Genomic DNA, 288,358 nt, shown 5'->3' on the forward strand with positions numbered 1-288,358 from the left:
GCTTGTTAGGTGAGATTACTATACTTGTATCATCAGCAAAAAGAACTGGCTTTGCATCTTCATGAATATAGAGTAGCAAGTCTTTAATATATATTAAGAACAATAAGGGACCCAAGACTGAGCCCTGTGGGACGCCATTCTTGATATCTCCCCAGTTAGGGGACTGTGCTGGTTTTTGCAGGCTATCTGCACTGTTAATTTCAACCTTCTGCATTCTTCCAGTTAAGTATGAATTAAACCATTTGTGCGCCGTCTCACTCATACCGCAATAGTTAAGCTTATCTAGAAGAATTTCACGATTCACATAATCAAAAGCCTTTGGGAGATCACAAAATATCGCAGTGGGTGATGTTCAATTATTGAATGCATTTACTATTTGATAAGTGAAAGCGTATTGTGACAGTACATCACATATGTATTGACATTTTTATCGGTTGTAAACCGCAGTTAAAGAATTTTATGAATATAATTAGTGTAAAAGATATAGTTAATGTTCTTGAAACAACTGATATGCAGAGATAATTTAAGAGTAGCATCTTAATTTAAAGTCTATGAAAATAAAGAAAAGGATGTTATGTGTAACGCCATCCGTCGATACTTTTTATGCTCCAGTCATACTGTGCCTCGTGTTCTTTTAATTGTCGCAGTGTGTGGCTTCGTGTGTGCCCTACTTTTAAACAGTTTTTTATCTCTATTTTACAGTCCCCCCTTTTTTTGTCTATTGCCTTCCATAATGCCCCCACCCCTTTTTTTATATGTATGTTCACCATATTCCCTCCTTTGTATATTTTTCACTGTCTTCTATTGTTTGTTCTGTCTTTCGGCAGAAGAGCAGCGCGCCCGCCCCGATGGGGAAACAAAATACAATAAAGAAAAAATAAAGATCGAAAAGAGACGCGATTTTACGGCCGGGGACGAAGGACGTATTTTATGCGACATAACACTATTTTGTTTCGCAACACCGAAGGCAGCCATTGAGCGGCTACACATACTCATGTAAGTTATTCGTATTTCTGCTATAATAAACCTGTTATTACTATCACAAAATGAATTGCTTTGTAATAGTTGTCACCTCAAATGCTCGCAGTGGCTAACTGTTTTTAATAAGCATTTCTTCAGTAATTTGCGCTGCGAGAAGCTCCCTTTTTAAATTGCGACAGATAATTTAGGCTGATGTCATGTTTTTGAATTATACAGATTCCATGAGTTCAGTAAGTTTTATCTTGGTCGCTCCACGGCAACAATCGAAATTCTCTCAACCCTTGCTTTGCAATCAATAAACAGAAATTAACAAAATTACATTCAATTCAGTTAACGGCAACTTTATTTTAGTCATCACGTTCAAAATCTAAAGTTGGTACATGAATAACTGAGGCTCCTCAGGAACCCGTTTCATATTTAATTATGCACGTAACTAAAGGTGATAAGAAAAGACAATATCCCTGAGAGAAAGAATCATGGTGATAAGTTAAAAATAAAAATATATATGTAATTTCTTTCGTGTATAACGTAACGAATGTCACCGACATCACAGTATACAGCATTTTCTGTTCAAAAGCCTTTCTGGAAACCAAATGGACATTTTGTTAGTACGTCATTTTTACAAGTATGCGATGCTATTCTTGAATACATTACTTTTTCAAGAATTTCGGATAAAGCTGTCAGAAGTGAGATTGGGCGGTGATTGTTAGCATCAGATCTATCTCCCTTTTATGCAATGGTTTAACAATAGTGTATCTCAGTCTATCTGGAAAAATGCCCTGCTTCAGTGAGTTACTACATATGTGGCTGAGAATCCCTCTTATTTGTTTGGAACAAGCTTTTAGTACTTTGTTGGAAATGACATTAATTCCATGCGAGCTTTTACTTTTGGGTGAAGTTATTTTCCAAAAATAAAAAAAAGGAGTCAAGTATTTTGGTAGGGCTGCAGCAAAATACTGTAACAGCAAGGCGTTTTGGCCATCTGGCATGTTTTTTGGGGGCACTGTGACTGAGTTGCCGAATTTTTGGTGGAAAACTAACTTTTAGCTGTTTGGAATTCACATCAAATTATTTGTATTTTTGAACATTTGAATCAATTCATCACAAGTCTTCTTCATTAATGCAGTTTTGGCCAATTGAAAGCATGTTCAAGCGAACTTTACCTAACATTAAAATGTACTTGTTTCTGAATACCATCTGAACCAGGTTTGATTTTACGCCATTCAATTTTGTAAAGAAATACATGTTTCCCTATCAACTTAAATAGATGTTCCAGCAGATCAACAAAAATATAGTTTAAAGCTGTTAATTTCAAAATGCAGCTACGTGAATTAAGTTTTGCATGCATAACAACCACATTTGTGACATATTTGACTTGAGTAACAACTCTGAATTGAGGACCCCTCTCATGCTGGAAAAAGCAGTCAGAATTGTTTTAATGTTTGATTTCACCTGACGAGCTTTCTTGGGGGTGAGGCAAACTCGAAGTCATCCACTTGCTTGATTATTGGTTTGATTCAGGATCATAAGCATAGAACCAAATTTTGTCACTTGTGATGATTTTTTAAATGAAGTTTGGATCATTTTGGGACTTTAGTTCAGCAGTCAGAGCACGAATTTCGTACACACACTTTTCATTCCAAATTCTTCTGTCACTGTTTGCTGCACTGTACTCCAAGTTATTCCTGACAGTTCCACAATTTTTTTAAATGGGCCACTGTTGATCTTTGTTGATGATTGCCAAATGTTTTCAACATTTTCATGTGATCAGATTATGGACGGACACCCATAATGACGTTTGTCATCCATTGACATTTCACCATTTCGAAAATGGTTCCCAGGGACGAGAAAACCACCCAAACACTTGAGTTTACCCCATAGCATTGTTGTTATATGCTGCTGTTAACATTTCACGAGTTCTTAGTAAAAAGCCTAATTTACCGACACTGTTCACAGAAGTCAGCTATTGCAACAATGAAAATCACACAAAACAGTTGTCACTATAATCTCTGCAGAGACTAGCCCTGACATTCTTCAGTGATAGCACTCTGCTTACCAACTCTGTGGAAATACCAGACTATGGCCATGTTTTTTTGATTTGGAGAAACCCTATGACACCTGCTGGAGGACTGGTATCCACTGCACTCTATACTAGCGGGACTACCGATGCTGCCTGCGCCGTTTCCTTCAGGAATTTTTAAAACACCAAGTTTTCAAGATATGTGTGGTTTTGATTTTGTCAGACACCTTCATTCAGGAGAAAGGGGTGCCTCAAGGCTTTGTCCTGATTGATGTACTCTTTGCTACAGCCATTAACTGGCATCTCTAGCTCCCTTATCGTCAGTGACTGATCTACTGCAGTTCTCTAAGTTCCTTGAGCACCCCTTTCAGCAATGTCTTGATCGTCTTTACTTACTGAGCATTGACAATGGCTTTCACCTTTTCACTGACGGAACAATTTTTTAAATTTCTGGTGGTGCTGTTAGTTTCTTCCACTATCTTTACGCCTTGGGCCTGTTGCTCTTCTGTTTGCCGGAACTATGAAATTCCTGGAGCTCATGCTTGATAGAAAACTTTCTTGGTCCTCATATGTCTTTCCTGGTTGCAGCTGTACCCTGTCTCGCAGTGTACTAAGTGTTCTAAGCGGTGCTTACTGGGGAGCAGTTCAGAACACCCTTCTCCATTTGTACCAATACCTGGTTTGTTGAAAACTAGACTATGGGTGTTTCATTTATTCATCTTCACATCTGTTCAACTTACACCCCTTGATACAATCCAATCTTATGCCGTCTCGATACAATCTGCCATCGTGGAGCCTGTGTGACCAATGGCACCTTTTACGCTAGCCTGGTTAAGAGTCTCTATGCAGAAGCTGCCGAACTACTACTGTCATACCAGCATGATGTCCTCCTCTGCAAATACGCATGCTGTTTGTCTGCCATGCCTACCCACCCATCCTACATCTCATTTTTCGATGACTCCCTTAACTGCCGGTATGGAGCACATCCCTCTCCGCTGTTACCTCCTGGAGTTCACTTTTGGCTCCTAATCAAGCAGCTTAACTTCATGCTACCTGCCACATTCCCAATGTGTGTAAACTCTTCACCACCTTGGCTTCATGCAGCAGCCTGTGATCATCTTCATTCACTTCCTAAGGAAATTATTCCAGATTTGACCTATTGCAGTAATTTTCTTGACCTCTGCACACAACTTAGTGACAGCACCTTCGTATACACCAATAGCTTCTGTTCAATATTTACAGCAGAGTTCATTGCCCTGTCAGACCACCAGTACATCTGATGACAGGCTTTTTAATTGTATTATATTCTCCAATTCTCAGTGCCCTTAAGAGCCTCTGTGTGCTGTAAACAGCCCATCCCTTAGTGCAACAAGTACAAGAGAGCTCACTTTTGAGGGAGCCAGTGTGACATTCATGCGAGTTGCTGGTCACATTGGTTTGACAGGAAATGAGGATGTTGACACTGTTGTCAAGGCTGCAGTCCTCCTACATCAGTCCATTAGCTCTTTCATTCCTTCGGATGATCTCTGTATTGCTATTTGTTGGCAGGTGGTGTCACTTTGGCATCGCCGCGGGCCACCACTTCACAGGAACAAGCTTCAGGGAATTAAACCTTGGCGAACCTCCTCTCAGTCCTCCCACCACATGATCATACTAGCTATTTTGCATATTGGGCATTATTGTTTTAGCCATTCTTATTTGGTAAGTTGTGATCCCTCACCACTTTGTGCTTGCTCATTGTCGTCAACCTTTGGTTTGCCATTTCCTGGCTGAATTTCATTTTTTAACCTCTTATGCTCTCATATATGTTTGCTGTCTGAGTTATCAGCTGTTTTAGTGAATCATGTGTGGGCTGTTTATTGTGTTATGCATTATACAAATATGGCAAAGGACATGTAATCTTTCGTTCGGGACCTCTGCTGCCTCTGGAGCATATTTTGTGGACCTTTCTACACAAGGACTTTCTTGTTATTAGCTCATGTTCTTTCCATCGACTGGGCTTAATGTATTGTCATTTCTAAGTCCTTTCACTTCCTGGTGTTCTAAGGTTATTTCATGGGTGCTTATAACCTTAGTTGTTTTTGCACCCAAAAACAAAATAAAAGAACTGACTCTGAAATGTTTGCTCTTAGTGTGCAAAACTTGGAACTACAAAAGCTCTGCTCACTAAAAAATTTGTTTGTGCTTTTGGGTACCCACTCGTACTGTAATCAATATCTCAAAATGTACAAGACCGGGCTTCTGCAGTGTAGTAATGCAGCCTATGTAAACAATCACTGTAAACTTCTTTCTTTTGATAATGTCATGCTATAGCCTAGGGTTGCACTTCAAAATGTATATATTTAGATGTGTGAGAGTGGCCTCAGTTGCCTGAGACTGCAGTCATGTGTTTGAGTTTTGTGTGTGTGTGTGGGGGGGGGGGGTCTAATTTTGACAAAGGCCTTACTGGCCGAAAGCTATATTTGTGACAGACTTTTTGTTGTGCCTGTCTGTGACTCAGCATCTGTGCTGTATGGTGAGTAGCAACTTTTCACAGTATTGTTACACTCCATCCTAGAGTTAGGTGTCTGTGATATGTTGTGTTAATTTGTAAATGAAAATATAATTAGCATTTTTGATTTGTTCCACATCCTTAAAGATCATTTCGCTCAAGATCAATGAAAAAAGTAAATCAATAAAAATATAAAAAAAGTCATTTTGTGTGTGTGTGTGTGTGTGTGTGTGTGTGTGTGTGTGTGTGTGTGTGTGTGTGTGTGAGCGCGCGAGTTTGTGTGCATGTCGATATATGGTTTTCAGATATATATTCTACCTTTATGATTATTTCTTTGTAAAGGATCTACAAAGCAAACAGTATATATAATGTAATTGCTATCAGTTATTTTAGGGAGTAGCTCATGCACTGACATTTATGATCACAGTATGACTAATCACCACCTTGAATGACTGAATACACAGCATTAGTGTGATATTTAGAAGTAAAATTCTGACTTAACTAGTCTAGTCATTTCGAAACAGCCACCTTGAAGAGCAAATGTCTGTCTGAAGACATGAAATGAACTACAGCTGAACTTACTTACATTCTATTAATTGTTTGAAGACTTTCTCTACACAATGTGCTCCAGTCATTAAGTGAACACACACTTGAGAAACTCTACGTAAATTTAAATTTAATCACATAGCCATTCAATAACTGATCGTCTGAGAAAATTTTTACAGGTGTCTAAAGAAAGAAAAGAGAGATGGATAAAAAAGTATCTGATGATAATTTTTTCATCAAAGCTGAATAGCACAAAATTTGAAATAGCACCATAAATCTAACAAACTTTTTACTTACCTGAAGACACTATACGATAGATTTTGTTATGTTGTTTGACATATATGAATTACAAGCAAGGTTTAATGGTCATAAAGGTGCTATTACTACACCAATATATTATATATACAGACAAACCTCCATATAACGTTTATAAATACAACGATAAACCCGGGTACAGTGATAATTTTATATGGTGCCAGCCGGTTTCCTATATGTATTATGTTCATTATCTCTCATTACGATGACGACAAATTTGGCAACACTGTGCAATTACCAAGACAAAATTTCAAGGAATTTACTCTTTCCTACTTCTAAGCAGCTCACTATAGCAGTAGGTATTGTTTATTTAGCTACTTTGGCACTTTATTTCCAGAAGCTTCACTACATACTACAGTACTGTATTCATTCTAGTAGTAAAGAGAATAGCGTACAGCTGTGGGCGAGCTTGCTGAGTGGCAAATTTCAAAGAGGTCCTTTGGTGGAATGAATGTTTAGTTTGTCCATTATTGAGTTTCAGTAGCAGACAAAAGTTTTTTGTTGGGTTGATACAAAGCTTATCTCTCTGATTTTTGCGATCTGTGAATGTTTTTATTAGAGGTAAACACTTTGGTCTTCACTGATATTTGGACAATGGCTGGAACTCTGAAAAAATAAGGTTGGAGACAAAAAAGGAGGTTTTCAAAGACACTGTAATGGAGTGAAACAAATAGACATGGCAAAAAGTATGGACTTACACAATCAAAGTCATATAAATTTCTTAAAAAGTGAAAGAAATTTAAAAAAGCTTTGTAGGTAGCAAATTTAAACCCTTCAAGAAAAAAGAATGAAGACGGCAGCTGCTGACAATGTGGACAGTGCTACAATGCGGTGGTTTAATGAGGTGCATGTGCAGAATGTACCAATTAATGGTCAATTGATATGTCAAAAAGCCTTAGATTTCACTAAGTTGCTTGGCAATTCTAATTTTAAGGCAAGTAATGGGTGGTTGTAATGATTTAAGGACAGGCATGGGATCATTTTTAAAGTGATTTCAGGAGAAGAAAAATCAGCACCTTTAGGTGACACAGAATTTGCAGGAAAATACCATGTGTAAACTATTAGAAAAGTACAGTCCTGAAAACTTTTACTATGCAGATGAGACAGGATTATTTTATCAACTGAAGCCAGAGAAGATGATGACCTTTAGTGGGGAGAAAAATGTGAAGGAGGGAAGCAGTCTAAAGTATGCCTAACTGTCCTTCTCTGAAGCAACACGTCAGGGACACACAAATTGACACTACTGGTGATCAAACAATCACAAAACACACGGTTCTTCAGAAATGTAAGAAGCTTACCAGGTATGAGGGTACATACGTTTTAGTTTACTCTCCATTAATTAATAAGTTAATTTAGTACAGTATAGCTTTGGCTGTAATGTTTTGCTACAGTCATATTGTAAATGTGATTTCGTTTATTGCAGTAAATTACAAGGCAAATTGGTGTCTACTCTTTTTAGTGAGAGTGCTTTCACTTCATAAAGAGATTTCAGTGAAGACTAAGAAAATTGCATTGCTACTGGATAATTTCTTGTGTGCATAACATGCCAACCTTGAAGAACGTTTAACTCTGCGACTTTCCTATGAACTGTATTTCGATTCTTCAGCCTCTGGATATGGGGACAATTAAGAACTTCAAGACAAAATACCATTCAAGTTCAGTTCAACACTTGATCACAAACTTGAAAGAAAGGTGAGCAATTCCTACAGCTTCAGTGTGAAGCAGGCTTGACATGATTGGTAGTTCCTGGAACAGTGTACAAGTGAATGTGATTGTGAACTGTTGAAAAAATGCAAAAAATTCTGAAAGTGAAGATGTTGGTGAGAATGTTGTGGTAGATTAAATAACGCAGGATGATATTCAAAGCGATCTGGAGATTTATTCAGCAGTTACTGGTGAAACCACAGATGTTTCAGTAGTTGAATACTTGTCAGTGGATGATGAGATGTTGGTGTTTGAAGCATATACCAACGAATCTATCGTCAAGGAGTTAAAGAGCAATTCACCCATTGAAGATTCTGAAGATGACAGTGATGTGGTTAGTGTGAATCCTCCTCCTCCTCCTCCTCCTCTGGTGGAGCTGATAGGTCGGTTGGAAACCATTCAGCAATTAGCATCTTCAATCCCCAGTGTTCCAGCACAGCAATTGATTGCGTTAGAGGAGATAAAGCCCCCTGTGGGTTCGGGGGTAAGAATAGGCCCACGGTATTCCTGCCTGGCGTAAGAGGCGACTAAAAGGAGTCTCAAACGTTTTGGCCTTGTGAGATGGTCCCCTAACGGGTTTGACCTCCATCCTTCTAAATTTTCCGAAGAGCGAGCCGATTGGGGAAGGGCGCCTTACAAGGAGCGATGTGTCCATCAAGCATTACCATCTCTAGCCAGGTTTGTCGTCATCGCTTAGCAGTCCCGCTCACCTACCATCTCTTGGGCATGGATTTGTTCTTGGGTGCGGTTTCTTGCAGTCTGCTATGCTGTGCCGCTTTATGCGCCAATGACGATATTGGACTACATCACCTGAAATCCAGCACGGTAGCCAGTCCGTTGTGGTGGGGCCGCCATGTACCCTGTTGGTTGTAGCCCCCTGACTACACAGGGATCGCTCTGCTGATGCCAGCGCCGTTAACTCCCCACGTATGCCAAGGAGTAGATGCCTATCTCCTTGGGGCATTGGGACTCCCGGCAATGGCCATCCTGCCAGGTGGTCGTTGCTAAGGCTGGGTGGCGCCCGTGGGGAGGGCCCTTGGTCGGAGTAGGTGGCATCAGGGCGGATGACCCGCAATGAAGCGTGGTACATCATCTCTTGCTGGTGGCCAGCCGCCAGCAGTCTCTAAGCGTTCCAGGGCTCAATACAACGCAACTACATATGACCCCAAATCGTTCCCCTCCCTGGCTACACCATGGGAGGAACGAAAGACTAAGGATGCCAACGAACCATACTCGCCCCGCTACCTGGTGTGTACGAGAGCTGATGGTGAATCCTTTACATCCATGAAGCCTCAGTTCTTCGTCGAGCACTTAGAGGACAAGTTCGGGGAGGTGGAGGGCTTGTCCAAAATGCGCTCGGGCTCGGTTTTGATCAAATCGGCGTCCTCCGCCCAGTCCCGCCGGTTACTCGATTGTAACAAGCTGGGGGATGTTCCGGTTACAATCACGCCCCATAAGAGTCTTAATATGGTCCAGGGCATAATATTCCATCGGGACCTTCTATTGCAGTCCGATGACGAGCTTCACGCCAATTTAGAGCGGCGAGGTGTTCACTTCGTCCGGCGCGTACATCGTGGTCCAAGGGATAAGCAGGTTGCCACCGGTGCCTTCATCTTGACCTTCGAGGGTGATACTTTACCTGAGAAGGTCAAGGTGATGGTCTATCGTTGTGACGTCAAGCCATATATCCCTCCCCCGATGCGGTGCTTTAAGTGCTGGAAGTTCGGGCATATGTCTTCCCGCTGTACTTCCGGCCTCACATGTCGAGATTGTGGACGCCCATCACATCCCGATACTCCATGTGCTCTGCCTCCCATCTGTGTAAACTGCGGAGAGCACCACTCACCTTGCTCGCCGGACTGCAGGATCTACCAGAAAGAGCGCAAAATCATGGAGTATAAGACCCTGGACCGCCTGACATACACTGAGGCCAGGCAGAAGTTCGAACGCCTCCATCCTGTTCGAATGCCTGCCTCTTACGCCGCGGCTACTACTGTTATGGCCCCATTAGCTCTCCCTCAGACTGCCACTTCTCAGAGCCGGAATGCTACGCCTGCCCCCTTGATGGTGGGGGGGGCACTTCACTCCCTGCTGCTCTTGCACTACCTGCCTCAGGAGCAGCAACCCCCCAACCATCGGGGACATCAGTCCCCACTTCTAAGCTGGGGAAGCCTCAAACTTCCCCTGCTCGAATAGCACGGAAAGGGTCCCTTGGGTCCCTTCCTTCCCAGGTTTCCGCCTCTGGGAAGGGTGACGTCAGCCAATGGAAGAAAAGCAGACCAGCGGCTGATCGCAGGGCTTCCCGCTCCTCCTCCGTCCCGGAGACTGACTCGCTGGAGCCCTCCCAGCCAATGAAACCCAAGGACCAGAGAGACAAGACGAAGAAGAAGTCCTCTAAGGCCAAGGACCACGCGGTGGCATCCACCCCACTGCTCCCTACAGGCTCTGCGTCCGGGGATAAGGTGGAGATCCGGGCGTCCGCTGAGGACCTGGATCTCGCTGGACCCTCAGACGCCATGGAAGCAGATTGTACTGGTCCTCCATCGGTGGCAGCAGGTAACCCAGTGGCGTGATCTGCCTCCTCGGCCCCTTCACGCCTTTTTCGGACATGGACAAAGCAATACTCCAGTGGAACTGCAGCGCTTTTTTCCACCACCTTGCTGAGCTTCGCCAACTCATCAGCAGTCACCCTTTCCTCTGCATTGCCCTACAGGAAACTTGGTTTCCGGCAATGCGGACCCCTGCCCTACGTGGGTATCGGGGTTATTACAAGAACCGGGCAGCTTATGAGAGGGTATCTGGTGGAGTCTGCGTCTACATCCTTAACTCTGTCTACAGCGAATGTGTACCTCTTCACACACCTTTAGAGGCTGTTGCTGTAAGGATGTGGACGCCTCAGCCTATTACTGTCCGCAGTTTGTATCTTCCGCCAGATGGTGATGTCTCGCGTCATGTGTTGGCTGCATTGATAGCACAACTGCCTCCTCCTTTTGTGTTACTGGGCGACTTTAACGCCCATAACCCCCTGTGGGGTAGCGCTGCGATTACTGGCCGGGGTAGAGATGTCGAGACTCTTCTCTCGCAGCTTGACCTCTGCCTCTTAAACACGGGAGAGCCGACACATTTCAGCGTCGTCCATGGCACATTTTCGGCCATCGACCTTTCTATCTGCAGCCCCGGACTTTCACCATCCATCCACTGGAGTGTCCATGACGACTTATGTGGTAGTGACCGTTTCCCCATCTTTCTGTCACTACCACAGCGTCACTCTTCTGAACGCCCCTCCAGATGGGCTCTGAATAAGGCTGATTGGGGCTTGTTCTCCTCTCTCGCCACTATCGCACCTCCTTCCCCTGACACCATTGATGCGGTGGTTCAGTCGGTCACCACCGGCATCGTTTCTGCGGCGGCATCTGCCCTGTTCATCCGGGTCCCCTCGGAGGAGGACTGTGCCTTGGTGGGCGCCCGAGATCGCAGAGGCGATTAGAGATCGCCGGCGGGCTCTTCAACGCCATAAGCGGCACCCGTCCTTGGCGAACCTCATCGTTTTTAAACAGCTCCGTGCCCGTGCCCGACGCCTTATTCGCCAACGGAAGCAGGAGTGCTGGGAACGGTATGTTTCCACCATTGGCGTCCGTACCTCTGCATCGCAGGTTTGGGCTAAGATTAGGCGACTCCATGGCTATCGGCCGCCTGTCTCTGTCCCTGGGCTTTCGCTGAATGGAGTGGTGTGTACTGACTCCGACACGATTGCGGACTGGTTAGCAGCGCATTTTGCTCAGTGTTCCGCATCTACGAATTACCCACTGGCCTTCCGCTCCCGGAAAGAGCGGTTGGAAAGTTGGAGGCTTTCCTTTCACACGCGCCACGCGGAGTCGTACAATGCTCCTTTCAGCGACTGGGAATTCCAGAGTGCCCTATCTGCTTGCCCTGATACGGCTCCTGGGCCAGACCGCATCCACAGCCAGATGCTGAAACACCTCTCTGTGAATTGCAAGCGACGCCTCCTAGATGTTTTCAACCGCATCTGGGTTGAGGGTGTGTTCCCGTCTCAATGGCGAGAAAGCATCGTCCTCCCCGTGTTGAAACCTGGCAAGAACCCGCTGGAGGTGGACAGCTACCGCCCCATAAGCCTCACCAACGTTCTTTGCAAGTTGCTAGAACGTATGGTGAGCCGGAGGTTGAGTTGGCTCCTCGAGTCTCGAGGCCTTCTGGCTCCGTCTCAGGGTGGGTTCCGCAAAGGCCGCTCTGCCGTCGATAATCTGGTCTCCCTAGAGTCTGCTGCCGTCCGTACAGCCTTTGCACGCCGCCAACATCTGGTTGCCGTCTTCTTCGACATGCGGGAGGCGTACGATACGACTTGGCGATATCACATCCTGGCCACACTTCATGGGTGGGGTCTTAGGGGCCCGCTCCCGATTTTTATTCAGAATTTTCTGTCGTCTCGTTCCTTCCGCGTGCAAGTTGCTGCGTCCCATAGTTCCTCCCGGGTCCAGGAGAACGGGGTCCCACAGGGGTCTGTCCTCAGTGTCTCCCTGTTTTTAATTGCGATCAATGGGCTCGCTGAGGCGGTGGGATCGTCCGTCGCAGCTTCGTTGTATGCAGACGATTTCTGCCTCTACTACAGCTCCGCTGGCATTGCAGTTGCTGAGCGCCAGCTGCAGGGCGCTATCCGCAAGGCGCAGTCGTGGGCTGTAGCGCACGGCTTCCAGTTTTCGGCCGCTAAGACCTGCGTTGTGCATTTCTGCCGGCGTCGCACGGTTCACCCTGAGCCACGCCTTTACCTTGACGGTGAACCTCTTGCTGTGGTAGAGACGCATCGGTTCTTGGGACTGGTATTTGATGCCCGGTTGACTTGGCTGCCTCATATTAGGCAGCTTAAACATGCTGGCGGCATTTAAACGCTCTCCGTTGCCTTAGCCACACCGGATGGGGTGCCGATCGGTCCACCCTTCTCCGTCTGTATCAAGCGCTGATCCAGTCCCGCCTTGATTATGGGTGTGTGGCTTATGGTTCGGCGTCGCCATCAGCGTTGCAATTGCTGGATCCCATCCATCACTGCGGGATCCGACTCGCCACAGGAGCATTTCGGACAAGCCCTGTTGACAGCTTACTTGTGGAGGCTGGTGTTCCTCCATTGCGGATCCGGCGCGACCGACTTCTGGCCGCTTATGCTGCCCACGTTTGTAGCTTGCCAGGGCATCCCAACTACCGTCTCCTGTTCCCGCACTCGATCGTCCATCTTCCAGACAGGCGGCCCCGGTCAGGGTGTACGATCGCGGTTCGCATCCGGGCTCTACTGTGTGGGATTGAGTTTTTTCCTCTCCCGCCTGTTTTCCGGGCCAATCTCCGTCTGCCCCCTTGGTGTGTGCGCCGACCATGCATTCGGCTGGATTTGGCACAGGATCCGAAAGACTCGGTCCCTCCTCCGGCCCTCCGCCGCCGCTTTGTTGCTCTCCTTGCCGAGTTTCCCGGATCTGCCGTGACCTATACCGACGGTTCGATGGTCTCTGGTCGCACTGGTTACGCTCTTACTCTAGAGGATCATTGTGAGCAACGGTCGCTGGCACCCGGGAACAGTGTATACACTGCCAAGTTGGTTGCCATCTATCGCGCCCTAGAGTATATCCGCTCCCGCTCAGGTGAGTCCTTTGTCATCTGTAGTGACTCCCTGAGTGGTTTACGAGCTCTTGACCAGTGCTTTCCTCGTTTCCGTCTGGTGATGGCCATCCACGAGTCGCTCCATGCTCTTGCCCGTTGCGGCCGCTCCGTGGTCTTTGTTTGGACCCCAGGTCATGTCGGCATCCCGGGCAATGAGCGGGTTGACACGCTGGCTAAACAGGCAGTGAGTTCACCGGCTCTGGAACTCGGCCTTATGGAGTGTGATCTCCTGTCGCTTTTGCGCCAGAAAGTGCTTGGTGCCTGGGGTGACGAGTGGCGCACCCTGCCCACGCCCAACAAACTTCGGGCGGTGAAGGAGACGACCCGTGTGTGGCGCTCCTCCATGCGGGCCTCTCGGAAGGACTCTGTCGTCCTCTGCCGGCTGCGCGTTGGCCACACGTGGCTGACGCACGGCCATTTGTTGCGCCGGGAGGACCCACCGCTATGTCGCTGCGGGGCAGCTCTGACGGTGGTCCACATTTTGGTGGACTGCCCGCTTTTAACAGGACTCAGGCAGACGTTTGCGCTGCCTGATACCCTCCCTGCCCTTTTATGTGATGACGATGCTATGGCGGACCTCGTGTTGAGTTTTATTCGGGCAGGGGGTTTTTATCGTATGATTTGAGTGTTTGTCCTTTTATTTCCTGTATTGACTTGGGCCTTTGGCCTGTGGTTTTAAACTGTGGGTTTTAATGTCATTTGGTGGTTGGCTTTTCCTTATTTTCATGGTCGGCCAACCACCTTCACACTCGGTGCGATTTTAGTTTCGTTTGTCTGGTCTTTGTCTGCCTTTCTTGTATTGTGTCGTCCCTTCTCTCAGTTCTCCGTTTTTAACGACTGACAGTTTTTATTTCGTATGATTTTATCGTGGAACAAGGGACCGATGACCTTAGCAGTCTGGTCCCTTCAATCCCACACCCAACCAGAGGAGATAAAGACAATAGTCACAAGAGAATCTTTAAGGAAAAAGAAATAAATGAAAAGTGAATTTTTCTGTACACAAAAGTAAGAAATTCTACAGGTACAGTGTTAATAAATGAAGTGGACAAAATGTGTTTCATTATTTGTCTTTCAATACTATTTTTCACCAGAAAAGTACTACAGTAATGTACTTCTCAGCCACAAAAACATGGCTGCTTGCTCCAGGTCACTATAACAATAATCCTGGTACAACAATTTAATTTTAGTGGTCCCAAGAAATTCTTTATATCAAGATTTGACTGTATAATGTACTTTCATGTTGAATTTTTGTAATACGACACATGGTCTCAAATCCAAATCATTGCCTTTCTGGATATGTTAAGAACTCCACCCGGCATCAGTGCTCTCTGAACTCCACGAAGGCTCTTTCTCTTTCTTCCAGATTTGGCAGATATCAAACATTGGTATCGTGTATAAAAAGGAGAAGATTCCATTAAAAAAGCTCTCACACATGCGTGCGTGCGTGTTCATGGATACAACAAGGGTAAGAAAGTACGAACATGACTGTTTATTACAACCTTTATTTATGCACATTGAACGATTCTGAGTTTGTTTTATAAATAATACAAATTTCTGAACACAGAACAATATCTTTGTACAAAACAAAAAGCAGATTTCTTTAAAAAATATATGGACAACACAAATTACAAACATAATACTTTGTAGACATACTCATGACACATGATTTAGGTAATGACATGAATACATGTGAGCAATGAGATTACAATGTAAAAAAGAAGAGACAGTCTCAAATATGCATTGCACCCAACATACTGCTTGAAAATTCACCACAGCCCTTTCGCCTCTTACATTGGTTTAGTCGTAACTGCAAACACGACTAATGCCACAACTGATGTGTGACATTACACGATTGCCTGCATGAAGTAATGTACCCCACAGCTGTCTGCTCTGTTTCTAAGTCAGCCATGTTAAAACGAACATTTTTTATGCAATCTGAGCAATCACACTCATTATACTGATAGATAATTTGTTTGCATTTGCTCTTGATTGTAAGTCAATGTAATAACTTCATGGAACTTTTATGGAGTCAAAGTAGCATAAGAAATAGCTGCCTGCTTGCAGTTCTAAGCCTGTGCTTATTGCGCTAAAAGATAAAATACAGTAATTCATTCTGGTGCTACATTGCTTCATAAGTTTAAATATAATCTAAGTTATTGATATTTACAGCAGTTAGCAATGCTGCACTGGCAATTTATTAGTCAAATGCAACAGAGCTTAATTTAATTTAAAACGATCTACAGAGGGACTGAATAAATAGTCAGTTACAAATTTAAAAAAAAAAGAAGAAAAGGAATGGAATGATCTTAAGTTACATGGATGTTTCCAATGCACGAGGAGTCTTCCATAAACTTAACAGCTCTGCCTTGCTCTTACAGAAGCTAAACCTTTGAAATCAAAGGCATAGAGGCCCTTCCACACAGGTATTGAAATACCTCAGAAGGTACATAACTGATATGCTCAAGTTTCAAGCCTCCTGCTGAACACGATCTCCATCACAGAATTTGCAACGAGACAGATTCAGTTGCAAATTCTGTCGAGGTCAAATTCTTCATTTTCTGATCTGATCACTTCATTCTTCTAAATCGCCAATTTTCCTCTTGGTGCCAATGTCACTTGCTGCACTGTTCAGAAGTTTGCTTTTAGAATAAAAGTAGGCCTCTAACCTCGCATCAGCGTATTCCTGTCGACAAAAGATAAACAATTTCAATTATTCGATCACTGTGAATTATAGTAAGTGTTGCATTTCTGCCTTCATTTATTTTGTAATTTTGTAAGTACATATTAAAGTTTTAATAAACAGCATAAATTCATATTTATTTTTTAATTTGAGGTTTCCAAATTGAAGTGTAATGTACCCAAAAGCAGTTTACACGTGAAGCACGAGTGTCAAATACGTAAGTCTACATTTATTTGGTTACTGTGTTTCTCCACTGATAACAGTGTAACAATTGTCACACTGTGCTACCAATATCTGTTGCCACAGCAGGTACAAATACACGGAAGAGCCAAAGAAACTGATACACCTACCTAATACTGTGTAGGGCCCCCACTAGCATTCAGAAGTGCCGCTACACGGCCTGGCATGGATTCAACTAATATCTGAAGAAGTGCTGGAGTGTGGAGTGAACTGACACCATGAATTCTCCAGGGCTGTCCATAAATCCATAAGAGAACTAGTGGGTAGAGATCCCTTCTGAACAGCGTGTTGCAAGGCATCCCTGATATGCTTAATAATGTTCCTGTCTGGGAATTTTGGTGACCAGTTGAAGTGTTCAAACTTAAAAGAGTGTTCCTGGAGCCACTCTGTAGCAATTATGGATGTGTAGGGTGTCACATAGTCCTGCTGGAATTGTCCATCATAATGCATAATGGACATGAATGGATGGAGGTGATCAGTCAGGATACTTACATACATGTCACCTGTCAGAGTCATATCTAGAAGGATCAATGGTCCCATATCACTCCAAATGCACATGCCCCACACCATTAGAGCCTCCACCAGCTTGAACAGTCCCCTGCTGACATGCAGGGTCTATAGATTCGTAAGATTGTCTGCATACCTGTACATATCCATCTACTTGATAGAATTTGAAATGAGACTCGTCCGACCAGGCAACATTCCAGTCATCAACAGTCCAATGTCAGTGTTGATGGGCCCAGGCATAGTGTAAAGCTTTGTGTCAGGCAGTCATCAAGGGTACACAAGTGGGCCTCCAACTCCGAAAGCCCATATCGATGAAGTTTCATTGAATGGTTCACACGCTGGAACTTGTCGATGGTCCAGCACTGCAATCTGCAGCAATTTTTGGAAGGGTTGCTCTACAGTCATGCTGAATGCTTCTCTTCAGTTGTCATTGGTCCCATTCTAGCAGGATCTTTTTCCTGCCATAGCATGTTGGAGATTTGATGTTTTACCAGATTCCTGATATTCACTGTACACTTGTGAAATGTTCGTACGGGAAAGTGCCCTTTCATCACTACCTTGGAGATGGTGTGTCCCATCACTCGTGTGCCGTCTATAGCACCACATTCAAACTCACTTAAATCTTGATAACCTGCCATTGTAGCAGCAGTAACTGATCTAACAACTGCACCAGACACTTGTTGCCTTATGTAGCTGTTGCCCATGAAAGCACCATATTCTGCCAGTTTACATATCTCCATATTTGAATACGCATGCCTATATCAGTTTCTTTGGTGCTTCAGTGTATGTGTAAATTGTTGATAATTGCAGTATTATACATCTTGAGACCAGTTCAGCAGCACTATCCATTTTAACTTTTACCTCAGCTCAAAGAACGCAATTTCTTCTAATTCAACCCTTGTCCAGTATCTTCCCTTTTTGTCATCTTGAGTTTTATCAGCATTTTATTTAAGCAGATGAATTTTCTTTTCACAGAGTCTGATCACTTTTGGCAGGGAATTTTCATTCACAATAAGAGTATTCAGACACAATATAATTTTGAGCAGAGGTGGATCTTCCATTACGTCTCCAAATGTGTTTTTGCCAAGCTAGCTTTCCATAATGCATCTCTTAATGTCTGCCACTTAATTTTTTAGCTGTGGAAGCAGCATGTCACAGTGCATAACTGCACAAAGTGGTTTAACTTTTGGGATCAGTAGCTTTCACCTCCCTGTGCGTGATCTACTGTAATGTGCCCTTGTAGTTATACTGTTTCACAGGTAGTTAAGTCAGTACTGGCCTCTCAGTTTGTGACTTCTCTCTGTTCCTGTCAGAGTTCAGAACACTGAACAGAATTATGGTGAACTATCCAACATTCTTAAGCTCAATAAAGACAATCTATGGCTGTCAGCAACTGTGTCGACTTACGACTTTAGAGTGTGGAATTAGGTTGTATGCAGTTTATCTTTTTTTCCTATCTTACTGATTATCTGTCACTTCTGAAAGTACACTGCCACAAAAAGTCTATGGTTAGCCCCAAGCTACACCATAACAACAGTATCTGAAATTAAAATTACTCTAAACATGGAAGAAGATTTTTTTGCAAGCTATTGAGTTACTGGGTCTTCTTGTGTTGCACTGGTTAGTGGAGAACATATGGATTAACATTCATTGGTAATAGTAACTGTTCTGTTGCAAATTCAGAGAAAATAATATGCATACAACCACTAAATTTTGATCATGCCTTGTATACACACCAGTCATAAAAATAAACTGCTTTAAAAAGCTCTGACACTACTTACGACTTGCATAGTTATTTCTTTAAAAAGAGAAAAATAAAGAAAAGAAAAAAAGAAAAAGAACCTCACTCTCAGTACTCTTTTCACCAAAGGGAATCACCATACACAGAAGCATTCCAAGGGAAGTAACAGTAAACCTTTATTGTCTGTGAAGCTTAGCACAGTATAATGCACTGTGTTCTCAGTTGTGACTGGGACAATGCAGCTGGGATATGCTATTCAGTCTGCCAACATGCCTCTATGGTTCATTTAAAGTTCAGACTGAACACAATTTGTCACTTTATAGCAAGAATGATTGTCAGCACTAGAAGTTGCCCATTGAATTTGTGTACACCACAGCGGCATCATCCAGACATCAAACTGCTATCAGTAAACATTTCGGGCCCACCCCATAGTGGTTGCCTTTGGTCAACAATGCTACCTGATGCAGCTATCTAAGAATAACATCTCATAGCTGCCTAAAAAGTATGGCTCATAGCTGCTATGTGGGGTGTACAACAGAACTGTGCTGCCCCCCCCCCCCCCTTTTTTTTTTTTTTTTTTTTTTTTTTTTTTTTTTTTTTTTTTTTTTTTTTTTTGTGCCTGCTGTGATGGCTGTGTCGATCAGGAAAGTACACAATTGGCCCCTATGCATCCATTACGAACAGCAGTACGAAACCACAACCACTGTGATGCATGGACAAGTTTGGCAAGGGACTGGAACTAGCTCAAAAGTGTCATGTTGTTTTAATTGACAAATTCAGAATTTGTACACCATCAGATTATTGTCTTAGAATATACATCTCAATTGTATTGTTTGTTGGTTGGCTGGCTGGTTAAGGGGAAGGGACCATACAGTGAGGTTATCAATCCCATGACGTAAGATGGCAAAAATCAAGGGAGGAACAACACAAATGGCACAGTTCACTCAAGGGGAAGGTATAATGGGCAATCAGTGAGAGGTGAAGGAATGTGTGGGCAGCAGAAAGAGGAAAGAACAGGAAGGGGATGGGTGGAAATGGTGAGGGCAAGGGTGCCCCAGAAACACTATGTGCATTGGAGTACCAGCACCATCACCATGGACCCATCGTGACACCCACACCACACTGGTGTCATGATACAAGGAGGATGATACCAGGGAAGAAGATACTAGTAAAGGGGAAACAAAACTGTACAACAGTCTACAAAAAATGTAAGGAAAAAGATGGGGAGAACATGGCCAGGGTGGAGGCAAGGACAAGGCCTCCATAACCAATGCCTACACTAACTGAGGCACTCAAATTCCAGAGGAAAATTGAAGGATAAACCAGGGATGACAAACCACTTTCGTGAAGAAAACTGAAGATAGATGTAACCATGTGAGGGTCTTCCGCTAACAACCGAGACAAGGAAGGTGGTGGTGGTGGTGGTTGTTGGGATGTTTAAGGGGGACTAAACAGCTAAGGTCATCAGTCGGTGGCACGAATCTGCACCGGGGGAACCCCGGCCTCCACCAGTAGACTATCCACGGGGCTCGTACGGAAAGCGCCAATTGCAAGCCGAACCACACAGTGGTGTATGGGGTCCAACAACGTCAACACTGAGGGTGATGCAGACCCATAGGCCAGGCTCCCATAATCAAGCCTGGACAATCGCAACAGCGTGCAGCGATCTGCACCCCAAGACGCGTGACTCAGGCAGTGGAGGACGATGAGGTGCCGCCAGCACTTTTGCTTCAGCTGAGTAATATGAGGAACCCATGTGAGCCGGGCATCAAAGACGAGTCCTAAGAAGCGGCTAGTGTCCACCACTTCAAGTAGGTGGCCGTCGAGGTAAAGCTCTGGATGAGGGTGGACCGTCCGACGCCTGCAGAAGTGCATAACTCGAGTCTTGGCTGCAGAGAACTGAAATCCATGAGTCAGAGCTCATGATGCTGCCTTGTGAACGGCTGCTTGCAGCCTGCGTTCGGCGACTCCCGTAGTCTTTGAGCTAAATGAGATGCAGAAGTCGTCGGCATACAAAGAAGGAGACACCGACGACCCCACAGCTGCAGCCAGACCATTAATGGCCACTAGAAATAAGGAAACGCTCAACACCGAGCCCTGCGGGACCCCATTTTCCTGTATATAAGATGAACTAGAGGTGGCACCGACTTGCACCCGGAAAAAGCGGCGCAATAAAAAGTTTTGAAGAAAAGCTGGGAGCTGACCACGAAGACCCCACTCACGCAACATAGCAAGGATGTGATGCCTCCGTGTTGTGTCATATGCCTTCCGCAGATCAAAAAATACAGCAACGAGATGCTGACGGCGGGCAAAGGCCGTACAGACAGCAGATTCCAGCCGCACCAAATTGTCCGCAGCAGACCGGCCCTGACGGAGGCCACCCTGGGATGGAGCGAGGAGACCGCGCGACTCAAGGACCCAACACAAACGCCGCTCCACCATACGTTCGAGCAATTTGCACAAAATGTTGGTGAGGGTAATGGGACGATAGCTGTCCACCGCCAGAGGGTCCGCACCGGGCTTCAAGATGGGGACAATAACACCCTCTCGCCATTGCGACGGGAACACGCCCTCGCTCCAACAGTCGCAGAGCTCGTAGCAAAGTGCGCGGCAAGGTGGTCAGCAATGGCGGCAGCGTCAGTGCAGACAGCGCCGTCCAGGGAGATTCCAGGGACACCCATAGGGGTCTGGTATCCATAAATCCGCCGGATGCGGGACCACACAAGCGACGGGGAGACACGGGAGCCCAAGGATGAAGCATACCTCCCCCAGCACTCCTGCTTATGCCGTGCAATAAGACGACGGGCCAAGGCACGGAGCTTCTTAAAGGCGATGAGGGTCTCCAGAGACGGGTGCCGCCTATGACACTGGAGAGCCCGCCTACGGTCGCGAATAGCCTCAGCAATCTCCGGCGACCACCAGGGGACAGCCTTCGTCCGAGGGAGTCCAGAATAGCGGGTGATGGCAGCCTCGGCCGCAGAAATAATTGATGTGGTCAAGACACGGACCACCCCGTCAATGTTACCCTGTGGGGGAGAAGCAATGGTGGCAGCGGAAGTAAAAGCCGGTCAGTCAGCCCTGTTGAGCCCAGTGGGGCAGGTGCCCAGAAGAATGACACTGGGGCAATGACAAATAGATGGGAAAATGGTCACTACCACACAGGTCAGGATGCACTCTCCAGTGGAGGGATGGGACAAGTCCGGGGCTGCAAAGAGAGAGATCGATGGGCGAGAACGAGCCATGGACCACACTGAAATGCATGGGAGCACCGATGTTCAAGAGGCTAAGGTCGAGCTGAGCCAACACATGCTCCACAGCATGACCGCGGTCATCGGAGACAGTCCCACGCCATAGAGGGTTGTGGGCATTGAAATCGCCCAGAAGCAGCAATGGTGGCGGGAGTTGGGCCAGCAGCACAGCCAAGACATGTCGGGGGAGCTCCCCATCCGGAGGAACGTAAACAGAGCAAACAGTAATAGCCGGTGAGAGCTCAATCCCGACAGCAACTGCCTCTAAAGGCGTCAGAAGGGGTACTGGCGAGCTACAGACAGAGTGGTGAACAAGGAGGCAAACTCCACCTGAAGCTCGTTGACAGGCAGCGCAGTTCTTATAGTATCCCCGATAACCGCGAAGGGCAGGGGTCCGCATTGCTGGAAACCAAGTTTCCTGAAGAGCAATGCAGAGAACAGGGGAAACACTCAGAAGCATCCGGAGGTCAGGCAGGTGGCGGAAATAACCACTGCAATTCCACTGGAGAATGGAAGCAGGCAGTGACTGGGAGGGCGTGAAGGCAACTAAGAGGCAGACGGCACCTCAAAGCCAATGGCTGCCACCGGGCGAGAGTCCGCTGCGGCCATAGGAGAGGCCCCCGAGGGTTCTGTGAGGGCGAGATCCGCGGCAGAGGCGAGGATCTTCACCTCATCCCCAGAGCCAGAACTATGTACAGCAGGCGGTACTGAAACCGCCGGAACGTCCTTCTTCTTGGACACATTCCGTTCCTTCTTCTCGCGTCTGTCCTTTGGGTTAGAGGGCTGGGAGAGTTTCTCTGAAGGAGCGTCGGAGGCGGACGATGCCGCAGAAGCCCTACAACCAGCAGGTGGCGGAACCTTCAGCCACTGGCTGACATCCAGCTGTGTATGAGAAGAAACGGAAGAAGGGAGGGCCCCGAGGGACCCCTTCCGCGAGAGAGTAACCGGCAGAGGCAACACCTGCAGAGAAGGAGGGGAGGGGGAGGGATCGAGCCCCCTGGTTTTTGAGCAGATGTCACTCCTGAAGCATGTGCGGGGGGAGTGACAGAGGGTTTGCCCCCAACGGCTAAGGGGGCAACAGAGGAAGGCTTGCCCCCAGACACAAGGAGGGCAGACAGAGGGCCCACTGAAGGCGGCACAGATGAGGCGACACGTGCCACCCACGAGGGCGATGATAACATGCCTGCAGAATAGGATGTTCGAAGTGGGACGGGATACAACCTTTCGAATTTCAGTTTTGCCTCGCGATAAGTAAGCCGGTCCAGGGTCTTAAATTCCATTATCTTCCGCTCCTTATGAAGAACGGGGCAGTCCGGTGAGCATGGAGAGTGGTGATCCCCACAGTTGACACAGACAGGCGGAGGCGCACATGGAGAATCGGGATGAGAGGGGCGTCCACAATCTCGACATGTGGCGCTGGATGGGCAACGGGAGGACATATGCCCAAACTTCCAGCACTGGAAGCACCGCATCGGGGGAGGGACGTATGGCTTGACGTCACAATGGTAAACCATTACCTTGACCTTCTCAGGCAATACAGCACCCTCGAAGGCCAAGATAAAGGCACCGGTGGCCACCCTGTTAGTCTTGGGTCCTCTATGTACACGACGGACAAAATGCACACCACGTCGTTCCAAGTCTGTTCTCAGCTCGTCGTCGGATTGTAACAAGAGGTCGCGATGGTAAATAATCCCCTGGACCATATTTAAGCTGCTGTGGGGAGTGACGGTAACAGGGACATCTCCCAGCTTATCACACAAGAGCAACGCCGTGACTGGGCTGGGGAGGACGTCTTGAGGAGGATGGACCCATTCCTCATTTTAGACAACCCCGCCACTTCCCCAAACTTATCCTCCAGGTGTTCCACAAAAAAAACAGAGGCTTTGTCGTAAGAAAGGAGTCACCATCAGTCCTGCTGCAGATAAGGTACTGTGGTACATAAGGCTCCGGCTTGGCACTTGATCTGCGTCCCTCCCAAGGCGCAGCCAACTAGGGGAACGACAGAGGGTCATATTGCGCAGCATCAAATTCAATTCTGCCTCACTTAGAGACGCTGGTGGCACTGCAACCACCAGCTTGGTGTGATTTATTGCGCTTCATTGCGCCACATCTGCCCAGATGCCACCTACTCCGAACGAGGGCTCTCCCCAAGGGCTCCACCCAGCCAAAGCAACAGGTACCTGGCCGATATCCCGTTGCCCGGAGTCCCCGTGCCCCAGACAAGATGGGCACATACTCCTTGGCATGCATGGGGAGGAAACAGCTCTGGCATCTGTAGTGCCATCCCTGCGTGGTCAGGGGGCTACCACCAAGAGGGTACATGACGACCCCACCACAACGGACTGGCTACAGTGCTGGATTTTAGGTGTTGAAAGGGTCCACAGTTGTCGTGGGCGCTAAGAAGGGGATTGCGCACAAGACGAGAAGGAGGCAACCCAGAAGACATGGGGTGTAAATCCCATTACACGACAATAGATAGCATGCAAGATGGTGGTGCACGATGGACCAATAGAAAAACACCACGTAAGGTGTCCTTGCCCAAATGGCACGCACTAACAACGGAAATTTTGAAAATTGGAGGCCAAACCCAAGAGGGGACCATCACATAAGGCCGAAATGTTTGAGACTCCTTTTAGTTGCCTCTTACGACAGGCAGGAATACCGCGGGCCTATTCTTACCCCCGAACCCACAGGGGGGAAGGAAGGTGGAAGGGCATATTTGGTGTGAAGGGCCAAAAGGCAGGGGCAGTCCAGCAAAATATGGATCACCATGAGAGGACTCCACAAGTAAAATAGAAGCTGCAGCTCATTACAGATGGGTCAAACTAGTGTGGCGAATATGAGGATGGCAGTTGGCCAAGGATGGTAGATTCCCATCAGCAGAGGCAGAGGGAAGAATGCCACATCGTGGGAGTCTCCTTGAGTGCACATGTGGGGAGGGGGGGTAGTCTCCCAAGAGACAGCCCACAAATGAGCAAAACGGGATCTGATGTAAAGCTGCAAACCCATTCCTGGAGGGGTCATGGAGAATGGGGTTAGGTGGCCACCCTCTCCCAGTCAGATGATCAGCAGGTTCATTACCCTGGGTACCTATGTGGCCAGGAACCCCAAGGAAGGAAATCAACCAAATAAGCAGCATCGGCAAGAAGGCTGTGGATGAAAGAGACCAAGGGATAGCAGGAAACCTTTAACCCATAGCCTGAAGTCCATTCATTGAGTCCATACGTCATGAAATGTGGGCGAGGGACAACTCCAGGGGAAGCAGACATGCCACAGGTGGTAGGCAAGAGAGAGTGTTTCATGCCAACAGAAGACCTGAAGGCATATCGCACATGATCCATGAATTTACAGCCATCGGTGCAAAAAACAATGACATCCTGAAACTACCATTAGAGCATTCAAAAACAATGGAATTGCATTGGAGCAATAGAGGCATTCCAACCCCGCAATAAATCCATCTGAATCAGGGGCCAAGGAACTAATTAAGGAGCGGGGGGGGGGGGGGGGGGGGGGGTTGACAGAGAATTTGGAGAAGAGGACAAGGAGAGGAGTTGGAAATCACGGTGGAGAGATGTAAGGCGGACTAACCGGTAAACCTACCCGAGGGTGGGCAGTGGGCAGGTGACAGGCCAAAGCCACGTAACGAATTGCACAGGGATGGTGGGCAGGGGAAGAGCAGATAGTGATGACATAGGAGACCAGGAGCTGCAACCATCAAACTGAAAGGGGAGGGATCCCAGTGTCAATGAGAACACTATTGACAGGGATAGAGCGAAAGGCACCAGTGGCTAAACAGATACCACAATGACAAGTAAAGGAAGAGAAGGATTGATAAATTCACATCCCAAGAGTTGTGGGCAAGGAAGTGAACGACATTGAGTTTACAAAAACAGGCAACCTTCATATGATGGCTAAGGGGCAACCAAGTAAGCTTGTTGTCAAAAAGGAGACCCAAGAAATGGGACTGGGGGTCCATGCACTCACGTGCTGGGCTTCAAGGTGGAGCTTCAGATGAGGCTGGACTGTAGTATGGTGACAGAAATGCACCATCTCAACTTAAGGGAAGAGAAGAGTCCATATGGAAGCTTCCCAGATGGAACCCTGGAGCTGTTGTTTGACAGAGATCCCTGAGTGGGAGATAGTCCAGATGCAGAAGTCATCCACTTACAGAGCAGGGGTGACCAATGATCCAGCAGAGACTACAAACCCATTAAAAGTGTTGAGAAAAAGGACACTTAACATGAAGTCCTGTGGAGAGCCATCTGAGAACAGTGCCAAATGAATGACCGGTGGGACAGAAACTGGTGAATAAAAATTGGGGGGGGGGGGGGGGGGCAAAGACACCACTCATGGAGTGTGAGGAGGGTGCCAAGCTGTGTTTTAGGCTTTACAAAGACCGAAGAAAATCACAAAAAGATGGTGGCGCTGAGTAAATGCCTGCCAAACTGCAGTTTCCAATCAAAGCAATGATTGCATGAAGAAGACAGGGCCAGAACATACTCCCATTCAGTAAAAGGTTCATTGTAGGATTCTGCCTCACAAAGGGGTAAAAATTAAGTGGGAAGCTTCAGTTTGTTGTTGTTGTTTCCGGAGGAGGAAGGCAGCTGGATAGGAGGCTGACTGATGCTATCCCAAAAAGGGGTCGTGAGGTGTTCTGCGAGAAGTGATGTATCTATACAAAGGGCACGTGCAAGCACAAGCCCTAGAATGGAAGAATGCTGCTGACAACCTTGGAGGGGGTGTAGTTAGCTCACATCCGTGACAAAGGGACAGAAGAACCTAGAGAGGAGACAATGCATTGCCAACACACCCACTTGCTCTGTTTGATTAAGTAATGGGCCTTGGTGCAAAGACATTTAAAGGCAATATGGCTGGTGGAGATCGGAAGCCACTTAAGGTGTTACAAAGCATGACGATGATCATGGATGGTGGTGGCAATGTATGTGCTACACAGTGGAAGTGGCCACTGGTGAACGGGGCCTGTTGAGTGAGGAACTGCAACGTGTATAATCTTATCGAACAGATCATGTATGACTTCTTCTATACAACCTGACAAAAAAGGTGTGAACACGACTTAGGAGATATACAGAGGTGAACCAGCAGGATGGTAAGCCCAGCATGATAATCTGGTCATCTGGAGTGGGAACGGAATGAGAGAATCATATAATCAACAAGACATGGTCACTATCACTGAGATCATTGTGTCATGGCCAGTACAATGAAGGGAGAAGGGGAAGGAAACAAGCGAACGATCAACGGCAGAGAAAGTGCCATATGCAGCACTAAAATAAGTAGGAGAAACATCATGAACAATGTACAGGTCATGGCTTGCAAGAAATTGGTCTATGTGGGACCCCCGACTGGATGAAACACACTGCCCCACAAAGGGTGATGGGCATTAAAATCCCCAAAGAGGAGGAAGCGAGGAGGGTGCTGCTCATGGAGGGTAATTAGGGCAGCAGGTGTAGGTGGCCTGTCAGGAGGGAGATAAAGAGATTGCAAAAGGTGACTGAAGAGTCCAAGTGGACCCGGACAGCACCTGTTTCCAAGGTGTATAAAGTGGAACCCATGTACTAACAATATCTGTACAGACTTAACATACAGATGCCACCGAAAGCCCTCAAAGGGCTGATCCAGTTCTGACAGAGCATGGAATCCATGCAGGGTCGGTGAGTGAACATCAGTAAAATCAGATTCCTGGAGAACAACACAAGCTGCTACTAAGTAAAAAGCAATAACGGCTTGCAGCTCTGGCAGCTGATGGTAGTAACCAATTACAGTTCCACTGAATAAGCATGGAGTGGGTATCCAAATGGGAGCCAAAGGAGCTGGAAGTAATCTTGCTGTCCTGTCAGCATCTGTCACCAAGGACTGGGTGACAACTGTAAATAAATCTGTAAATAAATAAGTTGTCAGTGGGGAAGGGGGGGGGGGGGGGATGCGGGCGATGTAATGGCATCGCCAGGGGCAGTGGACAGAGGCTTTGTCCTGGAGCTTATGTTTCTTCTTCTGTACTTTCATAGGTTGAGGAAGGCAGGGCACAAAGGGAAAGCAGGCTTCTGCAAGATCTGGAACTGAAAGAGAGCGGGCAATCTTAGGGTGCAGCACAGACTGTGTCCTGTGGCTTTGCTGTTATAGAAGGCCTCCGGCATGAAAGAAGCTGGGGGGAAGGGTCCCAGGAGGGAGCCCCATCACTGATGGGCTCCGAAGAAGGGGCAGGCACTTCTTCAGCGGCGGAGGGAAGTGGCATTTGGAGGGGAGGGAGTGGGAACCACATGGGATGAGTACAGGAGATAGGGATGGGGCAGGGGTAAAGAACAGGGAGGAAAGGTAAAGGATGTAACAGAAGCAAAGGTAGGAGTCACCAACACAGGATGAAGTATGTAAAATTTCTTACAAGCCTCAGTGTAAACAAGCGATCCAGGGACTTATATTCTTATATCTTCTTTTCTATCTTATAAACTGGGCAATTTGGTGAGCATGGAGAGTGATAGTGATGACAAGTAGCACACATGCGTGTCAAAACACTGGATCCATCCTCATGGAGTGGTTGTCCACAGTCACCGTATAGAGGGTCTACCATACAGCCGGAAGACGTGTCCAAAACGCAAACACCGAAAGTACCTCATGGGTGGCAGGACATACCACTTCACATCACACTGATAACATGGAAAATTCCAGATTGGCCCCATCATTCCAGATTGGCTCAGTGTTCATCAACTTGAACGATGAAGTCCCTGAACTATATTCAGACACTGGTAAGGAGTAATGGGCACCAGGACATTATACGATGATCACACGCACGAAGGGCTGCAGAATAAGTTTTGACCAACAATGAACCCAACTACATTTTACTGAGAGGCTCCATTTTGCCAAACTTGCCTTCTACATTTTCCACAAAAAATGATGGCTCTGTGGTGGTGAATGTGCTCCTGTCTGTGTTAGTGCAGTCCAGGTAGCACAGAAAGGGTTTCTCCCCTCCCTGGTGAGCCTGGCCCACGCTCAACGGTGTAGCCAGAGAAGGGAATAATAAACAGCATGAAATGATCCATTACCAACTGAAGAGACAAATGTGGAAGAAAAGCCAGTTTTTTGGAGCTTGATACATTTCATATGCAAAGCGTGTACCCTACTGTATTTACTCGAATCTAAGCCGCACTTGAAAAATGAGACTCGAAATAAAGGAAAAAAAAATTCCGAATCTTAAGACGCACCTGCAATTTGAGACTCTAAATTCAATGGGAGAGAAAAGTTTTAGGCTGCACCTCCAAATCGAAACAAAGTTGGTCCATTGTAATATGAGAGAGAATTTAGGTCGAATGAATGACGATACCGCTACAGTAGTTTGGTTCGAGTCTTAAGCTTAGCAGTTAAGTGTTACCAGGTAGCCATTGCTATGCGTCAGGCGCTCCGTCCGTATTTATACGGGTACTCTTCCTTTTTCACGTGCTTCGTCTGGTTTGAATTGATTGCTTATTTTTATTTGATCTGATAAGTGCCGTATTCTTTGTTGTAGGTGTTTACGTCACTCTAAGCTGAAAATTCATTACTGTACTGTGTCATGCATTGTTTGTCGCAGTCTGATAATGCGTGTTTAAGACCTGTCTCCACTCGGGGCATGGCTTGCTTTTGTGCACGCTACCGCCGCTTACAATAAAAAAAAAAATAAATAAATAAATAAATAAAAAAAAAGAAAAAGAGAGAGAGAGAGAGAGAACTCGCCTCATTAGCGAAACGATGGCAAGAGACTGCTATTTGTTGTTACTTACACAGCTGCTTTCTTTGATAATGATCAACAAGAACCAAATAATAGACTGCGTATGAAAGAACATGTTCTGAACGAGAGTTAGGCGAAAATTTTTCTCCGTTTGAAAATCTTTGCGGCCACTTCTTTAGTACATCATATTCTGCACAGTCATCTTAGATTTAAAAATCTAGTCAGTTGCCGTGCTTCATTTCTGGCTGTATCACTATTAGGCATAAGAATAATATGAGTATAAACATGACACGATATGTATATTCTTCCCCGTTTGCTGGTGTCTCACTCTAGTTTCGTAGTTTATTATGCATACAGGATTTAAATGTGATAGCAGCAAACACGAAAGAGTACATGGCAAAATGTTTATATTCGTATTATTCTTATGGTGAGGAGAATACTGCACATTACATCAGGTTCCCATTAGCAAACCATCTCTTCTCGCAAGTAGGAAAAAATTCAGATCGTAGAGTTTGCCACATTAACAAATATCCCAAACTGTCTTGCAAGTCAGATTTTCATACTACATTGAAATCCTGTTAAATTCGAAGAGGAACGATACGGAATTTGTATTTACTTCGTTGGATAATGTATGAAAATTCAGTGGTGGAAACTTGGGGCGGAGAAAAAAAATCTGGTCTTCCACCTTCTTTTTTTTTTTAGTTTATTTACTGACACAGAGATTTCGGCGCCAGTATTTATCTTTGTGCCTGCAAAACACGCCTGTGTAGCGCTATATTCGACGGCAGAAGTTAGTTGTGGCAGCACCTAACAACATTTTTCAGAACTTACGCTTGCTTTGCACTCGATTCTAAGCCGCAGGTGGTTTTTTGGATTACAAAAAGTGGAAAAAAAGTGCGGCTTAGATTCGAGTAAATACGCTAATACCATCCACTTTGATCAGGGGCTCCACCCATGGGCGCCATCTGGTACGGTGGCCATTGCCGGGAGTTCCAATGCTCCAGAATGACAAGGGACCTACCATAGACATACATGAGGATACAACAGCTCAGGTATCAGAAGTGTGATCCCTGTGATATCAGTGGGCTCAGTCAGTGGTTACATAACGGCTCTACCACACAAACTGGCCACGTGTGCTGGTGACCTATTGAGGTGGAAAGGAGTTTTGGCAGGGTAGGAGGGGCAGAGGTATGCATGCCATAAAGGCTAGAGAGGGAGTTCTTCCCCAAATTGCTCACACTACAAAGAGAAAATTTAGATTTGGATGTCAGACCCCAAAGGGTGACCAAATATGTTTGGTAAGGGGCAACAAAACTGCAAGGGATAAGGAAACGAAGTGGATAGTCAGGTTGACAAAAGTAAGAACATCATGGTGCGGGGAAGGAAATGCTGCCCATCAAGGAAGAATGGGCTGCAATAGTTCAGGTCTCTCTGTGTGCTACACATGAACTCACTAAAGAACTGTAAGTCCCTGGGGAGGGAGGGTTCAAGTACACAGTACTGTGGGTCCAGCAGGGGAGTCAGCCATGCTCAGGCCAATACCACGTATGGATGCCTGACACCACATTGTTATATTTTAAACCAGAAAGTTAAATGAGAGCAAATTTCTACAAGATGGCTTTGAACTTCTTGAAGTCTACTTATCTTTGTGAATTTCTTTAGCCTCCACCTAATTTCTACAGGTCTGATATCTCTCTATATTGTCACCATCAACTTAACATTTAAAGACATTCCTCCTTGTAAACACAGAACTTAACTATACACAATGATTCAACAGTTCATTATTTATGACTGTCTGCAATCTAAAAATTTGAGAATGCATAAATATCCTGTTTAATAGGAGACAGGATTAAATTTTTAATGGATTTGGAAATGTCAAATAACCTGTAAAAAAAGTATGAGAACATACCCAGTAACCAAATGGGATCTGTGACAGTTTGGCATTGACAACAGCCCATAGTCCCCAGAAAAGATGTGAAGCAAGAGTGAAGGCTTGCACTTCCTTCAACAGTACTGTTTCCTCTTCAGTTGTTGGTTGTTTCTGATGGAAAGTCTTCAGGTAAGACCTTGCGAAGACCAGCTGCACGGGAACAGAACAGACCATGTCAAATAACTATGTCTCCAAGACTTTAAAAATGAGAAAGGAAGAAAGTGTGTGTTTTCTCTGTGTCAAGTCTGTTTGCAATAAAAATGCACAATGACTGAATTTGAATTAACAGTGAGTTGGTTTGTATTTTATAAGAGACTGGTGCACTAAATGTGTGAAGTAATTGTCCTTTACATAAATTATTGAACAATATGAACTACTTTAATTAGGTGCCATTCTTAACTATAAAATTATGTAATGTAAACTTCAAAGAGGTCTGCACAATTTTCCAGATTTATAAGTGTTTTTCTTTAAAGTAGTTATTGGTTAGGTTTATCAATGTTCAACTTCAGCTGCTATTCCTCCATAACAAATATAGATGTTTAGCACAAAATCATTGTTTAGTGACTGTGAAATTCACTATAGGAAAAAAAAATATTTCTTATAATACTAGGAATGTATTTGTTGGAGGATCAGTGCAGAAACCAAAATATTGTCAGTAATATTTTTCCTACAGTGTGAACTGTAATTTTAACAATTTTATTCTTTTGTGCTGGATTCTAATTAATTACAGTAAATTATTTGTTGCACCAATCAAACAATGGCTGTTAACTAAAAAGGTCTGGTTCAAAATGACAAACTGATGGTAATCAGACTAGCCAATAATGTTCTCGACTGTTTGTTTCAGAATTTTAACATAAGGAGAACCATCAAGTTTAAATTTAAATTCCAGATGTGAATAAAAAATGAAACTAATTATGATATTTTTGTGAGGAAAAGGTCAGTACCAGACACACTGCACAACATCCTACATTTTTCACACATCCATACAAGTTCCATATCCTTGGAATGAATAATATATGTTTTGCATACTGTACCATTGTAGGCATCTTTAAAATATTAACTGAATTCCAAAATTACAAATATAATTCTCTCTTATCACGAGTCATATCAACATGCTCATGATGATTCTTTGAAAAACAAATTATTATTGTTGATTCTATTTTGTAAAACTCGCATATAGGAAGAAAAATGTTAATGTAGGATGCTATGCACATCGAATTTTACTTCTTTAATATTTGTGCTATATGCTCCCATTAGTGGAGAGAGAGTTGGTTAAGCCTTAGCAATATATAAAACAATAAATTAATAGGAATACACCATACATCATGATAGTGTCAGTGTTATCTGTAATGTACAGTACATTAAATCAGCACATAATCTGATGGCAGGAAATGAACATAAAAAGCAAATCAATTGACAGTTTCTTTTTTTAATTTTTATCCGTAGAAAGTTTAAAATGAGTGACTGGTTTTGTAGTAAAAAGATAATGTGAATGTTCCAGTGCAAGTGAATATTGATACAGAACAAGTAGAGGATTCAAAAGAAAATGAATAATGTGAGATAGGCAGTGCTAGCCTGAAACAAATGCAGTGTTGTTTAGAAATGTGTACCTTTTGGAAACAATGTCAGTTTTCTCATGGGGTTTTTTTGAGAATATGAATAGTGGAAGAAAAATATGATACATAGCAAAAAGTATTTTGTATAAAATAATACATTTTTCTGTGATCCATGCAGCATTAATTAAAGATGTGTATTCACAATTTGAGCCCAAACAAATAATGCTATGTGTATTTTAAAAAATCTTTATTGAATTTTGGTACACCATAACACGTGACTGAACATTATAATATGTTGTTTTCTTGCAAACAAAAGCAAATTCTAAATAAAAACAGAAAGGTTTTGCCTGTCCCCCTTCTTATATGATAAAAATCTAAGCACTGGAGGTTTCCCGCAAAATGTCTGCTAACATGGATCAGAAAAATTGGTTTGTAAAATAAATTTCATTGTGAATTATACTGAACTTTGTGAAATGTGGTGAACACTTGCACAGTTTTAGATGGAATGCTCGTAAGTGGCAGTAAATGATGTCTGCAGTAAACTGCACTTTGAGAGAGAGTGAGAAACACACATACGTCAATAGCAGAGGAGTGTCTTAATTAAAGCTTTATGAAACACGTACACACAGCACAAGAGTTTTTTTTTCCACAGCTACATGAAAATGTTTAATTATGAAGCAAGAATGAAAGCACTATGTAATAATTATATGGGAATCCCTGTCATGAAAATAAACCTGTGAGAAGTGTGCTATTTTCCAGAACATGAGGTCCGCAACCCGGTTCAGATACTCCACTTTAATTTGTTATAATGTTCTCATAATTTTACTGTTCTGGCCAGTTGATGGTCGCTCTGCTGCAGTCTCAAGAAGGTGGGACAACAGCAGGGTCAGTCGCTCAGTCGATTCACTCAGCGAACACCCAACTGGGAAATGGAAGAACACAAAAATACCACAAGACGAATCAAGACAGGTGTCTTGGATCATCGATTCTCAGCCATTAAACAAGAGATTGCTGCCCAGTCTACACAAGCCTGGAAGAAACATGATTAATGGTTGTTTCCCTCTTGCTGTGCACTGGTTGATGATGGAACTGTTTCATTCAAAAAAAATTCTGACTGAACAGTAAAGACAACAAGTCATGACGATTCATATTTACCAATAGATTTGTAATGCACATTCTTTTCAAATTTCAGGTTCTCCAATTAATGTTCTCATGCTGCAAAAATGACAACACATTAAGATCTTGATAGCACTTGTCTTACTTCATGTACTGATCATACAAAAGGTGCATCGAGTTGTTAGTAGTAGTAGTAGTAGTAGTAGTAGTAGTAGTAGTAGTAGTAGTAGCTGCAGCAACAGCAGGGGTGGTGGTTGTAATTTGTTTTGGTTCATATTAAATCATAGTCTCATACTCAGTGTGGTGGAACTCACACTTGAAGCAAAGTTCTTTCCCATCTCTGGAAAGCAGGTTGGTTGTAACTTCAGCAGCCATTGATTTAGATAGAGTGGCTAAGGTATGAGAGATGTAGATGTAGAGATCAGCAGTTAATGCTGGAACAAGTACTTTATGATTAATAAAACTATAAAAGAAAACATACAATATGATCAAATCAGGAAAACGTGAAAATTTTGTTGTAGGCCTCTCACAGCAAAATCATGTGTCTGGAAACTGCATATGATGTAACTCCTAGATTTTTGACTAAGTGATGTTACATATTAATGACTTAAGTTACTGATTGCACTCACATTTGTTTAATACATAAATTATAAATTCCTTACACAAAGCTCTCAAGATGCAAACTAACCTCACATCCACAGAAAGATCTGCAATCCACCAGCTAAAAACTGTTCGCGAACTTATAATGCTACCTGTTGACAAAGGCTCCAGCACTGTCATCTTGAATTGCAAAGATTACTTGGCTGAAGGACTGTGCCAGCTGTCAGATTTACCCACCTACAAACCCTGCCACAGTGACTCCTTTACAGGAATACAGCAGGATCTCCAGTCTCTCCTCAAATCCTTAGGCCCATCCCAGAACCTCTCCTGGGAATCAATCTCTCTCTCTCTCTCTCTCTCTCTCTCTCTCTCTCTCTCTCTCTCTCTCTCTTCCCCCCCCCCCCCCCTCAACCCCACCTTCCTGCACTATTACCTTCTATATACTTCCTGAAAAGTCCATAGAACCCAACCACATAGGACACCCCATTGTGGCCAGTTACTGTGCCCCAATGAGAGGATTTCTGCTCCCATGGACACGACATCTTCACGTATTACCTGCAACCTTCTATCCTATTTAAAAGATATAAACTATTTCCTCCACCGATTCTCCACAGTTCCTGTTACTTCACCACTCGGTGCCCTGCTGGTCACTATTAATGCCACCTCCCCCCCACCCCCCCACCCCCCGATGACAAACTATATCCTCACCCACAATTACTTCTCTTTTGAAGGCATTACCTACAAATCTGAGGTTGGCTATGGGCACTCACATGGCAATAATATATTTATGGCCTTCTCGAGGAATCCTTCCTAAACACCCGGAATCCTAAGCCCCTCACCTGGTTCAGATTCACTGATGACGTCTTTGTGATTTGGATTGAGAGTGAGGACACTCTATCTAACTTCTCCAGAACCTCAACACCTTCTCCCCCATTTGCTTCACCTTGTCCTACTGAACCAAACAAGCCACCTTCCTTGATGTTGACCTTAACCTCAAAGATGGCTACATTAGTACCTCTGCCCATATCAAACCTACCAACCACCAGCAATACCCCTTACCTTGACAGCCACCCATTTGATACCAAGAAGTCCCTTCCATTCAGCCTAGCCACCCGTGGCCATGCAGATGCAGTGGCGAGTGACATCTCTAAAATTCACTGACGGCCTCACTGAGACCTTTACAGACATTGTACAAGTACAAAAACAGATCTCTGTGCCTTATCTTTCCAGTCACCCACCATCTCCCTAAGTCCCACCACAGAGGAGCATTCCCCTTGTGACTCAGTACCACACAGGACTGGAGCAACTGAATTACATTCTGCACCAGGGTTTCGACTACCTCTCATCATGCTCTGAAATGAGAAATATCCCTTCCGCTACCCCCCCCGGCCCCCACACACACAGTGGCATTCTGCCACCCACTGAACCTCTACACAGTATCTTCATCCATCCCTACACAACCCCTGCTTCCAAACACTTGCCTCATAGCTCATATCCCTGTAATATTCCTAGATGCAAGACCTGCCCCATACATATTACCACCACCACCACCTACTCCAGCCCGGTCACAAACATCACCTATCTCATCAAAGGCAGGGCTACCTGTGAAACCAGTCATGTGATCTACAAGCTAAACTGCAACCACTGTGCTGCATCCACATTCACATGACAACCAACAAGCTGTCCGTCCGCTTGATCCGCCTGTATGGCCACTGACAAACTGTGGCAAAAAAACAAGTAGACCACCCTACTGGGTGAGCAAACCACCCAACATAACATTCTTCATTGCAATGACTGCTTCGCAGCCTGTGCCATCTGGATCGTTCCCACTAACACCAGCTTTTCTGAACTGCACAGGTGGGAACTCTGTCCTCCCACTTTATTGGTCATTGTCTTCACCCACCCAACCCCTGCCCTGTTTCCATTCCAGAACTACCCAGTCCGCAGCCCTCTATTCCACCAACAAACCCAGTCTTTTTACTTCTTTTCTGCTATTCTCCCTCCCCCCGCTCTCTCTCTCTCTCTCTCTCTCTCTCTCTCTCTCTCTCTCTCTCTCTCTCTCTCTCTCTCCCCCCCCCCCCCCCCCACACACACACACACACACACACACACACACACATTGTTTAACCTCTTGACTGCCCTCTCCACCTTGTCCCTGCACAGTCCTGCAGCAGCACTTTAATGATCACCATGTACATCAATTCCTGTGAAATGAGCACAGTTCTGTTTTTGTGTATCCACTGTCCATTACACCAAATATTGATTTTAAGCAATGACAAAAACATCATTATGCAGCATGAGAGCAACAATTTTGTTAATACATAATCTTTCTACATAAGTATTTACTTTCATTAATTAATGCAATCTATAATGCATTTCTTTTTCCTTGCATTACATTAATCTATTGGCAAAAATAACTCTTGAGCAAGTCTAGTTTCTTCGTTTTTCATTTAATGTGTGATATTCCCATCTCTAATTATTGTAAGTAAGTTAAAAGTTCTTACCTGAATATACTTTTTGATTATCTGAAAGTTACACTGAGTATAACTTAAGGCAGAAAAATTATGAGCTGACTTCTGTGTGAATGAAGATTCAGATTTGATTGATAAAACTGAATTTATGATGCTTGTTATATAGTACTAAGCATCTGAAGTTTCTATGTATTATGAATTCGTATGTGACAATGAAATTTAATTTGCATTTTTACAATATCAAGCGTCTAATTATCAACATATCTACATAGTAGTCAGCTCTAAGTGATATAAATATGTTATTAAATTTGTTTATCCCCTTCTCTATTATTTAAAATAAATTAACATATTCTACTGCTTTATAGTATCCAGACAGATAAATCTATTGTTAGTCTTCGTGTTTCACTCTGAATATATAATCCCCCAGCCAATAATCAACAGTAATCACCATCCTTTGAAGAGGAGTAAAGTTAAATCTGCTTTTTCTGTGAAATACATGATACAAAATTTTCTGCAGTGATAATGTAGTTATGGTTAAAAAATCTTCTCTTATTTGCACATTATTTCACTCAAATTAGAACATGGCTGGAGGCAACATAGGCATGTTCCTTCAGGCTGAAATGAATCCATATCATGTGAAAGTAAATGAATGATCATGTTGCAATGGCTCTGATTTACATTAGTCATATGCTAGCGAAGTAAATAAAGAAAACAACTCAGGATGAACTAAAACAAAAAAGCTGGCATGGAATTAGGCACAATTATAATAATTATATGAACAAAATATGAATTATGAATTTTAACAAAACGTGTGCTGTATAGAACATGCATTCCACAAATAAACAGAAAATGTTCCTGAAATGTTCTCCATTTCAAATGCATTGTCAATGTATGGTCCACAATGCTGTTTACAAGGTAATCATATAGAAACATAAGTGACTTAGTTTAGTAAGTGTTTCACAAATAAAAGCATATATACCACTATTAAAGTTTCTTTACTTATTATAAGAATCTTTTTAAAGTATTTATTTACTTGTTATAAATAAAGAAAATTTTAATAGTGATCCCGGTGGTTTTATTCGCAGAACATTCACAGTGGTCATGGACTCACATAGGAAATTCATTTCCTTTTGTTAATAATCTTGTAAAGTAATAAAGAAAAGTGGGTAACATTGTTCTGACACGAAAGAAAAGTCATTTCTACACTAGACTGGTTTCTTCATGGCCTTAAAATATTTATCAAGTTAGAGCATTCAGGTCATGGAAATGTTTGAATGTGCAACAGACAGTGCCATGTTATCGTACTGGATGTAACATGCAGAAATGTCGTAACAAACTAAACAGATTTAGCTGAAGACCTTACTATGAAAGCTCTGACAATGAGCAATCTACTCAGTGTGACAGTCCAACCACATTTTTACGCCACAATATCCAATAAGTTGCCATAGGTTAAGAACTGGTAGCTGAAGTTAGTTCACACTGAACACAAATCTTGATAAAATATGCCACTATTTCTGGCAGATACATTCATAATCAAAACAATTTCTGGAGAGACTTATCTCCATTCTGAATAGTGTCTATGTTGTCAATTATTATTGTTGTTGCCAACATCAGTGTGGGAATGGATTCACTGATGCTAGAAATATGTCTGCATTTTATTATTCTATCCTTCCTTTGGTATTAACTGATGGAAATTCAGTATTTGATAGAGTTACAGCAGTATAGCATTAGATATCAATGTTCTATTTTAGCAGCTATTTTATAGGCACTGAACTCTATTGCCAATGGTACTACGTGAAATCCAGGCATCAAAAGGCCATGAAAGTCTTTCAAAGTAAATAGAAAATAGTATTTTCAGCAGTGCTATATTAAGACAACTATCTCAATAAAAATGAACACTAGTAAAGATCTAACAGACAGCTCTCTCTATTACTCCCGACATATGTCTTAGTCCTAGTTTTATCTCCCCACGGCTGCCCCCGTCAGAGGCTCGAGTCCTCCCTCGGGCATGGGTGTGTATGTCATCCTTAGAATAAGTTAGTTTAAGTTAGAGTAAATAGTGTGTAAGCTTAGGGACTGATGGCTTCAGCAGTTTGGTCCCATACAGACCTTACCACAAATTTCCAATTTTCCTATATTTATCACAAATTTTACTTTGTGGAACGTTAAGTGAACGTTTAATCAGCTTGCAATATAAGAAATTCCAGAACATATAAATTTTGGAGACTCTGCTTCTCTGACCGTCTAAAACAATTTGCAGTGCCACTCATCGTAGAAGCAAATTTTACATCTGTGTAACTCATGAGTGTAGGTTCCATTCATTGTATTATAATACGGTTTTGGCACTTTGTGTTACAATGCACACTCATATTCCACATTTATATTACTACTCAAGAGGGAGACCTTGGCCCTAATATAAATTAACTTCAGCGTATTAAAAACCACCAACATGTTGCTGTAGGCAGTGTGGAATGCATTTTAACATTTTGCCGTATGCCCAGACACCAAACTATTTACACATGCCAGAATTACTTACCTGCTGCTCTGGGCTGGGATAGTGGCTGTAATTGACTGAAAAGAATGGATGAGTAGGATATGTATAATCATACACCCATTCAATGAAGTGGTTAGCCAAATCAAAACCGCGGTAGTTGTATGAGCAGTACTCGAAATCTATCAGCACCAGACGTGGTGTGCTGAGAGCCTGTTGGTCAGTGAGGTTGTGGTTGTACAACAGAATATTGCCTTCCTGCATGTCATTATGGCAGAATACTACTGGAGACTGCAGCTTCTTCAGGAAAGACCTGCACACAGGAAATAACACAGTTGCAGGTCATGTTCAAGTAAGAGGCACTTGATAAAACAATTACAACAGGCAGACATTAGCTTCTTATCTCCATTTTCCCTTTATAAGAATGGTACTACTTTACATGTCAAAGGCAACCAATATGCAGAAGCTTTCGCAGAATAGTCTGCTCCCTACAGAAACACAATGTGGAAAATTTCAAAATCGGATGCTCAGTTTTTAAAAGCAACACTTACTACAATCAAAACACAACCTTTACAGCTTTTATGTTACTGTACAATTGTCCATTTGTTTTGTGCTGTGTTGTGTCAAGTTGTCACACACCTAATCAACAATTTATACAAGCAAAACAAAGTACTTATATAATAAACAATGGAAAATCCAGGATGTAATGTAACAATATACTAATACAACAAAAGTTTAATAATACCACATGGCAACCACTGGACTGATGTAATTTATTTCACATGCTCCTATCAGAGGACAGAATTAGGATTCATCTGTGCATATGGCATCAGTAATAAATTTCTACACTGACAGAGGATACAATTTAGAATGTAGAAGGTTCAGTTTAACAAATGCTGTACACAGCTCTTTCCTTCATCTACATCTACAACTACATAGATACTCCACAAGCCACCATACGGTGTGTGGCAGAGGGTACCATGTACCACTAACAGTCATTCCCTCCCCTGTTCCACTCGCAAATAGAGCGAGGGAAAAACAACTGTCTATATGCTTTCATACAAGTCCTAATTTCTTGTATCTATCTTTGTAGTCTTTGCGCACAATGTCTGTTGGCAGTAGTAGAATCGTTCAGCAGTCAGCTTCAAATGACAGTCCTCTAAATTTTCTCAATAGTGGTCATCGAAAAGAATGTCATCTTGCCTCCAGGGTCAAACATTGTGTGACAATAAGGGTACGTAGATAAAAGAGTCACTGACAGACTCAGAAAGGATCCACTAATCACAGTTCACCACTATCCAATATGGGCAATGCAACACAGCTTTCCAATGAGGGACTGAGTGCACTGTTAGCTGCAGACATTCTTTTGAGTATTGTTTAAAAAATCACCACAAAAAACCAAAGCCCACAGCAAAAATGAATCAGAAGTTGAGTAGCAGAGCAATACAACAATGATGACTAAATACACACCTGGAAATTGAAATAAGAACACCGTGAATTCATTGTCCCAGGAAGGGGAAACTTTATTGACACATTCCTGGGGTCAGATACATTACATGATCACATTGACAGAACCACAGGCACATAGACACAGGCAACAGAGCATGCACAATGTCGGCACTAGCACAGTGTATATCCACCTTTCGCAGCAATGCAGGCTGCTATTCTCCCATGGAGACGATCGTAGAGATGCTGGATGTAGTCCTGTGGAAAGGCTTGCCATGCCATTTCCACCTGGCGCCTCAGTTGGACCAGCGTTCGTGCTGGACATGCAGACCGCGTGAGACGACGCTTCATCCAGTCCCAAACATGCTCAATGGGGGACAGATCCGGAAATCTTGCTGGCCAGGGTAGTTGACTTACACCTTCTAGAGCACGTTGGGTGGCACGGGATACATGCGGACGTGCATTGTCCTGTTGGAACAGCAAGTTCCCTTGCCGGTCTAGGAATGGTAGAACGATGGGTTTGATGACGGTTTGGATGTACCGTGCACTATTCAGTGTCCACTCGACGATCACCAGAGGTGTACGGCCAGTGTAGGAGATCGCTCCCCACCCCATGATGCCGGGTGTTGGCCCTGTGTGCCTCGGTCGTATGCAGTCCTGATTGTGGCGCTCATCTGCACGGCGCCAAACACGCATACGACCATCATTGGCACCAAGGCAGAAGCGACTCTCATCGCTGAAGACGACACGTCTCCATTCGTCCCTCCATTCACACCTGTCGCGACACCACTGGAGGCGGGCTGCACGATGTTGGGGCGTGAGCGGAAGACGGCCTAACGGTGTGCGGGACCGTAGCCCAGCTTCATGGAGACGGTTGCGAATGGTCCTCGCCGATACCCCAGGAGCAACAGTGTCCCTAATTTGCTGGGAAGTGGCGGTGCGGTCCCCTACGGCACTGCGTAGGATCCTACGGTCTTGGCGTGCATCCGTGCGTCGCTGCGGTCCGGTCCCAGGTCGACGGGCACGTGCACCTTCCGCCGACCACTGGCGACAACATCGATGTACTGTGGAGACCTCACGCCCCACGTGTTGAGCAATTCGGCGGTACGTCCACCCGGCCTCCCGCATGCCCACTATACGCCCTCGCTCAAAGTCCGTCAACTGCACATACGGTTCACGTCCACGCTGTCGCGGCATGCTACCAGTGTTAAAGACTGCGATGGAGCTCCGTATGCCACGGCAAACTGGCTGACACTGACGGCGGCGGTGCACAAATGCTGCGCAGCTAGCGCCATTCGACGGCCAACACCGCGGTTCCTTGTGTGTCTGCTGTGCCGTGCGTGTGATCATTGCTTGTACAGCCCTCTCGCAGTGTCCGGAGCAAGTATGGTGGGTCTGACACACCGGTGTCAATGTGTTCTTTTTTCCATTTCTAGGAGTGTAGAAGTGTGACAGCTCTCATACTCTGGTCAGTTATCACTGCAGCAGCTTTATGTGAACAACCTTCCACTAGTATCGCAATGTGTAGTTCACTCAGATGCTTTACAAATCTCAATACAAAATGTAAATTTTTTCTTTGTGTTAAAAACCACATGTGCACAGTCTTTTCTCTCACTTACTGTAAACAGTGAAATATTTTAACCACCATATGATGTTTGCTTTAGACAAAAATTTATCATTGTTAAAGAACTGCAATGGTTATTTAAGAACAAATATAGAAACACACTCCTAACTTCACTGTCTACATCCTACTGATGGCAATTAAAAAAAAATTGAGATGTGAATGTGGACTTACATCAACCACTTGACTTCAGATCCTAGGTTGTACTTTTGGATTTTCTTGATGTAGGAAAGAACCTCAGGTTGAGCACCTTCAACCTCCACCAAAATTGCCTCTGCACTCTGTGTCCACCTGTAACAGATGTATACTCTGTAACAATAGCACCCTCCAAGTATATCAATGCAAGAATTATTAAGAAGGCCTAGATAAAAATTTTCAAAGTGCTACAAATATCCATAATACGTACAGGGTGAGTCAGGAGGAAAGATACATGTTTTGAAGGGTAATATTATTAGTGATTCTGAACAAAAAAACTTCATATGGACGTATGCCCTGTTCCAAATAGTTTCCAAGATAGAACACATGTAATATCACTTTTGTATGTTTTTCTTTAATAACTCAAACTGTACCGTCCAGAAAAAACTTGTCTAGTACAAAATTAAACTATATTAAGTTTCCTACAAAAAAGGTGCTATTCATTTTTTTTCTCTAGAGCTAATGGTTTGTGTGAAGAGAGTGTGACAAAATTGAAAAACTCTTTCAACACGCAATGCGCTGTAGCATACATAGTTTTTGTATGCCATTTTGACGTAGCATATTGAGGTGACAAGTAGAGACAAACAGTTTGATACGGGACACTTGTGATCTATCAAGTTGGGGAACTACCTCAAATTGGCCTACAAAAACTATGTAAGCTACAGTGCATGTGTGTTGAGCGAGTTTTTCCAACATTTTCATGCTCTCTCTTCGCACAGACCATTATTTATAGAGGAAAAAATGAATAGGGCCTTTTTTGTAGGAAATTTAATACAGTTTAATTTTGTACTGTAACTTGTTTTGCTGACGGGTGCAGTTTTCGAGTTATTCAAGAAAAATGTATAAAAGTGATATTAAGTGTGTTTTATCTTGGAAACCATTCAGAATAGGTCATATGTCCTATGAAGTGTATTGTTCAGAATCACTAATACCATCACCCCTAAAAGCATGTACCTTTCCTCCTGACTCACCCTGTGTTTTCAGGATGTCACTGCAAAATAAAGACTGGGGAAAGACTGTCTCAGAGAAACAGTACTTTTAGTAGTCTGGTCCAAAGAGCCTACTTTTCTTCCCCATAAAGTTATTTAAAACCAATCTGATAACCTCTCATTTAATTTTAAAACATATGTAAGTAATATTAAGACAAAAACCTCAATAAACTTACCTATCCATAGTGTCCCAAAGCCAGCGTGGTTCCTTGCTTATTGGTACATTCATCCTGTGAATTTGAGCCATGCGCTCTGCTATCAGTGGGCTCAATTTGGTATCTGCCATCTCTCTGGTTTTCAATGCCCGTGCCTAGCAAGACATTCGAATTTTGATTAGTATTTACATAGAATGTTAAAAAAGTCAGCTCTCTGTTAAAAGGAAAGCATTTATTTGGTTTCTACAGTGCTTTCCTGTATTATACTATAAATCCTGGTTATGGTCTAATTAATCCTTTCTCTCATGTGTCAAATAAATCGTGATGGTATTTTAAATGACTAACAGTAACTACTTACAACTCTGTCAATAGAACAGAAATGGTTCTCGTTTAAAGCTGTGGATTTATAACAACGATTACTGCAGAGCAGCGTCATTATTAAGTAAAATAATGGATCAGTTCATCAAGTGACTTCTAGGGTATGTTTAAGGGGACATGGAATCATATTGTCAGTGAAAATAGTCAATTTTTTGTCTTAAAATATTCTACGGACTTCCTCTTTAATATTATGTATCGCTCTTTGTTGTACTACAATCCTAATCATATTAATTTACTGGCTTTCCAAAGTAGTGTGTTCAGTTTTTCTCCCTGTCATGTTCAACTGGAAGTCTGTCGGTCTTTTATTGTGATTCCAAGACTGCTAGTTTTCAGTGATTAATTTGTGTTATGAGACATATCCCCAGCTTCACTGTTTGCCAGCTTTGAAAAGATGCTCTCTTGTCTGTTTGCATATACCTTTAACTTTGGTGTTTATTAACATTTTTGTGTGAAGAAGGCAATGGCTAGTGGAAAAGTGTTCAAAAATGTGTGAACTAGTAGAAGAACGTGAAGAACAGGTTACACTCAATAGGAAACATTGTTTCAATGACCCTTGAAAATCTGACATGTACAACTATGCATTACGCTTTGCAGCTCAGGATGTAGCCCACAAAAGTATGTGGGAAGCTGTAGAGGAAGCAATTTAAAAAAAAATGAAAATTCCTGTGGGCCCGCAGTAGCTTTCAATGGTACACGGCAGAAGTAGGGTCTTACTTCCAACAATGGCGTTGTTACAGCTACAAGTGTTGCCCCTGGAAAGGTGATTGATATGGCTATTGTGCCAAAATACTATCGCTGAACTAATAAACTGAATAACGAACATAGTGATAAGTGTAGAGCAAATTACCCAGGTAACAGTGGTGGTACTAAGGTTTATGGAGTAAAGACACTGTGTGATCATGCTTCTCAGTGGTATAATGTATGTTTTCTATATTATTTGGGGGATGGTGATTCAAAAGCCAACAAACATGTTATGGAAATCAAGCCATATGGAAACAATGTTGAGATAAAGAATGTTCAAGACATGGAGCACATTCGGAAAAGACTGGAAGCTACATTTAGACGTCTGAATGTGACAGTGAAAGGAAAAATGCTAAGTGATGGTAAAAAATTAGATGGTAAAGGAAGGTTGACTGATGCTGGAATAGACTTTATTCAGAACTAGCAATCCAACAAAATACTAATGAGGAAAGCTGTATGGGTGCTGTTTTTCCACATTACTTCTACAAATGAGCACCCTAGCCTCAGATTATATCCTGATGATCAGAACAATTGGTGTAAATATAATAGGGGATAAACAACAAGATAAGATTACAATCATTACCACAGTTTACAAGCAGTTGTAACATAGGAAATTAAACTAGTCTTCAGGAATCTGTCCAATATAAACCTCCTGAAGAAATGTCTTCATGGGAGAACACAGAACCCTAATGAAAGTGTGAACAGTGTAACATGGCGTTGTCTCCGAAAAACCATGTTTATGGGTATTAACACACATCATTTTGGTGGATATGATGCTGTGCCATCATTTAACCATGGTAACATCACAAAATGACAGATTCTTGAGCTACTAGGAATTCCTGTTGGTTCCCATTTCTCATCTTTTACTGAAAATAGAACTATCAAATTTTCTTTGAGTGCTTGGACAGCTAATGTGTATGTACTGAAATGAAATGTCATGTGGCTAGGGCCTCCCTTCGTGTAGACTGTTCGCCAGGTGCAGGTCTTTCGACTTGACGCCACTTCGGCGACCTGCGTGTCGATGGGGATGAAATGATGATGATTAGGACAACACAACACCCAGTCCCTTAGGATTGACAGTCTGTCACACTGACCACTCAACTACTGGGGGCGGACGTGTATGTACTGAAACACTATTACGTTGATTACTTGCAAAGAACAAAAATAAAAAAAATACAGGCAATAATATGAAGAACTGTTGTGAAAAGTGCAACTCATATAGGATAAAATTAATATTCAAGTCTCTGAACAAGATATTACAATATTATTGTTTAAACATTGCCAGGATACATATGAGCATAAACTGTAAAAATATTAACTCTCTAGCTAATATAGATTCTGAGAAGAGGTACCTTATGTCACATACAATTTTACATTGCAAAGATGTCAATTCCACATCCTCTTAAAGTTTTGCAGAACACGACTGCTGCGACACAAAATAATACAATGTTAATAATACACTGCTAATTTAATTGTCTTAATATGACAGAACTGTCAACCTATTCAGTAACAGGTTTTGTGAAAGCTTAGATGAAGTGAAAAGTTGGGAATAGATTTATCACTTTTCAATTGCCTAGTGGTAGTAGTTCAGTTCTGTGTCATGTAAGTACTGACCAGCCATTCTGTGTGTCTGTAATTTTCTACATTTCTCAACTGAATTTGAGGTACAATAAAGTAATTGCTATGTACAGTTTATATACATTCACAATTCTGTAAGATGGAGGTTAGTGGCCAGTTTAGTGCAATGGTCCCAAATTGGTAATGGCAAAATTTGAGAATCACAAAAATTCCACAGCATTCAGTTAGAGGCAGCTTGTGGTATTAGACATTCTAATATGAAAGTCTCTCATCTGATAGTGAAGTATATTCAGTAATGTGGTAACATAGCCTTTAATATTCCTATATGTCTAAAGCTAATTAAACACTAAAATGCAGCAGTATCTGTCACCATGACAACAATCTCTTTGCACTACAAGAGTAATTTGGATGACAAATCTTTTCAAATAACTGTGCAAAAGTCTATTGTCTATTTGAATATCAATCCTTTGGACATATTTTAGATATTGAGTGAGTGGTAGCTAAAACACTGATAAAAATAATGTGGAAGTACAGTTTTAATACTTTGACTCAACAGTGATGGCAGCAATAAAGCAATAGTTGTGTTAGTATCAGACGTGCTTAACCTATGATCACAATGATTATTAAGGAAGACAATATTTGGGTACTAGTGATGGTATTGATAGAATTGCCAGTAATAAGGCTGATGTCCAGCTGGTTAGTCTGTGCTCTACACTCACAGAAGAGAGACAATGGTAACAATCTTTGCATTTTTTTCTGAGATCAGTGTGAATATACCACCATGTAGAACACAGCCTCCAACAATAGAAATTGTTTTTGAAGAGTGGTGTGGAACTCTGTTCAGACGTGTGGCAAAGGTTCAACACAATTGAGAGGCAGAAGCTCACCGGTATGTATTCCTCAATGCGGCCTCCAGGGAAGATGCCGTGCAGCTTGGGCCCCAAGCGGCGCTCCGAAAGCAATGTGAATATCACAGACTCGGTGACGAGTGCCTCAAGAGCGCGCTCGCCATGGGTCTGCCCGTAGATGCGCAATAGTACTTGTGATGGCTCACTGCCCTTGGGCCGTGTGTCCGTAGGCAGAGCGACGTGGAACAGCCAGTTGCTTAGACCGCCACTGCAAATAGATGAGTAACCACACATAGCAAAAACTACAGTCAAGTGTCAGCCATAAAGGTGCATGCACCACTGTATAAACAGGCCCTTCTGCCAGATCATTTCTGTATAAATACAATAATTTACAGAAGGAAATCATTTGGAGGGAAGAAATAGAAACATGTTTCTTTAAATCATAATGGTGTTAGCAGAATGACCTGATGACAGTGAAGCACACTTACTGTGGCAATCTCAATCATTACTTCCTGATGTCTGATATGGAATACTGCAATAGGAAAAAACTGGAACCATCAGATGCTGGGGGAGCCTACAGTGCATCCTATACACTAATCACAACAGCAAAATATTTCTATCAATCACGATAAAAGCAGTGCATGCTACTGGTGTAATTTCTACTCTTGGCTCTTCGTGTCTAATCTGTATTGGCAAATTATGGGCAGTACTGTCATATACAAATGCATTTGTTAGAAAAAATGCGTAACGGTGGTTTTAGTTTTCCCACAAATCTATTCACTTCTCCATGTAATTATTTCCTTATAAATGGTTTCCATGTGGTTGCATTAGCTTATCCAAACTCTGTTCAGGGAAGTTAAACAGTTGACAAGTACCTTCTTCGTTGCATCATCTTTAAAGCTTTGTCCGGCATATAATTGTTTCAAGTGCAGCATGTCGAGATGTAGGGTTGGTGGCCGAAGGTTTCCAACGGAAATCCTGTACGAGTAACTGATCACAGTATGGGTAGTGTGTTGTGGAGGAGACTACCCCTAGCAATGGTTTCCCGCTATGTCAATTTTTGATAGCGTATCTCGGTCTCTTGAGTGTTTCGCAGGCCGCAGATGTGGGCTGTAACTGCTGATCCAAGATCCATGAAATCAGCCACACAGACGTGCAATCCATCCCAGAAACAATAGCCATTACTGTAAGACTCGAGAAAGGAGGCGGGTTTTTTTTTTCATTTTTCGATTTAGGTGAATTTGGAATGAGCCACAGCTTTTACTGTTGTTTAGGTTATGCCACCGCATCCGTGACAACGTGAGGAAATAAATAATTCCATCCATATAGGTAGCAGGACAAAATGCTCTTTGTGTGGTTTGTACGCTGTTTCAGCAAACACTGTACAAAGAATTTTCGATATCTGTGCTTTCCCGTGACAGTCGTGCAAATAGTGATACTCCCACTTTTTACAGGATGTCAGCGGTCTGGATTTTACTATTATTATAATAACGTATGGGCACACAAAAGAAGATGTTTAGTGTCCATACTAAATTTCCCATGAGACGTGTGGGGTTTGAGTATCATATTACAGCACGCACAGCACAACTATAATTGTGGGAGCAACAAGTTTGGATGATAATGTTGTCCGCTTTCCCTATACCCCCCACAGTCGGGCTACTACTGTACTGAACCCAACAGGCGAACAGCGACATCTGCCCTCGAAACCAATTTACAGGCAGCGCTGCATTCGTACAACTTGTTCTGAGCAGCCAAACCGTATTGTAAGCAAACGGCCCTTACTTCTCGAATACAGCTTATTTCAGACGATAAACCCTTTACCTAAGATTGTAAAACCATGTTGCAAAACTACGTTCTTTTACTTCCGCACAAGGCTGCTTGCACAGTTGTCAACCACATTACCATTTACATAGAAAATTGTAGGATTCATGTTATCAGACAGCCTGCATGCTTCTTTTTTTCTGATAAACTACGCTATAATCAGTATTTAATTCCCGGTGGGCTTATGGTGTTTATCATTTTCCTCTTAGCAGCAAATACTGTCCAATATTGTTGTTGTTCCTTATTTATTGTAGCGAATACGTGTTAGCTAGGAATGCACTGTTATCTTCTGTCTATTACGTCAATTTCGTCACTCTACGTCCTCTGGGTGTTTCACTGGCGTTCGCTTTGTTAGTAATCCTAAAAATTCTGAATAAATTTCCTGCCCGAACTGATGCGTGCAGACGAATATGATATGGCCTTGTAACGAGTTATGTGACTAAGTTTTGTGAAAGCGTTAGTGGACGAGCGATGAACGTGTCAATGAAGTTCGTAGTTTTGGAGATGTGACAGACGCTGATGTGATGAGGCAAATATTGTGCGTGTGGCGTGTTTCCCCGTTCTCGGAATTTAACAGCGTCTTTCTGCTTGGCAACAGCCTACCGATAAGCTTAGTGTTATCGTACGGCAACGCTGACACGACCAACGACAAACACTCCATCAACAGCAACGCGGCGAAAATACGGCAGTTACGCATACGCCACTTGAAAAATGAAGAGAATGAGTGGCCATAGAGCTTGCTGGAAAGAAATGGACATCCTGAGGCATTTCTATGGTCTCCCGCAGGTGGCTGCAGAACCTGGAGACGACGGGAAGCAACCGTGGAAATGGGGGTTACCTTGTTAGGACTACAGCCTCTCGTCATAAAGTGGCTAACAGTTTGTGAAAACGCGAATAACGGCATTTCAAGCCCCCTTAACATGTTCTACTCAGTCTCAGCCATTTACTCCTCAAATAAAAAATACAATGTTTCAACTACATTAATAACCGATAATGATACGTTAGTGCAGGGGGGCAACTAAACTACTTTTCGTCGCGCCCTCTCTGAAACAAATTATCCCCCTCCCCGTCCCCTACTTTTCCTTCCTTCCTTAACCCGTCTCGCACTTTTTGTAGCACGATATCTATTTACTTCAGTCCAGTTATTGCAGCTATGAATTAGAACAGTAACAATATTAATAATTTTTCGAGCACATCAGTTAAATTTATTATAATTACCATAGATTTGTATTATTCAAAGGTGGTGAAAGTTAACATTTATAACAAGTTTATAAATAATCACAGCTGCGTTTGCAATTATTGAAACGGAGCAAGTATGTGTCTTTCACTACGTACATATTTCTTTAAAAATTAGATCACAAATTAGTTAGTTGTAACAGCAGCATACAAAAACATGAAGCTGGAAAATATTTGCGATAATGCTGTCACCAGGATGCAGGATGAATTTTGCGCTTTCGTTAAGATTTGGTAGCTATTGATATTTCATCATCTGAGAGATATCGACTTCACTGTCGCCAAACCTTTCTCCATGCAAGATGTCGCACATTTGGCAGGTAGGATTATTTTCTCTCGAGTAATGCATAATCATTTGCAATTAAGTACTTAGGACACATCTAGGGATGCCCTTGGGGCATCCGTTTTCTGATGAATCTGACACTTCCTTGAAGTTGTTGCTCATGACGCTTAGAAAATTCGATGGGTTTACTTACATGGTCTGGTTTTGTCGGAAGGTGTCTCTTTAGTTTTATAGGCTTCAAGCTACTGTGGGCTAAATCTCCGAACAAAGAACACATTGTTATCATTCATTATTCAAAAGAATGCTGATAAAGCCTAATGTCAGATAATCAACTTGATACTCATGTACTTGGATTTTTGAGTTTAGAGTTAACGTTTCTGATCGGAACAGGGGAAGATGTGAAAGAAGAATGTATTTTCATCAAATTCGAATCTATTTCCTTATTAGAACTGTATACTTTCCAAGGAAAAGGGGCACTGGGCGAATCAGTTCTACGCGATCTCTTGATATTGTAAATCAGCCGCATATCTGAGTGAATGCCAGCACTTTCATTCCTTTCTTTTAAACCCGGTTACCCACTTCCACTGAAAACGCAGTAGAATTTGACTTTAAGCTGACTCATTACCCATGAAATGACTGCGGAAGCCTGGCAAAACCAGATGGATAGTCACAATGATTGGTTAGCAACTGTTATTTTAGTCAGATTTACAAGGAAGTGGCGGTAACATTGTCAAGCTGCTTATTGCCATTAGTGCTAGTTAATTTGTTAATCGCTCCCCTGCGCGTGATTAGTGAAGGGGGTCATGTGATGAAATGTTACTCGCGACTTTTCTCAGCATTCCTGCTGATAGGGTCTGCTCGTCAATTCTTGGGAAATGAGGCAGTAAATTAATGATGAAGGAGCTTCTTGGCTCGTGGAAATAGAGTCTGACGCTATCAATATTTGTTCACCGCAATTCTCTCTCTTACATGATATGCAATATAAATATTTCAATAAAAAATAGATTATTCCCTGTTGCCCTCACCCCCCCCCCCCCCCCCCCCCCCACCTCCGCCCTTCCCAAGTGGGGCGCGCCCAGCACTTTGACGGCTATATTAAAGCATTGTATTACGTAGGTTCTGTGTATGTTGGTTGCAAGCGGATATATTCGGAAACTTCAATAGACTATAATGAGATACAGATGACAATACGAGTACGTCAGCATCTGACAGACTAGGTTTACATCTGTTTCAGGCTAGTCGTGTAAACATTCCATTAGCGACTCCGGTAATTCAGTTTTGGCTGCTGGATTTCAGTTTACACAATCGATACGGCAAATGTGTCATGCAAACACAGTACCGCAATTGGCGCTGGGCTGTCAGGTTGGAATTTGCTTTGCTACATTGCTTAACGTAGACAAGCTTTCTAGCCATTTCAAATCTCTAAACTGTTGCAGTACCGTATTGTCCACCAGTGATCACTTCACACTTTCCCCTCAAATTCTCTGCGTGTAAAGAATTAAATTTCAGCTAAATGATCCTAGCTGACAAGCTTGCGGAGAAATAGAAACGACACCGCTGTTGTAGGAACGGTGAGATATGAGCTATAGTAGCCGCGTGTGTGGCATTTACGGCACAACATCCACTATTAACATGGTGATTTATCAGAACAATCGATGCTTAGGTCCTGCCCACGGCTGTGAATGTCTGTCCCGCCACTGAAAGCAAGTAAATTCTGACAAGCAAGAACTGGACTCTTTACTGAGAAAGAATTTCATTTCGGAGCTAGAAGTATGTCGGTAATTTTTTCCGATAATCTAACAAGGTTTCTTGAGTTACACACGGAGGTGCAGTTATCAACATTCGGCCTTATGTCATCTGGAAGCCTCTCACAGAAACAGGTAGTTGGCCCCCACTCACTGCTTGCGCTCGCCGAACAGCTAGAGGTAGCTCTGCGGAGTCAGCTCCAGTGCCGCAGAGAGAATGGTCTGGTTATCAGCTGGAACGCCGATGCGGCGGACACGGAGGCAGCTCGCCACTGAGCTGGCCGTCGCTGTCTTCCAGGAAGGCCGATAACGCGGCAGTACAGAACGGCACGGAAACTCGCCCCTGGCAGACACACACATTCCTGGCGGCGTTCCAAGTGCGAGTTAAGTTGTCTGAACTGTGGGAAAGTCCAGTCCCACGATTTCCATCATGTTAACTTCAAAACAGATTTTTGTTTCGTGCTTGTGTGTTATTAATCAGTGCAAACGGCTATTTAAAACGACTCTCCGTGTTCTCTTTGACGGGACAACTTCGAAATGAAGGTAAAGGCACACCCACAGGGCAAAAATAGTACACCTGAAGATGAGGTAAAAGATAATGACTACCTATTCAATAGCGTATTGGTATATCTTTAGGTGTTGTGTTTTCGCGAATGGATGCCACCAGAGCTGGCGCGCTTAGTGTGTTTCCGACTGGCGCCAAGGGCAGGGTTTTGAAGTTTTCCACTAACCACAAGCGCGGCCCAATCAGCAGCCTACCTGCCGCCGCCATTGTGATGGGCTTCCGCTTTGTGATAAGCAGCGGCCACAGGCAGCAACGCACGGTTCGTGGTTGGCGTTGGCGTGCGACAGTTCTAGTGCCGAGTTCTCGGGTTTTGTATTTCGTAGTGGAGATCAGCCTGCGAGACTTTGTCTACAAGTGGAGCCGCCTGTAGCCTTCCACAAGAGTTTAATACAACGATTGACAGTGTTGCGACCAGGACAGACATTGTCATGTTGACACATTTTGAGTGACGCACGCCCTGACAGGCCACTTCTTAGCTTTATCTGTCTGCAGACATATTGAATGGGTCGATATACAATTTAAGTATCACAGCGCAATAAAGTGTATATTTGTGGTTCACTATCTGTTTGCACTGTCCAGCTCAGAGCACCTCAACGCAATGCGTCGTGTGCGAACCGTTCTACCGTGACAACCCGTACACATCTGTAGGTTTCCTGAGGATGGCAACTGACCGTCTCCGCACAGGTCACGCAGTTCCCGCAAATTGCCGGCCGGTAGTTCGTGGGATTGGAGCTACCTCCCGGTAGCGTACCAGGCATGTTCCATCCGATTCGGATCATACGAATTTGTGTCCAAGATTCCGACCTGAGTTCTCCACCATGCTCCTCCAACCGCTGTAGTACGATTCTGGGCTCGTGGCTGAAAGACGTAAAACGATGGGATACAAAGAGGTCCGCAGTTAGTTTCACTCAGGCCGCAGCTGTCACGGTGCCTTCAACTATCACCATAGGTCCCGTGGAAGCGCAAGTGAATATTCCCCTTAGCATGATATTGCCCCCGCCGCGCTGCGCCCGTTGCCTGATGGATGTTCCTAACAGCCATTCGCGTGGATGACAGCAGCACTCAATCTCTGTGGTTGGTTGCTATATTTCGGCTGAACAGCGTGCAGATGAACTCCAGAGGTGTTTACTCGCTGTGACCGTGGTCCGCACGCCATGTTATCCCGCCTTTGTAAAGTGCGATGTTTCCATCTGAGCAACTACACTGAGACTAGAAAGCTATACGTTTCCTTTTGTGGTAGAAAGGTAAAACACAACCAGTTCCCAAAATATCTTTCAGTATACCAAGATCGCATCTCGAAACAACATAACAGAGCAGAACAGAAACTGACAACCCGAAACAGCTTGATTACAAAATTGCTGGACCAAGCTGTGGACTACTACATATAGCGGCAGATGCACTGATCTAGTCTTTTGCTGATTATTGCTCTCATGTACGGAGAAGTTACCGTATTAAAACATATGTCGACCTTAATGATATAATGACGCTAATATATGGAACAATCAAATCCACGCCTTTTCAAAAATGGTTCAAATGGCTCTGAGCACTATGGGACTCAACTGCTGTGGTCATCAGTCCCCTAGAACTTAGAACTACTTAAACCTAACTAACCTAAGGACATCACACACATCCATGCCCGAGGCAGGATTCGAACCTGCGACCGTAGCAGTCGCACGGTTCCGGACTGCGCCACGCCTTTTCCATGGTTACCTGTTCTCTCGAATATTGCCCCCTCTTTACCTTCGGCGACAGCTACACAGCACTCGATCTCCATATATCTGCTAGTAAATAATACTCTGAGCTCCTTGCCTCATAATACGCTTAAATCTAGGTAACTTACTTGGAACCACACTCGACCCACTTATGGCTTGAAAAGGCAATACAGATCAGAATGGCCAAATCTTTGCGTTTTCTACACTCTAGCAGAGCCCCACGCCAAGCTGGTATTTCACGCTCCGTCTTTAGAGACGTTCATTTTTCAAACTCCGCTTACATACTTCCGCTTTTGAGTTATGGGTATAGGAGGTGCGACCGAAAAATAAATTTTTGTTTTTCTTAAAATTATTTTGTCTATTTCAATGCTATCCCTTTCAAAATAGTTTCCATTAAATATTGTAAACTTGAGCCAGCGCTTTCTCCCATCCCTGAAACACTTCTTCAGCTCTACACTTTGAATAGTTTTCAGCCCTCAGTGATGCGTTTATAATCTCACCTATGCTCGTAAAACAAAGGTCCTTTAAGGTCTATTTATTAATTATATACGTCACTGTCAGAAAAGGAGAAAGCCATCAAATGTTGGCTTTTTAAAAATAAAAATAAATTAATTTTCTAAATCGCATACCTAATAAAACATTAAAATGTGATGATGCTACATAGTCAACGAAATAGTCGTCACATTTTAATGTTTTATAATGTACGCGATCTAGACAATCAGTAACTTTTTCTTTTTAATTTTACGTTTCCTTTATTTTTAGGAATAGAAATAAAGTCACAACCAGCCCTGTCTGGCGAATATGGAGGCTGTGACAGCATTACAGAACTGTTTGTGGCAAAAAAAAAAAAAACTTCAGCAACACGAAACTAAGTGTAAACAGGCGCATTATTGTGGTGCAAAACCCACGAACTGTTTCGCCACAAATCCGAGCGTTTCTTTTCTTTCCTTACGAAATGCCTCGTGCAAATAGCGTTGAACTTGAACACAGTACCCATTAATGATCGATCGATCTTGTGCCAAGATTTCATGCAGCACTGTGCCATTAAAAGCGAGCGCAGTCTTATTTTACCGCACCTGTGAAGCTGTTTTCGGTCTGGGCGACCTTCAGTTCTTCCAATTGGATGATTAAGCCTTGGCGTCGACGTCATATTTGTCAATTCATGTTTCATCACCCCCTTATGACACGTTCCAGTTGTCTGCATCGATGCTGACATCTAGAGACTCTTCAGCAACTTGCAATCGCCGTTGTTTTTGTTCCAAATTCAACAATTCTGGAAAAAATTCTGCTGTCATACGTTCCATACTTAAAACACCGAAAAATTTCATGGCGTGAGTAAGTTGATACGTCAACATCAACGCCGACTTCTCTTATTGTTATTCGGGAATCGTTCATAACCATTGCCTTCGCGTTTCCCACGATATCTTCAGTTGAAGCGTGCAACATCATCTGCAAGGTCGAAACCCTTGTTTTATTCATGTGTAGAACTGTTACGCTTTATTCCGTTCTTGTAGCAAAATTTAATACAAATTCAGATTAGTTTTTATACAAAGTAAATGATCATCGATAATATCGTAACATAAGTAATTAAAAAAAAATACAAATGTGTGTGAAATCTCATTGGACTTACCTGCTAAGGTCATCAGTCCCTAAGCTTACACACGACTTAACCTAAATTATCCTAAGGACACACACACACACACACACACACACACACACACACACACACACACACACACACACACACGGGAGGACTCGAACCTCCGCCGGGACCAGCCGCACAGACCATGACTGCAGCGTCTTAGACCGCTCGGCTAATCCCGCGCGGCACATAAGTAATCCTTTTGCAGGTGACAACAGACTAAATATCAGATACGGGTAACAGTGCACAGATACTTTTCACACATTTACCGACACAACAAAAAAAATCGCGTGATAGCTTTTGAACACACGTCTTGGATCTAGCTACGCCCCCATATAGTAGTTGATGCAGCCAACGAATGCATTTCCAGGCAGCCGCAGCTGAGACTTTTGGTTTGTGGCGACAGGAGTGCTACGCGGCCGGTCGATCACGCACTCAGCCAGCACAGTGACGTGACGACGCGCTGGCACGTGAAAGCACGCATGTTTCGGCGACATTTGAATTTTGCGTGCAAATGGTTACGAGTCCACAAACAGCGCTACGCATGTCTTCATTCGTCCTTGTCGAACCAGCTTAGCAACGGGCGCTCGTGAGGGAAGAGGGGGTAGGTGGACGCATCCGCCCAACATGTTTTGAAACCTTGTTCGAGAACCGGTTATCATTTTCGATTTACAATTTAATCGTGTCATTCACGTTAAAGAATAGCGCATCTCCTGTAAATTGGAGTCTACTTGAATAGTGCCAGCTACAACAGCGATGTTAATAATCAAACAGCGGTACACTAGTTATTTAGTGATACACTGATTCGTTTCACAGACACTGCATTTGTGAACCCCAATATGAAAATGTTCAACGTGTAAAAAAAAAAAAAAATCACATCTCTGGCACGTGCTACAGGTTACAAACCGCACACTGAGACAATGAACAAAGTGTGTTACCAATGTCGAAACAGTATTTCACAAACTCGTGCTCGCTCCACTGAACGGTAATTGAAGCTCAGCCTACAATGGGGCGTAGCGAGTGACGAATAGCCTGTGCGCGCGGAAGTTTGAAAGCCGTACTTTCCGAAGGTCATAATTGCGTATTGCCAGACCTACGGTCCAAATTGTCGCGCAGGATAGATTGTTGGGGCTGTTATCTACCAAAGGTGCCTGTTTCTCCTTAAAACGCAAGTGCAAGTCGGTGAAGTTCCCTTGCTAGAGCAAATAAAGAAAATCGGAAGTGTACAAACTTTTATTTCGGTATGAAAAAGGCAGGCGAAAATCCTATGCACATATTGACACAACAGGACCAAAAAGGTTAACTACACAGGTTATGGAATTCTGCGAAACCCCGAAGTAATGCTAAAATTGAAACAACAAAATGGATCGGAGCATAATAGACGATCCGAAAGAAACAGAAATAACACAGCTTGATATACCAGAAAAAAAAAAATGCAGAAAATTCACGACTGGGCAGTTGGCCTAGCGGAAAGTAGCAAGAGACCCGAAAAGCTAGGTCTGATGAGCGGAAAAGAGCACATTCTGGGGGAGTTATAGGGACACACAGAAAAAATAAAACAGTACCCCGCAGCAAATGCCCCTTGTACATCGGGTGCTCCAGTATGGATCATACTTGTGTGCGGGAGGAGTGTTAACACAGCTGACAAGTGCCACGGCGAGCTCTAACATCACGGTGGGTCCCCGGCGATCGATGGCACAGTCCGGTTTCCCTGGAGTCTCATTCATGTCTCGCAGCGTCGGGGACAAGCGGTGCACGAGGTATGAATACTGTACAGGGAGGCAGCTGCGTGAACCCGTTTCTCGGGGCAGCTCCCTCGTTCTCCAGGATGTTGCTGCCTGTGGCCATTCCTAAACCCAAGTATACACTTTCTTGCGTGTGACTCACCTTTCACTGACAAAAGCGTCGATACAAGCACGTTTCGATTGGGGACTTCATCACGTATCCTTCCAAAACATGTCCCGGCCTCCGGCAAACTTGTCAGGGGACACCCCAAACTAGCTCCTGGAGAAGGGTTTACGCTTTTGTTCTCGTAAAAGTAATATAATAGCTCTAATGAGACGACGCAGGATCAGTTTCGTGCCAGGCGGAATTGTTAGCACACCCGAAAATTGGTTAATGAAATATTAACATACTTACCGAGCCCGCAACCAAGTAGTTCAAGAAATCAAGTAATTGGTGATTCCAATCCTTTGCAGATATACTTGAAGAGAGAAGCCTTTGCTAACAGACGTGATGGCTAAGTGATGTAAGACTGGCTATACAACTGGCCAGCTAGAGTGCGAATCAGTACAAAAATTTTAAAAAAAGTTGTGTAACGCTTGTCTGCAGATCAGTCCTTTCTTTGTGTGCGTGGTTGAAATCGCACTTTTCATATTTGTTTCATTCTTTGGCAAGAGGATGGAAGCTGTTGCGAAATTTATACAGGATGAACATGAACTCCACTGACAAACTTTCAGATATGGTAGTATGGACGAAAAGAAGGAAAAAGTGTTAATAAACTCAAGTTTATCTTGAAGCTCTTTAGCTTAAAAGCTATGAGCAGTTGTAAATGTTCGCTGTTGTGAAACATCTCTTCAACCGAACAAGATCTCATAGCTCCTACAGTACGCATTTTAGAGTGGTAAAGGAAAGTGCTGGCACGTCTGATTCCTTCAAACGGCGTGAGACAGGGCGGTGTCCTATCCCCACAACTGAACAACCTCTATGCAGAACGCGTCATTAAGAAAGCTCTCAATTGGTGGGAGAACTATCGACAAGCTCCCTTTTGCTGGTGACACTGTGCTTTTAGCCAACAGCGAAGATGAACTTGCTGAGCTACTAACAAGAATGAAGGACATTAGTCTAACATATGGATTAGACACCAACCTCAGCAAGTCTAAACTAATGATAATTTATCGAGAAGAACAGATCCAGCTCACAGGTCGATTAAAGGAACTGGAATTCGTGCATTCCTTCATCTATCTTGGGTCAACCATCTGCAGTACGGGAAGTTGTGAAGATGAGATAAGAAGATGGATCACGCTAGGGCGAGTGGCTATGGAGAAGCTCACCAAGAGCTGGGACAACACAGCAATAACAAATAGCACAAAGCTCCGGCTAGTTGAAACACGCTTGTTTTCGGTCTTCTTTTATGGTTGCGAAACATGGACACTCAAGGACAGAGAGAAACAGCGCATTGATGCGTTTGAGCTTTGGTGCTGGCGTAGGATGCTACGCATAAAATTGACCGAAAGAAGAACAAGTGTGTCCATTATTGAACAACTCGATATCTCCAGACCCCTTTCTTCTCGAGTCACCGAAAAAGTTCTACAGTTCTTTGGCCATATTGTGAAGAGAGATGCAGAAAATCTAGAGCAAATAATCTAGGAAAGATCGAGGGCACGAGATCTAGAGGAAGAGCACCAAGCAGACGGATAGATCAAATCAAGATCTCCAGTCTACCTCTTCAGAAGGCAGAGAAGCTGGCAACCGTCCGGGATGGAGACGCTTGGTTCATGGGGTCACGACGCTCAGCAATGAGCACAACGACTTCTTATGATGATGATGATGATGATGATGATGATGATGATGATCTCCCAAAATATGGAAAGCCAAGAGCTTGCAGTAGAAAAGGTGTGTTTCACAATATCGAAGATCAACTAGTGGCCACAAATATTATGATATGCGTTTTAGACCTCATATTTACTAAAAAAAAATTCTTGTTTTGGTCCACACCTCTGAAAGTTTGGCGGCGGAGATGTGGTTTACCCTGCACATTGTTATTTTAAATAAATACATTTTAGTGCGAAAAGGAGGGAAAAGGATCAGTGCATGCGTGCAGATATTCGGCTGGCGTGATTCCTCTGAGGAGAGTCTGTCGTTTCATGGTACGTCTCCAGTTGTATCTAGTCACGGTACAATATTATTTTTCAATTTTTAAGAGTCATTCGCCAGCTGCAAATATACACGTGTGCAGTCAATACTTAACAGTTAACTTCGTCAGTGCTCCTTGCAACTAAGTACCAGTTCTTCCCACCAATCCCGCTCCAATTTAGAAAACCCACTTCGGGTTAACGTCGATATGGCTTCCTAACCGCAGCCATCTCCTCTCAATGGCCGGCCGCGGTGGTCTCGCGGTTCTAGGCGCGCAGTCCGGAACCGTGCGACTTCTACGGTCGCAGGTTCGAATCCTGCCTCGGGCATGGGTGTGTGTGATGTCCTTAAGTTAGTTAGGTTTAAGTAGTTCTAAGTTCTAGGGGACTGATGACCACAGCTGTTAAGTCCCATAGTGCTCAGAGCCATTTGAACCTCCCAATGACCAACTTTTTCAACACTCCCAATAGCCATCTGCGCTATGTCTACAATATCTCTGTTGTCGAGGCGTTAAATCCATTGATTTCTACGTTTTAGTTTCACTGCAATCGGTAGAAAAATAAATCGCTACAAGACTAAACATATTAGACATTGATGCTTGTTTTCACTGCTCCCGTGTCACCGCCGTAATGAGGTGGTTTCCACATACTGCACTGCACTGCCTCTCCAAGTAGGTCCGTCCAGATATCCAGGCAGTTCCCATCCAAATGTAGCGAAGGGCCTGTTGTACACTAAGACAGACATTTCTTACATAACTACCAAGTCCGAACGCATTATTCGACGTTCTACCCAAAATTACGAAGCGTGGGGGTGCTTGGATAAAATCAAAAGTTTCACATTCGAACTACCTGACTTATGTTTCCCTAAATTGCAAAAGAGGAAAGGCTGCGATGGAAAAGGCCACAGCGGATTTTCTTCTCCATCATTGTTCATTTCGAGCAGTTTTTTGGCCCGTCACCAAGGATCTCGTCATCGACGGGACTTAAAACCCTAACCCCCCTCCTTTTCTTCTGGCCGCACATCGCTAGCAAAACCGGCGCAGATAAGCTTGGAGTGTGTAAATACCCTGCCTCCTGTCCGCTTAAGGTGCAGCGCAGCGGGCGAGCTTCTCAGCGGCGCCCTAATCGTGCGGCTCTTAGCAGGCTGTCACGCTGTGGTCCGTTTGTTTTCTGCGCCGGTATCGATCCGTTACAGCGCACGCGAGGGGGAAGCTTCGCCTGCTCTGCGCAACAGCAACTAATCAGAGGGACTACAAACAACCTTCAGAAACAGAATTTTCTAATACAACTGTAAAAGCGCTACAGTCATGACCTCACAATATACTAAGTTCGCCACTACAGACTGTTCCAGTTAACAGGCAAAAAGACAATAACTCAAATTTGTATTGTGTCTTTTTCTGTCACCATAAGCGTTTTGAATCATAACTCAATCTTTAAGGAAATCAGATGGCATTTTACAGATCACCTGCTTCACTTCCACCTGTCGCTCTAGAGATGAGGTAGCTATTTATAAAATGGCTCTGAGCACTATGGGACTTAACATCTATGGTCATCAGTCCCCTAGAACTTATAACTACTTAAACCTGACTAACCTAAGGGCATCACACAACACCCAGTCATCACGAGGCAGAGAAAATCCCTGACCCAGCCGGGAATCGAACCCGGGCGCGGGAAGAGAGAACGCTACCGCACGACCACGAGCTGCGGACTAGCTATTTATAGTTCTACTTTAAATGCGAACATGTTTGTTAGATTTTTTTATTTATACCCACAATGCGCTTCAATCTGGTGGATTTTTGTGTGTCGATACGACATGTGTATGCTGTGTTATAACTTTGGAGTAATATGGGCACTGCCTAGTGGACAAAAGAAACACTATTTCAGAACATTGTTTTGGGGAGGATTATGATTAAAAACTAAACGTAAATGTGAAATAAAATATCTAAAACAGAATATCTCCGCTGGCCACGGGGTTCATGTTTCTGCCGTAATACGCTCGTGCTCGTCCGGCCATCTTCTGGGAAAGCCACGGCATTAAAGACGGAACAGGGAACAATAGGAACGGAAATCGACCTTACCGAAGGGATACTTTAGCAAGCAGTGAGGAGGCATCATTACGAAAGCACCTGTTCCGCCCACGTGCTGTATATTCAAACGTACAACATTACATGCATCCGGCATACTTCCTCTACGAACCCCAGAGACGCACCACGCCAAAGATAAACTTTCAAGAGGAAGGGAAAGGCAGCATCTTTCCATCTCGTTATGGCGGGTATGTGTAATCCAGTCTGAACGGACCTGTCACGCAATGGAAACGGTATAAGACCAAAAAATTATGATCAGAGTGAAAAGGCGCTTGCTCCATAAGGAAGAGCAAAAGAAAAATAATGGCAGGGGAGAATGGTGTACTGGTTGGAGGCAGTGCCGAGAAATGCAGCAAACTAGAAACATGAAAAGTATTTTAGAAAAAAATAACAATGAAGCTCCAACTTTTACCATTAAATATGTAACAAGACATAAAACCAATGACTGCGCGCAAAACGTAAAAGTGATATCTTTTCACGGTCAAATCTACTGCAGCGACCTAAACAAACATTCATTCCCAAACAGGTAATCAATGACCAGGGGAACAAGTGTCAAATCTACCAATCGAAATATCTGTGTTTGGCTCGCCAGTCAACCCTATGGTTTTTCGTATCACTTGTCGGTTCCTCCACCTCTGGCAATGATTTAGGAATATGAAAAATGCTACTTCTATAAATAACGGGGCAAAACTTCAAAGATAGGAAAAAGAAGAAGCACATCATCTCCATTGCCTAAAAGCAGCGTGGTGTTCAAACGAACCTTGGGGTTATGGACAGCTTCACTATTTTTTTACTAATTGTATGAAAAGTTAGATTAATTAAATTTTATACCAGTTTAATAGCTCGTACGCGTTATACAATCTCGATGGTTTTCCACATACGTTCACAAGTAAACTATTGATAAAATGGAAGATATCGTTCGGAATGTCCAGATGGGTCGACGAATTCCATATTTCAGGAGAATTTAGCAGTTATTGTAAACCTAAATGACCAGCTGGAAATGAACGAATCCTTTTGAAGTGCCATTTCTGACGTTTTACAGAAGAAAGACCTAGGAGTGTCCTGTCGAATTGTAAGTATAAGTTTCCGCAGAATGTTTTCACATCGTAGTAGTTGTTTGGAAGGGGGTGAGAACAATGACATCAGCTGGCTGTGAGATGTCCGTCATATCTACAAGATATGCCCTCAGCACTAAAATGAGACAGAGGCAGACGATTATACGTATCTCAGAGCCTGTCAACACACATCGTTGACGTAGTGAATTCAAGACACGTGAAAGACAAGAGAAGCAGTCGGCCTCTCTTCCATACCCCCGTCCAACGCAACGGGTCTGAAGGGTGGAACGTTTCGCCCACCTCAGCCGCCTCAAAACTTACTGGAAAGTGCAAAGAGACACCTATCCTGTGTACGCAGCAGACCACCGCAGGTGTACGGGAATTTAGCGGCCAACATAAACTGTGCTAGTCTGGATTTCGAAACGCGGAGGAAAACGCCGCCTACTCCATCAGCTCGCTTCTACGCGTCAGCCGCTCGTTTGCCAAGAGAGCGTACGACCGCTGAGTCAGTGATTACGAGAAGGCAGAGAAATTTTCCACACGTCCGATACGGCCGTCGTGGAGGATACTGAACCTAGTTTGGCCACGACAGACCGTCGCCGGCCAAGAGTACGTCGTTAAACCTAGCAGTGGATATCCGTGTTTGTCTTTTACGCTGACAAACACTCTAGTATTGGACTATGAGCGTGCCAATCAATTTGAAATTACTAATTTACAATGACGGGAACAGCCTGATGAAAGCAAGTACTGGAGGGGCTGAACAGTATAGTTGGTTTCGGGTTCGATTCCTGGTTGGTCCAAAAAATTTTTCATTTCACATTTTCTCACTATTTAGTGTATGTCGAAAGAAACTTTGCACCGTCGTTCGGTCCCACATCAAACTGTAACCCCTCCTCTACCACTACCACTACCACCACCACCACCACCACCACCACCACCACCACCACCACCACCACCACCACCACCACCACCACTCCCCTATTCCCACAGCCGAACACTGTCATGACGAACAATGGGCTCTTAAGGGACCAAATAACCCCTCGCCGATCTCGGCTCTGAGTCGGCTTACATTCAGCGGAATACAGCATGGTTATTTGGATGACAAAGAAAGAGGTCATCACTCTCTCGTTTATGAGATGTTCTACCTAGAGCTAGTAACAACCAGAAATCTGATCGAAATGTGATGGAGGGAATGAGGCAATGCTAACATCCAGGAGACGAGCCTGTTTTTGTGTCAAAGGTCGGGGAAAAGTGTTTTTGTGCTATTTATCTACTAGACATTACGGAATAAAGCGGAAATGTATGACAATTTTATTGGTTCTCGTGTCTGGACATTGGATAGCGAGGTCTTTAGACAAAAACTACTCAGTTCTAAACAATGGCAGTACAAACCAGTTGGATCTTCTCGAAGCAATCACCTGTGATTCAGGGAAGACACACGTTTTCAAAAGCAGGACTAGCATGTCGACATTCGTAAATTTCTCAGTGATTCGATAACTCTGAATTACCGACACCTAAAAATAACAAGTGGTATGGGACTAGCAACTATAGTGATCAACTGCGAGAGTGGGGGAAATAACTGTAGTTAAACGTAAATTCTGCTTTAATGAACGTTCTGTTTTAAAGTACCATTTACAGTCACACGGACAGCATCATCCGTGTCAGTTCATGGGCGGTGGTACTTCAATAACCTGAGTAATTACGACATTGAGGGTGTTCCGTATAAAGTAAGGATCTGAAGCTTCTGTTCTCCAAACTAAGCTAAAAGAATTTTAACCAATATTACGCCACCTTCTCTGCCTCATTTTATTACCTCTTAACGCTTATTTTCAAGATAGATAACCTGATATTTGAAAGGAAATCCTGCCTAGTGTGGCCACGTCAGATAAAACATTGCGAAAGGGCCATATTACAAAATCGACCACTATCAGTACGCAATAAATGACCGATTTATTACACTGTTGCTCGAAGTTTCTGACACATAATCGCTATCTCCTGGAAACGATTAAAGATAAACACTTACACCCATCTGGTTCTCGATGGGAAAGTCGTGCCTGGTAACTGCAGCGGAGCCACAGAGCGTCTCCCTACCGTGCTGTACACAGAATTTACGCGGGACGTGTTGAGGTAAAAAGGTGCGGATCACGCACGGTCCTCCTAACGTTGCAACACAGTCTCCCAATTGTCAGTGTAAATCAGCCGGCTCAGGGTTAAGGTATCAGATTTACAAGAGAAGCTAATGCTATGCTCAATACAGGCACATCGGGCCACAAATTGGTTAGTTCCAGAAGACATTACGCTAATTCCTTGTGACGCTGTCGGCACACGGACCGTGCATTCAACGTTGAGCTTGCCTAGCGTGGCCTACGAGAGAGACAGGCCGCGGCGCCTCCGTCACGAGTGTAGGCCTGAACTCACTCGTTCGCTAAGTTCAGCAGACAAAATGCGTTTCTAGACCTGTTAACTCGCAGCTCGGCGTGTACATACTAATGAGAATTATATCTTCTACTTCAATCTGCTATTATTAAGTCATACTGGTAACCACAAAAAAAAAATTGAAGAGCAATATTCGACATACAGAAATGGTATAACAGCTTGTTCATAGCATTTACTCTATTCTGCTTAACAGTCCTCATATCATACAAGAAGTGGTGCCTTATGCAAGTGATCATCATTTTGGCATGATTGTACTGTACCCCAGTAGAGCGGTAACAAATTACAAGTTGCCCTATGGACTTCCGATCATTGTAGGACTAATAACAGTGATTCCAGTAGAATATGCAATTCCCGTTTGTAAGTACAGACCTAGTTACGAGTTAACAGGTGTAGAAACGTGGTTCGTCTGCTGAGTTCAGTGAACGAGCGAGCGCAGGCCTACCTTCTTCTGACACCATAGCATGGAAGAAGCACGTTTCAGAGTCTCTCCGAACGTGAATATATAGCACGTGAGATATTCGGAATGTGGGTCTGAACGGAAGACTGCCACCTACGTCTTGTGACGCCATCTCTCTTCACTACAAAGCACGAGACGCCACATTGGCTTGCAGTTGAAGCCCGTATGCATGGAAATATATATCGTTTCCAACCACCAGCAAATTGAGGATCCCTTAAAACCAGTCATTAATTGTACGATTTGCTGTAATCAAATGACGGGAAATGCCATATTAGTCGTTAAGAATTATTGTAACTTGCGTATTATGAAACACTGCCATTTCAAGGCGACGGCACCTTGAGGATCCATAAAAAAACGCGTCGTTCTTCGCACAATTTGTGTTAAATGTCTGTTAATAAAATACCTACGATTAAAGCTTTCACGAGATGGTAAGATGGAAAGTACGGACGTAATTCACGATCGGTGCAGCCTAATGAGTAGACACACACAAGTTTAAGCTGTATAATGTGTTTCTGGTTCGAGTCTCACGGATACAGACCTTCGCGTTTTCTTACAGGTTGTGATACTTACTTTATAATTTAATTGAAGTCTATTATACAATAATATTCAATGTTACGTAAATATTAAATGCTCTTTGTTCCGAGTGTGTTTGTCCGATTCGTTTTATCTACAAGTCAGTTTGCACTACTTGCAATAAGATATTTTGCAATTTCTAGTTTCAAATTTTATATTTCACATGTTAAGCTTCTGCTACTGAATAGGAACACTGATCAAATAATTTTTATTTTATGTCGAGAACTACTGTAAATTTGTGTCTTATAAGCTGATGTCCTTACTGACTGTACATCGAACTTTCCTATTTACCTTATAACATGTTCATGGGAACGGAAGTTTTCGTTTATGTATACTACATACAGGACAACACGACTAGCATATGGACAAGGGAGGAAACGCGCGTTTTAAAAGAGATGGCGTAGGAATTTTAGACCCATTGTTTTCGTAAGCAGTGTTATTTGCGAGGAAGATACAGCCGGCAACCGTAGTTGAAGCGCGCTGTGATCGAGTATCACACGTTGAGTCGCACGTATTCGCAGGTTGCATCGTTCAAAAGCACACAGCATGTGCCGACGGCTCAACACCGCCTCTAGCATTGATAACGTTCTCAGTTCGATTACGAACAAAGTCCACAAATTTCTTCATGAATCCTATACCCATCCGGCTACAGCCGCTGATGATGAGAGCCCACAGAGCTGCGAAATTGTGGGGAAGCTGACTGCTACATTTTACGTGCTCTTCCGAACAGCCCATAAAATTAACGGATGATTAATAGCGACATTCCAGGTGCGATAATGTGCCCAGGTGTCCGTCAGACCAGGAATATTTGCACGCAGCCCTGTGGACACAGTTCAGATGACGGGAGTGTCCGCAGGCACTCTCGCCAATACGACGCACGACAGGGGGCAACACTTAGTCACTTCCGGCCTGAATCACATCCAGCACAAATTGTGGGTACTTAACCCACAGCTTGTGGTGGGTGTGATTCAGGCCTCAATCCTCATCGGTGCAGCTGACGCCTTGTACCGTCAGAGGAGCTGCAAAACCACACCACACGCCTCCAGTCAACTGCTGTTCTGTTCCTGTGCTGTTTACGCATTCCAAGACCTGAAGCTCCAGGTACCTCTGTAACCCGTGGCCTTTTGCGAGCTACCAGATTCCTTCCCCAAGCTCGCTTGGAAGCTGGTTGAGTCGTTCACAAGTGGTGATACTCGTCTCTGATCAGTATCTTTCACAGCCCTGTTCTTACGCCACGTTACATGGAATCGAATGACATACCATCTCTTGTAGACACGTTGGACATTGTGCATTAATACAACAGCAAACCGGTGAGCTTCACTCACGGTGTGGTCTCGGATATGTCCAAACACGATAGCTCCTTCCTGCACTCAATCCAGACAACCGACTGGTGCGTGAAAATGTTGGTTGGTTGAAGGAGGAAATCAAATTAGCGAGGCCAATGTAGCAGAAACCAAGGAAGGAACAACACAAACAGCACAGTCCAGTCAAGGGGAAGAGAACTGGACGGGAGCGGGGAGAAACGGGAAGAGTAGGGGTGCCCAGAAAAGCTATGCACGTTGGGGCACTGCCATCGACCTGTCCCGATCTCCACACCGTACCATCATCACGACGCAGTGGGACAATACCAGGGGGAGAAGACAGGAGGAGGGGAAGTAAAACGGCACAAATTAACAGACAAAACGTAGGAAAAAAGGGGAGAGAGAAACGGGCTAGTGTGGATGCAAGGTGAACGCCTCCATAACAAATGCCAGTACTAACTGAGGGACTCAAATTCCAGATAAAAATCCAAGGACTTAAAACCTGGGAGGACAAATCACTTTACAAAGAAATCCGAGAACAAACGTAACCATGTAGTGTGAAAGGGTAAAAGGTGGGGGCGTCCAGCAAAATATTAATAACTGTGTGTGGGGAGGGTGGGGGGGGGCATAACCACAAAGGGGGTAGGGGAGGGGAGTGGAGTGGCCAATTGCAGAGTAAAAAACAATGGGTCAACCAAATATGGCCGATACGAAGACTCTAGAGAATGGTCTATTCCCGCCAGGAGAGGAATGCCACGTGGTGGGAGTTTACCTTCAGTGTGTGAAGTTTGTTAGACAGGTGGATAGCCTCCCGAGAGTCGGCCCACGACTGAAGAAAAAGTACCCCGGGAAGTGTCACGGATAACAGGAAGGGGGTATGAGGCCACCTGTCCCCTCGCCCTCCTCCCAGCCACACGATCAAGTTCATTACTTGGGATACCTATGTGGCAGGGAACCCAAATGAAATCAATCTAACAAGAAGCAACGCCAAGATCTGCAAGAAGGTCGTAGATAGGAGAGACCAAGGGAAGGTGTGGAAAACAGGGATAGCCTGAAGGCGACTCACTGAGTCCGCACATACCGGTAACAAAAGCTGGGTGAGGGAGGACTGTTTAATAAAGCCGAGGGCCCGATAGATGGCTACCAATCCCTCGCTAACACCTCACAGGTGGCAGGCAAGAGATGGTGTACTGTACCAACAAAAGACGTGAAGGTGTATCCCACTTGATCCGCAAGTTTAAAGCCATCAGTGTAAAAGCCAATGGCTTCCTGAAAGAGCGTTCAGAACAAACAACGGAACATCGGTGGACCGATGGAGACTTTCGGACCCTGGAAGAGATCCATCCGAATCTGGGGCTGGGGAACTAACCAAGGGGGAGAGGGTTGTCGGGAGGGAAGATAGAAATCACGGTTGAGCCCAACCGGTAGACCCACCTGGGGGTGGGCAGCAGGCGGGCGAAGCGACAACAATAGGAGGGGTGAGCACGGGAAAAGCTGATAGTGATGGCATAGTAAACCAGAAGCTGGGAATCGAAAGGGGAGGAATCCGAGCGTCAACCAGAAGACTACTGACAGGGCTAGTGTGAAAGGCACCAGTGGCTAAACAACTACCGGGAGCAGGAGACCTCGGGTTCGAGTCCCCGTCGGGGCACACATTTTCAACTGCCCACATCGATGTACATCAACAATACCTGCCGGCAGCTGAGGGTTTCAGTTAGTCATCATTTACTCCAGGGAAAAGCTGCACGGTCATCAAATGGTTCAAATGGCTCTGAGCACTATGGGACTTAACAGCTGTGGTCATCAGTCCCCTAGAACTTAGAACTACTTAAACCTAACTAACCTAAGGACATCACACACATCCATGCCCGAGGCAGGATTCGAACCTGCGACCATAGCAGTCGCACGGTTCCGGACTGCGCTGCACGGTCATCAACAGCATCTGTTCTTTCGACAACAGTTACTGTCTTTATATATATTATTTTATTTATTTGTAAGTCGCCCTGCACTACCTTCTCCTCTGTGATCATTACTAAATATTATTTTTGTTAGGAGATTCCCACCACATACACTTGTTAAAAGTTCCGATTTGTGATAATTCGCCTGTTCCTAATATTTAGTATGTCATTCGCCACTCGCAGACGCATCTCATCACCAGCGTGGATTTCGAACACCTGTTAGGATATACGCGAGGTGCCACAGACTGGAGGAAACAATATTTTACATGAGAATTTTATTTACGCGTAATAAATGTGCAAAAATCGTCTACAGGGCAAAGTATTTCCTGATAAATTCCTGCGTGGAACTACTACGATGCTGCTGGTAAACATGTAAATCGTTCGGCAGAAAAGTCTCGTGTATTTAGTAGAAAAAACGTTGTTTATTCCTTCCGTATTTTTCAGATGATTTGCTTTCCATCGCTACAGTCTATCAATGAATGACAGCTTAAACCACGTGTAAATTTTACACTAAGAGGTTTATAATAATAATAAAGCTGAAACAAGTCGGGCGACAGGGAAAGATAGAAATATAATGGCTTTGCACAACACAATCCTGTAAAAACAAAATTTGGTAAACCTGTGAGAAAATCTACGGCTGACTCGAGCATTATAATGCTTAACACGTATCGTGCTATGGAAGGCAATGTATTTTTGCCTTTCTGCGCGAGAGAGAGTTAATCCAGACCGTTAGTGAGAAACCTGCAGTCCAACGAAAAATACGATGACGAAGCAACTTTACTTCTTTGCACATATACAGGGCATTGCCACCACCTGCAAGTTAGAAGAAACGCTAGGACCAACGGTGGCTCGAACTACTGACGTCTGGTAGGAAATAAGTAAGAATGATAGGAAATTATGGTTCAAAGTCCCGTCGATGACGCCGTTATCAGAGACCCGGTCCTTCCGACAGCGAATGGAGTACACAACCATTGCACCGTCTCCCACTGTCTCCGATGGTGTCAACAAAAATTTGCCCCACAATGGACATGAATGGATACAGGTGATCAGACAGAGTTTTAGAGTCATATCTAGACTATCATGGGTCCCATATCATTCCAATTGCACATGCTTCACACCATTACGGAGCCTCCATCAGCTTGAACAGTCCTCTACTGATATGCAGAGTCCATGGATCCATGAGGTTGTCTCCATACCCGTACACGTCCATCCACTCGATACAATTTGAAAGGAGACTCGTCCGACCAGGCAACATGTTTCCAGTGTCGATTTTGATGGGCCCGGGCGAGGCGTAAAGCTTTGTGTCGTGCATTCATCAAGGGCACACGAGTGGGTGTTCGGGTCTGAAAGCCCATATTGATGATGTTTCGTTGAATGATTCGCACGTTGACACTTGTTGATGGCCCAGCACTGAAATCTGCAGCAATTTGCAGAAGGGTTGCACTTCTGTCACGTTTAACGATTCTCTTCAGTCGTTCCGCTCTTGTACGATCTTTTTCCGGCAGCGATGTCGGAGATTTGATGTTTTACCGGATTCCTGAAATTCACGGGACACCCGTGAAATGGTCGTACCGGGAAAATCCCCACTTCATAGCTACCTCGATGATGCTGTGTCCCATCGCTCGTGCGCCGACCATAACACCACGTTCAAACTCAAATCTAGCAGCAGTAACCGATCTAACAACTGAGCCAGACACTTTTTGCCTTATATAGGCGTTGCAGACCGCAACGCCGTATTCTGCCTGTTTGCATATCCGTGTATTTAAATACGGATGCCTATACCAGTTACTTTGGCGCTTCAGCGTAGATGTGAATCACATTTTACAGTACAAATCCTGTATATCACGCCACATATTCTCGTGTTTTATACGCACATCGCATAAGTTTGACGCGGAAGAATAAGTAAACGATTTACCGTAGTATTCCCAGAAGTCTAATAAACAGTTGCCTTTAGCACGGCAATCTGACGCTCTACCAACTCACCTAGTAGGGAACTTGACATTCATATCTCTCAGGTACGGTTTGCCCATACTCCATAGTTCTGGCGTTTCTTTTAATTACCGTTTACACATCTACTGGACGACAGCACACAGCACAAACTAAATTGGTGTTTTTGTTGATAACCTATCTACACACAACGTTCAGTACCGATTTGAGTGTCTGACATCTGGAGGTTTGAGTGAAAGAATCCGGGCTCGCAGATACATGTAGCTGCAAATAGTAAAAAGTAGCAGCGCGTTCTTTTGAGACCAGAGACAAATATAACATTGACGGTGTTGGACGCGTTGCGACTACTCAATATTATAAATGGAAGCGATGTTAGCTGGTGCTTTTTTTCTTTCTTTAATTTCGTAGAAGCAGTAATGTTTTAAAGTTACTTTCTCGATCGTTATGAGAAAAGGTACGACGTTTCGCGGAACTTTTAAGTTATCTGCACGGAACCTAGTTTAAGAAACGCTGGTCTAGGCTGTAGCAAAGTATTTCAGCTGCCAACTAAATTGGCCGTCCGTGCGCGACGCCGACTTGTCCGAATCTCTCTGAAATATTAACACAGCCCGTATGACCGTTCACCTTCTGCACCTTTAAAACTCAGACTTAACGCCGCATGAGATGCTCGAGGATACTGAAGATTCCTCGTGGACGACCAACGCGGACGCTCCGAGAACTCTCAGGGGTATGAGTCAGACAAGCAGCTGACACGAGAACATCGTCACGGAGGATTGGTAGTAGAAGCTGGGTGATAAGGCCGTAGTCAGCCACGGGCAAACACAGGAAAAATACGGCAGTGGGCCACGGACAAGGCCGCTGCCAGCGCATCCAGTCAACAGCTGGGAACATCAGCTCGCAGCGAGGAACACGATCTACCACTGCGCCCTGACCTACCTCGCCTTACTGATCGAGGTGGCGCAGTGGTTAGCACAACGGACTCGCATTCGGGAGGACGAGCGCCATCCAGATTTAGGTTTTCCGTGATTTCTCTAAATTGGTCCAGGCAAATGCGGGGTCGGTTCCTCTGCAAAGGGCGAGCCGATTTTCTTCCCAAACCTTCAGAAAAAATGGTTCAAATGGCTTTGAGCACTATGGGACTTAACATCTGAGGTCATCAGTCCCCTAGAACTACTTATATCTAACTAACCTAAGGACACCACACACATCCATGCCCGAAGCAGGATTCGAACCTGCTCTCGAAGCGGTCGCGCGGTTCCGGACTGAAGCGCCTAGAACCGCTCGGCCACAACGGCCGGCCCAAGATCCTCCCTGAGGGCCAAAGGTACATCGAAAATTATGAAAATACGATATCTTTAATTAGTGATTAATATAGTTTGAAGTATTTTTTGTGCGAATGTAAAAGTATTTTGAACCAAATGCTTATTTAAGATCCTAAAGGGCAGTTTAAATGGCAGCCCGTAGATACGAGACTCCCACTTGTTGCTATGTTCCTTCTATTCTCTGAATTCATAAGCCTAGGGAGCTTTTTCTTCACTGCTTTGACGTTACAGCTATTGCCCTACATTGTTCGTTGTTTTGGATCCAGTTGTTTGCTATAATAATAACAACATAACACACTTTTTTTTATTTCTAAGCGAAGAAATGCCAAGATCGGACTTCACAGTTTTCAAGAAAAGGTATAGGAACCTGGAAGAAAAAAATGTTCAATATAATTAAAACAGTATTAGTTTTGTCTGCATCCGTTTTATTGGAAGGTGGTTAACTGCAAGGAAAACTATGTGCTATTATGGACCTAACCAAGCCCTTTTGCAAAATTTTGAAATATAATTCTTCACTACATATGCTTGCAAATCAATGGCAGAGGGATCTACGACAGGCGTAGTGAAAGAAGCTGTGAATTTAAATGATCAGTGCATACCAAGAATGTAAGGTATTAAAGACACTATAAAACTTAATTTCCCGTAACTTTCTCTTTTTCTAGGCTAACGTGCCTTTTCTCTGAAACCATTTATCCCACAGCAGTGAAATTTTGACAGTCAATTACCTTAGTGCGTGTCCATAAAGCGACATGCTTTCTAAATATATTGTGAAGAACAATATGGCCTTTTTATTTTATACAACTGCTCGAAAAACGGCTCGTTATTAAAACATTGTTGAAAATTTTAATTTTAGTATACTGTTTGTAAAATAAAAGTCAGTTTGTTGGCAAATAGTGTAAAAGCATGCGAAATAAATTGTTGAAACTTTCTGAGAAAATGTTTCGTTTCACATAGAGTAAGAATTTTCTTTAGAGTTTATACTAGTTCAGGGATCACGAACCACTCTGTGAAGTGATCTCGAGGCCGGAGTTGGCATTTCTATTCGAAAGTATTATACATGCAAAAACACTAACACACTATAGACCTGGCTGCATCCGCTGATTCTGAATTATTTAATCAAACAACTACACGTATTATTAAGGTATTTAACTTCCAAACAGTTATATTAAGTGCACATAGTAATTTAAATGTTAAGGGCAAATTTAGTATGCAGCTATACGCAAGTCCTTTGTCGTTGCATATAACGTATCTCTCACTCTTACTCTTAATGTATATAACAACAGCGCCGCTATTTCCAGCATTTCTATACACAGCGAGATTTCGAAACAAATTGTGTAAATACTTGCAGTTAAGCTACACGACTAATTAATTAAAATGGAACGGAGGACTAATAAGTGAATAATTTTAATAGCACAACGGGAAGATATACAGAACCCATTTGTCAGTGAAACACGCAATATATTCCGTCGAGTAACGTAGAGTTTTAAAAAAATGCATTTCAAAGCAAGTTTAATATCTTGCAATTCCTATTTTTAATTTTTTCCCCAAGTATTCGTGGAGATACGGAGATCAACTGTTACTACTACGAAGCTGGTGGCCGGGCAGTTGTAGGCGCTTCAGTCTGGGACCGCGCGACCGCTACGGTCGCAGGTTCGAATCGAGCCTCGGGCATGGATGTGTGTAATGTCCTTAGGTTAGTTAGGTTTAAGTAGTTCTAAGTTCTAGGACACTGATGACCTCAGATGTTAAGTCCCATAGTGCTCAGAGCCATTTGAACCATTTTTTTGACTTTCGACGAGAATACTGTTTTTAACAGAAATCTAAAAATAAAGGGACTTAAGGCATCAATTTCTTTGAAAAATAGGGACCTAATGAACTTTTAAGGGACCAACAGGGAAACGAAATACGAGACATAAATAAATTTCTTTTTAAGGAAAAGGACTACCAAATAAGTCCGATGAGAGATGATTTAAAAAAGAAAGCACAATAAAAATTTGCAAGTAAAGAATAGTCTGACTATTTTCCGCTAATGTGTTTCCTCCTTTAGAAGCATCTTCAGAATAATTTATACACAAAGCTCAGTCTCTGATGCTTAGTCTTAAGGCTTATATTTTAACTCTAGTTCATTTTCTGCATATCATCAGACACATATATATTGTTCAGAAGACGACCCAAAAGTGTGAAAAGAGTTAGCAGCATATAAGTAATGAGCAATCAAGGCTGTTTTTAATTTGCAATTCATTATCGCGGTTGCTAGTTTCAGACAGCATCGAGTGGTAGAATATAAAGAATACACAACAAAAATGTCACACCACTTGCAATTAGGTTCAAATGGCTCTAAGCACCATGGGAGTTAACATCTGAGGTCATCAGTCCCTTAGAACTTAGAACTACTTAAACCGAACTAAGCTAAGGACATCACACACATCCATGCCCGAGGCAGGATTGGGACCTGCCACCGTAGCAGCAGCGCGGTTCCGGACTGAAGCTAGGTAATATAAGAAAATAACTTTGTCAAAGAACACTTTGATAGGGTGCGACGTTCGATTCATTTACAATTTCATTTCTTTTTTTTCGTTCCTTTACATATCGTAATATTGGAGTAACTCTATTAAAAACACAAATTGTAAATCAAACTTCAACATTCTTAGTATCACCACAGTATCTAAATATGAGAGATTTTGGCTATTACAAAAACACAACTTACTTTTTCTTAAAGTAAAACGCCCCCCTATGAAGTGTCGACCTTGCCGTTGGGTGGGGAAGGCCTTGCTTGCCTCAGCGATACAGATAGCCGTACTAAGGTATCTGTTGACAGGCCAGACAAACATGTGGTTCTTGAAGAGGGCAGCAGCCTTTTCAGTAGTTATAGGGGGCATCAGTCTGGGTGATTCACTGATCTGGACTTGTAACATCAACCAAACCGACCTTTCTGTGATGCTACTGCGAATGGCTGAAAGCGAAGGGAAACTGTTGTTGTCGTCTTCATTCCAAAGACTAGTTTGATGCAGCTCTCCATGCTGCTCTATCCTATGCAAGCCTCTTCATCTCTGAGTAACTACTGTAACCTAAATCTGCCGACTGTATTCGTCTCGTTGTCTCCCTCAACGATGTTTACTCACCACGCTTCCCTCCATCTGGCCATGTGACACAGGTTTTGGTCGCTGTCCAGAAGATACCTCTGTACAGAAAGCTCGTTGAGTCTCGCCACTTGAACCGACCTTATTCACACGACGTGTAGAACACACTTTTTCAATCTCAGTTTAAGAATGTTTGGTTTTGTTTTACAATTGTTCTTATGAGCTTTCGTTTCTACATGTTGTTCAGTTCTTGAAAAACCATGGTCAACACTAAAATCACTGACACACTGTACAGAACAGTGATGTTTCTGAACTTTTCTTGGCCTGTGATCCAGTGAAGACACCTTTTTTATCAAGACATTTGAACCAAGTTTGCTCGTTCACTGCTGACTGCAGTTTTTCTCAAAACAAAAATGTACATTATCCAAAATTGTTTTTCTGGTTCAGTTTCAGTATAATATCGAGACGACTAGCACGTCTTTATGACTTATGTAATTCAGTTGTGTATACGTGGTCTACCGAATTCTCCTGAACGGAACTTGGACGACAGCGGCCACTAAGTCTTAGTGAGAGACTACAGTACACATGGAAATTGTAAATGTAGGCTCGCCGACTGGCTCTCAGGCATATTCTGAAATTCTATTGATTTTTCACGAAAATGCAAATTGCGTTTGTTCTGTTGATATCACCTGCAACCACCATTTGACAGTTACTAGACAATGTAATTGTAGCACAATTATTGTGCTAAAAGAAGGTTTCATTGCAACGAGACTAGCCCAAATATGTGATTTGGTTTCTTAACTTGAATTCGCTTACGTTAACATCATTAACAGTTGTGATTCTGAAAACAGGTAAACAAAAAAAAATTTGTTTTTTAATGTGCTTACTAAGTTCCACTAAAACCAACTTAGCGACTGCGGTTTGCCGTTACAGCATTACCATATTCAAGTATAACATTGTTGAGTGTTAAGTGCTGTCATTTTAGTGCAAATCTTGCGATGTGTTGTAGCGTATTGTATAGACTATTTTCGGTATGGTTATGGAATGAGGAAAAAGAACAGTTTGTAAACGTTGAAAGATCACTGCTCTCAAGGGTTTGCATGCAGTGTTACAACTCTTGAAAAAGTCATGTTCTGAAATCTGCAGTATCCCACATTGTGAGTTCCAAGTTATAACTTTGTTAACTTTATATTCAAATATTTTCACGGCATTACACTACTAATCTTCAAAGTATTCCCATACAAGTCATATGCAAATCTCTTCTTTACATCTAACCATTAATAAAATTACAAAATGTTGTAAGACAATACTAATCAGAAAATAGTTACAGTACCAGTTAATTCATGTATGTGAATTATTGTGGTCTTTCACGGCCATAGCGAACAATCTACGTTTCCAGCAGCTTTCCACAGTGCTGTAATTCTTTTGCTCAAGTAATGGTTTTGATGCAGCTAAGAAACTCAGTGTGGCGCGACTGATACAAAGTAGCCTTCGAGGCCCACGAGAAAGACAGACCGCTCGCTCAGCTCAGCAGACGAAATGCGTTTCTCATCGTATTAACACTTAACTGCGTGTTTACGTACGAATGAGAATTGCATCTTCTTCTAGAATCCGCTATTATGGAGTCTTATTGTTTATTAGTCCTACAACGATCGAAAGTCCACATTCCTACTAATAGCTTGTTAAGGCTGTACTGAGCACAATAAAATTTTATCGGCCGGATGAAGCACTACATCTTGTATGAAATGAGGACTGCTAAGCAATAGGGACCAAATGCTGTAAAAGAGCTGTTACACCTTTTATGCAGAACACAGATGTTAAATTACAGCTAGTGGAGAGTAGTGTATTATGTTGATGTACTAGTAATCAGTAAGCCCCTAAAAACAGAGTTCAGTAGAATATGCAATGCTCGCAGTTACGAGTTAATACGATGAGAAACGCTGAGCTAGCGAGCTAGCTGAGGCGTACCCTGGCGACGCGCGCGCCGCGGCCTGTCTCGGAGGCCTCTAGTGGCTGTGCAGGGACGTGCAGTGGTGCCGCCGCACTAAAGAGCTCAAACAGGTGGCACGTCTCCAAACGCCCTGTCTCCAATCTGTATCTGTCGGGATGAGTCACAGGTCGTCCTCGTTGGAGCTACAACCAGCGTATGCAAACTACTTCCGTGCGTCATTTCTACCATAAAAAATGAAGAGCAATTCGCACACTAGTCGGTCGGCAGTGCATAGCACTGTGTGCCCATACGTTTCCTCGCCCCGCTGTCATCAATGTCCTCCTATCACCATCAATGTCCTACCTTTGACAGAGGACTTACTGTACGTGCAGGAGCTGCAAAGAAACCAAAATGCTGTTGTAACGTCAAAGATGTCTCGGTTAAGCTTCATTGGCGTTGTTGTTGTTGTTGTTGTGGTCTTCAGTCCTGAGATTGGTTTGATGCAGCTCTCCATGCTACTCTATCCTGTGCAAGCTTCTTCATTTACCAATACCTACTTCAACCTACACTCTTCTGAATCTGTTTAGTGTATTCATCTGTTGGTCTCCCTCTACGATTTTTACCCTCCACGCTTCCCCCCAAATACTAAATTGGTTATCCCTTGATGCCTCACAATATGCCCTACCAACCGATCCCTTCTTCTAGTCAAGTTGTGCCACAAATTTCTCCTCTCTCCATTTCCATTCAATACCTCCTCGTTACTTATGTGATCTATCCATCTAATCTTCAGCATTCTTGTGTGGCACCACATTTCGAAAGCTTCTATTCTCTTTTTGTCCAAACTATTCACTTCCATACATGTCTACACTGCATAGAAACACTTTCATTAACGACTTCCTGACAAATCTATACTCGATGTTAACAAATTTCTCTTCTTCAGAATCGCTTTCCTTGCCATTTGCCAGTCTACATTGTATACCCTCTCTACTTGCACCATCCTCAGTTATTTTGCTCCTCAGATAACAAAACTCCTTTACTACTTTAAGCGTCTCATTTCCTAATCTAATTCCCGCAGCATCACCCGATTTAATTCGACTACATTCCATTATCATCGTTTTGCTTTTGTTGATTATCTTATATCCTCCTTTATTAGCATTATTAAAACTAAAAAAAGCAGTGCTTTAGTGACGAACTCAAAAAGGGCAGCTTTTAGGTACTTTTGGAAAAAGGGACTTGAGGGATTAGTGGGACCTGCGCTAAGTACGCTGCGAGTTGGTACCCAGCAGACAGGAAGATCGGTGACTACAGTGCCACATGCGCAGTTAATCGCCAGTTCTTCCGATGTCAGTACAGAACCAGGCGGTGCAGTGGCAATACACTGACTCTCATCCAGCAGAGCGGCGGTCTGAGTCCCTGTTCGGCCTTCCATATTTGGGTTTTCCTCCCCTTTCCTAGCTCGCACTCTAGTCTCTAAGTACCTAGTAGCCGACGAGACGTTAAAGCATCATTTTCCTTCCTTCTTCAGATATCAATATAAAGACGGTAACCAGTTTCTTTATCAGTATGCTTGTTGACCGGTAGAGCATAGTCATTTTGCTGCCGAACGAAACTGAACCGGTCGTGGAAGATTTTCTGCCAGAAACGGCTGTTAAGCACACTTGACATTGCCCCACTGGATGGCGAGTCTTCCCGCTGACACAATCCACTACACTCAGCAGATAAACCCGCTTCATCTTTACTAGGAGAACCAGATATAGGAACTGGTTGAAGGAATGTGACACCACGAATAGGCGACAAGGTGTTGTCCGCCTTCGCCTAATCAGAGAACATCAAAGTACGAGGCTTGTCCGTGCTGTTGAGAAGGATGGCCCGTGATCTGTGGTAGATGGAACGACAGAGCCCAACGCTGGTGCAGGTACAAGTGTGTCGGAACACACCTTTCAGGCATATAGTTGAACATGGAGCTCCGCAATAGACGAGTGCTACGTGTTCCCATGCCGACCCAACGACATCAATTACGATTGCATTGAACACGAGATCGAGATTGGACCCTCGATCAATGGAATCGTATCGCGTGGTCGATGGTCGTTTCCGAATACGCGGTGATTCAGAGGAACGCCTGCTCGGAACATGCACCGCACCACCCACGGACGCAGGTCGCTGGGGAAAGTAGCATGCTATGGGGCACATGCACCTGGGCATACGTAGGACCTGTGTTGCCATTCTAAGGTACCATTACAGCTGTGAACTATGAACATTATTGCGCACCACCTGCGACCCGTCATGCTTGACGTCTTCCCTGACGGCGATGGCCTCTTCCGCAACATAACTGCCCGTCTTCCGGGCCCAAAATCGTCGTACAGTGGTTTCAGAGCAGTGACAGTGAACTCGCGTTGTTGTGTCCGCAACCAAATCAGCCTGATCAGAGCCTGACTGAACATGTCCTGAACGCTAGCGGATGTCGCCTCCGCACACACAAACCGCCGGCCCGTGATTTGCAGGAAACACTTGAGCTGTGCGTACACACCCGGTTCCGCGAATCTCTGGAAACTTACCGAGGACTTGCTGAATCACGCCTCGCAGCATCGTTGCTCTACTCCATTCCGAAGGTAGACAAACACGCAAGGCTTTTGCTCATCAGTGTACATACTATAAAATACGAGCCGGAGGATTGCAGTAACCTTGTCGACACGGCCCACGCTGCGCCTTTTTATCGTCTCTCGGATGTGTGGCCGACCTCAGCGTACTAACACGTGGGGCAGTCAGTCGCTGTCAAATTCCATCACGCTGTCGCGTCACCACGTTATCGACAGCTGACTGACTTGACCCGACCGATAACCTAAAGCCGACGTTCAGGCCGTGCGCCTCAGCCAACAGGTCCAGTGCCCTCCCTCAATGATTCCTGACCTCCGTATGATCATATTCTACGACACAGCCACTATTTCTAGCCGCTAGTAGTCGCATCGATCACGGTCAATATGGTGTGGTTAACAGCCGGAAATGCAAGAAAAAAAATTGAAGAAGTCTATAGTAGAGCACGAACTTCTGTTTACAGTAAACAACGAAGTTCTGGGTGACTCGGCCAGCATCGATAACGTGTTTGCACAGAAAGTCCACTGACAGGAGACCTTGAGCACATTTGTGCTTCAGTCTTCTTATGTATCAGTGCTCGTGGCAGGTGTGACTCCCTCCCCTCCCCTCCCCTCACTTCCCCCCGCGGTACCCTCCTGCTCAATGCGAGTCCACTGTCTAAAACATCACCTCGATCTACTTGAGAAAAAGGGTGGGATACTTGATTGGAGGTCGACTGCAGTGTTGCTGTCCAATGACCAAACGTATCTGCAATTAAAACTGAATTAATTCTGAAAGTATGTTACTGCATCAGTTATATGAGTTGTTCTGATTACAATAGGAAGAGCGATAGAAGGGATGGCCATAAACAATTTAGCTTTGAATAAAGTACAGTCTGTATTTATTGGTGGTAATTAATTAGAGCCTAGACTGATTACTTGTGAAACTGTATTTTGGACTCTGCGTAACACCTGACTTCGAGGCAGCTTCAGTGCAGTAACGAGATCTGTGTAAACAAGCCTGGCCAACTCATGTGTTTAATCATTCTCGTGTATAATAACGTTTGACGTATCTTACGCGCTTTACTACGTGTAAATTTATGTGTATGTGACAAGCGTTTCAAACAAAGTGTAAATGAAAATAAAGGCTACCATGCAATTGAGGCAGGATCCGAGGTTTCACATGCTCCGGCACGCTGCTCGGACACTGGACAGGTGAGGTGCCAGTTTTTGTACTTTGTGAAGATGGTAGGGCGCCTCCACGCGGGGAACTCGACAGTAATCTGTAGATAAAGACTGACAGTGTTGGTACTATGATTTTGACTATTTGTTGTATTTTACTAGACAGTGACGTAGCTTGGCTTTTATGTTAATTGAAGTGACAATGTTAATATCGGTACGGAAGCTTGTTATAAATGACGCAGACCTTTATATGGAGGCTGAAACCGATTGCGAATAAAGGCTTACTTATTAAGAGCACTTGGCGGTTGAAGTATGACTTTAAGGATCAGTTTTAGGCGAGAAAACTAGACGGGTTATAGGGACCTGGACGTCATGAGGGCCCAAAAAATGTAATTTCTGTATTTAATAAAGTTTTTTAAGTCTTCCTGGTTCAAGAAATATATACTTTGAGAACAGCACCGCATTGTTTTCGGGTTTGAATGTCTTTCTGAAGTAGATGTGGCGCTTGAACGCCTACCTGTCACACTGCTGTCAAACACTAAACCTTGTCTACGATGTGTGTCTAATTTTGTCGCCGCTATTTCAATAGCAACTCGTTTGTTTAATATCTTTGGACATATCGACTATGCAATGTGCAGGGATTTATTGCAGTCGATACAAGTATATTACTTGAGTTTCGAGTGCGTTCGTGCTGTAAATTTGTTGTTGTAACTACGAATTTCAACCATTTGACATGGTGAACCGCCAAAAACGTTTTAGTGATAACAGTGAAGAGCAGATTAGAAACCACGAGCAGAGTAGTTATCCAACAGAGGACAACATGAAAAGTAGGCTGCTACGGTGGACAGGGAATGTGCCGCTAAAGCTGAAAAAGCTGCCGAAAGCACGAAGGAGGCCAGAACTACAAAGAAAAGAAAGAAAACTGGAGATGAAAAGAACATATGGAATCAAGACTATGGAACTGGAATGTTTTGACGTGTTATCACTGAGGAGAAAATCTCATGCAAATCTTTATTTTAAATTTCCCGTAATCAACGGTTTTGCATACCTACATACCATTATCTCATCCAATATTAAAGCTACAAAAACAAAACTTGCCTACAAAGTGAACTACATTATTCAACAAAGTACTAAATATTTTATACTGGGCATGTCATGTGTTCTTAAATTAGGAGAAGAAATTGACTTCTAAAAAACATTTTTTAAAACATACCCAGTCAACAAATTGATGTCGGCCGAAGTGGCCGAGGGTTCTACGAGCTTCAGACTGGAACTGCGCGACGGTTACGGTCGCAGGTTCGAATCCTGCCTCGGGCATGGATGTGTGTGATGTCCTTAGGTTAGTTAGGTTTAAGTAGTTCTAAGTTCTAGGAGGCTGATGACCTCCGCTCTTAAGTCTCATAGTGCTCAGAGCCATTTGTACCATTTTTGAACAAATTGATAAACATTCCTTGTTTACTGTTTCAACAAAGAAAGAATAAAATTTCTTTTGACCTTTTATTTAGAGAAAAACTACACAGTATGTAAGATAAAAAATGTATATTGACTCCACTATGTATTGCACAGTTTTAATTTTATTCTCATTGAGACCACAACGTACTAATTATTTTATTGAAGTACCATTACAATATCTATTAGTCTTGAGTTATTAAATTTCATAATACTAGTAAGAATAAAAGGCCCATGACACACAGGTCTCCTTAAGAGCGGCCTCAGATGGATGTCGTCGTGCCATTCAGCACTTCAACCTGGTGTGTCAGTAACAGTGTGTCCGCGGATACCGTGCACGAACGCGAACTAAAACCTTATACAATAACGGAAGTGCACCAGCTGACCAATTTAACTACTTCTGTCTGGCCTCACCTGGCCATTGCGCTCTGTGCATTATGCAGAGACTGGGTCTCAAAAATGCCTTTTTACACTTATGAAATACGGCTATATATATAGAAAAATTGACATTTAAGTTCGGAAAAATCTTTACCAGATAAGATAGAAACTATCATCAAATACACCTCTTATGCCGTCATTGTCGACATACGCTCTTGCATTATCCGGCATAAGAAAAAGCCGTAGTGTCTTCCGTTAGTAGTAGGTCCTTTGAAAACCAGGTTGCAGCCTATTGTTCACACAGATATCGTAAGTTATGGTTTGAAGGAAAAAAAGATCGGTACAATAATTCGTACCGCACACCACACGCCTGATTTTACACGGTGTACAGGCAGCGCTTAATATGACTGAACTGACGATTTTCAGAACGGCAACGCGATGTGTTCTGTGAGTTCACTATCTGGATAAATGCAGCCATGCATTTTGAGGAACAAAAAGAGTAGTTACGGAACAACATCTCTATTACGCACAGACTGAGATAGCCAATTTTTTTCTCGATAGTTCTCACTTTCCTCTGTTTCAGATTTTTAATTTCCGTTCCGTACTACATTATGAAGCCACAAATAATTGTTTTGTAAATATTTTTAGCATTATTTCACAACTTCTTGGATGTGCTGGATTTAATCATGCAAGGATGAAATATGGGATCACTGAATCGAAAAGGTTACTTTGCATATACAATCGAATACACTTGCCGTTTTGGAATCAAAATAATCTGTCTTAGAAGTATTAACTTCTTTCAGTTACAATAAATTTTGTGGTATTCTTGGCAAATTTAGTTCCTGGGGCACGATGCGTTTACACACTCACCGAATCATACAAAAAATGCCAACTGCTAAATTTTGTCCGTCTTGGAAAAATTTCTGCGGGTGCCCATGGCCACCCCCTTTTGTTTTTCGAACTAGAATGAATTCTGTCTCTACAGCCCAGTATGTGCTAATTTATTCTACTGTCTTTGCAGTGGGCAGTCGGACGACGCAAATTATATTTGTTGTTAACTGCAAACCAGGATACTTCCCTCTCTTGAGTAGCCTTCCTTTTGGAATATATCAGCTGTTAATGCATACTAGGTGTGTTAAACGAATAACCGAAACATGCTTTAAAGAAATTTATTTATTCGTCTAGGCCAATGTTGTCTCCCTTCGACATTATACACTTATACCAGCGCCTTTCCCAATCCGTCAGATACCGGTCGAATTCGTTATCTCTGGGATAGCTTCCAGCTCTCTAAATGATGGTTTTTGATTTCCTTGTATGCTTAAAAGACGGCGGTCGTCTAAGGACTTATTTCCGTTCCCAAAAGTAAAATGTTAAAAAAAAAATCCTGGCAAATTTGGAAACTGGGTATCGTCAAAGTATAGTTGTTTCCAAAAATTCACCATCATCAAGTAATGAAATTTAAGCATGTGTATTATTGTGGTGCAGAAGCCACGAGCTGTTTCGCCTCGAATGTAGGAGTTTCTTTCGAATTTCTGCACTCAGACGGCGTTTAACTTTAAAGCAGTACTCCTTATTGACCTGAAGTTTGCTGGCAGATTACAATTGTGTACCGGAGCGGCACTCTAACCTGGGACCTTTGGGTTTGGCGGGCTAGTGCTCGAGCAACTGCTCTCACTTACTTCCGCCAGTACCACGTCTCCTACCTTCCAGGTCTTCAGTCACTTAGTCGTGCTTCCATATCTCAGTCGGTACAGCTCTTGCCCGCGAAACGCAAAGGTCTCAGGTTCGAGTGTCGCTCCAGTACATATTTGTAACGTGCAAGGATGTTTCTCGTCGAAGCGAGCTAGTTCGCCGTTTCTAATGGACCAGGACCCCGAAAGTTTGACTCCCTTTTCCAACGAATGTGGAGGCCTAACAGTATCTCTACGGATGTGATTACAGTTTCCATCTGCTTTTCCTAAACTTTAGTAGTGCAAAGAAGTTATCGTTTTGCACTGTTGCGCCATACGCTAATTTTTTTGTTCAGCTGATATATATATAATGATAAAATCAACGAACTAACTAATTAGTTTTGCATGCCACACGGGAGTGGGTGATAGCGACATCTCTAGAGCGTCTTCAGATAAGAATTGTCATCACCTAAACATAATGCATGGCATGAAGGGGGGGAAGGAAGGGGGGGGGGGGGCGCCGGAACGTCATGCGATGAAGTTGTTCTCCCTTTGACCGTAAGTACGATACCAGACATCGAACGACGATGTAAGCCATCGCGACATACTTTCTAAATACCAAACTTTGCCGGAATTGGAATCGCGTGCGTTGAAACTTTTCCTGCAGTCAATAGTAATTTCAGCGAAAGACAAGGAAGTCAACAGTATTCTAGGGAGCGGTAAATAGTCTTGAATTACAGTCGCGAGGCAAACTGCAGACAATTCGGGAACACAGCTCTTCTGACACAGCGCTACACGAGGCACGTTCTGCCGACATAGACGGCTGTCATTCGACGATAAATAACTGGTCTTCACGCCTTTGCACAAAAATTGAATAATGCCAGGCTGCACTTGCTCGGTGCTATCCACAACACCCCACTGCCGTCACAAACGCGACAACCGACTCGCACTCTTCTCGTATGAGCTCTGAAAGCCACGTATCAAGGCACTCGGCAAATTCAGAATTTCATGACTTCTGAAAAGCATTTTAATGAGTACCACATAAACGTTTATTGGTGAAAGAAAGATTATATTGCGTATCTAGACAGGATGTTTTCGTAGCGAGGACACAGTGCGTTCGTTATATTGGATGGGCAGTCGGCAGATGTAGAAGTAACTTTAGACGAGCCATAGGCCAGTGCACAGTCACTTTGTTCATGATGTATGTTGATAACGTGGCAGACAATAATCTGCATCACAATTTCCGCAGATAATGCAGTTATTTAGGAGCAAACTGTCTAAATATCCAGCCAGATTCCGGTATAATTTCAAAGCTGTATAAAGACTGGCTACTCGCTTTAAATGTCGTATGTCAAGTATGCTAGCGGTAAGAGACAGTAAATGCCTTCTCTGCACTATAGCAATGGAAGCACTACCCAAAACAGTGCTGCCAAAGCAGAATTACTAAACACAGCCTTCCGAAATTACTTCACCAAAGAAGTAGTAAATATTCCAGAATTCGAATTAAGAACATATGCCAACATGCGTAACATAGAAGTACATATCTTCGGAGTAATGAAGCAACTTAAATGACTTAACAAAAGCAAGTCTTCCGGCCTAGACTGTATGCCAGTTAGGTTCCTTTCAGAGTATGCTGATACAATAGCTCCATACTTAAGAATCACCCCGAAGAAAACTGTCTATTGACTCAGTCAACATGGATTTGGAAAATTCTTCTGAAACAACTAGCTCTTCACTCGCATGAAGTGTTGAGTGCTATTGACAAGGGATTCCACATTGATTCCGTATTTCTGGATTTCCTGAAGGCTTTTGACACTATACCATACAAGCCGCTTGTAGTGAAATTGCGCACATGTGGAATATCGTCTCAGTTACGTGACTAGAGTTGTGATTTCCTGTCACAGAGATCACAGTTCGTAGTAATTGACGGAAAGTCATAGAATAAAACAGAAGTGATTTCTGGCATTTGTCAACGTAGTGTTACAGGCACTTTGCTGTTCCTTATCTATATAAACGATATGGGAGACAATCTGAGAAGCCGTCTTAGGTTATTTGCAGATGACGCTGTCGACTAATAAAGTCATCAGAAGATGAAAACGATTTGGAAGAGAGATCTGTATGGTGCGAAAATTGGCAATTCACCCTAAAACGGGAAGTGTGAGGTCATTCACATGAGTGCTAAAAGGAATCCGTTTAAATCAGTCAAATCTAAAGGCTGTAAATTCAACTAAATACCTGGGAATTACAATTACGAACAACTTAAATTGGAAGGAACACACAGAAAATGATGTGGGGAAGGCTACACTTTTAGAATACAGCTGCGCGATGTGGGATCCTTACCAAATAGTACATCGAAGAAGTTCAAAGAATGGCAGCTCATTCTGTATTATTGTGAAACACGGGAGCGAGTGTCACTGAAATGATACATGATTTGGGGTGGACATCATTAAAACAAAGGAGTTTTTCGTTGCTGCAGAATCTTCTCACTAAATTTCAATCACCAACTTTCTCCTCCGAATGTGAAAATATTTTGTTGACGCCGATCAACATCGGGAGAAACGATCACCATAACAAAATAAGGGAAATCAGAGCACACACGGGAAGATATATGTGTTCGTTTTTACCGCGCCCCGTACTGGATTGGAATAATAGATAACTGAAGGTGGTTCGATGAACCCTCTGCCAGGCACTTAAATGTGATTTGCAGAGTATCCATGAAGATGTACATTGTTTAGAAATGTATAACTTCGCGCATCACAAAACGACAAACAAAGTTCGAAGAACAAGAATTAAGTGAGGAATGTAGGAATATGCAGCAGTGTTGCTACCGGAGGGAACGTGGCGATAAGATGAAACTAATTAGAGAACACACGGCGGCATTTAAGCCGAAATGAGTAATAGAATGGGAAGTATCCTCTACTATGCATAGCAGCGGACGTAGAGAAATAACAGTCGTTCGCTGCACAGACTGTTGTCCACAGCTCTTGGTCTAGTGGGTAGCGGTGCTGCCTCTGGACCACGCGGTCCCGGGTCCGATTCCCGGCAGGGTTGAGGATTTTCTATGCCCGGGGACGGGGTGTTTGTGTTATCATTTCATCTCCACCACCACCACAGACTTGGTTGGAAACTCGTTTCGGGCAGCTATGTTACGTCGCCTCTTCCATTATACTACCATCTCGTGGCCGATCGACAAATATCGCGAGAAATACAAGTTTCGTCCACGTTTCATCTGGATGACCCTTGCACACGGCGACACTAAACGAACTACTCGGGGTAGGCGAAATCTGTGTGGCACCAGTGAGCCTCACCACACGTTCTCACACGAACAGAAGCGGGCAGCGTAACTCGTCAGCCCGTGAGGAATGGAGGACGGCTTTCAGAGAACTGCGGGACTCTGGTATTGGGTATCCGCGATAACCCCTTCAGGAAGCACACTGGCAGCCCACAGGCTTCCACCATGCCACACGATTCAGCGGAATTTACAAAAATCACAGAATGTTGCTAGCTACGAAGCGGTACCCAAAAGTTCCCGAAATACATGGCCCATTATTGTGGAACCACACTTCTAAAATAAAAACAGTTGGGTAAACAGAAAATTCAAGTCCAATAATATGACATGGGAGAGGAGAAAATCCTTTGAAGCCAACTCAGCAACACGGTGACCATTCTGGTAGCCGCCATCTCTTAATATTCCAACGGGGAGGGGGATCAGAAACGACGTATCAAACCGACAATTACACGGAAAGATCAAGAGTGCCTTTCATGTGGATTAGCTGTATTTATTCTCGAGTTACACTGCCCCTCCCTGCAGAGGACATGAAATGTAATAGCGTCAACACAAGCCGAATGCATTCTGTCAGCCTGTTAGCGGGAGAGGAACAGCCGTATTGTCGTAGAGGATTTCAGTACTTGTTGCCTCAGGCAGAAAACTGACGTCAGCCGTGGATCAGTGATGAGAGTTTGGTACATTTGTTGGTTGAAGTCCATGAGGAATGGGTCAAGCGAATAACAGCCCTACAACGTGCTGGCCGAAACACCGAGCACATATTGTAACTGTTGTGGTTGGCAGGAGAGCCAACAACGTATTGCTAAAGGAGGCCGAAATGCACGCGTTTTAGCTCACGCAGTCTGGCGTGATTCACAATATCAATAGTACGGATACTGGCGCCTTGCTAGGTCGCAGCAAATAACGTAGCTGAAGGCTATGCTAACTATCGTCTCGGCAAATGAGAGCGTAGAAGTCAGTGAACCATCGCTAGCAAAGTCGGCTGTACAACTGGGGCGAGTGCTAGGAAGTCTCTCTAGACCTGCCGTGTGGCGGCGCTCGGTCTGCAATCACTGATAGTGGCGACACGCGGGTCCGACGTATACTACCGGACCGCGGCCGATTTAAAGGCTACCACCTAGCAAGTGTGGTGTCTGGCGGTGACCCAACAGTAACCTTTATGTATTATCACCAACGTTAGCGTCGTTTTGTACACAATGTGACATAATTCAAGAATGTTTTCTTTAAGAGAAGCTCAAAACGAAGATTTTTTCCGTGCAGTTTTCTAGCTATCTGAGATGTTGCATGACCTGCTTTCGAGTTTCATCCAAGATGGCGAGCTGCAAAATGGCCACCAGGTTGAGAATACTGCCTCCATGTCTTCCCGTCTTGTGTAGCACTATTTGACTTTAAATACATGTTTAGCCTCTGTTTTTGTTTTGACAGCGTTGTTCCACATCTGTAGAGCACCCTGTACTATTAAAATGATTAGGTCATACTTAAGGTCTTATTCTGCCCCAATGACTAAGCATTGACATAGTGGAGGTCTCAGTACTCAACATCCGGACGACCAATGTGGGGCAGTCTATTTCTGATAGCTGGGCGCTTGGTAGGAGGAGACAGGAAGCCAATCAGGCAGCAACGTGGGAGTTGAGGGGAAGGAGATCAACGACTTCTGGGGCGAATGAAGATCTTAACCTCAAGGGCAAAGAAGGCGGACGAGTCATCTTCTCCTGACAGTGATACCTCAACGCTAGTAAAAGCGGAGAAGAAGGACCTCAGTACGGCGGATCTACCGGAAGAAGCAACCACTAAGCAGAACAAAAATCCAGGTCGCCTCTTACTTTTAACAGGCGGCTACGTGGTCAGTGTCTCTCTACAACTTGATGGCGAATGCAAAAATCAGTAGCCCCTGTTACCAAAGTGGTCGGCTACGAAATGTGTCTGCTCACATACTGGGCAGCCTGGTAAGACTCATCTGGCGATTAGATCACAGATGTAACATCCCACGAAGGAGCTAACAACCCTTCCTAATTTACTTTCAACCAAGACACAAGGTTGGGGCAGGTGGAGAAATCGTCCGTGGCAGAGCACGCACTGGATGAGACCGACCAGGTAATAAAATTCGCCGACACGGAAGTTCTGGCTGTAGAGAAGCACTATCACACGCGCTTGTTCAGAGAAGCTGTAGAAATACAAAAACACGCGAACAGTTTGAACAAGAAAGAGGAAAGCCTTAAGGTCAACGGATCTGGCTTTCCGTACTGCAGCGAACGACCGTCGCAGGTAGCAAAAGAAGAACCGCACCGGAAATGACCGCGGAGAAGCCCTCGGACGTTGGCGCGCCAGGTACATATAGTCTGCGGCCGCGAGCTCGGTTCCAGTTCACCACCGGCGATGGAGGGTGAAGCTTTGACATTGCCAGCCACTCGTGCTGACGAAACGTCAGAAAAATCATTAGATGAACGTTGGCCGAAAAACCCGAGACAGAAGCCAATAGGCAGTTTGTCAACAAGTGGCCACGAAAGCTTCAACAATTTTGAATCATACACACATTAAGAAAGAGGAGATTAAAATATTGCGGTCACATATAAAGAATGAATGAAACCAGGCTAGCGAAGAAAAATTTTAACTTCATTTCCTAATTGGGACACTGATTTAAGGAGGACGTGTTAGTAGACTCCTAATGATACCTCAGTGTATATTTCAAATTTGCGCGCAAAATTCATATTTTGTGTACTTCTGGATAGCACCTCGTAATGTCGAGCCTACATACTGACAGTATTCAGGTTCGGCTGTTTGAGTCGGTGACTAGCAGCTTAGCTGGGCTAGAGAGGAAGTGCACAGTGGAATGCGTCGGGAAACATTTATGAAAATCACGGAATATATATAAAGCAGGATGGCCTGACACGAATTTGAAACTTGCTCCTACACAATACGAATCCAGTGAATATAACTCTGCGCCACCACTATCAGAGGGCGTTATTTTCAGTGCGTCAACTACTGTTTAACGCAGAGTTCAGTAAATGGCAAAGTCGCCAGTTAACACAGCTGAGCTTACGCGAAAATCTTTACCAGTCGTTTACTATGTTAGGCATGTTGGCGAACCCTTTCAGCACCCGTAACAAGGAAGACCTCTCTTATGTTGCTATCGCCTGTAGGATCTTACAGAACAATTCACTCACCAGATTTATTTCATCATCACTACGTGACACGCATGATTATCACCTTATGACGACATGTGTTCTCAACCGCATCAACTCTACTGGTATTTCTAGTATTTCTGTAACTGCTGCACCTGGGGAAATAAAATTAATAAAAAGACGCATTACAGCTGATGGTATTCTCAATAAAAGCGCTGTGGGAAGCACTCCATATAAGGAGCGTAATACGCTGCTTGCACTGCTGTTTTTGCGTACCAACAGGCGGCACTTGAGATAAGTGCGTTAAGTAGGAGCACCAAAGGCCGCAGCAGCTGAGATGCTGTTGTCGAGATTACGTGACGGTCAGTAACCGCCCGGTACACAGGTGGGATGTCTTTTTCGAGTGTTTTCAAGCAGCCATTTGACACGTGGCGATCACCGCATTCCGGGACCGATACCCAACTATCTAAGATAACGGAACATCAAGATTGAACCTATCGTGCGAATTCAGGTCCAAGGTCTCGACTACAAACTGCGTTGTTCGAAAGCAAACCTAATGTACAGCGCGAACACTGACGAAAAGACACTCTTCGACTGCACCGTCTGCTGTAAGACAGCCGGTGACGACAGTACGGGCTCCATCCCATCCAGACATAGCCAAAACTCCAATGAAGGTGAAAAACTGTGTCGCTCTGGTCACAGCGAAGGCATTCCGGACTTTCTCAGAGTTGGATGTTCCTTGTTATCGCGTTCGGAATTAGTTTACAGAAAATTTTCCTGGACTGAACCAAACTTACTAGCCCTTGCAGGTAGCCTCCGTCAGGAAATGAAAAACCATTGGGGCAATGCAACCGTAATAGATTATAACAAGATATGAAACTTCGCCGGCCAGTATTATTACTTACCCTGATGAAGCATTGCTTCAACATTTTGCAATAGGTCGTGATATCGAATCCAGAAAAAAATTTACGGGAACACTATACTGTTTTTTTTCGAAGACCCTAAAACAAAAACCAACGCCTTATACAAAAACGATTACTTGTGATATTCAGAGAAAAATACGCAACGAGTATGTTGTGACCTCTACTACACGTTTCATTTGACGATCACGACGAAAATATTAGTTATATTCGGACCAACGGTGAGGAGCGCAGGCATCCAACGCTCAGTCTCTGGTAGTAAGATGAGGTACGAGTGTACTAGTATTGTATGGCAGATAGAGTACCAACGTACGAGAGGGGACAGGTTTAAATGTCTTGTTAGCGCTTTGCTAATAACAAAGAGAAAGAAACAAAGAAATCACATGAACGTTGCTGTCGCTACCCTACAGTGGTTTAGACAAACCTGAATCGGGATGGGAACATGCTATTTGAAACAAGCTCTCACGAACGCCAGGTCTACAGGCTTCAGTGTCGAGGCACAGCTAATGGGCAGCACATAGGATACCTAGCCACGAGTTTTATCCTCTGTTTTCCACTGGACAGTAGTTTCCGACAGCTACCATTTCTGTTCTCCACTCGTCTTCGAGAAGAGGCAGCCGTTTTAAGTTTTTACGGTGGCAACAACTTCACATTTTCTGGCATCTCATTATGAAGTTGTGGGAGCACTTTCCGATCATTCAACAGATACACTTCCTCTCTGCGAAAATGTTCAAATCGATTGATTTAAGCCACTTTCAGAGCCAAAATGGCTTGTTACACTTCTTCGCTATGCTATGGAACAAATTCAAATGTAGTACTAATAAGAAAAAAATGTGATCTGGAGTGAAAAGAGAAGGAAAGTACAAAATTATATCTTAATTTATTGTACAGAAAGGAATGATAATCGCAAAAATATTACTTATAGAAAGATTAACGAAGCAAAGAAAAGTTCAAAAGCGAACTGTCGCCATCTGGTCTTTCCGCTGCAAGGGTTGTAAATATTCCATGTGAATAAGAGTGAGCAGGAACGAAGTCACCGTCTCTTGCGTGCTGTGTATGATCCGAAATAGCGTGCACGTTGCGTCGCGATATTTTCGTTTTTATAGCGTTCTAAACGTTAACTAAACAATCAAAGTGAAGCTGGTTGTGCAACTTCCAAATTGTGGCTCAATTACGGTCAAGAGTCCAGCAGCAACAAGGAGGGCGGGTTGTGGTGGTGGTGGTGGGCACGCACATATGCAGTAGGCCGTGTGTGCAAGCAATAGTCTGCTACTACTGCTTCTGTTCGTTTCGCGCCTAAAAGTGTTTTGTCCACACAGTGTTGATTAACATTTTACTGCACAATTGTAGATACGCCCGCATGTCAACTCTAGCCTCTGTAACCTTATTTCGTGCTCTTTGCGCGAGACATACGTAGCAATACAATGATTGACCTTTTCGAGGAACGTACGCTCTCAGAACTAACAGGAAACCCACACCGTGATGCACGACGCCTCTCCCGTAGCGTCCCGCGACTGGAACTGGATGAGGATCTCCGCCATACTTTCGCGCTTACTACGTGTACCTGTGACAAAACGCACTACCCTCCTTTGGATCTCTTCTACCAATCCTATGTGGTAGCTGTCTCAGATTGGCAAGCAACAAGTACTCTAGTACTAGCCAAAATAAGGTTTTGTAAGCTACCTCCTTTTCCTGAAAATTATTCCAACGAATCTCAGTGTGGCATCTGCCTCAGCTGCGATTAGTTTTATGTAGTCACTCCACTTTAACAGGGTCTCTTCGCACACTACGAGGTGTATAACAAACCTGCCTATTTCCACTTATTATCAGTCATTCGTGTAATCGTACAATAAAGTTTTGGTTTGTTGGTTTCAGCGGAGGGGACCAGACAGGGAGGTTACTGGTGCCATCGGGTACGGGTAGGCTGGGGAACGAAGTCGGCCGCGCCCTTTCAGAGGAACCATCCAGGCATTTGCCTGAAGTGACTTATGGAAATCATGGAAAACCTAAATCAGGATGGCCCAAATGCGAGTCGATCAAGTATTTGAATTTTTTTTAACCTATTGTTCGTAAAGTTGCGGTCTATAGCTTTATTATGGAAATAAGACCGACTGTCCCTTAGGACTCGTCATGTAAAGTCTCAATTTCGTGTCGACTGTGTTCTGTTTACGATTTCCGTTGCAACTAGCGATCTAACAGTAATGGCTCTTTAATAGCGTGGCGGATTGTTACGTGAGACAGTTCAAAAATTAATAACGTAACAAAAGCGTTTGAGCACGAAAGTCTCCATGATATGCTTTCACTAACCTTGTTACCAGACCGGCCTCGGTGGTCTAGCGGTTAAGGCGCTCAGTCCGGAACCGCGTGACCGTCGCAGGTTCGAATCCTGCCTCGGGCATGGATGTGTGTGATGTCCTTAGGTTTGTTAAGTTTAAGTAGTTCTAAGTTCTAGGGGACTGATGACCACAGCAGTTAAGTCCCACAGTGCTCAGAGCCATTTTTTGAACCTTGTTACCAGAATCTAAATTTATACTATAGCTGCTGATCGGTAAAAGACGCACCAACCCGTGAATCGTCAGTACTGGCCCGAATTAAGAAAACATTTCCCATTTTCCCGTCCCCTCACCAACACAGCGGCAATATCGTTCCTCGTCTGCTCCCCAAGCACCTATGAACATCTTTAACCAAGCCTAATTTTTGTGACCATTTCCCAAACTACTGCATTTCGTGTAGATAAGCGCCAAGTTAAAATCATAGAACCAAAGACACAAGTTCTAGTACGAAAAATATGACGAAGGTTTTGTGTAAATGCAAGCTGTCTTTGAAAAACATGAATTATGAGAAATAGAGCAAATCTGACTTATCACTTGAAAATTAACCACATGTCTTTAAAAGAATCCTTGAGTACTCTGGCAGCCTAAACTGAGGTGACAGAAGTCATGGGATGGCGACATGCACTTATACAAATGGCATAGTGTCGCGTACACAAGTTAACAAGGGCCGTGCATTGACGGACGTGAATTTGTACTCAGGTGATTGATGTAAAAAGGTGTTCGAAGTGATTGTGGCATCACGACTGGAACTAACGGACTCTGAACGCGGAATAGTAGTTGGAGCTAGATGCACAGGACATTTCATATTGTCAAGAGTGTGCCCAGAATACCAAGTTTCAGGCATTACTTCTCACCACGACAACGCAGTAGCCGACGGGCTTCACTTAAAGACCGAAAGCAGCGGAGTTGGATAGAGTCGTCAGTGCTAATAGGCAAGCAGCACTGCGTAAAATAACCGCACAAATCAATGTGGGATGGCCGACCGACGTATCCCTCACGACAGCGCGTTAATGGGCTATCGCAACAGACGACCGACGCGAGTGCCTTTGCTAAGAGCACATCGCCTGCAGCGCCTCTCCCTGTCTCGTGACCATATCAGTTGGACCCCAGAAGATTGAAAAACAGTGACCTACTCAGATGTATCCCTATTTCAGTTGGTAAGGTCGAGTGTGGTGCAGACTACACGAACTCACTAGTCCATGTGGCTCTGTAATAGTTAGGATTGTGTTCACGTGGAATGGGCAGGGTCCTTTAGTCCCATTGGATCGGTAATTGACTGGAAATGGTTATCTCCGGCTACTTGGAGACCATTTGCAGCCATTCATGGACTTCATGTTCCCAAACAAAGATGGAATTTTTGTGGATACCAAAGCGGCATGTCAGAACATTCTGGACAATTTGAGCGAATGATTTAGCCACCCAAATCGCCGGACATAAATCCATTCCAACATTTATGAGAAATAATCGAGAGGTCAGTCCGTGCACAAAATCCAACACCTGCAACATATTCGCAATTCTGGATGGCTATAGAGGCATGGTTCAATATTTCTGCAGGAAACTTGCAACTACTTGTTGAGTCAATGACACACTGAGTTACTGCGCTACGCCGGGTGGAAGAAGGCCCGACACGATATAAGAAGATAACCTATGACTTGTCACCGCAGTGTCTGTTTCTGCTAAAAATAAAACATGAAAATGAAAATCACGTCTTTCATAAAACCGAGCAATGGTTGTTAGTTACAAAAAGAGCAATACAGTATGGACCTGAAGCCTTTATACATTTATGAATTTATGATTTGTGACAAACGAAAGAATACATTATCAAATTCGTTTGTGCATCTTCGTTGCAGGTAGAACTTGAGCAGAGACCACTACAATCGCTGTAATGAAACGGAGTCGCAAAGAAGACGACGCAGTTTGTCGTGTGGTATTAAGAGGCAAAATCTCCAATTACTGTGCAGCGATATTTTTGAAAACAACGCGGAAGAGAAGCACATGATAGAAGCATTGCTACGTGGTACATGAAGTTTAAACACACCGGCAATGTGTTATCTTTCGTGAACAGTGTGTCAGATGAGAAACGGCTCTCTTACAAAGCTCTTCCAAATCAACTCTACGTGCATCTAGTAAATTTGTGATTCCTAGGACCACAGTGCGAAGAATCCTGCACCTGCCTACACATTAAGTCCATCTGAGGCATGCGCTCAACCACATAAAACCTTTTTCAGATGAGGCTACTTTTTACGTATCACGTAAAATTAATAAGCACAATGTGATGATACAGGTTTCGGGAAGTCCGTACGTCGCCTTAGGATACGGTGAGGATTCCTCTACAATGAATATGTGGTGACAGCTAACAACCATCTGGACATGATGGAACAGTTTGCGGATCCGCAACTGAGAGATTTGCAGCCTGATGTGATTTTCCAACAAGATGGTGTACCACCACCTTTGGGACTGCATGTTACAAATTTTCTTAGTAAAACATATCCTGACAAGTGGTTTGAGTATGATTGTGCCACTGCCTGGACTGCAAGGTCACCAGACATCAGATCTTTCGATTCCTTTGTGCGGTACTACGTAAAGGACATGGTTTACGCTATCCAAGTACCTCATGTCAGTACACTAAGAAAAACGTTTAACAGATGCTGTCGCTGGTGTTATACATGGAACATTATCACACATATGGCGTCAAATCGAATATCAAACATTTTTCGAACAATAAACGGCACACATGCTGAAGTTTACTCACAACCTAACGAAAACTTGGTTAGTAATTCTTTCATTTGTCACAAACCACAAATTCGTAAGTTCTATAGTCTGATAATTGTAGGAAGACTTTAGGCCCACCCTGTTTAAGTGTGATAGAATCGCTGTATTTTTGTGAAATAAACATTTCTATCATAAAAAATTTTAAGGGAATGCTTCATACAGCTAAAAATAAGGACGTGACATTAACATTAAAGCGAATAGTTGATTATTCGGAAACAGTTTATCGATATGATTAACTGACTCATTTAAATAATGGACTTATTCACAGCCGCTCGTTCCTAGTTCTACTTTAATATTGCTATTGGAGAGCAGTCGACTGACCTGATCCTCTTGAGCTGGATGTCCTTGGAGGTGACTGACTTCCAGGCGCCGTGCAGGTAGTCTCGGCAGATGCGCGCCGCACGCTCTCGCATCTCGCTGCCCTCCACGTTCATCTGGCAAAACAAAACAAAGAAAGATATCGTTCATTTCCATAGTTACGGTAACACAGAATTAACATCTAACTCTCGTTGTTGGACATCGATGCGTATCACTAACGTACGCCGACGGTGTCCACATGAAACACTGGTTTAGCTTTTACTGCGCGCACCAACATCGGGAAACTGCTCCTGCCAACATATGGTGGAAGCAGCTTCATTAAATTTGGCGATCTGTTAGTTCTCATTACATTAATGATTTTTCGGTCAGCAAGCACGGTGTTCATGGAGGGAAGGTGCGCGTGCAGTTTGTGCACTGCCCTGGCAAGAATTCTTAGCTGCGCAGAGAGAAGAACTGCTTCATCAACAGAACCACAAGCACACGTATAGGAAAACATGGAACCATACAACCACTAAAGGCGCTGCAATTAACTATGGCGAAATGCGTTTGGCAAAATGCGAATTGTATGTATAGTATACAGTCGCGGGCAGACGGCTAATAAAATCATTCATTCAAGTCGCTTATGTTTTCTCGTTTTTACACTTTAACGATGAAGTCATTAAACGTCTTTGTTTGTCACAAGTTTGTTTGCGTGGCCATCTTCCGCAGCAAGCATATAAATACTTGTTTTGTAAATTAAACTGCCTTTTGCTGCTGCTATTTAGTTTATTTCTCCCATACGCGTTTCGCCTTTTCTTGTTTTAAGGCATCATCAGTGGGATCTACAAAGATAGTTTATTTTCTTTGTAGATCCCACTGATGATGCCTTAAAACAAGAAAAGGCGAAACGCGTATGGGAGAAATAAACTAAATAGCAGCAGCAAAAGGCAGTTTAATTTACAAAACAAGTATTTGTTTGTAGTAGTTTGTCATACAGAGTGACTTTGCAAAATGGGGCAAATTGTAGGAAATGATCACAGAAATGACGATGATCCAAAAGAGGTCATATGGGCTTACGGTCGAAAATGCGTTCAGAAGGAGGTACGCCCATTTAAATGTGGAGGTAAAAGACCCTTGCCAGAGTAGGTTTCAATAATTGAAACCGCACACGAGAAAACACTAGGCGAGTGGGAATATTCTGTCTCTAGTTCCACACACAAGAGGGCAGTGAGTTGGAGCTCCATGATGTGGTAGCCACATCGCCCTCCATACCACCAAAGGCAGTGCATACACGCCTCGCCTGTGAACGTCGTGGAGCGCTGAGTGGTCCCACGAGCCGACTTCCACACCTACGCCTAACTATTTTCCATAAACAAGACCACATTTTGAAACCATTTTAAACACAAAATAATATTAACTTTCTTTCTTGGAACTGTTTCCTTCGTTCTATTTGCTACCCTACAGTACTTTGTGTCCAGCCTGTCGACATTTACTACTCGCGTAAAAAAATTATGACGTATCTTCACGAGTACTTAAAAACACGAGCGCACGCAGATGTACAGTAATTGCATTAGTAATGCTGACGTTACAAAACAATTGTATAAGATCTGCTATCTCATTCCAAACAATATCTCCACGGTTTAGGTCAAAATAGAAAAGGGCTATCAAGTATAGTATTAATATCTTGAGATCTACATAAAATAACGGCATAGATAACATCTTATGGAAAACTTGGTAGCTCTCTACACTTAATTGTAAAACTATAGGAAAGAATCCGATACACAGAAACTAAAAACTATAAATGCCGCCTTACCGCATCATTACTACACATAAATACCACCGGTCTGTATGCCAAGTATAGACACTCTGACGAGTCTTAAATCAGCTGGGCTATAAATGAAGCACCATAGAACGAACCAAAACCAAAGATACAATTTGTCGTATACGATCTTAGTGTTATATCGAAACAAATTTCGGGACGCGTAATTACTTCTTATTTCAAACATTAAAAGCTTACTTTACGAACTGCAAAAAGAAATATTATTTATTACACTCAAGTTTCGTAGTTCCTCATAGCCGGATTCCATGTGACAGTACCACGTGGAAATTACTAACATGCAGAGGACAACACAGATACACAAAATGTGCCGCCTGCATTTGAAACGCACACATAAGAAGCCCATTTCAATAAACATTACACGGTTGCAACGACTACACGGAGCAGCGACTTCCATCAAGAAACGACGACGAAAGGCCTTGCCAAGTCACAAGAAGTTGAAGTTGCTGACCGATTTCGATATATATCGAGCGGTCGATTCTCTATATGTTGACAAGACACGACAAAAGACAAACGTATTGGAAGCGTATATATTTTATGGTGTTGAACATCACGACGAGAACCGGTCACTACATTGGTGTAACAGCTTTGTTTAATTAATGCAAGCTTAATTAGAAAGCTACAATTTACATTTCCTACGAATGTGTTATAAAACGAGTATGTGATTATGCAGGTTGCCTTAACTGTGACCCAAACGTTGAGCAATTATAATGTTCGTCAAAAACATTTGCGTGATGTCGATAACAAACTTCTAAGCACATTTCCGTCTCTGTCTACCTCTAACTTCGCCATTCAGTTTCCGTTAAAGAAACAGAACTGTTACACCCATACAGTGACACGTTCTCGGGGTACGTTGTGATATTCAATAACAGACCTCTAAGCATGTTGGGTCTACGTCTATGACAAATAAAATAGAGCTTGTACTTACCCAGGTTGCAAATTCTGGATCTCAGCAACTATGGAGAGTTAGACTGAGCACATCTTCAACGGCTTAGAGCTACCAGTTACTCCTAACTACGCAAAAAACTAATTCTGCTTTGTGTCAAGCCACCAGTCCGAGAGTAAACGTCACTGCCCATTTGTATCGAGAAGTGACATCTCGGAATCAGTAAGTACACGACCTCGATTAGGCACAGTCACAGAATATCCATTCAAAATTAAAACTTTTTTAACGCGCAACTCGTAGTATGTATGACTCTGCCTGAAATAATATGAATTACAAAAATTCCCCCAATGTCTGTCTATGTTAAGATTTGCATTGGCTTCTTTTAATAGAAACCATAAATAGTAACATTGAACGCCATGTCCGTACATTAACGTTGCCAAATTCATGTAGTCATCGTAAAAATGATACATTTAATGCAACACGAGCAATATTGGAAATAGGTCTTGAAAACACACCAAACAGAAGTTTGACTTAACTTTTCCTTTCCAATTACATCAAATAAGAAATTGAACACTGACGGACGCATGACACGATTCAAGTCGCCGATAAAAAATTTTAAACTTTTAATCTCATTTCAAATGTTACCAAATATTTGTGACAAACAATATAAACGTCACAGCCTCGGAATAAAGGAGTGAAATATTTGTGACCACCAGCAACTTGTCATATCTTTCTCTGCTAGTACGGTGTATGCATATGGAGTTGAACATTGACAAATTTTTTCTTTAACATAATGACGTTTGAGGAAAAGTAGATAGTCGCAGGTTCTGGAAATACAGAAAGTGATATGTGCAACTGATCCCGATCCCCTGATCTCCCCTCTTTCTTTATAGACACATATGTTTATAATTCTGCGCGTATACAGAAGGGTCATCACATAATACAAATTCTACGGAATTATTCACAAAATCGTGATCAATATTTTTCTTCTTTAAGGCTCGATATGACTTCCAAACCGTCAGCGATGACCTTCGTAACGAGTAATTGCATTTGCGGCGCCACATCGCATGTAATTTTTTTACCCTTTCGAATACATAAGCAACATAAGACACTTCCTAGAGTCCCGCTAGAGCCCTTTAAAAACCCGGAGAATTACATTTCTGAGGTTTCGCCCTCTTTCGTACTTACCGTGTAACAATGTAAGATTCATCATCTTCCGCCACATTATTCTGATCGCCAATCGGAACACTGTCATTAGTCAACATAGCAGGCTTCTCCACAAAACCCCTAATAATCTTAGACGGTATTCACTGACATGTCAGATTCCGCCGCAGTCTCCTCCAAAAACGCAGTTTCTCAGTTTCTTGTCCAACACGCAAAAACTATGATACTTTGCTGAATACTTAATTTAGCATCTTGAAACCACGTGTTGGCACGTATGTTAAATTTTCTCCTGTATTTTTTACACGAGCTGATAAGGATAATTAAGTAGGACCTCTCACCTTGCACAGGGTGACAATTTGCGGCGCCAAAATGCATGCAATTTCTCGCATCGTGGCTAGGAAGGTGCCCACACTCCCCAAAAAATTCCAAATATTTCGTTGTATAATTCAAACGTGCAACCAACTCCGTCCACGTAAGAGAATGCGACACACTCATCCCGCTAGCCTCACCTGTTACATCTACCTTTTTCACGAAATATTTTAGTGTTCTCAGCGGACTTTCTACACTCAAGTCCGCATTTCCCGCTTCGAGACTCGACAGAGCCGAACGTTCGATATGTATCGCTCGCAATGGGTCTGTTACTTCGCTGTGCACGCATTCTTGTAAATTATCAATGCCATATCAGAACACGCAAGCAGAGCATTTAAATAGTATCAGTATTACAGCAAACAATGATAAATTGATGCAAGCAGCGCTGCTAGATATTCACCTTGCATTGCGGCTACTATTTCATGCAATACATAACAAAGATGTATCAATGTATTTCCTCCTGCGAACGTTAACGACCTATTCGAGTAATCGAATGCTGAGCGTCAATTTTTTCCTTCCACAAACCATATACTATCTTGTGAAATCAGCGTTTCTAGCCCTAACATTGTTCACGAATTAAGTTCACGGTAAATAAAAATGTTTTACGGGCCCGCTTGCAGTGAAATGTTTTCTGATTTAGAAAGTGTTCGCATTCGCAATTTTTTTGCTCACTCGGCATCGGCAGAAATGCAACCATTTCAATAGCTCAGAAACAAGGAAAAAAAAGTGTATAGTGACATGCTGATATTAAATCATCGTCGTCGTTTTGTACCTACTGAGTTGTTATTTTAAACAAACGGTATTTTCAAAGTTCCATTTTACCTGTTCTTCATGGCCACATTTATTTGTTTATTACTTTCAGTCTCTCAGAACGGACCTTTTTTTTCCTACCGTCACGCCACATTGTTCTGGTGTGTATGTTTTTTCTTGTGATGCCAGGTGTACAGCTGTGAAAATTATGTGTAATAATTTCTATCTCTGGTGTATGAAGTTGTGTTACACCTGCTTCCTTCGGGTCTTTTACTGCAGCTATCTATTTTATTGTTTTAATTTTAAATTTACTGCGGCGTTATTACAATTCAGTCTGTAGCATTCCCCAGTGTGTATATAGCCAACAAAATCAAAGTCTTCAAGGGAAAGAGATTCTACTGCATCTCCCAGTCAATTTTTTTACTTCCTTATCGTCCTAGCATATATACAATTCACAGAGAAATACACTACTGAAAATCACACAACTTTATTTTCACCAACCCAAACACATATTCGAACTTGGAAGAAAACGTTTCCCAATACTTTGTAACGGAGAACAACATTTCAATACACTTGTTTTCAACGTCACTTTTTTCTCGTACGTTGTCAGCGCAGGGACTGTTTTCCCGTAGATTCAGTCTAGACGAAACGAAACTCAATTGAGTAGATCCACGATCGCAAATGATGGATATTTACTTTAAAGGCGTGACCAATATTTTGAAAAGAGCGGTATTAGTGTTATCAGCGATTCCAAGTGAAAGTTGAGTGTAATCTTAGATCTGTTGCCAGCGACAATGTAGCACAGAGGATGTACATCGTAATCACCGCTGACAACTGTGTCGACTGGGGTCGGAGAATTTTCAACCAGTGTGTCTTTCACATTTTCGTAAGTGGTGAATACTGGGTACATTCGTTACGGGATTGAAGAGATAGTGATTACACTCGTAGGAAAGTTTAACACTAATTTGTCGTGTCACAACAATGATATTCTCTACTAGCTACGATTTTTTGTGGTTGTTCCTCGATTTCACATTCGGAGCAGTTGACGGCCTCGCGCGCATATAATGCCACGTCATCGCGCTACAATAACGTCTGACCTCATAAATACATTTCAGGAGGCAAATGGCACGACACACAGAATCTTCAGTGTTCACCCCTTCCCCATTCCATAATGATGTATTCACGGTTGTAAAGTTGCACTGACGTTTCCACAGTCGTGGCACGGTCAGTGGCCGGAATACTGCATGTCAATGAACTCCCGGCCAAGTCACGACCCGATCAATGATTGATAAAATTCAGTGAGAAGAGAGTGGAGATACTTCTTACAAATTTTAGTTTTAAAATTTCCGCTCTGCAGGGAGAAAGTTAAGTTACTGCATGTACATCAGAGTAAAACGCAACGGTAAATGCGGCCCTTGTTTACGAGACTTCGTTATTAGAAAGTAACGAAAAAAGAAAATAGTGCGGCCGTGCTTACCCTTATTCGGTAACGAACAACGACGAGACTTTTGAACGATAAACTGCACTGTGGTCAATTAGAAGGTGTAAAAGGAAATAAAAAGTAACAAATTCGGAATGTAGCTTTTGCAGCGTTGTTATTGCGTTTCTGTAATTGTTAGTAGTGGGGTTCTGTGAAAAGGGAGGGTTAAAACTGGTACCTGGAAGTGCCCTACACTTCAGTGTAGCAATGAGGGGCCCCAGTGTGTAGCTTATTTAGAGAGAGCAGTAAAAGGTTGGATCGTACACACTCTGGCTTAGTTTGTCGACCAGAAACATTGCAGGCAAAGTCATAGTATAGAAAATTCCTTCCGACGTCGGGATTCGACTAGGCGACTTAGCAGGTCCAGTGTCTCTTAAAGATGTAGTGGTAGAATCTAGCAGCTGATGCTGAAACCATATGGTCCGAGAAGGTTAATGAAGCATTTGTGCTGCAAGAGATTTATATTTTTGGGAAGAATTTTCATGATTGTCAAACAATCGACCATGGTCTAGACAGACATATACTAATATGAGTGTGGGTAGTCGGCTGTGCTTCAGAATCTCACGTGTGAATATTGTACGATGGCTGTAATTGCAGACGCATACGAGTACTGGCGACGTTCGGCATCATAATCTGATTTTCTTGTTGACTTCTTTGGCGATCTGATAGCGCAAGGATGAGAAACTGGTATTCGCTTCTTAGGATTGCCTAAATATTTAAACGATGTGACGTGTTCCAGATGTTGCGCTCTGAACTTATAATCGGACAGTATCATGTTCAAATGGCTCTGAGCACTATGGAGCTTAACTGCTGTGGTCATCAGTCCGCTAGAACTTAGAACTACTTAAACCTAACTAACCTAAAGACATCACACACATCCATGCCAGAAGCAGGATTCGAACCTGCGATCGTAGCGGTCACGCGGTTCCAGACTGTAGCGAATACAACCGCACGGCCACTTCGGCCGGCCAGTATCGTGTTCTTAATTTACTAATGTCATTATCGTGCATTTATTCACATATTAGGAAAACGACAATCCAGTAACCCAAATAGAAATACTATCTAAGTCGCCCAGAATTTCCTTACGACCATGCAGTGGAGGTACCTTCCTGGAGCTTACAGGATCGCCAGCTAATAATCATTGTTTACCTGATACTAACTGAAAAATCGTTTATGTGCGTATGTGAAGAAAATTAGAAGTTGTGCTCAATCCCTTAGGTGGATTGAAACACCACTACGCTATAATAGACATTGTCCTGTTGGAAATAGTATGCTGTTGCCTTCCCCCGACCTTTGAACAAACTTGCCCAACTAGTTATAAGGGGACGTACAATTTAACACTGAGGTTGGGTTGTTTGGGGGAGGAGACCAGACAGCGAGGTCAACGGTCTCATCGGATTAGGGAAAGAAGGGGAAGGAAGTCGGTCGCGCCTTTTCAAAGGAACCATCCCGGCATTTGCCTGTAGCGATTTAGGGAAATCACGGAAAACTTAAATCAGGATGGCTGGAAACGGGATTGAACCGTCGTCCTCCCGAATCCGAGTCCAGTGTGCTAGAATTTAACACTGATCCTGATCCACAGCGCGACGCGGCATTCTTCACAACAAAAAACTTTAGGGGCCGTAACACGAACAATCCAAAGCGCGGGATTTAAGGCGAGCCAAACAGATCCGGGCGCAAGAATGCGCTTGCGAACGCAGACTCTGATACGTGAGCCGCAGGTTGAATGCGCCCGCCAGCGCGTTTAGACGAACACGCACGAGTGCGGCGTTGTCATGCGTGCTATTGTGTTATGCGCTCTCTCGCTGGTTTATCCGTTAGTTGCCTACAGTAAGCGGCGGGATAGTACTCTTTCGTAGATATCACTAACCTACACTACGCGACACCATCACGGCGGATTATCGTTGCTGGACCACGGCGTTATTTTGGGTAATTTATAACACCTACAAAGAGCAACAATGCTTGTGGAATGTGAGATCTAAACACTATGTAAATAAGAATTAAAAGACTGAAGCTTATAACGAATTAATTGGGTTTACAAATCAGGTTTTCCTCGAAGTGAACCGTGGTATTGTTTGAAGAAATAAATGTACGACGCTTATTAATGACTTGCTTTTATTTACTGTCCTCCAAAAGCGGCCGAGGGAAAACGTTGACTACACCGACCGATTTGTATGACATATGCGTATAGTCATGCTGTTACCAGCACCACTCCGTACTTCAACACCTTCTTTCTCTCCATCGTCTGCTGTGTTTCACACTTCCGTTCCATCTCAAAGCACTATTTCCATCAACACATTTTAAGGCCAATTTCGTACCACAGAGTGGTAAGGGTGGCGAGTTTTTTCACTCGTTTTAGAGCAATGATATCAGCAAAAAACATTACTTGAATGTCTCTGAGAATTTTCTTCCGTGTAATTTTCAGCAAATTCTTGCGTGAAAAACATTAATACAATAATTAATAGTGAGGGAATACTGACCCTACGAGTTATCTTAAATGATAGGTTAAGCAAAGGCAAACCTGCGTTACTAGCATTTGTAGACTTACAGAAAGCTTTTGACGATGTTAACTGGTATACTCTCTTTCAAATTCTGAAGGTGGCAGGCATCAAATACAGGGAACGAAGGGCTATTTACAATTTGTACAGAAACCAAATGGCAGCTATAAAAGTCGAGGGACATGAAAGGGAAGCAGTGGTTGGGAAGGGAGTGAAACAGGGTTGTAGCATATTCCCAGTGTTATTCAATCTATATATTGAGCAAGCAGTAAAGAAAGCAAAACAAAAATTTGAAGTAGCAATTAAAATTCAGGGCGAAGAAATAAAAACTTTGAGCTTTGCCGATGACATTGTAATTCTGTTAGACACAACAAAGGACTTGTTATAGCAGTTGAACGAAATGAACTGTGTCTTGAAAGGAGGATATAAGATGAACATCAACAAAAACAAAACAAGGATAATGGAATTGAGTCAAATTAAATCAGATGATGCTGAGGGAATTAGATTAGGAAACGACACTTAAAGTAGGTGATTTTTGCTAAGGTAGCAAAATAACTGATGATGGTCGAAGTAGGGATGATATAAAATGTGGACTGCCAACGGTAAGAAAAGCGTTTCTGAAGAACAGAAATTTGTTAACATCGAGTATAGATTTAAGTGTCAGGACGTATTTGCATGGAGTGTATCCATGTATGGAAGTGAAAGATGGACGATAAATAGTTTAGACAAGAAGAGAACAGATGCTTTCGAAATGTGGTGCTAGAGAAGAATCGTGAAGATTAGAGGGCTAGATCGCGTAACTAATGAAGAGGTACTGAACACAATTGGGGAGGAGTTTGTGGTACAACGTGACTACAAGAAGGGATCGGTTGGTAGGACACGTTCTGAGGCATCAAGGGCTCAGCAATTTGGTATTGGAGGGCAGCGTGGAGGAAAAACCAATCATAGAGGGAAACCAAGAGATGAATACACTAAACAGATTCAGCAGGATGTAGGTTGCTGTAGGTACTTTGAGATGATGAAGCTTGCACAAGACAGGGTAGCAAGGAGAGCTGCAACAAACCAGTCTCTGGACTGTAGCCCACAACAACAATTGAAAGTTTTAATAGTCCACCTTCAGGAACTGCCGTCCAAGTGCATCAAAGTAGTTTGCATCTATTGGGAATTTTAATAGACGGAGACGATGTGGAAACGGCTGTGGCAAATTTAACCTTCGAGGAAGGAGCAACTGTAACATGTTCCTCTGCAGAAATTCTCTTCCTCATAAGTGTGTCGTAACAATTGATTTTGTCCTCGTTGATGTCCAGCAATATATCATTCTTAAAATGTTGCGATAATTGGATAACTGTCTCGCATCTCTTTAATCATAGAAGCACGATTGTGACTAATTATACTCAGTAGCCCCACTACCACTGTACTTTTTATTTATGTTCATGTTTAGAGCTACAACACATACTGCTGTAATAGCGGCAATAATGCGTGTTCGGTCCGTTTTTGCACGCAACACGTCTGAAACTATCGTAATCGCCGCGCTCACGCCACTCAAGATTTTGGAACTGATGAAGTCGATACGCGTTTACCATCGAAGGTGGATTCACTCACCGGAAAGTCGCCGTTACGTAACCGTCACGTTTTTGAGCGTCGACGGCCATGGAAATTTGAGATTTCACGAAAGAGCTTCGAGGCGTTACAGCTGCTTTATAAAATACTCACAAGAGGCGCTATTTCGAAGTTGATGGTAGATCGTCACAAAATGCCGAAATTTGGTTTAAAGCAGTTTGCAATGATTGCTGCTGCATCTGATGATGAGGAACAGAGACCAAGAAATCTGGGTTAGAAATACTTTAAGAAAAACGAGACTGTGAAGGAGAGTTCCACGCACTTTATATGGAGCTGGAAGAGGAGGGGTCGTCGCTGTATAAATATTTCAGGATGTCTAAACAACAGTGTACCTGTAAAGCAAGATACAAATCACAATAACAGAGACATTCTACATTGAGGCGCGCAGTATCATTTCGACAGAAGCCGATGGTTTGCCTACGGTTTGTCTAGACGAGCCTTTTAGTATACTTGAACAATGTATACATATACTTTTGCTACCTGCTTTTCGTCAATAATTTATTGAGAATCTTGTTTTAAAGTTCTGCATGCCGCATCAGCATTACTCCCGGTTTTTCTTTTCGCTGCACCACTGCAAAAATCGTGAGTAAAAGCACACTGAACAAGTTATGTCTCGTTTATTTTGCGATGTATACCTTCAGTGCATAAAGTAAGTAAGTGTTGTCTTTCAGTACCTATTAAGATGTTTTCGCAATAAGTCAGTGGGAAATACTTTCGTGTTAGCTCACACTGCGTACTTAATGTGACAGTTGCTTGCCAAGTGAGCGACGCTATGGCCTATTGAAACATTCTTCGTGAGAAATCTTGACGTGACCTGTCGATGACGTTCCGCTGACGGCGTGTCTGACATAACAGTGACGTTCCGTCAAGTGTGGATTCACCTTTATAGGCTGACGCTTGGTCGCGCCACTCCCAGACGCCGGCTTGCACGTGTCCACAAAACTTCAGTGCACACACCTGCGCTTTCAGGCGCCCACTTCAGCGGCGCCGTCAAAACCGCACGTGCGACGGCCCAGACGTCTTTTTCCGAAGCCGTTTCACAGAGGAAGACTGCACTGTAGTTCCTTCTCTAGATTGTCGCACAGATGACAAAGTGGTAGATATCCAAATAGACGACAGAGGGATAGAGAAACAATTAAAATCGCTAAAAGAGGAAAGGCCGCTGGACCTGATGGGATACCAGTTCGATTTTACACGGAGTACGCGAAGGAACTTGCCGTCCCCCCCCCCACCTCCCCCTTCTTGAAGCGGTGTACCGTAGGTATTTAGAAGAGTGTAGCGTTCCAAAGGATTGGCAAAGGGCACATGTCATCCCCGTTTTTCAACAAGGGACGTCGAACAGATGTGCAGAACTATAGACCTATATCTCTAACGTCGATCAGTTGTACAATTTTGGAACACGTATTATGTTCGAGTATAGTGACTTTCCTGGAGACTAGAAATCTAGTCTGTAGGAATCAGCATGGGTTTCGAAAAAGACGATCGTATGAAACCCAGCTCGCGCTATTCGTCACGAGACTCAGAGGGCCATAGACACGGGTTCACAGGTAGATGCCGTGTTTCTTGACTTCCACAAGGCGTTCGATACAGTTCTCCACAGTCGTTTAATGAACAAAGTAAGAGCATACGGACTATCAGACCAATTGTGTGATTGGATTGAGGAGTTCCTAGATAACAGAACGCAGCATGTCATTCTCAATGGAGAGAAGTCTTCCGAAGTAAGAGTGATTTCAGGTGTGCCGCAGGGGAGTGTTATAGGACCGTTGCTATTCACAATATACATAAATGACCTGGTGGATGATATAGGAAGTTCACTGAGGCTTTTTGCAGATGATACTGTGGTGTATCGAGAGGTTGCAACAATGGAAAATTGTACTGAAATGCAGGAGGATCTGCAGCGAATTGACGCATGGTGCACGGAATGGCAATTGAATCTCAATGTAGAAAAGTGTAATGTGCTGCAAATACATAGAAACATAGATCCCTTATCATTTAGCTACAAAATAGCAGGTCAGCAGCTGGAAGCAGTTAATTCCATAAATTATCTGGGAGTACGCATTAGGAGTGATTTAAAATGGAATGATCATATAAAGTTGATCGTCGGTAAAGCAGATGCCAGACAGATTCATTGGAAGAATCCTAAGGAAATGCAATCCGAAAACAAAGGAAGTAGGTTACAGTACACTTGTTCGCCCACTGCTTGAATACTGCTCAACAGTGTGGGATCCGTACCAGATAGGGTTGATAGAAGAGAGAGAGAAGATCCACCGGAGAGCAGCGCGCATCGTTACAGGATCATTTAGTAATCCCGAAAGCGTTACAGGGATGATAGATAAACTCTAGTGGAAGACTCTGCAAGAGTGACGCTCAGTAGCTCGGTAAGGACTTTTGTTGAAGTTTCGAGAACATACCTTCACCGAGGAGTCAAGCAGTATATTGCTCCCTTCTACATATCTCTCGAAGAAACCATGAGGATCAAATCAGGGAGATTAAAGCCCACACAGAGGCATACCGACAATCCTCCTTTCCACGAACAATATTAGACTGTAATAGAAGGGAGAACCGATAGAGGTACTCAAGGTACCCTCCGCCACATACCGTCAGGTGGCTTACGGAGTATGGATGTGGATGTAGAGGCGAAAAGTGATAGCAAAACTCTTAAAACTAAGATTTGTAGTATGACGTATATCCACTTTATCACTAGCACTATTATTTATTACGCCTTCCTCAGAAAAAAATGCACTAGGGAACAGAAGTTGTGTTACCCACAATAACTGATTTCTCTGTTACTTGCGTTGCATACTATACAGGGCATATACTGTAGCCTAACAGAACGCCCCTCGAATACTGGATCGTGAACTTGTAGCCGCATGGCGCCGCTTGTACGCCACTGGTCGCACACAGCTTTGAGGACTCAGATAAGAGAGCCGCGCAAAGCTGGGATTAGCGGCGACAATGAAGCAGAGGCCGCGCCCCCATTCCTGTGCAGGCCCACCGCCAGGTCACAGCGAGGCCGCAGGTACTCTGTGCTGCAGGCCTGCACAGTGCTGCATCCCGCCAGCGCTGCCAAATGCGGACACCGTAACAACTGCAGTCGTCTAGCGTCCAGTCAACACGGTCAAGAGCCCAAGAGAGGCGCTGCAGGGGACCTTGTGGCGTTAGCAAAGGCACTCGCGTCGATCGTCTCCCTCCACAGCCCATTAACGCCCCACTGCCGCAGATGATACGTTCGTCGTACGATTCCTGTGGTCATTTCAAACAGTGTTGGTAATCTGTCACCACAGACAACTCTACGCAAATGCTGCTACTCTCTGTCGTTCAGTGAAGGCCGGCGGCCACTCCGTCGTCCGTTGTAAGAGGTAATGCCATAAATTGGTCTTTCGGCACACTCTTGACACTGTGGATCTCCGACTATTAATTCTCTAACTATTCTAGAAATGGAATGACCGATGCGTCTTGCTCCAACTTCTATTCCGCGTTCAGAGTCTAATTCCCGTCGTGCGGCCATAATCAGGTCGGAAATCTTGAGACATGAATCACCTGTGTATAAATGACAGCTCCGCCGAAGCACTACCCATTTCTACCTTGTGTACTCGATACTAGCGCCATCTGTACGTATGTCTATCGTTATACCACGACTTGTCACCTCACTGCAGACGTGGATCTAGTTCCAAACTCAGACATGAGTGTTTAACATAACTTTGTCGTACGGCTTGAAGCTGTAATGTTGTATAGTACACTAGTGGCCATTAAAATTGCTACACCAAGAAGAAATGCAGATGAAACGGGTATCATTGGACAAATATATTATACTAGAACTGACATGTGATTACATTTTCACGCAATTTGGGTGCATAGCTCCTGAGAAATCAGTACCCAGAACAACCACCTATGGCTGTTCGTGCAGATGGTTGTCGTCTTGCAAACGTCTCAATCTGTTAAATCAGGGGTCGAGACGTGGCTGCATGATCCGTTACAGCCATGCGGATAAGATGCCTGTCATCTCGACTACTAGTGATACGAGGTCGTTGGGATCGAGCACGGCGTTCCGTATTACCCTCCTGAACCCACCGATTCCATATTCTGCTAACAGTCTCGACCAACGAGAGCAGCAGTGTCGCGATACGATAAACCGCAATCGCGATACGCAAAGTCGGAAACGTGATGGTACGCATTTCTCCTCCTTACACAAGGCATCACAACAACGTTTCACCAGGCAACGCCGGTCAACTGCTGTTTCTGTGTGAGAAATCGGTTGGAAACTTTCCTCATGTCAGCACGTTGTAGGTGTCGCGACCGGCGCCAATCTTGTGTGAATGCTCTCAAACGATAACCATTTGCATATCACAGCATCTTCTTCCTGTCGGTTAAATTTCGCGAATGTTGCACATCATCTTCGCGGTGTAGCAATTTTAATGGCCAGTAGTGTACTTACACTGTTTTATAATGCCATCTTCAAAATCGTAAGTTTTTGTTTGAAATGAGATGCATTTGTTACAATGTAATCAATAGGTGTTGAAACTTTTCGAGGGCCATTCGTCTTTCTACTCTGAAATGTACGTTGGAAACGCCTTTAATGAGTGATCAATGGAAATTCAGAGGTTCAAACAGCCTATTTGTAAAGCCTATGTTTTAACGAAGATGTACACTGATAAGTCAAAGCATTATGACCTCTGCCCACGGTGACGTTCTATGCAGCCTTGTGGCGTTGCGGGCGCGTGATATGCGGTAATAAGAATACGTAAGCGGAGTAGACTCTAAGGGGGATCACCCTAGCGAAGGTATGGGCTGCAAGTGGGGATATCTATTGAGATAAGCGACTTTGACATACGGCAGACCGCTATTACACAGAACCTCTGACGGTATATCTCGAAAATGGCGAAGCTGGTCGAATGTTCACGTGCTACTGTCGTGAGCGTCTACTGAAAGAGAGATGAGGACAGTGAAACTACCACCAGGCGCTAAATGCTAGGACGTCCACGCCTCTTCACAGAACGTGGGCTTCAGACACCTGTCTGCTCTGTATGGCTGGACAGATGGTAACCTGCGTTCCTACATGCGTGATGTCATCCCCAACGGCGATGTCACCTTTCAGCAATGTAATTCTCCATGTCTTGGAGCCAGAACCGTGCTACAGCGGTTCGAGCAACATTATTGTTAAGTGTTGGGGAACGAAATTCGTCTGATGTAAATACTACGGAACACATCTGAATCACTGTCGTTTGCCATCATCCCACATGCATATCAACTGACCGTTATTTTCGCAAATTACATGATCTGGGTGTAGACATCTAGTGTCACACAGCTCTACAAACCTACCAACAAAGTGTCAAATTCCTGACACGCAGAATCCGTAATGTATTTTTTTTCAAACACGGACAAACAAGCTATTAAGCAGGTAGTCACAATGTGTTTTGTCGCTTCAGTGCATTTCCTTTCCGATCGGGGGAAAGATAAATATCGATCTTTCACATGAAACACATTTCAACCTAATCTAGACTTCACGCTACGCTAAAGATCAGTGCCACCAGAACCGACATTCTGTATTTAAGACTAAATCACTGATGAAACGATATCAATAAAAAGCGCGTAAGTGGTATACATACCAACAACAGAAACGTCCAAACAGGCTGAAGGAAGGACCGGCCACGCTATGCGATTCATTTATATTAACTGAAAAAGATGTCATCTGGTGATCCGTTTTGGTTACCTCACCTACCCTCCCTTATTGTGTGCCTCTAATTTGCCCCAGTACGCATCACTGATGTACACTCCTGGAAATGGAAAAAAGAACACATTGACACCGGTGTGTCAGACCCACCATACTTGCTCCGGACACTGCGAGAGGGCTGTACAAGCAACGATCAACGCACGGCACAGCGGACACACCAGGAACCGCGGTGTTGGCCGTCGAATGGCGCTAGCTGCGCAGCATTTGTGCACCGCCGCCACCAGTGTCAACCAGTTTGCCGTGGCATACGGAGCTCCATCGCAGTCTTTAACACTGGTAGCATGCCGCGACAGCGTGGACGTGAACCGTATGTGCAGTTGACGGACTTTGAGCGAGGGCGTATAGTGGGCATGCGGGAGGCCGGGTGGACGTACCGCCGAATTGCTCAACACGTGGGGCGTGAGGTCTCCTCAGTACATCGATGTTGTCGCCAGTGGTCGGCGGAAGGTGCACGTGCCCGTCGACCTGGGACCGGACCGCAGCGACGCACGGATGCACGCCAAGACCGTAGGATCCTACGCAGTGCCGTAGGGGACCGCACCGCCACTTCCCAGCAAATTAGGGACACTGTTGCTCCTGGGGTATCGGAGAGCACCATTCGCAACCGTCTCCTTGAAGCTGGGCTACGGTCCCGCACACCGTTAGGCCGTCTTCCGCTCACGCCCCAACATCGTGCAGCCCGCCTCCAGTGGTGTCGCGACAGGCGTGAATGGAGGGACGAATGGAGACGTGTCGTCTTCAGCGATGAGAGTCGCTTCTGCCTTGGAGCCAATGATGGTCGTATGCGTGTTTGGCGCCGTGCAGGTGAGCGCCACAATCAGGACTGCATACGACCGAGGCACACAGGGCCAACGCCCGGCATCATGGTGTGGGGAGCGATCTCCTACACTGGCCGTACACCTCTGGTGATCGTCGAGGGGACACTGAATAGTGCACGGTACATCCAAACCGTTCTACCATTCCTACACCGGCAAGGGAACTTGCTGTTCCAACAGGACAATGCACGTCCGCATGTATCCGTGCCACCCAACGTGCTCTAGAAGGTGTAAGTCAACTACCCTGGCCAGCAAGATCTCCGGATCTGTCCCCCATTGAGCATGTTTGGGACTGGATGAAGCGTCGTCTCACGCGGTCTGCACGTCCAGCACGAACGCTGGTCCAACTGAGGCGCCAGGTGGAAATGGCATGGCAAGCCGTTCCACAGGACTACATCCAGCATCTCTACGATCGTCTCCATGGGAGAATAGCAGCGTGCATTGCTGCGAAAGGTGGATATACACTGTACTAGTGCCGACATTGTGCATGCTCTGTTGCCTGTGTCTATGTGCCTGTGGTTCTGTCAGTGTGATCATGTAATGTATCTGACCCCAGGAATGTGTCAATAAAGTTTCCCCTTCCTGGGACAATGAATTCACGGTGTTCTTATTTCAATTTCCAGGAGTGTGTATATTACAGAACACAGGAGAAAGGTGTGTACACAAAGCTCAGTAACGTTCACCCAAAAGTTTCAGCAATCACTCAGGCTTAATTGTTGAAACTATTGCGACAGCCCACATACGATGACATTTACTACAACTTGCTGGTATGGCATTCTAAGTTCCTATCGGTCCTCTGCAAAAGAGAGGGCAGAGTCTGAAGGTATATAAAGCCCGTCCTCCACCACAACGATCGCCAGTCTTCGACAGTGCCTAAATGTGTCCTTGCGATTCTCACAATACAAAGTGGTCAGCCAGTAGCGATGGCAGCGGCAGTGGTGATGGGAACTGACCAAACTTGGGACTATCGTCAGTAAGTGTTCATAAAAATTTTGCGAATTCAAATTGCGACAGTTATAAAATTTCATAGTGAAGCTTTCAAATGATTAGAGATTGTGATACATTTTCGTAAAAAGCGGCTATAAAAGTTCTTTACTTTTTCTCTTGCTATTGAAGCATTCATTACCAAAGTGCCGGCTGAGTTCGAATATCAGGTGGAAGGTGAAAAACGCCAGCAAGCCGAAGAGGTTTTGCTACCAACATGTAACTACATCTCAAAATTCTGTGTGTTACAGTTCACATGTTCACTCTCTCTGTTGCAGTGGCTGCTGGAGGCTGAAATGCAGCAAGAACGTAAATACGCTTGTAATATACTGCTTTTTCATCATACGCAGCTGTGTGGGACATATATTCTTCACTGCTGTAGAAGTTGCTATGGAGCAAGAGGAAGAGGAGGAGGAGGAGGAGGAGGAGGAGGAGGAGGAGGAGGAGAGTCTATCAGGTGTACGCGTCGAGAATGATCGTCGAGAATGATCATCACGAGTCATCACTTCCATCCGGTATGAACTTTATTTTTTCGTGGTTACGTATAGCCAATACCTCGCTGTAGGCAAATACAGTACAGACTTTTGTTTTTGTTTATAATCAATATCTTGTTGCAGATGATTTCCGTGAGATGGATCGGTGGCTCCACAACAATTCCGGCGAGGGTGAAAACCGGAGAGGGTGCATAAGATGGCGGCTACTGAAAAGTAGAGCCATCTTGCCCTTTTGGATGAGGAGGAGGAGGAAATATTTGATTGGGTGGGAAAACTAGCACAAAGATCGTCTGAACTGCTCCATCCTATAACCCAGAGTTTAAAAGATGTTTATAATGTAACCGTCATCGCTACAGCACATGTTGTTATTCTTTAATGTTGGTGTGCTTAACTGTTATTTGTTTACAGAATATATTTTAAAATATCTTGAGCGTCTTACTTCATTTTTTTCTGTTATTCATATGCTACAGAGGTGCCACCACAACAGCTTGCTGTGGCCTATACACCTGGAGCGGCAGGCCATCGAACACGCGCCTTTGCGACCCGTTACACGGAGGCTCCAGTTATATCAAACTCCCTAAAGATATAGCAGATATGATGGCATGTACTAATATCCAAAATGAAAATCGTTTTGTATGGTCAATCCTGGCTTGCGAAAGAAATTATACAAAAGATCCGCAGCGCACATCTCTATACGGTACAGGTTGTAACACACGTGGATGTTATAACTTTGAGGTATCGAGTTCCCCGTAACGATTCAGGATATATCAAAATTTGAGGTACAAAATCCCGCAATATTGGTTCACGTCTATGGCCTGAAGAAGCAGAAAAGCAAGTCAGATGAGCAGGACACGCATACTGTATTTGCATCACTCAATTTTTTCGAAATGTGGAGACGAGCGTGATGATCTTGTAAACATGCTGCTCTCTGTGCGATTGCCTATGTGTATGCTTGTGAGTGCGTATACCTGTGTGAATATGTACGCCGATGTGTAAATACATTATTTTTTATTAGTTCAAATGGCTCTGAGCACTATGGGACTTAACATCTGAGGTCATCAGTCCCCTAGAACTTAGAACTACTGAAACCTAACTGACCTATCGACATCACACACATCCATGCCCGAGGCAGGATTCTAACCTGCGACCGTAGCGGTCGCGCGGTTCCAGACTGAAGTGCCTAGAACCGCTCGGCCACAACGGCCGGCTTTTTCCTAAGTAAGTAGCATACTATATTATGCATATTTTAAAAATTGGAGTAAAGTCATCAAAAAAGGGTAAAGTGCGTGTATGATTGTGTGAGTGCATGTGTAAATAGGATAGTTTTTAAGTTTCATCTACCACTAACTAAGTTATACTAGTTTTAAGTGTGACTTCTAGCCAGTTCACTTTAGTGCAGCTGTATGGGATGAACAGTTATGTTTTAGAGTCACCCATTTCAACGTATGCTCCGTGCTTCGTGTAGAATTTCACTAGTAATAGTAATACCGTACGAGAATCTGTAGCTCGTCTATGAACCATCCTGCATTTTCTAAACCATTCAAATCCTAGGGTGATGATGAGACACGTTTTAAGGGTTAATTCTTGCCAACATTACGTGTACGATCAATCTCTACCCCATTAAGTTCATATCGTAGTTCCTGGAACAAGAACACCAAAGCGTTACGAGTAAGCTTTGATTCCACTGTACTACTACAATCCTTTTGCTTAAATGATCCATCTGAATATCAAACTCTTGCATGCACGAGTTACAGCGTCTTTGTGTTGGATGACAACCCTTATTTCCTCGTTCTTGTTAAATATCGTTGAAGTATAAAGTTTATGCGAGAAGTATTCTTGGCGTGTGATTCGCTCATCTTATTGTACTGAGAGATGTATTGAGCGATGACGTCGTTGCGAGGTTTCGAGTGGAGTGCTTTAAGAAACTAGTAGTTTTCATGTGTAATCACCTTGTAGGCCTGCTGCAAATTAATGTGCTGTACATTACGTGTGCTGGTTTTATACATTACACTCACCCTGCCTTAGATGTAGACCTCACCACGGAAGTCAGCATGTTGGTTGTTCTGGCCCACAATACACAGCTCCAGGCAGTCCAGTGTGATAACATCTCATTCTTATACTACGTTCCAACTGATGGGAAGTGTCCGTAAATTAAATGAATCTGTCACTGAGATATGAGTTCGTTGCAATGTTATTCTCAGTTGGCTATACTGACAGGGGGAATATCCACTGTCTGGTCAGACTTTTAACTTATTGAGATCCGTCTTCAAAACCTGTCCCATTGTGAAACGTAGGAGTGGGCCTATCAAAACTTTCTGCTTAAAATTCAATGGATGCATCACCTTCATTCCAGATTTAAGGGTACTGATGTTTGCATAGAGGTAATCCCTTTTCCAGACAGTTTTAACACTTCGTTTAAATCGTCAATACCGTATGCACGAGGTGCAGTTTCCTCAATTTCGTTTCTACTGTCAATTTCAAGATGCAGTTTATTTTTAGCCTCTGTGATATTTGGGATGATGTGTGCCTCCAGCCCAATCAGCACCATACTCGAGTCTCCAGCGCTTAAATCATTTGGTGGGAAGTAATTCGCAAGTAATACAGATTATCGTTCTTTTAAAGTCAGAGTGTACGACACTGCATCTAAACTTCAACTGATGAATGGATGTTTAATGCCCATCTTTACATATCATTCGTAAGCGTCAGGAGGAACGTGATTCATAAGTGAACACGCAGGAATGTGTTAAAGTGTTAGCGTCGAAAATCGTAGAACACGTGTCTTCTGCCCGTGAAGTATCGTTTTAATTCTTCTGAGGGTTGCAGGTCGCCGAATGAACCAAAATAGTAGATATTTGCATTTTTTTAAACATAGGCTACTGGGTAAGTTCCAGGTCGTCCTGCTACATCTAGATTCACAATTCCGCATTCTTCTGATTTGCACACAGTCTCCGGTAATGTATTCCAAATAAACACACCTCGGAATGTTGAATTTCTTCTTAACAAACTTAAGCAGATCTTTATTTGTAAGCGCCCTGTCTGGTACGAGTGGTAGGGGGCTTTTTCTTTTGTTTATGAAGAGACCTAGTCCTTTCTTGCATGACTTCAAGATTATTCTTTTCCACAGGCTGATGCCTCCACCATGCGATTATGTCTCCGTGCTTTCTGCAGTTGCTCCTGAGAGATCTGTGCATTATTGACTGTCCTGGCAATAGCCGCAGCACCCGCACCTAGTGAACCCACCGCCGAGGTACCGGTTAGGGTAGGAATGAGGAAGGAAATAATTCTACCCGTCGTTTTTGAAAACGATAGAACCCTGGTTTAATCGATCTTTTTTCCTCACTCCTTTCTTCTTCAGGGCGTATAACTTTGTCAGGGCGCAATTTTCCATGCACACTTTCGTGGTTGTGTTCTTCCTTAGCGCCCTACGTGCAGCCCTCATAACTTGGCTGAACTACTTCACACTCAAATCTAACTTCTTTACCACGCATAGCTTTCTCAACTACAAATGCTGCACGTATTGCCTTAGCTTTATCACCTAAAATTCGACAGGCGATGTGACGATGTTTATTTGCTGCGTATGCGATGTCGTGCTTCGTACGCCCTTAATCAAGAGTATTTATCCTCTTATCACCACGTGCCAATCGTTTTTGAAGTTTTGTTCTGGGTCCACAGTAGTTATATCCAGGAACGTTTAATTCGGCTGGTAGTGTGTGGAGAATGCCGTCTCCTCCTCTAATTCTACTCCTATCATGCATGTTGTGCTACTAAGGTGGTTGTGGTCTGCACACCCTGTTATATAGCAAATCGTCAGCGTCGAACCAGCTGTTTTGTGATGCGGGAAAACCAAGCCATTTAACTAACGCTCCATTCTCTCGTCGCCGCATAACCCTCTCTGCAAGGTGCACACCCGGTTCCGAGTTCTTCTGTAACTTCTGTGAACAAGCATTCTGAAATTTCAGTACCAGTGTTGTCCTTTGAGAGGTAAGTTCTACGATTCGCTCACTGCACTTTAGAAACTGTGAATATCTCAGTTTACCAGTTTGGCATGTACGACTTAAATGCTGTCTTGTTTTGAAATACGTGCTAAATTACCCACATTAAATTGCTGTTTGCGGAGATCTAACATTTTAATACAACTGTATAATGTATCTAGAAATCTATCATCACGAACGCGGATTTGTCTCATTTTTATTGTGCAGTGTTTCGTTCTATTATACAGTACAATTATTTGCGGGAGGATATCGGCCGCTTTTTGTGAGTCGTGAAGATTGAATTGATCGACATTTGGGCTTTCAGTTGCATACCAAGTTCTGTGAAACTGTATCGCCTGTATTTTGTTTATCCTAGCGTTGCTGTGACGGTTGAGGAAACTGTCAATAGCGTCGTCGTCGTCGTCGTCGAATTTCACTAAGCGTTCATCGAGAGATTAAGGAAATGGTTTTAAGGTTTCTTGTAGTGTCTGCTTGTGCTTCAAATGCCCTAATCTCGGCAACCCTAAGATCTCTCGAACGGTCTTCCATCCATGTGTGACTTTATGCTTAGTCGACTTTTTGCTGTATACTAATCGGACTTCCGTGCAGTGTGAGGTTTTAGATATCCGCTCCTCCTCCTCCTCCTCCTCCTCCTCCTTCTAGGTAACAACTGTTTTCCTTTCAGTTAAGTCGCCTAATTGTTTTCAATGGCGTTCATACAAAATCCCCTCGTCAATAACAGCTATTTCCGCCCTTCATTTAAGTCTCTTACTTTATTTTCGATTGTATTAACCCGATCATTCAGAGAAGAATTCCTGGAGGTTCCGTCTATACCTGCCGTCAGTCAGATTTCTTGTTTTATCAATAAAAAGGGTTTGCCTTATCTCTCACTAGCTGTTTTTCGATTCTGGAATATGTCGGACTCAGATAAAATACATCAACAGCCATATGGGGACCAAAATAGAAATATCGTCGAATTTCCATCTCTATTTTCCACAGCAACATCGTCAAATATGAACATTGTTTGGCTTTACTTTTTCCGGTGAAGGGATATTACTGCTCTCGCTGAATTACGTTTATGTCACACCATCTACACCTTGCAATATGTCCTGTAATAGTTGGTATTTGATCTGAAACAGTGTTTTTGAAAATACACATACATTCTCAAAGCGGACTTGGTCCAGATATGTTAGCAACGACACGAGAACATTTGTCTTGCCGCAGTTGGACGGATCTAAAATTATTGCACGCATGTTGTCGGGAAGGAGTATGCCATTCTGCTTGTGGTCGTCTTGCACACCTTCAGAGCTCCAGTCGCTTACAACAAAGTCTTGATACTTCACCGACCTTGCCATGATACCTATGTCAGGTATTGGTATGCAATGGGTTTTATAGAAAATAATGAACACTATGTATGCCCTGTTATGATACAGACTGCAGTGAAAATACTGGTAGCAATAGCTTTAATACTTGCAGTATAATGAGAGGTAAGAAATAAAAGACACACATGGTAATATAAATTTTCATTCAGTAACCATACACGGTGTGCAGTACATCAACAGATTCTTTCTTTATCTTAACACCAGTACAGAATACAGAAAATAAAGCTTTCTTGGAAGCACAGAGTTCAGCATATATTACACTCTACCATAGTTTCTGTTGGCACCATATTTAGCCGCTGTTCGAAGACTTATACGCGCACACAACGTACAGTGATACTCTGCAATGTCCCTATACACAGCTTTAACGTAGTACAGCCATCTGTTCAGTCTTCCCAACACAATGGATAGTACCACCTGTAAACCGAACAATTTTGTAGCGGTGGAGCGCTGCCGATAAATAGATGAGTCACCAGATTTCACACGGAGAGCAGTTATTGTACACTGTTCTAGTGGGTACAGTAGCAGCAACACAGCAAATGTCCGGAGGACGGCTCAGGTGATAATATGCAGTCAACTGATGTTTCATGTGCGCTTCTGCACGACACAGTTCATCCCATTGAACCTCTGTAAGCCCCGCTTCTACACTCTTGGAAATTGAAATAAGAACACCGTGAATTCATTGTCCCAGGAAGGGGAACTTTACTGACACATTCCTGGGGTCAGATACATCACATGATCACACTGACAGAACCACAGGCACATAGACACAGGCAACAGAGCATGCACAATGTCGGCACTAGTACAGTGTACATCCACCTTTCGCAGCAATGCAGCCTGCTATTCTCCCATGGAGACGATCGTAGACATGCTGGATGTAGTCCTGTGGAACGGCTTGCCATGCCATTTCCACCTGGCGCCTCAGTTGGACCAGCGTTCGTGCTGGACGTGCAGACCGCGTGAGACGACGATTCATCCAGTCCCAAACATGCTCAATGGGGGACAGATCCGGAGATCTTGCTGGCCAGGGTAGTTGACTTACACCTTCTAGAGCACGTTGGGTGGCACGGGATACATGCGGACGTGCATTGTCCTGTTGGAACAGCAAGTTCCCTTGCCGGTGTAGGAATGGTAGAACGGTTTGGATGTACCGTGCACTATTCAGTGTCCCCTCGACGATCACCAGAGGTGTACGGCCAGTGTAGGAGATCGCTCCCCACACCATGATGCCGGGCGTTGGCCCTGTGTGCCTCGGTCGTATGCAGTCCTGATTGTGGCGTTCACCTGCACGGCGCCAAACACGCATACGACGATCATTGGCACCAAGGCAGAAGCGACTCTCATCGTTGAAGACGACACGTCTCCATTCGTCCCTCCATTCACGCCTGTCGCGACACCACTGGAGGCGGGCTGCACGATGTTGGGGCGAGAGCGGAAGACGGCCTAACGGTGTGCGGGACCGTAGCCCAGCTTCATGGAGACGGTTGCGAATGGTGCTCGCCGATACCCCAGGAGCAACAGTGTCCCTAATTTGCTGGGAAGTGGCGGTGCGGTCCCCTACGGCACTGGGTAGGATCCTACGGTCTTGGCGTGCATCCGTGCGTCACTGCGGTCCGGTCCCAGGTCGACGGGCACGTGCACCTTCCGCCGACCACTGGCGACAATATCGATGTACTGTGGAGACCTCACGCCCCACATGTTGAGCAATTCGGCGGTACGTCCACCCGGCCTCCCGCATGCCCACTATACGCCCTCGCTCAAAGTCCGTCAACTGCACATACGGTTCACGTCCACGCTGTCGCGGCATGCTACCAGTGTTAAAGACTGCGATGGAGCTCCGTATGCCACGGCAAACTGGCTGACACTGACGGCGGTGCACAAATGCTGCGCAGCTAGCGCCATTCGACGGCCACCACCGCGGTTCCTGGTGTGTTCGCTGTGCCGTGCGTGTGATCATTGCTTGTACAGCCCTCTCGCAGTGTCCGGAGCAAGTATGGTGAGTCTGACACACCGGTGTCAATGTGTTCTTTTTTCCATTTCCAGGAGTGTAGATGCACTCTCGACGTCTATCACAATACGCCCGTCTCTGTCTGCAGACGTTTCTATATCAATATGTAAACGCTTTGAACCACTAGCGGTTAAGTTATAGACTGAGGTGAACAGTAGTGAAGCACAGGGCTTAACTGGTATCTTATCTAGTACACCCTTTGTCCACGCAGCATCACCGGAATATCGTACGATGGGATCCAGTGTGGACCTGCGGCCCGCTGATCAGGACCCGCGGTTCTGGATGGGTGTCTTCAAGCGACAAGAGCAGCTCAGTGGGTGCTGCAGCTGTTGCGGATCCCAATGTGTTGCTGGAGACCCCGACAGGCTGGAGGACGCATCCACTGATGAGCGAAGAAGAAAGCGATATTAGCAGCACAAAGACGTCGTCTTCCTCACATGGCAGTGAACACAGACATTAAGAAAGGGGTATTTACTCTTTCGCAGCTTCTTCCTATTCTCCTGCTGCTGTCATGCTGGACGATCTCGGCTGGAGCTTCATGTTGACTGGAAATGACTCTGCCAGAGGTACTGGGCCTGCCATATATCCCCGATGTGATCGGATGCTGTGTTCCTATTGGCTACTGCTAATCTGAAACGCATCGGGTGGTATAATTGTGCTGGGAGGTGCACCTGGTCTTTCCATCCAGAAGTACGATGACAGATGACAAAATGGTAGATATCCAAATAGACGACAGAGGGATAGAGAAACAATTAAAATCGCTCAAAAGAGGAAAGGCCGCTGGACCTGATGGGATACCAGTTCGATTTTACACGGAGTACGCGAAGGAACTTGCCGCCGCCCCCCCCCCCCCCCCTTCTTGAAGCGGTGTACCGCATGTCTTTAGAAGAGTGTAGCGTTCCAAAGGATTGGCAAAGGGCACATGTCATCCCCGTTTTCAAGAAGGGACGTCGAACAGATGTGCAGAACTATAGACCTATATCTCTAACGTCGATCAGTTGTAGAATTTTGGAACACGTATTATGTTCGAGTATAGTGACTTTCCTGGAGACTAGAAATCTAGTCTGTAGGAATCAGCATGGGTTTCGAAAAAGACGATCGTATGAAACCCAGCTCGCGCTATTCGTCACGAGACTCAGAGGGCCATAGACACGGGTTCACAGGTAGATGCCGTGTTTCTTGACTTCCACAAGGCGTTCGATACAGTTCTCCACAGTCGTTTAGTGAACAAAGTAAGACCATACGGACTATCAGACCAATTGTGTGATTGGATTGAGGAGTTCCTAGATAACAGAATACTGCATGTCATTCTCAATGGAGAGAAGTCTTCCGAAGTAAGAGTGATTTCAGGTGTGCCGCAGGGGAGTGTTATAGGACCGTTGCTATTCACAATATACATAAATGACCTGGTGAATGATATAGGAAGTTCACTGAGGCTTTTTGCAGATGATGCTGTGGTGTATCGAGAGGTTGCAACAATGAAAACTTGTACTGAAATGTAGGAGGATCTGCAGCGAATTGACGCATGGTGCACGGAATGGCAATTGAATCTCAATGTAGACAAGTGTCATGTGCTGCAAATACATAGAAACATAGATCCCTTATCATTTAGCTGCAAAATAGCAGGTCAGCAACTGGAAGCAGTTAATTCCATAAACTATTTGGGAGCACGCATTAGGAGTGATTTAAAATGATATGATCATATAAAGTTGATCGTCGGTAAAGCAGATGCCAGACAGATTCATTGGAAGAATCCTAAGGAAATGCAATCCGAAAACAAAGGAAGTAGCTTACAGTACACTTGTTCGCCCGCTGCTTGAATACTGCTCAACAGTGTGGGATCCGTACCAGATAGGGTTGATAGAAGAGATAGAGAAGATCCAACGGAGAACAGCGCGCTTCGTTACAGGATCATTTAGTAATCGCGAAAGCGTTACGGAGACTCTGCAGGAGAGACGCTCAGTAGCCCGGTACGGGCTTTTGTTATTAAAGTTTCGAGAACATACCTTCACCGAAGAGTCAAGCAGTATATTGCTCCCTCCTACGTATATCTCGCGAAGGGACAATGAGGATAAAATCAGAGAGATTAGAGCCCACACAGAAGCATACCGACAATCCTCCTTTCCACGTACAATACGAGACTGGAATAGAAGGGAGAACCGATAGAGGTACTCAGGGTACCGTCCGCCCCACACTGTCAGGTGGCTTGCGGAGTATGGATGTAGATGTAGATACGAGTCCCAGAAAGGGCACCACCATTTTGAATTTCCCGCCATTCCCGGCTAGGGGGAGTGGGGTGGGACGTCAGTACAGCCCTGGGACAAAGAAACTGCCGCAAAAATTCTGAACTACCGCGAACAGATTAGGTGGTGGAGGGAGAGACCTGGGAAGCGGGTGGAGCATGGACCCACGTGCCGGATGAGCAAAATCCGTGACATCCACGGGAGGTGGGTGGTATAACTGATCGATTGAGTTAATTTGCGTATCAGTTTGACATCAAAATTGCACCAGGAGCCACATCACCCCACTACTCACGCCAAAGCAACACCATGTGTGACGACTGCGGTCTTACGATATCGTTCAGAGAATTCTCTTTAGTGGTGTGTATGGCAGCCAGTGAGGACGCTGCTTTACTGCAGGAGATTGTGTTGTGGTCATTTGGGTTGTCCCCTGCTTACACCGACGTTTCCACTCAGAAGCGTGCATCGTCAGCAGAAGCCCGCGTAGAAACACGTTCGCTTGCAAGAGCATACGCAATCGCGGGCACCGATGAGCGCCTCCGTACCCCTGTTTACGCAGCGGAGGAGCCCAAGTCGCCGTATGAATGTTGTGGCATCATCGCCTCGAAAGCGAGGCCCGCAGGATCGATCCCTGACTAGAAAAATTGCGATTTACACTATCTGCTTTATGTCGCTGGTAACGGTAGCTACAGTAAAATATCCAGCAGTAATCGACCTTAAGAGGTATGATCACGTCATACTGGTCTTAGGGAAAGCAGAAGTCTCGCAGAGATTCCTGAAAAAATTCTAAGGAAACGTAATTCTGCTACAACAAGTTGCATCAACGAACCTCTTTAGACCGATTCCTTAATATTGCTCGCCAGTCTGGAATCAGTAACAGGTAAAACAACTAGAAGGGAGAGAGAAGATTCAAAGAGGTGGTCTCCTCTCTCCGACCGTTCTGCAGGGGAGTATTATACCAGGGAGCAGGGGAGTATGTTGCAATATATGTAAATGGCCCAATTGATTGAGGCGGAGGTTGCAGGATGCTGTTAACGGTTGATCACATACACAAGCCGCAGCGCTAGAAAACTATAGCGATGTGCAGGGAGATCGGCGATTGGACCAGCGATGGCAGTTGACCCTCGACGTAAATGTATGCTTAACACACTGCGCATAAACAAGCGGGATATCTCGTTAATTACAAGACTGCAATATTGTCATCACAATATCAACCCACTAAATATGGTGGAACAGCGAATGCAGAAGCTAAACAGATTCATTACATGATTATCGAAAAAGCGTAGTCCACCCACAATGAGATAGCTTATAAAATCTCGTTCGATCGAGATCCATAGCTCGTTTCATGACGGGTTCGTTCGGGAACCTCTCGAGTTGTACGCCAGTGCTTATCGAACTGCAAAGGCATACACTTTAAGAGAGGCGTTGTGCATTACCGAAGGGAAAGTGTACAGATGAAACTGCTCGAGTACAAACGCCTTAAAAGTCAGTGTACAGCTTCCTTGTACATATGCCTCACGGGAAGGCCATGAAGTTAAATTTCAGGATATTCGAGATCAACAGCAGATTTTGAGACAGGAAAGGTGATGGGTGAGTGACATTATGTACCCTCCGCAACACACCATCAAGTGGCTGCGGACTGTAGATGTAGATTACAAGATACAAGATAGACCGAGACAATAACCTAATGGAAGCTGGATGGCTGACATTAGTAAACCTGCACGGAGAAGCCAACTGTATCCAGCAGAAGTTGATATCGAATGGTTGAGGATACCTCGCAGAATTACCATCATATTAGAAGCTGGATTATTCGAGCTTATACGAAACTACCACGTGTTCTTCACGCATACTAATGGCAAATAGAACACCAGGTTTCATCTGCTCATGTACTGAAGTCCTGTCTCCCACCCACATTCCCTACTCCATCAATTTCACAATGGAAGAGCAACGTCTGCAACCCATCTGTGTCTCCATTCCTTTAAAGTGCTCCTCGACGATACTTTTTCTAGTGTACTGTAGAAGACTACTTCATTAGACTTTCAATCTGTGCGTGAAAGCTTAAGGACTGTTCAGGAACAGAATACTTCAAACTCGCAGAATTTTCCGTTCTGATTCCTCTGCTCTCCATGTCTCCGAGCTATATTGGACAATATAGGTGTTTAATATTCTTAAACTTTAATATCTTTGTTGATTGTTTGTCTTGTGCAATTCTGCTTTTGATAGCCTGGGATGATGTACGATCTTTTGTCACTACTATCCAGGTACATAAATCTGGTGACTTGCTTCATATTATCTAAGCTCAGACACAGGCTTGCTGCTATTGGAACTTTACTAGATATAATAATTTCCATTTTCTTCTTAGTTATTTTCGTGTCAACTTTCGAAAAAGCCTTATTCATGTCTCCCCTATGGCATTTTGAAGCCTTTCCAGATTTTGCTAACATTGATAGATCATCTTCAAATCTAAGCATTTGTTTATGTTTAGTCTATATATAATTACTTCAGTATATGTACCTGCAAATTTGTTCAGTGCGCCCTTGACGTGTCTGTTGACGAGCAATATGGAAAGGCTGCACCCTGCCGAACACCTTAGTTACGCTAGAAAATTCTGCGTTACTATTTGATTTATATAGTGGTTGTTCGATTCTTGTAAAGCTGCTGGATTATTTTTCTATCCCGATGATCAATCTTAGCGCGCATTAACATTTGCACCATTTTTGACCAGGCTACGTAGTCGATGAAGCTACAATCAGTGTTTTACTAATTCCGAGCATTTTTTACACAGTATTCTTAAGTTAATTATTTTAATTCTCGCTTTCTTTGGATTTAGGAAAGATACAAGAACTTGAAGCAAGTATCTACATCTACATCCATACTCCGCAAGCCACATGACGGTGTGTGGCGGAGGGTACCTTGAGTACCTCTATCGGTTCTCCCTTCTATTCCAGTCTCGTACTGTTCGTGGAAAAAATGATTGTCGGTATACCTCTGTAGGGGCTCTAATCTCTCTGATTTTATCCTCATGGTCTCTTCGTGAGATATACGTAGGAGGGAGCAATATACTGCTTGACTCCTCGGTGAAGGTATGTTCTCGAAACTTCAACAAAAACCCATACCGAGCTACTGAGCGTCTCTCCTGCAGAGTCTTCCACTGGAGTTTATCATCTCCGTAACGCTTTCGCGATTACTAAATGATCCTGTAACGAAGCGCGCTGCTCTCCGTTGGCTCTTCTCTCTCTCTCTCTCTCTCTCTCTCTCTCTCTCTCTCTCTCTCTCTCTCTCTCTCTCTCCCTCCCTCCCTATCAACCCATCTGCTGCGTATCCCACACTGCTGAGCAGTATTCAAGCAGCGGGCGAACAAGTGTACTGTAACCTACTTCCTTTGTTTTCGGATTGCATTTCCTTAGGATTCGTCCAATGAATCTCAGTCTGGCATCTGCTTTACCGACGATCAACTTTATATGATCATCCCATTTTAAATCACTCCTAATGCGTACTCCCAGATAATTGATGGAATTAACTGCTTCCAGTTGCTGACCTGCTATTTTGTAGCTAAATGATAAGGGATCTATGTTTCTATGTATTTGCAGCACATTACACTTGTCTACATTGAGATTCAATTGCCATTCCGTGCACCATGCGTCAATTCGCTGCAGATCCTCCTGCATTTCAGTACAATTTTCCATTGTTGCAACCTCTCGATACACCACAGCATCATCTGCAAAAAGCCTCAGTGAACTTCCGATGTCATCCACCAGGCCATTTATGTATATTGTGAATAGCAACTGTCCTATGACACACCCCTGCGGCACACCTGAAATCACTCTTACTTCGGAAGACTTCTCTCCATTGAGAATGACATGCAGTGTTCTGTTATCTAGGAACTCTTCAATCCAGTCACACAATTGGTCTGATAGTCCATGTGCTCTTACTTTGTTCATTAAACAACTGTGGGGAACTGTATCGAACGCCTTGCGAAAGTCTATGGCCCTCTGAGTACTGTGGACGAATAGCGCGAGCTGCATTTCACGCGATCGTCTTTTTCGAAACCCATGCTGATTCCTACAGAGTAGCTTTCTAGTTTCCAGAAAAGTCATTATACTCTAACATAATACGTGTTCCAAAATTCTACAACTGATCGACGTTAGAGATATAGGTCTACAGTTCTGCACATCTGTTCGACGTCCCTTGAAAAACGGGCATGACATGTGCCCTTTGCCAATCCTTTGGAACGCTACGCTCTTCTAAAGACCTAAGACCTACGGTACAACGCTGCAAGAAGGGCGCCAAGTTCCTTCGCGTACTCTGTAAAATCGAACTGGTATCCCATCAGGTCCAGTGGTCTTTCCTCTTTTGAGCGATTTTAATCGTTTCTCTATCCCTCTGTCGTCTATCTGGATATCTACCATTTTGTCATCTGTGCGACAACCTAGAGAAGGAACTACAGTGCAGTCTTCCTCTGTGAAACAGCTTTGAAAAAAGACATTTAGTATTTCGACCTCTAGTCCGTCATCCTCTGTTTAAGTACCATTTTGGTCACAGAGTGTCTGAAAATTTTGTTTTGATGCATCTGCCGCTTTGACATAATACCGTAATTTCTTAGGATATTCTTCCAAGTCAGTAAATAGAACTTTACTTTCGATTTCATTGAATGCCTCTCGCATAGCCCTCCTCACACTACATTTCGCTTCACGTAATTTTTGTTAGTTTGCAAGGCTTTGGCTATGTTTATGTTTGCTGTGAAGTTCCCTTTGCTTCCGCAGCGTTTTCTCTGTTGTACCACGGTGGCTCTTTTCCATCTCTTACGATCTTGCTTGGCACATTCTCATCTAACACGCATTAGGTTAACAATACGAAGAATTAATAAACTGCTGTTTGTAAGCTTAATTAATTTAGAAAAATCTTTAGAAAATGTAAACTGGTAAAAAATGATACAAACTGTAATGCGTACTGAAACAAGAAACAATCCAGCAACGTTACAGGACATTATGTGTAATAATTATACTGCGGTTGGTATGACGTACCTGTTCCTGAGGTAAGCAGTGACGGCGGGAAACTGCTTGCACTGTCCGAAAGGATCTGGCCGAGTCGTTAAAGGTAAGGCGAACTTGCGCGAGTACTCTGAGCACAGAGGTGACCGCCATGTGTGACGGACGCCTCAGCGGTGCTGCTGGTGACGTCACACGAGTAAGAGTGCGTGCACTTTGCCCACAGTGCTGGCAGCGACTCAGCTATTCCTGCCGCTCCCGGCCTACACCGTGGGGCGACGCGGCTCGTCTCGGACTGAACCTTGGCTCGCCTATCAACAGTCCCCGCCACCTCGACCTCGTGGATAGGGCAGCGGAGGGGGCACAACGAAACCGAAATCAGCAGCACATCGCGAGCAGCCAAGCGGATGAACCAGTCCTTCGACGAGGAAAACGGGTCGTCCCAAGTCGTACGTATATCTGATCTGCATAAGGGCATTGGGGAAGAGTGGCCAAACTGTTTCGCAAACAATTCACTTTATCCTTAACCAACGCTGAAGGTTGGTTCACACCAATCTCTCTTAATTAACGACGGCACAGATGGGGACGTCAACTACTGCATATTTTACCGCGTAGCCGCGCTGGATGAGCCGAGCGGTCTGCAGCGCTGCAGTCATGGACTGTGCGGCTGGTCCCGGCGGAGGTTCGAGTCCTCCCTCGGGAATAAGAGAGAGAGAGAGAGAGAGAGAGAGAGAGAGAGAGAGAGAGAGAGAGAGAGAGAGAGAGACCTTAGGATAATTTTGGTTGAGTGGTGTGTAAGCTTAGGGACTGATGACCTTACCAGTTAAGTCCCATAGGATTTCACACACATCTGAACATTTTTTTTTTACCGCATAAAATAGGAACTACTTGCAGCAAGTGGTGCAGAATCCCACACGTTGGACAGGAATCACAGAGTGTAGCCAATACACTGAAATATTGCAAGTACAGGATTTTGTACTTGTGAAGATCAGTGTACTTTCAACAGTAAAGGCAATACAAAATTCCTTGCTAACAGCGGTACTGAGTACGACAACTTGCTGTGCCACTCCAAGTGGACAGGTCACACTGCCCAGTGTAACATGCTCCCTCTCGGGAGTATTGTAACTTTGGGTTGTGTGACTGGACTTTACTGGCCCTTTGTGCACGCAGGTATTGCTGAGCGGCCGTTCAGAGCGAACCCACGGAAACTGCGTCCAGTAAAATTTGCCCCCAACCAAAAACCTGCAAAATATGCGCCCTTTGTATCACGTCTTACCCGCGCCCGGTCCGTCTTACACTAAACTAGCTGCTCCCCAGACGCGGACGACCTGCGCCCCGATATACCTACTCTATCGCAGTAGCCGAGTGGCCGAACAAATCACCAAGTACCGCTCCAGCTGTCGTAGAGTTGACATCCTGCGGCTTGTCTATTTCTGTCACAATAATTCCAATATGGAAGTTTAACGACCTTTCCGTGTACGTCGAGTTGACACTATGTAGGTTATTCTTACACAGTGAAGAGCACGAAAGAAGACGGGATTGTGACGTGGCACTGTTCAAGACAAAAGGAGAATGCTTAAAATCGAGGATTCGACGGTGCTTTTTTGTCCACTCGAGTGTCAGTGTGGATATCTGAATGGTGCTCGGTTGGAAGTAAAGAAGACTTTGAACCAAGCGAAGGAAAGGGTACGACAGAAAGACACTTCTATTTCCAAAACACATTCAGAGGAACTGGGTTGCTAGCATAATCGAGGATACGATTTTGTCCCTGAAATGTCAGGAGAACAAATAACAAAGAGGCTTTTATACTACCAGCGGGCAAAACCACAAGAAAATGGGACAGATCAACAGACAAAAGAAGAAATTGACCTCAAGGCAGAGGCACTGTTTATTAATGGTGGCTGCAGTTTCCTGCTAAGCGGCAACAAATTAGGAGAAAGGATAAAACGTTTTAGCGGAAAATCAGGGAAAAAGGCTCTAAGAAGTAGACAAAAGCTTTTTTATGGACGATACGTTCAAGTGCTGTAGCAAACAGTTTCTGCAAATAATTCACGTCAACTTTCGGAATACAAATAATGAAACAGACGTATATACAATTGTCTTTGCATTATTGCCACACAAAACAAAAGAGACATACATCCGTCTTTTCCGAAATGTCGTGGAAAATATTCCAGAATAGAAAGCTCTAAACCTAACTAGATTTCGAATCAGCAGCGATTTCTGCGATTGAAGTTTCACTACCGACAGCCGAAGTGCGTGGACGTTGTTTCCACATGAAAAGTCTTCCTGGAGGAAAGTGCAAGGTATAGGACTTACCCATGAATACAAAGAAAATGAAGATCTGAGACAACAAATACGGGTGTGTGCTGCGCTAGCTTTTCTGTGGCCTGTAGACGCATGTGATGGCTCGAGGTACATTCACAGGCACCGGGTATCCCCAGGCTTTCTGAGTTAGACTATTTTGTAGACAGCTCATTGGAAAATGAACCAAACCTGTCACCCTCTGGAGTTCTTACAAACGGCGCCATCGAACGATCAACGCTGTAAAAGGCTAGCACCACATAATTAATGAAACGCTTTCAGACCAAATCCTAAAATGAATGAAGTAATTAGGTGTATGGAAACACAAGCGGAAAATCCAGCATAAGTATTAATGAGGGGAGAGCTGTGTATGAAAGGTAAATGAAAAGAATGGTCTACATGAAACGTAATGAATGGTTGGAAAAAAAAGAGTAAAAAATAACAAAAGGATGGTGGATCAGAGCTTGCTTGAAACGTATCTCCTACCTACGAAAACTTGACTAAATTTATCAGAAGATAGAAAAATGTACAAAATGTAAATAGCAGCTTATAAATAAACAAATTAAAAGTTATATTGATGATGCTTATAAGCTGATTTTAAAAACACCTAAATGACAATTTACGTTTGCCATGTAGCCAGTCCAAAGGATGGATAAAGTGTGATGGAAATCTGATTATTTTGAAAAACTTGGCCTGAATACTATGGACGGGCATCCGAATTTGATTTTTTTCTATTCATTCCAGGCAAATGCAGGTATGGCTTCTTAAAAAGACCGTAGTTGCTTCCTCCCGCTTGTTGTTGTTGTTGTTGTTGTTGTCGTCTTCAGTCTGAAGACTGGCTTGATGCAGCTCTCAATCCTACACTATCCTGTGCAAGCCTCTTCATCTCCGAGTAACTACTGCAACCTACATCCTTCTGATGAGCTTAATGTATTTTCTCTCTCCCCACCCCCCATAACCACAAATCCGAGAAAAAGCTAAATCCTTAACGATAACAACAGTCGACGCGACGTGAAACATCAAATGCAAAATTTGTTTTCACTAGGTTGTTATGACGATGAATGAAGTTATATTGTGCTAAAGCTGAACGTACCATTGGAATGCAAACTTTGTTTCTGTGAGTAAGTTTGTCATTCACTTTATAATTCTTCTAAGACACATACACAAACTTTAATGAAGACGATAAGACTCACGGGCTATTTAAATGTTATTGATTATCAGTTTCGAACTTGTACAGAACTGTGCAAATAATTCCCTATGAGGTTATCTTCACACCCCATATTTTAGCGAGCCGCTGTGGCCGAGCGGCTAGGCGCTTCAGTCTGGAACCGCGATGCTGCTACGGTCGCAGGTTCGAATCCTGCCTCGGGCGTGGGTGTGTGTGGTGTTCTTAGATTAGTTAGGTTTAAGTTGTTCTAAGTCTAGGGGACTGATGATCTCATATGTTAAGTCCCATAGTGCTTAGAGCCATTTGAACCAAATATTTTACTGACGTTTAAGCAATAACGACGCTAGGTAGTTCGTAACCAAGTGAAGGGTATTAATTTGTCACCCTCTTCCCCAACTGCCAACCTCACAGAGGCATAAAACAAAACACTTGTGTGTAGGAGTTTGTCATGTGTGAGAGTGAGTAATCAAAGAATAATTTAACTACTTCGAGAACAATTATATATATATATATATATATATATATGTGTGTGTGTGTGTGTGTGTGTGTGTGTGTGTGTGTGTGTGTGTGTGTGTGTGTGTGTGTGCGCGCGCGCGCGCGTCGCATACCAGAATGCACCTAATGCAAAAAAAAGTTTAACTTACAGAAAGCTATCATCGTCACTTACCTGGAAAAAAAAAACATTAACTCGTAAAGAGAAGAAAAGAGACAAATGGGGAAGTAGCGATAACACCATAGTAACGTGTTTTGACATGCAAGCAATTTTTCAGTGCCCAAGGGTGAAATCTCAGTGTTTTACTATAGAAGTAAACTTAATATGTTCAATCTTACAATAAATGATACATGTTTTGTTTGCTACGATGACGAAGGGAATCGTACTGTTAAGGAAACAGGGACCTGAGCGTTGCGATACATAGGAAAACGATGGAACAAATAAGTTTGTTTTTATACATACAATTGCAGTGGCAACAACAAAAAACATACATGTTTTGTTTGTATCAGTATGCTGTTAATAAATTTCCTAACAAAACATCAACTACCCACAAATTTTTGTTCAAGGGACACATGCAAAACGAAGATGATAGTGCTCAGTATGATTGAAAGGAGCGTAAAACGAGTATTAAGAAGAGGTCCAATAAACACGTCAGACCATTTCGTATCCATATCCGTTCTACTAAAAAGACTGCTCAACCATACGATGTTATTAAAATGTCACAGGAACAGTTTTACTATATTAAAACACGCCTCAGTGAAATAGAAGCTTCATTTCAAAATAAAGATAAAGATATTGTAATAAGTGACATCAAAATTATAAAGGTGCTAGAAGAAACATACTATTCATTTTTTTTAACAAGTCGTCGTATACAGATAATGATTCCAAGGAAACTGATACGCAGTTGAAGAAAAGACGGAAAGTAAAGGATTCTCTGGTACTTCAACCCGCTTATGCCAAGAAAGCGTCCGTTACCTGTTAGAAGGAAGAAAGACTTACTTGAGTTAATTAAGCATAACAATATCTCCGAATGTTACGCCTCATTTTATAAACATCTGTAATATCATTGTAACGTTTATTTTGAGTCCATACATTAGTGTTTACTTTAGACTGCACGTACAGTTGTAAGCTTTAGAGAGAAAATGCATTTTTCTGAAGTAAAAGCGTAAGTACAAAAAAACCTCGAGTGTTATATTTGTTATATCATTACAAATCTCTTGTTGAACTTTTTTTTTTTTTAAGCACAGGGAAATGTGAACTGCGCAGAACCAAATTACATGCCTTCTACTTTTGTTACAATTTAAAAGATCGCTCCTAAAATCTGTACTTTTTGAATTATGCCAGCATCACAGCAAAGCGGCGAATTACACTCCCAATATGGTAGCGTGCTACGAGCAACCGGTCATGGTCCTTGTGCCATCGTGCCTGACACCATTCCTCCAGCACTGACAGCATGTAAGAACAAGGAGCGGCTTGAAAGGTTTTAATGGGGAGGGAAGAGCAGCGATACGTGGGAAGTCGAAACGAAATTTCTGCCGCAGAGACGTTCGGGCGTATTCGCACGGCTCCACACGCGTAACCGGCAAGACGAGCGGCACATGACGTGGTGTGGCGCCTCCTGCCGCCAGTACAAAGAGGCCGCCCTCGCCCTCGCCCTCTCCCTCGCCCACGCCCACGCTTCCGCCCACCTGTCGCATAGAGCGCGAGCGCCACAGCGCGCTGACGTCATTGCTCGTGGACGTCAATGCTCCACGCGCTGGCTGCGAGCATGCGCAGTCATCCAGCAGGCTGCTCCCCATAGCGATACCCAGCACACTCCTGTGGTCACATCCTTTTTTGAACTTCCAACTCTCCCGTCTCAGCACAGAATGCCAATGCCTACGTCTTATTACTTCCTAAGACCACAACAAAATCCGCTGCCCCAGTAGTGTTATTTCCAGGAACCGGTTGCTTCGAATTCAAGTCGTCCTATTCAGAAGTCCGGTGTGAGCTGCAATTATCGTGTAGCAGCGAAACTACGCAGGTATTCTAAAGCGTTAATGCGTAAGCGCCTTCTACTGGAAACAAATTAGCTCCCTGGCCACCAATTTCAAGTCTGGCGCTATGAGTGCAAGAGAGACGGATAAAAATATTTCCGTATGTAATGCATTAGGAGCGGCACGTGGGCAGGAAAGGCCAAACAAATGAAAACGGCATAATGTTGTTGTTTTTATTATCAACCGACGCTTACACAGTTGGTTGAATACGAGTACGGGGACGCCGGCGAGGTGTTTTACAGCGCTACACTTGCACCTGGCGGCCAAAATTGAACTAATTTTATTCCCAGCGTAAATCGGTTCTGCTTTAACGCATTGGCATATCTAGCGAGTTTCGCTACTACACGATAGCTACAAGCCACATTGGGCCTCCGTGAATAGCTGGGCATTATAACCATCCAGTACGTCACGATCGCAGGACTCACAACTGGCCAAGCTCGTTGTGTGTGCCTCTTAAACCGGCACCCATGCTGATGTCTGTCGTAATGCGTTCGATACAGTTACACACGACCGCATAATTAATAAAATTCGAAATTACGGAAAATGAGCCCACCTTTGTGATTGGAGTGAACAGTTGACGACTATAATAAAGCGTAAAAAAATACCCAAAAGGGACTGTGGATAATGTAGAAACCTTCGTGATGTATTTGGCAGATGATTTGGTATTCACAATAGTCACAACGCTAGAATATTGTAACAATACAGGAAAATATTGGTGCATGAATTACGCTAACTCTGACCATTACCGGCTCATACACGACGCCCGTGCAACATCTACGGTGTCAGTTTGAACTGAGAGCTGTGAACAACGAATGCGCTCTCGACCAGTGAGTTGGGGGCAGGCGGCGTTAAAGACAAAATCGCAATGGAGCGACATCTCTAAAACTAGTGTTCAAGACAGTCACCGGGATGTTTTGGAGAAAGAAACTGTGTCCGAAGTTTGTCGCGCCATTCCTTGTCTCGCCTGCTGCGAAGTGACTCAAGTGCAAAACGCGCACAATTGGAAAAACTCATCACGGATGACGAGACTTCCTGTTGTCAATAAAATACGACAAAGTGCAGAAATTTACATGAAGGGTCAATACTTTCAAGACATAACGGACATTCAATACAACGTGACGTGCAAGTGTAACAAATCGCAAAGCATCGCTTTTCTGACATTTTCGTAAGATTATATGAACGTTCTGTGCGCTGTATTCAAGTGGACGGCAAGGGATGGGGGTGCGGTGAAGACTATGTACAACATCTGAAATATTAAATGCACCATCTTTATACATTTCTCTATATTCTATTAATCTAGTCTCCAAATGTTTTGGACAGACGGGGTAAACAGGCGGAAAGAACCGTTATTATTTGATAACGCGATTGCAGCGGTCACTAGAAACTGTCAAAGCCTTTAAAAATCGGAGTATTCGACGGAGTGCTTTATACACCGCAGAGAAAAGATGCCACCCCCAACAAGGCTATTTTATTGGCAAGTGATGTGGCAGGTGGTTCGTCACTGGATGAGTACACGAGAACAAATCCAGAGAAAATGAAACACACGTCACAGTAAAGGGTGTCCAAACAGCTGCACCGCCACAGTGCGAACGGTTCTTGCCATACCTGAAATGCGCCTAAGTTCCCCTTTCATCGTGTCCCACACCTGCTCGTGTGGCGAGTCAGCTGGTGATCATGCTGGGCACTTGTACACAACGAGCAGTGCATTGCGTATCAGCAGCTGTATATGGACGTTCACTCGTTTGCTGAGAAAGCATAATACACTCCTGGAAATGGAAAAAAGAACACATTGACACCGGTGTGTCAGACCCATCATACTTGCTCCGGACACTGCGAGAGGGCTGTACAAGCAATGATCACACGCACGGCACAGCGGACACACCAGGAACCGCGGTGGTGGCCGTCGAATGTCGCTAGCTGCGCAGCATTTGTGCACCGCCGCCATCAGTGTCAGCCAGTTTGCCGTGGCATACGGAGCTCCATCGCAGTCTTTAACACTGGTAGCATGTCGCGACAGCGTGGACGTGAACCGTATGTGCAGCTGACGGACTTTGAGCGAGGGCGTATAGTGGGCATGCGGGAGGCCGGGTGGACGTACCGCCGAATTGCTCAACACGTGGGGCGTGAGTTCTCCACAGTACATCGATGTTGTCGCCAGTGGTCGGCGGAAGGTGCACGTGCCCGTCGACCTGGGACCGGACCGCAGCGACGCACGGATGCACGCCAAGACCGTAGGATCCTACGCAGTGCCGTAGGGGACCGCACCGCCACTTCCCAGCAAATTAGGGACACTGTTGCTCCTGGGGTATCGGCGAGGACCATTCGCAACCGTCTCCATGAAGCTGGGCTACGGTCCCGCACACCGTTAGGCCGTCTTCCGCTCACGCCCCAACATCGTGCAGCCCGCCTCCAGTGGTGTCGCGACAGGCGTGAATGGAGGGACGAATGGAGACGTGTCGTCTTCAGCGATGAGTCGCTTCTGCCTTGGTGCCAATGATGGTCGTGTGCGTGTTTGGCGCCGTGCAGGTGAGCGCCACAATCAGGACTGCATACGACCGAGGCACACAGGGCCAACACCCGGCATCATGGTGTGGGGAGCGATCTCCTACACTGGCCGTACACCTCTGGTGATCGTCGAGGGGACACTGAATAGTGCACGGTACATCCAAACCGTCATCGAACCCATCGTTCTACCATTCCTAGACCGGCAAAGGAACTTGCTGTTCCAACAGGACAATGCACGTCCGCATGTATCCCGTGCCACCCAACGTGCTCTAGAAGGTGTAAGTCAACTACCCTGGCCAGCAAGATCTCCGGTTCTGTCCCCCATTGAGTATGTTTGGGACTGGATGAAGCGTCGTCTCACTTAGTCTGCACGTCCAGCACGAACGCTGGTCCAACTGAGGCGCCAGGTGGAAATGGCATGGCAAGCCGTTCCACAGGACTACATCCAGCATGTCTACGATCGTCTCCATGGGAGAATATCAGCCTGCATTGCTGCGAAAGGTGGATATACACTGTACTAGTGCCGACATTGTGCATGCTCTGTTGCCTGTGTCTATGTGCCTGTGGTTCTGTCAGTGTGATCATGTGATGTATCTGACCCCAGGAATGTGTGAATAAAGTTTCCCCTTCCTGGGACAATGAATTCACGGTGTTCTTATTTCAATTTCCAGGAGTGTATATTCCCATCAAACTGCAGTGACACGAGCGTAACAGCCTGTGCAATGCCGCAACTGGTTACTCTACGCTGCGGGAACACCTAACGTGACCGCGAGTTCATCTGATGGCCGCCCTGCCCACACCTTCAAGTCTGGGAAGTGGGATTTGTACATCGCGAAAGAATGCATCCCTGTACAGGCAGCTCGCCATGTCTACGCCGTACACGTCCATGTCACTCACTCGCACACAGAACCTACTTTCGATATTGAAAACATCAGAACGCCATTATCGGTCCGTAGCCTCTAATGTTTCCTGCATTAGGACCACGACCTAACACCCACCAAAAAAAATTCCACCAGCGACGCAAATATTGCTCGCGGAAGTCTGTTCCGTGCATCCCTGCACGGCTAACGTACAACAGCGAGTGCTAGGCAGGGCATGAACATGGGCGAGCCACCTTACCGGCCTGCGCGACGGCTGCCTTCCCGTGGGCTGTCTTTGCACTGCTGCCCGCAATGATGTTTTACACGAGGGTCCTCATCTCTCACCGCTTACGTAGGGTCACAACATATACACTATAGCGCCCAACAAACTGGTATGGGCAAGCATATTCAAATGCAGATACGTAAACAGACATAATACGGCGCTGTGGTCACGAACACCCATATAAAGTGTTTGGCGCGCTTATTAGATCGGTTACTGCTGCTACAGTGGCAGGTATCAAGAGTTATGAGAGTTTGATGTTCTAGTCGACGCACGAGCGATGGGACACAGCATCTCCGAGGTAGCGATGAAGCGGGAATTTTCCAGTACGAACATTTCACGAGTGTGCCTTGAATATGAGGAATCCGGTAAAACATCACATCTGTGACATCGCTGCGGCCGGAAAAAGATCCTGCAAGAACGGGACCAACGACGACTGAAGAGTCGTTCAACGTGATGAAAGTGCAACCCTTTCGCAAAGTGTTGCAGATTTCAAAGCTGTGCTATAAACAAGTGTCAGTGTACGAATCATTCAACGAAACATCGATATTGACTTTCGGAGCCGAAGGCCCACTTGTGTACCCTCGATGACCGCACGACACAAAGCTTTACACCTCGCCTGGGCCCGTCAACACCGACACTGGACTGTTGATGACTGGAAGCATACTGCCTCGTCTGACGAGTCTCTGTGGAGACAACCTCATGAATCCATGGACCGTATATGTCAGCAGGGGATTGTTTAAGATGGTGGAGGGTCTGTAATGCTGTGGGGTGTGTGTGCAGTAGTTGTGACATTGGACCCCTGATAAGTCTAGATACGACTGACAGGTGACACGTACGTAATGATCCTGCGTGATCACCTGCATCCGTTCATGACCATTGCGCATTCCGGCGACTTTGGCAACTCCAGCAGGACACTGCGACACCCTCCACGTCCAAAATTGCTAGAGTGGCTCCTGGAACAATCTTCCGAGTGGACATCTCCGGTGGTCATCAAACTCCCCACACATTAAGATTATTGACCATATGTGGGATGCCTTACAACGTCTTGTTCAGAAGAGATCTCCACCTCCTCGTACTTATACGTATTTATGGACAGCCCTGCACGATTCATGGTGTCAATTCCTCCAGCACTACTCCAGACAGAGGAATCCATGCCACGTTGTGTTGCGATACTTCCGTACGCTCACGGGGGCGCTACACGATATTAGGCAGGTATATCAGTGTCTTTGGCTCTTCAGCGTATTACTGCATTATAGGTTGGTTAACAGTCCACTGAGCCAGCGCGTTGTGGACGTAAAAAGCCCGGCTATACAAGCGGTACCGTCCGTCGCTTCGCTAAATTCGCTAATAGCCTTGGCCATTAACACGTCCGTGTATGTTGCCAACCGTCTTGCCGCTGTCGTAACACCGGTTCCCATCAGATCACCGAAGATACGCGCTGTCGGGCTAGGCTAGCACCTGGGTGGGTGACCGATCAGCCGAGCGCTGTTGGCAAGCTAACCTATGCTAAGGACAACACGCACACCCATGCCCGAGTGAGGACTAACCTTCGATGAGGGAAGCCACGCGAACCGTGCCAAGGTGCCTCAGACAACACGGCTACCCCGCGCGGCATACTGACGAGGTTCTAATGGATGTGGGCTATAGGCTTTATGCATAAACAAAAAACTTTGCACAGATAGACTTGCGTGGAGAGCTGCAACAAAGCAGTCTACGGGCTGAAGACCACGAAATCGTGTCCCTGTACCACAGAGCCACCATACGTAACGTATCAGACACTACAGTGCGAAAGACCGGTGTGTTCGCCACGGCGAACTCTGCGTCTGACACAGCCTCGTGCTCGGCGGCGGGAATCGATGCGGGAGCACTACTCACGTGGTCGCCGGCGGCCACCTTGCAGGCGAGCTGGCGCAGCAGCCCCGCCGTGGCGGCCAGGCCCCTGGTGGCGGGCGGCCGCATGGCGTCACAGCTGCCGCGCCCGGGACCGCCACAGCAGCAGCTGGGCGCGCACGCACACACGAGCGCAGACGGCGCCGCGCCGCCCGGCTCCGGGCCCGTTGTCTGCGGCTCGCGGGACTCCAGCCTGCGGCGACCTCGCACCGGCGTGCTCGCCTCCAACTGCCCGCAATCGATAGCTGCCGTCTGGTCGCGCCTCCAGGCGGGCCAACCTCACCCCGCCCGCGCGCCGTCTGGGCCTGCGCGTTGCCGCTGCCAACCTCGTCGCGAAAGCACTGGTCGCCATTTCTGAGGGCCACTTCATCTGTTGTGGTATTCAGTCCACAGATTGGTTTGATGCAGCTCTCCATGCTACTCTATCCCGTGCGAGCTTGTTCATCTCCGAAAACCTACTACAACCTACATCTTTCTCAATCTGCTTACTGTATTCATCTCTGTTTCCCTCTACGATTTTTACCCTCCACATTGCCTTCCAGTACTAAATTGGTGATCCTTGATGCCTCAGAGGGCACTTTACGTCCGCTGTCGTTACCTCCTTTTTCTGTTCCAGTCGCGTATGGCTCGCGGGAAGAATGACTGTCAGAAAGCCTTCCGCGCGCGCTCGAATCTCTCTAATTTTACATACGTGATCTCCTCGGGAGGTATAAGTAGGGGGAAGCAATATATTCGATACCTCATCCAGTAACGCACCCTCTCGAAACCTGGCCATCTAGCTACACCGCGATGCAGAGCGCCTCTTTTGCAGAGTCTGCCACTTGAGTTTGCTAAACATCTCCGTAACGCTATCACGCTTACCAAATAACCCTTTGACGAAACGCTCCGCTCTTCTTTGGATCTTCTCTATCTCCTCTGTCAACCCGACCTGGTACGGATCCCACACTGATGAGCAATACTCAAGTATAGGTCGGACGAGTGTTTTGTAAGCCACTTACTTTGTTGATGGACTTCATTTTCGAAGGAGTCTCACAATGAATCTCAACCTGGTACCCGCCTTACCAACAATTAATTTTATATGATCATTCCACTTCAAATCGTTCCGCACGTATACTCCCAGATATTTTACAGAAGTAACTGCTACCAGTGTGTGTTCCGCTATCATATAATCATACAATAAAGGATCCTTCTTTCAATGTATTCGCAATACATTACATTTGCCTATGTTAAGGGTCAGTTGCCACTCGGTGCACCAAGTGCCTATCCGCTGCAGATCTGCCTGCATTTCGCTACAATTTTCTAATGCAACTTCTCTGTATACTACAGCATCATCCGCGAAAAGCCGCATGGAACTTCCGACACTATCTACTAGGTCGTTTATATATATTGTGAAAAGCAATGGTCCCATAACACTCCCCTATGGCACGCCAGAGGTTACTTTAACGTCTGTAGACGTCTCTCCATTGATAACAACATGCAGTGTTCTGTTTGCTAAAACTCTTCAATCCAGCCACACAGCTGGTCTGATATTCGGTAGGCTCTTTTCCTTTGTTTATCAGGCGACAGTGGGGAACTGCATCGAACGCCTTCCGGAAGTCAAGGAAAATAGCATCTACCTGGGAGCCCTTCCTCCAGCCAAGTTGTGCCACAAATTCCTCTTCTCTCCAATTCTATTCGCTACCTCCTCATTACTTCCGTGATCTACCCAACTAATTTCCAGCATTCGTCTGTAGCACCACATTTCAAAAGCTTCTATTCTCTTCCTGTCCAAACTATTTATCGTCCATGTTTCACTTCCATACATGGCTACACTCCATACAAATACTTTCAGAAACGACTTCCTGACACTTAAATGAGTACTCGATGTTAACAAATTTCTCTTCTTCAGAAACACTTTCCTTGTCATCGCCAGTCTACATTTCATATCCTCCCTACTTCGAACAACATAAGTTATTTTGTTGCCGTAATTGCAAAGCTCATCAACTACTTGAAGTATCTCATTTCCTAATCTAATCCGTCAGCATCACCCAACTTAATTCGACTACATTCCATTATCTTCGTTTTGCTTTTGATGATGTTAATCTTATATCCTCCTTTCGAGACACTGTCCATTCCGTTCAACTCTTCTTCTAAGTCCTTGCTGTCTCTGACAGAATTACAATGTCATCGGCAAACCTCAACTTTTTATTTCTTGTCCGTGGATTTTAATTCCTATTCCGAGTTTTTATTTTGTTTCGTTTACTGCTTGCTCAATATACAGATTGAATAACATCGGGATAGGCTACAACCCTGTTTCACTCCCTTCCCAACCACTGCTTCCCTTTCATGCCCCTCGACTCATATCTGGTTTCTGTACAAATTGTGAATAGCCTTTCGGTCTCTGTATTTGGATCCTGCCACCTTCAGGATCTTGAAGAGTCAAAAGCTTTATCTGGGTCTACAAATGCTAGAAAAATAGTTCTGCCTTTCCTTTATCTTCTACATTTCCAACATTTCTACGGAATCCAAACTGATATTCCCAGAGGTCGGCTTCTGATTTATCTTGCTGACATCCGAGCGGGTGTAAGGCTTGAGGCTATGCTTTCGCAAGTGAAATGCCTCGTCGTAATTATAACAAATAGTATATTGATTTCCATCAATGTAAGCTCTTCATCTGCTGGAAATACGTCTCCTTTCGTGATCATTGTGTGTTTCCGTCAATAGCAGCACAACAGTTAGTGAAATTCCAAAGAGTTTAGAACCCTTTTGGACTTACACGGAAATAATCTAGAGATGGAGGAGGCGAGGAGGTAAATACCAAGTGTTTGCACATAAGTAATATGTTACGAACTATGACGCTCACGTACCTTCCTGGTATCCGAAAATCACGCCCGAGGGACCCAAAACTTTCGCCTGTAGCTAGAAAGTTTTAACACGAACGATAAGTGGGTGGTGTTTAACAGAAGTTTTTTTTTTAGGGACGTAGAAAGGGTGCGGTGGTATTTTGTAGTGTTCCTCTAGAGGACCTGGCAAACGTTGAACGCCTGCCATCTAATGTTGGCGGCCAAAATGCTGGTGAAACAGGGCGTCACACTTCACAAACCGTTGCCTCCTTGTCCTTTAGTGACACTCCTGCTGCCAACTCTTCCTTCTCAGCCCACATATCGAGGAAATCCCACTGAGATTCAGTCAATAAAATGGGTCAACAACTGTTGGAACTGCTGCAGCGCTTGGTTGGTGAGCAGCAGCCCAAAGATGATGTGCGGCTACTCGTGAGGAGCCTGCCACGTCACCTAGTTAGTGAAGCAAAAATTGACATTTTAAGCTGTGTTACGAGATCTGAATGTTTTTGGGAATAGTTACTGCTCCATCAGTTCTTCTCTTCCACCTCCGAACGAACCTCATAGCCGTTAGACATTTCGTCGGTTGGAGACTATGGCTACACCTTCTTCCACTGACAAACGCCCAGCCACAGGTAGGTGACATTGTTACTACTATTGAAAATAATTACTATAATGATGTGAACACAATGTTAAGATAATGTAGAAATAAACTGTACAAGCACTGACTCATTTCCTACAAACCTACTGTCTTCATAGAATTTTATATTATTTCATATAAATGCAAAATTGCCCATTTTAAATCGATGTTGTTGAATACGTATGTTTTTTTACACCAACTTACAGCAAAGTCACTGCCATTTTTTTCGTCAGCTTATATTAAAGTTTGCACTGCACTGGTAGCTATTCCTGTTGTATCTTCTTTCACACAATAACGAACAGATGGTTGAAACCTAAAAAATTTCTGAACCTCTTTATCACAACGCAAGTGGCAGGTCACCGAGTTACCATACATTCCTTCACTTTTCCGTGTTTAGAAAATGCTGTGAGGGCAAGATCTTCTAAGCATTACCATAATTTCCTCTTGCTCTTCTGCCTCGTCCGTCAAGAAACGTAGAGAGGTATTAGCATCTATATTGCTAACTCGAGTGCGTGTTCGTTCCACAGAGGCGCCACACTGAATGGCGTGTCCGCGGCGATGAGCAGTCTTTACGAAATAACAAGGCAGCGACGGTGAGCTGTTACTGCCGGCCGCTACGACGCGCGATCACAGCCAGGTAGTACCTTCAACTCTGTCGCTGAATTTTGGAGACACGGTAGATGTTCTAGACCAGGAATTCCCAAAACTATTTTGGACAAGTGACCCCTTTTCCAAAATGAACAGTTACCTCAGACCCCCATGCCTAAATTACCTACTTTTATTCATAAGGGCCCGCTAACTTAAAACAGCTGCTACAGAGAGTTATTTTTCATTCTGACTTAGGTCAATAGAAGAAGAGTGAGAATTAGCAATGCTTTAAGTTAGCAGACTATTATGAATAAGGGGGCCTATCTTTAGTTTTTTTCCTACTGATACAAAATACCTAGGTACGAAGGTATCAATTGGAAAACTTTGCACTTGGTTAAGTGAGTAAAGTTGACTTCATTTTCTCAACAAAATTTAACAAAATAAAAGACATACAATTAAGTAAACATCAAGTTTAATTTATAATGATTTTTACAAATAAAGTACTTAAAGAATCTTAAGTAGGTAGGAAATTATATTTAAAAAAGTATTAATTCGCAAAGAGAAAATAAAACATTCAGTGTGATGGCTGAACCTGGTGACTAACACAACATAAACAATACAGTAGCTACGTATCTTGAAAGTTTTACATAAGAACTTGTCTTAATAGGGTTCGATTTTTAGACCTCGTCGACCCCCAAAATCAGTTTTCGTTTATGTCGAACCCTAGGAAACCGATATAGACCCCAAGGGGTCGGTATCTACCACTTTGGGAATTCCTGTTCTAGACAGTGACGATGATTCGGACGAAAAAGGTGTCTTTGAAGGAAACTGCAGTACAATGTGACCGGGCACGGTAGTGTAAAATGGTGGATGACACTTTTATTATTAGCTGCGATCATGGAATGCATTTTGGTTACACAGTTCACTCCAGACCAAGAAAAATGACAATAGCTGTTTGCGTTACCAATCTTGCCAACAGCTCTAGATAATCTAAACGGACCTGTTGGCTGACACAGACGTTTCCTGCAACATTTACCACCCACAAGCAAACAAAATATGCCATGTGTATGTTATATTTGTTTTTCAAAATAAATTAAAAAAAAAACAAAGTTCGATAGCATCTCGCTAGTAGACACGTTATCATTGTGAACACTTTTGTGTGGCGTCGTGTACGGAACCCTGTTTTAAAATATTTCATATGAAAATGCACTATAAATCTATGTAGAACGTGCTATTGTATTAAAATGCGATATTCAGACCTGATCATTGTGAACTTATTCTATCTGTCTGAATGTAAGACTTAATTTTACGAAAACATCGTCATATGTAATAATATAATTTATCCATGTTATACAAGACAGGAGTTTGTTCATCGTTGCATATGAAAGAAGACAAAAAAGGCTTTAAATAGCGGTAATCTTGTATCTATATGTTCGATATTTTCCAAACTATAAACTTTTGAACACAGCAAAAATTGCCTGGATTCTGCCGATATAGACGAGTATTGTGCCGGAACAGAGAGTTAACCGCGCGCTGCGACAGTTTGTGTCTGCTGCTGCTGCTGCCCTGCCGGTACCGCCTCGGGTAGGCACGGAGCAGCGGCTCGCTATTTGCAGACCGCGGCCTGTGCGGAAGGAACGTTCGCTAACTGCCGAGGGACACGGGGTCGCCAGGGGTGGCGGAGGCGGAGGCGCCCTGTCTTCACGGGCTGCAGTCACGGTCAACAGGCACGCCGTGCTGCAACTAGGCCCGCTGGTAAAACATCGATATATTAGCCAAAATATGTCCATTAGTATCAGCGAAATATTCCCCCAGATATATCGATATCAAAATGGCAACCTTTATTGCCGGTATTTTTATTTTACATTATATTTTTTCACAATTTTCGATGAAGATATGAAGTTCTACTTTTTAAACTGTAGTAGAACATAGTTTTACTTTCACTGTGTGAAGAAGTCTTACTACTTTTTTAACTTTCACAATGTCCAGTCTCTCTCTTTGACAGTGAGTAGCATATATACTGAAGCGCCAAAGAATCTGGAATAGACAAGCTTTACCAAATACAGAGATTATATATAACAGGCAGAATACGGGGCTGCGGAAGGCAACGCCTATCTAACACAAGTGTCTGGTGCAGTTAGATTGATTACTGCTGTTACAATGGCAGGTTATCAAGATTTAATTGAGTTTGAACTTGGTTTCATAGTTAGCGCATGAGCGACGGGACACAGCGTCCCCGGGGTAGCGATGAAGTGAAAGTTTTCCCGTATGACCATTTCACGGGTGTACTGTGAATATTAGGAATCTCCGACATCGCTGCGGCCGGAAACAGATCGTTCAAGAACGGGACCAACGACGACTAGAATCGCTCAACGTGACAGAAGTGCAGCCCTTCCCTGCTGCAGATTTCAGTGCTGGGACATCAAGTGCCAGCGTGCGAACCATTCAACGAAATATCATCGATATGGGCTTTTGGAGCCGAAGGTCCACTCGCGTACCCTTGATGACTGCACGATACAAGGCTTTACGTCTCGCCTGGGCCCGTCAACGCCGACATTGGACTCTTGATGACTGGAATCGTGTTGCTATGTCGGATGGGTCTCGTTTCAAATTGTATCTAGCGGCCGGACGTGCACGGGTATGGAGGCAACCTTATCAACAGTTCTTCGTTTTCAGATGCTTAGACATATCTTTAGTCTACAGTTATGTACTTCAAAAATGGTTCACATGGCTCTGAGCACTATGGGACTTAACAGCTATGGTCATCAGTCCCCTAGAACTTAGAACTACTGAAACCTAACTAATATAAGGACATCACACAACACACAGCCATCACGAGGCAGAGAAAATCCCTGACCCCGCCGGGAATCGAAGCCGGGAACCCAGGCGTGGGAAGCGAGAACGCTACCGCACGACCACGAGATGCGGGCAGTTATGTACTTCAGCACCACACTAATACTGTGTTCACCACCATCCCTTTGAGACTTTGCCCGTAACAAATTCCAAAGTTTGTTGATTAGTGTCAGCTGTAAATACGTTAAGAGTTTACTCTGCACCACTGTGGAATTTGTAGAGGCCGCTGGTCTTATTTTATATATTATAGTTTTGTTATTTTTGTAAGTTTTACTATTTTATTGGTATAATTCCAGTAAAGCTTTATTTGCTTACAGTGTAATATCTTGTCTGTATAATTTTAACAGGTTTGTATTTATTTTGTTCGGAATATTTCGCTACTACAATTCTGTGGTGAATTTTAAATAGGATAAAAAGCTGATTGTTGGCTCCTAATTTAGAGTAGAGTGGAATTGAAGGAAATTTGTACTTTCTTTTAGTTACAAAGTTCATTGGTTAATATACCACTATGATGATTGAATATTGCTTGCAGCTACGCTAAAAAATTGTATTTCTGCAGTTGCAAAAATTTTGTTATGTAATGGTAAATAACGATATGATGACAAATTAATGGATATTTGTTTTTGTAAGTAATGTGATCATCTTCAGCAATTTTTACAGATTTCATAGCTGACTATTTGCCCACCTACAAATATGAAGTAAAATATACTGCTAAGTGTATTCCTGACAATACAAAACTGATGTTCTAGTGTGTAAAGGACCTATTTCTGTACGTTGCATTAGTACAAATTTTATTTTTATGCGCATCATAGCTGAATATACATGCAGTAGGTGTGCCTCTCAACTAAAACTGCAACAAATTCTTATCTTGATTATACAAAAGGGAAGAAAAATGGCCTCCACGTCGATAGTACTAAAGAAAAAAAATATCACCAAAGACAAAGAAAAAGGCTTTACTTTACATTGCCTTAAAATTTATTTTAGAATGAATGCTTATTGGTGTGGAAGTTAAACCAATAATTTTCACAAAGTTTCAACTTATTCTCCTCCGAAATTCCTAATCTTTCTGGCAATGAACTGATGAAAAAGATATTTTTGTATACTATGAGCCACTACTGCTGACACTTCGATTTTACTTAAAACAGAAATAAAACGATCGGCTGTTTTTCTGTTAAGTGCCCTACGCTCGGCGATTGAGAAAGGGCAGTAACTTTTTTTTCCCCCCCCAGATGTGTGATGTGAGGATTCTTACACGAATGTATACCGTTTCAAAGCACACACTCAGAACTGTCAATTCACATGCTGCTTCGTTTGGAATCTGAACCAACAAGCCGGCCGCGGTGGCCGTGCGTGATGTCCTTGGGTTAGTTAGGTTTACGTAGTCCTAAGTTCTAGGGGACTGATGACCTAAGATGGTAAGTCCCATAGTGCTCAGAGCCTTTTTTTTTTTTTTTTTTTTTTTTCTTTTTTTTTTTTTTGAACCAACAATTTTCATACAATACTGCGTTGTTCCTAGTAAAATCCGTCCTCTTAGTACCAAAAAATCTTAAGATAGTTATATATCTGGTAGTGAGGTATTGGAAGTTTTTATTTTGTGTGTACGCAAAGTTACTATCGCAGACACTTAGATCTCACTTGAAACAGGCTGTTTTGTCACGATGTACATCAGGCTAGAAGAGTGAGAAAAGGCGTTAAAAATTAGTTTTCAACTGTCTGATTATGAGTATACCCTCACGAAAGTATACTGTTTCAAAGCACGTACTCAGAACAGATTGTCACTTCAACACATGAACGATATGAGGTTATGTTTAACACAGGGCTTCAGCGGAGAAACAGACTTGTAAGACTCGCCAAGGTGGCGAACTGCTACGCCCACTGGCTTTAACTGACGCCTGTGCTCGGCACAGATAACGCGACGCCCCTGTATTCTAACCGCCTTGCCAGGCGCACACGGTTAGCCGGTGTCGCCGCAGAGACGCTTGCCACTGACCGACAGGCCTTGGTGCCGCAGCGTACCAAGTCCCCGAGCGATCAGAGCGACCACGCGACACGACCAAGTGGCGGACAGAACAAGAGCGCACGATGCAGCGGTGATGAGTGTGCAAACACAGCTTAGTAGCTCCTGCCGTATGAAGGCTGTGCAATACATGGCGACCGTATCTGACTTTAGAACAGAAAAAACAGTCTCGGTTGCACATGGTAGGTTTATTTAATCTCCACATGATACGCATTTCGCCTGTTCTAGGCATCATCAGGAAATCTCTGGGGAAATTACAAACTGGTAAGTATAAATTGCTATTGAAGGCAACAATAAATAAATTAGTTAAAAGTAACAAAAGGAGTACATGCATCGATTGGACACAGGTTCAAAAAAAAGCTCTGAGCACTATGGGACTTAACATCTATGGTCATCAGTCCTCTAGAACTTAGAACTACTTAAACCTAATTAACCTAAGGACATCACACAACACCCAGTCATCACGATGCAGAGAAAATCTCTGACCCCGCCGGGAATCGAACCCGGGCGTGGGAAGCGAGAACGCTGCTCACGACCACGAGCTGCGGACGGACACAGGGTCACATTTGTGTTTCAGAGGGTGGTTCTTTATTGATATCGCTGTCAGAGCGCGTTCACACGATCGTGCTATAGCGGCTCTAAAATACTGACTTTGTAGTTCCTCGGATGGCTGGAGCAAGAGTGCACTGTTGAAACGCAAGTAGAAGGCTTTCTGAAAATGTCTAAGGTAATTTTACCGTCATTCAGTCGTAGGGAGAGGTCAAGATAGTTTAAGACTCCATCTTTGTTCATTACTTCAAGGGTGAAGATTAACTTAAGGTGCAATTGATTTAACTCTTCAGTGACTCAATCTCTTTGCGAAAATAATCAAAATATCATCCACCTATTTCTTGTACATGATGATTATTTCACTAATGAGAGATTTTCGTTTAAAATATTCAGATGCGTTTGTCTATCACGTTGAATCTGAATATAAAGAATTACGCAATCACACTTTGTAATCCGTAGAAATGATTACAGCTATGTTGGTAAACTGTCTATACGACGAACGAAAAAACATTGAAGTCTCCATTATTAATTATTGGCTAATATCCGCGGTCTATGAAAGCATTTCTCTGGTCATTTTCATATAACTTGCTACTGCAGCATGTTTTTTTTTTTTTTTTCGAAGGGCTCTCCCATGCAATGCACGCTCCCCCGTAACGAGCCAAGTATCACGAATTTATTATACAAGTCACGTGTGTACAAAATTAGGTGTACAGAATGTATCGGTCAAACAGGGAGATCTTTCGAAGCCAGATTTTGCCCAGCACCTCAAATCTTCTGACCATTGGCCTCCAAATTTAGAAAACCTTAAAGCCAACGAAGGCAAGACACAATTTGTAAGAAGAGTTTGAAATTTGTAAGTATCTTTTTCAAACCTCCAAATCAAATAAACGAGCAAGTCTGTTCGAAACATCACTAAATTTTTTGATATGATGTATATCATTAAATGATGGTTGCCGCCTATATTACTTATTGAATATTTTACTTAAGCTGTAGCTATCAGTTAAGTTTCAGCGCTCCACCTTGTGCGCCTTTTCTCACTAAGGCTCCACCCGGCTTTCACACCTGGTTGGCAGCCCGCTTACCGGCACGACAGTGCGTGCTCACAGTGTCGTAAACAGACCATATTTGTGTTCTCCAAGCGTAAGTTATCACCGTTACAGTCAGTTTTCCGGTTTAACGTTGCTTATGGCTTCGCTGCTTCATATTTTTACTAACGTTTTTAGCTGTTTCTTTATTCTTATTAGCGCCCATTGTAAGGAGTGTGTCCAGAACTCTCCATTACGTTGAAAATAATATAGTCAACGATATTCTTTGGATTGTGTAAGCACTCAGCTATCGATAGTAACAATCTGAGGGCGGAACATGGGAGCGCGATTCTAAGCATTGTTGTGAGACGAGGTCTGTCTGCGAGAGTGGAAGTAGCAACGTCAGTCGAGAGCTCGAAGGCAGAAGACGTGTCGTTCTGCCCTCAGGTCGGTGAAGGCAGATCTTTCCACAGTCAATGGCTGATTTCATTTACATAGCCAGGAGAAATTTAGATCGCTTAACTACGCTTTAAGATGGAATTCAAGCTAAAATTCGCAAGCATAGCGCAAAAGGAATTGCAGTGTTAGGCTCGTGATTGTTAGCCCGAGTTTGCAATAACCCCATGTTTTGCTTGTCAGTTAAAGAAGCCTCCTTATCCTCCAAGTAACAATAATTATTCTCCACATCTATTTAATATATAAATGTTGTGGTTGTTAAATGTTAATATAACTCTGGAGTAATTTGTTAATCTGGCACTAAGCCAATATTGACACCTATGTCATTTTCATGATGATTCCGAAGTTTTAAATAGACAATTTATGGAATCCCAAATCAAGTTATTTAGTAGTTAACAGGACCCAAGAAGCTCCTTTTATTGAATTCATTCCTTGTAACCATAAGCTTTAGCCGCTGCTCATGCTGCTGAGAACCCCGTGGTCTAGGGGTAGCGTCTTTGCTTCATAATGGAAACGTCTTCGGTCCCGGGTTCGATCCCCGCCACTGCCTAAATTTTGATAAACAATCAGCATTGGCGGCCGAAGACTTCCGGCATAAGATGGCGGAGGAGCGGATAGAGGTTCAGGGCACTCTCTTGCCCTAGGGGTGGGAAATTGCCCCTAAAGGCGGAAGAATCAGCAATGATGATCATGAGGATGCAGAAGGCAATGGAAACCACTGCACATAACGTGTATCCACAGGAAATGTGGCCTGTAGTTGAAGAAGTGTTATGATGATCTCTCCAGTGGCAAAAGATTCCGGAATAGTCCCCATTCGGATCTCCGGGAGCGGACTGCCAAGGGGGAGGTTACCATGAGAAATGCTCTAAGAGTCGGGGTGTGAAATGTCAGAAGCTTGAACGTGGTAGGAAAACTAGAAAATCTGAAAAGGAAAATGCAAAGGCTTGATCTAGATATAGTAGGGGTCAGTGAAGTGAAGTGGAAGGAAGACAAGGATTTCTGGTCAGATGAGTATCGGGTAATATCAACAGCAGAAAATGGTATAACAGGTGTAGGATTCGTTATGAATAGGAAGGTAGGGCAGAGGGTGTGTTACTGTGAACAGTTCAGTGACTGGGTTGTTCTAATCAGAATCGACAGCAGACCAACACCGACAACGATAGTTCAGGTATACATGCCGACGTCGCAAGCTGAAGATGAACAAAGAGAGAAAGTGTATGAGGATATTGAAAGAGTAATGCAGTATGTAAAGGGGGACGAAAATCTAATAGTCATGGGCGACTGGAATGCAGTTGTAGGGGAAGGAGTAGAAGAAAAGGTTACAGGAGAATATGGGCTTGCGGCAAGGAATGAAAGAGGAGAAAGACTAATTGAGTTCTGTAACAAGTTTCAGCTAGTAATAGCGAATACCCTGTTCAAGAATCACAAGAGGAGGTATACTTGGAAAAGGCCGGGAGATATGGGAAGATTTCAATTAGATTACATCATGGACAGACAGATTCCGAAATCAGATACTGGATTGTAAGGCGTACCCAGGAGCAGATATAGACTCAGATCACAATATAGTAGTGATGAAGAGTAGGCTGAAGTTCAAGATATTAGTCAGGAAGAATCAATACGCTAAGAAGTGGGATACGGAAGTTCTAAGGAATGACGAGATACGTTTGAAGTTCTCTAACACTATAGATACAGCAATAAGGAATAGCGCAGAAGGCAACACAGTTGAAGAGGAATGGACGTCTCTAAAAAGGGCCATCACAGAAGTTGGGAAGGAAAACATAGGTACAAAGAAGGTAGCTGCGAAGAAACCATGGGTAACAGAAGAAATACTTCATTTGATTCATGAAAGGAGAAAGTACAAACATGTTCCGGGAAAATCAGGAATACAGAAATACAAGTTGCTGAGGAATGAAATAAATAGGAAGTGCAGGGAAGCTAAGACGAAATGGCTGCAGGAAAAATGTGAAGACATCGAAAAAGATATGATTGTCGGAAGGACAGACTCAGCATACAGGATAGTCAAAACAACCTTTGGTGACATTAAAAGCAACGGTGGTAACATTAAGAGTGCAACGGGAATTCCACTGTTAAATGCAGAGGAGAGAGCAGATAGGTGGAAAGAATACACTGAAAGCCTCTATGAGGGTGAAGATTTGTCTGATGTGATAGAAGAAGAAACAGGAGTCGATTTAGAAGAGATAGGGTATCCAGTATTAGAATCGGAATTTAAAAGATCTTTGGAGGACTTACGGTCAAATAAGGCAGAAGGGATAAATAACATTCCATCAGAATTTCTAAAATCATTAGGGGAAGTGGCAACGAAACGACTATTCACGTTGGTGTGTAGAATATATGAGTCTGGCGACATACCATCTGACTTTCGGAAAAGCATCATCCACACAATTCCGAAGACGGCAAGAGCTGACAAGTGCGAGAATTATCGCACAATCAAATTAACAGCTCATGCATCTAAGCTGCTTACAAGAATAACATACAGAAGAACGGAAAAGAAAATTGAGAATGCGCTAGGTGACGATCAGTTTGGCTTTAGGAAACGTAAAGGCACGGGAGAGGCAATTCTGCCGTTACGGCTAATAATGGAAGCAAAGCTAAAGAAAAATCAAGACACGTTCATAGGATTTGGCGATCCGGAAAAAGCGTTCGACAATATAAAATGGTGCAAGCTGTTCGATATTCTGAAAAAAGTAGGGGTAAGCTGTAGGGAGAGACGGCTCATATACAATATGTACAACAATCAAGAGGGAATAATAAGAGTGGAAGATCAAGAACGAAGTGCTCGTATTAAGAAGGGAGTAAGACAAGGCTGTAGCCTTTCGCCCCTACTCTTCAATCTGTACATCGAGGAAGCAATGATGGAAATAAAAGAAAGGTTCAGGAGTGGAATTAAAATACGAAGTGAAAGGATATCAATGATACGATTTGCTGATGACATTGCTATCCTGAATGAAATTAAAGAAGAATTAAATGATCTGCTGAACGGAATGAACAGTCTAATGAGTACACAGTATGGTTTGACAGTAAATCGGTGAAAGACGAAGGTAATGAGAAGTAGTAGAAATGAGAACAGCGAGAAACTTAACACCAGGATTGATGGTCACGAAGTCAATGAAGTTAAGGAATTCTGCTACCTAGGCAGTAAAATAACGAATGACGGACGGAGCAAGGAGGACATCAAAAGCAGACTCGCTATGGCAAAAAAGGCATTTCTGGCCAAGAGAAGTCTACTAATATCAAATACCGGCCTTAATTTGAGGAAGAAATTTCTGAGGATGTACGTCTGGAGTACAGCATTGTATGGTAGTGAAACGTGGACTGTGGGAAAACCGGAACAGAAGAGAATCGAAGCATTTGAGATGTGGTGCTATAGACGAATGTTGAAAATTAGGTGGACTGATAAGGTAAGGAATGAGGAGGTTCTACGCAGAATCGGAGAGGAAAGAAACATGTGGGAAACACTGATAAGGAGAAGGGACAGGATGATAGGACATCTGCTGAGACACGAGGGAATGACATCCATGGTACTAGAGGGAGCTGTAGAGGGCAAAAATTGTAGAGGAAGACAGAGATTGGAATACGTCAAGCAAATAATTGAGGACGTAGGTTCCAAGTGCTACTCTGAGATGAAGACGTTAGCACAGGGGAGGAAGGGCCGCATCAAACCAGTCAGTAGACTGATGACCCCCAAAAGTTATGATGCAATATTTTATGAGTTGAAATTTATACACTTCACCATCCTCTGAAACGCAAATGCAACTCAGTGCTTCGTAGTCCAATCGGTGTATGTGTTCCTCATGAATTTATTCATTTGTTATTGCTTTAATAGCAATTAATACTTATAGCAGTTTGTAATTTCCCCAGAATGTCTGATGCCTGGAACAGTCTATACGCGTAACATGTGAACATTTAAAGAACTTATCGTATGCAACCATGACTTGTCCTGTTCTAAAGATCTAGTACGGTTGGAGTACCAGTACCACCGCGGCAGTTATGGATTGGAATGATTTTAATGAGGTTTTATGTCTTATTTTAGTTGACTTTTCCGGCCTTTAGGCGTTTGACTTCACTGCCCCCGACTACAGTGCGTGAAGAATGTTTAGATTCTGTCCCGAGTGTTTTTGAAAAAGGGCTAGAGAATTCGAATACGAAGAAATTTATTGTCAAAGTTTTTAGACTAGCAAGCGATCCTACTGTGTATGTGCTTGGGAAGTCACAGTCACTATCAATATTTAGTACAAAAGATACACACGAACTCAGTAAGAAATGTAATAAAACTTTAAACCACCTGGGGAAAACTGAAGTGGCTTCATTACTGCTTCTCTCTAACTTACTTGAAAGACTAAGATGTGTTTTGTGATGCAATAAGGGTCACGTCAGAAGATCTCTCAGTTCGCTGTTTACCTCATACCAAATTATATTGGTGAGGAAAATGCATCATTCTTCCTTCATATTTTTGTGAGTAACTTTAAGACTGAAACAACCTTACGGTCGGCTAAATAATGTCAACTGTGGTTCCGTACCGAAAACTGACAAGATAACTAAAAATATATCAGTATTCATACAGAAAATAATTTTAAAATTCCAGAACGGTGTAAATAACGGGTTTCACTTTTTGAAGTGTGTTTCGTATAAAGCTGAAACGTTTTCGTTAACTTAAAAGTATCTTCAGCATAAAAGTAATTTGAACTTAAGCTCGTTATCTAATTTCTCTCCTTTAAATACTGTCGTTCCACTAGTATCAATTAAGATATTTATGATAATGACATTAGAAGATGCAACGTGTAAAATTAAACATAGAAAAACACTGGGCAACGATGGAAATAACACGGAGCTGACTGAATATTCATCTCACACACTGAAAACCAGATTTATCAGCTACATTAACAGATGACTAACAAATAAGAAAATTCCAGGGCACGAAAAATTGGCAGCAATAATACCTATTTACAAGAAAGTTACAGAAGTAATTTCGAAAACTATGAGTGGGATCTCTCTGCTAAACACGCGAAACAAAAAATTTAAAATATTAACGCAGAGATTAGCAGTAGTTGTTAATATTCTGGTAGAACAGCAAAAGGCTTGCAAAAGGGCTTTCGAAAACGTGGATCGAGCACAGATAATATGTTTGCTGTTAGAGAAATCATTGAGAAGCACACAGTTCAGCAAAGATAGGTATCTACTATTGACAGACTCAATAGAGAGATACCTCAACTATTCAAAGACTATGTGAAATCTTTTGATAAAGTGAATAGATAAGAGCTACGAGAGATAATGAGAAGAAGAGGAATAGCTCTGTTCATATTAACGGTCGTAAAAATGTGTACTAAGGGTCAAAAATCGCCTCTGCAGAAGTGGAAAATCTAAGACCAGGAAAATTTTTGGTGAAAGGTAAAGATGCAGATTCTCTCCAGATCTTTTTAAAATTTATACTGGTGATAATCTGAGGCAATGGGCAAGTAAATTAAGTTTTTATACTATAGGCTCAACGAAAGAAATTCTTGTACGACATTACAACATTTTGCTGAAGATCAGGTCGTGACTGCTTACAATGAGAAAACACGCTAATAGCAGACCATATTTTATCCACAACAGCTACGTATGTTATAATATATGGGAGAAATGGACATACATACAACAGAAACATTTAATTACATTAATGCAACAATCTATAGAACTCTCAGGACCGAAGTAAGAAAGGAAAATAATTTGTACAAAACGACGTCAATGCCAACAGTAATATACGGAAATGAGCCATAGGCTGTAAGAACAAGAAATGGACGAAGAGTACGAACACTGGAGATGCGATTTGTGACAAGAGTAGCTGGGTACCCACTACAGACAAAAGCATGAATTCTGATATCAGAGATGTCAAATTGCAAAGCTTAAATGATTAGATGAAGGCATACCGGAATAACTTTAAGGACCGTGTCGCAGGAGTACCTAAATTAAGGATGAGTCATTACCCAGTGGTCAGAAGATCTTTAGGAAGACCGAGAAAAAGGTGACGTGATCAATAATTTCAACCACGAGAGCGTGACAGACAGATCTGTAAGACACACAGAAACAAGGTTCACTTTTTTTAAATTTTGTAATAATTTTTTTTTCTTTGCCGTAATATTGCTACGCACTTACAATATGGGTTGTTGACATGTTGGGAAGGGTGGCCAAGAGAAAATCACACGTCTGCTGGTAGCTGCAGAGTTCGTGTACTGGCGGCGCGGGCAGTTTTGGACGAGCTGCGGGGTCGGTGAGCTGAGCACGCAGAAGTTGCAGAGTTCGGTGTGAGGCGTTATCAGATGAGACAGCGCCAGATGACGCGTGGACCGTCAGCCGAAATTACGAAGCGTGTATGCAGACTAATCAATGAGCCGGACCAGTGTTTAAGCCTACGAACGAGAAGGAGCAGTGGCGAATGGTCGGCAATGTGTGTGTGAGATACGTGTAAACAAGTGTTATTTCCTCTCCTCAAGCGCAGCCTGATGAGAAACAAACAAGTGCGGAAGAAACGCACACAGGCGCTGAGAGGAGGACCCCTCCGCTTACGTGGCCCCCGCCGCTCCTTGCGTGGGGTCGCTGTGCCAACCACAGCACAACACACCACATCTCGTCACACGAGAAGGAGACTCAATACGACGCGTCACTCGATACGCGTGTTTACCACACACGCCTCCGCACCAGATAACCGACTACGCGGCAGCCTCGCTGTTTACACGCCACACTTCTCTGAAGCGCGCTTGCATAATGTAAGCTTACCCAATGAGTTTCTGCTCTTTGACACACACACACACACACACACGCGCGCACACTCGGAACGAGAGTTATCGCAGACTCAACAATTACTGCTACATTCTCACAGCCCAGGAAACTTTACAGAGAAACTATAGAAGGCAGTCAAATGAAAACGAGACGGATGGGGAAAGTAAGTCAACTGTTTATTATTTGGAATAACAATCGCCGTAACACTTAATACATTATCGCATTGACATAAGACGGTCAATGCCTTTACGAAGAAATGTTTGCGGTTGCATATGAAACCATGATTGCACCCAGCCGTGCAGCTCTTCGTCCAAAGTATACGGAAGGCCACGAATATGTTTCTTGAGGGCTCCCAAATTATGTCAATTGTATGGGGAGATATCGGCACTGCACGGTGGGGTGTTTAATGGCGCCCTCGTTGCCGAGGTTGGTTCGATTACGCTGCAGAAGTTTAGCTGCGGAGCCCTTACACACCCTCCATACGACCTCTCCCTATGCGATTTCCATGCTTTTGGACGAAATGGTGCGCGCCTGGGCGCAATCGTGATTCCATAGGCAACCGCAAGCGTATTTCGAGACAGTCTTCTCTCACTGTGGGATAAATGTGTAGATAGTCAGGGAGATTACTTTTTAAATAATGTGCAGTATATTTGCTTTTCTCGATGAGCTCGTTTTCATTTGACTGCCGTTTTTGCTTGTAGATGTCAGGTAGAGAGTAATTCATCCAGGGGAACAAGTACCTTGTAAATAACTTACTCTATCAATTTTGAATATTGATCACCAGTCTTACCAAATTCCGTTAATCCAAAGGAGAGAAGATCCAACAAGATAGTTAAGCTGGCACGAGAGCGTTACAGAGAAGCTCTACAAAGTCCAGTTGCAGACACTACGAAAGAGGCGTTGTACATCGAGACGAGGTTTATGGGAGAGTACGTTCGAGAAAGGCTCGAGCAGCAGATTACCTCTTCCCACTTACAAGGGTTTACCATGCCTCATACGTTGTTGAAATTTAAAATAGCTTCAATTCGCCTCAGAATGGATAAACCTTAGCTGTCGCGCGGTTCCAGACTGTAGCGCCTAGAAACGCTTGGCCACCCCGGCCGGCACCTTTCGACAGTAAGTCGATGTTGGAGAGCACCAGTGGGCCTACTGAATACCACAATGTGCTTGCCCAAATCATCACAGAACCCCCGCCAAGTTCCACTCTTGGGACGTTATCTCGGCCAGAAGGTAAGAGTGACACTGGAATTGCAGCGCGCCCTGCATTTCTCTGCCCCCGTCGTGTTGTATTCAGTTGTGCAGCACCTGCCGTGCTCTTATTTCGCCTCACAGTCACTCAGAACACACTTTCATCAACGTCGTCACTTAGTGGATAATGTTGTTCAGCTTTCCCTGTATGGTATGCCGTATAAATCCGGCGCAGAGCCTCTAAACACCAAACACTTGGTCTATCTCGGTTGTGGAAGCACGCGCCATAAGAGCATCAAAAATATGTCCACGTTCGAATTCACACATCTCAGGGACAATGCATTCACAACTAGGCAGAACAGTGTTCTGAACACGACTAACACTTCCAACGTATTTTGGAGAGTGCGCAGGTGCCGCCCGTGGTCACGTAGTACAGTGCAAAATGCAGGCTTGAGTAGCATCTGCATCTATGTTCAAAACCAAAGATTTCTGACGCTGTTTTCATATTTTTGTCCAATCCCAGTGCATCTCATCTGGCGCCGATTAAGTGACCCCGTGTTCAAACGCTACGCTCTTCGAGGTTTCAATTAATACAACGCCATTACAAGACGACAGCATTATGGTATCTTGTTAAAATTTCCGCTGCCACTTGAAAAAAAAAAAGGCCCTCCTGGAAATATTCCTGAAATAGTACGTTCATTTTTACAGTAAACTGATTTGTCTGGTACTAATATATTTCACCTCACACATATTTTCTTTGCTTAGTTTAAATCTTTCCTCAATAGGAAATGAACGATTGGTTCATTGTAAATAAAAATATCGAGTGTTATAAGCATACCTATGAAGCATAGACTGGCATGTAGAATATTATGAATTGTTTGTGTGCGATAGTGATTTATTTATAATGTGCTCTGTTTGCGCTGCAACAGGTTTCACATTGTCCAGGAAAACCATGCGGGCCAGAGTCCAATGGAACATATTTAACAGTACACTGCCGTTCCATCCTGTAAATAAATGCAGGCTCACTAGCGCGTTCTTACTATCGAAAGAACAAATAAAACGGCGCTAAATATTTAAAAATTCTTTTGCAGAGCAGTAACAGATTAAATGCTGCAGCTGAAAACAACGTAATCGAAAATGTTAGTCACCTGTTGCTGCCTTTGCTTAGATATACTGACGTCAAAATACGCCCTGCTAAAATATTTATTAGGTACAGACTTCAATATGACGTATGCTGCGTTCCCGTTAGGGAAACAATTAGCATTAATTACCACCTCCGACAGGCGATGTTCCATTTGTCGCATAGATTACAACGCCACAGGAGTGCATATATATGGTTCAAATGGCTCTGAGCACTATGGTACTTAACATCTGAGGTCATCAGTCCCCTAGAACTTAGAATTACTTAAACCTAACTAACCTAAGGACATCACACAACACCCAGTCCTCAGGAGGCAGAGAAAATCCCTGACTCCGCCGGGAATCGAGCCCGGGAACCCGGGCGCGGGAAGCGAGAACGCTACCGCACAAACACGAGCTGCGGACCAGCAAATACCTACGCACACTGGTAAAATTGGCCGAAAGTGGGTTGACTTGTGTGATCGTGATACGCGTTCGCTCTCAGCGACTGCCCACTTAACGCATAGCTGTGTGGTGACTCGCTGCTTCTGGCACACGCCGCCTTTCGGCAATGCGAATCACTCACAGTCGGCTAGATGGACAGCCTGCGTGATCCAGTCTACGCAGTGAGCACGTACTCTGTAAATCTGATGCGAGGTCTGAGCCACTTATCGACAAACCTTTTACTTGTCGAATGCGCATTACCTCGACCAACTGCTGCTAAGCAACAGCAAATTTCGTTTCGCAGCTATCAAAGAAATTCCAACAGAAAGTTTAAATTTTAAATGGTGAAAACCATGTCCTATACTGTCACTATAACGTTTCACCATTATGTACGGAAATTATAATTTCTTATGCCACATACTGGTGTACGTCAGAGAGACTGGTACGTTACCGAATGGCCCATAAGGCTTCATTTCAGAACAAGTAACATCGTTCCCTAGCCGCCCGTGTATGTTAGCGCTGTTCGCTGTTGTATAGGTCACTATCTGACTATAGGCAGAAGGAGATTTTTCCTCATCCTGGAACTGATTAGTCTTTCTTAAACCATTCTAAATGAGTTGTGGCCGGACCCTACATGGCGAGCTTAAAGATGGATGATCATCATCACTGCGCAAGCGACCTGACAGTGTGTGGCGCAGAATACTTCTGTAGCACTATCAGATGCTCTTCTTTCCTGTACCATTGACAATTGGCGAATGGCGCGTGGTAAGAATGATTAGTTAGCTGATGATTCGGCGGGGAGCGGCACCAAACAGCGAGATGGCAAAAATCAAGGGAGGAACAACACAACCAGCACAATCTAGTCAAGAGGAAGTGTTGGTAAGAGTGTTTGTCGATAAGCATCTATGTTAGCTTTTAATTCCTCTAATTTTCTCGTTTTAGTTGTTTCGCGAAATGTATGTGGGAGGAAGTAATATATTGTCCGACTGTCACCGGAATGTACTTCCTCGGAATTTCAGCACAAAATTCTCCGTGACTCAGAACGCCTCCCTAGCAGCGCCTGCCACTGGATTTTGCTGAGCATCTCTGTAACATTCTTGTGTCCGACTATACTACCCTGTGACGAAATGCACTGCTCTTCGTTGGCCCTTCTCTGTGTCTTCTATCAGTTCCACCTGGTAAGGGTCCCACAGTGACGAGTAGCACTCAAGAGTCGGACGAACAAGTGGCTGCTACCCCACTTCTTTATTGTATGAGTTACATTTCCTTAAGGTTCGTCTTATGAATCTCAGAGTGGTGTCTGCTTTTCCTCCGCTTCATGCGGTCATTCCGCTTCAGATCGCTCCGGGTGATTAATCCTACATATAGTGTTTTCAGTAATTTGCCACAAACAGTGTACTTTTACAGTAGTGGATTTCTTTTTCTATTTATGTGTAATGTGTTATGTAAAAAGCAACATGTTAACCAGCTGTTTTTCGATCTTAAAAACAAATCAAATTGAAAATATCTTTCATTACATACGACTGATATGCTTTACCTCAAAGCGAAACTAGTCTGGTAAAAAGAAAAAAAAAACGCATTTTCTTGCAGTTACAACGATAGAACGAAAATACCCTCAGGAATCTGGCCAAACAAAAAAATGTTTCAAATGGCTCTGAGCACTAAGGGACATCTGAGGTCATCAGTCCCCTAGAACATAGAACTAATTAAACCTAACTAACCTACGGACATCACACACATCCATGTCCGAGGCACGATTCGAACCCGCGACCGTAGCGGTCGCGCGGTTCCAGACTGAAGCGCCTAGAACCGGTCGGCCACTCCGGCCGGCGTGGCCAAACAAATGGAGAATGTAATGAGTTATATTTTCTGAAATTCAGTGTCAACTACCTGAGCCTGCACCGTTAACCAGTCCTCTGCAGGTCGTTCTGCAAATCGACACTGTCTTCTGGAGCTGCTGCCTCCTTATGGATAATTGCATCATCTGCGAACAGTCTTAAAGAGCTTCCGACGCTCTCTGCTAGATCATTTATATGCATTGCAAACAGTAATGGCCCTATCAGACTCCCTTGGGGTACTCCTGGAATTACGTCTGTCAATTTTGTTCCATTTAGAGCGACGTGTTGAGTTCTGTCTGCAAACAAATTTTGGATCCATCGCAAATCTGTCAGGGTACTCGGTGAGCTGGTATTTCTCACTGGTCGGCAGTGCGGGCCGGTGTCAAACGCCTTCCTGGAAGTCACGCAACACAGCGTCAGGCCGAGCGCCTTGTCTGTACCGCCGTGGATCTCACGGAGGAACAGAGCGTGCCGTGTTTCGCAAGATCTCGGTCCGTGAAATCCATGCTGATTGTTATGGAGGAGATTTTAGTTCTGCAGAAATGTTAAAATACGCGAGCATAAAACACGTTCAATAGTTTCAGAACAGATTGATGTCAGCAATTTTCCGTTTGACAGCCGGTGTTACGAACATCCGTTGCAGCAAAAACATTAACGTAACCGAAAGCATCATCTTCTAGAAGAGATACGAGCAAGAAATGGAAATGGGCAGTGAGAATGCTCGCGTTCTGATCCTGAAGGGCATGTATGTTTGCTAATTTCACGGATCTGTCTTTGAGCTCGCGCAATAGAGGACTTATGAGGCACAACTCGTGGCGTGTAATATTAGATTGCCTTCTGGGTAGGAGGTGGAAAAGTAAGTGACGCACCATCAGCGTTAATGCGAGTTTTCAGTACATGGCTTTTGTAATTAAAACATTGCATTTCTGTCTTGTATGTGTAATCTCGAACTGCGCTGTACAACAGGTACAGACGATGCCGCTACTGCACCACTGACACAGTGAACAAAAAAAAAAAAAAAAAAAAAAAAAAAAATTAGGCCGCGTCCACGAAGTAATTTATTTACACGACTCTGCTGTCTCTTGTTTTCAAAGGGGTCACGGCAGATCTCCGACTGTCTCATAGTTAAATGTCTTCGTATTCTAGGAATCGCGACAGCAGCGTCCACGCGCATCTCGCTCAAAGAAGATACTAAGCGCCCTCACCAATCGCGGAAGTCTTCCTTACAGACGACTACTTAATGAGGCTAAGACCAATCAAATGGAGTTTGCTCCAATTACACTACTACGAAGTAGTTATTTTTCTTTGTAAATCTGAAATATCTTTACGTGTGAAGTCCTTACGAAGGAGCAGTAGCTTTTTTGAGGAAGGAATAGGCTTCAGAGACTTGAGAAAACATGGGGAAACAAAATCAGGAAGGTGTGCGGGTGCGAATCCAGACCAACTATCCTGCGTCATCGGCCTCGGTACGAATACACTGGTGCACACTTTTGAAACACTGTTCCTGCCGTATTACGGATACTTGCCCACTGATTCACTTCACAACGCAACTGTTTGAATATGTGATGTTTTCACATCATGTGGTCGTCACAAATCTGGATAATGACAGCCTCATATTGCAACCGACCAAACTGCGGCAACACGCTCCCGCTGAGTGCTCTAATAGAGCTGTCCTTGCGGCCACGCTGCCACAGGATGCTGTTCGCAAATGCTTATCTATTTAGGTCATTCGCACCGCCGATATGGGCTTTGCCGAATGCCAGCTGCAAGCAGTCTGGCTGTTTAACACAGGCTTGGTAATCTGGTGACTGGTGTCTTGTGCGTGAACAGCCTGAGGCCTTGACAGTGTTCTCTGCAGTGATCAGTAGAAGGTAAGTTCTCCCGCTGATTTTGATCTGGGCTGAAGGGGGGCTTTCTATCACCTCTTTCATCTTTGGCCTAGTTGCTAAAAGCAATAACCTTTGGTGAAAGTGGTATAGAAGCGTCCACTGTCTTAGGACCACCGTAAATGATTCAGCAGTGCTGGCAAAATTGGAGGAGGAATAACGAGTTATGTTGCACGGGGTCATAAATTTGTACAGAATTAGGATGTATGTCGGAAAGCTCAAAATGATGAGTATCAACGAATGTGAAGGTTGGGTGCAAATGTTATTAGAAGGAAAGGTCTCGCAGCAAGTAAGGTATTTGGTAGTTTGGACGTTTGGTGTTAGAAAATGTAAGCTATGCGAAGAAAAAGTAGTTTAAAAGGTGAAACGTTTATTGACAGCACGAAGAATTCTGATAGCACTAAGAAAGAGTTTTGTAAAGTGTTTTGTCTTGAGTGACAGAGTTAGACAGCCAAAAACAGAGAGAAAAAATACTAGGATAATTTTGAACAGCAGTTGTAGAGAGGAATGTTTAAAGTTAAATGGACTGAGGAATGAAGGAGTGTAAGGGGCGACCAAAAGTTAGCGTTTGAGGGCGTTGCTAGAGTGTGTATAAAACTCGGCGCGACACCGATGCAGGTATATAAGCATTGACATGTAGGCACGGGATTAGCGAGTGTTTTGTGTCTTTCCGGTTAGAGTGCGGTAAATGCGGATATATTCACTATGGAGACGCAAGTACCAACTGCGTCCAAATAGAACCAACATTGTTTTTTTCTTCGCTACTGAATGAAAAGCACCGGTCGACATCCATCAGAGGATGAAGAATTTATATAGGGCAGCACGCCTGTCGAAATCCACCGTTGTGGAAGGGTGCGTTAAGTTCCGTTCTGGTCGGGATTTGACGCCGGTCGATGTGGGAAGCCGGCCAACTCATTGGCAAACACTCGAGCACCCGCCCTGTACTCGGTATCTCTCCCGTGCGATCACCACGCCTTCACTCCCTTAAAAGAAGGGATATTAAGAATAGGAGAGGAAGGGAAGCAAACGAAAATGATAGAATATTTAGGTCGAGACACATTTCGAAGAAATTGGCTGCAACGAAGAGTCATCGAAGGAAAAATTGCAGCGAAAACGGGGACAGGAAAAAGGATTGGAATATTGACTGATAATAAGAAATTGAATTTATCAGCTGATTAAGGATGAGACACAGGACAAGGAACGTTGAGAGACTAAAGTCGGTATTTGCGTTAAGACAGATCTACGGGAAAGAAGAAGAAATGGCGCAACGTTTTTTTCCCGTAGATCTAATGGGCCCAGGTACACACCACAAGGCAACATATTACCATACAGAGAGGCAGGAGGCTGCAGGTATCAGTCCAGAGAACGATTTCATGCAGCTCGCAAAGCCAATTTATTCTGTGCAGGTCTCTCTATCTATTCTCAATTACTGCAGCTGACACCCATATGAAACTGTTTACTGTACCATACCTAGGTACCTCTACATTTTTGACTTTCCACACTTCCGCCCATTACGAAGTTGACGATTCCTTGATGCCAATTTGTGTCTTATATTCCATTTTTTTCCCTCAATTCAGTACACGTTCCTTAGTTGCTCGATCTGCCCCTATAATCATCATTCATCTGTGGAAACTCTCGAATGCTTGTATTTTCTTACCGTTTGAACTGCTGTAGTCCACGTTCCGATACTGCACAAGGATGCGCTCCATACAGATAGGTTTAGAAGAAACTTCGTAACACACTCAAATTTACATAATCATGTTAAATTTCTCTTTTTTTTAGAAAGTTTTCATTTTATATGCTCTCTACTTCGTCCATCAGTTGTTTCGCAGTCGAAATAGCAAAACACAACTTGTACTTTTCCTGTCTCATTTCATAATCTGATTTACTAAGTTTCACCTGATGTACTTCGAGTACATTTCATTATATAGTGTGACTGCGTGAGGTTACAAATTTTCAGGGAAGACGGTGAAGGGTAAACGTATCAATTGGAGATGAATTAACCTGGTCCATAAACGACCGAGTCGACAGTTATAAACGAACATCGGCCCAACACCCTCCGACAGCGGACCCCTCCTACTGCAAGCTTATTTCGTGAACGGTTACACATATAGAAACGCAGTTTTTAGCAAATGTTATAGCGTCGAGAGGCACGTAGTTTTTTTTGTTTGTATAGTGTTTCTGGCAGTGATACTAACGTAGATATTGGTGCAGGTAGGCTTTTTAACAGAACCATATACTATCCCTTTCACTTGCAATGAGTACAAGGATTATCAGCAGCGGCTTTTCCTCTACAGGAAGGTTTTTGCCGATGGTTTTTGAATTAGAGCATTAAAATTACGAAACTTCTATCATCAGTTGCCGGCCGCGGTGGTCTCGCGGTTCTAGGCGTGCAGTCCGGAACCGTGCGACTGCTACGGTCGCAGGTTCGAATCCTGCCTCGGGCATGGATGTGTGTGATGTCCTTAGGTTAGTTAGGTTTAAGTAGTTCTAAGTTCTAGGGGACTAATGACCACAGCAGTTGAGTCCCATAGTGCTCAGAGCCATTTGGACCATCATCAGTTCTCTTTACCGACGAAGCAACCTTTACCAGAACTGTCTTCATCAATCTGCATAATCATCATCTGTGTGCTACAGTCAATCCTCGGGGAATGGTTGAGGCGTCTTATCGGCATCAATGTGTGGGCATGGATTTTTGACGACCATGTACTTTGACTAGCTGTTCCCCAACACCTAGACGGAGTAACGTACTTTGACTTACTGCGGCGTACTGCTTCTGGGCTGCTTGAGGATGCGCCTTTGGCAGGACGAGAGGTTACGTCGTTTCTGCATGACGAAACACCACTCCACTTCCGCATTACTTTTCGCTAGCATTTAACAACGTCTTCCCCGGACGTCGGATAGGACGCGGAGGCCCTGTAGCATAACCTGCTGGATCACTGGACTTAAAGCCCCCCTCCGACTTTTACCTCTGGGCGCTTCTGAGAAGCGTTGTGTATGCTGAACGAGTTCCCGATCTGCCGACCCTTCAACAGCGAGTTCACGGTGCCTGTGGCGCTATTCGAAGAGAAGCCGGAAAGTGCGAGAGTGTGCGACAATCCATTTCGCGACGTGTGAACGTCTGCATTGCATCCCAATGGACGACTGTTACTATTATTTGGGTTGAGGCTGCACTCGACATCATGGTCATAGCGCCTTGACGAAAATGCAAATACCATGGATTGGAGCGAAGGCTGTCCGCACAGGTGGAGCAGTTTATAATGATTTAAAGTCCGCCGCCCTTCTCCACCAATTTAGGGGCGTCCCACGGAGACCGTTGGAATGTCTGTTGTGGTGTGGGTGCGATGGAGCTCTGTACTGTATTCTGAGACGATTGTTGTTGCAGGCACACCACCCTTTTCCGGACACATGCTCATAGGACTTCCTTCCTCCCTTTCTAATCAGGTATCTGTTCGTGCTGTCAATGTTCACCCTGTATGGAAGAAGCGACAGGGTGGGAGAAAACTGATCACACAGTGTTTCCCCATGCGGTTGCCTATTTTCGGGCTTCAAACCAGGCGGCGTGGAAGATTGACGCAACGACCGATCACTTTGCCCCCACTGGCCGCTATGGGACGCATTTAGCCTCAGCAGAGGCAGTCGCGCAGCGCATGAAGGCAGCCCTGTTAGAGGGGCTCTGGTTTATATCGGGAGCGCTCCCCGGCTATGGGGCCGCTGATAACCCTCGGCACACAACTGCTGCAGGCTGGTGCATCTATCCTTTCGCTCAGGAACACAGACGTCACGTACTGAAACAGCACGAAACCAGCTGCGAGTGACGACGTTCGAGATGACGTCCACGTGGAGATGTCCGATCAAAAACGCATAACATACCTATCCGATCCGTGTTAAATAACGGGAATTTTATTTTATTTTTTCGAAAGAATTTAATTTATTTGTCTACATCAATGCTATCCCCTACATAAGAATCCCCGTTAGACACTGTACACATACGCCAGCGCTTTTTCCAATCCTATGAACACTTCTGGAACTGTCTTTCGCTTATCTTCAGGCTCTCTCCGCGATGCGTATTAAACGTCTATCCTTTAAGGATTCTTCATTTTTAGGAATAGAAAAAAATGACATGGGGCTGCGGCGAATAACAGGGCTGAGGCATTATTACGGTAAACAGCAATGCACAATTTCGGAAACCTGTTGGGGTCGTGAATTATTTTACTGCGGTCGATAACGACTCTTCACAATGGGTAATTTTGACGACGAAGTACACAGGAATGTGATAGCTTCCGTAAGTGGCTTACACTGCCTGCGTACGCCGTCTTCCTGACGAACAGCGAACAGTCTCAGCAAATAGCTGTGGCTGTCGCAACTGAAGTACTACACGCTAGTTTATTCCTCTGTTCCTGCGAAGCTTATTCATGAATCTGCCATCGGGTATCTAATAAGTGTACACTGTTTGACATACTGAAATAAAATCCCGGTTGGGATGAAGCGCGACATTCCACTGCTCCACACAGTATTTTTCGGCTTCATGAATTCAGTTTAAAGGTTACGAAGAATAACATTTTAGTTTTCTTATAGCAGGTACGCTGCTGGCCAAACTGAAGTCATGATATTTTAAAGTGACGAAGTATGTTTGTGTTATTTTATCTTTGCTCGTTCTACTGTTCCTTTTGGTCATAGTTAAGGGACAGTCATCTTTGAAAATTTCAAAAATCTATTTGTTTGCTTAAAATATTTTCTGCTTTACTGTGGTGTTCATCTCAAATTCTCCAGAAACTCTGTTATCGAGATACCAATCGAATTGTGACAAAGTGTCTCTAAAAGCCATTCACAGCGGGGAAAAATAGTCGATATGTGATTTCAACTTTATAGGCGTTGTGCAAATTATGAAAGTGCCTGAACGTGAGATTAGACCAGTCTGTTACAAAAGCTAGCGGAAGGCATATCGAGTGAGCAGTGCACCGAATCAGAGAAGCTGCCAAAGAGGCCCACAGGACCACTATGGCTACGAAGGAGGTGGAGGACCTCCTTTCCGATCTGGACGGATTGCTGCATGTTACAGAGTTCGCTTAGCTTAACTGTCAGCGCACGCTTTTATCTCTATTTTGTGAACGAAGAAAATGACATTTCACCACATCGGCATTTTTTTAGAACTTAAATTTCTTCAGTTACCCTATGTATGCTGATAGAAAATATACTCAAAATGACTTTTACAAAATAATTTTGTAACAGGTCCAGTAGCATATATTCGGGAATTACCGCCAGTAACCACTGTTACAGCTTCAAGGGGTCCTTTGACATGGTGCAGCGTTTACACCGAGCGTGGACATAAAAGTTTTTTAAAGACAAAAGTGTGAGGAATGAAATTATATTATCAGATTTAGCATATCGTTTTATTTTACTTGAAGAAATTACGAAAAGAGAAATAGGTACCTAGAATCACTATTTTCGTGAGACACACGTAGAGAACTCTTCGTCCATCCGTAACTGATTTAGGATGTCTGGAGGGAAATTTCAATTCGGAAATAATCTTCCTAAGAGAGTTGTTGTTCTTCTTCTTCTTCTTCAATTGCCTTTTTCTTTCACTCGTTTTCTCTCCTGCTTTAACACACTCTTCGAACAGACTCCCGAGCATGGTACAATATCTCCATGTTTCGTCGCTATAGTAAATCGCACATGCTGAAGGATTAACTTAAGGATGTCGCGCGCCTAAGGGAGCTCAATTATCTGAGTGAGGAAATGCGTCGACATCTACGTGATTACTCTGCTATTTACAATCAAGTGCCAGGCAGAGGGTTCAATAAACCACCTTCAAGCTGTATGTCTACAGTTCCACTCTCGAACGGCGCGCGGAGAAAACCAGCACTTGAATTGTTCTGTGCGATCCCTGGTTTTTCTTATTTTATCGTGATGATCATTTCTCCCTATGTAGATGGGTGCCAACAGAATGCTTCGGCGGAGAAGACTGGTGATTGAAATTTCATGAGAAGATCCCGCAGCGAAGGAAAACGTCTTTGTTTTACTGATTGCCACTCCAATTCACGTATCATGTCTGTGGCACTATCTCCCCTATTTCGCGATAATAAAAAATGAGCTGCCCTTCTTTGAACTTTTTCGATGTCATCCGTCAGCTCCACCTGATGCGGATCCCACACAGCACAGCAATACTCCAGAATAGGGCGAAAAAGCGTGGTGTAAGCAGTCTCTTTAGTAGACCTGTTGCACCTTTTAAGTGTTCTGCCAATGAAACGCAGTCTTTTGTTTGCTCTACCGACAACATTATCTACGCGATCGTTCCAATTTAGATTAATTGTAATTGTAATCCCTAAGTATTTAATTAAATTTACAGGCTTCAGGTTTGTGTGACTTATCGCTTAATCAAAATTTAGCGGATTTCTTTTCGTACTGAAGTGAATAACTTCACACTTTTCTTTATTCAGGGTCAATTGCCACTTTTCGCACCGTAAAGATATGTTATATAAATAATTTTGCAATTCATTTTGGTCATCTGATGGCTTTACAACACAGTAAATGACAGCATCATCTGCAAACAATCCAAGACGGCTACTCAGATTGTCTCCTATGTCGTTAGTCTAGATCAGGAACAATAGAGAGCCTGTAACACTTCCTTGGAGAAAGCCGGATATTACTTTGTTTTACTCAATGACTTTCCCTCTATTAATACAAACTGTAACCTTCCTGACAGAAAATCACGTCTGTCGCACAACTGAGGCGATATTTCATGGACACGCAGTCTGGCTAGAAGACGCCTGCGAGGAACGGTGTCGAAAGCCTACTGGAAATCTAAAAATATATAATGAAATTGACACCCCCTGTCAATAGCACACATTACTTCACGAGCACAAAGAGCTAGTTGTGTTTCACAAGAACGATATTTTCTGTATCCGTGCTGACTATGTGTCAATAAATCGTTTTCTTCGAGGTACATCATAACGTTCGAACACAGAATATGTTCCAAAAACCTATTGCAAATCGATATTAGTGATATGGGCCTGTAATGCAGCGGATTACTCCTACGTCCCTTTTTGGGTATTGCTGTGACTTGAGTTATTCTTCAGTGTTTAGGTACGGATCTTTCTGTGAGCGAGCGATTCTATATACACTCCTGGAAATGGAAAAAAGAACACATTGACACCGGTGTGTCGGACCCACCATACTTGTTCCGGACACAGCGAGAGGGCTGTACAAGCAATGATCACACACACGCCATAGCGGACACACCAGGAACCGCGGTGTTGGCCGTCGAATGGCGCTAGCTGCGCAGCATTTGTGCACCGCCGCCGTCAGTGTCAGCCAGTTTGCCGTGGCATTCGGAGCTCCATCGCAGTATTTACCACTGGTAGCATGCCGCGACAGCGTGGACGTGAACCGTATGTGCAGTTGACGGACTTTGAGCGAGGGCATATAGTGGGCATGCGGGAGGCCGGGTGGACGTACCGCCGAATTGCTCAACACGTGGGGCGTGAGGTCTCCACAGTACATTGATGTTGTCGCCAGTGGTCGGCGGAAGGTGCACGTGCCCGTCGACCTGGGACCGGACCGCAGCGACGCACGGATGCACGCCAAGACCGTAGGATCCTACGCAGTGCCGTAGGGGACCGCACCGCCACTTCCCAGCAAATTAGGGACACTTACTCCTGGGGTATCGGCGAGGACCATTCGCAACCGTCTCCATGTAGCTGGGCTACGGTCCCGTCTTCCGCTCACGCCCCAACATCGTGCAGCCCGCCTCCAGTGGTGTCGCGACAGGCGTGAATGGAGGGACGAATGGAGACGTGTCGTCTTCAGCGATGAGAGTCGCTTCTGCCTTGGTGCCAATGATGGTCGTATGCGTGTTTGGAGCCGTGTAGGTGAGCGCCACAATCAGGACTGCATACGACCGAGGCACACAGGGCCAACACCCGGCACCATGGTGTGGGGAGCGATCTCCTACACTGGCCGTACACCTCTGGTGATCGTCGAGGGGACACTGAATAGTGCACGGTACATCCAAACCGTTCTACCATTCCTACACCGGTAAGGGAACTTGCTGTTCCAACAGGACAATGCACGTCCGCATGTATCCGTGCCACCCAACGTGCTCTAGAAGGTGTAAGTCAACTACCCTGGCCAGCAAGATCTCCGGATCTGTCCCCCATTGAGCATGTTTGGGACTGGATGAAGCGTCATCTCACGCGGTCTGCACGTCCAGCACGAACGCTGGTCCAACTGAGGCGCCAGGTTGAAATGGCATGGCAAGCCGTTCCACAGGACTACATCCAGCATCTCTACGATCGTCTCCATGGGAGAATAGCAGCCTGCATTGCTGCGAAAGGTGGATATACACTGTACTAGTGCCGACATTGTGCATGCTCTGTTGCCTGTGTCTATGTGCCTGTGGTTCTGTCAGTGTGATCATGTGATGTATCTGACCCCAGGAATGTGTCAATAAAGTTTCCCCTTCCTGGGACAATGAATTCACGGTGTTCTTATTTCAATTTCCAGGAGTGTAATTGCTAAATATGGAGCTATTGTATCAGCATGCTCTGAAAGGAACCTGACTGGTAAACAATCTGGACCGGAGGCTTTGCCTTTATTAAGAAATTTAAGCTGCTTTGTTACACCGAGGATATCTACTATGTTTCTCATCTTGGCAGTTGGTCTTGATTGGAATTTAGGAATATTTACTTCGTCGTCTTTAGTGAAGGGGGGTTTCTGAAACCCGTGCTTAATAACTCCGCTCTAGTGCCACTGTCATCAATCCCTTCACCGTTGTTATGGCGCATTTAAGATATTGATCCCATCTTGTCACTGGTGTGCTTTATGTATGACCGGACTCTCTTTGGGTTTTCTGCCAGATTCCGAGACAGAGTTTCGTTGTGGAAATTATTATAAGCATCTCGCATTGAAGCACGCGATGTATTTCGAAGTTCTGCAAAACTTTGTCAATCTTGGGTACTTAGCGTTCTTTTAAATTTGGCATGCTTTTTTCGTTGCTTCTGCAACAACGATCTGACCCGTTTTGTGTACCATGGGGGATCAGTACCATCACTTATTAATTGACGTCGATACTATTTATTTACCTATTTGAAATAATTCCACATCTTTTATACTCTCACATCATCAGATCGGAAGAAGTGGAGACCGTCTCTTAAAGCGGCGTGAAGAGCATTTTTATCAGCTTTTTTAAATGTACTTTGCGTTTCTTTTTGATGGTTGTGGATGTTACGGTATTGAACCTAGCAGCAACTGCCTTGTGGTGGCTAATCCCTGTATCGGTCATGATACTCCCTATTTGTCCAGGGTTATCTGTTGCTAACAGGTATGCTTTCGCAACCATTTACGCTTTGAGTGGGCTCATGAACTAATTGTTCAAAATAATTTTCTGAAAAAGCATGCAGTACACTTTCGGATGACGTGCTTTGACACCAAGTTCTGCTGTATAGACGCCGCGCGAAGAACGATCGTAAACGTGCTTACGTCACGGCTTATGCCGTGGCGCGCACGAGCCAGTCAGTAGAGCTGTGATTTTTTGCTACTGGCGCAGCGGACTGCAGCGTACCACGGCGCGGCCTCGCAGGAAGCTACTGTGTTCCCCTCGCGACCTGGCAACGCTGCTACCCAAGCCACCCATCCGCTGCTCCGATAGCGAATATCTCAGAGTTCAATTGAGTCTCGGAAAAAATGCGATATCATTGCGGATTTCCCGCGAATATAACTGCAGCGGGCGTAAGTGATGTGCTGAAACTAATTCTGCTTCCACTGTTACTGCCGTGCTGTAAGACCGAAGTTGCTGAATATTCTACTTTCGTCCCACAGGAAGTTGTTTATAATACTGACGGCTGATGGGATTTTCGTGGCCAGAACGCGGGCGGCGAGATGGTCATTGATTTTCATCAGCCCGTGCGTCAGAGTCGCACGGTAAATTCCGCGTTTTGCAGACTGTTGATATTTTCTCCGTCACACCATTAATTAAAGCTGGTCGAATCCATTGGTGCTGTTGGAGAGCAGACGGTATGTCTCTCCCTCCACCCGTTTATTTCCATACTACCGAGTGAGGTGGCGCACTGGCTAAGCTCTAACTGGACTCGCATTCTCGTGGACTGGGGTTAAAATCTCCGTCCAGTCACCCAGATGTAGGTTCTGCGACACCACAGACACAGACAGACACACACACACACACACACACACACACACACACACACACACACACACACAGAGAGAGAGAGAGAGAGAGAGAGAGAGAGAGAGAGAGAGAGAGAGAGAGAGAGAGAGAATGACTTTCTTGAATAACTTACGGCAGAGTCCGGAAAGGAAAAGAAAAGGATAGTGCTGATTTCCGGCGCCAATGTTATTATGCCCATTCCTAATGAACTCATGATCGACATAAAGTTGAACTTACTTTCATCATTCTGCCAGCCACGCGAAACGAAGCAGTACCAGGTCGCCATGCGCCTTACCCAACACACAGTCCCTCCTCCGCCAGTGTGTCTTGCCACCATACCATACCATAGCATTGGGCCACACATCGCAGTTAGTATTCTGGCAGCGGATGTACACTGTTTGCCAATGGCAATGTCGACGTTAAACGCTCCTCTTGTGTGAGGACACATCTCTCACCTTAACAGCGATGGAAATGGCGTCGTGGACTGACACCCTTCCGCGCAGATGTAGGTCGTCTCCGGTTCCCCAAGTGCCCCTGCGGTTCCTTTGAAGAGAGGACGGCTGGATTCCACCCTTGTGTTCCATCTCTAAGGAAATCGATGGGACGTTAAGGATTAAGATTCCTTTTTCGTACTCAAACACAAGAACAGTTCTGAATGCGTAACAGGTGGAACGCAGTAAAATTTCCGTGAAGAGAACTTATCTGAAATTTCACGAAGCTGTAGTGCAACGAATGCGCAAGGAAAAACGTGTTTCTAAAACAGAGAAAGCCGCTAACTCAAAGTGCAAGCAGTCTTTCCTAACAACGCGAGAAAAATCTATCCAAAATAAAGAATTAATAAGGAAAAATTATCTCCTAAGTACAGGAAAATGTGCAAACAAATTACGTGTGATATTTAATAAACAACCACTGCCGCAAAGTGTGTTCGAAAATGGTGAAATTTCAACCAGCACTCTCATTCCCTCCCGAAATGTAGACAGAACTTTATTCTTTTGAAGCCATTCTGGCAGGGAAACCGGACTCGGAATAACGACTCACAGCACGATGTTTTTGCGACCCTTACATAGCCACAGTAGGCGGTTTGCCACCCGCGGTACTGACAAGTCTGCAGATGCTTTATGTACACGAATAAACAAAATTTCTTTAAGAATATCTCTTTTTTTTCGTACACTTTTGGTATGCATTAACATCTGGTGTATTTTTAAAGGAAAGCAAGCTCAAGTGAGGGAAGAAATCGTGTTGTATAGGAAATGCTTTGCAAATAACAAACGTAATTTGCGTTGGCCGCAAGAACAGTAGAATGAAAAGGAAAGCTGTTGTGACCAGCACCGTGCCCGGTTTTACACCCAGAGCGGGTGGCTCTTCTTTGGAAGCCGGTGACAGCTGACCGCCCGCCCACTACGTCACCTGCCCATATGTGGCCTCACGGGTTTCCGCTTTTCGCAACCACGAGAGCGTGCAAACAGCTGCGTTTCACAAGCCAAGTTCCGCGAAGGCGATCGTGATACTTACGTAAGGCAATAACAGTTTCCTGCGAATGCTCCTACGGACAGACTCATTAGCCACCATCTGATAAACATGCAGCGACACTATGTATTCTGACTCATCTGTGCAACGTGAATCAAACCAGTTTGTTATCCCGCTTCTAACGGCCATCGCGGGTAAATTGGCAACAGACAGCAAATGGAGAGGTTACAGCTGGGTATTTTTCAAATTACAACAAAGTAATCGCTTTTACTTGTATGTTGTTAAGCAAACGAGGGTACTAAGAAGTGTCCCAAAATCATTCAGGATATGTGAATGGTTAAAATTAGGAAAGTGGTCCTGCACTCTTGTGTTCGGAAACAAGGACTAGTTGAGAGATGGGCGATTTTACTCGCAAGCAAAAAGCTCAGCACTGACATTTCGCTTTATCTAATGACATTCTTCTTTCTTGATAGGTCGGGTTTTGCAGGTATGCAGGTATTTAAGGTGTTCCGGTGAACATTGATTGATGCACCACGCCTTCCTTGTCGAAAGCAAATCTCGCATCCTTGCATCTCTTTCAGATCCGAAAGATTCAGCAGCAAGTTGTACAAGAAATCTGTGTGCAAGTTGCACACTAAAACCGAGAGTATGTTCCACACACAAGATGCCACTGGGACCGCCTCTCTGGACAAAGGAAGGTTAGCATTAAACGCTCCCGTCGGCGGTAAGGTCATTACAGATGGGGCACAAAATAGGAATCCAGCCGCGTACTTTTCCAATCAACCATCCCAGGATTTGCCCCAAGCGATTTAGGTTAAGTATGCTAAAACCTATGCCTGGACTGGGATTTAAACCACTGTTGGCCAATCAACCACGCCCGGGTTTGGCCCAAGCAATTTAGGAGAACTATCGTGAAACCTATGACTGCATGGCCTGACAGCGATTTGAACCACCCTCTCTCCAGTGCGTTACCACTTCGGTACAGCTCAGTATGCAGCGATGGCCCAGTGGATAACATCGGTAGCTCCATTAGGCTTTTCGCGTGGATGATGCTGGTTTGTACAGAGAAGTCGCAACGCTGGAAAATTATAGAGAAATACAGGACGACCTGCAGTGGATCCCCACTCAACAAATTCAAGTACTGCGGGCAGACAGGCAGAGAGAGACGCCACTGTACGATCACACGACTGCAGAACAATGTTTGGAGGCAATCGTACCTACTAAATATCTGGACACAAAATATTTGATCAAGAGAACATCCTCAACCGTGTCTTGCTGTCCATGCGGGCGCTGTGGTCCCACACTCCCATGCTTTTGTTTGACGTAGGTGTGATCCCCCCTCCACTCCCCCCATGATTGACTGGCCCGACTTCCACATATTTATGTTTCCATAATTATCTGGTGGTACCTGAAGAAGAAGCTTCATGCTTCGAAACCTGCCGTGGAAAAAAACAAATGATTCATTGGGTAACTTGAGCGGATTTTTATTTTACAAATATCTCAAACTATGTGTACGTAGCGATTTGAAGTGGAATCAGCGCGATAAACTAACCGCAGGTAAGCCAGGTTCCAAACAGATTCATTGAAAGTAATTTTAGGCCGTCAATGAAGGAAGTAGCTTACAAATCTCCCGTTCAACCAATAATTCAACATTTTTGTCAGCGTACCAGGTAGCCAGTCTCTGTAGCTGAGTGGTCGGTGCAGAGGAATGACATGCGAGGGCCGGGGTTCGATTACTTGCCGGGTCAGATATTTTCTCAGGTCGACGGTGATCGAGTGTTGTCTTCATCATCATTTTATCTCCACTATCAGGCAAGGCGTGGAAGTGGAGTAAACTGGGAGCCGTGTTCCGCTAAGATGTGGATTCCGGCCTGGCTCAACGCATCATCGTCATCATCGCGGTGACAGAAGATCCAAAGAAGAGCACAGCATGTCCTCACAGGTCGAACAGGAGCGAAAGCGTCATAAAGACGCTGACAACCCCAGTGCCAGAACTACAAGAGAGGCGTTCTACATCTCAGTGTGATTTATCGTCAAAATTCGTCAAGAGTACTTTCCTCCTACGCATGTCTCCCGAAAATACCGTGAGAGATTAGAGTTCACACGGCAGCTTAGCAGTATTCTTCCGTCCCTCGCTATTGGAACAGGAAACTAGGGTGGGGGTACACGAGGTACCCTCTGCTGCACTCAAAAAGGTCGATTGCGAAATTCAGATGTAAGCTACGGCTTTGCAAAGCCGGTGCGACACGAAGCAAAAGAGGCAATCGTTTGCCGTGGTTACTGAGGGAAAACAAGTGTGTCAGCGTCTCTTCTGTTATACTATAAAAACAAATGGCAGGTGGGTGCAGGGGGGACGTGACATTCCGATGCGTTCGGTAAACCGTGTGCCGCACAAGGCCACACGCAGCTCTGTGTACAGACGAGGCAACACGGCGAGCGCGCAGACACGACCGACGGTGGTAGCTTCACTCTTCAAAACGTAAATCATTGGGCCATTCTGGGCGAACAATGCGCGCTGCCGCAAATGAGCCGCTTAATTACGCAGATAAGCGGAGCACCCACTGACAAGGGGAGCGACGTGTGTGTTCCTGTAATGAGTCAGCGATAAGGGCGAGCGTTTAGCGACACGGATAACGGCTTAACGAGGCACGCCTGGAGCCAGATGGCGCAGGCGAAACCGCGTGCGCCACCGGCAGCATTTCGCCTTTCCTTCCCACGAGAATACGCCGTCTTCCGAACCCGGTCGCTGGACAACACTGAGTGGTGGCGGGGACGGGCAGGCGGTGTGTGTGTGTGTGTGTGTGTGTGGGCGCATCACTTTGTGCATGCTCCTAGAAGGTAGCTGCACCTTCAACGAAACTGTTACAGTGTCAAGATGGCAAAGAGAAAAAGAAATTTCCGTTTGTTTTTAGTAATTTTGAACCAGAGTGTGTTTAGAATATACTGCAAATCGCCAATGTACGCATCAATATCGAATAAGTGATTATTTTGCCACGCGGGGTAGCCGTGCGGTCTGGAGCGCCTTGCCACGGTTCGCTCCCTCCGTCGGAGGTTCGACTCCACCCTTGGCCGTGTGCGTGTGTTTTTGTCTTTAGAGTGAGTTAGTTTAAATTATGTTACATAGTGTGTAAGCCTAGGGACCGATGACATCATCAGTTTGCTCCCATAGAACTTACCACAAATAAAAAAAAAGTAGTTATTTGATTACACATCACAGTTTTACACTTTTTTCGATGTAGCACTCTATCTATATTCAGCGAAGGCCAGTACTTTCACATCCACGAGAGAGAATCCAAGAGCAAGAGGAAGAAGAAGAGGAGGAGGAGGAGGAGGAGGAGGAGAAGAAATGTGACTACAAAAATGATTTAGTTCCAATCAGGAACAGAAAAACCTGTTCCACTGCAACAGCGAAGATGTTGCATGGCTTCCATCTTCCCTAGACTGTTAGTAACATCAAGAAAATCCGTTTCAGATATAAGTTTCCAGGATTTAGGGTTTTCACATTTGTACAGTGCACCGAATACAAAACTACTTGTTTCCAAAACGTAACGAGGAAAATAAATTTCACATGATATGTGTGTGCCAAGAAACATACCTCGATGAAACCTGCACCATATACAGAAAGAATTACAACTGTAGTACATAAGGTAACAAAGAAATCAGACTAACAGAAGAGACACTTTTATTCAAAGACAATAAATCCACATATTGATGATTTTTGCTTGGATGTAACTAAAGTGGTCCTTCATACGATGTGTGATCACCACGGAAGCCAACGCATGCTCTGAAACGTGCTCCCATGCTTCCAACGCGTTTGGTACGGAGTAGTAGTTCCATTGTGCCACCACCGTGGGTGACAACTGCTTCATGTGGGCATACTGAAATACGTCTCTCCAACGAGTTCCACACGTACGCCGCGGAATGTAAGGCGGGGCAACGCGCAGGCCAGCTTATTAGCCGAATACCCCCTCATTCCAAGAGCCACTCCACATAGGCTGCGGCCGCGCATTGTCATCCACAGACAAAGTCGGGGCCGTACGCATCCCTGATAAGCCGCACGTGTGGAAGGAGTGTAGTGTCGCAATAACGCTGACCGGTCAGTGTACTACGTTCAAAGTTTCGGAGGCCATTACGCCCATGCAACAATGTTACTCCCCACGTTGGACAACGAAGCACTGACTTAAAGAGAGAGAGACCATTTGTTACTTTACATACATAGTTGTAATGATTTACTCGAATATCTGATTTTCTTTTATGAAATGTAGGAGACTACATAATACACTCCTGGAAGTGGAAAAAAGAACATTGACACCGGTGTGTCAGACCCACCATACTTGCTCCGGACACTGCGAGAGGGCTGTACAAGCAATGATCACACGCACGGTACAGCGGATACACCAGGAACCGCGGTGTTGGCCGTCGAATGGCGCTAGCTGCGCAGCATTTGTGCACTGCCGCCGTCAGTGTCAGCCAGTTTGCCGTGGCATACGGAGCTCCATCGCAGACTTTAACACTGGTACCATGCCGCGACAGCGTGGACGTGAACCGTATGTGCAGTTGACGGACTTTGAGCGAGGGCGTATAGTGGGCATGCGGGAGGCCGGGTGGACGTACCACCGAATTGCTCAACACGTGGGGCGTGAGGTCTCCACAGTACATCGATGTTGTCGCCAGTGGTCGGCGGAAGGTGCACGTGCCCGTCGACCTGGGACCGGACCGCAGCGACGCACGGATGCACGCCAAGACCGTAGGATCCTACGCAGTGCCGTAGGGGACCGCATCTCCACTTCCCAGCAAATTAGGGACACTGTTGCTCCTGGGGTATCGGCGAGGACCTTTCGCAACCGTCTCCATGAAGCTGGGCTACGGTCCCGCACACCGTTAGGCTGTCTTCCGCTCACGCCCCAACATCGTGCAGCCCGCCTCCAGTGGTGTCGCGACAGACGTGAATGGAGGGACGAATGGAGACGTGTCGTCTTCAGCGATGAGAGTCGCTTCTGTCTTGGTGCCAATGATGGTCGTATGCGTGTTTGGCGCCGTGCAGGTGAGCGCCACAATCAGGACTGCATACGACCGAGGCACACAGGGCCAACACCCGGCATCATGGTGTGGGGAGCGACCTCCTACACTGGCCGTACACCTCTGGTGATCGTCGAGGGGACACTGAATAGTGCACGGTACATCCAAACCGTCATCGAACCCATCGTTCTACCATTCCTAGACCGGCAAGGGAACTTGCTGTTCCTACAGGACAATGCACGTCCGCATGTATCCCGTGCCACCCAACGTGCTCTAGAAGGTGTAAGTCAACTACCCTGGCCAGCAAGATCTCCGCATCTGTCCCCCATTGAGCATGTTTGGGACTGGATGAAGCGTCGTCTCACGCGGTCTGCACGTCCAGCACGAACGCTGGTCCAACTGAGGCGCCAGGTGGAAATGGCATGGCAAGCCGTTCCACAGGACTACAAAAAGGGCAGCTTGTTTTGTATTATCGCGTTATAGGGGAGAGAGTGTGGCAGATATGATACACGAGTTGGGATGGAAGTCATTACAGCATAGACGTTTTTCGTCGCGGCGAGACCTTTTTGCGAAATTTCAGTCACCAACTTTCTCTTCCGAATACGAAAATATTTTGTTGAGCCCAACCTACATAGATAGGAATGATCATCAAAATAAAATAAGAGAAATCAGAGCTCGAACAGAAAGGTTTAGGTGTTCGTTTTTCCCGCTCGCTGTTCGGGAGTGGAATAGAAGAGAGATAGCATGATTGTGGTTCGATGAACTCTCTGCCAAGCACTTAAATGTGAATTGCAGAGTAGTCATGTAGATATAGATCCAGCATCTCTACGATCGTCTCCATGGGAGAATAGCAGCCTGCATTGCTGCGAAAGGTGGATATACACTGTACTAGTGCCGACATTGTGCATGCTCTGTTGCCTGTGTCTATGTGCCTGTGGTTCTGTCAGTGTGATCATGTGATGTATCGGACCCCAGGAATGTGTCAATAAAGTTTCCCCTTCCTGGGACAATGAATTCACGGTGTTCTTATTTCAATTTCCAGGAGTGTATATGAACTTTAAATACTGACAACTGAGTTAAAACCTAAGCAAACGAAGTATCCGTCAAATATTTTCTTCCTTTTGTCTTTAATCCTTCTCTTATCTGTTTACGCCTAGCCTCTATCTCTACGGACGTATGGTAGTGTGTGAGTTAATTACCTTCAGACAGCCATATCGCAGTGTACTGTCCATTTTTATGAGGTAATCACAAATGTCTTTTAAATGGCCCATCATTTGGAAGTGTCGGTGAGTTTTGTTTCACGCTAAGAATTAGTCGGCTTCGACGCTCTCCGTTTAAACGTCATTACGGCTATCACATGCAGGTAACTACTAAATTACCGTAATTTTACAGTCTGCTTGCTGTCTTACGCCAGTACGAACAAGATTGGCGCACTCGAAATGTTTAAAACTCTCAGTCGCGGAATAATTAACCATGCCAGCTACTTGTAAATCGTAGTATTTCGTGCCCTAATATTTGATTTGAACCGTTGGTTTAACGCGTGTCACAGAAAACTAACGTCTTCCCAGAATAAAAACAGCTGAAAGAAATCCGGTTTTCATTTCCTTCGTCTTTTGATTTTAAGTTCAGTATGAACCCTGTCATGTCATTGCGAAATTCTCGTCGCTCGTAATCTTACTTAAGCACTGCGCCTATTACGTATGTCTGCCCGCAAAGCCGAATGATAGCTCTTGCGGCGTAACAGCTGCAAAATGCACCGGGGGCAACACTTTTGCACTATCTAAATGTCTGCGCCGATGTGGCACGTGCAATGTGCGCCCAAAGGGATGTGACCAAACGTCGTGGCGTTCTGTTCACTGCACATACGATGGCTGAGATCCAGCAAGGCTGGTTCAGTACAGGGCAGTACTGCAACCCATGACTGAGCACTGATGTCTTACAGTCTACGAATACATTATCGTCTAGTCACAGACTGGAGTCAGTTGCGCCGTACAAATGCTGCGAGAAATAGCACTTTACCGACGTGAATGGCCACTTGAATTTTATGACAGACGGAATAAGGGTTGACTGCTGTTGTTCAAAGTCGAGAGTGAAGCAAAGCGAAACCTAAATGTAAACGGCCGAATTCGCACGCTATCTTTGATTCTAATTCCAGTAACTCTACTGGCTAGCTGTGTGAGAGTTTTGCCACAGGGGAACATCGAGCATACAGAAGAACAAGCCCTAGAAAAAAGGTTGTCAAATACAAGGTGGTTATCATTACACCTTCCCTTCTTGAGGGGGGCCCATAAAAAGTCATCTTTGGGTGATTGGGTGATGAAACTTTGTGGATACATTTGAAAGGACACGCGAAGAAGAAATAACAAATAAACCACTGGAACATTTTAATTTCCACATGCGAGGGTAATATTTGTTAATCCCGCACCATATTAACGTTCCAGATTACACAGAAGTCCACAGAACCCCATGTGACAAAACCTGCTTCTGTTTCATATGAAACAAAACACGGAATCATTTACTCCACCTGATATCACTGATGCGAGCAGAACTCCATCAGAATGTAACATATTTACAATGCAAATCAAAGAGCGCAGTACACCCAAGAAACCGTAACCAGAAACAATGTGGTGAAACCAGCTTCTGTTAACTAAGAAACAAAACCAAATATAGAAATCAGCCAATAAGAAAGTGAGATGATGGACTGAGAAAGTTGCAACGCTCCAAGTGGACTGGCAACGAACCCAGGTCGTGTGGGAACAAGTCCCCGTATTAGTTTCACTCCAGTGACACCGATGCTTCTGTTCAACGCACCAGTGCCGTCGGTAAGTTAGACACACTACTAACAAAACAAATTCTGCTGTGTATAGTCTGAGCATCATTCCTATAAACCTGGGTACCCGTAAGATGGAAATGTCCGTATCTACACTAGCTGAAGTAGCCAAGTTTACTTCTAACGAATCTGTATATTCCGAAGAATTCAGCAAATGACAAATAGTTTCCTCTGTGGCATCTAAGAATACTGCGTAGCCCCAATTTACCACATTCCTAAGGACTATGGCTAGAAACAAGATTCCACACAGGCATGCTAAGAAACTGATGGGGACGTGCTTTACAAAGTTGCAGAACACTGTATTCCCTCCTACGCACATTGCCGTAAGGTGTATAATTGTTAAAGGGCGTAATTATGACACGGTAAGCTTGAAGTTGATGGGGCCTGACAATGATATTTCATTCCTGTGACACCCATAGCACCCCTTCCGTAAGCTAACACGTGAACCTCCAGTTTTCTCATTCAGCGTACGTGTACTGTTCGATTACACTATTGGAGACAAATCGTTGCAAACAGTAAATACCGAGAGCAACCATCCGGAGCGACCTAAAGTGATATGGCCACATGAAACAATTAGGAAAAGCAGGTGCTAGACTGACATTCACAGGGAGAATCTTAGGGAAAGTAAATCACCCATGAAGTAAGTGCCTTGACCGAACATACTATCTATTCTTGAGTACTGCTCATGCCAACTAAGAGCAGTGCATTTCGTCAAGAGATCCCTTACTCGATGCGAGAACATTACGGAGATACTCAACGAACTCGGGTGACGTACGCTACGAGTCACGCGTTTTGGGGGACGAGGGATCTACTGTTGAAATTCCGAGTGCGTACGTCCGTACAGTTGTCGGACATGTTGGCGTCTACGGGAAATGACCACTATGAGAAAATCAGATTAGAGCTCATACGGATCTTCACCGACACTTATTCTTAACATGCGCCATTCGTGAATGGAACTGAAAATGGGGGAAGAGAGAATGGTATGACAAGTACTCTCCACCACATATCGTCAAGTAGCTCGCGGAGTGCACACGTAAATTGACAGATCAAGAAAATTTGTGTCAAATGTCAAGAAAGTTGTTTAAACGGCATCTGTGCTTGTAGCATTAACTGCGTAACTTTCAAATGGATGCGACGTGCAGTTGTTAAAAGTAAAAGACGTTTATTCCGAGTATTCCGCCACTGCGAGAAGCCTAAGCGAATGAAGTTCCCAAGGATTTCTCAGGGTACGTAACGCTACTTATTTCTCAGTTAAAGAGTTCAGACATCGTCTCAAATGTCACTGAGACAGTACTGTAGGACAGCAAAACGAACTGGCGTGGGACAGACACTGCAGTAAGCGCCGTGTGCCGCGCTTGCTGTCGTTTGTACATTCGTCACCCTGCATCAAACATGGTTCCGAGTCAAAAGCGTGGGCAGAATTCTGTGGGAGCTCAGGAAAGACAGTTTTGACAGTTGGGAAGACGATCCATGGCCAGTGCTTCCTTAGGTTCGTAGGGTGTAATCCCGATAAGATTAATTGAGCGTTCGATAGCCAGCCATAACTATGCCCGATAGTGTTTCCTTATACCATCGCTTCAGACACGATGAAAAAACGAGACTGGTGTAGAGCTCTCCCATCACTCGCAGTGACGAATGTGCATCTGTTACAAATATTAGTTTCCCTTCTTTTTTTTCCCAGTGATTTAACCCAATGTAACAATCGTATTCCCCAGCCTGAAAGTTGCCTCGGTACCAAAAACAAATGAGCAATTGTTCGCGCTCAAAAGATTATCTTCATATTAAACAAGATTGATAGGCTGTAAAAGTGAGTCCATAGATACTTGGAATTAAGTGCATGAATTTTTCGAAGTACAGGGCTACACAGCTTATACCAAAAGCAGACGTAGCTTCCTGAATCTTCATCTATACTTCGTGAGGGGGAAAAAAAAAAAGATTGGCAAACTCGACTCTAGTTTTGCCTTCATCTCTCTTCGCGAGATATATGCGGGAGGAGCCAGTGTATTGGTTGACTCTTCTAGGAACGCACGCGCTCTGAAGTTTAACATTGAACCATTCATGACAACGCCTCTTGCACCGTCTGCCACTTTAAATGGACGAGCTTATCCGTGCCGCTTTCGACTGCTAAATGAAGCTCTGATGAAATGCTCTGCTGACTGTTCCAACGAATACAAATTTGGCATTTGCCTTACCTGAGATCAGTTGTGTGCGCTCGTTTCACTTTGAAACGCTCACTACCCATACTCTTCGCTTTTTTAATGGACGTGACTGCTTCCTCGATCGTTCTGCAATCTTGTTATCATAAAATTTTCCCATCATTTTCCACTGAATGGGAATGTACTACAACCTGACTCGTAATCGCGACAGTATTTTTTTTTTTTAAGAACAATCGTGTAGTTTCTTTAGCAACAGTTTCATAACATCTTTGAAGCTATCTCATGAAGAGCCAGATACTGGACAACGGAACTGAGCATTCACCAACTTCATACGAACATAACTACCGCTACCACAAAATTTACAGGTGGGACGGACGCGTGTAGCAGCTGTCAGCCTAGACACCGCAGTGACCCCCAGATCAACGTGGCGACCCTGACCCAGTGGGTTCAGCCGCAGGGCCATGTCGTCCAACCAGCGTCCCAGACGGAGTTGGCGACGGGCTGACGTGGCTGCCTGTGACGTCACACGAGCGTTATCGCCTGCACCCGTTACCTCTGGGGCGTCGCAGTGCGTGAATCAGCCGAAAGGAAAATCACATCAGTGTCTCCGGTTGTCGCTAAGAGGGCAATACCAGCCCCCCTAAACTGTTCCAAAGCAGTTCTGTGCTGGGAAAGTGCAATCACTCCTCTGGAGCAACGTTGAGGATATCAAATTTCAATGTCATATTATGCAAGTTTAGTTGAGCTAGTAACTTATTTGTTGCAAAGCTCCTCTATGGGAGTGTTAACTTTAGGGCAGGGTACACAGTTTTCACAGGACGTGAGTCACAGTAGATACCGTCACTGGTTAATGTATGCACCACGTACGTTGCGTCCTGAATTAAGGAATTTTTCTTTACAGGAGACAGTCTAAAAGCTCGTGACAGTGTTGTCCTTCCGCTATATGGCTTCTTAGTACGACAGGAGAAAATGCCGATGGACTACATGTAAGCAGTGGTACTAATAATGCAGAGATGACTTTCGAGTAGCGAAAATAAGAATAGGAGAATATACCTAACTTGTTAACGAAGCAATGCTTTTCGATTCGGCTAACTGGTCCTGTACGCAACAGACTAAGCAAAATCGATAAAAATTAGTGTAACCCTAGACATAGTATCGGAATGAAATTAATCAGAAAGGCAACTCTGAGCTAAGATTAAACATGCTCACAGGACTGTATACGTCTGTGGAAATACGCTCCCAATGTGTCAAATCAGTTTCAAGCAAGGAAACAGATTAGCAATCACTTGAGTCCACCTCCTTGCACCAATTATATTAACTGGTACTTAGCATGTCTTTCACCTCGATAACTCTCCCGTCCCACACACGTCCTTTACAGTCAAACGCGAGGCGCAGTACAACGGTGAAAAAGAGTAAATAAATGATATGCAATACTGTGGCAAGGAACAAAATGGTTTTCTAGATAGCGTTAATGTGAGCGAGCTCATTGGGTTCCTCAGCAGGTGCGTAGGTGACAGAGATTTTGTCATTTGTAAGCCTGTAAGTAGCTACGTAATAGATTTTTAAACAAAATTTAAAACACTTTAAAATAGTTAATACAGATTGCTGTTAATGAAAGGATCGACAGCAATTTCCCTTGTCTTTAACAGTACAATGGTAAAAAGTAAATGAAAGCACTGTGCATCCACAGTAAATAAAACTGAAAACATAAATATGCGAAGTAGTGAAAGGTACACAGAAAGAATAATGCAGTGACTATAAATAACTTCAGCACTAAGTCTTCCAATCAACAGAAGATTTAAAAAACGGTCGCAACTCGAAAGCGAGTTTTCGAATAGTCTTTACAATTATCTCCCACTTTGACAGTTGAATCGGGGGCTAATTATGAAAATGTAGTAAGGCATCCGTATAAAATGCACTATCGCCAACCATGTTTCCAGAGCGCTTGACGCTTTAAGCCACAATAACTGGCCTTCTACCAACAGTGTCTCCCGGTCTATTTCTGAACGCTCCAGGCAAGCCACCAGACATATCTCTCTCTCTCTCTCTCTCTCTCTCTCTCTCTCTCTCTTCTCTCTCTCACACACACACACACACACACACACACACACACACACACACACACACACACCTAGGCCACGCGTCGTGGAGAAGTGATGTACTGGCTTAACGCAAGCAACAAGACGAAGGCAACAGGTGCGAAAACACACGTGATAATGGCGCGCAAGCGGTTTGTATAACTGATGTTAGTACAGTACCACTGCGCGAAACTGTGAGGTCTATAAAAATTGAAGGTAGTCACAGTATCTCAACCATTTACCTCACTATCACTTTCTATCCGCCTACACCAGATTCCTGTGTTTACACTTTTCTACTGGCCTCTGTGCATTTCTCCCTTCCACGCTATAACCGTGCCTTAACATCATTCATCGCTTTCTAAACCACAGAACTCACCTATTTTGTTGATACAATGTGGACCCCGGACCCCCCCCCCCCCCCCCCCAGAGTATAGTCCTATTCCTTATAATTTTAAATTAAGTTACGTTATTCCTCAGTTGTAGGATAACACATGCTTCTGTGCTGCAGTGCAATACTAATATATTTAAATACTGGAATACGATGTGGGCTGGTAATCACTATTTTTGTCAACAACAACATGAACAGCTGAAACGACTTGACACACAGACAAAGCAACTTCAAAGACTAGCGACGCCCTCATGCTATGAGTCAACTCTAAAGAGCAGTTTGCAGACATTCAGGAGAAACAATCTTGCTGATGGTACAATACGAATAAACTGGGTGTGGTTCAGTGTTTTACTTGCAACGGATCCCCACCACAACCAAGTTCAGTCGTCTCCTGTAGCCATTGTTAGCGTTTACAAACAAGCATAACAACTGATTTAACTTACCTTGTCAATGACGCCCATCTTGAGTAACTTCTGACTGTTGTAAAGGAATGACTAGACAATGAGAAAGAAGCTTCGAGAAGTGGCTAGTAACGACGGAGGAACGGAGTTGTATAGCGACCAGCGCACTGAACACGACTACTCCCTTCGGCTTACCTGCGGCAACTGAGACTGCGTCCCGAGCGCTTTCTCGCAGCGCGTCGACGTGGCGGCGGTGGGGGGAGGGGGGTGGGGGTGGGGGGTACTGTGTAAACACGGCACGCTATTGGGCCGCGTTGGCGGTCGGTATCGAACCAGCTTCTCCTCTAGTTCGCAGTGCTAACCACATCGTATGACACTCTAAATACCTTCGAGAGAAGCGGACTTGGGCTTGCGACAGATTTTATCACATAGACTCGGCATACATAATGCTATGTAGCACCTATTCGGGTCTCTTCAGTTGACGAGTTGCTACTTAGCGTATTCAAATCACCCGATGGTAACTATAATAAACCAGTAATGATACCATTTGAGTTATCTGAGCCTGAAATATATAACTAATTATTCAGACAGTATAAGATCGCATAAGCCGTCTGCTGACGGCTATGTTGGGAATCTTTGTTGCAACACCGCTACGCTCTTCTACAGGCGCCAGCGAGTTTCGTTTGTTGCAGCGCTCGCGCCACCAAAGATTTTCATTGCACCACATCAAAAACTTCCATCGATAACGAGAATAATCCCACTATTTCCTGTACGGTTCTTTGTGTTGGCGTTGTCTGTTATATTTTAGTTAAGAAAAAAGTTGCTACTTATATTCTGTTGGTGTTGTAAATAGTACAATTTTGTTCAGCACACAATATTTTAGAAGCTAATGTACATTTTTCCTTTGAATTTTTGTGCACGTCAGCTGAGTCCCCTTAGTACCCAAGTCGCATTACCTTTCAGTCATTATCATTAATGCTTACAAACATTATAATAAATTTAACTCACCTTGTAAATTATAACAATCTTCAACAACCGCTGATAGTTCAACTGGACCAAGAAGCTTGTCTTGTACCATAATTCACAATTTATCTTCGAACATCAAAAGCCTGATTGAAATGTTGCATAAATTGAAATTATATCTTATGTAGTAATTCCGTGCAGTGCTGTTTATCTGGCAGTTGAAAAGACCGCTGACAGAATACATACACGTCGGCGCTACATAACAATCTCTCAGGTCGTTCAATCTTTTTGCAGTAAGTGACATTACCTGGTAAGCAAATTAACTGAATAAAAAATACATCCAAGGGCACGCTAACTGAGCAGAGTTAGCGAAGTGATAAAAATCGTAGCATAAGATACAGGTTGACCTGGAGGAATGGTCAGTATTGAAGGATATGACAAGAATGATAATTCCAAGTAAAAAAGACTTTGTATCTAATACGCGTAACTTAGGAGCTAAGAGCACTACATCTTCGTTACTGTGAAACAAATCTCTTGCTCTGCAAGTTCTATGTTTCCGTATTCTGACAGGTGGTGGTACGGATGAAACCAAGAAAAAATGTTGAGTAAATATTGGCGCTAAAGTGCATACCTTAATAGCTGTTGGCACTTGCTCATTTTCGTCACAGTGGGAAACATCCCTTCTACTGATCAAGTGCACGTAGCTATGCATTTTAGAGCCCTTGTGTACTAGATGTTTTACGTATAATGATCGTTCCTGTCATATCTCGGAATATTGACCATTTGTTCTGCGACATGATCACAACTTATAATATCGTGATAAAGTTTGGCTGCTTTACCAAAGATGCAATGAATTTAGGCGAAATTCCAACTGCCAGAATTCCTTAGCAGGAAATGCTAAGCATAATCAAGAAAAAAATGCGGTAGATTGGCAGACGCAACATGATTGGACCAGGATTTCAAAAGGAGGGCATTACGGCCAACTGTAACATAAAATACCATTATCTGCGTGGTTTAATAAGTGGAATAAAACCAAACGATTCATAACAATGATTGTGTGCATTTTTAAAATCCTGTCACATTTCTATCTCATCTGTTCCTATTACGAGCTAAGCAATCTGCATTGTATGATTTATGAAATGAAGAGGAAAACACGAACCGTCCATTATTCACTTGCACCAAATAGAAGACGTAACAAAAATCTTTTATACGCGTATTGGTCTTGCTGCAAATCGAATGAGAAGACTTATCGGGGCATGCGATGTTCAGTCACTTGAATAATATGCTACCTACCTATCTGAAGGTATTGTGTACACTTTGTGCAGGTATTTTGTACGATATCAAAATGTCTTTATTTACTACCACTATTGCTTTATGCGTACTTTTCTAGTAGTGTCATGTTCCAATCATTTGTTCATGTAAAGTTTGTCTGTGTGGCCATTGTCCGCAAGAAGCATATTAATTTCCGTTTTATTAATTTAGTCGTCATTTTGATGATGCAGTATAAATATTATTTACTGTCCCGAGGCGTTTCGCCTTTTATAGTAAAATCATCGTCTTGGATTCAATCTGAAAGTATAAGGTTTTGTTTTGCCGTGCGATATTTGTAGGTCTGAAAACAGTTCACACCATAATTTTTTCATGAATAAAATGTTACTTGTTTGTCCTGCCAAATTACGAATAATGGGCACATACTTACGTCGAGATCTTTTGGTTTTGTTGCATACATGCTTGGTTTGTTGTCAGATAATTACTGTGAAACACTTCTCTACTGACATTGCTGGAACTAAAGTTTCATCTTACGAGAACTGAGAGCGATTTTCGCTAATCTATGACAAGTGTTATGTAAGCAACCTCCTTTTAGACTGATAACATTTCCCAGTATGCCACTAATGAAGCGAAGTTTATCTGTTTTACCTGCGACTGAGACTATGTGGTCTTTACATTTCATGTCCGCGCAACCACAGGGTGTTCATGATTATATTTTCAACTTAATATTTTTGAATCTTTACGACTATAACACTCCTTTAGGGGAGGACAGAGCGGGTGTTCGCCGAATGCCGAGGAGCATTCGCATGTGGCGGCCAACTCGCACCACACGTGCACTCACTCTGGCAACAACCGAGATTCTCGCGAGGAATGGGAAGCGAGTGGCCATCTGTCCTACCTGTATTCTGCGTAGCTAGAACACAGTTTCCGGTCATTCGCATTGGCCGCAGAGAGCCGTGGAACAAACAGGCTGTTCCTAAGGACGCTGAGTTCACGAAGTCAACAGGCAGGCAGAAACAAAGTGCGAAGCGTAGGAAAATTGTCGCAAGCATACACAAACAGAGAGCCATCCGAATACAAAACGTGAACTCAGCCAAGGCCAATAACTATCAGTGGGGCGTATCGAAAGCTTCACAGAATATCGAGAACTGCTGGACTTTTTTTGTGACGAAATGCTTGAGCTTAGTGGCAGGAATACCTTTGTGGATGGCCCACGTGTTACTTAGTATTTGTTGCAATCTCTAGATGAGGGCATGGGGCTTAGTGTCCTTCCTCCCTTATAGTAGGATGGTGAAAGTTGAGGTGAATGGTTACTGCAGGACTTCGACAGTTGCCTGAGACATCTGGACACGGTGCCAGTGCTTAGGGGTTACTGATCCAACATATCATAGGGTACGTGCCATTGGTCATAGTGCTCCCGTTTTGTGTACGTGCTGGACGATGGTTTCCTGGATGTTTGGTTGGTTGGTTAAGCTCGTCATGTAGGTTGTGGATTCTTGCCTACCTGGGCGCCCCAAGAATGATTCTAAGACATCGATTTTGCGAAGATGAGATGTTATTCAAATTAGAGGGGAAGCTATCCCACGTGAAACAATATAAAACATCTGGTTTAAGACGTGTATATTTCTATTGTCTATTGCCAAACCACAATTTATGAAAGATGTTTATATTTTATTAATAGGATTAAGTAGGAATAATTAATATTTTTGATGTTTGAAATAATTGTGCTAGCAGGGAATGTCTGCACCAAAGTATTGTTGGCAAGAGAGACCGCTAATTGATATAATTTTAAAAAGGGCGGGAGAGACAACGTATGGATACATTTTAAGAAAAGAGCGGGAAAGACCGCGCATTGATACATTTTGTAATGGTAGCAGGGACTGTCTGCACCAGGAAGCATTGTTGGCAGGAGAGACCGCACTTTAGCGTTCGCAGGAAGTCAGTCGTAAACGAGAAGTGAAGCGAGTCGGTAGCAGGTCTGAAGCGAGAGGTTGAGAAGAGCGGTGTGCCTGCCAGCCACCAGCTATGATTCATAAGAGATTATAAGCGGATGTACAGAGACATCAGCTAACTATTATGAGAGGAACTAATACTATTGATTTAATTTTTTGAGAAACTCAAGACTACGGAAGGTATGTTTGTGCAATGCTAGTTGTAAGATTATTGTAAAAAGTAAGTCGCATTTGAACGTCTGTAAAATCATTTCCTTTAGAATATAATTTTTGCCAGCAATATTGCATTTATGATTATAATGCATCTCAAAACCCATCAACGTAAAACTTCGCAAAATTTTATTGTTGTCAAGAAAAAGTTTAACTATGAATTACGTAACTTCAGTCAAATTAAAGAATGTCAGCTTTGGTAATAAATACAGCCTTATTATGAAAGTCCACCAGCAGCTAATAGAGTATAGTAAAACAGAGTAAGAATAGTCATGTCGCAGTTCGATGTAGCAGTCAGGTGGCGATCCAGTAACAGTAAAAAAGGTAAGGAACAGTTTTGGGTTATTGCAAGTAACGACTGAGGGCCACGACGACGACACATTCTATGTTTCGTCGAAATAATCAGAAAATAACTTTTAATAAGCAGCATTTAAATTTGTATGCTAAGATTGAGAAAGAGAATTAATTTCAAAGGGAAGATTTCATTTGTTATTATTAAGCAAGAGATAGAAATTCTAAGGAAAGGTTTCACACCTTATTGTAGAAGGGAAGGTTTGGTTAAAAAATGAGATATAGAGGAGGCGGGAAGGTTTCACTGGGAGCTCTGTTTCTCTATAAAGGCGATATTTCATACTGACGTTCATCTGCTAGCTGGCCAGTACGGAGCATAGTTGGCTGATCAGTTGGAAAATCTTGATCCTCTTATCCCATACATGCAATTTAAAAAGTAACTTGATCCGATTGCTCCGTGGGTTTTCTAGATGGCGATGAAGTAGCCAGTCTCACAAATCTGTGCGGCGACGTGTAAACACTGCTCTTTTGCTTGCGTTGATAATAATTTTGTATCCCTTGATCCAATCTTCTACCATCGGGAGCTGACGTTGCAGGCGAGCGATGACCGTGTTGATCCTCCGGCTACTGGTCAGCAAGGCGGTGTCGTCCGCACGAATTGGGCGAGCACCACCTGAGGCAGTTTTCAGTTGCTACCGTAGCCAGGAAAATCCCAGCTCTGTCCACGATAGACATGTGGGACCACCTCGGACGTCAACTCCACCCCACAGACAGAGTCAGTATCCAGGATGCCAAGGAGTAGTTACAACAATTCTGGGCCAGCTTACCTCAGGAGAGGCTACAACCGCTGTATGACACTCTTCCTAACCTATTCAGTGCATAGATTCAGCCTATAGGGGGTGCAGGACAATAAGCAAAATACAACATGGAGAAAATCTATTGCAGAAAATGAGCGTTTGCAAGTCTGGGCGATTTCTTAAACAAAAAAAGGAGACAGTTCGCCCTTCCCCACTGTAGTCAGTTAATGAAGGCCCGAGCATACAGATTAGGTTTCCGGAGACAAGAGTCGCTTGAAGACTTCTTATATAATAGAACACAGTATCCTGTCTTTTAAAGCGAGTGTTCTTCAGAGACAAGGGCATCATGACAACTGCTCCGGGGAAGTCTGATAGTATAGCGAGTGGTCTGTAGTTGATGAATGATAGGACAATCTGGTAAAATCAGTGCCTATCACCGTTTCTCTACAAGACAGTAAGATCAGTCGGACAAAGCCAGTTCTGGCGCACTTTTGATATTAAATTAATTATGCTAATTAAGTAATTAATTAATTACCACCCACCTTTGATGATGTCTGGCAAGTGGGTCCCCTTCAAGGAACTTCCAGCCCCCTTCTCTCCCATGACGTAATGACGTAATACAGGGTAGAGGACCAGGAAAATATGGCGGGAAATTCAAATTTATTGGCGGAATATCAAATTTTGTATGTGTTCATGTTGAGGTTCGGAGATCAAATGACCTAGAAGGCGCTGTTTGCCACCCCCAGTCCCCTCTTCTCCCTCCTCCCTTCCCCCATCTGGAAACTGGCGAGAAAAGAGCTCAGTCTGTGCTGGGCTGCTGGGTAGGACTGACATGACCCTCTATTTTGTACACAGTGCGGTATACTGTTTACTTAAACAATGTGCGTTGTAATCAGACAGTAATTCCATCCAGTTTCGTCAATAACTGCTGTATGTATAGTGGGTGTTTTCGGTATTAGTCTAGCACTGGAGATTTGCTCCAGCCATGTAGGCAACAGCCCTACAGGTAGGATACAAGTGAATGGCTGCTGCTGGGAGAAACATAAGGATGTGGAATATTAGTAGAAGAACAGCGACATACTCTCCCGCTGGACCTGTGAAATCCTGCCTTATAAACGGGTCTCCTGTAGCAAAATAATTTGAGAACACAACACACACATACCTATTTACACATCAAAAGTAGCATTCTAGCCAACAGAAACATGGGAAATACCCTACTGGTCATTAAAATTGCTACACCACGAAGATGGCGTGCTGCAGAAGCGAAATTTAACCGACAGGAAGAAGATGCCGTGATATGCAAATGATTAGCTTTTCAGAGCATTCACACAAGGTTGGAGCCGGTGGCGACACCTACAACGTGCTGACAAGAGGAAAGTTTCTAACCGATTTCTCATACACAAAAAGCAGTTGACCGGCGTTGCCTGGTGAAAACGTTGTTGTGATGCCTCGTGTAAGGAGGAGAAATGTGTACCATCAGGTTTCCGACTTTGATAAAGGTCGGATTGCAGCCTATCGCGATTGCGGTTTATCGTATCGCGACATTGCTGCTCGCGTTGGTCGAGGTCCAATGACTGTTAGCAGAATATGGAATCGGTGGGTTCAGGAGGGTAATACGGAACGCCGTGCTGCATCCCAACGGCCTCGTATCACTAGCAGTCGAGATGACAGGCATCTTATCTGCATGGCTGTAACGGATCGTACACCCACGTCTCGATCCCTGAGTCATCAGATTGGGACGTTTGCAAGACAACAACCATCTGCACGAACAGTTCGACGTGGTTTGCAGCAGTATGGACTATCAGCTCTTAGACCATGGCTGCGGTTACCCTTGACGCTGCATTAGAGACAGGAGCGCCTGCGATGGTGTACTCAACGACGAACCTGGGTGCACGAATGGCACAACGTAATTTTTTTGGATGACTCCAGGTTCTGTTTACAGCCTCATGAAGGTCGCATCCGTGTTTGGCGACATTGCGGTGAACGCACATTGGAAGCGTGTATTCGTTATCGCCATACTGGCATATCACCCGGCGTGAATGGTATGGGGTACCATTGGTTACACGTCTCTGTCACCTCTTGTTCTCATTGATGGCACTTTGAACAGTGGACGTTACATTTTAGGTATATTACGACCCGTGGCTCTACGTTTCATTCGATCCTTGTGAAACCCTACATTTCAACAGGATAATGCACGACCGCATGTTGCAGGTCCTGTACGGGCCTTTCTGGAAACAGAAAATGTTCGACTGCTGCCCTGGCCAGCACATTCTCGAGATCTCTCACCAATTGAAGACGTCTGGTCAATGGTGGCCGAGCAACTTGCTCGTCACAATACGCCAGTCACTACTTTTGATGAACTGGGGTATAGTGCTGTAGCTGCATCGGCAGCTGTACCTGTACACGCCATCCAAGCTCTGTTTGACAATGCCCAGGCGTATCAAGGCCGTTATTACGGCCAGAGGTGGTTGTTGTGGGTACTGATTTCTCAGGATCTATGCACCGAAATTGTGTGAAAATGTAATCACAGGTCAGTTCTAGTATAATATGTTTGTCCAATGAATATCCGTTTGTCACCTGCATTTCTTCTTGGTGTAGCAATATTAATGGCCAGTAGTGTATATCGTACGATATTTGTTCAGTTTAAAAATCAGAAACGGGGATGATTTTTTGTCAATACACCTCGAATTTCTGATATGAAATGTAGATTCCTTCCTTTAATACAAATTATGTTCGAAGATTGAAGAAACTGGATGATACGGGCCTTTTCACGTCGCTAAAGTATCGTTACTACTTGTGATAATCCAGTACAACACTACGCCATAGGCTATACCTCCCATAAGTGTTCTCTGATCAGGCAGATAAATATGTTTCCTTATTTGTTACGTCCAGCGTCACAGGACTAGACTATTAAACTCATTTTTGGCTCAGGATGGAGCGCTAACAGCATACTCTATCCGTATCACAAGATGCCTCCTCACTTATGAACTTTCTCTTAAAGTAACCAAATGGCTCTTCACATACCAAGTCTCTCAGGGTAACAGCTCACTAGAACGAAAAAACGCCTGTTTAAAACTCCAGCTCTCGAGCGTTACCTGTGGTACTCTCACCTCACCCTCGCAACCAAACGCCTAGTGGCTTGTCATTGATATCAAATTAATAGGCTCATTAATTGATCATGAGAGCCGCTTTGCATGGTGGGAAATTTTTTTTCCTGCAATCAGATTACACTTGCCAGGTAACCATTCCAGAAACTTCTTTAACATCTCTGGGGGCTTCCCACAGGCTGTTCTACAGAATGGATCGCGTGTTGACCCTGTTCAGGACTGTTTAAGTGTTTTAAAACAAACAGTATTTACAATGTGCTTCTCTGTACTCTCCGTCAATCGCAACCATGCGGTATCTGCTAACAAATACCTTGCAGAACAGTGGCTGTTTCCATTTTCTTAACGAGGTTCTACTGTATGTATATTGAGGTAATAAAGACACATTCAAGGGGACTTGTCTTTGACGCTTCTCTGGAAAAGAGAACCACCTGCCTCTAAATTGACACGGATGATACAAAGTAGATTGAGTGATCGGTTGAGATGGGGTTGTAACGACATATGATATAATGACAGACTGATGATACATTCTAAACGGATGGAGATGTTGCTGCTTGTCATGTATTGTACATTTAACCATTCTTTCCATCGTTCTCTCGGGGTGTATCAGTTGTGTGGTATAACTTTTGTTCGACTCGCGTTTTATATGTGACTTAAAGCACTATCTATCTGTGATTGTTAACAGCACACCTCACTATAACACAGTCAGTAGAGGACTTCCAACGAATGCGTGATGAATCATGTCCTATGGAAATCCAATTTCAGCACACTCCTCTTGATGAACTAAGATTTGTGTGATGTACTCCACTCCCCTGCCACATCTTGGTCATAAATCGAGTCTTCAGTTCAGATTTTACGTAGTGTGTACGGAGTTGCTGGAGCATGGTGTGTAATTTCACGTTTCAAACACTGCTGCTATGCATTTGTTTCCTTGTGAGGGGTGATCTTCGTTGCTGACGATCATTTTTTTAGGACTGATGTGAGCATAGTATAATTTCTGAACTGTTCCTGGGTGAGAAAAGTGGAACAGTGGCCACTATGCACCTCTGGAAAGCTATATCGCGCATATATCACAAGGGCTCTAAGCTTTTACTTTGGGGTAGAAGGGAGTAGTTTTACTATCTTAAGTTTGTCACAGTCGTGAGTGGCACAGAAAACTTGCAGGATGGATGCATGTCAGATTTTGAACATACATGTCCTGCATAGAGTGTTGCACATGAGTGTTACACATGACTCATATTTTGTAGACCACATGGCTATAACATTATAGCGTGTAAGTCAGAAACATGTAGCCTTAGGAGTGTATGTTCTACGATAATCTCTCTGTTGCCAGTATCTTCTTACTACTGACTGCAGACACTAGAACTTTAGAATTGATAGCACAGTTGATTTATGTAAAATGCTTCGAACTCAATCAGTTGGGGCTCCACCATGCATAAACCACACGTTCCTTCTGAACCGTCTGTTATATCATCACAATACTCATACCCACTATGCACTGATAAGAGGTGCTTATGTCTTTAGTATGCGCATCTGGAAAGATCTTGTGCACTTCGATGGGTACTGTGAATAAAACTGGTGCACAACAGACGTCGCTGAATAGCAGTTTTGGACTCAGCTCGCTCAGATGCGGAATGTAGTGCATATAATATCCTCCTACTTCTGGTCAGCTGCAAATTTAATTGGTGACCGTATTGTAGGGAGGGTTGGTCAAAGACAATGCTGGAAGATCTTTCAAACTCCAACTTTGCCCTAAGAATGTGAGAATGCTCTGTGACTAATACCAGCGTAGGAAAAGATGTGCAATGTTAATCGTAAATTACGCGCTATGATGGAAGTGATAGAAACATATTGCATCAGTATATGGCACTATGTGGTATACTTTGGTGTGTATGTACTGCACAGTCGTCTATCATAAGGTAATCGCACAGTTGTGGACGTGGTTGAGCGATGATAAATTTGGAAGCATGCTGCCATGTCAGCGTTGAAATTACGGGAAACTGTTAAATTGCTAAAATTGATCATACTGTTAACGGTTGTGCTTATTATAGTACAATGACCTACATCAACGGTGTCTTTTCCATCCCATCTGTCCACTGGTATGCTGCTGATTACCATATGATGATTGACTGATACCACTTGTTTGAGATGGAGAGATTCTTGGTGGGAGCGACACCTTCTGGGGTTTTCCAGCAATGAAACAGTGATTGTGTACATGGCTGCCACATAAGGAACCAATCTAAATGGAACAATGAGACACCTGCTATCCCGTCACTGTGGAAGATGACATTAAATGCAGAGGTCATCACCTCCAAACACGTGTTTGGAAACAATCCACAATGCCACAAATTCTTCCAGTTTTCATGTTTTATGACGTCTTCCACAGTTTTTGTCAATAAAAAAACACCGCCTCTGTGTTTTATTTCAACCATCCTATGTGTTGTGGGAGAAGCATAGTTTACCAAGCGATATCTAGGTTTCTGAGAGAACCAATGGATCGAAACATGTTAATGTCAGCTTAGCACCTGCCACAGACTTCGAAGTCATGGTGGAAAAGCAAAATGTATGGCGGTGTACAAAGCTTCAGTCACACACTGCCTGGATATGTTACAGTAGGAAAAAAAACCAATGTATCAAACTGCGTATAAAAGAACACAGGGACCTTCCTGTGTGACTGATATTCTGTGGGATATGGTCCTCCTAACATACGGGTGATGAAACTTTACATCGGTCTGCACATGTGACTTCGATCACTGGCCACCTGCTCAAATGCAGCAATACCTCTATATTTAATAGGATAGCCACATATGCTCGAACTCAGCACTCAGACGGTAGTTGTTTTCGGCACATTGGAAGAGAAAAACATGGTAATATCTTATTGAATTCCCTATCAGTGACATTAGTGGAGTTATGCTTCGTAGTTTTTCTCTGTTGGATGTACAAAATAACGAGGATAGAGATAAATTTTTGGTGACAGACATGAATACACCCTGAGGGATGCAGATCTCCTTTGGTCTGTAGTACCTGTATGTAATTCAAAGACACACTGCACTGCAGTAGCAAAATCCTCATCCTTCTTCCAGTTTTCGTATGGTGTGAAGTCTTCCTAATTTTCCCGATAAGAAACACTATCACAGCTGCTCATAATGTCTTTTCTACTACCTCGTGTTGCAGGAGAAAGTTTCGTTTGGCGCTGGGCTTACACATTGTACATGGCTGGCAGAGCTATGATAACGTGTTCCCGTTTCCTCCGAGTGATCTAAGCATGGCCCTGTCACATTAACTCAGCTCACCCTGTTTCTCCACAGGATGCAGCTTCCGATCAGTTCCGTCTCAAACTGGAACAATCACATGGACAAAGCTGGAGGGAGCAGAGACAAGATGAAGAGGGACTATCTAAATCCATGCTAGAGTTTTGCAGATAGGTTCGAAAAAGGTAACTCGTTTCGAGATATGATTTACCAGTGGCTTTAATCAGTAAAATACATCATTATAGATTCCAAAGCTAGTATGTTGGTGAATAGAGAGACATGATTCCAAATCGCAGGCAGAATTTATACCAGAAAGCTTAACACTACAGATCTGAAAAACCAGAGCATTGGTTACTTGAAAGTCGATTGTACATTTGATAGTCGATATGGTCTTCCTCCAGTAGAGGCAACCAAATTTTCCACAAGTCCGTGGAAGTGACTTCGTTGACAGGTTGTCGGCTCCAGTGAACCAAAACATGTATACTTATTGGGATCACCACATTGGGGTTGATGTCAACACACAGATTATATTTGTTTCTCGATATATTCTCGACGAGAGAGACATGGTCAAATTTTATTGGGTTCTCTACTAGGTGGTTTTACGGAAGTTTTTATAGTTCATAGTTTTATTTAGTTGGGTGTTACAAAAATAACTAGGAGAGAGTCACTGTGCTGTCCATGAAGACTTGGACACTATTACACTATTGTATTTCTAGCATTGTAAGCACAGGAGTACATAAAGGTGATTAGATTGTTAGGGATATTAATAGCTAGTCATTTAATATTTATGAATTGTAGGTGTTATGCTTTTGAATTTCTTTGTGCAACCCATGTATACTCTGCATGGTTATTGATTTCCTCCTGTATGTCAGTGTACTATTTTTCACATTGTGATAGCTCTCTACCTGTCAGCCTTCTAACTAATTTTAATAGTGCTGTTGGAACATGATGGGATTCCAAGAGAATTAGCAGGGCTCTGTAACTTATCTGGGGAGACATCTTTTACCCATCGTAAACAAGTAGATTTAAATGCTATGTACTAAACACTGGAGAATACCGTGATGAAGGGGGAGTTGACAGGTGAGATCTATACTGTTTCTTGAAAGTATTGTGGGCAAACATACTACAACCTCTCGCTTACTTCTCGTGAAGTGACTGCAGTGAGAAAATTAAGAGCTAATACGAAGGTTTCTACAGAGAGACGCTCAGCAGAAGAAGTTCTGTCTTTTTTTCCTCAATGAATAAGAGACAACATTCTTCCGTGATTTTTTGTGCCTTTAAATGGATGGACTGATATCTCAGCGGGAAGACTAAATTCACATCTATATGCCCACTGCACAAGCCATCGTATGGTGTGTGGTGGAGGGTGTCCTGTACCACTAATGGCCATTCCCTTTCCTATTCCACTCGCAAATACAGCAAGGGAAAATGGCTACCTATATGCCTCCCTGTGAGTGCTAATTTCTAGTATCTTCGTTGTCCTTATGCAGAATGTGTGTTGGAGGCAGTAGAATCCTTTTGCGGTCAGTTTCAAATGCCAGTTCTCAATAGGGTTCCTTGAAGTGAATAACGTCTTTACTCCAGGGATCCCGTTTGAGTTCTTGAATCATTTGCCCACTAATTTGGCAAGAGGCAATAATATCACTTCTATAGGGCTGTATTCTGAAGGAAACTTGGGTCTGCAGACTCATACACGTTTGGAATGTGGTGGTCAGTATACTGGTATTTTGTTATTGCTCACTGTGTGAGCCTTCTTGCGATATTTCGAAAACATCTCAGAACGTTTCAGTTTGCAGGATGGTGGAGGGAAATCATATTGTTCAACGTACCGGGATTTGATGCAGATACATTTAAATGCCCAGCCCTTCTGGAAAGAATAGGACAACTTTTACAAGTCTGGAACCATTAACATGGAGGTTCGCGCCCCAGAGCAGACCGGGATGGCAAACAGCGCCCTCTGGTGTTGATGTTATGATCTAGGTTAGTTGGTCTCTGAACCTCAAGCAGGCCGCTGTGGTCGTGCGGTTCTAGGTGCTTCAGTCCGGAACCACCTGGCTGCTACAGTCGCAGGTTCGAGTCCTGCCTTGGGCATGGATGTGTGTGACGTCCTTAGGTTAGTTAGGTTTGTGTAGTTCTAAGTCCAGGGGACTGATAACCTCAAATGTTAAGTCCCATAGTGCCTAGAACCATTTGAACCATTTTGAACCTCAGGGTGAATATGCAAAAAAATATATATATATATATATTCCTGCTAATAAATTTGAATTTCTCGCCATCTTTTTCCTGGGCCGCCATCTTGGATTAAGTTACATGAGGCGGAGGGAGCTGGCAGTTTCCTGAGGGGGACAAATGCGCTGACTGGGTAAAATCCATGATTATATCACGGGGTGGGAAATAATTAATTGATCAATTAATGAATTTGTATAATTAATTTGATATCAAAATTGCACCAGAACAGGTTTTGTGTCAATACTAGGTAGTAGCACAGGCCTCCTAATCTGCTCTTCCTGGACCATCAATACTTCAGTACTTCTCTTGGCAGGTATTTCATCTCCTAATTGATAGTTACATTTAAAGGAAAATGTACACAGGAAATCTACAGAACAATGATAGCCAGTAAATGTGATTAAATTTGAATAAATATTGCAGGAAGACACAAAAATGCAAAGTAGCCTTTCACAGGGGTTTATACAGGGTGGTCCACTGATCGTGACTGGGCTAAGTATCTCACGAAATAAGCGTCAAACGAAAATACTACAAAGAATATAACTTGTCTAGTTTGAAGGGGGAAATCAAATGACGCTATGGTTGGCCCGCTAGATGGCGCTGCCATATGTCAAACGGATACCACTGCGTTTTTTTTAAAAATAGGAACCCCCATTTTTATTACATATTCGTGTATTACGTAAAGAAATACGACTGTTTTAGTTGGACCACTTTTTTCGCTTTGTGATAGATGGTGCTGTAATAGTCACAAACATATAGCTCACAATACAGAACGTAGGTACATTTCAACATTTGATTTCGGTTTTTCCAGTGTGGTAAATGTATCTATGTGAATTTATCTTTTTGGAGAACACATGCTGTTACACCGTGATTACCTGTAAATAGCACATTAATGCAATAAATGCTCAAAATGATCTCCGTCAACCTCAATATTGCATTTGACAATACGTGTAACGACATTCCTCTCAACAGCGAGTAGTTCGCCGTCCGTAATGTTCGCACCTGCATTGAGAATGCGCTGGCGCATGTTGTCGGGCGTTGTCGGTGGATCACGATAGCAAATATCCTTCAACTTTCCCCACAGAAAGAAATCCGGGGACGTCAGATCCGGTGAACGTGCGGGCCGTGCTTCGATGACCAATCCACTTGTCATGAAATATGCTATTCAATACCGGTTCAACGGCAACGCGAGCTATGTGCTGGACATCAATCATGTTGGAAGTACATCGTCATTTTGTCAGGCAGCGGAACACCTTGTAGTAACATCGGTAGAACATTAAGTAGGAAATCAGCACACATTGCACCATTTGGATTGCCATCGATAAAATGGGGCCCAGTTATCCTTCCTCCCATAATGTCGCACCATACATTAACCCGCAAAGGTCGCGATAGTCCACTTGTCGCAGCCATCGCGGATTTTCCGTTGCCCAATAGTGCATATTATTTCGTCGCTAAATAGAACGCGTGCAAAAAATCTGTCATCGTCCCGTAATTTCTCTTGTGCCCATTTGCAGAACTGTACACGACGTTCAAAGTCGTCGCCATGAAATTCCTGGTGTCTAGAAATATGGTACGGGTGCATCGATGTTGATGTAGCATTCTCAACACCGACGTTTTTGAGATTCCCGATTCTCGCGTGATATGTCTGCTACTGATATGCGGATTAGCCGCGACAGCAGCTAAAGCACCTACTTGGGCATCATCATTTGTTGCAGGTCGTGGTTGACGTTTCACATTTGGCTGAACACTTCCTGTTTCCTTAAACAACGTAACTATCCGGCGAACGGTCCGGACACATTGATGATGTCCAGGATACCTAGCAGCATACATAGCACACGCCCGTTTGGCATTTTGATCACAATAGTCATACATCAACACCATATCGCCCTTTTCCGCAATTAGTAAACGGTCCATTTTAATACGGGTAATCTATCACGAAGCAAATTCCGCACTGGCGGAATGTTACGTGATACCACGTACTTATACGTTTGTGACTATTACAGCGCCATCTATCACAAAGCTAAAAAAGTGTTCCAACTAAAACATTCATATTTTTTACGTACTACACGAATATGCAATAAAAATGGGGTTTCTATTTTAAAAAACGCAGTTGACATCCGTTTAACCTATGGCAGCGTCATCTAGCGGGCCAACCATAGCGTCAGGTTTCCCCCTTCAAGCTAGACAAGTTTCATTCTTTGTAGTTTTTTCGTTTGATGCTTATTTCGTGAGATATGTGGCCCGCTCACTATCAGTGGACCACCCTGTAGAAGCATCCACAGTTCTTGGTAACTTGGCGAGATGCTTACTTACTACAGCACAAGAAAAAATACAAAAACACATCAAACAAGCAGAAATCCATTTGCGAATCGATCCAGTACCTAGAGAGAGAGAGAGAGAGAGAGAGAGAGAGAGAGAGAGAGAGAGAGAGAGAGAGAGAGCGAGAGAGGAATGTAAGTTAAACGAATACAAAAATAAAAAAGAGTTGGTACCTAGCTAGTTGCTTTCATCGCATATACATAGAAGTAGGTGCCGAATGAATATGTTTAGTATATTGCGATCAATGGAGCTGCGATGCGGAACTCTCGCGGTGAAAAAACAGCGTGATCGCACGTAAGCAATTATTGCGTGCTTCCTAATGAGAAACCTGCTGACCAGACCGGATGGTCTTAACACTAGACTGTTTCAGGGTGGTGGCAGGCAACGCTAGCGTACTGGAATAGCGGCAACTGCCGCACTCCTACAATCGGCGATGGATAAACGTCCGAGATCAGCAACCGAATGGGGCTGCAGATTGGCTGTTCATGCAGTTTGTAAACTCTGACACCGCCCCATAGCGCGCGTTCGCAGCTAGCAAGTATGTCCCCCCAGGCACCATGACAGTGGGAGGAAGCGAACCGTTGGAGCAAACTCAGCCCAGCAGATGGCTGTCTCCTTGACTCCCGCGTTGAGACACTTGTTTGGGCGCCAGTTCCACCAATAAGGGTGGAACTGATATGCCTCCACCACCGCATGGCTTCAACTGAAATTCAAATGTAACAACCAGGCACTTTTAAGTAATTTCGCCATCTTGAGCATGTCCTACATTAAACAGATAAAGAGTGTGAAAATTACTTCGTTTCATCCACCCGTTAGTCCTCTAGTTAGGCAGTCAGTTGGCGGAGTATTGTTCGACGGGGAAACTCAATCTAACTGCATGAATTAAGTTTCGTGATCTTTTAATTAATGATCTGTGCCATCAGAGATTTTTACCAATAAACTGTAAATTTTGCACGCAATTCAAATTTGTGGTTGGAATTATGAAATTACGTTCATTCAGATTATTTACATATCATCATCATTTTAATAGATACGTTTCACACAACGGACGCTGCTTTCGGAATTTTCGAGTATGAGATACAAATATCAGGGAATCAGTTAAAAAAAAGAAAATTAGGAAATATATATATATATAGGATGTGTAATATAGAAATTCCTTCCAGGTTTAAACGATTCTTCTTGTCTTCCTACCGTTACCTTGACACGGCGTTGTTTTGTGTTCTAAAATTTATAAATTGAAATGTTGGTTTGTGTATCCTTTTTCATGTACTGTGATTTTTGGGATTTTTATCATTTCGTTTTTTGCAATGGGTGATGTTAAGGGGACAGTAGGAGGAAGACTGATAAGCGTATATAGTTTATTTTGTATATGCTAGTTCTAAATTTACAAGTTTCTGTTCGTTCATGTTTTTCTCGTAAAATGGAGTCACGAAACCGGTCCGAAAGTACTTCGTGGCGGATGAAGTGTAACATGAGGGAAAATTCGACGGAATCAGGAACGCAAGGGACCTGTGATTACAATTAAGAGTTACTCGAAAATATTCACATGAGGTTTGAGGCTGGGACACTGAACAGGAGGCAGTTCCATTGCCTAGTGAGCAAGACACTGAGGACGCTGGCAGCGTGAGCGTGTGCGTGTGCGACGGTGGATCCTGGTAGTCTACAAGATGAGTCACAAGACTGTAGCACCGACTTATGGGATGTTACTGTTAGTCCAAACTCAGATCACACGCAATTATGTAAAAATGTACAGAAAACTGTGTGATTCAGTGAGTCGAGACTTGAGCGTGGATCGTTTTGCGAGCCTGGTTTTGAAGAAAATTGAGGAGGCAGAGGAGGATTTGAAGAAAGATGTAAGCAAGGATATGGAAGAAGAAAGAAAAATTCCAACCGAACAAAGTAAAATTCAGGGTGAAAATACAACTAAGGAAACTGCAGAGATGTGTAGTAGTCTAGACCAGAAGTTTGAATCATACAGTAGACTTATGGGAAAAATTTAGGAAAGAAAAACAGACAATATTTTTCAGGGTAAAGATCAAACCGGAACAAAGTTACGTGAAGAGGTTGAGGAGCATAAGAGCGCCGTACAGCAGGATATAGAATCAGTGCAGACAACAGATAAAAGACTGGGAACAGATTGGAGCCCACTATGTGTCAAAGCAGGAGCTGGTAGTTAAATTACAATCTTTAAGGGTAAACACACAGGAACAAAACTTAAATCTGAAAGGTGAGTTGAAAGCGTGAAGTAACTTGCGAGTACGGATAAAAGCTGTGATGGGACTGTGGTGATCGCGGTGGCTGCCTCTAATGATTTAATTCTCTGCTAAAGTTTAGATAACGCCAGTACGAGGTCAGCCGACGTCACTAAGGGCTCACATGGGAATTATATGAGAGTTTGGCGAAGTTAGAGGGAACTTTAGGTCATATCGGTAGTGGTGATAGGAACGTCAGGGAAGGTAGGTGTTACAGGGTGGATCAGTTCTACTTCGGACACGAGGATGGTTGGTGTGGTGAGCGGGAAGAATACGGGACTGCACGGGGAAGAAATAAGTTAGCATATTGATCGGAGACCGCGCAAGACTGCGTAAAATCGTAATGCTGCCAGAGTATGAAAAGTCAGGCTATCCGAATCCAGCAATATTCTTCGAACGGATGCAAAAGATTGTGCTTTTGTACACCCCGTTTAGTCCGGCAGAATGAATTAGAATTCGTACTCAAAGTTATCGGTACATCTTAGACATCGCATCCAAGTGGAGAGATGCAAGTTGAAACGTCCAAAACTTTTTTAAAGGAACTGGAGTATGATGTCGGGGATAACGGGATCCGAAAAGACTAGCGAGAACTGAATTATTATTACGATCTGCCGCAAAACAGGGGTCGAAGTAGGGGCGGGCACAGCAGGCGCGAGAGGACGCAGGGCCGCGGCGTATCCCCTAAAGCCGTCGACACACGGACCGTTCATCAGAACGTTGAGCGTTGAGCGTGCCGAGTTTCTGACGTCATATCGTGGAATAGCACGTTCGGGAGTCTTTCCGAACGTGCAGAGCGGTATCTGGCATGTCAGATATTCTGAGCGTGCGTCTGAGCGTTGACCAAAGAGATGACACGCCACCTACGCCACACGCACGCCGTCTCTCTTCAGTAAAGAGTTGTGAGGCGCTATATTGGCATTCATTCCAAGCCTGTATGTATATATGCCGTTTCTGAGCATCAGCAAAATTGAGAATCACTGGAAAACCCGTTGTTAACTGTGTGATCTGTTCCAATAAAATAATGAGAAACATCATATTCGTGGAAAAGGAATTATTGTAACTTGCATATTATGAGAGAGGCTATCTAAAGGCACGCCCAAAACGCACTGTTCTTGGTACAATTTGTTAAAATTAAATTTCAATTAGTATCTACGATTAAGGTTTCCAGCATGCAGTAAGACACTATCATTAGAACCAAAGGTTTGTTGTTGGTTTAGCAGCCGGCACGGTAGCTCTCAGGAGCGCCGTGGTCCCGTGGTTAGCGTGAGCAGCTGCGGAGCAAGAGGTCCTTGGTTCAAGCCTTCCCTTGTGTGAAAAGTCGCCGGCACGGTAGCTCAGCGTGTTCGGTCAGAGGGCTACGTGCCCTCTCTGTAACAAAAAAGAAACAAACAAAACAAAAAGAACTGAGTTAATCGATCACCGACGAACTGAACCGATGTCTTACGACGTCCGCCTCGAGCAGATGCAACGAACTAAAACGAACAAAATGAGATTAAAAAAAGCGTAATTAGTATAATCACCAACTTGTTATAAGTTGACTGTCTGGGCGGTGGTTCGCGCCTAGACACTTCCAGAGTTTTTTCCTAACATTCGCGTTTTTATTAGGTTCTGATACTTTATTATTAGTTAAATATAAGTATACACTATAATATTTGATGTTATGTAAATATAAAAGTAGCCCTCTGACATAGTAGTTCTATTGGCTTAATCTACTAGACAGCTTGCGCTACTTGTATGAAGATATTTTGCTCCTTTTACGCTTCGTAATTCACCTGTTGCAAAGATTCTGCTACTGGGTAGGAACAGCGATCAAGTAAGACTGACCTTGGGGTTTTACTAAAATGTGGGAATGATGAAATAATAAACATTATTTATTATTCTTTTGCGGAGAAGTATTCCAAATTTGTACCGCAGTGTTTGTACTGGAAGTTTTACAAGCCTGTGTCCTTATTGATTGGACATAGTACTTTCCATTTCGTGGACGATGGAGGAAATGTGCGATTTAATAGAGCTAACGTGGGATTTTACGCTGGCCCGTTGAGTAAACAGTGTGATTTACGCAGTAGAAAAATCCCCCAACTGCCGCTGGAATGCGTTGCGATCGCGTATCCCACGCTGGGGCCCACGTACCGTGTGCACAAGTCGCATCGTTCCTGAGCGTTCAGTAGCACGTTGAACTTAGCACGCTCCACGTTAACGTTCGACTGCACGGTCCGTGTGCCGACGGCTTAAGCGACCGAATGGACGCAATCGGGATAACAGTCATTATGAATGAGTGTCATATATTGACAACATATCATCATCTACTTTGTTACGCTTAAGAATGTTGGGAGCCATCAAGAGCACTCAAAGGTAGGAAATCAGAGACACAATGCAGAGAGCAGGAAAAATTAGTCGCGTTTAGGTTATCAGAGATAAATAGTAACACTAGAACGCTGCAAACTGGAAACGTTCTGGGCAGCTGTCCCAGGGAACAAGTTTCACTTCAGAGAATTAATTGCTAACTCCATCTACCCCCTAGAAGCTGCAGTAAGGCGTCATTATAGAAGACGGCCGCGAAAAGGCTCATCTTAGACGAGGCAGCAAGCTTTTATACTTGCTGCTGAGAACTGCTACGTCAGTGGGTTTACACAGGTTAGAGTGCTACTACAGCAACCCACACCCACAAAAGGACAAAAGGGTGGGAGAAATGACGCAAAACACTGATGTTGCTCGCTATAATAGGATGATGCGTACAAGTTGACTGATGTCTCTGATGCTTTTCTCGAAAAAGAGAAACATGTGACTCTAAATTGAATTGGATCTGCGTTATACGATGTTAGAAAGCGGAGTGACTGGTTGGTTGGTTGGTTGGTTGGTTGGTTTTGGGGTTTGATGGGGGCTAAACATCAAGGTCATCAGTCCCTTGCTCCAAACAGACATACTTGGAAAAGGCCTATACAGTAAAAGCGTAACCTCTGCACCCAGAGGGAGGGAACACCAAGGGGTTCAGAGATAAAATGAACACCCCAATAACACAAAATAGAGGACACTTAAAAGGAGCAGAGTAAATAGTTGACTAGAGTAAAACAGTAATTGAGTAAAACAGTAATTGAGTAAGTGATTGTGCAAGGAAGAGGATGCTGGTAGGCCTCCTTAATTCATGTAATCTTATGCAAACCGTATTCTTTCCAACGAGAGTGCAAGGGAACAGTAGAACAACAATAGACAACATTTTTGTTCATTCCTCATTACTAGGACATTCTGTTAGCAAAAAGGTGAATGGCCTTTCAGATCATGATGCACAAATTTTAACTCTAAAAGATTTTTGTGCTGAAACAAGTGTTAAATATAGTCATTAGCTGTTTAGGAAAGCTGATCCAGTTGCTGTAGAGACCTTTGCAAATTTGCAAACCTTATCAAGGAACAAGAGTGGCAAGATGTTTATAGCGCTGATACAGTAGACGATAAATATAATGCTTTTCTCAAGACTTTTCTCGTGCTCTTTGAAAGTTGCTTTCCGTTAGAACGTTCAAAACAGGGTACTAGCACAAACAGGCAGCCTGGGTGGCTGACTAGAGGGATAAGAATATCTTGTAGAACAAAGTGGCAATTATATCAAAACATTAGAAATAGTCAGAATCTAAATGCAGCAGCCCATTACAAACAGTATTGTAAGGTGCTTAAAACTGTTATTAGGAAGGCAAAAAGTATGTGGTATGCAGATAGAATAGCTAAGTCTCAGGATAAAATTAAAACCATATGGCCAGTCGTAAAGGAAGTGGCTGGTCTGCAAAGGCAGGTCGAGGATATAGAATCAGTGCGTAGTAGGAATGTCAGTGTTACTGGTAAGTCGCATATGTGTACAGTATTTAATAATCACTTTCTGAATATAGCAGGTGAACTGAATAGAAACCTAGCCCCAACAGGGAATCATATAGCGCTCTTAGAAAAAAGTGTTCCGAGACTTACCTGAAATGCTCCTCCATGATACTGACAAGAGGGAGATTCAGTTAATAATTAAATCACTAAAGACCAAGAACTCTCATGGATATGACGGGGTATCTAGCAGAATACTGAAGTACTGTTCTATGTATGTTAGCCCAGTACTTAGCCCTACCTTAACTTTTCCTTTAGGAGTGGTCGGTTTCCTGACCGATTAAAGTACTCGGTAGTGAAGCCACTTTATAAAAAAGGGGACAGGGATAATATTGACAATTGTAGACCTATTTCTATGCCATCGGTGTTTGCTAAAGTTATCGAGAAGGTTGTATATACAAGGTTACTGGAGCATTTAAATTCACATAACTTGCTGTCAAATGCACAGTTTGGTTTTAGAAATTGGTTAACAACTGAAAATGTTATATTCTCTTTTCTCTGTGAGTTTTTGGATGGATTACATAAAAAGTTGCGAACGCTAGCTGTTTTCTTTGATTTAACGAAGGCTTTTGACTGTGTTGACCACAAAATATTACTGCAGAAGTTGGACCATTATGGAGTAAGGGGAGTAGCTCACAATTGGTTCGCCTCTTACTTTAAGAACAGAAAGAAGGTAATTCTCCGCAATATTGAGAATGGTAGTGATGTTCAGTCCCAATGGGGCACTGTTAAGTGGGGCGTTCCCCAAGGGTCGGTACTGGGGCCACTGCTGTTTCTTATTTATATGAATGATATGCCTTCTAGTATTACAGGTGATTCAAAAATATTTCTGTTTGCTGATGACACCAATTTGGTAGTGAAGGATCTTGTGTGTAATATCGAAACAGTATCAATGTAGTTCATGAAATTAGTTCATGGCTTGTGGAAAATAATTTGATGCTAAATCACAGTAAGACTCAGTTTTTACAGTTTCTAACTCACAATACTACACGAACCGATATTTTGATCAGACAGAATGGCCATATTATAAGCGATACGGAAAAGTTCAAGTTCCTAGGCGTTCGGATAGATAGTAAGCTGTTGTGGAAAGCCCATGTCCAGGAATGTTCAGAAACTAAATGCTGCTTTACTTACCATTAGAACAGTATCTGAAATAAGTGACACTTCAACACGAAAAGTAGTGTACTTCGCATATTTTCATACGATTATGTCGTATGATTTTATTTTTTGGGGTAATTCTTCTGATTCAAAAAGAGCATTTTTGGCTCAAAAACGGGCTGTTCGAGCTATATGCGGTGTAAGTTCGAGAACCTCTTGTTGACCCCTATTGAATAGTCTGGGAATTCTGACATTTCCCTCACAGTATATATTTTCTTTAATGTCGTTTGTTGTTAGCAATATTAGCCTATTCCCAAGAGTTAGCAGCTTTCACTCAGTTACTACTAGGCAGAAATCCAAACTGCATGTGGAATGCACTTCCTTGACTCTTGTGCAGAAAGGAGTGCACTATTCTGCTGCATCCATTTTCAATAAGCTACCACAAGAACTCAAAAATCTTAGCAGTAGCCCAAACTCTTAAGTCTAAACTGAAGAGTTTAGGCTCACTACTCCTATTCTGCCTAGGAGCTCCTGGAAGAGCTAAAAAGTTAAGCAAATTCCAGTGTTACATTGTTGATTTTCTTTATTTAAACTTACGACTTGTCACCTGAATATGTTTTTTATATTTAATTTTATCTGTTTCTAATATCGTGTTATAATTTCATGTATTGACTCGTTCCTAGACCATGGAGACTTCTCCTTAATTTGGTCCCACGGAACAATAAATAAATAAATAAATAAATAAATAATAAATAAAATAGACTACAGTGGTTGATGGATCAGGTAAAAGGTCAACCACTCAACTACAAACGAAGAACCTCCAGCTGTAAAGCGCTGATAGAGGTGCCAACACAACTTTTTACCATAAAAGACACTATTTTGGTATCCATGTCACAATTAAAAGTCGCTGGATGGGGTGTAACCTGAGAAATCGTGTGAGAGTGCCCACACTACAGCGAGTGATAAAACCCAGCTGCACGGATAAAACGTGAAACTGAGTCAGCTATAGAGGCATCGTCACCTAGAATTAAAGGAAGTGCAGCTGGTAAACTAAAGGACTGCCGCAAGGGGGCTAAAAGGCGGCAGTCCATCAGAAGATGTGCCACTGTCAGCTCTGCATCACAGCGACACATGGGCGGGTTCTCACAGCGAAAGAGATAGCTGTGGGTCAACCGCGTATGTCCAGTTCGGAGACAGCAGAGAACAACTGAGTCCCTACAAGTGCCCCTCAAGAATGAGTTCCGTACGGCCGTGGACGACTTGACCGTGCGGAGCTTATTTGGCGTGTTCAAGACAGACCATTCAGAGCTCCAGACATCGCGGATCTTGCGATGTAGGGCAGACCGGAGGTCTCCACGAGACCAAGCTCCAGGGGTGGCTTGCTTGGCCAACCGATCGACACGTTCGTTTTCTGGAATGCCACGCAAACGTCGCTGGACGACCATACTTGGCGAGAGCAAAAACAGCGCCTTGAATACCGCGCACCAAAGGGTCCCGAGAAAAACACTGGTCGAGTGCTTGGAATCCACTCAGGGAGTCACTGCATATGACTAATGACTCCCCAGGGCAGGAGGAAAGATGAGCGAGTGCACGATAGAGTGACTGGTTGAGAGGGGTTGTAGTGAGGTATGATTTAATGGTAGATGGATGATGCAGTCTAGCGAGGGAGATGTTGCTGCAGATCATTTATCACGCATTTAACCATTTTTTTCGTTCTTCTCTCTGGGTGCATCAGTTGTGTGGTGTAACTTGCAACTGACTCACATACAATTGTATGTTGTGTGACTTAGAGAGCTATCTACGTATGATTGTTAACAGCAAACACCTCCATACCACAGTCATCAGAGGATTTCCAGGACAAGTGTGATGAATCATGTATACCGATGGAAAACCTATTCCAACATCCTCCTCTAGACGAATGAAGATATACGTTAAGTACTCCATCCCTCTGCCACGTATTGGACACATATCAGGTCTTCAGCTTCATAATTACAGTGATTCTAAGTTAGTGAAAGGTATTTGTGATGTACTGTAAAACCCTACGTATACATTTGCTAGACAGTTGTCCAGTTTACATAGTTAGTGCAGCATGGTGTGTAATTTCACACGTCAAGCACCAGTGCTATGTTTGTGTCTCCTTGTAAGAGGCATTTTCTGTTGCTGATGATCATTTTATAGGACTGATGCCAGCATTCTATAATTTGTGAACCATTATCAGATGTGAATAGTGAGCGCTACACATCTCGGAAAGCTATGTTGAGCATCTATTACAAAAAGCTATGTTTTTCTTTGGTGTGGAAGGAAGTAGTTTTATGATTTCAAAGTTTGTCACCGTAGTGAGTGGGATACGAAACTTGTGGGTTGGATGTATGTTAGATGTTGGACATACATGTCCTGTGTTAGAGTATTAAGAGTACTGAACTCCACATGACTACTATTTCATAAACCAAATGTCTTTAACATTATAGCATGTTTAATTGCAGAAACGTGAAGCCTTGGGAGTGCATATGTTTCTGTCCTATGATCATTCTTTCTTGTCAGTACCTTCTTGGTACTGATCCCACAGACCAGAACATCACTTTAGAATTGGTAGCACAGTTGATTTAAGTAAAATGCTTCAAACTCTATTAGTCGATCGCTCTACCATGCATAAACTATTTCTTCTTAACCATCTGTTATGCACCACAACACACTCATCTACAGTACTCCAATAAGTTGTGCTAATCTGGAGAGATGATGTGCACTTTGATGGGTGCCTGAGTAAGATTGGTGCAGAACAGTCTCCGCTGAATAGCAGATAAGGACTCAACTCGCTCTGTTCCTTCACAAGGCGTGGGACAGAGGGTATAGTACCCTCCTACTTCGAGTGAGCAGCAAATTAAATCAGCGGCAGTGTTACAGGGAGGTCTTTCAAACTCCAACGTTATCCTCTGAATGGGAGAATACTGTCTGACTCCCATCCACATAGAGAAAGATGGGCAATCGTAATCGTAAATTGCGATCAAAGTGCTAGAAATAAGTAGATATCCTAACTGCATCAGTATAGGGCAATGTCTGGTATACTTTGGTGTATATGTTGGAGAATTAATCATGAATGGATGTACTTCAGTCATCTAGTTTACAAAAATTGGAAAGCATGCTGCCATGTCACCGGTTGACGTTGAAATTATGGAGAAACTGGTAAAACTTCTAAAACTGATCGCACTATAAACTGTGCTGCTTGTTACAGTACATTGTCTCATATCGACAGTGTCTTTTCCATCCCATCTGTCTATTGGCATGCTGTTGATAACCATGTAATGATTGTCACCACTTGTTTGAGATGGAGCGAATCTTAGTGGGAGCAACATCTTTCAGGGATGCCGGGCACCAAAACAGTGATCATGTACATGGTTGCAATATAAGGAATGAATGCTCTTGGTCTCTCCAAAATGGGAAACCTAGACATCTCATACCCAACTACTGTGAAATATGAGATAAAATGCAGAGGTCATCAACACCAGAAAAGTGTTTGGAAATGCTACACAGTACCGCAAACACTTTCAGTTTCCATATTTTGCGATGTCCTCCACATTTTTGACAGTAAGAAACATTGCCTCAGTCTTTTATTTCAACAATACTGTGCTTGGCATAGCAGCATAGTTTACACAATGTCATGTCCAGCTTTCTGTGAGAGCCAATAGAACGAAATGTGATATTGTCCATTCAGCACCTGACACAGACCTCGAAGTCATGATGGAAACACAACGTATGGTGGTGTACAAAGCTGTAGTCATACATTGCTAATACATGTTACCGCAGAAAAACAATATATCAAACTGCTTATGAAACAACAGTACAAGAACCCTCTCTCCTTGTGATAGATACTCTGGGTTATATGTTTCTCTTACAGTATGGGCGACGAAATTTACACTCGTCTGGTCAAGCAATTTCAATCACTGGCCACCTACTCCTCTGGAGCAGTACCTGAATATTTAATAGGACTGCCATATATGCTCAATGTCAGCACGCAGAGGGTATGTTTTCGATATGTCGGAAGATAGGGATGTGGAAATGTCTTATTGGCTTCTCAATTGGGTGACATAAGTGAAGATTTTATAGTTCGTCGTTTTTTCTTTGTTGGATGGTACAATATAAGAAGGATAGAGAGTATGTTTGGGTGACTGACATGAATGAACAGTGAGGGACGCAGATCTCCTTCAGACTGTAGTACCCGTATGTAGTTTGCAGATGCACCGCAATGTAGTAGCAAAAGTAATCATCTTTCTTCTAGTTCCCATATTATGTGAAGTCTTCCTAATTTTCCCGATAAGGAGCGCCACCATAATTCTCGTACTGTCTTTTTTGCTACCTTGTGTTGTAGGAGAAAACTTCGTTTGGCGCTAGACTTACTCAGTGTACATGGTTGGCAGAGAGATGCCAATATGTTTTCATTTCCACTGAGTGATCAAAACACGGTCCTGCTGCATTAACTCAGCTCGCCCTGCTTCTCCACAGATTGCAGAAGATGGTGGATATAGCGCTCTTGCACTTCCGCTCAGTTCTGTCTCAAACTGGAACTCGCTCAAAGACAAAGCAAGAACAAAGCTGCAGGGTGAGCGGGGCAGAGCCTGAGGGACAGTTACAACAAGCAGAGGGACTGTCTAAAACCACGCTAGTGTTTTGATGTATCCCCTTAGCAGATAGGTTCGAAAAAGTTGACTCGTTTCGAGACATGAGAGTGCTACGAATATGATTACCAGTGGTTGTAAACAGTAAAATACATCTCCATAAGATCCAACAAGTGTATCTGGTTGAATGGAGAGACTTGATTCGAAATTGCAGACAAAATTTCTCGCAGAAAGTTTAAGACTACAGATTTGAAAAGCCAGTGTATTGGCATGGGATTTTATACATTTCTTTCGACATCAGTCTAGCGTTGCATTTTGTAAGTGACTCATCAGATAACATCTACTGTATGTGATCATTCTCACCCAACCATTTCATTTGTAATCAATGCATGTATAGGTGTTAACACGAATATCTTTCGCGAAACTTTTGTGTGTCTGTAGAACCAAACTGGTCGCTTAAAAGACGATTACGTCTCTCTAACACACCTGGTACCACTCGCAAGGAAAACAAATGGAGCATGGCCATCGATGCTGATTTTCCTCAATATTGTTTGGTGTTGCCAGTATTCAGTTATTGGCGAGATATTATACTTAGTAGGCTGTGTGAGAGATTCATTGTGATTGGGAGACTTATAAAGTGTGTGCTAGAGCGTAAAGATACTGTGCTCATTGTTAAGACATGTGCAAATGAAATGACTATAGCCAGTTGTAAGGGAGGTCAGGATTTGACATGGGAAATTACGATTTCGACGAATCGATAGTCGTAAGGGATATGACAATTTACTTAGAAAGTTATGTGCAGTCGTAAGAAGAATACAGATATTAATATTTTCAGCACCACAGTTGTAAGGAGGAGGTATTTCTCATGCTTCGCTCATTGTCCAGTGTCACCAGATTGGCATTATCATCACAATATTTAATTGTAACTACACTGATAAATGTGTGGCTGTTTTTCTAGGACGATTACACCTGGCATGCTAGAGCATGGTAGAGGCAGCCGTCGATCAGAATGAACTGACATTTCCAGCTCAAGGTGGAAGCCGGTGCTGAGCCACTGAGCCCATTAGGCACGGTACAACCGTTTCGCCCTCTGGTCAAGTGAATAGCGAAGTAAAAGTTTGCGTTAGGCAGCCCTTCATGATGGCCTGTGTTGCGATTATTGCCCGATTTTTACGTGGATGTGTGAGAAAACTTAATATGGCTTGTGTTGGCACTGGATGTATTGATAACGTCTGTATTCCAGCCACTCATCCTGGACATACTCCACGACTGGGCGGATCTCCCCAGCGGGCCGAGTGCAGCTGCAGACTTGGTATGATTGCTGAGATGCGCGCTGTAACTAGTGGTATGCAGTATCTGTCCTAGGGTGCTACTTGTGTACATTGTGACGCGAGCATATGGGATGAGAGAGTGTTTGAGCGATCTCCAACATCTAGCAATCGTTACTACTACTACTACTACTACTATAGATTGCGTTGTGGTAAAAGAGTGTCATGTTTAGTGGTTCTCAATACATTGCAGTCGAACTTGCCTTGCAGTGGTATTAATAGTTGTCTCTAACATACTATGCAGTAGGACCTCCTTCCAAATGTAGTGGGGACAACCCGTATCCACCAGTAGGAGGCAAGGGAAAAATAATCTGGAAGGGGGGAAAAAGTAGGGTTTGAAAACCAGGCAGTTGTGGGATTGAACCCTGCGAAGTATACTAGTTCTAATATCCACTAATAGCAAGCAAGGTAAAACTGGATGCACATAGAGTGTATCGATTTAATTAATTAGTCGATTCGCCTGATAACGTGAGCGAATGTTTGCAAGCCATTGAAAGTTGGGGTTTTACCAATTATCCACTACTTTATCAGGACAATCAGGACAAAGTGAGGGTAGTGTGGCACACGACAAATGTAAGGAAGGAGAAATGGGGGGGGGGGGGTCATCACGGTGTGTGTGTTTGCCTACATTTGTTCACACAAGCAGGAAGCATCTACTTGAGATGGGTAGAGAGAGAGAGAGAGGGGGGGGGAGAGAAGAGAGAGGGGGGGGGAGAGAAGAGAGAGGGGGGGGGAGAGAAGAGAGAGGGGGGGGGAGAGAAGAGAGAGAGGGGGAGGAGAAGAGAGAGAGGGGGAGGAGAAGAGAGAGAGGGGGAGGAGAAGAGAGAGGGGGGAGGAGAAGAGAGAGGGGGGAGGAGAAGAGAGAGGGGGGAGGAGAAGAGAGAGGGGGGAGGAGAAGAGAGAGGGGGGAGGAGAAGAGAGAGGGGGGAGGAGAAGAGAGAGGGGGGAGGAGAAGAGAGAGGGGGGAGGAGAAGAGAGAGGGGGGAAGAAGAGAGAGGGGGGAAGAAGAGAGAGGGGGGGAAGAAGAGAGAGGGGGGGAGAAGAGAGAGGGGGAGAGAAGAGAGAGAGGGGGAGAGAAGAGAGAGAGGGGGAGAGAAGAGAGAGAGGGGGAGAGAAGAGAGAGAGGGGGAGAGAAGAGAGAGAGGGGGAGAGAAGAGAGAGAGGGGGAGAGAAGAGAGAGAGGGGGAGAGAAGAGAGAGAGAGGGGGAGAGAAGAGAGAGAGAGGGGGAGAGAAGAGAGAGAGAGGGGGGGAGAAGAGAGAGAGAGGGGGGGAGAAGAGAGAGAGAGGGGGGGAGAAGAGAGAGAGAGGGGGGGAGAAGAGAGAGAGGGGGGGAGAAGAGAGAGAGGGGGGGAGAAGAGAGAGAGGGGGGGGAGAAGAGAGAGAGGGGGGGGAGAAGAGAGAGAGGGGGGGAGAAGAGAGAGAGGGGGGGAGAAGAGAGAGAGGGGGGGAGAAGAGAGAGAGAGGGGGGGAGAAGAGAGAGAGAGGGGGGGAGAAGAGAGAGAGAGAGGGGGGGAGAAGAGAGAGAGAGGGGGGGGAGAAGAGAGAGAGGGGGGGGAGAAGAGAGAGAGGGGGGGAGAAGAGAGAGAGGGGGGGAGAAGAGAGAGAGGGGGGGAGAAGAGAGAGAGGGGGGGGAGAAGAGAGAGAGAGGGGGGGGGGAGAAGAGAGAGAGAGAGAGAGAGGGGGGAGAAGAGAGAGAGAGAGGGGGAGAAGAGAGAGAGAGAGGGGGAGAAGAGAGAGAGAGAGGGGGGGTCAGAGAGAGGGGTGATATCCACTTTATCCCAATAGTCAGAGGAGCCTTTGATCGTTTTTAATAATTTTATTTATTTATCTAGGGATAATAGTAGCTGTCTTGTAGTGACAAATACAGTGTGTCACTACACAGGGCCATCTTTTATAGTCATTTGTGTTGATGTCCTTTGTGTGTAGTTTTCACAGTAGTATCACTGAATGGTATTTCTGTGTCTCAGAGTTATTTGAGAGGCAGAGGTTGATTAGAGGCATTCACGTGCCTGCCTACCAGACAATCCTTGTAAAGCTGTTATGGTGTTTTGCTGTTGGATAAAAGAAATGAGGCCCTCGTAAATAAGGTGAAAGGGAGTTTCTGGTGGAGAAGGTGCTTTAAAACCAGACCGAGAAGAATTGCGTAGAATTCTTCTGGAACACAGGAGGCTGGGGCGATTAAGAATTATGAAGATGGGTTTAGGTCGGGTGAACTAAGGAAATTTTAAGACAAGACGTTACTGGATGAGTGGTTAGCTCTTACGGCAGCTTGCTCTTCGTTGTCTCACAAAGAGACGATAGAGTGAGATACGTTCTGTACTCTAGACAAATTAATACTGTAATTCTCCCACAGACTGGCGGACATTAATGCTTAGAAGAGCTATTGCAAAAATGTTATGGGGTTTATGTGCTGACTTTCATTGAATATCGTGCTAATTCCTGACGAATCGTATTACATCCTGGCAGGTTCGCCATCTAAAATATATCCGTTAAGATGATAGCCATGATAAATAACGTGAATAGAGTAGATCAGTTAGTTACTTCAATTTATACACCACCTTCCTTTAAGAATCGAACTCAAGATCCTTTCCCATCTTGCATATGAATATCTAAAAAAGAATATAGCTATCTTGCATTTAACAGGTTAATGAAGGAGCCAGAATTCATTAATGAATTTTTCAATTTACTCTTACACAAATACACTAGGAATGGGGCATGCGATTGCCATATAGAAATGGGGAGCTAGATTTCAACATATGGTCTGAATGATTTATTGAGCAATTCGATTGAACGTGGAAGAAGTAATGACAAAATAACAGCATTTGCAAAACAATAGGTTGGTGTCCTCTACTTCACTAGAAAGTTCAATGAAATGCATCAGAGCACCGAATCAGAACAATGACATGGGGTGGTTGCGATAAGCTACGTAAACAGTGATTAGGGAAACGAATCTAGTACAACAACCCAAAATTAATACCGCATTATTACTACCAAAACTATTACAAAAACTGATATCTACTCAGCAGAGTGTATCTCGGCTACAGATATGAGATACATCGTACTCACACGTGACATTCAAATAAGAAAACCAGGTTATACATAGCCCGATAAAATTTTCAGAAAAATAGTAAAGCGTACAAATGATCCACAAACTCATGATAGTGTAGGAAAATAATGGAAAGACCAACTAAATGTGATCAACTTCCACAAATCTCCAGAGTCTACTAAACTATTCAGTTCTGGAACCTAAAAAGTAATTTGATAGTGCAAATACTTCTTCCATAGTACAAATGAGATCAGTCTACGGTCCGACTGGAAAATACTACACATTTTAATCCGCTCTGTAGTGACGGAGGAACTCAGATTCCCACAATGAAAAAGTATGGATTTACAATGAAAGAATTCAGTAGAAATTTAGAATACGTTTCGTATAAACCTTACGTACAGCAGGTGCACACATTTTGGGTAGGTTAACAAGGAATACGCTTAGACTGGACCATTGACAACGGGGCTGTCTGGCTGCACAAAGCCACAAACCTCCGACTTCCGAAGACTCGAGGAAAATCTAAAATTCAATTCTGCCGCTGTCTTAGTTTCGCTTAGTAAATTTATCTTATTGAGAATGACTACACTACACTGCCGGTCTGGGAAGGCAAAATTTTTCTGTTCTACCCTACATGTGGGCCTTAGCCCACTCACCGACAAAATATTCTTACTAAAAAATAACTCAAGAATGACGTTAAATCTTCACACGACATTATTTCCGCGATAGCCAGCTCGATTACCCTGCCTACCATAAGAAACTGAAATGAACATGGCTGAAACGCATGTACTAACGGTAATTCGAATACTTCCATCTGTGGACTGCCCACAGGTAAGTAAGCAGTCACCCGGCTCCAGCAGAAAGCCTCATCGTTTCTCCTGCGCTTTGGTGTGGGATGCCACCAAAGATGTGAACATCATTACCTGCCAACTTCGCTCTTCTACCGACTACTGCACCAGCCCTCATGACCTGACTTTCTAGTTCCTTTACAACTATTGGCAAAACCGCAGAAGGAGACGGCCACCTACTGCCTATTCTTACAATAACTCGCGTTAAACTCGTTTCAGTGACGTACAAGTTAAATCATGGACGAAGCCTATGCGAATGCTTGAGGTGCCCAGTTATTGGTAGCATAATTAATAAAACCTACGACACACTTCCTTCCAAGAGGCTCATGGCACAGAAACTCAACATACACAAGTAATTTAAGTTCCCCCCCCCCCTCCCCCCAACCTCTCACCTCTCGGGGAAAAGAAAGATTACTGTGTAGTCAAGTGTTTTTATTTCAAGAAAACGATTTGAAAGTCGGTATTACACAAGTTTTTAACTGAGTGCGGCGGGATCTTTTTATGGCTATTTTTAAGTCGCCTTTCGCCTTCCAAAATGTCAGTAATATTCCGTACCCCCAAGTCTAGCCCCCCCCCCTTTCCACTCACCCTACTAACTATCGTATGGGTGCCCTTGGCTCTGGTGGGAGGTAAGGTACTGATATAAGGTATATCTGAAAATAAAGTTCGGTGAATGGTCTCAGAAAATAGGGGAAACTAGAGTTACAAGCAAATTACCTTTAGTGGCCTTCAAAGTAATCACCATTAGCTGCAACACACCACTGACGTCGGCTGTGAAGCTTTTGGAAACTGTCAGCAAACGCTCCTTGTGAAATCGCTCGAAGCACGGGACGTGTCAGCTTAATACAGATTCCACGGATTATATCTTTCAGCGAGGAGATGCGCCGGCCACGCGGGGGTATGAAGGTTCGCACGTATTCAAATCGACATATTCCAAACCGTTCAATCGGTCGTACTTGCCGCGACGACTCTGTGTTGTGCTCCTTGCCACATGGAACTCCGGACTTTCCTTCACGCGTTTCTTTTCATGATGTTATATGTACCTCCTTCGCTGAAAACAATTCCAGAACTCAAAATACGTATTTCTAACGCTCTAGCGCTCGTGACTATATATGCTGCACAATATGTGGCGTATAATTGATTGTCGCTTGGATATTGTCCATTTGACAAAGGAAAGTCAGAATACATATGATTGGAAAATAATTTGTTGAACGTTTTTCTACAGTCTGTATAATTATTATCCATACGTTGCTATGGATTCAAAAGTTACAGCTGTTGGTAATGGCTAGTCATTGTCAACTGCATCTTATACGTATTTTGCATGAAGTTATAACTAGTGAGCCCAACAGCCTAGGTGGTGTAACCAGTCATTCGTAGGGTAAACAGAAAACTCGCTCTCTGCCACGACTGTATTAGCACAGCCAACAAGCGTCACATGCTTAAGGAGCGCCAGAGAGTTATGGCCAGATTCTTGCCACTGCAAACATCTCTCGAGACAAGCAGTATATTACGGAAGTTACGGATGATCCCTCACACATTGCTACACAGTTTAATGTTGTGCTTGCTGCACTTCTCTATTGTTAGCTAATAATATTTACTGTTGAAAACTAATAGTACTTAGCTTCGAATCCATATGGACCGGCTATGCTCAGCTACTGTCTTTATTTAAAGCTGATAAAATTTACAACAACCAGTCACTAAAAGTTGGCTTATTGCAGATCCAGATTTCAACCACTGTGTGGCTATCGTCAATGCTAGAAACATTTAAGGATAGTAAGACATGCATGAATCAAAACATACAATAGTAGTACAAACTTTGAACAGGAGCAAGCCTAGGTGATGAAGTAACATACTGGTAAGCTCCAAGTCAAATTATCGAGCATCGTAGTCTAGTATGGAGAATTTGTATAGGAAAGCAATAACGATGATTTGGTTTGTATTCTACCGGTGTGTTACTTGATAATCTTTTGTAAAAACCTTATACAATCCTCTTCTCTTCTAAAAAAGCTTATAAACTCCATTGTGTTTTGATTCATACATGTGCCTTAATGTAAAGTGAAGTGGCTGAAATCTACATATGCAATAAACATATCATTAGCGATAGACTGCTGTACATTTTGTCAGCTTTTGATGCTACTTACGTTAATTTCTCGAAGGAGCAATGCGCTAACGTCTCAACAATATAAGGTTGACCTGAGACAATTTCGCTACATCGTAAAGCGGAATTATTGTGTTCGACCATCTGTGCCGCTGCAGCATGTGCCCTCACTATTTCAAATACTCTGTGTCTGTGTGTGTGTGTCAGAAAGGTGTTCCTGTAACATCTCTGATGAGGAGCCTGCAGTGGTTCGAAAACCGGTTAATGGTGCAATAAATCCTATCAAATTAAAAAATCAGTTGTTCGCATATTACACCTGCATAAAATGCCAACTTATGTGCTCGTATGTCTTTACACAGACTTTATCGTCGAATATACCACCTATGTAGCAGAACGTTGGCTGCATTAAATGTAAGTTAAGCACACACTACATAATAACGAAGCACAGTCCCGCCACGGTTATAAAACAAGTGAAATCCTCAGACGTTCTGCATACATCTACTCTAGGATACGCTTACCGCGTGGCTACAGCATTCCTAACCTCGCTTAGATAAGATGCAAACATGACTCCAGTTCTGAATACAGAACGTACATTTATTTCAACTGTCACTACACTGATTGCGAATATCACAGTAGCCACCACAGTAATAATAATTTCACTTGATTCATTACACAACGGCTGTAGGAAATGTTGTGCCTCCATGCTTTCATGGTTACGTATTCATAAGAGTGGAAACGTTTGGACGACTAGTCGCTCTCTTAGTGTTGTTTGCTGACTGAAAAGTATTTGATACTAGTGTTTAACGTATCACATTTACATGACGACGGAGATGATATGTTATTGTTCACGATCAAGTCCACGCATTTTGTTTTAATTTCACCCTAAAACGATAAAAGAACTTAGGTATACTTCCTAAAATAATGTCAACTTTAGCTACAGCAGTAATAATGATTACTTACAGCACATTAGACTTCTGGCACAGCAGAACCCATCATCGTTACAGAAACGTAAATATTACAATCGAAAACAGAATAGCCAGGCTACTCCAAAGATAATTATTGTATAATGTACGCAGAGATTAATTTACATCTGCAAAATATGTCGATTGCTCTGTAAAAATATGAACGATGGCAATAATAGTACGATGAATGAACTATGTGAGAAAGGAAAGAGAAGGGACGAGCACGTTTTACGCAATGTGATTATGAAATGACAGTGATTTCTGGTGGAATCCAAGCTGTGCACCGACAGGGCTGTGTATTTTCCATTATTCGTAAAAGGTAACGTAGCTACACATGTGTAGAGCATCTACATACGATCTCTACAAATCACTGTGAAGTGCGTGGTAGAGGGTCCTCTTGTTGTACCAGTTATTGGGCTCCTTCTCATTACATTCACATATGAAACGCGCGAGAAATGATTGATTAAACGATTGTCTCTACTCTGTAAGTAGTTGAATCTTAATGATTTTTCCTGCGTGAGGGGGGCACAGTCATCAGAACTTTCTCGAAGATATTTTCGCCATTTGACAGTACATTTGTATTCATTTATTTCACACAATCATGGTTTCGATTTTATCGCCATCCTCAAGTGCAATTTGAAATAGCAAAAAATGTTCGAGCCGTTAGATGGCATGTCATGATCGAAATAACAAAAAAACACGTAATATGGCTAAAACTGTACATATCAAACAAACATTAGTAGGCATTACAGTTCGTTAACGTTTATTCACTACCCAAAGTTTCAGCCGCATTATGTTTCTCTGATATACACACGTGTCCTTTAATACGACGACTGATTTTAGGATCAGACAGATGTTATTTCCACGATGATACGCCATTTAGGCAGTTCGGACTCTTTTTGAGATTTCAAATTGCCATTGAGAATTGCCGTCAAGCCGAAACCATGATTGTGTAAAATAAATGAATAAAAATCTGCAGTCAGCTGGCGGAACAACAAAAAATAGTCTACTCTTGTCTTCGTGATCCTTACGGAAGCATAGGTAGTGGGCTTTAGCATAACAGATTCCTCACTTGAAGTTAGTTCCTGAAACTTTTTAAGAAGTCTTTCACAGGACAGAATCCATCTATTCTCAAATGTCTGGCAGTTCACTTCTTCCAGCACTTCCGTCGCTCTACCCCTGAGTTCAACCAAACGTATGACCACTCGCGCTGCCTTTTTTGTGGTAGTTGAAAATCTCTTGTTTGTCTTGCTTAGAACTTGTTCCATTCACTTGAGTAATATTCTGGGATGGACCGTACGATTGTTTTGTGAGCCACTACCTTTGTAGATTCATTTCATTTCCATAGTATTCTGTCAGTGATCTGAAGTCTGCCTCCTGCTTACGTGCCAGTGAGCCTACAGTCCTACAAACTGTTACATACAGGTATTTGTGTGGGTTGACCGATTCCAGTTGTCACTCGTTAATACTGCAATCATAAGATACTACATTTTTTTTCATTTTGTAAAGTGCACAGTTTTCCATTAGGGAAGTTTGCAAGCTCTGCACAATTATGAAATCTTATCGAGGTCTGACTGAATGTTTGCATAGCTGTTTTGAGGCAGTACTTCATTATAGGTAACTGCATCATCCCTAAAAAGTCTGAAGTAACTATCAGTACCGTTTGCAAGGTATTCATCGTGAGCAGAAAAGGTCGCAATACACTTCCCTGGGTAGCACCTGAAGCTAAAACAACGGCTTTACATGACTTTACGACTGTTAATAATAATGTCTTCCAGACGCGGGAAATCAAGTTTAAAATTCTCAACCGATCTTACAGTGTGCTTGAGGTGTAATGGAAAACTCTATCCAAGTGTACACCCCATCAAGGACTCTTTTCCGGAATGTTTATTCTTTAGAGGAACATGTGATGACAGGCATTTTCAGGCGATAATGTAGAAATTACTGAAGACAAGATTTGTTTATTGGATTCAAAAAATGGCTCTGAGCACTATGGGACTTAACTGCTGAGGTCGTTAGTCCCCTAGAACTTAGAACTACTTAAACCTAACTAACCTAAGGACGTTACACACATCCATGCCCGAGGCAGGATTCGAACCTGCGATCGTAGCGGTCGCGCGGTTCCAGACTGTAGCGCCTAGAACCGCCGAGCCGCTCCGGTCGGCTGTTTATTGGGAAAAGGTTTAACACCTTCGATGAGTGGAATTAAATTTAAGTCAATACTTTCTTCTTCAAATGTCTCGCTACTTCAGCTTGCTCCTACAAATCTTATTGAACGGTAGTCGCACTCTCACCGATGTGTTTGCAGTGAGATCTGCAAAACAGAGTAATTCGTACCCTTCAAATATTTGCACCCGTTATGTCTGTCCAAGACATAATTTTCATGACTTACTCACTATAAGCTCCAGAAAGAAACCATAACTGAATAACTACCGAGACTTCAAACTCATTAATTTATCTGAACTTGCAGCTGTGTTCGCAAGAAATAGGCTGGACGGCGTCTTCTATTCCCTTCTCGGTCATAAACATAAAAATTCATGAATTTATTAACAAACTTACTCAACTATATGAAAAATATGCCCCCCTAAATACTGGAAAAGCAGGAAGGAAACCTGAACTGAAGACCTAAAACAGTTCATGAACCTCGAGAGACGCTGAACATCGGCTATGCAAACAGCGTCTCACTCCTGAAAATGATATTGCTTACAAGCAGAAACGGAACAGTTAGTCAAGGTGTTAGAAATGGTTAACTCAGACATGGCCACACATTAACCAACAACTGAAGTAGAGTAGCTGCCCCGTGGAGAAACCTGCGTGGTCTTGGTGTAGCCAACTAAAAGCTGCAGTTGATCCCATTGCCCGAGACGAAAAACCGAATTGGTATTTTACATCAGCTACAACTACAACTGAACCGCAAGTGAGACAGAAACTCGTTGATTATTTCATGAGGGTAAATGATTGTAGCCACGAAAAATTCTAAAGCATGTTGCTTGCAAAGCCATCATGCGTATCACATCAGCATCAACGGGACACGATGATATCACAGTCCAAATGATGAAACTTATTACTGACCCACTACTGCCCACTATAACAGATATTTCAACCGCACTTTAATCACAAGTGTTTTCCCTGAGGCCTCGAAACAGTTACTAGTTAAGTCATTCTTAAAAAGGGCGTTGCCACAACAACCTCTGACTGCCGACTTATTTGCATTTTTTCAGCACTGTCCAAGGCCTTGGAGTATACAGTCCACGACCAGGTAACAAACTACACAGAGCGCTCTATAAACAACCTACTCGACGAACACCAGTCACGTTTCTGAAAATATTGGAGCACAACATCTGCTTAATAAAAATAACAGATGACCAGAAGCTTGCCGTGGGTGCATAAGAGGCCTCTATCATGTGCTTCTTAAACTTCGGCAATGGCTTGACACTGCCGACTTCGAAATTTTGGTTGCCAAACATAGCAGCCTAAATTTCTAGCCAGTGTTGTGCAGTGCTTTTGCACGTACCTGACGTCTCGCCGTCAAGTCACAATGGGGGCAGGCAGTATCAGGCGTCCTCCAGGCTTCGATATTAAGTCCTGTACTATCAGTGGCACGTCATCAGGTTTGCGGCATCAGGTTTGCCCACTACAAATAACACATGTACGCTGGTGACCTCCAGTTATATCTGTGTGCAAAACAAATAAACCTGAAGGCAGCTGTCGAGAATCTCACTATCCACCTATGCGCACTATCAAAATGGACACAGAACATAGTATTAAAAGTAAACCCGTCAGAAATCCAAGCATCATTCTAAGCACATTATCCAGAATACCGGGAAACCTTGATATCTTTAATCCTAAATGGGACAAATACCAACTTCTACCCCTCAGCTAAGAATCTAGGAGCGATAACAGATGAAAAACTAAAATGGACTGAGCACTTAACTACAATGTGCAAGACGGCATCAGCATTTTTCCAAGTCCTACAATAATATTGAAAGGCTCTTCCCTCTTGACCTCAGTGAACATGCAACTCCATATGTGTTCGTTATCTTTGTGTTGTTCGATTGTCTGGTCATATTTCACCACCATAAGCGCAGCTATCCTGGCTGTGTGCAGACAAGTGCAGAGCTTTCCAGATCCTCTGTCTTCTTCACCGTCTTCATCGATGTACACTGTCTCTCATTTCTCTCCTGGACCTTAACACTCTTGTGTGAACAACATGGCAAAAACATCTGTTCCCATCAGACAAAAATACTTTCTACCCCACCCCATCGTTCAGCCACTTTGACGAAGTCTGGAAGTTCAGTAGCAGGACTGTGACTGTGGAATAACTTCCGTCGTTGCACCAGCGAAATGAATAACATCTCCAGTTTCAAAAGACAGATGATAGCATATGTACTGCAGCAACAATAATAACTACCATTGGACCTGTACGAACTCGTTTCCCCCGTACATTCTTCTTTACGACCAGATGTTCTTTCTTTCCCAGTATTCTTAATTGGTGCGTTTTCCTTAAATTTCCTTTCCCCAGAACTCGCTGCATCACACGACGTCTATCTTGCTCAACTGTAAATTATTTTATATCTGTCACTATCAGAAAGTTTACTATTTTCATTATTATTATATTTCTTTCCTTTCTCACACGTTATGTCTGGTTAAAAATGGAAGATGACGTGGACCTTGGTCAAGCGTGACTTCCTTTTAACTGTACGGTATATGTTACATTGCATTTAGATAGTTTTGGGTAACTGAACATGTATCAATAATTACAGATTTCTGAAATTGTATATATACGTTTGGATGTCGCTCTATTGCGTTGATGTACTGGTGGATATTGTGTGGTATGACTCCTGTAGTTGATAGTATAATTGGTATAATGTCAACTTTATCCTGATGCCACATGTGCTTGACTTCCTCAGCCAGTTGGATGTATTTTTCAATTTTTTCCCTGTTTTCTTCTGTATATTTGTTGTATTGGGTATGGATATTTCGATTACTTGTTTTAATTTCTTCTTTTTATTGGTGAGTATGATGTCAGGTTTCTTATGTGGTGTTTTTTATGTGTTATAATGGTTCTGTTCCAGTATAATTTGTATTCATCATTCTCCAGTATCTTTTGTGGTGCATACTTGTATGTCGGAACGTTTTCTTTTATAAGTTAATGTTGTAAGGCAAGCTGTTGATGTATTATTTTGGCTACATTGTCATGTCTTCTGGGGTTTTCTGTGTTTGCTAGTACTGTACATCCACTTGCGATGTGATCTACTGTTTCTATTTGTTGTTTGCAAAGTCTGCATTTATCTGTTGTGGTATTGGGATCTTTAATAATATGCTTGCTGTAATATCTGGTGTTTATTGTTTGATCCTGTATTGCAATCATAAATCCTTCCATCTCACTGTATATATTGCCTTTTCTTAGTCATGTGTTGGATGCGCCTTTCTCGAGGTGTGGCTGTGTTAGATGATATGGGTGCTTGCAATGTAGTGTTTTCTTTTCACAATTTACTTTCTTCGTATCTGTTGATGTTATGTGATCTAAAGCGTTGTAGAAGTCGTTATGAAATTGCAGTGGTGTAGCCAATGTATTTAAATGAATGATTGCTTTGTGTATTTTGCTAGTTTCTGATCGTTCTAGAAAGAATTTTCTTAAATTGTCTACCTGTCCATAATGTAGGTTTTTTTAAGTCGATAAATCCCCTTCCTTCTTCCTTTCTGCTTGATGTTAATCCTTCTGTTGCTGAATGTATGTGATGTATTCTATATTTGTGGCATTGTGATAGAGTAAGTGTATTGAGTGCTTCTAGGTCTGTGTTACTCCATTTCACTACTCCAAATGAGTAGGTCAATATTGGTATAGCATAAGTATTTATAGCGTTTATCTTGTTTCTTGCTGTCAATTCTGTTTTCAGTATTTTTGTTAGTCTTTGTCTATATTTTTGTTTTAGTTCTTCTTTAATATTTGTATTATCGATTCCTATTTTTTGTCTGTATCCTAGATATTTATAGGCATCTGTTTTTTCCATAGCTTCTATGAAATCGCTGTGGTTATCCAATATGTAATCTTCTTGTTTAGTGTTTTTTCCCTTGACTATGCTATTTTTCTTACATTTGTCTGTTCCAAAAGCCATATTTATATCATCGCTGAATACTTCTGCAATCTTTAGAAATTGGTTGAGTTGTTGCTGCCAGTAGTTTCAGATCATCGATGTATAGCAAATGCGTGATTTTGTGTGGGTATGTTCCAGTAATATTATATCCATATTTTTTATTATTTAGCATGTTGGATAGTGAGTTCAGAGCAAGGCAGAGCCAAAAAGGACTTAATGAGTCTCCTTGGTATATTGTACACTTAATCTGTATTGGCTGTAATGTGATATTATTTGAATTTGTTTGGATATTATGTGTGGTTTTCCAATTTTTCATTACTATGTTTAGGAACTGTATTAATTTAGGATCTACTTTGTATATTTCCAATATTTGTAGTAACCATGAGTGGGGTACACTATCAAAAGCTTTTTGGTAATCAGTGTATGCATAGTGGAGTGACCTTTGTTTAGTTTTAGCTTGATATGTCACCTCTGCATGTATTATCAGTTGCTTTTTTACATCCTCATGCTCCTTTGCAACAGCCTTTATGTTCTTCATTTATAATTTTGTTCTGTGTTGCATGTGTCATTAATTTCTGTGTAATGACTGAAGATAATATTTTGTATATTGTTGGTAGGCATGTTATAGGGCGATATTTAGCTGGGTTTGCTGTGTCTGGTTGGTCTTTAGGTTTCAGATAAGTTATTCCATGTGTAAACGTATCAGGGAATGTATATGGGTCTGCAATGTAACTTTTAAATAATTTAGTTAGATGTGAATGTGTTGAGGTGAACTTCCTTAGCCATTAATTTGCTATATTATCTTTTCCAGAGGCTTTCCAATTGTGCATGGAAGTAATTGCTCGAGTGACTTCATGTTCTGAAATTATCACTTCAGGCATTTGTGGTATCGTCTTGTATGCATCTGTTTCTGCTTGTATCCACCATGCATGCCTGTTACGCTGTACTGGGTTTGACCATATGTTGCTCCAGAAGTGTTCCATGTCTGTTATGTTTGGTGGATTGTCTGTTTTAATGTGTGTGTTATCTATTGTGTGGAAAATTTTCTTTTGGTTTGTGTAGAATGTTAGGTTTTGTTTGCTTGTGTTTTCACTTTTTTTGTATCTTATAAGTCGTTTGGCCAATGCTTGTAATTTCTGCTTCTTTTCATCTAATTGCTCTATCGCTTCTGTTGTGAGATTTTACCTATCCTTTTTCGTTTTTTGTCTGACATTTCATTTCTTATAAATTGTGTTAGCTGTCCGATGTCTTTTTTCAGTTTTTCTATTCTGATCTGTATCCTCTGTTGCCATGCTGGTTTTGTGGGTTTCTTCTGTGTGCTGGTTGGTTATCATCTCTGTCTAGTGTGCATATTTAGTGTAGTGAGTGCGCCTATATAAACCAGTAGTTGTAACTCTTCCATAGTTGTATTTTCATTTATTTTGTTGTGTACTATTGTGTTGATAGTTGTTATTGTTGTTTCAATTTGTGGGTTATTTGGTGGACAATGCAAGAATTGTCTAACGTCTGTATTTGTGTCTTTGTATTCTATATATGTCAGCTGAAATTTTTCTTCTATATCTAACATGTGTGTCACTTTGTGTTCTATTTGTGCTTGTTCTGGTGGCTGTCTTAAGATTTAGTTTTTCTCTGATTGTTTAATTGATGTGTGTTCTTCTTTGTTTGTTTGCTCTGGGATGTTTGAGCCCATCTTCTACTGATTGCATATTATTTTGTTCCAGTATTTGTTGTACTTGTTGTTTGATGTTCTCTAATTCTGAGTGGGGTATCCTGTTGTTTTTGATTATTGCACGGATATGATCAGCTAGTCATTGTTCTGTTACAAATTTTAATTCTGGGTATCTGGTAATAAATGTTGTGTATACTTGTGATCTGTATCCCATTGTGTTTGTTCCTAGGTTTGTTGCTTGGTAATAACAGAACATGAGGTGTCGGTTAACTTCATCTGACCATCTCACCCTCTGTCTTTGTTTTCCTTCTAGGGTGGTTGCAGGACGCATATCCTGCAAAACACCTCTATTTGGATTTAAATTATTTTCCAGGTGGCTAGCAGTGTCGTTACCATTGTGGGCGGGCATAGGGTTCAAGCATCGTCGTCGACCACGATGGCGCTTGGCTGAGGCTTCTTTAGTTCCATCCTGAACCAACTAATCACACTAAAAGGGGGGGTTAGCCCTATTAGTGGTTTGTTCTATTCATTGCCTTTTACGACTGGCAGAACATATCGGAGGCCTATTCTTTTCCCGGGCCTCCATGAAGGTGATTATTATTATTATTATTATTATTATTATTATTATTATTATTATTATTATTATTACTATTATTATTTTTTCATCATTAGTGACAGCGCATTTAACGGGACATCCGCCTCTAGCATTACTTTGTTGTTGATAGCAGTATTATTTTTTGAATTTTGGACAGGTTAATATTTTCTCAGCTGCTTTTCTGTAAACTTTCTAACAATTTTATACACAGTATGTTATATTTCAAGCTAAAGTTTATCAAAAGAAATTACTTAATTTGGTGGATGTTATAATCGATAAGTACTAGTTCCGAATGTACAGTGAAATTTTTTTTTTAAGAAACATTTGAAATTACGAATTATGTGGCATAATTAAAATATGAATTATAAATTACACAATCTAGTACTGTTTGCTATCTTTATTTCTGCATTCATTTATCAAGAAAATTGTAAACTCATTGGAATACTGTTATTTCCGCTGTGTGAGAGAGTAGTGAGCATGCCTCTGATGTGATCGGACATATTTTTGTATTTTGTGCAAACAACTTTTTTTCGGCTTTGTTAATGTGAAAAATCAAAAGACTATATGATATACTAAAATGCGACAAAATATATTAATGTAACAAAAAATTCTGCAACAACAATCTTTAAATTTATTTATATCAATTCAACCATGAGGACCTATAATGTGAGAATTTCAGCTTTAAGGATCAGAATTGAGCCACCTCTATGTGAAAAGGTAAGTGAACTAGAATCCTCGCTCCTTTCAAATCTTCATAAATGGCTAATGTGGACAATAGCTTTGAGTAGGAAGGTGGGGGTAGATTACAAGCAGCAGCAGTATTAACTTTGTTAGTTCATAATCAGTATTCTGCACTCACATTGCCTCCACAGGCACTCAAATCATTTTAATACTGTCTGTCATATTGTTGTTGTTGTTGTGGTCTTCAGTCCTGAGACTGGTTTGATGCAGCTTTCCATGGTACTCTATCCTGTGCAAGCCTCTTCATCTCACTGTACCTACTGCAACCTAGATCCTTTTGAATCTGCTTAATGTATTCATCTCTTGGTCTCCCTCTACGATTTTTACCCTCCACGCTGCCCTCCAATACTAAATTGGTGATCCCTTGATGCCTCAGAACATGTCCTACCAACCGATCCTTTCTTCTGGTCAAGTTGTGCCACAAACTTCTCTTCTCCCCAATCCTATTCAGTACTTCCTCATTAGTTATGTGATCTACCCATCTAATCTTCAGCATTCTTCTGTAGCACCACATTTCGACAGCTTCTATTCTCTTCTTGTCCAAACTATTTATCGTCCATGTTTCACTTCCATACATGGCTACACTCCATACAAATACTTTCAGAAATGACTTCCTCACACTTAAATCAATACTCGATTTTAACAAATTTCTCTTCTTCAGAAACGCTTTCCTTGCCATTGCCAGTCTACATTTTATATCCTCTCTACTTCGACCATCAGCAGTTATTTTGCTCCCCAAATAGCAAAACTCCTTTACTACTTTAAGTGTCTCATTTCCTAATCTAATCCCCTCAGCATCCCCTAGTGAGACAAGCCTCTACATCCTTACATTTGTCCTCTAGCCATCCCTGCTTCGCCATTTTGCATTTCCTGTCGATCTCATTTTTGAGATGTTGGTATTCCTTTTTGCCTGCTTCATTTACTGCATTTATATATTTTCTCCTTTCATCAATTACATTCAATACTTCTTCTGTTACCCAAGGATTTTTATTAGCCCTCGTCTTTTTACCTACTTGTTCCTCTGCTGCCTGCACTACTTCATTCCTCAAAGCTACCCATTCTTCTTATACGGTATTTCTTTGCCCCATTCCTGTCAATTGTTCCCATATGCTCTCCCTGAAACTCTGTACAACCCCTGGTTCTTTCAGTTTATACAGATCCCATCTCCTTAAATTCCCACCTTTTTGCAGTTTCTTCAGTTTTAATCTACAGGTCATAACCAATAGATTGTCGTCAGAGTCTACATCTGCCCCTGGAAATGTCTTACAATTTAAAACCTGGTTCCTAAATCTCTGTCTTACCATTATATAATCTGTCTGAAACCTGTCAGTATCTCCAAGCTTCTTCCATGTATACAGCCTTCTTTTATGATTCTTGAACCAAGTGTTAGCTATGATGAAGTTGTGCTCTGTGCAAAATTCTACCAGGTGGCTTCCTCTTTCATTCCTTAGCCCCATTCCATAATCACCTACTACATTTTCTTCTCTTCCTTTTCCTACTATCGAGTTCCAGTCACCCATGACTATTAAATTTTCGTCTCTCTTCACTATCTGAATAATTTCTTTTATCTCATCATACATTTCATCAATCTCTTCGTCATCTGCGAAGCTAGTTGGCATATAAACTTGTACCACTGTGGAAGGTCCGGGCTTCATATCTACCTTGGCCACAATAATGCATTCATTATGTTGTTTGTAGTAGCTTACCCGCATTCTTATTTCCCTATTCATTATTAAACCTACTCCTGCATTACCCCTATTTGTTTTTGTGTTTATAACCCTGTATTCATCTGACCAAAAGTCTTGTGCCTCCTGCCACCGAACTTCACTAATTCCCACTATGTCTAACTTTAACCTATCCATTTCCCTTTTTAAATTTTCTAACCTACCTACCCGATTAAGGGATCTGACAGTTCACGCTCCGATCCGTAGAACGCCAGTTTTCTTTCTCCTGATAACGACATCCTCTTGAGTAGTCCCCGCCTGGAGATCCGAATGGGTGACTATTTTACCTCCGGAATATTTTACCCAAGAGGACACCATCATCATTTAATCATACAGTAAAGCTGCATGCCTTCGGGAAAAATTACGGCCCTTGCTTTCAGCCATTCACAGTACCAGCACAGCAAGGCCGTTTTGGTTATTGTTACAAGGCCAGATGAGTCAATCAACCAGACTGTTGCCCTTGCAACTACTGATAAGGCTGCTGCCCCTCTTCAGGAACCACACGTTTGTCTGGCCTCTCAGCAGATACCCCTCCGTTGTGGTTGCACCTACGGTACGGCTATCTGTATCGCTGAGGCACGCAAACCTCCCCACCAATGGCAAGGTCCATGGTTCATATTACAACTGTTATTTCTTAGGTGACTATGATGCTAAAACTGTTCTGTAAGTGTGAAACCATTGTCCGATGTAAGAGAGGGCCTGATCAACCTAGTCAAAACATGTTACATAAATAAATGAAGTAAAATTAATAGTTACCAGTGAAGCATAAATTCACAATGCTTCATGTTGGCATAGACATGTAAAAGAGTTGAGGTAGGTGTTGTATTCCACCTTGAAATACATTCTTTTAAAATTTCTTCGTATTAGCTTCGCTTTAAAAATAAAACTTCCAACTTCGGTTTCAATGTAAATCACTCTGGAACGGAAAAGCTTCACGAAAAATTTACGTAAACTACATAGGCAGCTAAATATTTAAAGTTTATGCATTCAAGTATCCAAAAGTTGGCTTCTGCTGTTTCGGTTTTCTTTTTTTTTGACGATTTAGTTTTATTACTCAACATTAATTGATGATAGTCCCATTTTTATTTTATTTATGGTTTTATGCTTTCATGAATGATACACATCAGAAAACTAACGAATCACACAGATTATGGAGATCAATTTCGGGAAATGTTTGCATACTGCTTCTACTACTGATATGCCCACTCAATATCGTGGTTTTACAGCAAACTTATTAAAGCTGTAGAAGACCTCCTTTGTAAATAGTTAAACCCGGCATCCAGCAAAAACACCGGAAAATGAAAAACATCATGAAAAATGACTGGTTTATATATTTCTAGGAAGACATAAAGCACATTAATGAACAATCGCTCCGGTCCTAACACTATGGATTATGTACTGATAGTGAAACGGCTCTTCGCATGTTTGTTCAGCGGGTGCCGTAAATGTTGAGTTATAGTTGACAAGACAGATTAAATATTGAAGTATAAATTTTTCATACTCGCTCCAAATCAAAATCCAGTTTATGGTGACACATAGCTTCTTGGAATGTTTTTGTTCACAAGATTTAAATAAAGGTAACATTGTAAACAATTACAGTTGTCAGTTATGTACACAATCAAGATAAGAAGTCGTTGCTGGCGAACTGCAGCTGTAACCGGTACATTATGACCACCGTTACAAGAAACGATTAACTCCTCACGCACTTTGTTCTAGTTCTGTCATTGTCTTACAAAAAGTGAGCATGCTACAAAAAACGTGCACCCTACCGAACGTTTTTCTTCTTCTGATGGGGCTATGAACTTATAAACGGATAGAATATCGTGTTCCTTATGTTGCACTAAATTTTATTCTTAAATCGATCCTCTCTTTTCGTCCACAGAGGGAAATACCTGACAAAAGTTGAACCTTCAGTATGTATGTTTCTTGTTTTTCAGTTAGATATAAAAATGTCCATTACCTTTATATCTGAAAATGCAGATACTAAAACATGCAAGTAGTCAATGTATGTGAGTCATAATATTCATCTCCGGTAACTAGAAAGTGCTACGGATAATCTGTTTTCACTTTCGGTAATGCTACGAAGAGGCACACAATCAATTGACCGTGGAGTTACGAAGGCGTGTTGAAAATTAATGCCTGAGAATTTTGTATCCTTTTCTCATGATCGGTTCGTATATTACATGTCACTACTCGGTAGACTCTCCGCTTCTCTTATGCAAGTTGCAACCCTGTGCCACTAAAAGACTCCCAATAATACACTATAACATGGCCGTGTGTAACGTAACTGTGTCTGTGTACTGCAAGACCCTCATAAAACAGAAAGCACAAACTCGAAAAGTTCATCCATACCCGGAGCACCCTCTCCTCTAGAATGACCGTGTCACTGTAACTGCTAGGTCGCTGACGTTGGCAAAAATGAGAAAGCAGGGAAGTGTTCCGGACAAATTCGATATGTAACGAAACAGAACGACGGAACGTGCATCGTTTTTTGCTCCAAGGTTGGCAGGCATGCTGCTAGCTTCTTGATGCGCCACACGTGGTCTAGGGGTAGCGTCTTTGATTCATATTCAAAACGTCTACGGTCCCGGGTTCGATCCCCGCCACTGTCTGAATTTTGATAAATTATCAGCATTGGCGGCCGAAGACTTTCGGCATAAGAAGTCAGCCTCATTCTGCAAACGGCCTTGTCAAAGAGGGCGGAGGAGCGGATAGAGGCTCAGGGCACTCTTTTGTCCTAGGGGTGGGAAATTGCCCCTAAAGGCCGAAGAATCAGCAATGATCAACATGAGGATGCAGAAGGCAATAGAAACCACTGCACGTAACGTGTATCCACAGGACATGTGGCCTGTAGTTGAAGAGGTGTCATGATGATCTCTCCATTGGCAAAAGATTCCGGAATAGTCCCCCATTCGGATCTCCGGGAGGGGACTGCCAAGGGGGAGGTTACCATGAGAAAAAGATTGAATAATCAACGAAAGGATAATGTTCTACGAGTCGGGGCGTGAAATGTCAGAAGCTTGAACGTTGTAGGAAAACTAGAAAATCTGAAAAGGGAAATGCAGAGGCTCAATCTAGATATAGTAGGGGTCAGTGAAGTGAAGTGGAAGGAAGACAAGGATTTCTGGTCAGATGAGTATTGGGTAATATCAACAGCAGCAGAAAATGCTATAACAGGTGTAGGATTCGTTATGAATAGGAAGGTAGAGCAGACGGTGTGTTACTGTGAACAGTTCAGTGACCGGGTTGTTCTAATCAGAATCGACAGCAGACCAACACCGACAACGATAGAGAAAGTGTATGAGGATATTGAAAGGGTAATGCAGTATGTAAAGGGGGACGATAATCTAATAATCATGGGCGACTAGAATGCAGTTGTAGAGGAAGGAGTAGAAGAAAAGGTTATAGGAGAATATGGGCTTGGGACAAGGAATGAAAGAGGAGAAAGACTAATTGAGTTCTGCAACAAGTTTCAGCTAGTAATAGCGAATACCCTGTTCAAAAATCACAAGAGGAGGAGGTATACTTGGAAAAGGCTGGGAGATATGGGAAGATTTCAATTAGTTTACATCATGGTCAGACAGAGATTCCGAAATCAGGCACTGGATTGTAAGGTGTTCCCAGGAGCAGATATAGACTCAGATCACAATATAGTAGTGATGAAGAGCAGGTTGAAGTTCAAGACATTAGTCAGGAAGAATCAATACGCTAAGAAGTGGGATACGGAAGTTCTAAGGAATGACGAAATACGTTTGAAGTTCTCTAACACTATAGATACATCAATAAGGAATAGCGCAGAAGGCAACACAGTTGAAGAGGAATGGACGTCTCTAAAAAGGGCCATCACATAAGTTGGGAAGGAAAACATAGGTACAAAGAAGGTAGCTGCGAAGAAACCATGGGTAACAGAAGAAATACTTCAGTTCATTGATGAAAGGAGGAAGTAAAAACATGTTCGGAGAAAATCAGGAATACAGAAATACAAGTCGCTGAGGAATGAAATAAATAGAAAGTGCAGGGAAGCTAAGACGAAATGGCTGCAGGAAAAATGTGAAGACTTCGAAAAAGACATGACTGTTGGAAGGACAGACTCAGCATACAGGAAAGTCAAAACAACCTTTGGTGACATTAAAAGCAACGGTGGTAACATAAAGAGTGCAACGGGAATTCCACTGTTAAATGCAGAGGAGAGAGCAGATAGGTGGAAAGAATACATTGAAAGCCTCTATGAGGGGGAATATTTGTCTGATGTGATAGAAGAAGAAACAGGAGTTGATTTAGAAGAGATAGGGGATCCAGTATTAGAATCGGAATTTAAAAGAGCTTTGGAGGACTTACGATCAAATAAGGCAGAAGGGATACATAACATTCCATCGGAATTTCTAAAATCATTAGGGGAAGTGGCAACAAAACAACTATACACGTTGGTGTGTAGAATATATGAGTCTGGCGACATACCATCTGACTTTCGGAAAAGCATCATCCACACAATTCCGAAGACGGCAAGAGCTGACAAGTGCGAGAATTATCGCACAATCGGCTTAACAGCTCGTGCGTCGAAACTTCTTACAAGAATAATATACAGAAGAACGGAAAAGAAAATTGAGAATGCGTTAGGTGACGATCAGTTTGGCTTTAGGAAAGTAAAGGCAGGAGAGAGGCTAATAATGGAAGCAAAGCTAAAGAAAAATCAAGTTATGTTCATAGGATTTGTCGACCTGGAAAAAGCGTTCGACAATATAAAATGGTGCAAGCTGTTCAAGATTCTGAAAAAAGTAGGGGTAAGCTGTAGGGAGAGACGGCTCATATACAATATGTACAACAACCAAGAGGGAATAATAAGAGTGGATGATCAAGAACGAAGTGCTCGTATTAAGAAGGGAGTAAGACAAGGCTGTAGCCTTTCGCCCCTATTCTTAAATCTGTACATCGAGGAAGCAATGATGGAAATAAAAGAAAGGGTCAGGAGTGGAATTAAACTACAAAATGAAAGGATATCAATGATACGATTCGCTGATGACATTGCTATCCTGAGTGAAAGTGAAGAAGAATTAAATGATCTGCTGAACGGAATGAACAGTCTAATGAGTACACAGTATGGTTTGAGAGTAAATCGGAGAAAGACGAAGGTAATGAGAAGTAGTAGAAATGAGAACAGCGAGAAACTTAACATCAGGATTGATGGACACGAAGTCAATGAAGTTAAGGAATTCTGCTACCTAGGCAGTAAAATAACCAATGACAGACGGAGCAAGGAAGACATCAAAAGCAGACTCGCTATGGCAAGAAAGGCATTTCTGGCCAAGAGAAGTCTACTAATATCAAATACCGGCCTTAATTTGAGGAAGAGATTTCTGAGGATGTACGTCTGGAGTACAGCATTGTATGGTAGTGAAACATGGACTGTGGGAAAACCGGAACAGAAGAGAATCGAAGTATTTGAGATGTGGTTCTATAGACGAATGTTGAAAATTAGGTGGACTGATAAGGTAAGGAATGAGTAGGTTCTACGCAGAATCGGAGAGGAAAGGAATATGTGGATAGCACTGATAAGGAGAAGGGACAGGATGATAGGACATCTGTTAAGACATGAGGGAATGACATCCATGGTACTAGAGGGAGCTGTAGAGGGCAAAAAATGTAGAGGAAGACAGAGATTGGAATACGTCAAGCAAATAATTGAGGACGTAGGTTGCAAGTGCTGCTCTGAGATGAAGAGGTTAGCACAGGATAGGAATTCGTGGCGGGCCGCATCAAACCAGTCAGTAGACAGATGACAAAACAAAACTTAAATATACAGTTCTCAAACCGGCAGTGTATTTATAGAGCGCAGGGGATATTTTTATAGGCAAGTACGTCGATTTTTTTGTCGATATATCGATATTGCTTTCCTTATACCGAGAGCTGATAACGATATTTATTAAATATCGGTAAATCAGATTCCCGGTACTTTTAAAAAATATACTTTTTAAAAATATGAGACGACCTGGTCCACTGTCATCGATCATCCTCCACACAGGGCCGGTTTCGCTCTTTTATATTTTCATCTTGTTTGCAAAACCTCAATTTGATAGCGACGAAGCGGTGCAGCCAGAGGTGCTGTGGTGCCTCTGCCAACAAATTCAAACATTCTACAGTGAGTGTGTGAAGAAACTGCTTTCTCGTTGGGAGAAATGTGTTCGTCGCCTGGGCGACTATGTTAAGAAATAAACACGCGGACAAGAAAAATGAAGACCCGGAATGCTAATAACGCTTGTTTTATATACAAGCCTTTACGAGTTTTCACATAAAAAGTTTGGAAGCACGTACTCGTAGTCTGTATTACGTAAACAACTGTTCTCATGAATTATTTTAAAAACAATATGGAACTACAGGGGTGTTAACACGTTGTAATGTTCTGCGATTATTTTCAATATTTTCTTAAGTGTATACCTTTAAACCGTTCTTGCTTTTCCGGATGTGTTCCTCCTTTTCGGAACGTCAGCAACAAGACTTCAGTGTGACCTGAAATCGAAGAAAATTCTCCTATGTTGTCCAACGACAACACTGTGTGATCTGGGGTATTTCATAGATAACGATCTGAGGAAACCTGGATCTTCGATGGTTGTTAAGAAACGGTATTCTATCTTCATTTGAGGGATCAGTGCCAATGAATGTTTGTTTAGTGTTAACATGGAATCAAACAACGAACTTGTGAAAGTTCTTAAACACATCAAAACAGTTTTGCATCACCCTGATTCCGAGCTCCTAAACACAGACGTTGATTATGGATATTGTATCACAGACACAGTCCCTTTGAGCCTTCAGAGATGTCACTAAACCCTCCCAAATATGTAAACAACCATGCATGAGCAGCAGCTATTAGACGGAGGGTGTCCGGCAGCCGATCAGTTCCAATCGTTCCGCCAGGAAAGAGGTACACGGCTCGTGTTGTCTGTAGTTCAACCATGCCTAGAGGGTCAATACCGCAGTTCGATCGCGACCGCGTTGCTACATGTGCCAGCAAGTGTCCAGGCGTCTCGGAGTGAACCAAAGCGATGTTGTTCGGACATGGAGGAGATGCAGAGAGACAGGAACTGTCGATGACATGCCTCGTTCAGGCCGCCCCGAGGGCTACTACTGCAGTGGATGACCACTACCAACGGATTATGGCTCAAAGGAACCCTGACAGCAACGCAACCATGTTGAACAATGCTTTTCGTATAGCCACAGGACGTCGTGTTACGATTCAAACTGTGCGCAATAGGCTTCACGATGCGTAACTTCACTCCCGAGGTCCATGGCGAGGTCCATCTTTGCACCTGCGACACCATGCAGCGCGGTACAGATGGGTCCAACAGCATGCTGATTGGATCACTCAGGATTTGCATCATGTTCTCTTCACTGATAAGTGTCAGATATACCTTCAACCAGACAATCGTCGGATACGTGTTTGGAGGCAACCCAGTTAGGCTGAACGCCTTAGACACACTGTCCAGCGAATGGAGCAAGGTGGAGGTTACCTGGTGTTTTGGGATGGCATTATGTGGAGCCGACGTACGCCGATAGTGGTCACGGAAGGCGCCGTAATGGCTGTACGATATGTGAGCCTTAGTGCAACCATATCGGCAACATACTGGCGAGGCATTCGCCTTGATGAACGACAATTCGCGCCCCCATCGTGGACGTCTTGTGAATGAATTCCTTCAGGATAACGACAGGCCAGCATGCCTGGGATAGATTGAAAAGGTCTATTTATGGACGACATGACCCTTCAACCACTCTGAGGGATCTGTGCAGAATCGTCGTTGAGGAGTGGGACAATCTGGACCAACAATACCTTGATGAACTCCTCTATGGTATGCCACGACGAATACAGGCATGCACCGATGCAAGAGGACGCGCTACTGGGTGTTAGAGGTACGGGTGTGTGCAGCAATCTGGGCCACCACCTCTGAAGGTCTCGCTGTATGGTTGTACAATATGCAATGTGTGGCTTCCATGAGCAATAAAAAGGGCGGAAATGATGTTTATGTTGATCTCTATTCCAATTTTATGTACAGGTTCCGGAACACTCGGAACCAAGGTGATGCAAAACTTTTTTTGATGTGTGTAGTATGTAGAACAAATTATATGAATGAAAATCATTAGTGTATTTGACCAGTACTAATATGACACGAATAAAGAAAACAATTTTTGTGCGGGAGCTGTCGGTGAGCTCTTAAGTATTTGAAATATAAGGTCATATCACAAAACCGTCATATGCTGCTAATAAAAATAATTCGTTACTTATCAATGATCTCCGTCACTCGATAACAATCTTCAAGTTTCAGTCATGTAGGCTGTTGTAAATAATTTTACGATACCTGAAGAGTGGAAATGTCAAACATTCCGAGTGTCATTTTTTTTATGTAACGCATTTTCATTGCTGCAGTCTTCTAGGTACTCTGCTGCATGAATGTATATTTCTTTCAAGTGGCAAATAATGGTTCAGATAGCTCTGAGCACTATGGGGCTTAACATCTGTGGTCATAAGTCCCCTAGAACTTAGAACTACTTAAATCTAACCAACCTAAGGACATCACACACATCTATGCCCGAGGCAGGACTCGAACCTGCGACCGTAGCGGCCACGCGGTTCTAGACTGAAGCTCGTACAACCGCACGGCCACACCGGCTGGCGGCAAATAATGCAGAAAATGTTTCAAAGTATGAGGTGTCAGTTGAGATGTTTGATATAGGTTTCAGATGCTTCTGGTTGACGTGTTTAGCACACCCCTAAGATGCTCCAGATAGAGTCCCCGGCGACCAAGAGGTAAGGGAAGCTCTCCTCCATAAGATCATGCAGACTCGAAACAAACAAGGTCATTCAACAGATAACGTCTTACCAAGAGGCCCGATAAGATGTGGAAGTATGGGTACCACACCTCACAGGGGCATATGAGTGAAGGGAGCCAATAAACTACCGAAGGGAACTAGTAGCCACTGCAACAACTCGGTTTATTGCCATAAAACATGGCAGAAAACGATTTGTCCACTGAATCGAGTGTATAGACGTACAATAGGTGGACACGCCTTGGATCGGCGGGGTGGTGCATAAAAGAATGGAGCAGACAATGTCATGAATGTGAACAATGATTGCAAAAAAAATGTTAATGATTTTAAGGAAAGGTCCTGGAAAAGCGTAAATGAACACCAGTACTTTCGCCAAAGGGCGTGATGGGTACAACTCGTTAGCTGTGGAAATAGATCTGTGAAATGAAACCCTGACATAAATTTTCCAACCTCGCATGCCACTCATCTCGGTGGATGCAACAACGACGAGAGTGTCGAAGATGGGTGCAGTGGTGGCTGGAAATTCTAGGTGCAGTTCGGCCTGTGTACTCTGCTCCAAGTCAGAGACAGCTTTCTCTGCAGTAACCCAGGCCGCATGCGTCCTCGAAGGCATCCCTAAGGAAGTCTCTTTTTCTGCCGCACCGCTAGAGCAAGTATATCCTCACTTCATCCCCCGCAATGTAGCTGATTCTGTCTGCGTCAGAATCTTGCTGGCCAATCGCAGTAGACCTTGTGAGTTCCGACTAATGATAATTTCATAAATAAGCTCAACAATTTAATACTCTCCTGGATTCTGTCATGGCTAACCAGTAAGGAGTGACACAGGGAAGAAGACAGAAAATCTGTTCAACTACACGACAGATTTTCTATCGTGACCAACCGAAAATCTTGCAGATATTGGAACTAGCCCCTTCTATCGACATAATTACCATGAAACAATCAGAAAAATCCTTACTAGAATCTGGTCATCTGGCCATGGGTATCAGAGCGCAAAGGCTGTTCCGTGCAAAAGATGCTCCCATGTTACGAACGCTCATATTTTCACCTGGCCTTCAGATTCTTTTGTAGCTAAAAAGGATTCCTTTCCCTATTTATGGCGAGTGGCCAAGCTTTCTGGACTTACCAACTGTGCGGACAAGGCAAATTGCTTTCCTTTATTCTATACCTGAGTACAGAATATGGATTCAGAGTATATCGAAGAAAGACGAAAGTAATGAGAAGTAGCAGAAACTTCTTGATGGTCAAGAAGTAGATGAGGTTAAGAAATTCTACTACCTAGGCTCGCACTGACAAAAAGAGGATTCCTGGCCAAGAGAAGACTACTGGTATCAAATTATTAATCACAACGGAGGGGTAACTGTTGAGAGGCCAGACAAGCGTGCGGTTCCTGAATAGGGCCAGCAGCTTTCCAGTAGTTGCAAGGACAACAGTCTGGATGATTGACTCATCTGGCCTTGTAACAATAACTAAAACGGCCTTGCTGTGCTGGTACTCCGAAAGGCTGAAAGCAAGGGGAAACTACGGCCTTAATTTTTCCCGAGGGCATGAAGCTTTACTGTATCATCAAATGATGATGGCGTCCTGTTGGGTAAAATATTCCGGAGGTAAAATAGTCCCCCATTCGGATCTCCGGGCGGGGACTACTCAAGAGGACGCCGTTACCAGGAGAAAGAAAACTGGCGATCTACGGATCGGAGCGTGGAATGTCAGATCCCTTAATCGGGCAGGTAGGTTAGAAAATTTAAAAAGGGAGACGGATAGGTTAAAGTTAGATATAGTGGGAATTATTGAAGTTCGGTGGCAGGAGGAACAAGACTTTTGGTCAGATGAATACAGGGTTATAAACACAAAATCAAACAGGGGTAATGCAGGAGTAGGTTTAATAATGAATAGGAAAATAGGAATGCAGGTAAGCTACTACAAACAGCACAGTGAACGCATTATTGTGGCCAAGATAGATACGAAGCCCACACCTACTACAGTAGTACAAGTTTATATGCCAACTAGCTCTACAAATGACGAAGAAATTGAAGAATAGTATGATGAAATAAAAGAAATTATTCAGATAGTGAAGGGTGACGAAAATTTAATAGTCATGGGTGACTGGAATTCGACTCTAGGAAACGGAGAGAAGGAAACGTAGTAGGTGAATAAGGATTGGGGCTAAGAAATGAAATAGGAAGCCGCCTGCTAGAATTTTCCACAGAGCACAACTTAATCATAGCTAACACTTTGTTCAAGAATCATGAAAGAAGGTTGTATACATGGAAGAATCCTGGAGATACTAAAAGGTATCAGATAGATTATATAATGGTAAGACAGAGATTTAGGAACCAGGTTTTAAATTGTAAGACACTTCCAAGGGCAGATGTGGACTCTGACCACAATCTATTGGTTATGAACTGTAGATTAAAACTGAAGAAACTGCAAAAAGGCGGGAATTTAAGGAGATGGGACCTGTATAAACTGAAAGAACCAGGGGTTGTACAGAGTTTCAGGGCGAGCATAAGGGAACAATTGACAGGAATGGGGGAAAGAAATACCGTAGAAGAAGAATGGGTAGCTTTGAGGGATGAAGTGGTAAAGGCAGCAGACGATAAAGTAGGTAAAAAGAGGAGGGCTAGTAGAATAAATCATTGGGTAACAGAAGAAATATTGAATTTAATTGCTGAAAGGAGGAAACATAAAAACCCAGTAAATGAAGCAGGCAAAAAGGAATACAAACTTCTCAAAAACGAGATGGACAGGAAGTGCAAAATGGCTAAGCAGGGATGGTTAGCGGACAAATGTAATGATGTAGAGGTTTGTCTCGCTAGGGGTAAAATAGATACTGCCTACAGGAAAATTAAAGAGACCTTTGGAGATAAGAGAACCACTTGTATGAACATCAAGAGCTCAGATGGAAACCCAGTTCTAAGCAAAGAAGGGAAAGCAGAAAGGTAGAAGGAGCATATAGAGGGCCTATACAAGGGCGATGTACTTGAGAACAATATTATGGAAATGGAAGAGGATGTAGATTAAGATGAAATGGGAGATACAATACTGCGTGAAGAGTTTGACAGAGCACTGATAGACCTGAGTCGAAACAAGGCCTCCGGAGTAGAGATTGGAACTACTGACGGCCTTGGGAGATTCAGTCCTAACAAAACTCTACCATCTGGTGAGCAAGATGTATGAAACAGGCGAAATACCCTCAGACTTCAAGAAGAATATAATAATTCCAATCCCAAAGAAAGCAGGTGCTGACAAATGTGAAAATTACCGAACTATCAGTTTAATAAGTCACAGCTGCAAAATACTAATGCGAATTCTTTACAGACGAATGGAAAAACTAGTAGAAGCCGACCTCGGGGAAGTTCAGTTTGGATTCCGTAGAAATGTTGGAACACGTGATGCAACACTCACTCTACGACTTATCTTAGAAGCCAGATTAAGGAAAGGCAAACCTACGTTTCTAGCATTTGTAGACTTAGAGAAAGCTTTTGACAATGTTGACTGGAATATTCTATTTCAAATTCTGAAGGTGGCAGGGGTAAAATACAGGGAGAGAAAGGCTATTTACAATATGCACAGAAACCAGATGGCAGTTATAAGAGTCGAGGGACATGAAAGGGAGGGAGTGGTTGGGAAGGGAGTGAGACAGGGTTGTAGCCTATCCCCGATGTTATTCAATCTGTATATTGGGCACGGAGTAAAGGAAACAAAACAAAATTTCGGAGTAGGTATTAAAGTCCAGGGAGAAGAAATAAAAACTATGAGGTTGGCCGATGACATTGTAATTCTGTCAGAGACAGCAAAGGACTTGGAAGAGCAGTTGAATGGAATGGATAGTGTCTTGAAAGGAGGATATAAGATGAACATCAACAAAAGCAAAACGTGTTTAATGGAATGTAGTCGTATTAAGTCGGGTGATGCTGAGGGAATTAGATTAGGAAATGAGACACTTAAAGTAGTAAAGGAGTTTTGCTATTTGGGGAGCAAAATAATTGATGATGGTCGAAGTAGAGAGGATATAAAATGTAGGCTGGCAATGGCAAGGAAAGCGTTTCTGAAGAAGAGTAATTTGTTAACATTGAGTATAGATTTAAGTGTCAGGAAGTCCTTTCTAAAAGTATTTGTATGGAGTGTAGCCATGTATGGAAGTGAAACATGGACGATAAATAGTTTGGACAAGAAGAGAATAGAAGCTGTCGAAATGTGGTGGCACAGTAGAATGCTGAAAATTAGATGGGTAGATCACATAACTAATGAGGAAGCATTGAACAGGATTGGGGAGAAAAGACGTTTGTGGCACAACGTGACTAGAAGAAGGTATCGGTGGTAGGACATGTTCTGAGGCATCAAGGGATCACCAGTTTAGTATTGGAGGGCAGTGTGGAGGGTAAAAATCGTAGAGGGAGACCAAGGGATGAATACACTAAGTAGATTCAGAAGGATGTAGATTGCAGTAGGTACAGTGAGATGAAGAAGCTTGTACAGGGTAGAGTAGCCTGGAGGGCTGCATCAAACCAGTCTCAGGATTGAAGACCACAACAACAACAACATGGTGAGGAATGAGGAAGTTCTTTGCGGAATCAAAGAGGAAGGAAATATGTGGAAAAGCATGACAAGAAGGAGGGATGGAATGATTGGAGATCTATTAAGACATCAGGGAAGGGATTCTGTGGCACTAAAGTGAGCTGTAGCATGCAAAGACTATAGAGGAAGACAGTTATTGGAATACATCCACTAAATAACTGATGACACAGGTTGGAAGGCTAGTCTGAGATGAAGAGCTTGACACAGGATAGGAATTTGTGGTGGGTCACATCAAACCAGTCGGAAGACTGATGACTATATATCCTTTCTGTGATGTAGCTAAAAGCCACCGCAAGGCTGCCAAAATAACAAAAAAATGGCTCTGAGCACTATGGGACTTAACATCTTAGGTCATCAGTCCCCTAGAACTTAGAACTACTTACACTTAACTAACCTAAGGACATCACACAACACCCAGCCATCACGAGGCAGAGAAAATCCCTGAACCCGCCGGGAATCGAACGTGGGAACCCAGGTGTGGGAAACGAGAACGCTACCACACGACCACGAGATGCGGGCTGCGAAAAAGATCTCTCATCATATAAGGGAGGAGGAGGAAAATAAATAATTAGCAATACAATACTGGTTTCAGTTTTCATGCAGCATAAATGATTTGATTTCACTCCCTATTGAGACATGCATATTAAATATATAACATGTTATATGGTAGTTTGGGCCATGTAACAAAACACTCATTATCAAAGTTTGCATTGTATTTGTACCAAACTTCTGTCTGGTGGTCCAAGTCTTGTGTGTCCAGATTCTGTGAGATTTGCACAAAATTTTTGATTCCATGTAATTTCATTACATACAGCTGATCTATTTGATTTTAAAGGTACTACTGAAACAATGTTTTAACTGCAGTTGTGTAGGGTCTCAAAATGCAGCATGGACAAAGTTTCTTATGATCATCCATCTCAGGTGGCTACACAAAAATTCTTGTGCTTGAAGAGAAGAATGGAAAAACATTGTATTCAAAAGAGACATGATCATGTTGCACTTTATCTGATGACAATTCATATTTATCAGTTGAATAAATGAAACAGTAAATTTGAAAACATGTTATATGAAGAAGCGAGTCAATACGCAGAGACATTTTCCTTGAATTTAGGTTTTTCATTCTCATTTGAAGAAGGGAGTCAATACTCAGAGACATTTTCCTTGAATTTAGTTTTTTCATTCTCTTCTAAAAAATTTAAAACTACACTTCCACTAGTTAAAATGCTACTGCCATATTTATTTACTTATGTTATCACAGGTAAAATGTAGTGCCTCAGAATTGATGGCATTTGAAACAAAACTATCTTATTGCCACTTAAACCAGTCATGGAACCAATGCATCTAGAACATTTTTAGTAACTTATTAATTCTCCAGTTGGTCTGATTATTTTTTGCAGTGTTGAAGTGAGCAGAATATAATATCAATATTTTTAGATGCAAATAAGTTATGCTTTTACATTCTCTTGACAAATGTGAGGTGTGGCACTTTGAACGATTGACATTTCCTCTTTTTGTATGTTCAAGATCAGTCATACGTAAAGAAATATCTTATCGGCCCTTACTTTTCAAAATATAGTTTAGAACAATGCGTTAATAGGCACAAGCTAATTTCTAGTTCTTCTTGTATCAATTAACCAAAAGAAATTAAAGACAATAAAGGTGTAATTAATGTTCAAAGTAAAGACCAAAATATGTTTTTTAATTCGATAAAATCAGCTTTATATCCAGGAAATAGTCATATGGAATGGGTTGGTAAATATAAAAATATTGTGTTGGAATTAGATGAAATTTTTCATAAAGAATAAATTAGTTTTTTCATTCAGTAAACAGAAATCCCAAAATTTAAAAAGAATTCAAATATTTCCATTAACATTTATATTTATAAAGATAAAAATAATGAAATATACGTATTTGACCACAAAATTTTGTACAGAGAAACATGTTAATCCTCTTTCAATTCGAAAAGAAAATAATTCTCATAATTGTTGGATAGAAAATTTATGTAACTTATGAGTGAGAACAATGGACAGACTATCTTTGTGATAAATATTTAAAATTTTTTCATTCACAAATAAAAGTAGGCAACCATGAAAATGATTGTATAGAACATAAAGAAGTAGAAAAAGATTTGCGTGGAGAAGACGAAAAAGTTACATTTGAAACTTATAGACATTCATTATGAGTATGTTTTGTAATTTATACAGATTTCAGATATCTTTTGAAATATGTTAATGCTTGCCAGCCAAAGCCTGAAAAGCTTGTTGTTGTTGTCTTCTGTCCTGAGACTGGTTTGATGCAGCTCTCCATGCTACTCTATGCTGTGCAAGCTTCTTCATCTTCCAGTACTTACTGCAGCCTATATTCTTCTGAATCTGCTTAGTGTATTCACCTCTTGGTCTCCCTCTACGATTTTTACCCTCCATGTGATCTACGCATCTAATCTTCAGCATTCTTCTGTAGCACCACATTTCAAAAGCTTCTATTCTCTTCTTGTCTAAACTATTTATCGTCCATGTTTCACTTCCATACATGGCTACTACTCACACAAATACTTTCAGGAATGACTTCCTGATACTTAAATATATACTCGATGTTAACAAATTTCTCTTCTTCAGAAACGCTTTCCTTGCCATTGCCAGTCCACATTTTATATCCTCTCTACTTCGACCATCATCAGTTATTTTGCTCCCCAAATAGTAAAACTCCATTACCACTGTAAGTGTCTCATTTCCTAATCTAATTCCCTCAGCATCACCCGACTTAATTCGACTGCATTCCATTTTCCTATTTTTGCTTTTGTTGATGTTCATCTTATACCCTCCTTTCAAGACACTGTCCATTATGTTCAACTGCTCTTCGAAGTATTTTGCTGTTTCTGACAGAATTACAATGTTATCGGCGAACCTCAACGTTTTTATACCTATACCTATTCCACTTTTTGTTTTGTTTCCTTTACTGCTTGCTCAATATACAGATTGAACAACATCGGGGACAGGCTAGAACCCTGCCTCACTTCCTTCCCAACCACTGCTTCCCTTTCATGCCCCTCGACTCTTATAACTGCCATCTGGTTTCTGTACCAATTGTAAATAACCTTTTGCTCCCTGTATTTTACCCCTGACATCTTTAGAATTTGAAAGGGAGCATTCCAGTTAACATTGTCAAAAGCTTTCTCTAAGTCTACAAATGCTAGAAACGTAGGTTTGCATTTCCTTAATCTTTCTTCGAAGATAAGTCGTAAGGTCAGTATTGCCTCACGTGTTCCAGTATTTCTACGGAATCCAAAATGATTTTCCCCGAGGTTGGCTTCTACTAGTTTTTACATTCGCCTGTAAAGAATTCGCATTAGTATTTTGCAACTGTGACTTATTAAACTGATAGTTCGGTAATTTTCTCTTCTGTCAACACCTGCTTTCTTTGGGATTGGAATTGTTATATTCTTCTTGAAGTCTGAGGATATTTCGCCTGTCTCGTACATCTTGCTCACCAGATGGTAGAGTTTTGTCAGGACTGGCTCTCCCAAGGCCTTCAGTAGTTCCAATGGAATGTTGTCTACTCCCGGGGCCTTGTTTCGACTCAGGTCTTTCAGTGCTCTATCAAACGCTTCACGCAGTATCTTCATCTACATCCTCTTCCATTTCCACAATATTGTCCTCAAGTACATCGCCCTTGTATAGAAGCTCTGTATACTCCTTCCACCTTTCTGCTTTCCCTTCTTTGCTTAGAACTGGGTTTCCCTCTGAGCTCTTGATATTGATAAAAGTGGTTCTCTTTTCTCCAAAGGTCTCTTTAATTTTCCTGTAGGCAGTATCTATCTTACCCCTAGTGAGACAAGCCTCTACATTCTCACATTTGTCCTCTTTGCATCCATGCTTAGCCATTTCGCACTTCCTATCGAGCTCATTTTTGAGACGTTTGTATTCCTTTTTGCCTGCTTCATTTACTGCATTTTTATATTTTCTCCTTTCATCAACTAAATTCAATATTTCTTCTGTTACTCAAGGATTTTTACTAGCCCTCGTCTTTTTACCTACTTGATCCACAGCTCCCTTCACTACTTCATCCCCCAGAGCTATCCATTCTTCTTCTATTGTATTTCTTTTCCCTATTCCCGTCAGTTGTTCCCTTATGCTCTTCCTGAAACTCTGTACAACCTCTGGTTCTTTCAGTTTATCCAGGTCCCATTTCCTTAAATTCCCACCTTTTTGCAGTTTCTTCAGTTTTAATCTACAGTTCATAGCCACTAATTTGTGGCCAGTGTCCACATCTGCCCCTGGAAATGTCTTACAATTTAAAACCTGGTTCTAAATCTCTGTCTTGCCATTATATAATCTCCAGGATTCTTCCATTTATACACTCTTCTTTTATGATTCTTGAACCAAGTGTCAGCTATGATTAAGTTGTGCTCTGTGCAAAAATTCTACCTTACGGTTTCCTCTTTCGTTTCACTCCCCCCAATCCATATTCAGCCACTATATTTCCTTCTCTCCCTTTTCCTACTACCGAATTCCAGTCACCCGTGACTATTAAATTTTCGTCTCCCTTCACTACCTGAATAAACTTTGAGGTTCGCCGATGACATTGTAGTTCTGTCAGAGACAGCAAAAGACTTGGAAGAGCAGTTGAATGGAATGGATATCGCCTTGAAAGGAGGATATAATATGAACATCAACAAAAGCAAAACGAGGATAATGGAATGTAGTGGAATTAAGTCGGGTGATGCTGAGGGAATTAGATTAGGAAATGACACTTAAAGTAGTAAAGGAGTTTTGCTATTTGGGGAGCAAAATAACTGATGATGGTCGAAGTAGAGAGGATATAAAATGTAGACTGGCAATGGCAAGGAAAGCGTTTCTGAAGAAGAGAAATTTGTTAACATGGAGTATAGATTTAAGTGTCAGGAAGTCATTTCTGAAAGTATTTGCATGGAAGTGAAACATGGACGATAAATAGTTTGGACAAGAAGAGAATAGAAGCTTTCGAAATGTGGTGCTACAGAAGAATGCTGAAGATTAGATGGGTAGATCACATTACTAATGAGGAAGTATTGAATAGGATTGGGGAGAAGAGAAGTTTGTGGCACAACTTGACTAGAAGAAGGGATCGGTTTGTAGGACATGTTCTGAGGCATCAAGGGATCACCAATTTAGTATTGGAGGGCACCGTGGAGGGTAAAAATCGAAGAGGGAGAGCAAGAGATGAATACACTAAGCAGATTCAGAAGGATGTAGGTTGCAGTAGGTACTGGGAGATGAAGAAGCTTGCACAGAATAGAGTAGCAAGGAGAGCTGCAACAAACCAGTCTTTGGACTGAAGACAACGACAACAACAACAACGTTGTTTTGTAACTGTGTGAAAACCACTTATATTATATTTGAAATCTACTAATCTTCTACCTTTTAAATCAATTAGCACATAAAATTTATTTTTTATGATTTCAAAGTTTGTATTTGCAATGTTCATACCTTCTTTATACTAATGTAGTTAATTTACAAAAATGTCCACTTCTTTAATTTAAAATATCATTAAAGTTATAATTATCTGACTTCGCCAGAAGATGGGTAGTATGACACTTCCCGAAACGTCGCAAGATATAAACGCTATCACCAGGCTGGGGATCCGAGAAACCTTCATCAATACTTTATGCCAGGAAAACCTACAGTCACATATACTCAAATAAATTCTTTAACATTCTGCGATAATTCAACATTATAATTTAGTTTAATTTATCCTAAATAGTTAACCAATTTCGTGAATATTGACACTAAATGAACATAAAACAAATTTCATATTATCTGATTTAGAAAGCAAATCCATCGAGTACCAATATGATCAGATGTATCTAAATTAACTATTGCACTTTCAGTAATTTTTAATTTAGTCACTAATTTGTCTGTTACGAATGCACCACTAAAGTGTTTAATTTTTAATTGCTCAACTAATTCTTCAGTGGCAAAATGGGATAAATGGTTATTATATTTTTTACTATTTCTTTTAATTTTTTACTTCTTCTCCTCCGCATCAGCCACTTTTCCATTATAAGATTATGTCTTTTATGTTCATCTAATTCTTTAGAATTTTTTTTGTCATGAATTAATTTTGCGATTGCTGCTGCACTGCTGGCTAATTAACCAATCTCATGGAGTGATGCAAGTAAAATTGGTAAAAATTTGCCTTCATATTTTGTTACTTTCTTTCTCATTAAATATTCAAAAATTTTTGTAGTGCAGGTATACATAACACAATAACCGAATTTTCACCAGTTTTTTTCCCTCTTTTTTTGAGTATTAGTTAAAAATTATTTGTACTATTTAACTGATTATTATTTAATTAAAATTTAATTGATTTTGGTTTAATTTAATTTTAATATATAATCATTCCTGAAGTTACCCACTTATACAGACTGAAAATTAATAAAACTTTTTTTTGTAAATCCCATCCTTTATCACCAACTTCAATGCCCATTTCTAATTATCTTTTTCCATAGACTATTTCTCGAATTGCTGTTGCTGCTAATCTTTCACTAAATGATGATTCGTTAGAATACATTGTTTCTTTTACAATCAATTGAAGTTCTTTGTCAGTTTTGTGTCTTTTTTCTAAATGTTTATTATTTCTGTAAGCATTGTCATGGTTTGTACAAGCTTTCTCTAATAGATTAATTCCTTTGTCACATCTAGCTGATGTTCCTTCCAGTTTTGTTCCAGGAGAACACTAATTATAATCAGGAATATGTAATACAAAATATATTTTGTTATTTAATGTATTAACTAATTCTTTACCATATTTCTCCTATTTCTAAAATGTGTGAGGAAGATTATTAAAAATCTGATTACATATGGAATTTCTTTTCTGATCAATAATAATGAAATCACTAAATTTATATGTTAAAATTTTTGTGTTATCAACTTTTTTACTATGATAATTTTTATTTCCTGCTAATTGTCCATGAATTACTGCTTGTCTATCAATTAAGTGACAAACACCATTCATCCAAACATGAATTACTGCTAGTCTATTAATTAAATGGCAAACATCATTCATCCAAACATATTCAATTGGTTTTTCTGTGCAGTTTTTATTTAGTTCTTCACCCATTTCTTCGTCTACACTTACATCTAAATATGATGGTAATTTTTGGAAAGATAAAGAGCACCAACTTTTTTTCAAATATTTTATTTATTACCTTTACTCGATTTTATTTTATTTGGTTTATTATCAGAGTATAATGCTCCAGAATGAATTAGTATATCTGCATAATATGTTAAATCAGCAGTAGTACATCATGTATTCATATATTCCATAGCAATCTGTTTTTTAGTTAAGAGATTCATTAATTCATCTGAACCTTTATATGATTTACTACCAACAGTTATTTTATCTCCATCAAATTATACTTGTAATTTACTCAAATATTTAAAAGTACCAACAGAGCTTTCCTCAAATTATATCTTAAATAATATAATTATATTCTAGCAGTCATTCAATTGTGACTGATGACCTCAGATGTTAAGTCCCATAGTGCTCAGAGCCGATTTGTTCTTTCAGTTATGTTTATTTTTTAAACATTTTCTTATGCAGTACTTGCAATCCATTTTTTAGATTTTTCTATCTTTAATTTTGTTTCCATATTTATTCACCAAATCTTGGTTTTCTGATTCGCTTAATTTGGAAGCACATTATGGAATTTGTTGCTGACTTGGGTCAGTGCTAGGGATGCTTCATGTTGTTTTTAATATTGGAATACCGTTAAATTCTTCTAAGAAATGTTGTTTTGTAAGGAACCATTTGTTTTTCAGGTTCTCTTTTTTATTCAGTTGCTCTTAACATATCACCAAGGCTTTAGATTTCTTGTTTAACTTATAAAATTTTGTGGATAACTGGTTGATCCTTTTTTTAAATTTTTGATATTGTGTTCTTGGTTGTTTTTTCCATTTTGAATCTCTTTTTCTAATTGTCCTTTCGTTTTTCTATTTCGTCTAGCTTTTTCAACAATCTCTTGATGATATTTTGGTGTCATTTATTTAGGAATAAACCACAATAAATATTTTCATTTTATATTAACCCTTTATGTTCATCTTTTATATTCATCATTTAAGTTCAATGGTTAAGTTCAGTGCTGAAAAAATTCTTTGTATTTTCTCTGTATCTACTGTTATTAATTTTTCTTGTCATATAAATCGTAATAAAACTAAAATCGACATTATTCCAATATTTACTTCATATATTTTTAAAATTGTCAGATTCAAAATCACCTCCAACTAACTTGTGGTAAAAATAATTAAATTTGTGTCATCTTGTCTGCAATTATTTAAAAAAATACGATTATCTCTAACTAATTGTTTTGGTATATTTGAATATGTTTGAGTTACATAAAAACAATCTATTCCTTCTTTTGAATCTGTAGTAAAATATTCTTTAATTATATCCTCATTTTCATGAATGGAATGGTCAAAATCTACAACTGAATTATTTTCATATTCATCTAATGGAATAATTTCTTCACCATTTTCAATAAAAGAAGTACTTTTTCATTTTTTTTAACTTCAAAATTTTTACACCTTTTTTAAATTTTCGTTATTTTAGTCGGTCTAAGTTTTTAGAATAAACATACAGATGGTTAATTTTATACCAGTTCAACCATCCCAGAGCTAGAATATAACTGTGGATGTTTAATGTTGTTTCTTCACAACTGCTTGATCCTATTACTGAACATTGAATAGAATTTGGTAGAAGTTTACCATGTTTATTTTAAATATTTTTCTGGAATACTTATTTGTTGTTTCCAATCACCCATTTATTTATATAAGTTTTATTAATATAACTGGAACATCTATTTCAAATGCGTGATAGTTCAGCTGTCCTTAAACAGTGAACTAAGTTTCAATGAGAAAAGCTTACAGAAACTTTTTTAACTCCAAATATTATGTCGAAAAATAATAAAGTATACCATCATAAGAAAATAATAGAAATTACTGTCAGTCATCACAATTTGAAAAATTTGGAACAATTTATTCAATCTAAAAACCTAATATACCCAATAAAGAATATAAAATTTAAAAACAGAGTTTTTACTGAAAGTGTTGTTGAAGCAGTTATGGATAAGGATGATAGTATTGGACAAATTTTAGGTTTAAATAATCAAATTATTGAACCTAATCAAGAAACTGTTGATAATGTGACCTCTGAAATTTTCCCAGCGAATTTCTTCTTCTAATAATTTCTGGGTATGCAGCCATCAGGTGTTGACATGCATGGCACAGCCGAGTTGTACCTGCTGCCCTCAGTGGTGAAAGTAAAAGATCTCAATGACTAGATGATCTTTTAGTTTCACCACTGAGGGCAGCATGTACAACTCAGCTATTCTGTGCATGTCAACACCTGATGCATGCGCTGTAGAATGCCAGTACATTTCGCATGCACGAGATTTGCCATAAATACCGCTACTGCACCTGGTCTCTTTAGTAGTTGTGTACTCACCTGATGATGGCCGGATGTCTCTGGGATGAAATATCGTGTCAGAATGTCTATGGGATCCGGCTGCATACCCAGAAATTATTAGAAGAACTGTTGATAATAATTACCAAAAATAACACCATTTGAATAAATAAATGTAAATATTAATCTAACCAATGGAATGTTTGTTAAACATACTATCATTTTCATATAGAAAATAATTTTATTCTTTTGTCTAAACCAAATGCTGAATTTGGAAGACCAACAATTTATGAGCCAAATTATCCTGTAACTAATCTAGTTATTAGAAGAAGAAATACGCCAGGAAAATTTAATAATCGCTATAACTAATGAAAATGACAATTTGATTGACTTCAATTGTTCAATTGTAAGAGTTATTTTGTAAATGTCTTAATGAATTATTTCTTAGTAAATCATGAAAAAAAATCGAGAGCTATCAATTTTATTCTTTTCCTGTTAATGAAAAAACCAAAAATTATTTTAATATTCCAAACAAGCAAAAAGAAATTTATATTAATATTGGTGATGGATGTATTCTTCCTAATCATTCAAAGTTTTATATGAATTTCAGTATCATTGGAACCAATGAAACACATTATTCAATTTAAAATGGAAAATCTAAATTTTATATGAATTTCAATACGCTGGAACCAATGAAACAGATTATCCAATGTACAGTGGAAAATGTAATAAAAATTAATCGATAATTATTTGACAAAGCTGTTGGATGTTATACCATTAAGAAATGAAACAATATTCCACCTAGAATACAACATCCAATTATTTCTTATTTATCGTTGGACATATCCTTAGTGATGGAAAAATAAAAAGTAAAAAAAATGAAGTACTTTATCCATTAGAAATATCCAGTGAATTCTTTGAAGATTTTAAATTTAATAATTTGTGGAGGTAATCCAATAACAATTTTGACTTGGAGTTCCAGTGCATGAGACTGAATTCTTAGCTGGGCCAATAAAAATGATGCTGGAATTGAAATAAAAGCTACATTTCCAAAAGCAGGAAAATTGTTGTAGAATCAATGGAAATTCATGTTTCAGTTGTTAAATATATATTGAAATATTAACTTGAACTAGAACAAGAAAGACTGCAAAAATCAAAAATTCTGGTTTCTGTCTTTGGGCAGCAAACAGTAGAGATAACAGGATTACATGGAAAAAGAAACTTTGAACTACATGGTGTTAATTATTTTAAATCTGCTGAATTTTATATGTCTTACATTATTTTTGTTATATTTTAAATTAATCATAAGAATAATTATTAACTGATTCTTCATTATACAGTCATGTTAAATTGCAAAATATCTGTGCAAAAGATGGAAGAAATGAAGTTTTTCCTGAAGGATTATAGAATCTTTATCAATAAAAAGCTTATGATGCTATTAGAGATTTTAAAAGAATAGCACAATTAAATAATGAAGTCAGTTGCATATATAAATACGTAGGGTAAAAGGAATTTAACTTATGATTCACTATATAGAATTTTAACTGAAAATTTTTAAACTTGAAAATTGGCTATTTTAAAATGTTTGAAATATTCAATTAAAAAAATTTAAAAATCTGATTTTTTGTATGTAAATAAAATCAAAACAAAATGAAAATGATAGACAGCATTGAAAATCTAATAATTGAACTCATCAGTTATAGGAATGGTTATGGAGAAGTGTTCACTAAATTAACAGAACTGAAAAAAATAAACCTTACACTTTTCAAAAGCTGAAATTTTTATTCTGTTTTTAAATTTTAACTGATAATTTTTGTTACATCTTTTATATTTTTAATTAAATGGAAATTTCTTTCCTGGGCATGGATAAATTTGTGAATGGGAATACAGTAAAAGTAAAGTCTTGCTTTTTCAAACAGGAAATTTAAAAGAAAACTATGCTTTTGGTCCAGAACTCTCTCATTGCAAAAACTGAATTGGAAATATCTGCCAAAATAGCAGAGAAAATGCACCTGACGATGCACAGGAGAGACGTCAGGCACACTGTGTGTGCCCTACAAGTACTTATCTGCAGACACTGCAGATCTCTGAAATTTTTAAACTTTGTGTGCGAATTTAATAACCTCTATGTAATTATAATTTGAAAAAGCTTTCGACATCACTTATAATTCTGCTGTAAACTGTCTCCGTAAGCTTCTTTTCTTTTGCAGAAACTTTGACAGCACACATGTGTGTTGGAATACGAGGAATACAATTGCATGTAAGGACCATGCTGTTCTCCACCGCTGTTCTCCACGTCTCATCCACTGTAAGAATAGTTTGACAGAGATGGCAGTGGCTCACTCGCCAGTGATCTCCTCAGCAGTTCCCATGTTCTTTCAAGTTTCCTTGTCAGTCATCATGTGAAACAAATGGAGAAGAAAAATAGTTACACTAATCTTAAAGAAATCTATTAGGGGCAAATAAAAATCGAACACCTGGGACAAAGGGACCATTGAATGTTTCCATTCAGATGTAACCTCATCACAGTTTAAGACATTTATGTCACTGGGGACGAGACGATCAATTCCTGTTTACTAGAACACACTTGGCCGCTGATATAATCGCAACCGCGTCCACTGTAGCTTCTTCGTCCGACTCAAACTGACGGCCATGCACGTCTTCATTCAGGATGCCAAAGATGTGGAAATAATACAGTGATATACACGGCATGCACAGAGGATATCGCACTGTTTCCCAACCATATCACTTAAACGTAGCCGTCATTTCGATTCACAGGGTGGAGGCGGGAGTTGTCGTGCAACAGGATGATTCCGTTCGACAGCATTCCTGGGTGTTTCGATTCTATCTGCGTCACAGTTTCTGCAAAGCTGCACATTGATTATAATTCCACGCACGAGGAACTCGACAAGCGAGTGCCACCGCAGTTAAAGAAGGTCATCATGTGAAAGGCCTCCATACCACTTCTCAGACCTCATTTGCGCTATCTTTTATGCAGATATGTCCTCACAGATGTGTAATGACAGTCTCTTTTCATAAGAGGTTGACTAAAGTTAGTGTACATCAAGCAGCATATGTGCACGAGTCGATTTTCGGGCAAGGAATAATTTCTTTCTGCTGTGAGTCGAGGCAGGCTGTAACTTCGTTAACAGGCAGTGGTCCGCCACAAGAGGCAGAGAGACAGGTGGTCGTTCAGAGAATCGGTGTTGCCCCGGCGGGCAGGCCACACAATAGGCTCGCCTCTCACACAGAAAGCTGTCGCCCCTCAGGGGCGGCGAGCCTGTGAAAGTACACATTCGTCACGCTGAGGGTGGTAGATCTTATTTTTTTTGCTAGCCTGTGCAGGGCATTGACTGTGGAGAAAATGGAGTGGGCACAACACTGGCTCCCACAACACAGTGCATTATCTGAAACCTACCTTGAGCAGTTAAACAGAGAACCGACTCGTGGCGATAACATACTACACCTTCTGGTGACAAAGAGACCCGTAATATTTGAAACAGTTAACTCAGAACAGGGAATCAACGATCATAAAGCGGTTACAGCATCGGTGATTTCAGCCTTAAATAAAATATTAAAAAAGGTAGGAAGATTTTTTGTTTAGCAAAAGCGAAAAAAAACAGATTCTAGAGTACTTGACTGCTCAAGTCAAAAGTTTTAACTCAAGAACCGATAATATTGAGGATCAGTGGACAAAGTTCAAAACCATCGTACAATATGCATTAGATGAGTATGTGCCAATCAAGATCGTAAGAGATGGAAAAGAGCCACCATAGTACAACAACCGAGTTAGAAAACTGCTACAGAAGCAAAGGGAACTTTACAGCAAACATAAACATAGCCAAAGCCTTGCAGACAAACAAAAATTACATGAAGCGTAGTGTGAGGAGATCTATGCGAGTGGCGTTCAACGAATTCGAAAGTAAAGTTCTATGTACTGACTTGGGAGAAAATCCTAAGAAATTTTGGTCTTATGTCTAAGCGGTAGGTGGATCAAAACAAAATGTCCAGACACTCTGTGACCAAAATGGTACTGAAACAGAGGATGACAGACTAAAGGCCGAAATACTAATTGTCTTTTTCCAAAAGCTGTTTCAGAGAGGAAGACTGCACTGTACTTCCTTCTCTAGATTGTTGCACAGGTGACAACATGGTAGATATCAAAATAGTCGCTCAAAAGAGAAAAGGCCGCTGGACCTGATGGGATAACAGTTTGATTTTACACAGAGTACGCGAAGGAACTTGCCCCCCTTCTTGCAGCGGTGTACTGTAGGTCTCTGGAAGATCGTAGCGTTCCAAAAGATTGGAAAAGGGCACATGTCATCCCAGTTTTCAAGAAGGGACGTCGGACAGACGTGGAGAAATATAGACCTATATCTCTAACGTCGATCAGTTGTAGAATTATGTTGAATTAAGCAGACATTTACTGCTACATCATTTTGTCGGTTTACAATAGTAGTCAACTTCCGAATGCTACTTACTTTCAGACTCCGCTATTCAAATTTTCTACCTATGAGAAGTAAGGCGACTCATTCATGTTTCTGTCATATCTTCTGGCAACGATTATTTGTGATGTTTATTATGTTCAGAGTTTATTCTCATCCATTGTACTTTCGTTTATTTGTTTCTGTTGTGCTTTCGTTGACCAGTTGCTACTGTTTGACTTTACTGGTGTGAAACGTTTCATTCAGTCGTCTGTGAAAGGATCCTGTGACCACTGGAGGTACTTTATCTTACTTAATTTATGTTTACTGCTAGATACAAGTTCAATTTATGTCAAAACAGACCAAGTTCTGAAATACTGTTTTGTTTTCTCCACTAGACAGTGTCACAACTTCCTCCAAAGAAATCGTAACACAACACAAACACACAAATGCCATATTAACTGATGTATATCCACCTGATGATGGAGGTTTAAACCTTCGAAACGCGTCGTGGAAACAAATAAACAGTGACTGGTAACAGTAAACTTATTGTTTCATTTAATGTCAATAACAGTCACGGTAAAGCCTAACCTAAAAATGTTCGCATTTAAAGTTTCATTCATTATTTTGCTTGTGTTTATTATTTTTTGCGTTGATTATTACATCTGGTGGGAGTGCACAGTTACTTACTGTGAGAGAGCATCTCTAGTTAGCGTTAGTCTTGCGTGTAGATCTCAGTAGGTTTCTGAAGGGTGTTTTTCTGTGGAAAAGGTAAATCCTGGGACAGGAACTCGTAATAGGTATGCACAGGCTGCCATTACAACGGCGGACTGTACACATCTTAGAAGCTTAAATTACTTAATGAAGGCAAGACCTCCAGTCCAGAGTGAATACCAATAAGTTTCTTTCTAGCCTATGCTGATATAATAGCTTCGTTCTTAGTAATCATATTCAACAGCTCGCTCGATGGAAGACCCTTGCCAAAAGACTGTAAAGTTGCACAGGTCATACCAATACTCAGGAAAGGAAACAGAAGAAATCCCCAATTACAGACCCATATTACTAACGTTCATATACTGCATTCGAATATTATCAATTACCTCGGAGGAAAAAGTCTGTTTTCACACAGTCAGCACGAATTCAGAAAAAAAATCGTTAGTGTGAAACACAACTAACTCTTTATTGGCACAAAGTAATGAGTACTATCGACAGTATGTCTTGAATAGATTCCACATTTTCCAGATTCCCAGATGGCTGTCGACAATGTGCGTAACAAGACCTCTAATTAAATTGCGTGCCCATGGAGCATCGTCTCAGTCGTGTGACTGGATTCGTGATTTCCTGTCAGAGGGATCACGGTACATAGTAACCTCGAAAAATAAACGAGTAAAATAGAAGTAATACCTGAGATTCCTCATGGAAGTTTTATAGGCCCTCTGCTGCTGCTGATCTACAAGAACGATTTAATCACATAGATAATGTTGTGAGGAAGCGAAACAAAAAGCTACTTTTTATTGCCAGGCCGATTAGAAGATGCAGCAGGTCTAGTAAAGAGAGTGCCTACACTACGCTCGTCCATCCCTCCTAGAGTATTGCTGTGGTATTTGGGATCCTTACAAGACAGAACTGACGTATAACTTCGAAAAATTTCAAGGAAGGGCAGCTCGTTTTGTATTATGGCGAAGTAAGGCAGGACGTGCAGGATATGATAAACGCTGGGATGTCAATCATTAAAACAGAGGCGATTTTCTTTGCGGAGAGAGCCTTTTACCATATTTCAATCACCAACTTTTTTCGCTGAATGTGAAATTATTTTACTGTCACTTACCTTTATAGAGGGAAATGATTATCATAATAAAATGAGAGAAATCAGAGCTCCTACAGAATGATTTAGGTGTTAATTTTATCCACGAGTTGTCAGAGAATGGAACGGTAGAGAAATGGTCTGAACGTGGTACGAAGAACCCTCTGCCAAACAGTTAATTGTGAATCGGAGAGTAGTCTTGTAGATGTAGACGTAGAACTCTGTACAACCACTGTCAACCAGCGTTATTTCAGAGTGGGGCGAGTGGCGAAAAACAAACCAGAACAGTTTAAATACAGCTGTTTGACGAGGAAGCGATGGTGTTAATGAATTAACTAATGAAAAAAATGGTTCAAATGGCTCTGAGCACTACGGGACTTAACATCTGTGGTCATCAGTCCCTTAGAACTTAGAACTACTTAAACCTAACTATCCTACGCATTCGGGAGGACGACGGTTCAATCCCGTCTCCGGCCATCCTGATTTAGGTTTTCCGTAATTTCCCTAAATCGTTTCAGGCAAATGCCGGGATGGTTACTTTGAAAGGGCACGGCCGATTTCCTTCCCAATCCTTCCCTACCTCGAGCTTGCGCTCCGTCTCTAATGACCTCGTTGTCGACGGGACGTTAAACACTAACCACCACCACCACTAACTATCCTACGGACAGCCCACAACACCCAGTCATCACGAGGCAGAGAAAATCCCTGACCCCGCCGGGAATCGAACCCCGGCGTGGGAAGCGAGAGCGCTACCGCACGACCACGAGCTGCGGACTTAACTACTGGCAGAAGAAGTGAAATGTTCATTGTGATAATTGCAATAATAGTAGAAATCTCCATCTGCATTATAATACAGTGTGGTACATTGATAGTGACCGGGCCAAATATCTCACGAAATAAGCATCAAACGAAAAAACTACAAAGAACGAAACTCGTCTAGCTTGAAGGGGGAAACCAGATGGCGCTATGGTTGGCCCGCTACATGGCGCTGTCATAGATCAAACGGATATCAACTGCGTTTTTTTGAATATGAATTCCCATTTTTATTACATATTTGTGCAGTATGTAAATAAATATGAATGTTTTAGTTGGATCACCTTTTTCGCTTTGTGATAGATGACGCTGTAATAGTCACAAACGTATAAGTACGTGGTATCACGTCACAAGCCGCCAGTGCGGACGGTATTTGCTTCGTGATAGATTACCCGTGTTAAAATGGACCGTTTACCAATTACGGAAAAGGTCGATATCGTGTTGACGTATGGCTATTGTGATCAAAATGCCCAACGGGCGTGTGCTATGTATGCTGCTCGATATCCTGGACGACATCATCCAAGTGTCCGGACCATTCGCCGGATAGTTACGTTATTTCAGGAAACAGGAAGTGTTCAGCCACATGTGAAACGTCAACCAAGACTTGCAACAAATGATGATGCCCAAGTAAGTGTTTTAGCTGCTGTCGCGGCTAATCTGCACATCATTAGCAGACAAACTGCGCGAGAATCGGGACTCTGAAAAACGTCAGTGTTGAGAATGCTACATCAACATCGATTGCACCCGTACCATATTTCTAGACACCCGGAATTGGATGGCGACGACTTTGAACGTCGTGTACAGTTCTGCCACTGGGCACAAGAGAAATTACTGGACGATGACAGATATTTTGCACGCGCTCTATTTAGTGACGAAGCGTCATTCACCAACAGCGGTAACGTAAACCGGCATAATATGCACTATTGGGCAACGGAAAATCCGCGATGGCTGCGACAAGTGGACTATCAGCGACCTTTGCGGGTTAATGTATGGTGCGACATTATGGGAGGAAGGATAACTGGCCCCCATTTTATCGATGACAATATAAATGGTGCAATGTATGCTGATTTTCTACGTAATGCTCTACCAATGTTACTACAAGATGTTTCACTGCATGACAGAATGGCGATGTACTTCCAACATGATGGATGTCCGGCACATAGCTCGCGTTGCAGTTGAACCGGTATTGAATAGCATATTTCATGACAGGTGGATTGGTCGTGGAAGCACGGCCCGCACGTTCACCGGATCTGACGTCCCCGGATTTCTTTCTGTGGGGAAAGTTGAAGGATATTTGCTATCGTGATCCACCGACAACGCCCGACAACATGCGTCAGCGCGTTGTCAATACAGGTGCGAACATTACGGAAGGCGAACTACTCGCCGTTGAGAGGAATGTCGTTACACGTATTGCCAAATGTATTGAGGTTGACGGACATGATTTTGAGCATTTATTGCATTAATGTGGTATTTACAGGTAACCACGCTGCAACAGCATGCGTTCTCAGAAATGATAAGTTCATAAAGGTACATGTTTCACATTGGAACAACCGAAAAAACATGTTCAAACGTACCTATGTTCTGTATTTTAATTTAAAAAACCTACCTGTTAGCAACTCTTCGTCTAAAATTGTGAGCCATATGATTGTGGCTATTACAGCGCCGTCCATCACAAAGCGAAAAAAGTGGTCCAACTAAATAAGACATTCATATTTCTTTACGTACTACACGAATATGTAATAAAAATGGGGTTCCTATTTATAAAAACGCAGTTGATACCCGTTTGACATATGGCAGCGCCATCTAGCGGGCCAACTATAGCGCCATCTGGTTGACCCCTTCAAGCTAGACGATTTTCGTTCTTTGTAGTTTTTTCGTTTCACGATTATTTCGTGAGATATTTGGCCCAGTCACGATCAATGAACCACTCTGTATACTTCACGAGTCATTGCACCGTGTTGTCTTAGGGTACTGCGTACCAATTGTAGTGAAGTCATATCCATCTGGGGATTGAACGAGGGTGGAAATTGCTGTCTCTATTCATCTGTATGCGCCCTAATGCTTCTGCCATATTCTCATGAGCCCTACTTCAGGTATACAATGGTGGTGGCAAAGCTGACGATTTTTGTATTTAGTGACCAACAAGAACCGGATGGTGACCTATCCGAGTGCTAGCCAAGCCCATCAGCTCTAACTTTTGGTGACCTGACGGGAACCGTTGTAGCCACTGCGGAAGCACGCTGGCAACCTAAAGAAAAAGAAAAATTAAAAAAAGCAGACAAGTGGGAGTAGGACGCACTCCCTGAGGGCTCCATACAAATGTGATCATGTGCATAGATTATAATAATAATTTCGTATGAGTGAATGGCCTAGTGGAACCTACCCTAGTTATCCAACCGTGAAAGGTGGGCTACATTTTGAAGTGGAATCCGAACTACGTTTTGTTTCTGGTGAATCCTCACATCTCTGAGAGAGGAAGACCAGGTTGAAACGGAAACTGCCCGTAGCGGTACACGACCTCTCGGTTTCTAGGCACCCGCTAGACCACCACGCTCGACAAGTATGTAGGCTAATCATTTGTGGGTTTTCGTGAGTGCCTTTCCGAGTATCGAAATAGATGACAGAAATGGCCATATCTTTTGACTGTATTGACTTAGAAGCTTAAATTATTTATACCGTCAAACGTTCGTAGACGTTAGTACGTGACACAAGTTTTAACTTGATGCTTCTAGCCATTTCTGAGAAAAAAGAGGTCTCATCAGTCTGACAAGCAGAGAACAAAGTGATACCATAAGGCTTTAGTTTTAGTCGATTGATGTGTGGAATCCTACAAATCATGCATTTGACACCAAGGTACCTTCCCTGAATTTTATGTCGTATGTGTCACCGACTTAAAGATGGTTACTTGCGAAAACTAGTAATCCGTGAATAAATGTGCTTTGCAATAGCTTTCGATGATTCCATGAAAACATTATCGGAAGTGGAAACGTCGTGTTTGAATTTGAAGGCCTCGTTTATACAAGAGGATAGGTTGGACAACTGTGTTACATAGGCCAATAGAGATCTTAGAGGGGGCTAGGACGTCAAACGGGCCGACTTTGAGCAGGAGAGGCATCACAGGGCATTTTAATTTCCACTGTCTATACTTTTACATATAAATTCATAAAACTTTGTCAGCATGACCAGGAAGGATTCAGACTTCACACTCATAGTAGTGGAAGTTCGAAAACATAACGAAATGATTTTTTTACATGTGAATTTTCATCATTTTTTCACTTATCCTCTTGTATTTGTTACTATAGGTACACTTTTCTTCATAAGTAAGAGAGTTTCTTCGATGAATTTTGCACAGCATACAAATCATACTTAAAGGTGTATGAAAATTTAGAATTTTTCAAATCTATTAAAACCTTGGTAAAAATTGAGGTAATTAACTATAAAATTTGTGTTTTTTCTAAACATGAAGTTTAAAATATAACAGCCCATTTGTTTTTTCATAAATTAAATAAATTCTAGAGTTTCATACACCTGTAAGTATGGCATGTATAATGTGCAAAATTTATCGAAGAATCTGTCTAGCCGGCCGGGTTGGCCGAGTGGTTTTAGGCGCTTCAGCCCGGAACCGCGCGACTGCTACGGTCGCAGGTTCGAATTCTGCCTCGAGCATGGATGTGTCTGATGTCATTATGTTTCAGTAGTTCTAAGTTCTAGGGGACTGATGACCTCGGAAGGTAAGTCCCATAGCGCTCAGAGCCATTTGAACCATTTGAATTTCTCTAACTTATGAAGAAAAGTGTACCTATAGTAACAAATGCAGCCTTTAGTATGTGAATAAATGATGAAATCTCACACGTAAAAAAATTCATTTTGCTATGTTTTCGAGCTTCCACTGCAATGAATGTGAATCCTGAATCTTCCTGGTGATGCTGACAAAGTTTTATGAATTTATTTGTTAAAGTATAGACACTGGAAATTAAAATGTCCTACCCCCCCCCCCCCCCCCCTTAATATGTCGCGATAATTCTGTGCAGTAGGTCCTCTGGTGGTCGTAGCAAGGCCAAATAGATTACGAACTTCAGTGTGGGTGAAGTAAAGAGTATGCGTGGCGACTCGGAGTGGTGCGTAGGCCGCGCTGTGGCCTGTGGCCGTAGGAGGCGGCCGGCCGCAAATCGTTATTTGCGCCGCAGACGACACCAGCCACGCACAGCGGGTTGCCGGAGGTCAGGCCTGGAGGTCTGCCAGAGGCCGCGCCCTTCTGGGAGAGGCGGCGGCGCGGGTCTGTTCTTCCCAGTGGGCCACGAGCGTAGTCGTCGTCACCCTCTCCAAACGGAGACTGATTTCGTGCAGTTCTAAGCCCTAGCATCACCTGTACAGACCGCTTCACCACTGTAAGATTTGAAAGCCTGGGCCGCCCTGAACAATTTTTGCTCCCGACACTTCCCTCCGATATTTGTATTACCTATTTACACTCCTGGAAATGGAAAAAAGAACACATTGACGCCCGTGTGTCAGACCCACCATACTTGCTCCGGACACTGCGAGAGGGCTGTACAAGCAATGATCACACGCACGGCACAGCGGACACACCAGGAACCGCGGTGTTGGCAGTCGAATGGCGCTAGCTGCGCAGCATTTGTGCACCGCCGCCGTCAGTGTCAGCCAGTTTGCCGTGGCATACGGAGCTCCATCGCAGTCTTTACCACTGGTAGCATGCCGCGACAGCGTGGACGTGAACCGTATGTGCAGTTGACGGACTTTGAGCGAGGGCGTATAGTGGGCATGCGGGAGGCCGGGTGGACGTACCGCCGAATTGCTCAACACGTGGGGCGTGAGGTCTCCACAGTACATCGATGTTGTCGCCAGTGGTCGGCGGAAGGTGCACGTGCCCGTCGACCTGGGACCGGACCGCAGCGACGCACGGATGCACGCCAAGACCGTGGGATCCTACGCAGTGCCGTAGGGGACCGCACCGCCACTTCCCAGCTCCTGGGGTATCGGCGAGGACCATTCGCAACCGTCTCCATGAAGCTGGGCTACGGTCCCGCACACCGTTAGGCCGTCTTCCGCTCACGCCCCAACATCGTGCAGCCCGCCTCCAGTGGTGTCGCGACAGGCGTGAATGGAGGGACGAATGGAGACGTGTCGTCTTCAGCGATGAGAGTCGCTTCTGCCTTGGTGCCAATGATGGTCGTATGCGTGTTTGGCGCCGTGCAGGTGAGCGCCACAATCAGGACTGCATACGACCGAGGCACACAGGGCCAACACCCGGCATCATGGTGTGGGGAGCGATCTCTTACACTGGCCGTACACCTCTGGTGATCGTCGAGGGGACAGTGAATAGTGCACGGTACATCCAAACCGTCATCGAACATTCCTAGACCGGCAAGGGAACTTGCTGTTCCAACAGGACAATGCACTTCCGCATGTATCCCGTGCCACCCAACGTGCTCTAGAAGGTGTAAGTCAACTACCCTGGCCAGCTAGATCTCCGGATCTGTCCCCCATTGAGCATGTTTGGGACTGGATGAAGCGTCGTCTCACGCGGTCTGCACGTCCAGCATGAACGCTGGTCCAACTGAGGCGCCAGGTGGAAATGGCATGGCAAGCCTTTCCACAGGACTACATCCAGCATCTCTACGATCGTCTCCATGGGAGAATAGCAGCCTGCATTGCTGCGAAAGGTGGATGTACACTGTACTAGTGCCGACATTGTGCATGCTCTGTTGCCTGTGTCTATGTGCCTGTGGTTCTGTCAGTGTGATCATGTGATGTATCTGACCCCAGGAATGTGTCAATAAAGTTTCCCCTTCCTGGGACAATGAATTCACGGTGTTCTTATTTCAATTTCCAGGAGTGTATAAACAGGCAGGATACGGGCCCTGCGGTCGGCAACACCTATATAAGACAACATGTGCACGGAGCAGTTGTTAGATCGTTTACTGCTGCTACAATGACAGGCTATCAAGATTTAAGTGAGTTTGAATGTCGTGTTATAGTCGGCGCATGAGCGATGGGACACAGCATCAAAAAATGGTTCAAATGGCTCTGAGCACTAAGGGACGTAACATCTTAGGTCACCAGTCCTCTAGAACTTAAAACTACTTAAACCTCCACACATCCATGCCGGAGGCAGGATTCGAACCTGCGACCGTAGCAGTCCCACGGTTCCAGACTGCAGTGCCTAGAACCGCTCGGCCACCGCAGCCGGCGACACAGCATCTCTTAGATAGTGATGAAGTGCGGATTCTCCTGTGCGACCATTTCAGGAGTGTACCGTGAATATCAGAAATCCGGTAAAACACCAAATCTCTGACATCGCTGCAAGATGAGACCAACGACGACTGAAGAGAATTTTGTTTCTAACTAGAAACAAACCGACACTTTCTGCCGACATTGGGTGTCGCAAAGAAGAGGTGATGAGCAGTATTTGGTTGGGCCGCGTGGGATTAGCCGAGCGGTCTGGGGCTCAGAAGAGACAGAAGTGTAGCAATTCCAAATTGCTGCAGATTTCATTGCTGGGTTATCGACAAGTGTCAGCGTGCGAACCATTCAACCAAACATCATCGATATGGTCTTTGTACCGTTGATGACTGCACGACATAAAGCTTTACGCCTCGCGTGGGCCTGTCAACACCGACATTGGACTGTTGATGACTGGAAACATGTTGCCTTGTCGGACGAGTCTCATTTCAAATTGTATCGAGCTAATGATCATGTACGGGTTTCGAGACAACCTCATGAATCCATGGATCCTGAATGTCAGTAGGGAACTGTTCAAGCTGGTTGAGGCTCTGTAATGATGTGGGGCGTGTGCAGTTGGTGTGATATGGGACGCTGATACGACTCTGACAGGTGACACAGGCGTAAGCATCCTCTCTGATCACCTGCATCTATTCATGTCCATTCTGCGTTCCGACGGACTTGCAAAATTCCTGCAGGACAATGGGACAATCCACACGTTCAGAATTGCTACAGAGTGGCTCAGAACGCTCTTCTGAGCTTAAACACTTCCACTGGCCATCAAACTCCCCAGAGATGAACATTATTGAGCATATATTGGATGCCTGGCAACGTGCCGTTCAAAACAGATCTCCTCCCCCCTCGTACTGTTACAGATTTATGGACAACTCTGCAAGATCCATGTTGTCAATACCCTCCAGCATAACTTCAGACATTAGCCGAGTACATGCAACGTCATGTTGCAGCACTTCTGCGTGCTTGCTAGGGCCCTACACGGTATTAGGCAGGTGTACCAGTTTCTTTGGTTCTTTATATGTTTCTAATTTTGAAACCCCTCTTCAGAAATTTGCGTAAAAGGCACTGTCTTTTTCTCTGATCTGCAAGTTCTCCAGTAGGAGTTACATGGATGACCAGTTTTCTACTATCGGTGATGATTCATGACTGTCTCTGTGAAATGGCGTTGCTGACTTCATAAATATGGCGTGCATTCCTGAAGAAGTATATGTTGCAGCAGCGACTTGGTCGCTCTTCTACAGGGCCCGCAGTCTGTCTCGAGTTCTTCAGTGGCGAATCTGCGCAGCGTGTTGCTGTCCTTGAAAAATCCGCAATGCTGAAGGTGTCAGTTCAAGGTAACCCGGCCAGTGTTTACTACGCAGACATACACTGGCATAATTCCAGCCGTATCGAAGGCCGAGGGAATAAGTTGGTGCGCAACATTTCGCGGAATGAATAGATAATGTGTTGCAAATCGATGTACACTGCCTGATTGCGCCAGCTACATATCAAGTGAAGATCACATAGGGCTCTTGACCAAAAAATAATCAAACGTGAATAACACAACAAACATTGTGTGTGTCATGGATTGTCCCTCAAACCACTATAGTCCTATTCTCGTCTTGCGATGTGAACAGTTATCCTATTGGAAGATGACAGTATGAAGGAGTGCATATGCACCGAAACAATATTCACTAAGCCCATAGCGTGCCTTCTATTACCGTCGGAGCAGATGAATATCCTCGGGTTTCGAGCAACCATACACCTGAACAGTGGCGTATCCAAAAACGACCTTCGACGTGATGTAACAAGATAAGTGATTCATCTGACCAGGCCACACGTTGCGCCGGCCGGAGTGGCCTTGAGGTTCTAGGCGCTAGAGTCTGGAACCGCGCGACCGCTAGTGTCGCAGGTTCGAATCCTGCCTCGGGCATGGATGTGTGTGATGTCCTTAGGTTAGTTAAATTTAATTGGTCCTAAGTTCTAGCGAACTGATGACCTTAGAAGTTAAGTCCCATAGTACTTAGAGCCATTTGATATTACAGAACAAGTAAATTACGCAGAAACACGCCGTGGAGATTTTGCTAGAGACGACAGTGACAGCAGTGCAGGCGTCGCACGTCTGATAGCCGTAGCGGTCGAAAAGAAATAGCGGAACATATTCTTCCCGTGCCGAATTTTAGCTCTTCTCACGGGTGTTTAAACTGCAATGTCAGATGTGGGGTTCGAGCCCACGCCCCTCTTACGTGAACTAGAACTTAAATCTGGCGTCTTAGACAGCTCGTCCAATCTGACGTACGAGACATTCGGTCGAGACTTCCATCTCTATCAAGATCTCAGGAACGTATATTACGAAATCAGTTTCTTTTTTCCGTAGGATTCAATTATGTCAGTTGAAGAGTATGTAAGATGCAATGTCAGATGTGGCGTAGGAAACGCACCCTCCCTTTCGGGTTCCAATGTGGCGCGTTGGACCGCTTTCTTCCGTCGCTTCCAGTTTGAACTGTAACTAGAAAAACTGTATTTAGTAATAGGAACATTTCACATTGATGCAAACAAAACTAGATATTAACGAACGGCAAATAAGACCTTTTCCTAGCAACAGCCACACTGTGCATTACGCACTCGTGGGAAGCCAATGAAATACTTCACGTGAGGCTCTAGCTGTCGACCATCACTTTACAATACTTAGGCACTGCTCCGGTAGTACCGACGCATACATACTGAAACGTCTTTGGGTCGTCAGTGAGTACTTCATATTAGAAATTTCGTGTTCGCCCTGATGTGCATTAAAGGGCCGATTTATCAGAGAAAGTCAGTTCTGCGCCTAGTTACAGTATGTCGCTCTAGCAGCACCAGGGAAACGGGTTCAGCGGTGCTCGCCTTGCACTCGGTGCTGGGCGTCTACAGAGCTATCGCCTTCGGCCTCTGGCGCCAGGAGGGAAGGCGACACATGACGTCACAAGCAGCGCGTAGCAGAAGGCGGTGGTGGTGTGTCGGTCAGCATGGTTCCTTCGCAAGTAGAATCTCCAGGTTCGAAACCCGGACATCACACGGAAGTTGTCCCCTTTACTCAGGAAGGTGTATTCAACGGTACCAATGCTTTCCCTCCGGCCCTCATAGGCTAATGCGGATTACGATTCACAGCATCGTGTGTCCCCATGTGTCGGCTTCTCTCGACTTTGCTCGGCTGACGCGAAAGCTGCCGCTTGCAAATGGGCGCATATGCAGAAGAAAGGCGCTAGAAACAACTGGGAGAGGCCACATCGACAAACACACAACGGACCCTTTCATTTGACTGTGGCCGCATGTTCGCGCCTTTGCGTACCGAGAGCAAGAGGGGGTCAGCGTGCTGGACCGTACCATTACCGCACAGCAGCACCAAAAGCAAAGGAAAAAGGCAAAACTGAAGAAACCAACAGCACGCGGACTTCCCAGTTCGTCACCCACCCGAGTACTAACCACGCCCAACGCTGGCTAATTTCGGTGTTCGGACATGAACCCGTGTCGTTGGCACGGCATACAACTTGGCGAGAATGTTGCCAGATGTGCAGACGTCATAGTCCGTGTACAGATCACTTGGGACTTGCCTGGTAGTCTCTCGCGTTGCCTTTTAGGGAATGAAAATGGAATAGCACCGAGACACAACACAACGACCACGGAAACGTCCGTGAGAAGAGCTAAAACTCGGCACGAGAAGAATATGTTCCGCTATTTCTTTTCGACCGCTACGGCTATCGGACGTGCGATGCCTGCATTGCTGTCACTGTCGTCTGTAGTAAAATCTCCACGGCGTGTTTCTGCGTAATTTAATTGTTCGATAAGATCAAGGGAGTACGTTAGTCTCAGAATGTTTCAAAGGGATTGTCAGATGTGGGGTTCGAACCCACGCCCCCTTATGGGAACCAGAGCTTAAATCTGGCGCCTTTGACCGGTCGGCCAATCTGACGTACGAGACAACCGCTCCAGACTTCCATCTCTAACAATATCTCAATAGCCTCATTCCGAAATCTGTTTCTATTTCCGATAGGATGGAATTATGTCAGTTTAAGAGTATGTAAGACGCAATGTCATATGTGGCGTAGGAAACGCTCCCTCCCTTTCGGGAACTAACAGTCAGACAAGCCTGCTGTAGTTTAGTAAATACTTGGTGCAAATGACTCAAATGCGCTTCAAACTATTTACTGTATACCACAAGGTCATCCAGGTAATTACAGACAAAGTGTAGTTTAAATTCACCCAGTATACTATCTCATAAAAGAGTCTAAACAGCAGCTCCGGTGGCCAGGCCAAAGGGCACCTGGTTGAATTCAAATAAATTCCAATCGTTGCAAAAGGCTGTGACATTTTTACACTCCTCTGTCAATGGGATCTGGTAATAAGCCTGATGTAAACCAATAACCGTGATCCAAGACGCGCTTGAAGACCAAGTAAAGGAATTGTGTAGATCAAGCAATGGGACTGATTCCAAAATCACCTTTTCATTTAAACGACAGGAATCTACCACCGCCCTGAAATCACTACCCTAACCCTTCGGTACCAAGAATATCGGAGAGGCATACAGAGAAGTCGAGGGTCGGATAACCCCTTGATCTAACATCTTCTGTACCTTTTCCCGCAATATTTTCATCTTAGGTGGTGAGAGACGATATGAGGGCTGTTTAACCGGAATATTGTGTGTCAAACGAATATCATATTCTAATTTATCCGTTTCCCCAAATTTATCACTAAATAAGCCAGGAAACGCATCCAACAACTCATGAACCTGTTGGCCCTGCCGCAGAGAAAGATGACAGATCAGTATCAGCACTAGGAGTGACTGACAAGGAATGAGGCGTGGATGTTAACGCCGCTCGACATTCACAAAATCCAAACTTCTGATTCGGCGCAAACTTAAAAGAAAACTTACACCGGAATAATGAAACACTTGTTGAGTTTTAGAAATGGTATCACAACCCAGCACCATATTTACCGGCAAGCTAGCAACGAGAGCAAAGGTCACTGGCCACGAAAACTGCCATACGGTAACACTTCCCTTAACCCAAACCGCCAGAGGCAACACCTGACCATTGACCATACAACATCTCCGAAACGTGATTTTTTTTTGGCCTTAGTTTGGTAAGATTGCCAAATTCCAGAAACCAAGCCTCATTGAGCAAGGAATATGTGCTACCAGTGTCTAATAACGCAGACAGAGGTTCCTGATTAAAATTAAGACAAATATAAGGCAGACAGAACCGGGAATCAGCAGCTACGGTACGCCGCTCGCTAAACAATAAGTTACTGCTGGAAACGTGCTGCCTGACCTTATGTCACTTAGTACTTTTTGCCCCAGGTAAAACCGGACAACTCCTAACCAAATGCGTAACAGCCCCACACCGAAAACATTTGCTGTGGACGCCTTGATAATTACCACCTGGCCAATCGTTCTCCACTCCAAAATTTTCCTTCGCTTGTCCCGACACGCTAACATTCCTAGAGTCCTTGCTTAACTTTAGCGCAGTGTAGAAGTAACAACAACAGAGAGCTCTTCCCAGGTCTTCAGGGGTGACTTGAAAATAAAACTTATTTTGTCAGCAGCCGCCATCCCTTCCAAAACTACTGCAACTAATTGTTCACTTATCAAGGCCTGCGAAGCCACCCTCACCCTTTCCACATACATTGACAAATTTTCACTAGCGGCCTGCACCTTCCAAATATATTGACATTCTAGATGTTTCCTAAAGCCCTCTGTAAGTCTCTCAGGGATAATCAGTTGCCTAAGTTGTCGTAACGAGAACCCCTCCGAAAGAGCTCTAGAAAGTAATTCGTTACACAGATTTGAAAAGCACACGAATGCTGTTCAAAATAAACCAGTAACCACAAAATTTCCAGTGTCTTCGCCTCCGATTCTACACTTCAGTCTTCTACATCCTTAAACAGAAGTGCAATCGGGTGAGGTACCGTTGCGAAAAACTCCGAGTTAGACTCAATTCCGTGGTTTAAGCTATTTAGTTTGCTTCCTGTCCGTGCCGTATCAACTTGGACGTGCCCACTAGATTCCTCGGAGCTAGACTAACCCGATTAACCTAATCTGCAAAGCATCCACCTTTCGCTGCAACTCAACCAATTCCTTACGATCAGCCACGTTTACAACAAGTTGTCCTAAATCAGAGACCCGGTTGGTAACGTGCACCAAATGCGCGTGTAGTCTAGCTAATTGCTTGCGACTCGGTTGATCAACACAAAACCAGTATAAATGTTGTTGGAACTCACCAACCTCTCCCGCCGCCGCTGCCATGGCTGCTGGAAAGGAACCAATAACTTCCAGTGAAATTTGACCGGATTGAGCATGGCATCTTTTAACCCACTAGCAACTCAGGAACAATGCTTTGTTTATATTAGGAATGTGCAAATCACATAATATTTGATATTTGCGCAGTAGGCCGAATCCTGGACATTCTCAGGCCATCATAACAACCTGAAACATGCAGCTAAACAGTCACTTGGCCAAAGCGAAATATTACTAAATTATAAAATAAAATAAGTAGAAATACACTCCTGGAAATTGAAATAAGAACACCGTGAATTCATTGTCTCAGGAAGGGGAAACTTTATTGACACATCCATGGGGTCAGATACATCAGATGATCACACTGACAGAACCACAGGCACATAGACACAGGCAACAGAGCATGCACAATGTCGGCACTAGTACAGTGTACCTTTCGCAGTAATGCAGGCTGCTATTCTCCCATGGAGACGATCGTAGAGATGCTGGATGTAGTCCTGTGGAACGGCTTGCCATGCCATTTCCACCTGGCGCCTCAGTTGGACCAGCGTTCGTGGTGGACGTGCAGACCGCGTGAGACGACGCTTCATCCAGTCCCAAACATGCTCAATGGGGGACAGATCCGGAGATCTTACTGGCCAGGGTAGTTGACTTACACCTTCTAGAGCACGTTGGGTGGCACGGGATACATGCGGACGTGCATTGTCCTGTTGGAACAGCAAGTTCCCTGGCCGGTCTAGGAATGGTAGAACGATAGGTTCGATGACGGTTTGGATGTACCGTGCACTATTCAGTCTCCCCTCGACGATCACCAGAGGTGTACGGCCAGTGTAGGAGATCGCTCCCCACACCATGATGCCGGGTGTTGGCCGTGTGTGCCTCGGTCGTATGCAGTCCTGATTGTGGCGCTCACCTGCACGGCGCCAAACACGCATACGACCATCATTGGCACCAAGGCAGAAGCGACTCTCATCGCTGAAGACGACACGTCTCCATTCGTCCCTCCATTCACGCCTGTCGCGACACCACTGGAGGCGGGCTGCACGATGTTGGGGCGTGAGCGGAAGACGGCCTAACGGTGTGCGGGACCGTAGCCCAGCTTCATGGAGACGGTTGCGAATGGTTCTCGCCGATACCCCAGGAGCAACAGTGCCCCTAATTTCCTGGGAAGTGGCGGTGCGGTCCCCTACGGCACTGCGTAGGATCCTACGGTCTTGGCGTGCATCCGTGCGTCGCTGCGGTCCGGTCCCAGGTCGACGGGCACGTGCACCTTCCGCCGACCACTGGCGACAACATCGATGTACTGTGGAGACCTCACGCCCCACGTGCTGAGCAATTCGGCGGTACGTCCACCCGGCCTCCCGCATGCCCACTATACGCCCTCGCTCAAAGTCTGTCAACTGCACATACGGTTCACGTCCACACTGTCGCGGCATGCTACCAGTGTTAAAGACTGCGATGGAGCTCCGTATGCCACGGCAAACTGGCTGACACTGACGGCGGCGGTGCACAAATGCTGCGCAGCTAGCGCCATTCGACGGCTAACACCACGGTTCCTGGTGTGTCCGCTGTGCCGTGCGTGTGATCATTGCTTGTACAGCCCTCTCGCAGTGTCCGGAGCAAGTATGGTGGGTGTGACACACCGGTGTCAATGTGTTCTTTTTTCCATTTCCAGGAGTGTATAATTCCATCAGTTACTCAAAAAGTAGTAGCCAGAACGCAAACCACGCTCTTCTACCAGTAATGAACCGTGAATTTACCTTCAAATTTCTTTCTTAAAGAATTTACTTTATTTACTAGCGATTCATCAAGAACATTAACACATTTAATCACACTGGGTTAGCGTGGAAGTAGTTGCCAGGAAGTAACTGATGGAAAATGCAATTACTTTTAATAAACGTGAATTTCATTCCTAAAAGCTTTTCCAAAAACAGATTTAAAATTATAAGCAGAAAAGCACCCTCGAAATATCAAGCTACAATTTTATTTAGAGGCAGAAAGAGCAGTATTAACAGTAGGAGCCTTCAGGCTGAGAAGCTTGCCTGCCCCTCTCAACATGGTCGTAGTCATGGCCGCACACAACAGTCTCTGAAAGAGTACCGTGGTGCAAATCTGGAGCACACCAGATTACATTAAACAAAAAATTTTTTACAACTCACACAAACACGTAAACTATGCCCCTGTAAGAGGGATGGAAATGCTAGAACGCTCAAACTATTTGCCACCGAAAGCAAAATCTGTTTTTTTTAAGGACATTTTCGGTGGAAGGGTGGCAACCTTATAACCTAAAATGATTATTTAAATAAAACCCATAAAATGCAGACTTACATAAAATGTACAAGATGCTCTACATTACACTTATACTACATCGCAAGATGATAGGCAAGATGAAAAAATATTAAAAGAATTCGGCATTTAAGCAATAAATTCGAGAACACCGAATCCACCAAACATGACAGAGGCAGCTATTAACGTATGGAACTGCAGATTGCTCTAAACCTTCCCTGTTCCACAAGAGAAAAACGGACCACCCAATTCACCAATAACCACCTTCCCGTGAGTGGGCAGACGGAGAAGAATGGTGGGAAGACCCTAACAAAGCAGCTAGTGACCTTACCAAGAAAACTTGTAAAATTTAACAAGTAAGTGAAACAACATATTTTCAGTCACTTAACTTCTAATATACTGCGATTTCTGGCGAAGACCTGGTGCACAACCCCCAACGCTCTTCCGAACCGTCCGCTGCCAGCCGCTGATCTCGCATCTCACGGCGTCACAGCTCGCCCCGGCCAGCCCAATGTCGTGGTTTCACTCCTGTTGCTCTCATGTTAACCACGAAGCCACTACCCCTTTCTATGCAGCGCTGCCCACTGGACTCACTTGGGGACCTCATATGCGTCGACGCTCAAGGCAAACAAGTCATCTCGTGTCTCAGTGTTTAGTTAATCCCCGCCTCCCCTCCCCTCCCCGTCAACAAGCCATACGTTAATATCTGCCTCTGTCATGTTTGTCGAATTCGGTGTTCTCGAATTTATTGCTTAAAGGCCGAATTCTTTAAATATGTTTTTATCTTGCCTATCATCTTGCGAAGTGGTATATGTATAATGTAGAGCATCTTGTACATTTTATGTAAGTCTGCATTTTATGGGTTTTATTTAAATAGTAAATGGGCTAACTGATAATGACATGCAGCATCTTGTGTTAAATGTTGAAACTTGTCAGGATAAAAATCTATTAATCTGAGTACAGGAGGGTAATAAATAAGTCAAAAATTGAGAAATTCACGAAATTGCTCTAAGACATGGACTGGATAGACGTTTACAATACATCTGACTCAAATGGAAAGTACAAAGCATTCACTAATAAAGTTGCCTCCACTTTTGAGAATTGTTTCCCATAAAGGTAACTCAACACAAGACACAAGTCAAAAAAATAAACTGTGGATTACACAAGGAATGTAGATATCATATGTGGCATAACTACTATCTAGAAACAACTCATAGGTTTGAATTGTAATGCATTACAAAGAATACAGCAAGATATTGAAGCATCTAATCCAGAATTCGAAGCAACTTTATTATGAGAGAAAAATATAATTACATTAGGTAACAAAATAAAAACTGTATGGGATATTGTGAAGACAGAGACAGTTGGGGCCAAAAGGGAAGAGGAACAGATAGCTCTAAAAATAAATAAAAGTTTTGTGACAAATACAGTTAGTGTTGCAAACCTATTAAACGACTATTTCATTTCTGTTATCAGGTTTGGTGAACAGTGCAATGGAGTATCTGAGGCCAGTCTTTAAAAATAACTTCAGTAAAATGGAAATGACACTCACATCTCCCAAAGAAGTAGCATCCATCACAAAATCTTAAAATCTAAATATTCCAGTGGATATGATAACATATCAACAAAGTTAGTCAAAGAATGCTCATGCGCATTAAGTTCTATCTTCAGTTATTTGTGTAATCGAGCTCTAATCAGCAGAACATTTCCAGAATGGCTAAAATATGCTGAAGTTAAACCTCTTTACGAGAAGGGGGATAAAGAGATACCACCAAACTATCGACCAATTTCACTTTTCCCGCCTTTCTCAAAAATATTTGAAAAGGTTGTGTTCAAGTGTCTCCTTAAGCATCTGATTGCAAATGTTATATTGTCCAAGTCACAGTTTGGATTTCTAAAGGGTTCTGATATATAGAAAGCTATTTTACACTTACAGTGTGAATGTACTTAATTCATTAGATAATAAATTACGGGATACTGGTATTTTCTGTGACCTGTCAAAAGCCTTTGACTGTGTGAACCACAGCATTCTCCTAAGTAAATTAGAGTATTATGGTGTCACCAGCAATGCTGCGAAATGGCTTGAGTCTTATCTATCTAACAGGAAACAAAGGGTGTTGTTACGAAATACCTGTTCAGTAAGCAGTCAGTCTTCATCTGACTGGGAATTAATAACATGTGGTATTACTCAAAGTTCTATTTTGGGTCCATTGCTATTTCTTGTTACATTGCCAGATGCTATGTTTGTTTTGTTTGCAGATGATACAAACATTGCAATAAGTAGCAAGTAAAGTACAGATTTAGAAATAGCTGCTAATCAAATGTTCACTGACATTAATAAGTGGTTTAAAACTAATTCTTTGTCATTAAACTTTGGGAAGACCCACTATATGCAGTACAGAACCTGTAAGAGATTTCCTTCCAGCATGGGTATAATGTGTGAAGACATTCAGAGTAAAGAAGTTGATAGTGTTAAATTTCTGGGATTACAATTCGATAATAAATACAGTTGGGAAGAATTGTTTTAGCGCCTAAACAAGTCTGTATTTACCGTGAGAATGGTATCAGATATAGGAGCTATAAATATAAAAAACTTGCTTAGTTTGCTTACTTTCATTATATTATGTCGTATGGGATCATATCTGGGGCGACTCATCAAACCGAGCAAAAGTTTTTAGGGTGCCAAAGCATGTGATAAGAATCATTTGTGGTGCAAATTCAAGAACATCTTGTAGAAACCTGTTCAAGGAACTTTGTATTCTAACCACTGCATCTCAGTATGTTTATTCCAACCAATAGCTCAGTAAACAGTATCAATACCAGGAATAAGAAGAATCTACATAAAGGCCTAAAATCACTTACCTTGGTCAAAACAGGGGTCCGATATTCAGGAACACACATTTTTAATAAATTGCCAACAAACATTAAAAACTTGGTGTCAGATAAAGCACAGTTTAAACAGAGTTTGAAAGACTTTTGATAGGCAACTCCTTCTACTCCATAGAAGAATATCTTAACAGAGACTGTTCAGTCAGCATAAGTAAAAAATCTGTTAGTTTTCAGTTTTGACAACACTTGCTCACAACAGTCAAGATTACGTATTTTGCATAGGATAAATTTATTAATTGTGGATAACAGTGTTTCATTCTGATAGTGTGTTAATTCTGTAAATATTAGGTGTCCCAGTTTACTGCATTGTATTAACTTATTTTCGACTACTTCCTGACAAATGATCAAGATAATAAGTATTATATTCAAACGTTTTATGTTTTTGTTATACATTCTGACATGTTCCATACCCACGAGAATCATCTCATTTCTTGGGTCTATGGAAAGAAAACTGAATCTAATTTATTCTAATCATTTATATCTATACAGCGCCCGAAAAAAGTATGTTATACATACACTCACACATGCTGTATCTCTCGATTTTCCTCAATCCTATGAAATTATCTGACAAATTCGTTGAATCAGCGCACATGCTCAGTTGAACACTTGCATCCCTATATTGTGTAGCTGTTTACGAAATGAATCCATCAACACTTACGTTCGGATATACTTCTCAGTGAGCTGAAATTACAATTCACCATGTTCAATCTATCCTTCAAATACGACTAGCCATACGCAATCTTTTTTTTTAGTTTTTTTTGCAACAGACACTTTTAATACGGGCATAACTGCAGTGTCCTCCCACAAAGTGGGTTCCATGGAAGGAACCACTGCGTTTGCTCCAAGTTGCCTACTGAGACCTAATGTAATTACAGCCAGATAGAGGAGGAGGATCTGGCAATCATCTTTGGCGTCTTTAAATTTCACCATTACCTGTATGGAAGACAGCTTAATCACTGGCCACAAGCTATTGACTTCTTTGTTTCATCCGTGTAAGAATATGCCGGATAAAACAGCTCAGTAACTTCAACCTTGGGCATTAATTATTTCCAATTATAATTATGATATTGTCTGTAGGTCCACCACTAAGCACGCAAATGCGAATAC

General features: G+C 43.1%; 1 protein-coding gene and 1 non-coding gene across 9 annotated transcripts; both read right to left on the reverse strand.

Moving 5' to 3' along the window:
• Nucleotides 1–15,204: 15,204 nt before the first annotated feature.
• On the reverse strand, nt 15,205–228,945 carry LOC126284880 (choline/ethanolamine kinase). 8 transcript variants are annotated; one of them, XM_049984129.1, is made up of 8 exons: nt 228,872–228,945; nt 98,968–99,080; nt 48,006–48,234; nt 44,443–44,576; nt 43,257–43,373; nt 40,061–40,328; nt 31,761–31,931; nt 15,205–16,401 (listed from the first exon to the last, which is right to left on the reverse strand). In XM_049984129.1, exons 2-8 carry the CDS (start codon nt 99,078–99,080, stop codon nt 16,291–16,293), a joined length of 1,143 nt encoding a protein of 380 aa, XP_049840086.1. In that variant the 5' UTR covers nt 228,872–228,945; the 3' UTR covers nt 15,205–16,290. The 8 variants fall into 8 exon arrangements, with proteins under 8 accessions (XP_049840086.1, XP_049840084.1, XP_049840083.1 ...); XM_049984127.1 differs by lacking the exon at nt 228,872–228,945 and adding an exon at nt 192,436–192,607; XM_049984126.1 differs by lacking the exon at nt 228,872–228,945 and adding an exon at nt 143,679–143,941.
• Nucleotides 228,946–279,670: 50,725 nt separating this feature from the next.
• Nucleotides 279,671–279,754, reverse strand: Trnal-uaa (transfer RNA leucine (anticodon UAA)). The gene has a single exon. It is a non-coding gene; the product is annotated as a tRNA-Leu (tRNA).
• Nucleotides 279,755–288,358: the final 8,604 nt, after the last annotated feature.

The sequence above is a fragment of the Schistocerca gregaria genome, chromosome 8 (assembly GCF_023897955.1).
Source record: "Schistocerca gregaria isolate iqSchGreg1 chromosome 8, iqSchGreg1.2, whole genome shotgun sequence".
Classification (NCBI taxonomy): Eukaryota; Metazoa; Arthropoda; class Insecta; order Orthoptera; family Acrididae; genus Schistocerca; species Schistocerca gregaria.

Bases quoted from the DNA above. Each gene is read 5' to 3' on its own strand.
- LOC126284880 (XM_049984125.1), bottom strand. From the start codon at position 132,313: ATGGCGGTCACCTCTGTGCTCAGAGTACTCGCGCAAGTTCGCCTTACC. The intron at 43,374-44,442 runs GTAAGTTTATTG...CATCTGTTACAG, and splicing joins CTTTGGGACACTATGGATAG to GTGGACACAGAGTGCAGAGG. The intron at 16,402-31,760 runs GTATGTTCTCAT...TTTTGTCGACAG, and splicing joins AGATCCCATTTGGTTACTGG to GAATACGCTGATGCGAGGTT.